This window comes from Pyrus communis, chromosome 11 (genome assembly GCF_041283825.1).
Source record: "Pyrus communis isolate YQ-2024b chromosome 11, ASM4128382v1, whole genome shotgun sequence".
Lineage (NCBI taxonomy): Eukaryota > Viridiplantae > Streptophyta > Magnoliopsida > Rosales > Rosaceae > Pyrus > Pyrus communis.
This window is the reverse complement of record NC_142575.1, coordinates 32,683,271-32,964,802: the sequence shown is the minus strand read 5'-3', so window position 1 is coordinate 32,964,802 and position 281,532 is coordinate 32,683,271. Positions and strand designations below refer to the sequence as shown.

General features: G+C 37.6%; 32 protein-coding genes, 1 long non-coding RNA gene and 4 pseudogenes across 51 annotated transcripts in view; 15 read left to right on the top strand and 22 right to left on the bottom strand.

Moving 5' to 3' along the window:
* The window catches only part of LOC137742275 (nodulin MtN21 /EamA-like transporter family protein), a 4,476-nt gene extending 1,426 nt beyond the window's left edge, over positions 1–3,050 (bottom strand). Inside the window, exons 1-3 of the mRNA XM_068482098.2 lie at positions 2,135–3,050; positions 1,921–2,043; positions 563–712 (exon numbers count right to left, since the gene is read on the bottom strand). Coding sequence (XP_068338199.1) covers positions 563–712; positions 1,921–2,043; positions 2,135–2,842 — 981 coding nt within the window. The 5' untranslated portion in view covers positions 2,843–3,050. The remainder of the gene's footprint in view (positions 1–562; positions 713–1,920; positions 2,044–2,134) is intronic.
* A 22,258-nt stretch (positions 3,051–25,308) lies between these two features.
* On the top strand, positions 25,309–26,403 carry LOC137741687 (NDR1/HIN1-like protein 6). The gene has a single exon (XM_068481390.2). The coding sequence runs from the start codon at positions 25,443–25,445 to the stop codon at positions 26,229–26,231; it is 789 nt and encodes a 262-aa protein (XP_068337491.2). The 5' UTR covers positions 25,309–25,442; the 3' UTR covers positions 26,232–26,403.
* A 209-nt stretch (positions 26,404–26,612) lies between these two features.
* Positions 26,613–39,950, bottom strand: NBS1 (nijmegen breakage syndrome 1). Of its 3 annotated transcripts, none has more exons than XR_011069326.2 (14): positions 39,641–39,889; positions 38,780–38,833; positions 38,314–38,578; positions 37,939–38,027; positions 36,205–36,335; positions 34,042–34,088; positions 33,827–33,935; positions 32,534–32,620; positions 29,912–30,077; positions 28,316–28,659; positions 27,787–27,848; positions 27,602–27,693; positions 27,402–27,492; positions 26,613–26,984 (listed from the first exon to the last, which is right to left on the bottom strand). XR_011069326.2 is itself a non-coding variant. In XM_068481388.2 (14 exons), the coding sequence occupies exons 1-13, from the start codon at positions 39,675–39,677 to the stop codon at positions 27,438–27,440; spliced, it is 1,548 nt and encodes a 515-aa protein (XP_068337489.2). In that variant the 5' UTR covers positions 39,678–39,950; the 3' UTR covers positions 26,613–26,984; positions 27,402–27,437. The 3 variants fall into 3 exon arrangements, 2 of the variants coding, with proteins under 2 accessions (XP_068337489.2, XP_088535119.1); XM_068481388.2 differs by having other exon boundaries at positions 27,592–27,693; positions 39,641–39,950; XM_088678993.1 differs by lacking the exons at positions 33,827–33,935; positions 34,042–34,088 and having other exon boundaries at positions 27,594–27,693; positions 39,641–39,885.
* A 19,463-nt stretch (positions 39,951–59,413) lies between these two features.
* Positions 59,414–59,878, top strand: LOC148693303 (uncharacterized). The gene has a single exon (XM_088680361.1). The coding sequence runs from the start codon at positions 59,414–59,416 to the stop codon at positions 59,876–59,878; it is 465 nt and encodes a 154-aa protein (XP_088536487.1).
* A 998-nt stretch (positions 59,879–60,876) lies between these two features.
* LOC148693302 (nicotinamide adenine dinucleotide transporter 1, chloroplastic-like) lies at positions 60,877–63,514 on the bottom strand. The gene is made up of 7 exons (XM_088680360.1): positions 63,400–63,514; positions 62,999–63,097; positions 62,659–62,765; positions 61,487–61,535; positions 61,238–61,346; positions 60,994–61,083; positions 60,877–60,898 (listed from the first exon to the last, which is right to left on the bottom strand). The coding sequence occupies exons 1-7, from the start codon at positions 63,512–63,514 to the stop codon at positions 60,877–60,879; spliced, it is 591 nt and encodes a 196-aa protein (XP_088536486.1).
* Positions 63,515–68,900: 5,386 nt separating this feature from the next.
* Positions 68,901–70,038, top strand: LOC137741763 (uncharacterized; annotated as a pseudogene).
* Positions 70,027–74,889, bottom strand: LOC137742757 (RPA-interacting protein A). 5 transcript variants are annotated; one of them, XM_088680185.1, is made up of 7 exons: positions 74,629–74,874; positions 74,327–74,428; positions 73,972–74,211; positions 73,775–73,876; positions 71,267–71,377; positions 70,543–70,658; positions 70,027–70,300 (listed from the first exon to the last, which is right to left on the bottom strand). In XM_088680185.1, the coding sequence occupies exons 1-7, from the start codon at positions 74,761–74,763 to the stop codon at positions 70,297–70,299; spliced, it is 810 nt and encodes a 269-aa protein (XP_088536311.1). In that variant the 5' UTR covers positions 74,764–74,874; the 3' UTR covers positions 70,027–70,296. The 5 variants fall into 5 exon arrangements, with proteins under 5 accessions (XP_088536311.1, XP_068338804.2, XP_068338803.2 ...); XM_068482703.2 differs by lacking the exon at positions 70,027–70,300 and having other exon boundaries at positions 70,348–70,658; positions 73,775–73,866; positions 73,980–74,211; positions 74,629–74,889; XM_068482702.2 differs by lacking the exon at positions 70,027–70,300 and having other exon boundaries at positions 70,348–70,658.
* A 4,185-nt stretch (positions 74,890–79,074) lies between these two features.
* On the top strand, positions 79,075–84,971 carry LOC137722861 (uncharacterized). 10 transcript variants are annotated; one of them, XR_015953471.1, is made up of 11 exons: positions 79,075–79,766; positions 79,989–80,324; positions 80,494–80,557; positions 80,856–80,923; positions 81,961–82,238; positions 82,550–82,643; positions 82,846–82,930; positions 83,580–83,630; positions 83,957–84,280; positions 84,363–84,423; positions 84,499–84,971. It is a non-coding gene; the product is annotated as an uncharacterized LOC137722861 (long non-coding RNA). The 10 variants fall into 10 exon arrangements; XR_015953469.1 differs by having other exon boundaries at positions 84,363–84,971; XR_015953475.1 differs by lacking the exon at positions 83,957–84,280 and having other exon boundaries at positions 79,077–79,766; positions 81,961–82,044; positions 82,187–82,238; positions 84,363–84,971.
* Positions 84,972–86,282: 1,311 nt separating this feature from the next.
* On the bottom strand, positions 86,283–91,533 carry GATL7 (galacturonosyltransferase-like 7). Its single transcript, XM_068482434.2, has one exon. It carries the CDS (start codon positions 87,733–87,735, stop codon positions 86,641–86,643), a length of 1,095 nt encoding a protein of 364 aa, XP_068338535.2. The 5' UTR covers positions 87,736–91,533; the 3' UTR covers positions 86,283–86,640.
* An 18,756-nt stretch (positions 91,534–110,289) lies between these two features.
* On the top strand, positions 110,290–113,228 carry LOC137742455 (uncharacterized). The gene is made up of 9 exons (XM_068482322.2): positions 110,290–110,635; positions 110,742–110,872; positions 110,969–111,054; positions 111,303–111,397; positions 111,713–111,809; positions 112,054–112,168; positions 112,299–112,453; positions 112,554–112,679; positions 112,879–113,228. Exons 1-9 carry the CDS (start codon positions 110,454–110,456, stop codon positions 113,101–113,103), a joined length of 1,212 nt encoding a protein of 403 aa, XP_068338423.1. The 5' UTR covers positions 110,290–110,453; the 3' UTR covers positions 113,104–113,228.
* On the bottom strand, positions 113,195–115,899 carry LOC137742454 (endoglucanase 25-like). Its single transcript, XM_068482321.2, has 2 exons — positions 115,277–115,899; positions 113,195–114,795 (listed from the first exon to the last, which is right to left on the bottom strand). Exons 1-2 carry the CDS (start codon positions 115,650–115,652, stop codon positions 113,306–113,308), a joined length of 1,866 nt encoding a protein of 621 aa, XP_068338422.2. The 5' UTR covers positions 115,653–115,899; the 3' UTR covers positions 113,195–113,305.
* A 6,533-nt stretch (positions 115,900–122,432) lies between these two features.
* On the bottom strand, positions 122,433–123,663 carry LOC137743707 (uncharacterized). The gene has a single exon (XM_068483639.2). It carries the CDS (start codon positions 123,476–123,478, stop codon positions 122,729–122,731), a length of 750 nt encoding a protein of 249 aa, XP_068339740.2. The 5' UTR covers positions 123,479–123,663; the 3' UTR covers positions 122,433–122,728.
* A 6,677-nt stretch (positions 123,664–130,340) lies between these two features.
* LOC137742141 (uncharacterized) lies at positions 130,341–131,352 on the top strand. Its single transcript, XM_068481904.2, has one exon. It carries the CDS (start codon positions 130,488–130,490, stop codon positions 131,208–131,210), a length of 723 nt encoding a protein of 240 aa, XP_068338005.2. The 5' UTR covers positions 130,341–130,487; the 3' UTR covers positions 131,211–131,352.
* Positions 131,353–131,465: 113 nt separating this feature from the next.
* On the bottom strand, positions 131,466–137,599 carry LOC137742139 (uncharacterized). The gene is made up of 23 exons (XM_068481902.2): positions 137,203–137,599; positions 137,019–137,098; positions 136,832–136,918; positions 136,691–136,741; positions 136,466–136,583; positions 136,317–136,373; positions 135,836–135,900; positions 135,597–135,680; positions 135,340–135,390; positions 135,171–135,233; positions 135,034–135,080; positions 134,721–134,790; positions 134,565–134,627; positions 134,186–134,275; positions 134,061–134,099; positions 133,838–133,987; positions 133,679–133,756; positions 133,500–133,585; positions 133,081–133,129; positions 132,911–132,991; positions 132,650–132,743; positions 132,284–132,391; positions 131,466–131,858 (listed from the first exon to the last, which is right to left on the bottom strand). The coding sequence occupies exons 1-22, from the start codon at positions 137,318–137,320 to the stop codon at positions 132,327–132,329; spliced, it is 1,686 nt and encodes a 561-aa protein (XP_068338003.1). The 5' UTR covers positions 137,321–137,599; the 3' UTR covers positions 131,466–131,858; positions 132,284–132,326.
* A 615-nt stretch (positions 137,600–138,214) lies between these two features.
* Positions 138,215–140,802, top strand: LOC137742282 (uncharacterized). Of its 2 annotated transcripts, none has more exons than XM_068482108.2 (3): positions 138,215–138,480; positions 138,697–138,776; positions 139,810–140,802. In XM_068482108.2, exons 1-3 carry the CDS (start codon positions 138,259–138,261, stop codon positions 140,354–140,356), a joined length of 849 nt encoding a protein of 282 aa, XP_068338209.2. In that variant the 5' UTR covers positions 138,215–138,258; the 3' UTR covers positions 140,357–140,802. The 2 variants fall into 2 exon arrangements, with proteins under 2 accessions (XP_068338209.2, XP_068338208.2); XM_068482107.2 differs by having other exon boundaries at positions 138,220–138,480; positions 138,697–138,800.
* Positions 140,767–143,331, bottom strand: LOC137742284 (sucrose-phosphatase-like protein). The gene is made up of 6 exons (XM_068482109.2): positions 143,176–143,331; positions 143,023–143,062; positions 142,402–142,603; positions 142,137–142,215; positions 141,621–141,855; positions 140,767–141,277 (listed from the first exon to the last, which is right to left on the bottom strand). The coding sequence occupies exons 1-6, from the start codon at positions 143,219–143,221 to the stop codon at positions 141,028–141,030; spliced, it is 852 nt and encodes a 283-aa protein (XP_068338210.2). The 5' UTR covers positions 143,222–143,331; the 3' UTR covers positions 140,767–141,027.
* A 3,490-nt stretch (positions 143,332–146,821) lies between these two features.
* Positions 146,822–151,046, bottom strand: LOC137743799 (uncharacterized). Its single transcript, XM_068483737.2, has 3 exons — positions 150,651–151,046; positions 150,407–150,536; positions 146,822–148,133 (listed from the first exon to the last, which is right to left on the bottom strand). Exons 1-3 carry the CDS (start codon positions 150,781–150,783, stop codon positions 146,936–146,938), a joined length of 1,461 nt encoding a protein of 486 aa, XP_068339838.2. The 5' UTR covers positions 150,784–151,046; the 3' UTR covers positions 146,822–146,935.
* Positions 151,047–155,911: 4,865 nt separating this feature from the next.
* ATERDJ3B (DNAJ heat shock family protein) lies at positions 155,912–159,535 on the top strand. The gene is made up of 9 exons (XM_068482533.2): positions 155,912–156,459; positions 156,567–156,702; positions 157,220–157,334; positions 157,776–157,892; positions 158,035–158,121; positions 158,570–158,629; positions 158,718–158,795; positions 158,961–159,032; positions 159,180–159,535. The coding sequence occupies exons 1-9, from the start codon at positions 156,228–156,230 to the stop codon at positions 159,336–159,338; spliced, it is 1,056 nt and encodes a 351-aa protein (XP_068338634.2). The 5' UTR covers positions 155,912–156,227; the 3' UTR covers positions 159,339–159,535.
* Positions 159,536–160,862: 1,327 nt separating this feature from the next.
* Positions 160,863–165,126, top strand: LOC137742525 (phospholipase A1 PLIP2, chloroplastic). Its single transcript, XM_068482415.2, has 5 exons — positions 160,863–162,168; positions 162,904–163,416; positions 163,534–163,593; positions 163,715–164,131; positions 164,257–165,126. The coding sequence occupies exons 1-5, from the start codon at positions 161,497–161,499 to the stop codon at positions 164,839–164,841; spliced, it is 2,247 nt and encodes a 748-aa protein (XP_068338516.2). The 5' UTR covers positions 160,863–161,496; the 3' UTR covers positions 164,842–165,126.
* A 119-nt stretch (positions 165,127–165,245) lies between these two features.
* LOC137742526 (Late embryogenesis abundant protein (LEA) family protein) lies at positions 165,246–166,741 on the bottom strand. The gene is made up of 3 exons (XM_068482416.2): positions 166,372–166,741; positions 166,042–166,261; positions 165,246–165,813 (listed from the first exon to the last, which is right to left on the bottom strand). Exons 1-3 carry the CDS (start codon positions 166,575–166,577, stop codon positions 165,598–165,600), a joined length of 642 nt encoding a protein of 213 aa, XP_068338517.1. The 5' UTR covers positions 166,578–166,741; the 3' UTR covers positions 165,246–165,597.
* A 747-nt stretch (positions 166,742–167,488) lies between these two features.
* Positions 167,489–172,526, top strand: LOC137742751 (BRCT domain-containing protein At4g02110; the record flags this gene model as incomplete). The annotated part of the gene is given in 11 exon segments (XM_068482693.2): positions 167,489–167,587; positions 167,700–167,706; positions 167,709–167,788; positions 167,931–168,035; positions 168,304–168,405; positions 168,513–168,597; positions 168,685–168,754; positions 168,904–168,948; positions 169,035–171,299; positions 171,415–171,631; positions 171,837–172,526. Coding segments are annotated over 11 exon segments (3,654 nt in total), but the record flags the coding sequence as incomplete, so codon positions are not given.
* A 3,931-nt stretch (positions 172,527–176,457) lies between these two features.
* LOC137743429 (uncharacterized) lies at positions 176,458–179,364 on the bottom strand. The gene is made up of 3 exons (XM_068483317.2): positions 178,990–179,364; positions 178,411–178,850; positions 176,458–177,875 (listed from the first exon to the last, which is right to left on the bottom strand). Exons 1-3 carry the CDS (start codon positions 179,302–179,304, stop codon positions 176,588–176,590), a joined length of 2,043 nt encoding a protein of 680 aa, XP_068339418.2. The 5' UTR covers positions 179,305–179,364; the 3' UTR covers positions 176,458–176,587.
* An 8,837-nt stretch (positions 179,365–188,201) lies between these two features.
* LOC148693301 (uncharacterized) lies at positions 188,202–188,799 on the top strand (annotated as a pseudogene).
* A 10,711-nt stretch (positions 188,800–199,510) lies between these two features.
* Positions 199,511–204,729, bottom strand: LOC137743436 (putative beta-D-xylosidase 2). Its single transcript, XM_068483327.2, has 6 exons — positions 204,089–204,729; positions 202,780–203,058; positions 201,598–201,767; positions 201,077–201,519; positions 200,529–200,942; positions 199,511–200,412 (listed from the first exon to the last, which is right to left on the bottom strand). Exons 1-6 carry the CDS (start codon positions 204,512–204,514, stop codon positions 199,778–199,780), a joined length of 2,367 nt encoding a protein of 788 aa, XP_068339428.2. The 5' UTR covers positions 204,515–204,729; the 3' UTR covers positions 199,511–199,777.
* A 7,684-nt stretch (positions 204,730–212,413) lies between these two features.
* Positions 212,414–213,051, bottom strand: LOC148693300 (uncharacterized; annotated as a pseudogene).
* A 10,384-nt stretch (positions 213,052–223,435) lies between these two features.
* On the bottom strand, positions 223,436–224,395 carry LOC148693299 (uncharacterized). The gene has a single exon (XM_088680617.1). The coding sequence runs from the start codon at positions 224,136–224,138 to the stop codon at positions 223,548–223,550; it is 591 nt and encodes a 196-aa protein (XP_088536743.1). The 5' UTR covers positions 224,139–224,395; the 3' UTR covers positions 223,436–223,547.
* Positions 224,396–225,365: 970 nt separating this feature from the next.
* On the bottom strand, positions 225,366–228,180 carry LOC137743680 (small COPII coat GTPase SAR1A). Its single transcript, XM_068483612.2, has 3 exons — positions 227,136–228,180; positions 226,501–226,632; positions 225,366–225,879 (listed from the first exon to the last, which is right to left on the bottom strand). The coding sequence occupies exons 1-3, from the start codon at positions 227,262–227,264 to the stop codon at positions 225,559–225,561; spliced, it is 582 nt and encodes a 193-aa protein (XP_068339713.1). The 5' UTR covers positions 227,265–228,180; the 3' UTR covers positions 225,366–225,558.
* Positions 228,181–228,690: 510 nt separating this feature from the next.
* LOC137743681 (universal stress protein PHOS32) lies at positions 228,691–230,185 on the bottom strand. Its single transcript, XM_068483613.2, has 4 exons — positions 229,633–230,185; positions 229,388–229,497; positions 229,128–229,246; positions 228,691–229,020 (listed from the first exon to the last, which is right to left on the bottom strand). Exons 1-4 carry the CDS (start codon positions 229,811–229,813, stop codon positions 228,945–228,947), a joined length of 486 nt encoding a protein of 161 aa, XP_068339714.2. The 5' UTR covers positions 229,814–230,185; the 3' UTR covers positions 228,691–228,944.
* A 4,126-nt stretch (positions 230,186–234,311) lies between these two features.
* Positions 234,312–236,673, top strand: LOC137743302 (uncharacterized). The gene is made up of 6 exons (XM_068483169.2): positions 234,312–234,610; positions 234,725–234,796; positions 235,357–235,427; positions 235,741–235,876; positions 236,156–236,236; positions 236,344–236,673. Exons 1-6 carry the CDS (start codon positions 234,473–234,475, stop codon positions 236,530–236,532), a joined length of 687 nt encoding a protein of 228 aa, XP_068339270.2. The 5' UTR covers positions 234,312–234,472; the 3' UTR covers positions 236,533–236,673.
* A 256-nt stretch (positions 236,674–236,929) lies between these two features.
* LOC137741767 (DNA mismatch repair protein MSH6-like) lies at positions 236,930–243,327 on the bottom strand (annotated as a pseudogene). The gene is made up of 19 exons (XR_015953605.1): positions 243,203–243,327; positions 242,830–242,932; positions 242,684–242,737; positions 242,505–242,579; positions 242,253–242,321; positions 242,042–242,125; positions 241,681–241,875; positions 240,688–241,238; positions 240,479–240,606; positions 240,236–240,329; positions 239,956–240,140; positions 239,581–239,782; positions 239,370–239,471; positions 239,116–239,278; positions 238,449–238,738; positions 238,254–238,364; positions 237,853–237,933; positions 237,645–237,744; positions 236,930–237,519 (listed from the first exon to the last, which is right to left on the bottom strand). The product of XR_015953605.1 is annotated as a DNA mismatch repair protein MSH6-like (transcript).
* Positions 243,328–243,968: 641 nt separating this feature from the next.
* Positions 243,969–246,330, top strand: LOC137743286 (uncharacterized). The gene has a single exon (XM_068483154.2). It carries the CDS (start codon positions 244,120–244,122, stop codon positions 246,028–246,030), a length of 1,911 nt encoding a protein of 636 aa, XP_068339255.2. The 5' UTR covers positions 243,969–244,119; the 3' UTR covers positions 246,031–246,330.
* A 3,004-nt stretch (positions 246,331–249,334) lies between these two features.
* Positions 249,335–252,984, top strand: LOC137741768 (histidine kinase CKI1-like). Its single transcript, XM_068481487.2, has 5 exons — positions 249,335–249,388; positions 249,492–249,560; positions 249,662–250,612; positions 251,034–252,434; positions 252,757–252,984. The coding sequence occupies exons 1-5, from the start codon at positions 249,335–249,337 to the stop codon at positions 252,982–252,984; spliced, it is 2,703 nt and encodes a 900-aa protein (XP_068337588.2).
* A 506-nt stretch (positions 252,985–253,490) lies between these two features.
* Positions 253,491–254,885, top strand: LOC137743888 (uncharacterized). Its single transcript, XM_068483819.2, has 2 exons — positions 253,491–253,614; positions 254,469–254,885. Exon 2 carries the CDS (start codon positions 254,470–254,472, stop codon positions 254,749–254,751), a length of 282 nt encoding a protein of 93 aa, XP_068339920.2. The 5' UTR covers positions 253,491–253,614; position 254,469; the 3' UTR covers positions 254,752–254,885.
* A 365-nt stretch (positions 254,886–255,250) lies between these two features.
* Positions 255,251–257,041, bottom strand: LOC137743891 (ribosomal RNA small subunit methyltransferase). The gene is made up of 2 exons (XM_068483822.2): positions 256,576–257,041; positions 255,251–256,207 (listed from the first exon to the last, which is right to left on the bottom strand). The coding sequence occupies exons 1-2, from the start codon at positions 256,882–256,884 to the stop codon at positions 255,479–255,481; spliced, it is 1,038 nt and encodes a 345-aa protein (XP_068339923.2). The 5' UTR covers positions 256,885–257,041; the 3' UTR covers positions 255,251–255,478.
* A 279-nt stretch (positions 257,042–257,320) lies between these two features.
* On the bottom strand, positions 257,321–269,710 carry LOC137743890 (uncharacterized). 2 transcript variants are annotated; one of them, XM_068483821.2, is made up of 26 exons: positions 269,426–269,710; positions 269,170–269,253; positions 266,983–267,352; positions 266,256–266,410; positions 265,452–265,691; positions 264,821–264,930; positions 264,648–264,725; positions 264,456–264,562; positions 264,281–264,375; positions 264,080–264,210; positions 263,847–263,950; positions 263,049–263,126; positions 262,846–262,924; positions 262,556–262,724; positions 262,222–262,292; positions 261,949–262,029; positions 261,775–261,845; positions 261,375–261,471; positions 261,211–261,270; positions 261,007–261,061; positions 260,520–260,914; positions 259,623–260,434; positions 258,743–259,532; positions 258,070–258,639; positions 257,865–257,923; positions 257,321–257,657 (listed from the first exon to the last, which is right to left on the bottom strand). In XM_068483821.2, exons 3-26 carry the CDS (start codon positions 267,336–267,338, stop codon positions 257,465–257,467), a joined length of 4,956 nt encoding a protein of 1,651 aa, XP_068339922.2. In that variant the 5' UTR covers positions 267,339–267,352; positions 269,170–269,253; positions 269,426–269,710; the 3' UTR covers positions 257,321–257,464. The 2 variants fall into 2 exon arrangements, with proteins under 2 accessions (XP_068339922.2, XP_068339921.2); XM_068483820.2 differs by having other exon boundaries at positions 258,743–260,434.
* A 963-nt stretch (positions 269,711–270,673) lies between these two features.
* On the bottom strand, positions 270,674–272,624 carry LOC148693298 (DNA replication licensing factor MCM7-like). Its single transcript, XM_088678984.1, has 4 exons — positions 272,495–272,624; positions 271,938–272,104; positions 271,607–271,773; positions 270,674–271,393 (listed from the first exon to the last, which is right to left on the bottom strand). The coding sequence occupies exons 1-4, from the start codon at positions 272,498–272,500 to the stop codon at positions 271,374–271,376; spliced, it is 360 nt and encodes a 119-aa protein (XP_088535110.1). The 5' UTR covers positions 272,501–272,624; the 3' UTR covers positions 270,674–271,373.
* Positions 272,625–276,279: 3,655 nt separating this feature from the next.
* LOC137743307 (uncharacterized) lies at positions 276,280–278,109 on the bottom strand. Its single transcript, XM_068483174.2, has 5 exons — positions 277,733–278,109; positions 277,246–277,370; positions 277,080–277,118; positions 276,777–276,919; positions 276,280–276,564 (listed from the first exon to the last, which is right to left on the bottom strand). The coding sequence occupies exons 2-5, from the start codon at positions 277,334–277,336 to the stop codon at positions 276,445–276,447; spliced, it is 393 nt and encodes a 130-aa protein (XP_068339275.2). The 5' UTR covers positions 277,337–277,370; positions 277,733–278,109; the 3' UTR covers positions 276,280–276,444.
* Between the last annotated feature and the right edge of the window lie 3,423 nt (positions 278,110–281,532).

Sequence of the window (281,532 nt, the reverse complement as noted above, 5' to 3'; positions counted from 1 at the left end):
CGAAAGTAGACTACCCTGGTTTGTGTTTCCATATTACTCAAACCTCCTTTCAGTTTCATATTTTGCACACTATATTCTAACAGCACCTTGTCACTATTGAATAGCCATTTCCTTTTAACTATTCATCAGGTAAGTTGACGAAGATATGTATAATAACAGCACCTTGTCACTAGTGAACCACTATTTCCTTTCACCCGAACTAACACCTACTCGAGAAATGAAATAATACAAAATATTTGTAGACAACCAACTTTAGCTCAATTGGTTTTCCTGGTTATATGAACCCAAGAGTAGGGGGGAGAGGTAAATCATTGATTTACAGTTACAATCTAAGGGTAGTTTTGAAATGTGTTTTAATAAATAAAGCACCAAACGCTGAGAGCGAGGGTTGAAACTTTCTTCAACTATGAGTACATTTAATATCCCAATTTTAGATTTATACACTGAAGGTAAGCACGTTTAAAATAGAGATCAGAGTTTTGATGCTACAATAAATAATTCTAAGATAACCCAAGAAATAACATCAGTAATAAGCATTATCAAGTGAGTTGACATCGCCTACCCATCCAGTTGCCATAATAGGATCAGAGTACTTGGAAACCCAGCGCACCATGACTGTGCCAACTGCCATGCTTTGAGCTGCAAGAAGCATCCACCACTCCCCACTTTGCCATAATGAAAAGTTACTTCCATCAAAAACAAGTGAAGGTGCCTGGAGAATAAAGCTTAGGAAATAATATAAGCAAGTGACGGGGTAATACAGTAAGTCTTGACCAAACCTCTTTTACAAGCACATATGAGGAAATTATGTTCTCCAATTCTGCCAAATATGAGAAACATAAAGGAACCTTAAAAAAATCTAATTCTTTCACTATTTCATTATTACTAAATGCAGATTATGAGCAAAAGAATTATTTCCCTATGAGATTTATTTCCAAGGACTTTGGTTTGAGCCTCAGTTCCTCACCTCACAACCCCACTAATTAGAAACAAGATCATATCTAGCTCAGATGATAACTTGCCAAATAGATTCGGAATTACCCACTGCAAGGCCTCCTCTATCCTGAGATCTAGTCAAAACCGACTTCATCAATGATGTTTCTTCCCTTCTTTGATTGTACTGATATAAGCCTCCATTCTTTTAGCAAAAAATGCTCTCTTCTTCCATCTAATCTCTTCTCCACTTTTTGCACAAGTGTCCCAAAAAAGTCCATTGCTCTTGAATTTTCCCTAATGCAAGTCCCAAATATTTCATTGGCCATCCATCTACGTCCAACTCAAACCTATTTGTCAAAATTCCTACCCACAGATTCTCTCAAATGTAATCATATGAATTCAACTTCACTAGCCCAGCCATAATGAACAAATGCCCACTGTGGTTCACCCATTTTCTAATCAGAATTAAGCATCAGTGCTTTCCTCTGCATGCTGATTGGGCAGTGGCAAAATATGACAAGTAGCACATCATATTACTTGAAGGCAAAGTATGGGATCATAACTACTAACACCGCTAGTTCATTTCCCAGAACAAAATAGAAATTTGAAAGAAGGAAAAGAACAAACAGAAAGGATAAAAAATAGAAATTCATTATGCTAGCTTATTCAAGGCTAAAAAAAATAACAAAAGCATCAGTTAGCTGTGTGTAGGAAAAGCTTAAGATAATTACTAGAACTAGCAATTTAGAGATGTTGTTCAATGACGCAATGTCAAATCCAAAATGCAGCAAAAAGAATTAAAAGAAGAAAATGGCAAAACATAAAACAAGCTTAAGAAGCATTTCCAGTAAATGAAAGTTGTGAATTCAGATGTAGTTCGTCCCCGCTTAAATTTCTGAATTCAAATTCGAAGGGGCAATAGGCAATAACTAGATCAATAGAAAACAGGAGATAGAATGAAAATGACAAAAAGAAAAAGTTTACCTCAAGAAGTAGAAGTCCAATGACACCAAGAACAAGGCCAGCAGCTCCAAGAAAGCCAATAGACTCGCCGAAGAACAAGGAAGCAAGTATAGCTACCGTCAAAGGTTGTGAATCAATTATAACCTACAAGTGCAGTGGCAGTAGATTCAGTCTACCAACTGGAGTTGGAGGATTAGAAATGTGTGTGTGCGTTGATTTAAACTGACAAACTTACACTGCCCAGACCAGCAGATGTCCGCTGCAAACCTTGAGCGAGAAACCCTTGGAAACAAGCGGCATCGACGAGGCCAAAAAGTGCAATCGATAGCCAGGCGGTGAGGCCAGATGGAAAGGGGCGCCTTCGGAAGGAGGCAAAGGCAACGAGGAGAAGGCCGGCAGGGATTAGACGGAAGGCTGAGACGAAGAAAGGGCCCGTTCTTGGCAGAACCTCCTTCATGGCCACCATGGAGGTACCCCAAAAGAAGAAGGGAGAGACCAATACTGCCCATTCTTGTACTTGCTGTATCAATTCCAAATCCAATCCAACGGTAGTCTGCTGTTGAGTTTCTTCGGAAGAGACCACGTGCTCTACGTCCTGGCCTGTCCCCAAGCAATCGACGGCAGACGAATACTGTGAATCTTGGAGTTCGGGGTCACCACTACCATTACCAAGGGTGCAATTGGCAATAAAATTATTCTTCGGGTCACTGCTTCGTCGTCTTCCATTATATTGAGAAACAGAAACAGGAAGGCAAGTCCAAGTGGAAGAACATGGGAGTGGAGGAGGACCGAGTGCGAGTGGTCCATTACCTCGTCTTCTGATACCAGTAACCGAATGGCGGCTTGGCGACGCAATAGCAACGGAGACAAGGCAATAGCTGGCGCAGCGGCAGCAAGAAAAGCCTGAGGCTGAGACTGAGGATAGCAGCCACCCCATCCCCATTAGTTAGTACCTCGACCACTCAAATTGAAAATCATTTCATTCAGCGGAGGAGTTAATAACTCACCGGTCACCAAGTGACCACACACGTCACCTCCACTTTGGTAACTATTTGGAGAAATTCTGCCCGATCTGTTTCTACTTTCGAGTTTCAATTTTGCATCGCTGTATTCTCTCTCTACGCGTTCTTAAAGGGGAACTCTTTAAAAGTGAAATTATTTATAAATTTTCTATTATATATCTGTTTAACATTAATTGTCATATTAGTATTATAAAATATTATATTAAAAATATGAAATATCAATGAGTTCATGAAGAGTGTCATTTTTTAGAGGGTTCCCGCTTCTTACTATAAAAGAAAGACTTATTGAAAATTTGGTTGGTCCAACCAAGAAAAGCACGGGAGCCATAGGTGGAGAGTCCATTTTCTTAATAATAATAAAAAAAAAAGGCCCAATAGCTCTTACGACCAAGAAGAAGCGGCAAGCACCGAGCACAAAATATATAAACCATACTATGCTAAGACTAGAAAAATGTCTTATACAAGATTAAAAATTGATTTTAGTCCCTAGACTATAATGTCAGCATATGCATTCAATTTCTTTTTTAATTTATTATTTTTTGTGTCCATAAATTAAATTTATGAAAAATACTATTAATTTTAATACTCATTTGAATTCAAATGAATTATCTTTATTTGTTGACATTTTGCGCCACCAATTTATGGTAAGTATCTTATATAAGAAAATATTTTGATGGAGAATTTTCGATACACTCAAGTTTTGCATATTTTCTAAAGTGCCACTGATGTATTACAGTATATTTAGGTTCGAATAGGTAGGTGCACTAGTTTAGTACAATATGTTTAGTGTAACAACCCGTCCTTAATTTTACTATTTTATTAATTTTAAAAGAGTGAATTGACGAGAATGCCCAACAGGCGAGGACTTTGACTTTCGTTGACCATTGTTTAGAAAGACGTATGACCTCTTCTTTTAGCGTATTTGGGTAATACTCGACAATACAAACGCGTAAACGCAAGGGGAATCGAATTTAGAGCTACGATGAAAATTCTATGGAACTAAGAACGTGAAGGGCGGTTAGGTAATTTCACATTTTCGAAAGATATTTTTTTGTTTCGTTCTTTTGTGGTTTGGGCTATGTGCCAAGTGGGACCCACACCTTACTCTTTTCCCTTACTCCCGTGTTCCCTTTTCCAAAACTCTCGAACTCTCTCCCTCTTTCATTTTTCAAACCCTCTCAACTGTCATCCCTCTCCTTTCTTCCTCAGCAAGCACCGAGAAGGTGCAACGGCAACACCACACATACCACCTCCCCAGCGAACTCCACCAAAACCACCAATGACTATCATGACATACTCTCCCTCTGTCATTACCTCCCCTTCTCGTTTCTCCCTATCTCTGCAAGTGTAGAGAAAACACATCAACACCACCGCCATTTTTCAGAGCAAAACTTCACTGTGCAACCAAGGTGAGCCTCGAAAACCCTTTAGTTCCTTCTTATTTTGAAGTCTTGATGCTGTTTATAATACGAGGGGGATGATCTAATGCAAAAAAGCCATGGAATAACCTCTTCAGATTTTCTAGAAAACTAGAATCCGTGACCATTTGGCCACTTTCAGACCATTTTCTCGACCAACACCAGCTATGAATGGGCTTCCAATAGGTATAGTATTGTTCTCTACATTCCTAGCTTTAAATTGGCTTTTAAATCACTGAATTTGGTTAAGTATCGAGCTCAAAATGAGCTCTAGAAGTTGAGGAAGGCGCGTGAAGCACGCGTGCTGGCCGGCGCGTGAGGCGAGCGTGCTGGCCGGCACATGCAGCGCATAGCTGCCTATGCATCCACTATGTGGTGGCACGTGCGGCGACACGTGGAGGAACTCGAGATCCCTCTTTAGGTTTCTCGACATGCTGAACCCGAATTCGTCGTCTGTTTTTCGAAATTCGATCGTTTTAAAATATTTTCTTTATTAGCTATACTTTGTACAAAAACGCATATTTACGTTAGTTCGTTATATATTTACATAAATGATTTCGTTTCTAGGTGAAACGCGTTTCAAGGATCTTCGATGCCCATGAGGCGAGTTCGACCTGACGACATGATTTGTGAGTAGATCTTTGCTTTTAAATATTTTATATTTAATTAGTTTCCATATATACTTAATAAAGAATTTTCTACGTTATACCATGATTTGACTAACGTTTTAAGAATTAGCGTACTGGCAGAATTTATGAAATTCTCATAAATTCTACGGGATGCACGTTTATGCATATTTTGATGTGATGCCATAAATATATTTACGGTCGCGAATATTATTATTTTATTATTGTGGATTACGAGATTTATGTAGTATGATCATATTTATATTACTGCTCATCATGCATGCTACACTGGTGTTTGTACTCGCCCGGGCCAGGGCTAAGCTTCGCGTGTATGTTCACATCGCACCGTATGCTCACTTTAGATTCATTGTAGGTGCCAGTCCTATCCTAGATTGCTATAGGCAATTAGGACTCGTATTTGACACACTTAGTGCCAGTCTTCACGTGATTGTAGTACTAGAGCGTAAATTATTTTTACACCCAGTCATGTTCATGTCAGAATACCTCTGCATGAACTCGTGTGTCAGCATATGTCGATAAGCACTCGATATGATTTGTTTGTGTATGCAAGATTATGTGATTACCGGACATTAGATGTTTATTTACAAAATATTGTGACGTATTGAATTTTTGAGATATTGCAACCTACGGTAATCATTTTCATACTATACGTAGTATGTATATTTTGAAAACTATACTTGTTTTACGGCGAGAGGTTATTACGTTTTGAAAAGATTTTTACAAAACTTTATTTTTAGGCCCACTCACCCTTATTTTTCGCCCCTCCAGGGTTTAATGGCAGTGTTCATGTCGACGAGGATTTCTAGTAAACGCTGATATCGGAGACTACTCCCGATGATATAATTCTTATTCTAATTTTATTGTACTTTACTTATGCTCTGACATCACATGTGAAATGGGTTCATTCCCGCTCACAAGCACCCTCTTTCATTTAGGCACTTTTAGGTTTAAATTTACTCACATTTTCCACATCACTACACTTAATGGCTTTGTCACCCTCCTGATGTTGGCCATCATAACTCGATTCAGAGTCCAGGTGGACATTTCAGGTCGAGTATGTCATTTAGATACGAACATTTCGGTACACTAATTTAGAATAATATGTTTAGATATGAATTTTTCAATATGCTTAAGTTTTTTCATATTTTCTTATGTGCCACGAATTCATTATACTATTTTTAGATACCAACATTTCAGTACACTACTTAGTAAAATATATTATGGTACGCACATTTAGGTACACTAAATAGAGGACGTTAAACAAAATTAATTAATTAAAATGTGCATAATAATAAATTTAAAAATTAATGTGGAGACATTAAATAAGATATCCATTAAATGTTAAAACAAATATATAATATAAAATTGAATTAAGTACAATTTAAATGACTACAATCAATATATAATCTAACACTAAATTTTTATTGAATTTTAATCTTCTTCTTCTTCAAGGATTAAAGTTAAAAAGGCCCCCTTTCTCATATCCATATATTGTTTATAACTTCTCAATGTTTGATTTGATTTGCAAGTAGTAAAACTATAAAATAGTTGAGCGGGGTCATCCCGCCTCCTCTGAAGGTGTTGACCCTAAAAACTACTAAGCCTACGTGGCATGCAAGCCGAGTAATTAATAAGCTAACTACGTCATTCGATTGTGTGTGGAGCATGCCAACTCGTCGGCCGAGCTCGGGCAAGGAGTAAAATGTGTTGATGTTGCATTATGCGCGCTGCTGACTTCTTGATCTTGCGACTGCGGCTGAGGAAGGAACACGTCTTGGCCTTCGGGTTCTAGAGCCTGAAGACAAGGCTGCTAGTTTTGCGAAGTTCAATATCAAATTCGACTTTCAATGTGTTGAATGTAGTAACATGTAACACTTCACTTCGTCGAGAAGGCTAATGAGATGACCTCTGCCAATAAGGATTCGAAAATCCTTCTCGACCGAGACTTGGATAGATAACCAGTCGGCCTCGACGCAGTGCTGTTTATCTAAACTAAAGGTGATCCACGTGCTGCTGATTCTACGGCAATAGTGTTATTTATCCAAACTGAAGATGTCACCAGTTGCCTTCACAGTGTTGTATATTCAAACGGAAGATGTGTTGGTGAAAAAGGAAAATAAAAATCTCAAGGTTGTTGAGAGGTTTCGATTAGAGCGAGAATTTGCGCAGGGCAGTTTGTGTGTTGAGTTGGGGCTCTAGTTGATGCATGCAACTCTGTATTTATAGGCTTATAGCATCCATACTTTTTGCTTGGCACGACACGATATTTCGTAGAGTCCAACTACAACTCTAACTCGCGGGCCTTAAATTGATCCGTGTCAGAAGCCAAAGCATATCCTTCATATTACTATTTGTGACTTTTCAAACAAGATAAAAACCTATCTAGGCTTATCACATTACATCAGAAGCCTAGCCCACCTAGGTTTCTTACCTCATGATCAAAACTCCATCAGTAGCCTTGCTTTATCCCATTAAGCTATCATTCATAACCAAGACTCCCAATGCAAACTATAAATCTTTCTCTCCCACGACACTTGTGCAACCATGCATGCATTTTAATTGCAATATCAGCTAATCACTTGAGATGCCATCTACCATCAAATACCACTTTGCATAGGAGTCCTAATTATGCATGTGTCATGTGGCCAAAGCAATACCACATATGCAAAACATATCCCCAATATCTTTGCATGTTGTTATTTGATACCATGCCTTAATGCATATCCCCATATTCCATCATCATTCAAATCAATTGGGATTTAGGTTCAAATAATTTAATATATTAATAAGAGATAACATTATGATTAAAATCACAATATTATTTCTCAATAATAATTGAAAATTATTTCAATCATTTTGTCCTTCAACGGTCTAAAATTCTACTCATTCAACGGGCTCGATTGCTCAAGCCGATAGTGTAAAATCGGGTCCAAATAGAAGGCAAGGCCTAAGTCCTACCCAGCCCTAAGTTTTAGGGTTTAGAAACAACCTTGGGCCGGCACGAGCGCTCTACTAAATATGTAAGGCCCTGACCCAAATGATGGCCAGAGAAACTTCAAGCTTATGAGCGGGTTGTCCAGCATAGCGTAATTTACATTATAAATGAAATATGTAAATTTAAATATAATAAAAGAATATGCAAGAGCAAGAACGTGTTCAAAGCATACAACTAATCAAGATTTCAACGGAAAGAATATTATTTAAAAGTGCAATTACAAGGAAGAGGTCCTACACCAGGAGGAGGACTCGAAGCTACTGCTACGAGAATGCCTCAATGTCGGAATCGTACGCTTCGATTACAAGTCCTGAAGAGGGCGCAAAACAAAACATGAGTGGACCAAAGTTTAATATACATAATAAAATAAAACCAATCTTTCTTCTGAACATACTAACCCCCTATTTTGAAAACATATGTAGTACTATATAGTAGGTTTTCTAAAAACCATGACATGCCATGAAAACCTTCGTAAAACATGTATGTATAAAACAGTGCTCAGTAGCAACATAGTCGATAGTGTATTTAACTAGGGGTATCATAGTTGCCCGAAGGCATATCCATCACCCGATGGTGAGTTATACGACACTGGGTTACATCAGTGAAGAAACATGGTAGGCCTCATCACACGAAGGTGAAGATGTACGACTCTGGGTTACGTCAGAGAAGAAATATAACATAACACACCGACACTAGCCATGGGTAGTGAAGTTGTCCGACACTAGTTTCGCCAGTAAAGCTGGGAGTATGTCATAAACATCTCACTACTCATCAATTGTGTCCTATGACAATAGACGGATACATACTCATGTTGTGTGTATGTGTTGTATGATTACCCACTAAATAAACACGGAAAACATAAATCATATTTTTTCATGTCAAACCTCAAAGCTTAAAACCTCAAACATCATATCACAAAACCATGGAAGCTTTCTAGCTCAAAACGTCATAACCAGGAATCATAAACATTTCAATAAATGTGATTTCCATAAGCATGAAATTTCATTAAACGTTAATTCGATAAATTGTAAATACTTCATAAAGGTAAATTAAATAAATCATAAATTCTTCAATAGTGTAACGTATTAATAAACATAAATAATTCATGAAATGTAGAATTATGAAATCATGTTTTTCATGAATGCAAGCCTAATATTTTTAGGCTTTTTAGCCAAAATGGTCCATGAGATTTGTATAACACATCACTTTACTCCTTGAGATTGAAAATCAATAGAGATGGTCCCGAAGATTGTCCACCATCCATTATTTTGGTCCTTCTGTTAAAAACTCTATTAAATGTCCCGGAGCTCTTGGCCGAAAGTTTGGGCAATTTTCAAGGCTTCGTAACTCAATCGTTTCTTAACCAAATTCGACCCATAATATATCAAAATGAAGATAGGAAAGTGTAGAACAAGATTATAACTATTTGAAAGAACAATGGTTGCCGAAGATGGTCAGAAAATAGCCTGAAATGTAATTGGAAAACTCGCCAGAAACTTGGTAAACTTTAAACGTTCATAACTTCTTCAATACTCAACAAAATTAAGTGATTCAAAAACGAAAATCATACTTCTTGACAAGACGAAGAGAATGGTACCTTTCTCGATGGCTAACTCACCATGGTTTGGCCTAAAAACGGCTCAAAAGTGACTGTCTTGGTCTCGAGTTAGGAAATTTTCATATGGCTATATCTCTCTCATTTCTCATCTAAATTTGACCCATAATATATCAAAATGAAGCTAGAGAAGAGAAGAACAAGATTATACCTATTTGGAAGCCAAAAGGTGGTCGGATATGGCCAAAAAAAGCTTGTAAAACGGTAGAGTTTTGCTGGAAAACTAGGGAAGCTTTCCCTGAGAAGTTGTGTCCAAACAACATAACGTCTCAAAAACAAGCCAAACGTACTCCTATACACGATCTACAAATTTCTAAAGAGTTTTCAAGCCTTACCTTCATCGGAATCAACGAGAACTCACCGAAGATATTTTTGCATAGTGACCGTTAATGTGTAGCGAGGGATGGATGAGTTCGAGGGGTGTTTTTTTTCTTGATTCTAGCTCGTTGGTTAACAAAGAGGATAAGGATGGTGGTGGGAGTGTTGTTGTTGTTGTTGTTGTGAGCTCGGAAAGAGAGTTGCAAGGAGAGATAAGGGAGAAAGACTAAAGGGAGAGAAAGAAAGTCACAGGGAGGGCATTCGAAGAACAAGGAAACATATGTTGGCCCTAGTGGCTCATATAACAAGGCTAAAAAAGATGAAATAGGGAAATATCTTGCGAAACCTAAAATTATCAAAATACCCCTAACGTTTTGAATTTCGTAAAAACGTCGTTCTATGCGTTTGTAACAACGAGTACTACAAGGATACCTAATAGAATGGGTTATACGTCTCACGATATGAGGGTTAACGAAAGTCAAAAATCTCGCCTTTCGGGGCATTTTGGTCAACTCATACCTTTAAAATTATAAAAATCGTAAAAATTAAGGAAAGGTTATTACAATACCCCTAAGGCTTTAAGGTTGTTAATAGAACCTAGCTCTCACAACTCCAACAAAATTAATTTGTGCCACAAGCTCAACCCATCATCGACTAATTATGCAAAATCAGTTTTGAAAGTATATGTAGATGCACTTTGTATCCTTTATTAACTAGGATATTAATATAATATTTTTTATTTTTTAAATTTTATCAAGGATTCAGTCTTCTTGATTTGTTTGGAAAGATCGAGAGGGAAAGAGAAATTAAAGTTTCTTCACTTTCTATGACTCCAAATACAATCATAATTTTTTAGACCTCTTTTGTACTCAGTCATGACCAAACAAAAACAAACTCTTTCGAAAGTTATAAATCATCATTTCATATTGATCTGCAACTGCTCATACTACTGCTGAGTTTGGTAGTACGCTAGAGCACCATTGGTGTTGTTCTTCCGGTTGAGAGCAGCAGCGGTAACATCATTTAGTTTCGCGGAGCTTGGAGCCTATTGAAGCAAGGGACGGAAAATTGGGGGTGGAGATGACAAAGCAGATATGGTGGTGGGGAAGGACGTAAACTGAGCCGTATGAGGAAGAAGATTGGTCCTTCATCTTCAGGAGTGACGGTTTAGAGAAGGAAGCAATCGGTTTTGGATACGAGGCGATGGCATGTGAGGGAATTGCAAAGAGAAAGAGAAGAGGGAGCAACGATGAATGATGAAAGAGATAGAAGTGGGTATTTTCATAACTTATAGTCTAGAGAAAAATGTTAATGATGTCATTTTTACATTATTAACTTTGTCTCTCTTTGAAATGTTTAAAATGAAGGGAATATTTGTGAAAACTAGTTCATTTGAGCAACATATATGCATGCAATTAACAATTAAAGGCTGAATCATGCTTGTATGCACTCAAAAACAAAACTTAACCCATGAAATTCAAAGCCTAGTAGTTATGGTGAACCAAGACTCAACTCAAGATTTAAGAGAAAGAGTTGAGATTTCTTTATACCTTTGAAGCACCTCTTTGCTTAGCAAAGGTTACTCACCCATATGAAGGCATTCTTCCCTTTGTCACCTTGCTCCTTGGCTCCATGGATGTGGATGGAGGAACTTTGCTTCTTGGCTCCATGTCTTCTTGGATATGGATAGAAGAATTGGTTTCTCCAAAAGTCCCCAAAGTTGGAGACCTCTAAGTTCCGACACCAAGGATGGTTAAGGAAGAAGATGAATAACCATGGAAGAATTAGATGCTAGTAAATTCCTCCATGGTGGCCAACCCTCTAGAGAGAAAGAGAGAGCCAAAGTTTTCTCATTTTTCCTCAAAGAAAACCCTAATGAAGAAAAGGCTATAAAGTCACATTTATACCTACCTTCATTGTAGTGGCAAACTTGTAATAAGTCCAAAAACCCACTCCCTCTCTATGCATGGCCGGCCTCCCTATTGTTAGTGGGTTAATTGCCCATTTTGTTTTAGTTGTCACACAACTTAAACCTTATGTGCCTTGTGGACCAAAACCCCTTTGTGTCTAATAAGCTCATATTTATATATATTTTATATCAAATTCACTTGTCTTTTCTTAGTTAGTTTCTTATATTTTTGAGTTATTTACTTTGTTTTTGTGTTTTGTAGGATTTGCCAAGTAAAGAAAAGAAAAATAACACAAGTGGAATTTTAAGTAATAAATTCGTCAAAACTGCCTGTGCAGGTCAGCTGACTTTGGAAGCAAGTTGCGGACAACTCAGAATGAATTAGAGAATGATCCTTATATGCTTGGAAAGCTACGGATGTCTATTTTCTGGAGCATTTCACGGATTGTTAATATCATTTTTCTAGAAAAAGTTATGGTCGTTCTAACACTGAAAGGTTCCCAAGAGGCTGAGCAGTTTGTAACTGACAAGAAAGCATTGAAAGCAATAAATCCCATAAAACTAACAGGCAAAACTGATGCAGCCAAGAACAAGCCAGCTAACACCTATTCAAATATCAGAGGAAATGAAAAATTAAGTGAGAGTAATGGGCATAAAGGCTGCCCAAAAAGTTACAATTGTTTTAGCATTTCCTCCCACTTATTGTCATCACTAAATGGCTGTTAGTGGGGTGAGTTATGGAGAAAAAATTGTGGCAGCAGAAAAGAAGAAAAGACCTACAGGTTGCAGCAAAAAAAAGGGAGAAAAAGTGTGAAAAAAAAGTGAGAAAAAAAAAGAAGCAAAGCCAGGGAAAAAGGCAAGGCTGTTGCGTTGGGGAAGGAAGGAAAGGAAGGAGGAAATCTTGGCATTCTCTTCTCTCGGTTTTATCTTCTCAAACTCATGTCTTTCTTTTGATTTAATTTGAGAATTATGTGTAACTAATTTTTAGTAGTTAGGGGCTGTTTTGAAGCCCCAAATATGATTGCAAATTTGTTATGACATTTCGTTTTAATTACTTTTACGAATGGATGAAAATTGGTTCACTACTTGTCTCATTGATGAATTCTTTTTGTGTTTTCTACGGATGCATACTTAGTAAGCATATCTAGGATTTTAATGCTATGAATATGTGTGTGCCTGCCCTTGTCAAATGAGGACCTACATATGTTCTAGAGTAGTACTTGTTAATTGCATTTAACATGTGAATCAATTTCTAGGATAAGTAAGACAACGCTAGTACTTACGATACCTTGTGATGACTCAAACTCTTTTCGTTCTTAATGATTTGTACTTGTTAAATCTATGAAATCACCATTCTAGATTGCATGTTAGGGACTAAGTTAAGTTGAAAACGTCATTCTCTTAACATACTACATAAGAAAGAGTAATAGGTTGGGTTCTAACATTGAGCCAACTTGAGCATCTTCATCCAAAAATGAAAGGAATTTGAATGAAACATAACATGTTTGCATGATTATTTGGTGGTGGATAGCAATTCCCCTAACTCGTTTTTCTTAATTTGTGAACTACTCAAAAATCTGTCTCTGTTCTGTTTTTGTTCGATTTAATTTAAATAGAAAATAAACTCCAAAAATCCCAAAAATTTGTGTGAGTGTAGCTCTGTGTGTCTAGTATCTGCATATAAAATTTCGAAGACTTTAGATAAGTGTAAGTCAGTCTAATAATTATTTTTCGGTGGCTAATCAGTAGGGACAGCAGCCCAGTTTTTGTGACATTTTAAGTAGTTAGATAAAACAATCTTCTGCGGGAAAGACCCTTATTTTCATATGCTACAATTGACAAATATTATTGTTAATAAGAAAAATTAATAGGACATTTGTGTGCTACTTTGTGGTGTGCTTTTAATCCTATCAGTGTCCCAAAACCCAAAACTAACTTAAGGCCTAAAACAAACCTTTCGTTCTAGATTAATTAAATTTTAATTAATCCTTGCCATATACAATTAAACTATTTAATTGTCCTTATTCATCTTCGTTATATCCTTCAATCATTACCTTACATGGTGTGCGATCCATTAGGTTCCTTTTAGCAAGGCAGTAGGCGATTAGAACTCTTCAAATCAATTGTGAATTGAAACTTACTTTCAATTCTCCCCTTAGTGATTATACCTTTAGGGCTTCCACAAACCATGAGTGACACCTAACAGTATATCATGGCTACCCAGGCTAATCAGAAAAGGTGGAGAACCTATTCAATTTAGGATTACAATGCAATACGGTCTTTCTCTAATACAATACTCTGGACCACATTGTTTGGTTTAATAGTTTATTCATGTCTACTATCCAATGTGATTCTTTTACTTATATGATTACCTTGAATGTGATTTGGAACAACTTCCTAAATCTTATTCATACTCTGGCCAGAGATTCTTAATTATATCATAGAGTATTCTCCCTCAAACAGTTTAAAGGTTAAAGATCCCTTGTTGTGCATTCACTTGCCTCCATGACTAAGTGGCTTAACCCCAACTATGTCGTGGACACCCTTTGATGGAGTGACTTTGACAGAGTCAAAGATTAGTGACCTAACCACAAGACAACTATGATGCCTCAGGTCAAATGACTACTTTGCATTATCCCAACCATGAGTTCTCATGTGACATGAGTATGAGAACTCCTTGTTGATCGCTTTCAGTGGACTCATTCTCTATTGAGCACCTACATGCTTGCCTTGGTGTCAGTCACACCAATGACTCGAGACCAGTTACTTTCTCTAAGAGAAGACATAGCACGTACTGATTTTAACAGACTATCAATTCCCAATTGGCAATCCTATGATCAGGAACATTTAGGATATGTATACGAAAGAGAATGGTCTCATGTATCTAACTTCTTTAGATCACATTCTCCCAATTACGTATTCCTTGGACTTATCGTTTAAGCATATAACGTTTATATGAGATGGCTTTAAACAATAATCTTTACCCTTTATATTAAATTAGATTAGTTTAACATGTGAAATGTCAGTGAAGTATCATCATATGATTAGCTTTTAGGGCATATTTCCAACATAAAAAATATTGTCTCAATATGTAATTAAGTATTAAAAATATACTTTATGTGTACTGTTTCCAACCTTTTACTTTTAGGAAAAATTATATATAGAGTATACTTTTAATACTTAATTTATATTAAGACAACACTTTTTAAACATTTCAAGAAGAGACAAAATTTAATGCATGTGAAACATGACATCTTAGCTTCTTCTTTTTTCTCTAGAGTGTAAGTTACTAAGATACCCATTATAGTGGTAAAGTCTTTTAACACTTATATCTCTTTCATTTATTGCTCTTTTCTCTTTTAAAAAAAATATTGACTCGCTTTTTACTTCTCTCTCCTTTCTCTACTCACTTGCTAAGCTATCACATCCCGACCCAGGTTCGACCACATCCCAGGCTCGACTCCACTGTAGCACGATATTGTCCGTTTTGGGCCCCGAACACACCCTCACGGTTTCTTTTTCTGGGAACTCACTCGAGCAGAACTTCCCAGTGGGTCACCCATCATGGGATTACTCTCGCCTGAACTCGCTTAACTTTGGAGTTCCGATGAACTTCGAAGCCAATGAGCTCCCAAAATGCCTCGTGCTATATGGAGGTGGGAATGTACATATAAGGCATAGAGGATCATCTCCCTTAGGTGATGTGGGATCTCAACTTCTCCTTCTCATCGACCCACACCTCCACGACCTCCCATTTTCCAAGGCCGATTTCGGCCAATTTCGGTGGAGTTTTTCGACCCCACCACCACCATCTTGAAGCTCTCATTCCCCTCTACAAAATCCAACCAAGAACCACCTTGATTAACCACGGTATGTGGTGGTTTGAGGCCACGAAAGTCGACGAAAATCAACACTGTTCCGGCCACTCTTTTCAAATTTTCGGCGAATCAGCAAAGCGATGGCCGATGCCACCACTTGAGCTTTGTAGCCCATCATCCCAGGAGAAAATCCCAACCAACCTTGACCTCGTTGGACCACCGTGAACGACGAATTGACGTCAGGAAGCTTTAGGCACCCGCCAGCTTTATGGGCAAAATTGATCATCTTCCGTCCACTTTTGGATTTTGTGGCAGGTATGAAAGTTGTTCCTCTCATTGAGATCTTCATTTTTGTAAAATTTGAGAATTTTTAAAAATAGTGAAAGTTTTTAGGCCAGCAACCGCGTGCGACGGCGCGTGAGCCGAGACCCCACCTGACCATCTTAGGCTAATTTGGATGCTCCAATTCTATATTTGACATCTGTTTAGTTAAATTACGATGTTTTAATGTAGTTTCGTAGTTAACCACCTAGTTAGCCGTCATAGGGTCCTTGCATGAATTGATGGTCCGACCTTTGGATCATTCCGAAACTTTAGGATGTTGTTCTAGACGCTTAGTGTGGATCTTTGGAAGTTACGGATCAAAAATCTGAGGTACTGATCTTTCGGATCGAGTTACGTAAAGTTGTGGACCCTACCGTTGACCTTTGACCGACGGTTGGCTTTTAGTCAATGGGTTTCAAATCATTCTAGCACGTCCTTGAGGATGTGTTTTACGTGAGTTGCGTGTTCTATCGATAAGAATCCTGAGTTGTGATTTGATAATTGTTCTAGGCGACGATCGTTCGTGACACCTTGATATTCGTGCTAGGGAGTTGTAGCACGGACTCCAGGTGAGTAGGCAATTTATTTTATACCTATACATATTGATAGTTTCCCTAAATGTGTATTTACTTCATTTTTTACGCTTATTGCCAAGTATTCATTATTGTGATATAAATTGTGATAAATGCTGCTATATGGTTGGGATATTACTGTCATGGCATTCATACATATTTGTACATGCTCATCTGTTGCACCCCGGTGTTAGTACTCCGCCCAGGGCTAAGGCCAGTCCTTCATGTGTATGTTCACATACGCACCATTTGCTCGCCTTGGATCCAAGTTAGGTGTCAGTCCTGTCATACAGATTGCATTAGGCAATTCCGACTCATATGTGACCGCGCCTCAGCGCCAATCTTCACGTGATCGTAGTACTAGAGCATATTGATTACACCCAGTCCTGTTGTACAGGTTGCATTATGCAAGTCCGACTCTTGTGCTAGCATAGAATGATGAGCAATTGATTATATTTGATTATCACATGATTATATTACTGTGGCATTTGATATGTCATGACTTGGCATATTTTTGGTTATAATGTTGTTGTATTATTATTTACATACTTACGTAGTATGTTTTACGGAAACTATACTTGTTTTACGGCAAGGGGTTAGTATATTCGAAAATAAAGGTTTTTACAAAATGTTGTTTTGCTGACCCACTCAACTTTGTTTTTCGCCCCTCCAGGTTTAGTAGTTGTGCTTACGTGTAAACGAGGATTTTGGCAAATCTTAGTAGATGGTTATCTTTAGTGGTATAACCCTCACCTTAATTACTGTACTATTCTTATGCTCTACCATCACGTGTGAAATGGGTGCAATCCCACTCACCCGCGCACTCTTTTGTTTAGGCACTTTTAGGTTTAAATTTATTCACATTCTTTTTCCACTACACTACACTTTATGGCTTCGTCACCCTTCGGGTGTCAGCCAACACAACTCGATTTCGGAATCCAAGTAGACTTTCCAGGTTGGGGTGTGACATAAGCTACTTCTACGGTTTAACACCAGCAAATATTTTTCAAAAATTTATATTTTGGCAAGACAAATCAATTTTCCCCCCAAATTTTATCTTACTATTTCTATTCTTTGCCCGTCCTTGTCGTTGTCCATCATATTGTATAGGATGTGGAATAGTAGGTAGTCTAAAGCAATTAAAGCTGTGAAGATTCGTTTCTCTTTAATTTGTGAATCGTAGAGGGCATTTCTGTTAAATTTCTGTTAAATTTCTGTTAAATTTCTGTGCTTCGTTATGATATATACAAAAGTTTAGTTTCGTGATCGCTCTGTGTAATGCTAATTTGGTGGTGAAACTCTAAAACTTTGGAAACCCATGAATTTCATATTTTTCATAAATTCGTACAAGTAGTATGATTTGAATGGTCTCTCCAGGAATTTTGCACCTTCGAAAATGCCAAGGCCTACTGGTATACAACTACAAGGTAAGAGGCGACAGGGTAAATTTGACTTGTGGGTGAATAATAGCAGCAACAAGAACAACCTAATTGCTAGTTTGTAAACTATTGCTGTCATTATTTTATAATTCCTTTCTTTTTCTCCGTTTCAAGTTCAATATGCCTTGAAATTAGATCGAAGTTTGTTCTTGCTGCTTTATAGTAAAGCATATGATATTCAAACAAAACACAATTCATCACAAATAATCTTTCATTTTCTTCCAAATTAAGATGAATTTCCATTCAAACAAATTCTAAATCAAAAGACCTTTTCCTTGCTTTTCTCCTCCAAAATTCTATTGTTTTATTTCAACTTCTGCTAACGAAAAAAAGAATCTATCGAAAATTTATTTAATGGGAAAACCACGATTTGAATTTGTAACTAATTCTTCACATCTTCATTCCGTAATAAAGAAACCGTTATCCTTTGTGGAAGGAATTGATATATGCATACACAAGTTGATGTCATTTCCCTCTTTAGAAAGCACCCTTTTTTAAATCTTTATAAAGCACCTTAAGTAGTTAAAGAACCTTAGTAGAAAGAAGAAAAAAAAATTCTTTAAACCACTTGCTTTAATAACTGGTAAAACAACACTATTCATGTGAGTTTATAGTTACTTTCAAGAAAAAGGGCCTAATGTATCTTAGGTTTGATAGAATCACGATGGGAAGCATTGAACCCTCCCCCTGACATTGTTCCCTTTCCAAATCATGTCGGTATTATGTCGTTATAAATTGATTCTACTAAAAAAGTATACAAAACTAATTCTACATGTATTTGAAATTGATTATGCAAAAATAGTTGAATGTGGGTTGAACTGATTCTGCAAAAATTGTCGAAAATGAGTTGAAATGATTCTGTAAAAATAGTCGAGTATTGATTGAATTAATTCTGCAAAAATGGTCAAAGACGGATCAAATTGATACGGCAAAAATGGTTGAGAATATGTTGAATTGATTCTGCAAAAATGGTCGATGACTGATTGAATTGATTTTGCAAAAATGGCCGAAAATGGGTTGAACTGATTCTGCAAAATGGGCGAGGACAGTTTGAATTGATTCTTCGAAAATGGTAAATGACTGATTGAACTAACTCTGCAAAAATGGTCGATAACTGATCGAACTGATTCTGCAAAAATGACTGAAGACGGATTGGACTGATTCAAAAATGATCAAGGGCAGGTTAAACTAATTCTGCAAAAATGGTCGATGACTAATTAAACTAATTCTGAAAAAATAGCCTACGACGATTGAACTGATTCTGAAAAAAAAAGATTGAATACAGGTTGACCTAATTCTATAAAAATGGTCGAGGACGAGTTAAACTGATTCTACAAAAATGGTCGATGACTGATTGAACTGATTCTGCAAAACTGGTTAAGGGCGAATTGAACTGATTCTGCATAATAGTCAAGGATGGGTTGAGCTTATGGCATATATTAATTTTGTTGTGGTCAAATATGGGTTGAACTGATTTTGCAAAAATAGTCGAGAACAAAACTGATTCTGCAAAAATGGTCGACGACTGATTGAACTGATTCTGCAAAACTGGTTAAGGACAGGTTGAACTGATTCTGCATAATAGTCAAGGATGGGTTGAGCTTATGACATATATTAATTTTGTGGGGTTGTTAGGGTTAGGTTTTAAGCCTTACGAGCATGGCTGGTATTTTAAAACATTGTTTCCATGTTTTTGTTGGGCTTTAGTTTTTTCTTTCTTTTTTATATGTTTTTGTCTCTCCTTGATATATTTAAAAACTAGTAGAATTCCTTGAAATATAATGAAAATTTTTGTCTCTGTATATGAAGCTCCCTTACTTAGTAGTTTTCAATTACCGTTTCAACTAAAGTATTTGTTTGGTTAATACAGTCAATTAAATAATACAAGTATAAAAAAAGAGAACTGTTATTAACAGTCCAAAAATCTTATTCTACACTCCTCATAAGTGTATTTTTTTTCTTTTAATTATAGAAAGTTTGGAGTGCCAAATAAGATTTTTAAAATGCTAATAATAACTCCCTTAAAAAATAAGTTAATTATATTACTACATTGTGCTATATCGGGCCGGACCTAACTCAGCCCATGGGTCAGTTCAAGGCATAAAATGCAAGGCTCAGGCCTTATCTATTTAAAATCGAGTCGGATAAAGCCCGACTTTAAAGACTCGGACAGGCCAGCATACAATCCAAACAATAGGGCTGGGCTTGAGCCAACCCATCGGGCCTCGACCGTTCTACAGGAATTTACTTAAAGTTGAAGATGAAAATTTAATATAATTTATGCTAGTTGGAGATGAACCATTATTAACCTTAATTTTATTTTTTCTCACAACTGTAACTAGGGCTGCATCGAGCGGGTTAGAACGCCAATTCAATTCTAACTCAACCTTTACAATTCAGGTTCGAGTTGGGTTTCACTCGGGTCCACTCAGGTTTGAGTTTAAATAAGTTCTGATTTACTTGGATTGAATTCAGGTTATCAAATTTTGGAATTGGAAAAATTGTGTGAAGAAAGGAAAATCATGATCGCTAGACCCCCTGATAGTGGTGTTGATCACTAGCCCACTCATAATCACGCACATCGATACTGTCTAGCTTAATCACCTATTACTTGATGTCGGATTTTATCACAAGAAGATTCGGTATTATTAAGAGTGGAACCATAAACTTGTATATTGTATTTTAACAATTAGCAGCGTCAATAAGAACTGGAACAATACTCTTCTTCCGTCCTCCCCGTTAACCATAAATAGTGGAACCCTGAGCAGTTTCTACCCTCACACATGAGTATGACACTTCGCGTTTAGCAACCATTTTATTTATTGACTCAGTAATGTTGATCTAGGTGAATGATCACCACTAGATTGAATATTAGAATATAATTAGTGAAGAATAGGGTTTGAAACTACAAATTTAGACCGAGTATGCAAAGCCCTTAATTCATATAAAGCTTAAATAATATTATGAAGGATGATAGCCGTTGGATTTGGGTATTAATATTCACCATTTCCTTGAATAGGGTTTAGGGCCGAGGGTTAACATGGCTTTTTGGAGTAAACTTGTATAGTTCTCATTGCAGACAAAAATTTGGCTTGGTCCTGCATGACCCAGTCAGGCGGGGTACGTATCGTATTATAATATCAAATACACATAATGCTCATTACAGACAAAAATTGGCTTGGTCTTGCATGACCCAGTCAGGCGGGCTACGTATCGTATTATAATATCAAATACATATCATCATATACTCTTAAATATATTTTGTGTATTATAATACATATCATGTGGCTTGCTAAGTCATTTAGTACACTTAAATATATTTTTAATCTTTAATTTGATAATTAAAACACTATTACCAACAAATAAAATTAACAATTAAACCGAAAATAAACAATCTAGAGCAACCACTCCTCCCCCGTCCCCACACAGCCCAACTCGTCAGCAAAGAAACCCTAAGCCACTAGAGCTCTTCGCCTGGGGATGGCAAAATTATTCGCTCATTTAAAATTTACGATTAGAATTACGGATATAATTATTTATCTGTGAAATTTAAATAGGCAGTCACGAGTATTATTCATGGTTATAAACGAATACTATTCATGGTTATAAACGAATACTTATTTAACCCTTTATTTTAATATATGCAAAATAAATAAATAACTAAAAATCCTAAAATTGTTCGACCTCTCCCAGACTCCCGCCGCTCGTCTCTCTCCTCGTTACCCTCTCTCTCATCTCCACCTCTCTCTCTCTCATCTTCGGCAAAACAGTCGATTTGTTGCCCATTTCTAGACGTCAATGACAATTATGTTTGCATTGAAGGCCTTTGGGATTAATCATTTTAAGATAATCTGGATTGACTTGCTCCCGAGTTACGTTGGGGATACTCTGGTTTGTTACGTTTCCATTGGTGTTGTAATAATGCTTTTCATAACTAGTGCTAGAACCATTTGTTTAGAGTTATCATCCTATGTTCTGCCTGGATGCGTTATCCATAGTATATATTAACTCAAATTTCATAATAAACATAGTAATTCTATTGTATTAATTAATACTAGTATATGCCCAACACAGTGTGAAAGTTTTTACTTTTGGTTTTTTTGCTTTGTCAAACGATAGATTTGTTAAATTAAGAAACTGAAGGAGTTCAAACCCATCCGTGGTGTAAGTGCAAAACTCCTCTCCACTACTGTGGTAGAGAGCTACTTTTGTTTTTAAAATTAAAGAAGAGAGGAATATAATGAGAGAGAACGTGGGAGTGGGGAGAGAGGGAGAAATGTTTGTTTTTTATATTTCTTAAATTAGAGATGATAAAATCACATGTATATGAGGCTTAAACAAAAAACAGCAAAATTTTGTTTTGTGAAAGTACTTTATTGTCCTTAACTTTTTTGTTGTGATAAAAGACAAAAATGTCTTTTCACCATTTTTTTGTTGACAAAGAGGATTTCATTAATATGTAGTTTATATTAGCTATATATGGATGTTCTGTAAATTGTATCTATTATGTGTATACATTGTGTTTCTTTTTTAATAATCTGTACGTATATATTGTATCTAACCTATGAAATTCTTTTTCTTTATTTTTTTCAGAAGGTATGGTTGTTGTTCTTTTTTTATATACATGTATTTACTGGCATTATAGAATTTATATAGCTGACGTTACTTACGAAAATAAATCTTGGTTAATGTTATACATTGTAGGCCTCTTTTGGTGATAACGATTCAATGTGACTTTTTATTGAATGTGCTAAAGTATTAGAGTGTTCGAAAATTTAGTTACTGGCATTATAATTTCAATTATTAGAATTGTATGAAGACTTAAATGATTGAAATATGAAAATTTATTTTAAATGTACCTATAAATGGGTAAAAAAATGTGTAGATGTGTAAAAAAAGGGTAAACATGTAAAAAAAAAAAAAAAGTAAACGGGTATGCGGTTATGGGTATGGCTAACCGTTTACAAACGATTATGGGTATGTGTATAACCATTTATACAGTTACCCAATGCGTAAATGGTTATGGGTAAATAACCGCGGTTAAAGCATCCCCAGTGAGGAGCTCTGTATGGAGTTGGAAAAGTGCTGGATATAGCCTATTTTAGAGTTCCGATGAATCGTTTGGGCTTTATAAAAGAATCTCTTCAAATGAGGGGTTATATACCTTGTGGGCTCTATAGGGGGCTATATAAATTTATTTTTGTCTTAATTTTTCTTAAATTGATTTTTAGACGTGTTATCTTAAATTTTTTTTAATGAACTTTTGAATCTAAAACAATTCAAATTCTGACAAAGTTAGATTTCATTACTTATGTACCGTCGGATTAGGTTATCTTATCTCAATCTCATCCATTAGCTTATTCTATGAAATCATATAAGATAAGATTTCACTTCATGACAACCATTTGATTGAATTATCTTATCTCAATCTCATCCGTTGGTTTAATTCTCTAATTGGCACATTCTCCAAAATCAAACAAGATAAGATTTTATTTCATTACAACTATTGGATTGGATTATCTTATCTCAATCTCATTCGTTGTATTATTTCTTTGATTGGCACATTCTTCGAAATCAAACAAGATAAGATTTCATTTTGTCACAACCATTGGATTGGATTTATCTTATTTCAATCTCATCCGTTGGTTTATTTATCTGATTGGCACATTCTTCAAAAATAGACAAGATAAGATTTCATCTTTCACTAATCGTTAGATCAGATTTCGCATCTCAAGCTAACCCGTTGGATCGTCATCTCGAATGTCATTCACTTTTTATAAATTATATCACACTAATATCATAATATATAAGCTTCGAATCCCTTTACTCTCAAAAACCTTCCAACCACCAAACTATAATGGCCCAACCATGGAATGATAACTCCTCGTCTTATGAGATAATGCTACTTTTGCAATGGTAGGGGCTATGTATCAACACTTCCAGAGATGTTTAAAGGCTGCGCAAGTGCAAAATGAGCCAAAACACGGTCACATCTTGAGTAATTTGTGCCCTTTTGTGATTTTTCCCCCATTGGAGGAAAAATGATGAGAGCAAATAGAATGAAAAAAAAAATTTGTTGCAACTAACAATTTGGAAATGAAACAAAATTAAGAAGTTTGTGAAAAATATAAATTTTTGAAGAAATTTATGGGGATTTTATAGTAAATATGTGAAGAGAAAAATTACAAAAAAAAAAAAATGAAAATAGAGCCGTTGAAAACAACGGTATAAAAAAAAGGGTAATAAAAATGGAGTTTTAACGAAACACTTATGATATTGTTCACTTTTAACAAAAAACCACATTTTTATCTTTTCCTTATACTATTCACTACACCTTTATTTGTCATTTTTCAGTAAACCTAAAGTTTTTATAAAATTTTCGTTAGCTTTCCTTAATAAAAATGGAGGGTCACCCACCCAATTTGAATTATAAAACAAGAAGGAAAATAATTGGGATAGCAAAGCGGCAACAAAAAATGGTGGGCTCCATTTTTGAATTAAAAATAACAAAAAAAAAAGTCTGAGCTCCATTTCTGATGTGGGTCCCACTAATTTTTAAGGCTAGATGTAGTCTAACTTTTTGCTATTCAAAAAAGAAAGTTACTAGCCCTTGTGGTGGATGTAACCCCATTTTTCGGCCCATTAGAGATGAAATTTCTCACTAGGGCTTCAAATATGGTAGCCTATGGAGGATAGAGCCCCCATTGGAAATGCTCTTACCTGCCCGTCATAACCGTTGCTCATTCCTATCCCCACCCTAACCCCATCAGCCGCCCCACTCCGACACCGGTTACCTCCCTACCGCTGGTGATCCCATCACCCTAAACCATGACTCATTTTAAAAAGAAAATAAAGAAAGAGGCTAAATCTGACTTTGCTCAACTGTCTACATCGTCGGATGTACTGGTTAATATGATCATATCTTTAACTTTAGGCGGGGACTCAACACCCACCGCCCCGCGCCGGGGAATGGGATTGGATGTTAAGGTCTTTCTCTCCTTTTGTTTTTATTTTTAAGGTCTTCTAGAAAGAAAGGTGTCCATTTAACACTTGGAGTTATCAGACGCGTGAACATATTGCTTTAAAAATAAGAAAAGCAAGAAGAAGTTTCCGGGGAACTTAAAGTCGTCGATTTTGCATACAGACGTATGTTTGTTGAATATTAGCACTATAGGGGCGCAGGTAAGACCTTCCTAATAAATAAAGATACAAAGGCGCCTACAAAGTCAAAAAAGGAAGCTTCAAATTTCAATCGTGTAATGTATACGACTCTTCTCCATTGTAGCCTTGAAAGTCCGTCCAAGCAGCCTATATAACATCAGATTAATACAAGCAGAAGAAGGAAATCTTCGCTCGCTGAGCTTACTTCTTTCTCTATAATTATCAGACCCCAAAAATCTTCGCTCTCGCTGATCATCTTTGTTGCTAGATAATACATAGGGTCGTACATACATAGGTCGAACTAAATGGCAGATCACCAAAAGATTCATCCAGTACTTGATCGAGATGTTGAGGCACCACATGCAGCAGCTGAGGTACCCTTGGTACCAAGGGGAGCTTCTAAGTCGGATAGAAGTGATCCTGCCGATCAGCAGGGCAAGTATCCTCCCTTACAACGACGTACCTTTCCAGTGATGCACTCCCCACCACCCATGCACAAGAAGAGAAGTTGTTGCCGCAGGTGCCTCTGTTGGACTATATGCCTGCTCGTGCTCCAAGTGGTGGTCATTGCGATCACTGGTGGAATTATATACCTCGTGTTCCGACCAAAGCTTCCAAAATATTCGGTGGACCAATTGCAAATAACCCAGTTCAATGTTAGCACTGATCAGACGAGCTTGTATGCTACTTTCGACGTGAACATCACCGCACGAAACCCCAACAAGAAGATCGGTATTTACTACGAAGGTGGCAGCCGCTTAAGCGTGTGGTATACACGCACTAAGCTTTGTGAAGGAGCTTTGCCAAAATTCTACCAGGGTCACCGCAACACCACGCAACTCCTGGTTCAGATGACAGGACAAAACCAAGATGCAAGCGGCCTGCTGACCGCTCTTCAACAACAGCAGCAACAGACGGGTAATGTTCCACTCACTCTCAGGGTCAGACAACCTGTAAAGATTAAACTCGGCAGCTTCAAGCTCCCAAAGATCTTCTTCGTGGTCAGGTGCAGGTTGGTAGTGGACAGTCTTTCGGAAAATAATGATATTACAATTCAAAGCAGTAGTTGCAAGTTCCGGGGGATTAGGCTGTAATATTTAGTTGTATCATTCTTTTAATTAATTAATACATTACATTTCATAAATAGGGCATAGGCTCATAGCTTGAGCGCGCGTCGTCTGTTGTCCCATAGGCGCAAGCTCTCTATTATTGGTAATATCACATTTCTTTTCTTCCATTAATAAAGATTTTTCGAGTTTTTTCACACTCGCTGGGCGGATTTGTACATAATTTATTGATTATTTCCCTGTTTATTCATTAATTAAAGTTCAAATAAATAAGCTATTCATAAGTACACCTTATAAATTGTTTCGAAAGTACATTCCCTTGGTGTGTCATGGTTTATGTTGTAGTGGCAGGGAACGGGCAACAACCTATTGCACTATGTACTGCTGTTACAATTTCACCTACCAGTCTAGTAAAAATCCATAAATTTTATTTTGTAAATCATAAATCCACCTGAAACATACTCTCACATCAAAGCACATTTCCTCAACAAAAACAAATATCTTAAAAGTTCAAACAAATCACGTTGCAGGAACAAAAAGAGCACAATGGTATAGTATTCTTTTCTCGTGTAGTCATATAATCTACATGCACATCCATTTCAGGATATCAATTTTGATATCAGTAAAGTATATACCAGAAAGTGAATAAAAGCGCCAATGACCGTTGGCCAGATCAAACTTGCCTGCTGGTCCTCATTTATAATTGTACATTGCTTGGGAGAACTACCTATGACTCCAGCATGCATTTAGTTGTGTGGTTTGCTGCTGTGATAGCTTTTCCTGCAGTATTCCAATTTTTTTCTAAGTAGACTGTAGACCGTTACAGTCTCTAAGATCGCTTCCAATCTACTAACATTTTTTCTCTTCATAATATAACATGCTATGTTGTCACACTGCCCTCTCAGAATTTTACCATAAATAAATTAATTCAAGATAATCAGCATCATATTAGATATAGCAATTTTAGTCAACAACTAAACAAGTTTAAATAGAATTGCAGCCAATATCAAATGTGTTGGGCTTCAAATTTGTGCATGATTAGTGCATTAAATCTACCGGCTGAATTGCAAAAAACAAATCCCATAAGTTATTTAAAATTGTAAAACTCACCAAAAATCAATTAATCTTGCCTAAAATGTGCGCATATAGACACAATGCATACATACACCTATTTAGCAATTCAAGATAACATTTTACCTTTCTGCTCTCTTTCGAGCGAGGAGTTCACCATTGTTAACCATGAGTAAGAATCCCACGAAGAGAACCAGCTACACCGCGATGAGGACCCCTATATCATTGAAACAGATGGTAAGTTCTCAGGCATATCCTCTTCTGTTGGGTGGAGAGAGAGAGAGAGAGAGAGAGAGAGAGAGAGAGAGAGAGATACACTTCATTACTGAATAACTCTTCAGAAATGGCTTCCATTTGCTTTCTCCTTTTCTCTTCTTTCACAGACTCTACCATTTCCTCACTCCCATAGTCAGAATCTCTATCATCAAGAAACAAAGAAAAGATAAGGGTAACCTGATGATACTCTAAACATCATAAACTAGTTGGACAGGCTTGATAAAATGGATCTTACTTATATGGGGACTTCAAGAATGGAATAAGTCTGCTGAAGCTATTCCCGGATCGAGTATTTGTCTGTAATTCCAATTTGGAGTGGAGATAGAACATAGGGTCTTTCAAAATCCAAAATATCAAGACAATTGTATTCATTTCTGTTATAAATCGGTGTACTTAAAAAACACACAGTAAACATAAAGTGCATAATCCTTTTTCCCATAACATGCAAAAAGAACCTTGGACAACCTTTTTCGTATATAAGCCAAACACTAATAGGCTTATCTAATATATGGGATTGATTTAACTGCTGCATAAATCAGTAAAATCCCAAACTGGACAGGATCTAAAGATGTATTTTGTCTTGACAAGCCAAAATATAAAATTAAAAGACTAGCACAGATTGAAACCTCAACATACACCAGGTTTATTCAGAAGTTGATAATGCACCATCTCTTGACATGCCAATGTATGAACTAAAGGGTTTGGCTCATATCACTACCCATTACCCAATAACCATATGGAACTGAGAAAGATTAGAGCATTACCTTTCTGAAGCGTTTGAAATTTACAACTCTGTTGTTTGCAGTAGTAATAATGGCACAAGGTAGGCTTGTACTTCGCACAATCAAATCTTGGCTATAAATAATATCTGCAATTCCACTTTCAGACTCGTCAAGCTTGCCCCTCATGTCACTACTTCGTCTAGAGCTCATGACATAGTTATCCTCAGATTTGATAGCTGCATAACTCATGCAGATTTCATGGGGTACAGTTTCAACAACTCCTTTGGTCCCAACAGATGAAGTTGCCAGAACTGAAGTGGCCATTTCTTCTGCATCAGAATCAGCTACCACAGTTTCATCTGTGGAGCATGAAGATGATACAACTACTGCAAAACAACAAAGATTCAGGTACACTGCCTTGCAGAACACACACACACACACACACACCCACGTACTTGCATCTCACTAATAGATAATATTCTCGCACTTCAATGAAAATAGAAATAGTGTAGAGGTCATACAAAGAGTACTCACAGGAAAGAGAAAAGTGGCCAAGTAATTTTTATTTAGTGACATTATCTGCTACATATAAGGTGAGAGCTAGGTAATCTAGAAGGATTTCAAGTTAAAATGAAAGATATTAGACCCTAAAATATTATTGACACTCAAAGTGTTAGTGGCATTCTCTTGGAACAGATAAAGGTTTCACTTGTTTCTAGAAACAGCACAAGCCACATATATAAATACCCATTAAACCTTTGTAGTTAAGGAAACTGCATGTCTCTTGATCCATATGATTGAAGGCATAATGGGCACAGCTATTTCAGAAAGACTACAAACTTTTCTACACCAAAATCGCTTCAGAAACGTACTTAGAACTCAAAAGAAAAAGGCTTAATTAAGATATATGACTTTGAAACTTCCGTGCAAAATATTTCTTCCAGAAGGCCAAGCTTCTTAAATGTCTAGCTACTCAGTCCAAACTGTCAGAACTGTTAAAGGGTATCATTGCATTGTCGAATCATCTTTTGTGACAGTAGACATTACTTGTGGAGGGAATGTAATCTCTGTTCTTAAACCAATCTGATCATCTTTAGTCACTCTATTATTTCACTATGTCAAAAGAGAATTTGGTCACATGGGGCAAGGCTAGTGAATTAAGTCTGAAAATAACACAACTAGGTGTATTAGCTGCATATCTGTACCCTTTGAGCTGGAGTTTTGATTTCAGAAGTGTTATTTCAGATTTATGTTGAAAGAGAGTACAATCTCAAGGGGAAAGACTAGTGGCCTTATGAGCCAGAGTGCATCCCCAATTGAAACTCCTATTTCTCTTATCACTTCAATAGAAATTGAATGGAAGTAAACGCTCATTTTCGTCAAGCAAGATTGCTATCTATTAAAGATAGAGGATCTATATGTTTATTTGTTAATATAAATAACTAGACAGTGCATAATCTAAACAATTACAGATTCATAATCTCCCAATATCTTTTGTCCTTGTCACAGTTAGGCAGAGCAACCAATCCACTACGACGATGTAAGTAAATCTTTCATAAGTACAAATAACACAATGCATAGTACTATTTGAGTCAATCAGTTGGGCACATTTATCAAACAGATAAAAAGAATACTTACCGCAAGGTGACTTTAACATGGATGTATCCAACCGTCCATTTAAAATGGCACATATTAACCCAATCTCATTCACTCTTAAAAGTGAACCAAGCTTATTGAACCCAGCATCTGATAATCGTTCTGGGATAACACATACAACACGATCATTTTCTCCACAAACTGAGCTCTGAAAGAAAATATACATTAAAAAGATTCAGAAAAAAAAAAAAGCCAAAATGTAATATCACACAAGCCATGCTCCATATGACAAAATTGGGTTTAAGGCATTATTTGTAAAGAAGGATGAAGAGTTAATCTTCAAGATTTTAAACGCCAATAAAATGATGCCATAAATTATAAGCCTAAGTACATAGGAAGCATGAGCTTTATTACCTTGGCCAAAATGACATGAATACAGAAAGCAACAGATAAACACTGAAAACTGGTTAATATTTTAAATCTTTCATACAGACCAAAGCAGATGAGTCACTCAAAATTTGAAAATTGAATATGAACTGTTATATGGCAGTCAATGTTGAAAGAACTGTAAGCAACCAAACTCACCATACAGCTACATGAATTTTATCCAGAGAAGATGACACTCACTGTCTGGATTTGAACACTGTTTCAGTAGTACACCAAGTGTCATAATACAAGTGATTAGTACGTGCCCTGTGGCCCAATGGATTAATCAGTTTGTGATATTTTTTTGTTCTCTCCTCTTGTCTCCCTCAACTTGTCCTAATAAATCAACTTATTAATCCATTGGGCCTTGGCTAGTACTTGCCGGACTCGTGCCCATGTGTCCTCCTGTTTCTTCAAGCCTAAAACTAAAACTACACTGAAAATCTTCCGTTATCTCTCTATGAAACAATTCTTTCAATTTCATGGTTCACTTCTAGATGTACTGATGTTTTTTATATTTGTCAAGCTTTGTGATATTTTTTGATAAGGTTGGGAAATATGCTGGTGAGGTTAGGTGTAGTGCTCGGTTAATCACAATGGTAATGTTGAGATTTTTTCTTTTTCAAGTAAAAACCGTTGTTTAGTGTGATGGGAACACGGTTCGGTAAACAAGTGTAATAATACAATTTGTTGGATTTTCACACACACACTTCTAAATGTATGTAACTACAAAAGCTTTGTGATATTTTTTTGTTCTCTCCTCTTGTCTCCCTCAACTTTTCCTAATAAATTAACTTATTAATCCATACTACCACCACAAATCCCTTTCTATTTATCAGATATTTGTCAAAGCCAACTCCTCTGACAACCCACCACAAATTGCTTTTGAATATATACGGATTCCTAAGCCCATATGGTAAAGTGGTTCATAGCATAAAACTTATATATCGAGGTCCTGTGGTGAACTAATAACATTAATATTTGTGTTTTTCTACATATTGGATAGTGTGTAGTGTTATCCAATTGCAATTGAATATCAAGTGTTACGAACCCTAAACCCTTAACCACAAGAGCTCCACAATCTGGCCCAAGCTCTATGACGCAGCATGAAGCAATCAAAGGGTTACCAACATAATCCCTAGTAGAACAAAGTCTGGAGTCCACCCAAAAATTGAGAGAAACCCCAAAGGTTAACCATTGATTAATGATTGAATGAATACAATTGTTACATCCAACGACTTAAATAAAAGATTGCAACCGCTTGGAACAACTTAAAGGACTCTAGGAATTAAAACAACCTTAATTAAACATTAATCAGATGTAAAGATCCGATTTTTATTACAAACCATTAAACTGTGTTTTGGAAGCCTAAATGAGTTCAGATGGCCTTAGAACATGACGAGCTCATGGTATACCATATCGATTGAATCCAATATTTCTCGATGCCTATTATGTTTCCATATCGATTGAATCCAATATTTCTCAACTCTAATTCTTGTTATTTAGAATTTGAAACATTTTATTTTCTTTATACTTCTTCGTTAGAATTGACCCATATCTTGTACTACATCACTCTAAAAAGCTAAACCTATTACATCCAGGAAAACAAATGGCAGTCATCTCTCTAACTAGAAAGGATCATAGGAACAACTTACAGCTGCCCCCTATCCAAATTAAGAAAGTAAACGAACATCTGTAAAAAGAACAGATACAGAAGCCTATAAAGAAGCCAACACCTCACTCTTTCACATAAAGATGTGACCCTAGCCTTTTCTTGAATATTTCATTATTTTGGCGTTCCTCTCTCACCAAAACAGCAAATATCCCAACAACAAAAAAGGCCAGTGTATTTTAGCTGATAAAAATCGGGAAACACCACATACATATCCATAATCTTTCAAAGTGTAGAATTCTCTTGTCAATTTTATTTGAACAAAATAAAAACTAAAAAATCTCGTTTTGTGCAAAAAAAATTTAAACTAAGGAGTCCAAATATCACATTTTCCACACATCAAAGTAAATCAAGAGTCAACCAGCTAATAACACACAAATGATAATAAAAACATGGAAAAAAAATGGTAATGTTACTATATAGAGAGAATTTTTCTTATATAAGAACTTTAAATACAGACAAAGTAAAAAATATATATCACTAAAGCAGACATCATAATTTGCAAAGGGAACTTAAAAAAATGTTCGTGCAAAAATGTAGCGATATTGTAAAACAGAGAATCATACTTGGCTCTTCAAATTAAACCCATCAATGGAAAGTATCTTTGCACCACTCACTTCCAGTAAGGACCACAAGCGATCCATGAATTTATACTGTAAAAGCACAAAATATATAGATTAGCATATTGTGCAATCATTTCAATTTACTCTACACATGAGAATTGAGATTTCAAATATGGATTTATTTTGTAAAAGCACAAAAGTACTGTAAGACATAAATGGGTGAAGTTCATGTAGACCCCCACACAGGTTTTCATTTATTCTACTCACACCCCTCAGGTTTCAGTAATGCTGATGACACAATTACTGATGACATGACAACCTCTGCTGATGATGATTATTAACAGAATATGCTTTTTAACTAAATTTGAAAGACAAAAGGAAAAATTTAACCCCACCAGAACATAATTAAGCAAGAATTTTTCTGTTTCTAACAAAAATCATTTCCTTAAAACAAAAAAATGAACTCTGGATGAAATCTGAAAATACTAAATCAACTCTGTAAGAAAAAATGCAAAAAAGTAAATTTAACTCAAAAGTCCTGAGTTGGACACCGCTCAGGCTCTCTGTCCTCATCACCTCACCCAGTGCATGTTATTCTGTTCAACCGTCCTTTGTCAGTCTCCAGTGTCCGCCACTGACATAACGCAATAGATCACAGCCGTTTCAAGTAAAAGACCATGTACCTCCTCTTCCTTTCTTGCTTTTGGGTGTCCAGGGATGCATTTATTTGTCATTTCAACACCTCCATTGCAGGTGCCTACTGCCTTCAATCTTTCAATTTTATTTATCGACTACTGAATTCAGGTTTAGGTTTAGAGAACATGGGTTTCTTATTTAATTTTTTTAACTATAATGACTCTCGTGCCCTTTGACTGTTAGTAAGAATTAAGCGGTGTGAACAATATAGGGTATTAACGGAATTAATGAAACTTTAGGGGTCTGAGCGAAATAAGTCAATCTTAGGGGATGTCGTTGGACTTCACCCAAAATGAATATATGGATTGGAGAGAGCAACAAAAAATTCATTAAATCTGCATGAAACAATTTACAACTTCTACAAATCATACTGTAGCAATAAAACTTTCAGTGTGGAGTCTGCATGATAATCTGTGTTTGGTTATCAGTTTGTCAACAGCTGAATGCACAGTTGTGAACATTTAAAAAATTTCTCTAATATAAAAAGTGATGAAACTTCATGCATTTCGAACCACTAATAAAAGTTAAACTTGTTAGATTTCAGCAAAAGTAAAATAAAATTGAATATTCTAAAAAAATTATGGGAGTCAAAACTTTTACCACAGGTTTGGAGTCCAACAAAAACGTGTATCCTTCTAAACAGTTTTCACGAGTTTTCGGATCTGTAAGTTTGACTGATACTCCTTCCACTGTTAGTGTTGGAGCAAAGCTGATTACGGGATAGATGAAAGCATACTTTTATCAGAACAACCATTGCTAATCTACAAGGAACTCAATGAAGTTAAATCCAAAACTAGATCATAATTAACACTCACGATTCACACCCAGGAAGCTCATTGCGAATGTTTTTTTCTGCAAGAAACTAAAAAAACAGCAGCAATCAGCAATAATAGAAAACAGGAATAAACTATGCTATGAAGAATTTCCCATCAACTTAGTTCTAAATAGTTCTAGGTTTAGGTAACAAAAAAAAAAAATGTATTATACTATTATATTATGTGTGAATTTCCACTTAAGAAAATTAGTACTTTTAGATGATGTTCTGATACCAGTGCTCATTTCGAAAATGCCAACAATGTGGGATAATATATTCAAAACATAAAAGAAAGAAAAAAAAGTACAGGAAGAACTCTACAAACACAACAGATGGAAACATGCTGGCTATTTAAAGAAAGATCTTTGAGTCAAATTCGCATCAAGCAACGTATAAACAAGAAGTAATGGTAAGGAAATCAAACACAAACTGCAACGAAGTTGAAGTTCAATGAAGTCAATGTGTAATCAAATTTTCAATTTTTTTAAGAAGAAACAAATTTATATTGCAAAACAAACAATAAAAATACAAGAGCTGACAAGAAGTTCGCAAAAGCATATGCATCCACGTACAATCATACTTCCATTTCCTTTCACAACACTGAGAGTTAGTCAGGAATAATTTGTGCCATATACAATCCCCTTCACTGTCTTAATCCATCACTTATACAATAGGAAAGTGACTAGTCTCATCACCCTTAAGATCTATTATATTTGATTCATCCTCAAAGCATAAAGAGGCCCCAACATTTTGTATCACAATTTTCTAGATCACAGTAATTAAGACTAAAATGAGTCTTATTTCCTAAAAGCATATCTTAAGCAAGGCGACAGTTACAAGGTCCCCTTTGTTAATAGAAGCTTTGATTATTATGTTATGCAACAGGGATATCTCATTGAATAAGATTACGTAATTGAGTAAGTGAGGCACAGACCCCCATTATATTGTCTTCATTCCGCTTTTCTCATTTAAACTTTTGTAAGCACCACAAATATGATAATAGATGAAACACAGAAGTCAAAGCAAGTGCTACCAAGCCATTATAATACACGTTTATCACAAGAGACCAGTCAAAGATTTTAAAAAGGGAGACTTTGGATGCAGTCCCTAGCTATAAATATTCTTTGACTGAAACCTTGTTGGTTTTCAATTTTTGATCCAAGTCCCTGAAATTAATGTGATAATTTATTTCTATGTACGTTACTATATTGTTTAAATTAAAAATTGAAATTTATAGTTGTTTATATTAATGAGATTTTAAATAAAAAACCATAATTTGTGGGATTAAAAATATAAATATACTATTGTGTGTGTGTGTGTGTGTGTGTGTGTGTGTGTAAACATGGGTACATCAATCAAAATTAACCAAAAAATTATTGTATCAAAACATGGGTACATTCTTCAAAATAACAAAAATAAAAAAATAAAAAAAGATATTAGGCTTAATAAAATTAGTAAATTTCTTCAATTAAACTTAACATGGATACATTCTCAAATCAAAGAAAAAAGAATGTACCCATATAAGTTTAAAAATGGATTAGGAAAAAAATTGAATAAATTTTATATAAAAAAAAAAAGGGTACATTTTACATATAACAAATTGGTATATTTAAGAATGAGTACATTTTAAGATTAAAAATTAAAAAAAAAATTACATGAATGGTACATATAATTAGCATGGGTACATTTAGCAAAATTAAAAATGGGTACATATAAATAAAAAAAAATATGGGTACAAATACAAATAAAACTTTATAAAATATGGGCACAAAAAGTAAAAATAAAAAGAATATGGGTACAAATTAAAACTAAAAAGAAAAAATGGTACAAATTAAAAAAGGGTTGCAAATTAAAAATGGGTACAAACTAAAAATAAAAATATATGATAAAAAATTTAGCCATAAATATAAATATACTAATTGTAACAGTTTTAACATTAAATGAATATATTTAGAAATAAAAAATATTTTATTATTGAAATAATTAATGATGTTATTAATACCAAGGACCTTGATCAAAAATTGAAAAGGAATACAGTTTTAATCAATGGAGTAGCAAAAGGAAGGATGAGAACCTAATTTCTCCTTTAAAAAATATTTATACTCAATAATTTGAAGCACAATTCACTCAAGAATAGCAATGAATGATCTGAACATTGGCCCACCTCAACCCAACTACCAAGAACAATAGGTTTCTTTGCCACAATAGCATCCACTATATCTTCTTTCACTGGCATGAGTTGGTCAACAAGGACATGTGTGCACTCCTGATTTAGATGATAAGTGACATGAGCACCTAATGAAAGCATAATAGTTAGCAACCATCACAACATCACTCTAGTAATTAGACAAGCACATATCACTCAGTTAGATTCAAATGCTGCTAACCAAAAAACCATGAGGAAAGCAAATAAAGGAAGAAATTCGTGTAAAGATATTGGAAGCTCCCCTATTCCACTCCAACATAACACCAAAATGCATCATGGAATAGACCTTTAAATGTGTTTCATTAGACTTTCAAGTTTCAACAAATCACCACTCCAACCCCAAAAAGCACACCCACCACTAAGCACACAAGAAGTTTTTGCGGAGAACATAACCCCCCCCCCCCCCCCCCCCCCCCGCTCTCTTCCCATTTTCTCCTCCTCCTAACCAATCATCAAAATACTGTAATGTATAGTAGTCCTTGAAATCTTAGCAGGAACCAAAGCAGTGGTTGGTTCGGACAAATGTCCAAGGAGACACACTTCTCAGGATCTTGTTATGTTCTCTTCCAACCTTGTATCATTTTGGGAAATGCAAAGAGGATCAGTTTTAGGAACAAATATCTGGACAGGGGAAGGGAGGGGATTACTTCTTCAATGTTTCTTTATAAGACTTCCATAAACAACATATCTAATGTCTATAACTTACTTTTCATCATCGGGGTTGAATCTTTTCAGAGAAAATTTGAGTGGTGTTGAGATTGAGGAGCTGTCTTCTCTCCTCTCTTTTATTGAAAGTACATCCCTTACTTTCTTGATATTAGACAGAAGGTCTAGTGAATTTTTAAGTCTGGTAAGTCTCTTTCTGCATATTAATTGATGATTATATTGTCTTTCAAGCCATTGTTAGTGATATGGAAGGGATAAACAAACAACAATTTCTAGCTCGAATGGTAGTTTCTGAAAGAATGAATACTTGTGAGGCCCTTCACAGAAAAGCCAATCACTTAGTTCTTAGTTTTTTGTTTCTTTGAGACTGCAGAATAAACTTTTTCAGATAGGTAACCGGTAAGAAGACAACGGTCTTGTATTAGATAAAATGTGACTGATATTCTTGGATGGATTGGTCAGACAGGAGCGACTTAACTTTTTTAATTTAGTGCAGCATATTACTTAAGGGATAAAACCAAATTGTTGCCTCAGTTGCTTCTAATTTCTAAGCTGTTGTTTCTTCCTTCATTATTTTGGCAATTTTGTTCCTTTGACCTTTGTTTTCAGGTTACTGGAGTCTATTTTTATGAGTGCTTTTATTTTAGTGCACTGCTGGATCACTTTCTGTCTTACCACTATTTATTTTATATAATAATCACAATTTCCTATCCTCCACAATAATAGGGCGAGGCTGATATTCTATCTGATTAATTTTTCAAAAACAGTAATAAAAGTAAACCAATGTCTATAAGAATCGGGCTTAATTATTAAAAGCACAAGCATCTGAATACAATGAATTATAAGAGCCCGACCCCTATTTTCTATGTTAACATATACTTTCTACATTAACATTTAACTGTTGTTGTCAGAAAGCACACGTGAAACAACCTAGAGACATTTGCAGATGAAATATGACAAGGAAACATAACAGCATATGGGCCTGGAAATTTCACGTAAATAGTAAGTATCTCATGAATCACTAACCAATTGATGAAAGTTTATCTTCAAGGGGGTGATTCACTTGGGTTGGTTCCGAGCAGCACGCAAAGAAAATGAGTGGAACAAAGGAAAATCTGCTAGATATGTAATTACGAGATATAAGCATATCAATGCTAAAAAAAAATATATATATATATACATATATATAACCGGTGCAGTGTAATCCTTATTTAATAGCGTTCATTATCAACAGACATAGCTGTATCAGGTATCGTCCTTCAGCAGTTAGAATTTGATTTAAAAAACATAACCAAGTGAGTTGTGAAAGATACTATCATATTATAATATAAAATTTGAAACAGCTTTATTCATTAATGTGACACATGCAGAAAGTAAACTAAAAATAAACAGTTAAATTACCTGTAGATTGCATTGCCAGTTCCAAATGAAACCAAGTCTCCTTGCCTTAACGATGTTTCTCTATTGGGTAACTCATGAATCTTTTCCATTGATGTAAGGTTCTTGTTAATATATGTTCCATATTTTGAGCAATCTCTAATTCGAACTTTGGAAGATAATATAGAAGATTTTGTTTGCAGGGGAAGAGGGGCAATCATTGCATCAACAACTATTTCTGCATGAACCCGAGAAACTCCCTTATCTTTAGTGATATTTACATCACAACCTACAATGTTACATAAAGTTAGATGATTTAATACCTGGGGACACAACGAAAATATAAACAATTTAGTACTATAATCATTATTAGAACTGGACAAGTGGGCATGTCATAGAGGAAATTAGAGGAGGGTGAGAAACTAGTTTATCCAACAAAAAGAATTTCACGGAACTGGTGCACAAAAAATTTCAGCTAATTCTGGCATACCTTTCCGACCCACTTTGTACGTCCCCCTTGCAAAGATATAGTATTTATCTTCACCTGCCAGATTACGCCAGTTAGATATTGATGTGAACTGAATCCTTATCGAGATATTCAAAAGATAGAGATTTACAAGAACCTAAAGCATTGAGGAGGGAAAGGTTACAGATATCTAAATACACATTTTTCAGTGATGACTTCTACTCCACAATCCACATTCACAACTATAGAAGCTACAAGAGATACAGACACATGTGCTCATACTGTGAAAAACTGAAAATTAATAATCGTATTTGCCAGCTAATCATTGTTGTAACAGGGTCCAGATTAGTTATGATTAGTCTATAATTAGTATATTATAATGAGGTGATTAGTTATCTAATCATTATTATGATTCTGGTATAAATATCAGAACCTCTTCTCTGTGTATTCTTTCAAGTTTCAACACATATCAGTAGACAATAATATCTTTTTTTTCCAATTCTTCTCTCCAATCTCTCAGATTTCTCTTCACTCTTAGTCAAAAGATTAAGAAAAATTGTTGATTGGTAAGACCAGTTTTCTAGAAACAAAAATCTTAAAAGTGACTCAAAAACATCTTGTTTTCAATAAGTTTTCAAAACTCAAGGGGCTCTCCAATAAAAGAAAGTTGTTACTCAACAAAAACAGTTTCTACAAGTTCAATACCCAATGAGTTTTCAAAGTTTTATAAGAATAAAAAAAAATCACATGCATTCACAATTACGAAATTGAACTATATGATTTCTGATAAGTATTTTGAACAAATTTGTTCTAATCGAAAATGCAAATTCAAATTTCCTGGATAAGCGGGGCAAAAAAGAAAACTAAAATAGAGAGAGATGTTACCTGAGAGAGAGTCGGTAGGGAAGAAACCCCAAACCATGGTTCTCGAATTATTTCGAATTTACGGGAGATGACCGATGGATTGCCGGTGCCAGCCTTATACTGAGAAAGGTATTAACGACCTGTTGAGCAACTGCACCCCTTGTGCCCTCTGGAGGTTTTCGTTTGTAGTTATTGGGCTTATCTCCAACCGATCTAACTAGCCCGATCCAGAATTATATTATTATTAAAGGTAGATCTCAGTTTACAACCACGAAACTTTTTTATTTTTAACATTTGGTATATAAAGTTCATTTCATTCTAAATATTACCTAAAGTTGTAATTTTGAAACATTTTCAGATTACTGTTAAATCAGCAGCCACTAATTGATGACATGTCAACTAAGTGGACAATAATTGATCGTCACGTCAATATAAGCCATCTAAATATTTAAAATTTGATAAATTAATAAAATTTTAAAAAATAAAATAAAAAAATCAGGGCATCGTCTTCTACCTCACCTCACATGCCGCTCCCACCCGACCCTCCCTAGCCCGATCCAGAATTATATTATTATTAAAGGTAGATCTCAGTTTACAACCACGAAACTTTTTTATTTTTAACATTTGGTATATAAAGTTCATTTCATTCTAAATATTACCTAAAGTTGTAATTTTGAAACATTTTCAGATTACTGTTAAATCAGCAGCCACTAATTGATGACATGTCAACTAAGTGGACAATAATTGATCGTCACGTCAATATAAGCCATCTAAATATTTAAAATTTGATAAATTAATAAAATTTTAAAAAATAAAATAAAAAAATCAGGGCATCGTCTTCTACCTCACCTCACATGCCGCTCCCACCCGACCCTCCCTCCATTATTTCTTCTGCGCCCACCCAATTCCGACTCATCCATTGCCTCTTCTCTTTCGCAGAAGCCTTCAAAAAGCTCTCTACTTCTCCCAAATCCCCACAAACATTTCTGCCATTAGAACCCTAATTTCTAATTCCAGAGAGAGAAATTCAATACGCATAGAACAAAAATAGAAACTTTCTCTGCAAAATCGCAACTTTTTGGGCTCCGGAAATGGCCGACGCTTTGGTGCAAACGGCTGAGCTCCAAATCCAATCGGAGGGCTTTGCGGATTTAATGCCCGAATCGGAAACCGCGTCGAATCCACTTCAGAGGCGTATCGAGTTCCACCGAGCGAGGAAGCCCTTCAATGACCTTAACACTGATGGCGGTGACCCCAAGCCAATTGTAGGGGGTGGAGTCGGCGTCGTCGAGGGAGAGCTTGAAGTGTTGAATTTTTTTTTTTTTTCTGTACTTTTTAAAAAAAATTTAGTTTTTTTTTAATTAATTATTTTATTTTATTTTATTTTATTAATATCCATGTGGCGCCTAGTCATTATCTATATAGATGTCACGTCATCAGTTAACAACAAATTTAATAGCAATCTTAACAGATGTATGGGAATGGGATACATTTAATAGCAATCTTAACAAATGTATGAAAGTATCCCAAAATTATAACTTTATGTACTATTCTAAGATGAAAAAAACTTCATGTACCAAATGTTGAAAATTAAAAAATTTTAACGTAATGAACTGAGATTAACCCTATTATTAAATAAGGAGTATCAAGACATATTTATATAACTTCTTCAATTGAAGAGGCTAAATGTAGCCCCTCTAATTTATTAGTTCAATTATTGTGAGGAGCTAGGTCTCAATAAAATGGCTAAGATGGAGTTACATTAGGCCAACATGATGCCCTAATAATGACTAGGTGCTTTATAGAATTATAGCTTAGCCGTTCGAAATGAGTTTTTGGACTATTTGTTGGTTTTTAAACCTTTAGCCCTCTTCATTGGAAATGTGTTAAACCAAAAGGGCTAAACATAGCCCCGTTCAAAATTATAGCCCTTCAATAAATTATTTTTAAATAAACAATGACAGGTTATATTTACATACTATCTCCAACCGAAATGGGATATTTTTTTTTTTTTTGCCCCTCAATAATTTATTATTTTTAAGTTTGTTCTTTAACTTATTGGTTAATTGAACTAAATTACCATATTAAAACTACAACAGCTTAGACATGAATTCGACAATTGTATTAAGTTTGTTTTTAAAATGGCCTAGGTAAAAAAAATGTGAATAATTAAAATAACATGAGGTAAGATAGTATAGAATGGTGAAAATGATGTGAGAATAGTGTATAAATGGCTTAGGTATTTATAGGGAAAAAAAATAGAATTTTTTAATTTTTTTTTTCTAATTTCGTCCTAAAAATTAAAAATAAAATAAAATATTTCCAACAAACTGAGCCCAACAAACGAGCTGGCTAGCTAGCTAACAATACTCTGCCCGATGGCCAAATGGCTAAAACTTGGCGTGGTGGGTCCTTTTTTTTTTTTTTTTCCCAAACCTCCATTGGAGTTAGATTTTGTCTCAATTTGGGCTAAAATATGGCCTATGCCCCTATGGTCTGATCCATTGGAGATGACCTTAGAGGAAGGAATTCAGCTCACTCAACCGAGTTATTTTGCTCTGACTTTAAAACTCCTATACTCTCACTTTTGTTTTTGTAGAAAAATTGCATAAATTATATTGAAGTCTTTTGGATGAAGTACATTCTGAACTTGTAAGAATATGCGATAATACCACTTAAATTTTTTATTCTTATGTTTTACCACTTGAACTCTCTTAACTGTTCAAATCTACCACTTGTGTTACTTTTGTTACTTTCCATCTATTTTGCCCTTAAAACATGTTACTTGTAGAGATATTTTCGTCTATTGACTTCAAGGCTGGCTAGAATCAAATTGGCTCTAAAATATGGTGTCAAAATTGGGAATTTGTACAGCCTCAGTTTGGCAATCCCTCCATAAGAATTTGAGAAATTAATATTTGAAGAAATTATGGTGAACCACACTACTTGCTGACCTACAAAAAAAAAAATTATGAAAACTCATTGTAAATGAAAGACTAGATTTTTGCATATGTTGTACTTCGATCTTTAACAACCCTTGCCAAAATCAACTTCTCACTTTCTCTTCATGACTTGACTCCACACTACAAACAAAATATCTTCAATTGGTATTGGCACACATGTTTATACTATTACAATAATTTAAGGGAGTGAGAGTTTCAAACTCAAGATGCATGATAAACCCCTTTTGCTGCACCACGTCTATGAAATCCCATCCCCGAATTTCACTATTTAAAATTATGTATTTCGTATTCTTAGTTTCGACGCGTTTATAATTATGGCGTATAGTTTTCTTTTCGATAAGCAAAAGAACGAAAACATCCTTAATGAACTAAACAGACTTTTCGATGACGTTTTTTATTCATAGATGTTTTGTCACTTTTATTTACATATTTGGATAGAGCTCGATCTCACGAGTGTGTAGGCAAAAACTGTTCGCCAAATGAAGCTATAAGGAATGAGATATAAACGAGCAAAGACAAGGGCGAAATGGTTATTTGACCATTATCTGGAAGGCTCCAGATTTGCTGGAGCACTGATTTGGTGCCACGTGTGTGACTAAGATAGAGAGATGAGGAGAGAAATGAGGGAAATGAGGGAGAGGCAGGCGAATCAGGAGGGAAGGAAATGAAGGAATGAGAAAGAAGGGAACCGGTCCACCCGGTTTCTTCCCTTAAACCCGTGACCCGACTTGATGGAATCCATGACTCCTGATGCCTTTCACAACGATTTTCTAGTGAATTGAAGCTATTCACCCCTTGGAATCAACCTAGCATCTTTCCCTCTTCCATTTCCACTCAAAAACCAATGAAATTTGGCCTTGATTTTGCAAAAAACAACACGGTGGATATGATGGGTTCTTGGCGGCGATTTACCAAACCAGAAGCTACTTGATCATTATAACCATTGATAATCCGACCGTTGGATCATCACCAAACTTTAATGCGTTATAGTACACAATATTTGAGGAACTTAAGAACTTACGGATCCGGAATCCGATGTACGGATCTTCCTAAATTGAACTTCTAAGTTTGAAAAACCAAACGTTGACCGCTTCTTAATATTAGCGATTAGCAGAGATTCGATCATTGGATCATTTCGAAATTTTAGGATATTGTTCTAGAAGATTAATGAGACTTTTCGAAAATTACGGATCGGAAATCCATGGGTGGATGTTCCAGATCGAATTACGCAGGGTTGTAAACCCCATCGTTGACAGAGAGTTGACTTTCGACACATGTCTCGAATCATTCTTAAATACTAAAATTAGTACTACTAGAGACTAAGTGAAGTCCAGTGGGCCTATATTGGTTAATAAGTGACTTTAATATATGTGATATGGTTATTACCCTAATTTTGTATTTAGTATCCTTTGTGGATATGACTTGGTTTTATAAATGTGATTTCTATTAAAATGTGATTTTTAATAATTAGCCGTCGATCGGCATTGGTTACTCACAAACTCCTAAATACATTCTTTTCAAAATTCTAACTTTGGCATCTGAGATTCTTTGGTGTTATTATTTTGCAGGTGCATTTTTGTCAAATGAGAAGATGGCGGAAATTTGCATCCACAAATTGGTGCTTTCATTGAGAGTCTTAATTTACATGCTCAAAGAAGACTCTCACATTCAAAGTTTCTCATTTCTTGTTCATTCATAGATTTTTCGTACATTCTTATTCTTAGAATTTCTTATAAAGTTCTTTGAATAAACGTAAAAGAAAAGTATAATGACTAGTAGAAATTCAGAAATCACAACGAGCGAAACATCATACGTTTAAGGATTTGGACCAAGTAATAGAGATCAAGGCATAACCTCACCACGACGATCCACGAGGCTCAACACGACAACGAGTGAAGCGGCACCACCTCCACGAGGCACCATCGTGGCTATGCCGACGGTAGCCATCACGGCAGCAGCCACCGTGGTAGCTCACGGCGAGACCCAAACCCCCTGTGAAAGCATCACAGCAGGCCTAAATTACAGCCGCAACAGCCCAAGACCCGCAGGCCCAAATCGTGCTAAAAGGAGCCCAACACCCATGTGCTCCAGTGCCCAGCCCACACCCACGGTCCGACTTGTGCCGGTGATACGACTTGTTCCCGCAGTCTATCTCATGGCCCATCTAGCATCCCAAATTGTTAGATTTCTGGATTGACGATTGAACCAAAAGTTTTTTCACCATATTTTTCTGCAAATTTGACATATCCCAACTCAAATCTCAGGCCCAGAGTCTATTACACTTCCACTACTCAAGGAGACGCATACCGTCCAAGCTTTTCCAACCCAAATGGCGAACAACACTTGTCTTGGTAAGTCATAGAGTTGACAAGTGCCTTCGCATAGCAAACGACCTTAGTGAATCAGTTCTTGCAGCGTACCGAGATGCAGCGCACCCTAGACCAGGTGTCCTGAAGTAAGACAAGGGCAAATGACAAACCTTTCTAGCAGAGTCTTGGAAAGCAGCTCATTGACCAACCACAAACCGAATGGTCGGGCAGTGTACACTCTTTACTAGGCCTCCGAGATAACGTATACACTCGTCTTAGCGCAAATGAGTGTGCACTTTTGGCTAGGCCTAGGGACGAGCATACACTCACAGTTGGGGTTATACTCTGATAATCAACATAAGCAACCTTTCAGTCGAAATGTTTATTCATGGCTAGACCCGCAATGAGCATCTTTCACCTCACATCGGAGTAAGCAGCATGACGAACGGAGAGAAACAATCACTCAATCCGGCTCAAATTCAACTGGTAGCTTGCGAGAAATTCGTTCACATGCTAAGAACGCACCACATGCACTCAGCCGCGGCATAGACAAGCTGAACACATGGAAAAATAGCCTAGACCAGCAAGTCATGACCGAGGATAGTCGAGAGCTCTGTTACCCCCAACAAAGGCAAATTCAAGAAGAAATAGAGAGGGTTATGACCGAGCGATTGCACGATTTCCAATGCAACGAGGTCACTGACGAGGCACTACGACAAGACATAACCAACATAAGCATGTCACCATTCACGAATAAGATCGAGCAGGCAGAGCCTCCATACAAGTTTAGCATGTCACATTTCACATCCTTTAAAGGGGAAGAAGACACAGAAAAACACCTAAAGCATTACTGAAGCGCAATGATCCTTTATCGGAGTAATGACGCACTCATGTGCAAGATATTCGCCACCACTCTATAGGGCGAGGATCAAGATTGGTTCCACACCCTGCCACTACAAGCATTCTAAAGGTTACCTAGAAGACTACTCTTCAGCAGCTTTGACATCCCACGACTACTCGATCGCCACACCTTCAGTAGCTATTACACTCTTAGCAACGACATCATCCAGCACTTCGCCCCCGGCTGCCCCAGCTTGGGTACCAACTTCTCCGACTACTTCACCAATGGAAGGCTCAAAAGTAAAGGTATGCAAGTCTTCCAGAGAAATAAAGAAAGTCTCGAAGCTTTTCCCAGCAAACTCAAAGCCAGACAACCTACCAAATAGATGATCTACATAACCTAGCTTGTAGCAATCAACCTAACTCTGAACAAGTGAAGCCTCGAGTCCAAACTTCTCACACTTCAACTGTTGGTTCTCACCTTTAACTGGTCGTTCTCCTCGAGCAAACGAAGACAAAAATGCAGAAACTCATCCACATCATTCTTCAGACCTTCATTGATTTTTAGCACACCTTAGAGTTCCAACACTTGAGGTTTAAACCTATTAACAATCTTCTTGAGGTGAATCACTTGATTATAAGCAGCAATCAACTTTTCATCCTTTGCGTAAACAACAAAACGAAGCTTAGAAACAGCACACTCAAGATCTTGAATATGAGTTATGTAATAGCCAATCTCCTTCTTTGCACTTTCATACTTAACTTGGATGTCAAGCCTAGTCTTCAAGTCAATGATCTCCTGATAAACTATCTTAAGCTGTAGAGAATTAGGGGCAGAGATATTGGACCCATTCAAAGCGACGAGCTCATACTCCAACCTCTTGATCTTCTCAGCAGAAAAGTAAGCCTCAGCTGCCATAGTCGTTGCCATCTTCTTGGCAGCCTTCTATCCTCTTGGTCAATAAGCATAGATTCGGCTACTAAAATCGTCGTTTTCTGCATTGATAAGGATTGGAAGAGGTTGGTTTTGAATTTAAAAATAATAAAAATGAATTTAATTAAAAATGAATAAAGAAATTAGCAAAGTAAAGAAGACAAAGGAAAACGTTTTGAAAACCAAATCATAAAACCCTAGGGTTATGCCGTCCCTTTAACAATCCTATGTAGATTTACCAATTACTTATGAATTACCCATGCAACTTTGAAGGTTAAGTTTTCCTTATGCATATTCTACTTGTGGCATTCAAGCTAGAACGTATATCAAACATGCAATCCGTCTGTGGCATTCAGATCAAATATAAACATGCATGACTCATTACGTTTTGTGAAAACCTTTTGAAAAACCATGCAACCCCTAAGACATGACATTCGCCCTAGGTGAAATTACAACTATTAATCACAAGAAGCAACACTCAATTCCCCGGTGGCATTCCGCCTGAATTGCATCTGATTACTTATCTAAACACTTATCTAAACATCCTAATGGTAGCTAAACGTTAAGATATAGAGATAGTTTAAGCACAGTGATTAATAATTCAAAGTATGCATGCATAATATCATAAGCAGTTAAATAAAAACTAAATATTCATGCTAACGCTCAAGGCATCATCCTAGCAAACGAAAACTAGTTACAAACAATCATAAAACACAAGGAATCATATTGAAATAGAAAAATGATAGAAAACACATTGAAAATACAAAGCATCAAAGCCTAGCTAAATTTCCACGTACGTTTTCCAAATTGATGCCCCATTTTCTCTAATGGCTAAAAAGTCTTATTTATACTACTAGAAAATAAAATCCTACCTTGAAAAGGTCTTAGAATAAAATTAGGAAACAGAATTAAATGATAAAATAGAAAGTAAAAGGTTTCCTATTTGAACTAAAATTTGGACTTCATGAGATAATCCATCTTTTGACCGACCAAATCAACTCCGATTTGGTCCCAAAAAGTCTCTTTTGAAAGCACATAGATCTCAGCAACCTTTCCAGAAACAGGCTTGGTACATTTCTCACAATTGCCTAAGCGAACAGTCTCTTATTTCTCAGCAAGCGAACTAGTCTCAGCAACAAGAGTAGTAGGCCTTGGCACCACTTTAGCAGCAAGGTCCACCTTATCGCTCTTTATAGTAGCAAGCATTTCCAAAGGTGAACCAAACTCAGCTCCCATTGGCACAGACTTCGGCACTTGAGGCATGATGGAACCTCTACACTGAGCAATCCTATCAGCAATTGTACTAGCTATCTTCAGCATGGCAAGCATCACAGGCTTAGATCTAGCAACCTCATCTTTATTCCCCTTGGAAGAAGTCAAGTCAATCATGAGCCTATCAGCAGTGGGCGAACCTTCACGAGCAGAGGATGAAGCCTTTGGTTTTTTTCTCAACTGGCATCTCTTGAGCAGGTATGGAAGATCTTTTCTTTCTGCCTTCATTCATAGCAGGCTCCACGACAAAAATTGGACGAGCCAATGCATCCGCCTTCATTCGCTTTACCTTTTCTCTCGGAGGCAGCTAACATTTCTATCGGCGAAAAAGACTAAGCAGCCAACGCTACTCAAGGTACTCAACGAGGATACCTAAAGCAACGTGCACCTTCTTTATATCTGGAGAAGTCTTGGGAGTTGAGCCAAATTCTGAATCTACATAAACAAAGAAGGATAATCAACAAATTAGATGACAGCTCAACAAAAGCACAAAGTAGCCTAAAGACCAAACAGTCTACTTACCAGTGATGAAAATCGTCGGAACAAGTAGCTTAGGGGAAGAATCAGACTCCCACTCTCCACTTATCTCCAAAGTCTCATTGGCCCAGTCATGATCTCTCTTGCTCGAATGATTGAAGAGCCTATGGTGGGATCTCATCTGCCCAACTCCATCAATATAACCTATGTTAAAGAAGTACCAGAATTTGTTGACAATTAGATCCATGTCAAAAAATTGGCTTAGATTAAGGAACCCCACCATCACATGGACTACATTTGGAGAACTTTGAGTGATAACACACTTCATGGAGCAAAGCACTTCCTAGAAGAAACGCTACATGGGAAAAGTAAATCCCAACACAAAGTAGTAGAAGTGAAACTTTATAGCTTTCCGAGCCTTACTACATGGCTCACCATTGCTACCCTTCTTAACACGTTCACACGTATTCTAGACAGAATGACATACCTATATACTTCAAGGAAATCTCTAAACGAGTCATCAAAATTAATTATGAAGTAAGCAGCCTTAAAGTAGCCCACTTTACTCAAAGACCCGCCTTGATGATACAACGACAGCACACCATCATCACTTTTGTGGCTTGAATAAGACATGCTCAAAGAAATTCTACAAAGACGCAAGGAATAATTGTTAAATGGCTACAAAAAAAATGTGCAATAGGCCCTACGGTCCAATGGTAGCAACCAAGGGAGCCCAGCCTGCGCTGACTCCCATTTCTCTCTTTTTCTCAACCCAACAAGCCTCACGGCCCAATCTAATTGAAGGGGAGGTTGGCACCCCCGTACCTCCCTCTTTCATCTCTTATACGGGCCAGCGCAATGGCCGACAACCCAAAACCAACAGAAAGGGGGCAGTGGCCTCCACACCTTATTATTCTATCTTCGCACAGGCCCGAGCCCAAACAGCCCAGACCTCGCCCTTCAGCGCCCACCAACATTGGCCCAAGCCAAGTAGCCCTTGGCCTATACCAGCCGAGCCCCAGCTTGTCTCTGCGGCCCACGCTGCTGCAGCCAACCCTCGACCCACGCCGACTCGCCGTCGTACCAAGCCACCCACGACAATAATGTCGTGGCCCTTCTAAGCCACTTTTTGAACATCCTCGACCCTCGGCGAGCCAAATTTCAAGCCCCAAGGCTCCAAAAAATTAATAAGACAAGGAAAATTAATTTTTTTCTTACCTTGGTGCAACATGAAGACTAAGAAAGCAACGAAAGACGATCCTTTACACGAGCAAGTGAAGAAGATTGCTAAAGGAGGGGGAACAAATATCCTTTAGCATTATCTTTTGTGTAGGGTAGAATAAATTGGTGTCTGAAGTTGATTTATTCATCTACCTAAGGTAGACTTACATAGACTTTAGAAATAATTTATTTCCTTTCCTAGAAGGATCTAATTTCCAATTAAAGTGGGAATCTACATCAAAATAGGAAACAATCTTGTGTTTTCTAAAGCAAGAAAAGAATTCTACACCTGATGCCCTTTCCTGTGAGTAGCCCAACAGGTGTGAGGGCATTTGTGGAGTAAAAAATAATCAAGAAAATTATGAAGGTGACACGTGGACTTTTGGATGAAAATGACAAAATTACCCTCGAGATGCACCGGGATACTCACACGCGTGTAACGGATAATAACGGCTTAATCAAGGAAGAGTCAAAAAGTGATCAAAATGGTATTTATTCAAATCTCTCTCATCACTCTTCATCAAATCCTTATTCAAAAGGTAACTCCCAATTATCCTATTTAATTTAGGATTAATTGTCATGTTAATTACAAGATATTATGTGAAATGGTTGGCCATTATTCTCCAAATAAGATTGGCCACTCCATTATAAATAGCCATATTATCCCACTAAAAAGTGAAGGCATTGACTACCTATAAACTTCTAAACACATTTTTTTTCATAATTCTAACTTTGGCATTAAAGATTCTTCAGCCAAAGCCCCCCATTCATCGTGGGGGCATAAGGCTTTTGGCCTTAATCTTAAGTGTTATTATTTTGCAGGTGCATTTTCGTCAAAGGAGAAGATGGCGAAAATTTGCATCCACAATAACCGCTCACCAAGTTTTTACCCATTTTTAACCGGTCTACATGTTTTATTAACAATTTGAAATTAAAAAAGAATTTTGCCACGATTTTCTTTTTTTTGACAGTTAAACACCATTATAGATACATTTAACATGTATTTTCGTATTTTAATGTTTTAAGTCTTCATGCCTTTCCAATAATTGAAATAATAATTTAGAGACGATATAAATATTAACATTTTTATACTAACATTTTTGTGTAAATCAATTAGAAACTACTCTATGTTATAAACTTCTTTTTTAAGTATGATTGTGTAAATCCTATATTAGATTTGATTCTAGTTATTCTTCCCTATTAGGACTCGTATTCCTTGGAGGAGAAGGATTTCTTGTCTCTCTTATTACTATAAATAAAGGCACTGCGTAAGGGGAATAACACATTCCTCTACACAACCCTACAAACACATATCTCTCTTTATATTCTCTTTGTGTCGTCGACCCCCCATCCCCTGTCAGTTAAGTATAGGGCACAATACGTTATCAGCATGCTCCTAACACTACGCTTAGGAATCTGACGTGGAAGCTTTCTGCATCAAACCAATTCACCAATTCACCAATATCACCATGCAATTAGGGTCTTCCAAAACAACTGTTTTTATCTCAATATTTTGCAGCCCTGATAGCATGAACATTCACCATAATGCATAACCCAAATTTACATTTTTTGAATTTTAGATTCTATATAAATTGTGTATGCATTATATCTATAATTGTTTAATTATGTGAATTTGATATTGCCATGAATTGCATCAAATATTTGTCCATGCATTAAATTATTTGAATACATATGCATTGAACTAATTGAAAAAAATTAAAATATGATTCTTCTAGGGTTCTTCAAACCCAGGACCCGACCCAACCTTGTGGAGCCTGAAGCTCCACCCCGTGAATGAACCAAAACAATGTCGTTCATGACGTCATCCCAAAACCCAGAAAACCCATCTCGCCGTCATGAGCCACGACCTTGCTGTCTTCTTTTCTGGGCAACCACAACTTGAAGTCGTGTTCTTAGGCTACTTTCATCGTCTTGGATGATGATTACATAGAATTCCAGAAGAATTCCTTCAAATTTTTTGTTTTTTAATCTTTGGTTCTAAATCCCTCGATCAAGAAACCTTTTCTCAATCACTTGGATTTGTTCCCCATCAAACTCACGGACATGCACCATGATTTTCAATTCAGAATCCAACCGCCCACACCGGTGAGGCCAATCTCCTTCTCCGGTGAAGCTACCCAGCACAAGCTAGGGTGTTATGCCAAACCCGAAGCCCATATTGGGCTGGCTTACTCAGCTAGTGAAAAAAAAATATTTTTTTTAACTGGGCTCGCTTGAAGCAACTCAACACCATGGCTCAGCCCAACACTTGACACCAGCTTGAGGGCTACGGTGTCCTTGCGCCCGAGATGCACCGAATCCCAGCCTCGTGTTGGTGCATCCATGTTTCGCATGCACATGATCCCAACCTGCAGCTGGTGCATTGGTGCACCTGCACCGCACTACACTTGATCAGCGCCCATTTGGGCCTTTGTTTCTTTGACCCGGTTCTTGCAACCTGTTTGCTGCTACTAGGCTTGCAGCCCAAATTCTATTTGAGGCCTAATCAACCCGTGTTTATCTAAGCCCACCTAGACCACGGTACAAATTTACTTAATCCACATGTGGGCTTTGGTCCATGATATTTAGGCCCTAAGCTTCAGAATTTGGGTTATGCAATTTTTTCACCCACATTTTAAATTTGGCCCTAAGTCCAAAAATAATTAATTCAATTATCATTATAGAACTGAAGTTCTATTTGCATATTTTCTTGTTGCATATTTCCACATATGTTTGTGTTTGTCTACAAGAACATATGAACTTGAAGTTCATAATTATTTCGAAACCTGAAGTTTCTAGAAACATGTCTTGTTTGAAAATCTAAAGTTTTCCTTCAAAACATCACCCATGAAAACCCGAAGTTTTTTCATGTAAATTTAAACCAATAAATGTCTATTAGAACCTGAATGTTCTACTCCTATGTGAATGGATTGGTTTTTTTTTTCTCCATTACACTAATGACATCTTGTCCATTTATTTTGTGATAGGAACATGTCGAATTTGAACAAACTCAACTTTAGCACTTTGGAGGTCTATAGAAGAAACCACCTCAAGTGGGTCCAAGATATGAAGCTCCACCTCACTGCAAAGAATTTGTGTCCCGCCATTAAAGATAAGAAGGACAACCTGGTTGGTGAAGCTAAGAAAGCCATTGCCACGATCTTCATCCGAAAACTTATCCACGAGTACTCTGAGTCGCTTTGGCTGATCGTTTTGACCACTAAAAGGATATTTTCTTGCTTGAAGCAAGACATGACTGGCAGCATTTGTGTTTCTAAGACTTTAAGTCTGTGAATGAATATAATTATGAAGTTTGTCGAATCTAATCACTTCTTAAGTTCTATAACGAGTCCTTGACCGAAAAGGATGTGAAACCCCACCTTCGTTATTAATTTGTCATTCCATATTGTCCTTGAAATTTTATAAAAGTTATAATTTGGTCCTTCATTTCTTACCCTATCCGGATCCACTTTTTGGATTCTCTCAAACCCTTCATCTTCTCACAGCTTGCCACATGGTAAGCACTGAATTCTCTCATCTTTTCTCCCCCGAGTCAACACTTCTCTTTCTCTCTCACTTTCAACATTTTCCCTCTCTCAGCTCAACTCTCCCTTCCTCTCACTCAAACCCTCTCTCTCGGACTTTCTTCCCAATCCACACATATTCATACCCTAGGGATACCCCGACGACGATACAGCATCATCACCACCCTCGAATACCTCCCTTCCCTCTCCCTAGCCTCGGTGGAGCTCGGCGAAGCTCAGAAGCCCAGGGAAAATCCCTCAGCGTACCCGCGACCTTTCAAGCAAGATCTGCCTGTCATCCCACAGTGAATCGAAGGTGAGAAAACTCCTCATCTCATCTCTAGCTTCCTTTTGGTACCCTTTGTGTAGCCTAGGGTGGAGTGTCGTCATCGACTGGAGCTAGGAAAGCTTCATCGTTCATTTCCCGTCGAGACCAGGCCATTGGGTTGGCTCATCCCAACCCAATTGAACCAATGCCCATTGGTCCATGTATAGGACTAAGGTCTTAGGCCCGTTAGTTGTTTTAACCCAGTAGCCCAACCCGTTTAGTTTTTAATTTTATTTATTTATTTTAAAAACCCAAAAGCCTTTAGGCCAAACTTCAAGCCCAAGCCCCTTTTAAACAACCCAGGGCTTTAAGCCCTTTTGAAACCTTGAACCCATACCTTTGGGCCATGAGAACCAGGGTCTTCGGCCCATTAACCCAAAACCCTAAACCCTTGGGCCTTAGAACCCAACCCAGTGGCCAAGCCCTCAGCCTAAACCGAACCCAAGCCCAATCTAGTTTGACTCGGTTTGACCGACCCGACTAGTTGACTTTGACTTTGATCGGCCAACGGTCAACGTTGACTTTTGATGTTTCGTCCAGAACCCTTCCTAGGATAATTTTGACGTTTTGGACCCGTTTTTTACGTCATTTTTCCCAAATTAAATCGTTTGAGTATAGTTTTGTTAATTGTACTCTTTATATGCTTAGGTGCAATTACAAGCGGCGATTTCATTATTCCTTTTCCGTACAGCTCATCTACAACAAAGTATATGTGAGTAAACCCCTTCTAAAATGCATGTTTTATTAGTAGAAATGCATACATGAAAAGTATGATTTATTGAATACATTTTGTGAATGTTTTATGAGAAATTGATTTTCATGCTATATTGAGCTTATTTTGGAATACTATATTTTCTATCGAACCCATGTTCTTGTAGGTTATCTGATGGATGACAATATACTTTTTGTAGCATGTTTTCATGCACTTCTTTATACTATAGATGATGGATGACTTTATACTATGAAGATGATTTTGAGATATATGTACCTATGTTTGGAAAGACTATGTTCAATGTTTTTCTGCGTATCTAGTGGTCACTATTCCGCCAGGGGTGAGGATCTGGTGCTGGCATATGGGCCGGGAGAAAAAATCCTTGGCTTCGGGTCGAGGGACATGGAGCTGGCAAGGGGCCTGAAGAAATAATCTCTGGCTTCGGGTCGAGAGACATAAAGCTGGCAATAGGCTGGGAGATATTATTATTTGATACCACTATTTAGCACACTATTTACGAGATATACTTTATGAGATGTTTTACGGCATGTTAGGGTTTCAGAAACCTATCACTTATTATGCTATTAGTTTTCATAAAACTTTTGATAACTGTTTTAGTATTTTATATATATATATATATATATATATATCAACTTGGTCCCCTCATGTTTGATCGTCGACGATGTATTAGAATATGCAGTAGTTATTGAAATCATGTTGAGCGATGACATTGAACGTTGTTCCATTGATGAATGTTAACGTAGAACCGATTAGTCAAACTAAAAACAAACAATCTAAGTCGAACTCGATTCGCTTGCGAAACGTAAGGTGTTTGGACCTGTAGCTCCTACTCTTCCATATGTGAAGCTCGTTGGCTACAAGTGGGTTTTCGTTTGGAAGCGTAATGAGAAGAACAAAATTGTGCGTTACAAAGCTCGGGTTGTTGCGCAAGGCTTCTCACAACACCCCGAGATTGACTATGACGAAACTTATTCACCTGTTATGGAAGTGATTACTTTTCACTACCTTATCAGTTTGGTAGTTTTCGAAAAACTAAGTATGCAACTGATGGACGTAGTAACTGCGTATCTCTATGGGGATCTTGATATGGAAATTTATATGAAAGTTCATGAATGACTTACATTGATTGGATCAAATATTTTCACACACTGGAACACGCTCTCAATTCGACTAATGTGTTCACTCTACACTTTGAAGTAATCTGGAAGAATGTGATATAACTGTCTGAGTGAGTATTTGACTAGTCAAGGATATGTGAACGACGAACTATGCCCTTGTGTGTTCATTAAGAAGTCACATTTTGATTTTACGATAGTTGCAATATATGTCGACGACATGAACCTTATCGAAACTCCTAAAGAACTCGCAATAATTGTCGTGCACTTGAAGTCAGAATTTGAGATGAAAGATCTAGGAAAGACTCGATACTATTTCAGTCTCGAGATATAGCACCATTTGGATGGAATCTTAGTACATCAATCGAACTACACCCAGGAGGTGTTGCGTCGTTTTAACGAGGATAAAGCGAAGCCTTCGAGTACTCCTATGGTCATTCAATCATTAGATGCCAAATGAGATCCCTTTCGTCCAAATGAGGATGATGAAAAGATTTTGGAGCATGAAGTTCCTTATCTAATTGTGATAGGCGCTTTATTGTACTTATCTCAATGCACTAAACTTGACATCTCATTCGCTGTTAATCTTTTAGCAATATACAATAATGCACCAACACGCAGTCACTAGACTGGTGTTAAAGACATTTTCCGCTACCTTAAGGGTACTATGGATTTGGCCTTGTTCTATCTTTGCAAATCCTCAAGTGATGCCGCACTTCCTTATCTCAAGTCGAGTTTTGCCTTGTTGGTTATCAGTCATCTCCTATGTGTGACTCATATTTGCATGGAAGTCGTGCTCTCCTGACGGTCTCATGGCAAAGATGATCAAGAAGGACGAGGACAACACCGCCTCACTCGAGTCTCAACGACCTCACGGAGAAGGAGATCGGTGCTATCTCTCGGGTTTGTTTCTTGATTTCAAGTTGCTTGTGGGGGATTCTAAGTAATTAAAAATAGGGATCCAGAGAAAGAATTTGTTTTTTTTTTCTAATGCATGCAATCACTGGGATTCTGATCAATTGGGTTTTGTCCCTACTCAGGTTTTTACCATAGCCATAAGGTTTTTTGTGAGACTTACTTTTTTATGCAAGTTCCTATCTTATTTAAGAATAATATGTTCCCATAATCAGTGCCAATGAGTCGACTTCCTTAACCTCTACATGATGCCGAATCTACTTGAGTATCTACACACTCAAGGGGGAGTGTTATAAACTTTTTATTTATGTATGATTGTGTAAATCTTAGATTTGATTTTATTCTAGTTATTCTTCACTATTAGGACTTGTATTCCTTGGACGAGAATGATTTCTTCTCTCTCTTATTACTATAAATAAAGGCACTGCGTAGGGGAAATAACACATTCCTCTACACAACCATATAAACGTATCTCTCTTTCTATATTATCTCTGTGCCGCCGGCTCCCCTTCCCTGTCAGTTAAATAAAGGCCACAACACTCTAAGCGGTATAGTGTAACACAAAATAAGAATCCATTGCTCATTGCAATATCGATACATGTGCTCTACAAACACCCATAATTTATTCAAGGGAGTTTTAACGAAACACTTATGGTACTATTCACTTTTAAAGAATAACCACATTTTTTACCTTTTCCTGGTACTATTCACTACAACTTTATTTGTCATTTTTCATTAAAACTAAAGTTTTTTTTGAACTTTTCATTAGTTTTCCTTTTTTTCAATACTCAATTACTGAAATAAATAGGTATTTTGTAGATGGTTAGTTTAGTGCTATATGTCACAAGATTGGCTAATAAATGTCATATTTTGACCTATATTACCTAATAAATATAGGTATTTTGACCAATTTAAATCGAGAGAGGATCCTCGTAGGATCCTCTTTGTGAGGATCCTGGAGATCCTCCAATCATATTCATTTATCGTACACGTGAGACTAGTTTTTGTCAGGTACTGTTTATATTCAATTTTAAATATAAAAAATTTCAATGGTTTTTTACTGCACGATATACGATGAATGGATATGATTGGAGGATCCCCAAAATCCTCATAAAGAGGATCCAGCAAGAATCCTCCTGGATTTAAATCAAGTAGTTGGTTAAGTTAAAATTTGATAATAATAAACTCCACTGATTTATTTCAATTTGGAATACTTAAGATTCATTTTACATTTATTAAAATAAACAATTAAATTAGTACCTGTTTATAATTACGAGTAATACCTATAACCACGCATTTAAATTTCATGTGTAAACGGTTATTCTCATAACCGCTTATTTGTTTAAACTGTTGATCATAACCATAATCATGAATTTTAAATGGGTGGGTAACTATTGTTACCCATACCCGTGGGTATTCTGTCCATCCCTAATCACATATGCCACTTAGTACTATAGTCTAGTGGTATTCCTTAGGGGTGGGTTCGGTTCATTTCGGTTTAGTTTTTGGTCGAAATCGTAAACCAAACCAAAATTACTGTTCGGTTTGGTTCGGTTTTTTTCGGTTTTAGGTTTTTTCAGTCCGGTTCGATTTTTTCCATGAATTTTTTTTTTTTTTTTTTTTTTTTTTTTTTTTTTTTTTTTTCAAATCTGGAGGTAGCCAAAGAAGAAAGAGCAAAGGAGGAATTGTTGCCATCTTGGTCTGTTAGAGAGCGAAATCCCAATAAGGAACCGGACTTGCTCTTCATTCTTCATCGATTTCAATTGGTTTTCTTTTCTTAACAAATCATCAAACAATAATTATAAAGAAATATGTTCTTGCTTTGTTCCCGAGCTCCCTCTTTTGCATTGGGAATAAAGATGGTGGATTGGGGGCAACTTCCTCTCCTTGCTGCCAAATTGAAAGATTATAATATGCAAAACCCCAACAAAATAATTAAAAGAAAAACCCATTTTAATTCAACAAAATCACAATATAAATCATACCCATTTTAATTCAACAAAATCACAATATAAATCATACTCATTTTGATTTGAAAATTACTTGTGAAAGATCGGAAAATCCGGATTAGAATCTTCCAATTTAGATGGGTTTCGATTCGAAGGGGGCGAGGGAAAATCATGGTTTGGAAGAAGGAATCTGTGAGGAGGACAGGAGAAGATTGGAGAGAAAGTGATTTGGAGGAAGAGAGGAATGAGAGAAAGACTGAGGAACAGAGGAAGCATAGACGAAGAAAGTAGCGGAGGGGAGAGAGAGAGTGTAGAAGAAAAGTGAAAACTGAAATGGAAGTCAGCTAGGGTTTGTAAACTCTAGAAATTTTATGAAGCATAAAGATTAGAATACCTATAAATAACTTAGTTGTACAATTATAGCAACAGAAAGCCAACAGCAAGCTGGTTTGAAGCAACTATCCGAACCTAGAGGGAAGGGATTCGAATCCTCAAGCCACTAGGTAATGCTCTTAAACAATTAAGCTACAAGCTTAGTATTCAAAACTGTATTTATAAAATATACGTTCTTTTCTTTTATGTCCAGTTAGTTAATGGCGTGATGAAGTTATTGAACTTAAGTGCAGCTTCTAACATCCTCTAATTTTCTGCCTTTATCCATTTACGCAATGGTAATCATTGCCAATTCTGTTTTGTAGGGGAACTTGAGACACAGCACTTCAGTTGTTTCTGGAAATTAGGAGAGATTCGAGTTTCTGGATTGATGGTGCATTTCATGTCGTGATTTGTACTTGTTTCCTCTTCCCCTGAATTAATCATTGGTTAATTTGTGGTTCTCACTGTGCACTGCATTTGTTTATTAGGTCAATCGAAAATCATGCCTTTATCGCCTGCCTGATTCAATGAGCATGAAGAGTGCTTTCCAGGGAGTGAATGGAACATGGTTTCTTCATGTAGACGCAAGACTTCTGTTAAGTGATTGCAATAGGCCATGTTTACACAAGTAGTGGCCTCAAAAGTTGGCGATCATTTGAATTCAGAGAGTTTTGTTACAAGCACGGCTGCTAATAGTAATACAAAAGGCAATTATAAGAGGTCGAGCAAAAAAATATTTCAACGTCACAGGCCTCTACTAGGAAAGCTCAGAAGACCTTTTTACTTTTCAAAGAAAAAGAAGAAAAGAAAGAAGACGTTTCCAGACTGTGCATTTGTGAATGAAGCCGGATCCACCTCGTAGTCATATCCATCTCCTCTTCTCTTCCGCTCAAGGCTCATCAGCCCCAATCCCGCAGGTGGATGCAGCTCTTGAAAAAATCTCTGCAAAAACTGATAACCCTGTTCTTTGCTCCCGCACCATCCTTCCCCTTGAATACAGTGCTGCCGACCCTACCAGCGCGCTTCAGATAGAGATTAAAGCATGCTTGAACCGCATGCAAGAGGCCCTCGCCCAGTTCAAGAAGCTGGATGGCCTTGCGTTAGATATGTCGACTGTCCAAGTATGCCACGAAGAATATGAATCTGCAGTAGATGACCTCAATGGTGCTACTGATGCCATTGTCGCACACGATGTCGGCACAATACAAACAAGGCTTAGCGGAGTAAATACCTTTTTGGGCACGTGTGATGATGCCGTCGCTAAGTCTTTGGGGGTTCAAGTTTCCCTTCAACTTCAAGGATGAGGATGTTGTTGCATTGCGTAAGTTGGCTAGCAATTGCATGGCCATCTCAATATTGCTCCATTAAAAAACCTTAATTGAGGGGGATGGAATATATGGGATGTCCTATTTTGAAAATTGTTAAATAGTTCAAATATATTATCATAAATTCAAAGGATTTTTGCTCCCAATATTAGATAACAATAACACTATTTCGTTACAAAATTGATAAAGAGTGACTTCACTGTTGTATATGAAACCGACCTGTACTAAATGAATGCGTCTAAGAACATACCCTTTAGTAGTTATTCGTCCATTTTCCTATAACTATCTCTCCTCTCAATATGAAGTGACACTCGAGGAGGAAAAAGAAGAGAAAGGAAGAATCAAAGTGAAATACGATTGTAGTCATAAAAATATGGGCAATTAGCAGAAATGGTCAATTTTTGACATTTGATTGCCAAAATGATTAGTGTTTATTATGTCTTCAATATATCATTATTATGCTGTTGTTTTATGTCATCTCACGACAAAAATGATCATTTCTACAACCAAAAGTCAAAAACTGATCATTCATGCTAATTGCCCTAAACATAAAAGGGAATCCATTTTTTTTTTTTTTTACTCTGGGCAATTTAGTCCATGGGAGGTGCGAGTAATAAACGGAACACGGTGCAGGTGCAATTCAACAAACGTTATTTTGTGTGCTTAGGGCGGGGTGTGTACTTAATGAAACGTACAAGCGTCAATTCCAAGGAGAAGTCAAAATTATGAGCACTTGGTACTAACAAGAACACAAGAAAAGAAGAAAGAAACAATGGGACTTGATGTCATGAGTACTCAAATCACATAAAACGCATCCCTACTGTAAAGTAGGCTAATTTCTCATCATCATCATCAGTGCTTTTCTTTTTTTTTTTTTTTTTATTTTTTTTTTTAGAACAATCCTCTCACTTTATCCTTTGAAAAAACAACTTCATCTACAAAGTCCACGAGGACGGCACGAGGCTACAAAAGTCAACTTACAAAGCAGGTACAAGACCACTATCAAACACAACATATCACCGATATCATCATCAATATAAATAATTAGATATACATTGGTTAATACAACTTATTAATCATATGGATTACCGAACCTGTACAAACCACGGATGCCTTCCTCATGAGCTATTCTCCTCAAAAGCGTACTCCTATATGGAACCACACCAGGTCTCATTCCCCGAGTCCGCATAAAAGAACAAGAAAAATGGGAATACTTAGAAAAACAACAGTGGCAGCTAAATCAGTAATTAATTTAATCCTGAAGCTGCTAGTATTGGTAACTCTAGAAAAAACAATATGCTCCTCAGTAAACACAACTACAATGAAATGAGACACACCTGAAGTCTAGTCTTGACAACCCAAAGCGGATTTGTAGCAATAGTTGTTGCAGCTCTTGCACCGGAAGCCGCTAGCATGTTAGCCCCAATTGAAAGATGGTGATTCTCGTCTATATATGCAACAATGCCAAACACACACACCCACACACACTCAAAAACAAGATATAGAAGGATGGTGAATTTACCTAAAAAGAGAAATATGGTTAAAATCTAAGTAATCCATCTAAAAAGTATATGGTCATGAACTAACCATCAGGGCAAAGGAAGTTCTCGAGCTGGTCATAAATTGTGAAATAAACCTGCAAAAGGTTACAATATTTCGTTATTCATTTATTTATTTTGAAGTTCCTAGGTAAGAAGGCAGGGGAAGTTCATTAGAAACAAAGACAATACTTGTGGTGAGAAAAATATATCATACGTAACAAAACCTCAATTATCAGAAAGTTGAGTTATGGATTTAACCAAATCATTTTAATTAGTCCAAGTTGATTTCCCTAAGACTATTAGTTTTTTCTGTTAATAAATTTCCATATACTTTACTAGTTTAGATAACTGGATTTCAGGTACTCAAGGATAAAGTATGATTTCACATTTACTTTCCAAATATTTTAAATTTTAAGCATTCTTTTCAATCCATAACAAGTATTAAACTCTTAACTTCTTAAATTTTTCAACATTAGGTGCAAGCATTTTAAACTAAGAAGCACATCCAATTCCTTTAGAAGTTTAGATCCACATATCCAACATTCCAATATTTTTCTCACAGACATTTATACAGGATTAGGAAGGTACACCTTTTGGTGGTGTTGATACTTGGTTGTAAGTGACTACACGCAATTTATAAAATGAGTCATGAAAACAGAAAAATCCAAACCTCCTTTCTACTTATGAGTTATTGCATTGCTATTACAAGCTATACTCTTCAATTCCTCTCTTCTAGCCTAGCAATTAGAAACCCTAGCCCCTTTTGTTTTATCAAACCAGGAAAAGAGGGGTAAAATTAAATTACAGAATTATAACTTGACTTTATTTGTTTTTGGAATAGCAATCAGACCCCATCCTCTGAAAAAACACATCGCGACACGACCCTTCCTGTATCAGAACCGTATAACGACCTTGCCTCTACGTATTGGTGTCGTATCCAAAAGTCAAAGGGCTAAAATTCAATGGATACTCTAAATGCTTACATATCCGGCCATATCGTGTGTGTATCCCTATTGGATACCAAAATCTGGTGTGTACGCGAAACATAGGTAGGAGGGAAAAGACTATTGTAGTAAGTCGTCAAGTAATGCCCAAGTTTATGTAAGCTTATCAATACCAACAAGAAATTTGTTTCCTACACGTCAATTTTTAACCGTCCTCCACAATTTGCTAACCAGCAATGGCAAGAAGCAAGAAGTAGGAACTATCAAGACTTACCGCCCAGTTAGGAAGTAACGCTAGCACAATGGGAGAGAACACACGGTACATGCCACGCAACCCTTCCTTGTGAAATATTTGTTCCAAACCACCAACTATGAGACTCCCTAATGACGTGAAAACGTAAATCACTCACCATATAAACATCAAAAACTCCCATGACCATGAGACTCCTAAAAAAAAAAGGTAACTGTTAGAATGTTTGAAATAAAAGATAAATGTAAAGGAGAAGGCAGGCTAGAAAAAAGCCATCGGGTACTTGTGTAACGCTAAGGTGAGCTACAAGACAAAATAAAGTGAAACATGTCGGTGTCTTGGAGTGGAAAGTCAAAATGCATACCTTTAACATTCGCAGCATTACCGAGTGTTGGAAGCCCGTGAACTTGAAGCCTGGTTTTGATAACATCTAAGGGACACACAAAGGTTGCAGCAATAATCCCTGCCCAAGCCCAATTCAAACATCAATAGCTAAGAATAGAAGAATTCGAAGACTCACATCCAAACCACAACCAACAGCCATTATAATTAATGAAACATATATGGATATGTGTGTGTAGGGAATCAATACATCATTCACTGTGATCCTAAAACTGACTGCTAGTGCTCTAATTGAGTAAAAATGGACTTCCAATTCGCAATCAGAATCCTAAATAAAATCAAATTAAAATTACCCAGGCTGCCAGGCAATTAGGATCCAATTGCAGCCAAACCAAACCAAATGATAAATAAATAATGACATACCGGCGGCGGCACCAGCTCCTGCATTGCAAACAAGACATTTAGGACTACGGGCATGAGGCAATCTCCAACCGAAAGGTCCAGAGGGCCAGAGGGCCGAAAATAGTTTGAAAACCATCTCCAACCGAGGGCTAGGCTAGAGGGCTCGTGAAATCTGAGAGGGCCCCACAGAATCTGAAAGGGTCAAATGGTTGGAGGGCTGTCGGTTTTAACCGACAGAATGATTTGAATTTTTTTTTTTTTACATTTTTATTATTATTTTTTATTTACGAAATTTTTCCTATAACTTCTATTTTTCATTTTTTTTTTAAATTCTATTTTTTTCCTATAACTTTAATTTTACAAAATTTGTAGTTTTTAACAACATTTAACAAATTATTAAAAACATTTCTAGTTTTTCATATTTGTTAAAAAAAACATTTAACAACATGAAACTTAAACAACATTTAAGTTGTAGTTTTTAAATAATAAACTATGTTTGGTCATATGGCCCTCGGTTGGAGACAGTTTTTTGTGATAGGGCTAAAACGAGCCCTCTGGCCCTTTGACCCTTGGTTGGAGACGGAGGCAAATATGGCCCTGTACTGTTCATTAAAATATTAATATCTTGAAGGGCTAGAGGGCTAAAACGAGCACTCTGGCCAGCCATCGGTTGGAGATGGCCTAAGTATCGACCGGCAGCCATGGCTAAATTCCGTAAAATAACCGGAATTCTCAGCGGAAGTCAGGATTGAAGAGGAGTCTTCCCTGGAGAGGAAGATCAGCAATGAGAACCATAGTGGCATGGCCAGAGGTGAATCGAGCTCTGTGAGCGGGCGAGCCAGCCAGCCAGCTAGCGACGAGTTATGAGAGGCTTCGGCTTGGCTTCGTTTTCTCCATCACCATTCACCAAAGCCTATCAGGAGGACTTGGCCGGACGAGTCGCCACAAATGAGTCCCAGTTGTCTAATATCTTAAAATGGTAAATCTCTATTTACTACCTCATGTTTCATAGTTTTCAATATTTAGTACATCAAATTTTTTTTGTCCCAGAGTCATACCTAAAGTGTAAATTTTGGGACAATCTTATACATCCGTTAGTCAAACTGTTAACTCTACCATTAACTGATGACATAGCGCTCATGTGGACAATAACTGGACTCCATGTGTCATTAAAGAGTCCACATGGAATTTAAAATTTTAAAAAAAAAAATTCGCCCAAATTTAAAATATTAAAATAATTAATTAAAAAAAAACGCCCTTCGTCTTCCCCACACCCGACATCCCTCCACAACTCCACCCCGTTCGTCTTCCCGTCATCACTTACTCAATTAGCCTTCCATCCGTCAATGTGAAGCTTCCTTAGCAGCTTGCAGCGTTCAGCGACGGAGACTAATCCTACATTGGTCCACTCAGGGCTCTTGACCAAGTGCAGAATCTCCAAATCCAAGCAATTAGAGATGGCTGCCAGGTGGATCTTAACCATGGAGGTCACTTGCTCGTTAATTTTGACGACCCAGTCATCAGAGACCTTCTCGAGTAGGCGGAGAAAAGAGACCTCGTAAGGGCGGAAGTGTATCTGAGGAAGAAAACGAGGAAACCTAATGCGACGAAATGGGTGGAGATAGAAGATGCAGCCATGGATGAAGTGGGTTGGAGCTGAATCTGGGTGGGTATTGAGCAATGGGGTTTCTAAGGCTCGGGGAAGATGCACATTTACAATTAAAGGTGAATTTCTTTGGTTTTTTTAAGGGTTTAGAAGTGGAAGAAAGCAGTGGAGGAGGGTAAAGAATATGGAGGGTTCACAGCAACGACGAGTACTGAGAGGTGGACGATGGCGAGGGGTTGTTGATGAATCTCAAGTCGTTGTGCTTGAAAATGGGTTCTGGAGGTTCGTGACGGCGAAGAAGAAGGAATTGGAGGCTCTGAGGTTGCAGATGCCTCTAGCTTTGGGCGATTGTGTCGATCCGGCAAAGTTCATACTAGAGGCGATATCAGAGGTGTTTTTGGTGGACAATAGAGTGGAGAGGAGTGATAGGGGTGTGCAAAGGAGAGGGGTTGCAGAGGAAAGAATGGGAGGGAGGGGGTTAAGGTGAGGTAAAAGACGGTTTATGTGTTTTTTTTTTTTTTTTTAATTTTTAAATTTCACGTGGACCCTTTAATGACACGTGGCGTTAAGTCATTGTCCACATAGGCGCCACATCATTAGTTAACGGCAGAGTTAACAATTTGACTAACAGATGTATGAGACTGTCCCAAAATTACACTTTAGGTAAGACTCTAGGATGAAAAAAATTTGATGTACTAAATGTTGAAAACCATGAAACATGAGGGTAGTAAACAGAGATTTACCCTATCTTATATACTACTACTGAGAGCATCTCAACGTTGTCGTAAAATATCTTGGGAATATATCGACAAAAATAAAAATAAAAAATTTTGACATCACTATTTGTGACAGCCCGTTCCGAAAATTTTAAAACGTACGCGTGAAAAGACGATTTTGCCCCTAGTGTGAATTTTCGTTGTGTGGTATGTTTTTGGGCTTGGTGTGGCTGGTTGTGGACCACACACAATTCCACACACTCACCCTCACCATGTATGCCCTGCACTCCCCCTGTCCCGAGCCTTCTCTCTCCCATTTTCCCCCTCCATGTGTACGGACACACTCCAAAACCACCCAAAACTTCACAGATCGAAGAAACAAAGTACATATCCATGCTCGTGAGGTCCATTGGAGTCCAACCATACCCATTTCAGGTAAGGATACCTTCATTTTCACGTCGAACTCGAGATACCCGATTTTTGGTACTGTTCATGCACACGTAAATTCTTATGTTTTTGGGAATTTCAATCTTGTAGGAAGCTTGGTGAGGTCCTTAGGAGGCTCGGGGTGGTTCGTTTGAAGGTTTTGGACGTCGGGATCACGAGTTTCGAGGTTGGCCGGAGTTGGGGGTATTTTCCCAGCGAGATTTCGTGGATTTTAGCACTTGAAAGTGGTATGATTTTGTTCCGCTCATTGTAAGCTTCAATTTGGTACCAATTTTGTGAAATTTGGTTGAAAAACGAAGAAGATATCACGATTTGAAATTTTCCCGATTTTCCGGCGCCAGCGACGGCGCCGGAGCCTCGCCGGAGAAGACAACGGAATATTCCGTTAGTTTGGACAGAATATTCCTAACGCCGTTGACGGAATCCGTTAAAGTTAACGGAATATTCCTGACGGCATCAACTGACGCCGTCAGCGTGCCAGGCACGTGCCTGCGCGTGCGGCGATGAAAATTTTTTCTAAAAATATTGGGATGTTCCTGAGGTTGAGTAGATCACGTTGGTGTATTCATACACCCCATTTGAGCATTGTATGAGAAGTTATTTCTTAAGTTTGGTTATGTGCTTTAAAGTTAACGTTTTTATAGTTGTTTCGCATATAGGCGATACCTATCCCGAGGACAAGCGTGGTCACTCGAGGTATGGGGGTTACGACCCTTCCACATACCAGTGAGTGGGCTTTTGGTTTTCCGTATATACCTATATACTTATATTTTTCCCATAAAGTGATTTAAAACGTTATTCGTTATATGCCATATACTATATTGTCGTTTGTTATGCATGGTTAGTTACGTTTATATATGTGTGTATGGGTGTTGCGGACGCACAGGTAAGTGCCAGGTAAGTGTAATTCATGTTTACATTCAGTAGGGATTTGAGATACATAGAGAGCTCATAACCTGCACCCTCGGTGTTAGTGCTCCTGCCCAGAGTTGGGCACAGTCCTTCACGTGATGTTCACCTCCCGCACCACACGCTCATCTTGGATCCAAGTTAGGTGCACAGTCCTGTCGTACAGACCACTTTAGGTGGTTCCGACTCGTAAGTGACCCGCGATTATTCGCCCAGCCTTCACGTGATCGTAGCACTTAAGCGTATATATATGTTACACCCAAGCTTGTCGTACAGACCACTTTAGGTGGTTCCGACTCGTGTGCAGGTCTAGTTAGTGAGATGGAGATTCGAGCTCTAGATTCAGCCGTACAGGTCATGTTAGGTGACTCCGGCTGACAGATTATATGATATTGATGCGATATTACCTGAGCACTTGCATTTTACTTTGAGGTTTTGGCATATCATATTCCTGAGCATGACTTATATATTTATATATTCTATTTTCTGGGAAGTATACAGGTTTTACGGCGAGGGGTTAGAACTTATTTATTAAATGGTTTTCGAAAAGCTTTGTTTTTGCCCACTCACGCTTTTGTTTTGCGCCCCTCCAGGTTCTAGTTGGCTAGCACGTTTGGTGGTTTCCCTGAGGATTTCCCCGGCATATCTAACAGACGATCACCAGTGTAGGACCACCTTCGGGTGTGCTTTTGTTGCGTTGTTTTCTCCTGGACTGCATTAGGCTTTCATGCTCTGAACTTAGTGTCGCACTTACGCTTGCACTTGTGGTTATTACCTTGTGTAAAGCTAGTTTTTATTTATTTGTACTATTTATTATTATTATTTCATTTGCTTCCGCACTGTGCACATGGTTACGTCACTTCCACGTGATGGCCAGCATGCCCTGATCTCGATCGGGGTGTGTCACTATTTCTCTTCATTTGTAAGTAATGGCTCCATTATTGCGTTTTGTAATGCATATATCATGATCAATTATTGCAACAACTGGATTAAATTTTTTTATCTCAATCTCATTCATTAGATTGTTATTTGTCTTTTTATCCTCTTACTATCAAAATGAGGTTTCCATCTCTTTCATATTCATTCTATTTGCTGCCCACATCCTTCAAACCCTAAACTACCATTCCCAATTTTAGCCCCGCGCTAGGGTCTCGATGTCACCAAGTATACATTCCAAATTATCACATAAAATTATAAAAACCTAAAATTTAGGATTCTACAAAGGACAAATGAACACCCCGTGACGGAACCACAATAGCTAGATTCAGCATGGTGCTCATATTGCATAAGAGAGTTTGCAAATTCGGCTTCTTCGTTGTGTCTCATGTGTTTTGTATGTATTTTGGTATGTGTTTTGTGTGTCTCATGTGTTTGGTGTGTTATACATCTCTATCATGTGTTTTGTATGTGCTTCATATGTGTTTTGTGTGTTTCATGTGCTTTGTGTTTATACATCTGTATCAAGTGTTTCATATTATTCCATAGTGTTTCATGAGTTTCATGTGTCCATTTAGTGATTTTTCAATATTTATCGGAATTAAATATTTTTAGGTCAAAATGTTCATAAAATTAATTTAGGATAGTCTACACAATTTTTTTTAAAGTTAATCTAAAAAAAAAAAAATTAGCCTAAATTCATTCTTTAATAATCTGGGGCTAAAATTTTAGGCTAGAAGGTTAGAGCAGAAAAACTATTTATAGGTTAAAACCTAAATTTTCTGAGCAAAAAATTTTAAGTTTTACTCTAATGGTTGGAGATAGTTTTAGGGAGACAAAGATTCCCTTTTAAGTCTGTAAGGCTCACTTTACACTGGAGACCCAAGTTTTCCTATACATGGGTTTATATGGTGGTTTGTTCTCAAGAAGAAAAAGGCGGCGGAGAAAACACAAAACAGTTCGTGGACGAGGTTCACAGGTTCAAAAAGTCCCAGCATGTCTCGTTCTTGCCCGTCATCGAAGACGGCAGTATAGACTGTATAGTCTTCATGGGGCCACCACCGAGAACCCTTCCTTCCATTTGATCAGGCCGCTCGTCTCTGTCTCGCAGCCGAGTTCTTGTTCTCCGCCCTCTGATACCCCACGTGGTTGAGCTCCTTCTCAAGTGGGCCGCCAGTGCCTCCGATAATAAGGGATTGACTCCCAAAGTGTGGATGCCTGGAAGTTTCTGCAACAGCTGCCCGAGTGGCCTCTATCTCTAGTTCCTCGACCTCTAACTCTACCTCTCCTCTACGAATGATGATGATGATCATAATAATTTAGTGGCTACTGATGTTGTTACCTTAGAGGATGCCAAAGAGGCTTTGTAATGCAAACATGTTGCTTCTGACAAAGCGAGGGAAGAGCACTATAATCTCATCAGTGCCCTTCACTAGTCCATGAGACTAAGTTATGCTAATGCGCCCATTTATTGGTTGGCAAAGATGCTAGAAGGAGGCCAAGAGCCTCTCTATCTTGCCCGCCAGACTCATAAGGTTCGCCATTGAAGATGTTGGGTTGGCTGACCCATCAGCACTGAACCAGGCCGTTGCTTGTCATCAGGCTTGCCATTTTCTGGGAATGCCAGAGTGCAATGTCATTCTTGCACAGTGTATGGCTTACTTGGCATTGGCTCCTAAACCTTTCGCTGTCTATAAAGCAATAGGGAGTACACAAGTGGTGAGGGACTCTGTCGGCCAGAATGGGGGAGTGCCTCTTCATCTGAGGAATGCGCCTACCAAGCTAATGAAGGAACTTGGGTATGCACGACAATCCCTCTGCCAGTGTCACGCAGGCATATCTACCACCCTCACTTGAAGGCTACAATTTCCTCGATTGGCCAATCAGTAGTAATAGCACCTAAACCAAATCCGATGGATGAGAGGCCTTTGGTTCAGGCGTCCAGGAGTTTCAAAGATGGTAGTATGATCTAGACTAGGCTGCTGTTTAGTGGTTAGCACTCATCACTGATCTGTTTTTATGGACGATGAAATCCTTATGTGCAACCTGGCATTGCATGTGATATTTGTTCATGCATATATATCTTTACAGCCACTACCACCTGACAAGTGACAATAGTTTTCAAGATGCTTGTTACCATGACAAACAATACAATTGGGACTAAGTTTTATGTTATGCATTGAATTCGATAGGCTTTGGGTTACTCCTCCAACTGGATTCAAGTTCTAGAAGCCTGCAAGTTTCATTTCTTGTTTCCTCTTGAATTTAGAAAACCCACGGTTTTCCCTATGGAAACAGTACGCGCTAGCTGAAAATTTCGGAAAATAAGTAGGGAATATTACATAGTGAACAAGATGATGCTAATGATGATATATTTGATCTTTAAAGATATCGACAGGGAAGTATTCACTATACTACCATCTCAAATGTATAACAACCAAGTGAACAAGTTGATGATGATGATATATTTCATCTTTAAAGCATGGAAGTATTCATTATACAGTCTATACTACAATCTCAAATGTATTACAAGCAGCACAGAAAACGTACAGTGCAGTTATATTAAATCTGATCTCAATGCGAAACTTGGGTTTCAATTTGCAGCCACGATCCAGATGCTCAGTGTGAACTTCTGCTAGCCTGCCCCGCAATATTTCCAAATTAACCTGGAATTTTTAACTCGTAATATAAATGAAATCTTTTTTCAGTCGCAATAGGAATATTACTAAATAACCATATGACGGTCATGATTATTAATCAAATTGACAAACTACATATACTAATGTCATTTGGAATTTCATTTTCAAGGATACCTTTTTCACAATATATATAACAAGAAAAAAAAAATAAAAAAAAATAAAAAAATAAAACAAAACAAAACAAAAAGAAGATAAAATTACAGAAGTAGCGCATTCATGCATAACTTAATAAATGATGTCTTTTAGAATCTTTTGATAGCTAGTATCTTATATTAATGGAGAGCTCGGTGACCAGCACTGAGACAAGTTTAAAACTCCTTTTGCTTTTTTTACTGGGTGAGAAAAATAACAACAAAATGCATTTCAATCGCACTGTCACCCATATCCACTATCTATCCAACACGATTTATTTCTTGCCCCTTCCAAGACCACAAAATAGACTATTTGGGAATTTGGGAGTTGAGATTTTTATTTCTTTACGTCCAAAAATTACGGAGAACTTGGTCAAATTTTGGATTATGATATCTGCATTATAACGCATAAGCATAGATAGAAACATAAGGAGTTAACAATACCTCATTGCCTTTGTTGAGCTGAACCTTGCATAGAGTGCAGTATATTCGATTGTAATTCTCTTGTAGTACTCCGTGCTTACAGACGGGGCACCAAACTTCCTCCTTGTGCATCTAGCATTACGGCCAAAACACTATAATCAGTACCAAAGAAGAACTGATAGTGAGGAATGATTTAGCCTTTTCTCACATGGATATAAAATATATGGCATTGTATTATTAATTTTACTACACTTTGATAGATAGGGAAGTAATTTGACTGGAAAAATAATTAGAAGCTGAGACCACAGCTGTAATAAGATGGTGGAAAAGTAAGTTATAATACTAACAAATACAGAGGAATGATTTAGCCATAGTATCAGACTTGCTGCTGCTGTAACAGAATGTTAGCTAGTATCTATGTTTTAAAAGGCTCGCCTTAGGGCGCACCTAGGCGCCTTCTAAGGCTGGGGGTGAGGGTTGCTGCCTCTGTTTTGAGGGAGTGGGTGGAAGGCGTCGCCGGAGACTCCTAGGCGGCGGAAGGCGTTGCTGGAGCCGCCTAGGCGCGCCTCAGGGCTTTTTTTTTTTTTTTTTTTTTTTTTTTTTAAACTCCCAAACCCAAATTTTGGGTAGGGTTTTAACTACCTCATACCTCTTCCTTGCACTATCGTCTCTCTGCCTTTTTTTTCTGATTTTTATTTTTTTATATAATGGATGTGTGTGCTATATGCGTGCATTGTTATATGTGTGCTCATTGTGCTTTTCATCCTCTATTATATATATATATATAATTTATGTATGTATATATATTTATAATATATGTGTGCTCAAGGTGATTATTGATTAATAATCTTCTTCTTTTTTAAATATAATATGTGTATGCTCAATGTATATATTAAAAAATTTAGGTCCCGTAAGGCTTCACCTCACACCTAGGCCGGGCTATCCCTCGGACGCCTCGCCCACGGCTCACGTTTTTAATACATTGGCTAGTATGCAGGTTTTGTTCACACAGCAAGAAAATAAGCAACAGGAACAGAGAAAACAGCAAAGATCTCATATCAGTTAATCATGTCATAAGGCTTTAATTGGGTCCTACTCGATGGTCAGATCATTCATTTCAACCTTCATTTCCTGACATAGTTGGTCAACCAAGCCTTCATTTATGGCACAACTCTATGTCAGTCAACCAAGCGTTCATTTATGGCACAACTTCTCTCTTTCCTTTTCTTTTTTCTTTTCCTGAAATAAAATTCTGAGAATGTTCCTTAATAAAAAATCATCTTAGGATCCATAAGCGCAAGACAGCCTGATTAAGAGCCCCAGGTTCTCTAACTCCTGATTTGAATGACCCACATCCACTGGTCATATATATTCCCGCTTGGGGCTTAACCTAGCCTTCATGAGCTGAAAGGCCTCCAATTATAAGAGATACTAAGCCGACATATAGGTATCGTTTGGTATGCAGACGGGACGGGACGGAACGGAATGGGACGGGACGGGACGGAACGGAACGGAGCGGGAGCAAAGATGCCCTCGGATGGAAACAAGGAGGAAGAAGAAGGAGACAGAGAGGTTATAATTTTGTGTTCCACGGATGTGGAACGAGTCGTTCCAGGGGGGTGAGGTGGAACGAAAATTCACCCAAAACTCGTCCCGTGGAACAGCTCGTTCCACCCGTTTTAGGCACACCAAACGTGGGACGAAACGCCTTGTCCCACTCTGTTCCGTCCCGTCCCACGTACCAAACGGTACCATATAGAACTTCCCCTCAACTTAAGTAGGCCATGTGAGACTCAACACATGGACTTTGTACTCTTCTCACGGTATCTCCTCAACCATCTTGGTTACATCTGCCTCATGTAATCTTCCGTTTTTCAGTCAAGAGATCTTGGCTTCACAATTTACCCTTTGGATCACACCTCTTTGTGCAGGGCAAGCAAGGATGGAGCCAAAAATTTCCTTAAGTGGGGGGCAACTTATGTTAGAATGACCATATTCTTCTATCAAATGTCACATGATCTAGAAGCTGAAGGTCAGATCAAGTTTTAACTCTGGTGTAGTCAAGAAATCTAGTATAGCTTGTTGTTTAGACACATCACACGACTAGATGTGCTCTCAAGAAATATGATACTTCTAATATCACTCCAATAAAAGTTAGAAAATAATATTATCTTCCATAGTTTGCTAAAACCATCTCTGGGGGAAATAAAATTATATAAGTAGCCCTTTATAGGCAGGGTCATTGTTCATTACAACAGATAATTGGGTTTAAATGAAACAATGACAACATTAAACGTATTTTGGAGTTAATCATCAGCTAAAGTGATACTCTCTCAGATGCCAACTATAAAGTTTCTTGAGTACAGGTTTTCATTAAAATATCAAATGTCATTATAAAGATTTAATCGATAATATCACTAATCATAAATTCAATGGTTATTAATTATTATGCATATAATCAAATGTGCAAACTGGATACAAATTCGTATAAATTGTTGCATGGAATACTCATAACTTATGCTGTTATACCTGCTTGTCGTTCAGTTGCATATGCTCATAAACTGCCTGGGACAAATACTCATCCTCTTCATCTTCCCATGTTTCAACACAGATTTCTGTTTCTGCAAAGGGCTAGAGAAAATTATAACCTTTGATAGTCAAAAGACTTTCTGCTACAACAATTGAACTTATAACAAACTTAATTTCATCGAGAAAAAAGCACCGACTTTTTCACCTTCTTTTCTAGTTGGATGAATAGTCAGGTCTTCATAAAAGATCCTTTGCATTTCTAACAATATCTCTTCACAATCACCTTGGTATACATTTGTAAGGCCATCGTATTCCCATAACATATCATTGGCCTCAGGGACAGATGTTGAACTTCTTACATTTTCATCCAATGACGATTCCTTAATTTTTTCCAATTCAGCAGAAACTATGTCCTGGAATGCAGATTTGATCAAATCCTGCAAACACAAGTTACAACCATCCAATTGGAAAGTGCAAACCAAATTTTCATAGAGAAAATAATAGGAAAGAAAGAAAGAAAAAATTAGGGACAGAGTGAAGACCGTGGAGTACATTTGGAATGTGATTGAGAATTTGTGGAGTGGGCAGCATTCTCATCTTCCAAAGCAACCGCATTCTGTCTTCTCGAACCCTTTTGTAACAGTTCTCTCTCAGCTACAAAACAAATTACAGATACCAATACACTTTGCTAAGCTTACATACAACACAAACTAACAAATATTTTCAAATTATGCATAACAATTTGTACAATCAAAATCAATTGGATCATAAAATTGAATCCAAGCAAGAATTAAAATTACGAAATAATAAATGAATCATAAACTTGAATTGTTCGTGGTTTGTGTGATAGAGACCTTATGTTTCCAGCTGTTACGGTTATTGAAACGAGGATGGGGTTTGAGAGGATGCCGCCCTTCTGCTGCGGCTGCGGCTGCTCCCTCCATTTCCTTTTGTCTCACCGCTTCCGCAGCCGCAGCTGCTCCCTCCATTTCCTTTTGTCTCACCGCTTTATCTCCTCTCCACGTTTCCTTCTGAGCGCTCTCTCTCTCTCTCTCTCTCTCTCTCTCTCTCTCTCTCTCGCTTATGTTCTCTTCCCCTTTCTACTCTTTCCGTACATTTTTTTTTATCTTCTTTATCTTTTAATAAAATAAAATAAAAATTATCTTCTTTATCTTTTAATAAAAAAATCAATACAAGATGCTAACGTAATTCAAGTGAAGATAGTTTATGGGAGAAAAGAATTCTCCTCCTTTGTTTTGGGTTAAATTCTCCTCCCTCTTTTTGGGTATATAACTAGAAGAAGGAATTTTGATAAAAACAAACTAGAAAGAATGAATTATTATAAGTATAAAGATTTAAAATATCTGACAACTTAATAAAGCAAAACAAGAAAATGAGTTTTTTAATAATTCATGTATTTTAAGTTGTTTTTCTTGAGGGTAAACTGCTGATTTAGTCCTTAAACTATCATCATAATGAAACTTAGGTCTCTGAATTATTTTTCAGTAAAATAAGTCTCTAAATTCATTAAAAATTTCTAATTTCATTCATACTATTATATAGGGATGGTTCGGTATGGGATCCCATACCGAAACCCTTATCCCAATTCTCAAACCGAAATTTTCAAGAATCCCAATTTCAATACTGATGTCAAACCCAATTTTCGAGAATCCCGAAATAGTTTCGGGATTTCGGGACAAATCGGGAATCCCGAAATGGTTTTGGGCTTTTGGACAAAAATTTGACATATTATGCTTTTGGGCTAAAATTCAACATTTTATATTGAAAATTTGACATATAAGCAGGCCCAATCTGCTAATTTGTTTCTACTAATCTGTGCACAAATCTGCCAATTCAAAATCATCTGTGCACACTGCACAATTTGCCTGTTCAAAAGCAATCTGCCAATTTGCCTAATTTATGCACAAATCTGCCTATTCAAAACCGCTCTCCGCAAGCCTTAATTCAAGCAGGTAATGGAGTGGCAAGTATATATAAAGAATTATACTATATCTATATGTGACTCGTCTAGAAATAGCCTGCAAAAAGTATAAAAGAAAACATGAACTGACCTAACCTATCTACATGTGGCTCGTCTAGAAATAGCTTGCTTAAACTTTGATTTGTTCCCGCTTAAAAATGCATTCAACCAATCGTCTCAACTAAATTCAAAAGGGGCGATAAACTATGCATTTTACCCTTCAAGTTATTGATGGTAAGCTTAAATGAGAATATATACAATAGAAAGTAAAAGAAACGCTACAAAGCAGACGGAGATAGAATTTGTTCAACTATGCATTTTATCTTTCAAGTTTGAAGAATCTTGTCGAGCATGCTCACCACACAAACAAGAAATTGTGATGGGCTAAGTTGACACAGCAAATCGACAGTACATGTACATTACATCTCGGATTTAATCTATATAGGATGTTTATACAGTCATTCATAACGGTAAATATGGAGAAGCTGGACAAGGCTAGAAAGGAGATGAATCCTACTCGGTTGAGGCAAACATAATTACCTTGTCCTTGATGTCCTTGTGGCATTGGTTTGTTTGTACACCTTCTCTCTGTTAACAATAACACACCAACAAAACAACATTTGAAATATCATCAGTAATGTTGTCTACCTAATACCCCAAGTAATTCTCATAAAAAGACAAAAATTTTGATCTTGCTTAAACTTTGATCAACATTGGTAAATATGGGTCGCTAATGTGGCATCCATTTTATTAATAATGGCTTCCTACTAGAAGAGAATAACCTGCACGGCTCCACATATGCTATTAAACCAGAATCTGAGAGAGTATTAAACCAATATGCAAAAACCCAAGAACCCAAGAACCTGAACCATTAGATCAATTAAATAGATTCTAATCTGTGAAACCAAACAAACCCTAAATTTGCAAACCCTAATCTAGAATTCGAAAATTAAATTTCAAAAACCCTCAAAATTACAAACCCTAATCTAGAATTCATAAATTAAATTTCACAAACCCTAAATTAATTCCCATATTTATTTACCTGTGTCTAAATCTAAGAGATAGAATTGCATGAGAGAGTCAGAGACTCTTAAGAGAGAGGATCGTGAGAGAGAGAATCGTGAGAGAGAGACCTTAGACCAGTGGTGGCTGTGACTATGTATCGTGAAGGAAGGAGAGACATCGGTGGATGATCCGTATGTGGTGGTGGGCCGGTGAATGGTTGGCCGGAGTTGGATTTGAGTAAGACCGAGCTAAGAGAGAGACTGAGAAATGAAATAAAAGTTAGAAACTGGAGTAGAGTTAGTTCAGTCCTCGACGGCGACAAACAAAGCTGAAACCTGAAAGCCTAACAAGGAATAGATGGACGGAATAGATTAATTTGAAACAATCCAATGGTTCAAATTAACGCTAATTATAATTAAAAAAATAATATATATATATAATAATTAAAAATATATATTTTCGGTTCGGTATGGGAATACCAAAATATTGGAAAGGCAATCCCAATTCCCATACCGAAATTTTGGTATTTTTTCGGTATGGGAATACCGAAATTTTGGGAAAATCGGTTTGGGACATTTTTGGTTTGGGATCGGTATTTTTTTTGTTTGGTTTGGGAATTTTGGGAATTTTTCCACCTATTATATTCAAAGCTATTTTATCTATTTTTCGTCAACTTAAGTCATTTGACACACTTTAGAGTGTAATACCGTTCTTTTCTCGCCTATAAGCCCTTAACATTTCATATAGGGTGTGTATCTGATGTCTAATTTAACCTCTAAAGTTAACTCCATAAACTATTTCTTTATGTAAAATTATCAATCTACCCTCCAATGTATATCACAAACAAGTAACGTAACTTAAATTGATAGAAAATTAAATATAGTAGCTTAGAATATAATATTAGGGATGTAATTGGTAGATTTTTAAAATTCGAAGACTGATGTTTTCTGATATAAAAAAAAAAAAAAAAAAAAAAAAAAGTTTAGGGACCTAACTTTCACTAAAGTGATAATGCAAGGACTAAATTGGCAATTCACCCCTTTCTTTATTAAGTTGTCAAATATTTTTAAATTTATATCTAAATTAATATAATCTTGTGATTAATATATATTTTTTTGTATGTTTGCATATGATTTTGTTTTTGTATTTATGGACTAGTTTTTTTATTCAAACTTGGAAATATTTTGTAGGAACTTTTAGTTTAAATCCTACTATGCCATTTAATATTACAATATGGTAGTATTCCTCTTCATTTGTAAGTGAGAGGTCTTAAGTTCTATTATCACCAAAAACGAATTTGAACCACATTATTGCTAGCCTATTGTGAGACTTGACCGACCCACTCTCCCACCCTCTTAGTGTAGATAATATCGTTAGTTAAAAAAAAAAAATCTACTATATATTTATTTTTAGTATATGCATTGATTGAGAACTCATTTAAATTTTATATGTTTTTAATCTAACAACTAATTAAAAGTCAAACTAATATTTTAGTTAACATGATAAGAATGTCCAGATTAAGGAGAAAAAAAAAAAATACCATAACGAGAGTGTATAAAGCATTGAAGCTCCACGTGGTTTGTGACTACAATGCATACATAATCTATTAACAAGAGTATATTAGGGAGTTTAGCTAGTTCAAGAAATATTTCTGTTATGGATCATGGGGATGGAAGCAGCAGCAGAATAGCTCTAGAGCGGTGTTGCACCAGTGAAGCTTTCCAGCTCTGTCAACAGTTGCTTGAAAAGGAATTGCTATATGTTAATACAGGAATTACTTTGTTTTTGCTCTTTTTCATCAGTCTATTTATGCTCTGCCATACAATTTTGTGAACATGATATCAGCACGGGGTCCTGAGGTGATCCATGATATTTCAACATGATGATTGAAAGTAACATGCAAAAGAGAATAGGTTATGATGCCCACATTGACATCCTCCCTTCATATTGTTTTGTATTTTTATACAAATGAACTGCTGAAATTAAAGTTCATTTCTATAAAGCAGGGACAGCTGTTGAGGGTTTAGGGTTTAGGTTGTACATTTAAATTTTTTCCGGCGATTCCTTCTCCAATTACCATTTACAAAAAGTTAAAAGTGAAATAGTGATGCAAACCCCCGAAACCCCACCCGCGTTTCTTTTGACATTTCAGAACGTTACAAAGAAAGTAAAGATTACCATTAGTTGACCTAAGAGTACTTTCTTTGGAGCTTGGACTAAAAATTCTTTATGCATGAAAAATTGCTGGGACTCTGTACATTCTATATAAACTAAAACTCAAACTTGGGTGGTACTGTTTTAGAGCAGTAAAATGGCGAAAATGCCCTCTAAAAAATTCTTTCTCAATGCTTTCTACCAGCTTCTCTACAGTAAAAATTCGGTTGTGCCCTTTGTGTCCACGCGTCCGCCATCGCCTGTTTTCTTCGTGCGTCGAGTGGCTTTGCTCACCGTTGCCCTTTTAGGCTACCCACGTGTCGATCATCGTCGAAGGCTCTGCTTCCAATTCTTCTCAACATTTCCTTCCGTTTCCACTTCTCTCCCTCACTCCGCAGTCTTCTCTCCTCTCATCTATCACTCTTCCTCTGACTCTCCTTCCCTACTGAAAGAACCATGATCTTTCATGTTCCCCTCTTCTATTCATTCGGGTAATTTTCCAGTACACTTTTCCATTTGCTTCCCACACTAATCTCACCCTGAAACCAACAAATCCCAAAAACCCTCAAGCCATCCAACAAATTGAAAAAACACCATCTTTGCTTAAAATTTTGAATTTTTCTAGGAAATTCTCGCCTATCCCTGAAATTTTCTAGGTGGGTTTCGTTCTCAGGTCCCGTATGTAAAAGGGTTTTGGCTTTGGTAGCAAATGAAGATCGGTGACAATGATCGGAGTTCGTCGCCGTGTGGGTGATCCCAGTGGCACTGGTTTTCAATTCTGGTGATTTCTATGGTTTTGTGTTGCGTAATATTTGGGGATTTGGTTTGGGTCTGTGGGTAAACAATACTCAAGTTAAATTTGGTTCCCTTTATTTTCCCAAATTTGTTTCACAGCATGATTTTTTGATCCTTTACTTAATAGTTCTTAAGAAATGTTAGAATCTTTATTTGTTTTGAATTTATTTTTTTATATTTTATTTTCAAGCCTTGAATTCGTTTTTAATTTCTCTGTTAATAAATAAGTTTGAGGATGAAATTTATTCTTTCTTAACATTATTTGACTGCAAATTCTAGGTTCCAACCCCCAGTAACGCAACATGCTCGATTCCAATTCTTAATTAAGGGGGATGATGCAAAACCCAGAATTTCTTCGTAAGTTGACTTCTGCTTAGACTATACAGGTATATTTATTCTGGGTGCCTAAGGTTTTGAGTTTTGAAGTTTGTGTTTGACTAATTAACCATTGAGATAGTCGTTATATATGACACCACCAAGATTCTCAATTCTTAGTCTTTCATATTTACAATTTGGTTTGTGGTCTTTGGACATCTCTGCTGCTCTACCCATTACCAAGCACAACTCGACAATCCCCAGCATTAGCAACTATCAGGGTCCTGCAAAAATTACAAAGTATGTAAGACTAAGACATGAAACCTAATTAAGATTCACAACTTCTACATGCAAAGTATTTAGAAAGAAATTCCATACAAACTCAATGCTCATCAGTCAATTTCTTTCTCTCTTTCATAATTTAACTTTTGCTTCTTATTACCTTTGTTTTTTCTTTTCTATCTTGCAGATACTCTTTACTTTGCAGCAATCACTTCTGTCGCAACTGGTCGACAACAGTAACAGTCAACCCAGTAAGAAGTGACATAGATTTTTCTTTGATATGTTTGATAGATATAGCCCGAATTGATATTTCTCCCTTGGCTCCCTGCGAAATCCATGTTGATTATATGGATTAATTATGCAACTTGATTGAAGTTTGATGTAATTTCATATTGTTAAACCCCTTTAAATGGATGAGAAAATATTGTTAAACCCCTCAAACTTTATTTGAGCTCTACTTTCAATTTAATTTCATATCAGTGAGACAATATAATTTTGTTTGAAAGGTTGGAAAAAGCTAATAACTCTTGGCAAAATGTCTTTATGCAGATCACAAACAAGCAAACATGATCAAATCTATGTGTATGAGTTGCAAAGATACATGTGGAAAATAATAGGTGACCTCTTTATTCTATATATTTCTAACGTTTATTTTTTATTTTTCCAAAATCCATGCTGAGCAATTTATGTTTCTCTTTCTTTAACATTTTTTTTGCTTCAGTTTTGCTCACTTAATAATTTGATTGACACCTACTTTTTAGAATTAGAATAGAATATGGTTATAATTATCTGCAATTGTGGGGTAGTTGGCAAAACTCAAGACCCTTTTATGCATGTTTGAAGGAACAAACAGAGGTTGTAAACCCCTGCCTTGCTCATACATGTTTTACTCTTTCATTGGCATTTAATTTATTTTCCTGTTTTGGTTTAGGCTTTTAGTTTGGTTTGATTTGTTGTTAACTTTGTTAATCTGGTAAGAATTACATTTTTCTAATGGCTTGGATTTAGGATTTCATTATAATTTCTTCTTTTTCAACATAATGGTTAATCTGGATAAGGAGGTAGTTTGCATTCAGGTGAGGTGGGGCAGACTTTTTTGAGAAAGAACCTCTTGGTGGTGTCCCCTGGAGGACAAAATAGTACTATTTAGTGACCAGGAGCTGAGAGCCCAATTTCATTACAATTTCTTCTTTTTCAACGTAATGGTTATTGAATTAATTGTTTTTCCTTTTAAGGGCACCAACAGCAGGCTAGACTCATACCTTTCCATTTTTTTTTCTTCCAAATTCCTTTTCTACATTGAATCTTATTTTCAAATTTGTTTTATATTTTTGCTCGAAATTCACAAGTGCAGTGTTTTCTATTTGTCAAAGGCATAACAGTATATCCATTCAGTTTAATTTCATTTTGACTCGGTGGTGGTTTACACAGTTTTCAGCATTTTCCACATAGGTTATGATTTTAATTGTTTGCAAAAACCTATAGATTGTTAAAACTAATGACAAGCTATTACTATATATTGTTCATATCAAGGATGGAGACATTTTTAGATTACCCTAAAATATAGCTAGGAAACATCTGTTCTTTTTCATTACGGCATACATTGATGCCCTACAGTGTTGACTTTCTTTAATGCTTCCTCTGGATTCTACAGTTTCTTTTTAAAGTTTATTTGGTTGCTGGAAAAAAACTCAGAAATGAAGGGCTTTAGAGTTTGATCATTTGTGCCTCAAATTTGGTACTGTTTCTTTCCCCTATATAATTTTGATTGGTAATATAGATTTTCATCATGAATTATTGTATTCTTTTGCAAAGTTGTTCATGTTTTACACCTCTTTTAACTTTAACACCATTTCACCTGAGAACTCAACTTCAATTAGAGAAAGAGGAAGAGGAGCATAGAAGTATGTCCACTACTCCTCTGTTTCATTGGTAACATCTCCAAACCCAATTCTCAGTTTTTAGGTTATTTTCACATCAATTAATTTTGCCTGTAATGTTAAGGCATGCTATTCTAAGGAATTTTTCGCGCACAATTTTTTTTTTTTTCCAGTCAAATAAATAGATATGGGTCTTCAACAAGTTATTTTTATGTATTATAGTTTATTATTTCACAACTATAATTTTTCAATATTAATGGTAAAGCGTAATTTCGGATTGGATGTCTGAAAGTTTAGCCTTTTGTTTACAATTTGAATTGCATGTCTCAAAATTTATAGTATTTTCTTTAATTGCCAACTTAGAGCTCAGAGAAAGAGGTAGCAGCCATTGAAGTAATTCGAGTTCAAATATGAGTTCAAATCCTATTTTTGAGCCCTTTGTTTCATCGGTAATCAGGTAAAGCTCAAATATTTCGAACATGTTTAATTTTGGATTAGTCTCTACATCTACACGCGTACAACGAACAAATATTCACTGGTCTTTTACAATGACGATTCAATGGTTATGAATTAGTGTAATTCATGGATATAATGGATATATGGACGACGACAACAACAACAAAGGATATATTGACAAAGGGCTGTATTGAAATATGCAGGAAATTGTTTCTCTATAACACATTGTGAGTCGAGGAATCTCTTTCTTTTGAGTTGGCCATGTCGGAGTGTATTTTTACTAACTTGGTACGCTATATCACATTCAGAGAACTCTTTTACATATCCTTTTGTATTGTGTTTGGTAAATATATAATATTTGTTGGAGTATTTTGTATATAGTTGAGTCACATGAAATTCAAGATTCCAGTTGGTATATCATTTGACGCTTATCATCATCTAATCTTTGGCATATATAATCCGTGTGGTTGCTTAACAAAATCTGTTTGAATAATCTGCATTAAATGACTTCTGTGTTTGTGACCTTTTACTCAAACTTTATATATTTTCTCCTCTCTAATTTGTGTTTTTTGCTTTGTCAGAAGATTATTTTTGTATAAAATATAAATGTTAGAAACATTCTACCCATTGTTTAGTTTCTTTGACTAATTTTGTAGTGTTAGTTCTACACCATTTCAGTTTGGCTTTGATTGGATAAATAATAGCATTGTTTATGCTAATTTGCCAATTTCCTCATATTTTTAAGTTATCTCGAAGCCGGATTGTGGGCCCTTTATTCAGCGTTTTGAAGACGTTACAATTTCTAAACCCCCGCAGCATCGCGCGGGCAACCTTTCTAGTGATTAACTAAAGACTAAAAACAGAGGGTTTTTTTTTTTTTTTCTTTTGGCGATTACTTGCATGAGGTTTGGTTATAATTGCATGTCTTCAAATGCAGGTTGGGCAGCTGCCATGCATTGCTTCAATGATCCATTTGTAGATCTATCAGGTCAGTGGAAGAATGTTCCTTATTTTCAGAATTTGATGCATACTCTGCACGAAAGTAAAGACATTCAATAAGATGTCCAAATTAATGCATGTATGGTATAGTTCATTCAATCACACAAAATAGTTCTTCTGCAAGATTTTGCGAAAAATGAAGGACATATATCAGCAGTGTATATTAATGATGGCTGAGGGTATATAATTGTTTGGTGGTTCAGAGCACAAGCTTTAACAGAGTGTTTGGGTGGAGCAATAAGTTGAGTACAAGAGTAATTTTTTTATTAAGGCAGATGACCTATCCTTTGCCAACTTCGTCCTAATCACCTGCAGGAGTAGGCTGAGGACTTTCCAACTTGAGGACTTTCCAACTTTCCATCGGATTTGATTGATCAGCTAAAGGGAAGGGGAGCGCAGAGAGAATCTTTAACAAAAAATTGTAACAAGAACGGAGTTCTTCTGCAATTTTCTAGCTGATGGTTATATGAAATGATTTATTCTATGAAAAGCAGAAGGGGCAGTGAGTTGGAGGAAGATGGAGAAAGGAGAAATCTGATTTCTGATAAGAAATAAAAAATAAAAAAGTGCTGGATAATGAATTGTTAAAGAGTAGGAAGGACTCAAAGCAGTCAAGGAGGGGTCTTGAAACGAAACTCAGTTAAGCATGCATCATTCAGGAATCGTACTGTGAGTGCTTCTTGCAATTTGGATGATTTATTCTATATTTTTTATGTTTCAGAAAGACCAGTAATGTGCACAGGAAGCAGCTCAGCTTGGGTCCCTTCCTCCTTCCTCATCAGGTGATTATGAAATCTCTCTCCCCCTCTCTCTCACACACAATCTCACAACATAATGTTTGGAATGGCTATCTTTAGTTAATGGCTTCGACAGTCGGTGCTGGGTCTCCTGGTTCACCAATGAACTTCTTGAGTGAACTTTGTCGTTCAAAGAACATTTCCGATGCCGGTTTCAAAACTTAGAAACTCATCCACAACATTACTCAAGTTATTGATCTGTATCTGAAAGCAAACTTGGAGCGGTTGGTGGTCTGTCGTACTCTAATTATAATTTTGGTAGCTGGTTAAAGCTATTAAACTGCTCGTTGAAACTCAACAATATCCATTTACTTAGCCAATCTGGGAATTATGTGACAAAAAACTTGGATGTATCTACTGGTGTATGACACTAACAAGAGATGTGACTGAAGTATGGTTTGCGTATGTATGCGTACGGTATGAACTATGAAATTAGTAGATGTCTTTCTGTGGCAAGGGATTTGTGCGAGAGAGTGCTGAACAAAAGGAGTGTAGAAATGTTTGTTAAAATCTTTGTTCTTGATCCTATCTCATTATAATATATATATATATATATATATATATATATGTGTGTGTGTGTGTGTGTGTGTGTGTGTGTGTGTATTGGAACCTCTTGTTAGTGCATTTCGATCATAATCAACATTTTTATAGCCCGAACCTTCACGTGTAAGTTGAATTTATGATTGTTATTTGACGGTAACCAAGTCATAATCTCAAATTTATGATTGTAAATGCATTTCGATTGTAATCAACATTTTTCTAGCCTGAACCTTGACGTGTAAGTTGACCCTGTGATTGTTATTCGACGGTAACTAAATCATAATCTCAAATTTATGATTGTAAATGAGACAAGTATATGCGTTCTTAGGTGAATTAGATGCAAATAATGTTTTCGGCTTGTGGAGGACTGAAGTGTTATTTCTGCTTGTGGAGGACTTTGAGTGTTATTTCAGTCTATTTAACTTGGGTTGAGGTTGGGGTCTGCAAGGTTATTTTATTTTTGTAAGTTTTGGTTTTTTAATTAAGTGTTTTAAAATTACCTTGTTTGTTTTATTTTTAAGAAAACTAATAAAAATGGCTTGAAAACTTTAAGTTTTAACAATAAGAACAAAATAAAGAGTAAAGTTAATAGTACTATGTTTGCCTTTTTAGTGTAAAAATATAGTTTTTCATTAAAATGAATAGTATTGTGGATTTTTCATTAAAACTTCCTTTATTTTTTGTGGGCTTTTTAATAATTTTCTTTTATATCTTATTTGAGATTCCTTTTTATAATTGACCCAATTCTAAACATATTTTCTGATATATATAAAAATATATATATATATATATATATATATATATATATATATAGAAACCACATCGAAACATTATTTGTATTATGGTATGAGAGGACAAAAGATGCGAAGGAAAAAGAGAGAACAAGGAATTGCCAACAAAGCGCCAAGAGACAACAGTTGGAGTGCGGGAGAGGAGTAGGATAGCCCTAAGTCTTAGCTCGCAAGTTCCTCCACCACAGCAGGCAACAGGCAGCTGGCGGCAGCAGCAGCCAACGAAGAAAGAAAGCATTTCCGTTTGATTCATACATTTCATATATATAAAGGAGACACAGCCAGCCAGCCAGCCAGCCAGCCAGCCATTCGGTCACTTTCGGTCACATTGGACAACCCTAATTCTAATGTCGGAGTTTTAGCGTTTCCTGAATCCTGATTAATGTTATTCTGAATCCTGATTAGAGTGATAGTTTACCGCCAATCCACGCCACACCACTTGCAATGTCGCCTTTCTTCAGATTCTTAATTTTAATCATATGTAGTATGTCAAGTGATTTCAATTAACAAAAATTAGATATAATAGCTCCGATTCTGAATTCTGACCACCACGAATCAGTTTCGGTACTTATACAACGACGAATTCAACGTGTCCCTTACCCTTTTGTTTTTTTTCCCTTTCATTTTCAAGGGCAGCACTAATACATGAATACAATAACAAAACTGGAGACTGAGAAGAGATCACCTAATCATTAACAAAATTTCAAAAGAAAGAAGAAGAAGATGATGATGATGATACAAAACAATCAAGGAAAATACTAAACAAAAATAAAGTAAATGGCAAATTCAAGCCGGAAACCCAAAAAAAAAAATTGTGACAAAACAGGTGCTAGAGGGAATTTACCGGCGACCGTCTTGTTGCGCTTCCATTTCAAAGAGTGTGTCCGTACAAATCGTAGGGTGACCAGAGGGCGTCCAGCGGGCACGGCCGCTTCGAGTCCACCCTCAGCCACGGCTTCCCGCTGCCCGACCAATGCAGCAGGCTCACCGCTCCCGGATGCAGGTCACGGCAGCTGCCCTTCACATTATCACCTCCCAACCCGTGTTGGTTCCAGCGGTGCTCTATGGGCGCCACGTGCCCCGCGAAAACTAACAGGAACGGGGGCAGCGACCCCAGCTCGTAGATCCGGTGCCTCTTCTGGATCTCCATCCACCTCTCGATCCGCTTGGTGTACTTGGCCCGCCTCCACCTCACGAGATCTATCACCATCACACCGGTGTTGAAGTAACAAGGCTTCCGGCCGTCAAAGGTGCCGGAAAACCACTGATCGGCCCAGAAAGCGGGCATGAAGTAGTTGGTGAAGTTGGCGTGGCAGTACTCGGGCGCCCCGATGGTTCTGGAGCCAAGGCTGGTAGCCCAGAGCCTGGATATGTCGTCGACCAAAACGAGATCGGAGTCCAAGTAGATGACCCGGGCAACGCAGGGTTCCAGCAGATCCGCCAAGTAATTGCGGGCGTAATTGAGCGGTTGCTCCAGCGCTTGCCTCACCGATGTCGAGATCAGGCTCCGCACCATCCTCGGATCAAAGTAGTACACCCTGAACTTCAATTGCGGGAAAGTGGATCGCACCAGGGCTTCCAGATTCGTCTCCGACACCAGGAAGTGGAAGAAGACGCTCTCCGGGCAAAGCGAGTGCTGCAGGACCGAGTGCACGGCGGCGATTGACCCTCGGAGATACTCCACGTCTAGAGTGATGGCCACGTGTACCAAATTGGGATGGCACATTCCTGGGGCGCCGGAGGAGGAGGCACATTCATCGGCATTGCGGTATGCGGAGGCCTTCCGGAAGTTGAAGCGGCCTCCCCCGGAATCCGTCGGGGGAGGAAGGCGGAGGTAAGAGTAATCGAGATAGTGGTGAGGGGATCGGATGGCTTCGGCGGGAGGGAAGGATTGGAGAGACGGGGAGAGAATGATCATGAGCATTGCAGCAGAGAAGAAGCCAGAGAACCTCATAATCCAGAGCATATTCTTTCGCTTCTTTTCTGTGCTTGTACTACTGTCGCCGCTGCAGAAAGGTCCACCTCTTCTCCTCCTCCTCCACCCCCTCGTCTTGGAATTGAAGAAATTGAAGAAATCGAAGAAATCTAAGAAATTGTAATGATGTTCCGCTACAACCGTCGACGAAAGGAACGCCAAGGTTCCTTTGAGGTCCGCCAGAATTGTAGAACTAGAGCGACCGATTTATGCTTTGACCTTGAGAATGAATGAATGAATGAATATAAAGTAATAAAATTAGGGGTAGTTTGTTGCCGCTGCAGAAGGTGGGAGTGGGAGGGAGAGAATCGATCTCTTTCTCTCTATCAAAGCCTAGTGTGGAGGCTGTTGCCGTGGGAACCAAACGAAGCGACCTTTTGGAGATTTTAGGTAGATAAAACGGAGAGGAGGAAAAACCACCATCCATCAACACCACGCCAGCCACGGCGAACAACAAGAGGTTCAGGTTCAGCTTTACCCTTCCCCTTCTTCTCCTCCTCCCTCTCTCTCCCTCTGTCCTACCTCACTCTATTATTTACTTCCTGTGAGTCGTCTGGGTGAAACTGTGATACAGTGATAGAGAGAGAGAGCCAAGGCACGCACAACCAGTAGAGAGAGAGAAGAAGCCATTTCTTTTCCACCATAGAAATCCACGGCTAAACATAAATTGTAATTTTCAGCTAGAGGAAAATGTACTTTATTTTTTTTTTTTAATTTAATAGGTGACGTTTTAATTTTGGGGATAAAAATAACATTTGTGCGTTTAGTGGGTACAAATCTAGAAATAGTATAATATACTGCAGGGGCTAGTAGAAGCAAAAGAAGGAAGGGACCAGCTGTCCGCCTGTCTTGTATCAATATGAGGATTGCATCCGGGGCCACGGGCCTGCGTCCACGTACTTGTACAACTACGCTCCACATCTCGACGACGGTTTTGCATTGTATTTCAGCTTCATATCACTCAACGATGTTTTTCGTATAGCTGAGACACAATCCCGAACAACGCAAACCCGACCCAAAATTTTCCGAACTTGACCCGAAATCAGAAAATTTGAACCGAAATTATTCTAAACTTTTGGTATGGGATTCAGTTTTATTATATGCTTTCGTTCGGTAATTCTGAACCGAACAACATTATATTATATTATATATTTAGATTAGGGTTTTACCGTGCTTGTACCATACTTGACCAATCCCGAAACTACTAAGCACCGGTCAACAACATACCGTCAAGGACCCACAAAACTTTTCCTCCAACCAGGAAGCTAATCACAACATAACACATGTCGGTATCAGAAGCCAATCACAGCGCGACACGTGTCGATATCAGAGGCCAATGTCAGAACAAAGCTAGAAAATCTCTTCTATAAAAGGAGATCATTCTCCCCACAATAATCCCTAATGTCATTTGTACTAAACTATTCACTAGAACTCACTAAAAGAGAGCTTGAACTTATGTATTTGTGTAAACCCTTCACAACTAATGAGAACTCCTCTACCCCGTGGACGTAGCCAATCTAGGTGAACCACGTACATCTTGTGTTATTTGCTTCCCTGTCTCTATTCATTTACATACTTATCCACACTAATAACCAGAGCAACCTAGCGAAGGTCACAAACTTGACACTTTCTGTTGTACCAAAGTCCTCGCCGATTTTGTGCATCAACATTTGGCGCCGTCTGTGGGAATCACACTTATTCCTACTCTCTCCAGCTTTGTCAAGCTGGTTTCCACCGTTCGCACACTTTCCTTCGACCAGGCACCCCTTTCCAACATGGGGAGTGAAGGGAGCCACAACACGCAGAACGACACCCCCCTCGCACTTAGTGCAAAGCAACAAAAGAAGGAACGAAAGAGGTTTGCTCTTCAGGCTAAAGTCGATGAGGTAGAGGCTCAGAACAACAAGATAGCGATAAAGAATGAGATCCTCCAGGAGCAGTATGAGAAGCCCATTTCCATTTTTGGTTTTGACTTTTCGTGCAAATATTTTAAACTACAATATTTTATTTATATCTGTATTTTTGCCATTCCAAATTTTAGATGAGTTATTTCCACTTTCAATTTTAAACATAGTATCGATATTTGAATCGTACGTTTTCACATATCTATTTTCATCATTATCTTATTATACGCATATATTTTGGATCTTAAGTTATTACATAATTATTGTATTTTCAACTTTATGTTTTATATGAGTGTTATACTACTATATTATCAAGAAAGGAAGAAAGTATGAGTTTGGAGGCATAAAAGAGGAATAATTGCAATCTGATCGCGACGGAATGGAATTCTCTTTTATGCAGCAACTCTAACTTGATTTCTTCCTTATATATATATACACATATTTTCAAATATTTTTCATATAACAAGTTATTTTTAAATTTCAGTGACGAAATTTTCTTAAAAGGGGTAGATTTTAACGATCCGTCCCCAAAAGTTACACTTTTTATAATTTTAAAATGTGAAATTACAAAAATGCCCTTCGAGGCAAATACGTTGACTTTTGTTGACCGCCTTATCGTGTCACGTAAGATTTTTTTTTTTCTTGGTGTATCCTCGTAGTACTCATCACGACGAACGTGTGGGCGCAAGCGAAATTAAATTTGGAGTTATAACGAATAAGTTATATGCGAGCAAAGTTAGGGGCATTTTGATAATTTTATTCAAATGGAGATATTTCCACTTTGGGGCCGCTCTGGTGTTGACACATGGCAGGTGATCCCATTTTCTGGGGGTGTTTCCTTGATCCCGTGATATATCTCTCCCTTTATCTCTCTAGAATCCTCTCTCTCTCTCTCTCTCCCTCTAGAATTCTCTCCCTCTCTATTTTCTTCCTTCAGCTCCCTCTCATATCTCCCTTACCTCTTTGCCATTTCCTCCCTCCCCCGAGCACACCCACACACCACCGTGGCTTACTCGCGGGCAAACCGCCAAACCACCGAACTACCACCTAGGTTATATCTCTCGAATTCTCTCTCGAGCTCCCCTCCCTTAGCCCTTATCTCTTCCGTTCTCGTCTCTCACCTCTGCAAATGCCAAACGGCCAAGATGCCGAGACCACCATCATGACTGTGTTAACTAGCCACATCAATGGATTTCATCAACCTCCCAAACAAGGAATTAAAACTTCAAGCTACGAACTGATCAGGTCAGCCAGGAAACCTACACTGTACAGTGGCTCTAGTACTGTTCATTATCTTCTTCGATCATGGTGAGCCTCAAGACCTTAAATCCTTCTTGCTTTTTTTTCTTTTTTCCTCCACACAAAACTTGAGTGGGGGCAGCTGCCCCCGGTGGGACTTAGCTAGTTCACGTCTAGATTTGTACATCAATATAGATATATTGAGGATACTGTAGTGGTTCTTTGAGTCATTGGAGATGCTCTTACTCAATATATCCTCAATACACATTGGTAGTTGTAAAACTTAGTTCAACATGCCTGCTGATATATTTATGCTATTTTTAAGACTGTAATTTATAACTCATAGGGAACGAGATGGAGAGAGATTTTTCAGTGTGCCTGAAATTCAGACTAATATACTAAGTGCTATAATATTAGTGGTTGGAAGCTTGAAAAAAAAAAAATTCAACCACTTGTATTATGACAGTTGATGTAGCAGATCGTATTCTCAGCACATAAGAAATTTCTCAGTGATAGGAGAAAAGGCACTCTATTGTAATCGCTCTAAGAACAAAGAAGGTAGGCTACAATAATAGTTAGTTGTGCTGCCTAATCCTCTATTGCCCATCTTTGTTAAGTAATTTCATCAATAATTGAATGTTAGTTTATTTCATGTGTCCAAGTAGCACTACTCACTAATAGAATAGTTATGCTTATTGTAAAAATATACTTTTCTTAAATAGATGGCACTTTACTCAACGACGAAAACAATAATGTTTATGCATCATGGTGCGAGTTCGATTCCATAGATTCTTCCTTAGCATTTTACAATTTAACCCTTGGTTATAAAAAAAAAAAAAAAAGAAAAGAAAAAAAAAGAAAAAAAAAACATTTTTCTAAAACATGAGATTGGGATGACCAGAGATCTCTTCATCTACAAGGAACAATTTGTTTTTTTATTTTGGTTAATAAGGAACAAAACTTTGATAATATATTTAGACAATCAATAATAGATGATGCCTGTAATCTAATAGGAGTTCAAGCAATCTATGCAATTAATTATCAAAGATATCAACTTGTCGGATAAACTAAATACTATAACTAATAGTTTTTACAAACAAGAAGAAAGGAGATGCATGTTAAAAACATAAACAAGTAATGGCCAATACTTCACCGTTTTTTCTTGAGAGAAAATGCTCATAACTTCACCGTTTCATGCTTCCCTTATTAAACTAGCAAGTCTCCCCGCCTCGCCTCGCCTCGACAGTAATCAATATACATATATATATATATATGAGCCAGCCACATGCATTTTAATTTACTTGGATTAATTATTCCAGAAAGGAAAAATTCTTATTGCTTAATTAATCTGCTTGAAGTTGATGAATTAACAAAGTGAACAAAGACGAATTAATTCATTAATATCATGACATTTCATCAATTTAATTATTCCCAGCTGCTTTCAAATCTACCCATTACAATCAAGGGTTACTCAAAGCAGAACTAGCAGAAAAAGAAAGATAACAAATGAAATAAGAGCGTGAATTGTGGCCGCCGGTGGAATGTCCATGTTTTCCTTGCAAGACCTCCTGTAGGCATCCAGAAGTCGCCCGAGCGATACATGAGCAGCTTCCGCCTAAGAGCGAATCTCATTCACCCCTTCCCGACGGGTTGATACCAAAGCCAGTCTCTCCAACTCTCGCACCACTCGCATCCTTGCTGCTGCTGTAAATTGACTAGATGCCCTTCTGCCGCCGGTGAATATGAGGCGCTCATGATCAAGCTTCATCTGCATCTTCTTTACATGATCAAACTCTGCAGCCCATCTCCACCAACAATAACTATCATTATCACTATCATTATCATTAGGAACTATTGATCTTGAAGAATTAGAATAGTCATAATGATGACCATCAACAACACTGGAAAACAGCAGCTGGTTCTTCATCGTATATCGATTGATCTTCCTTAATTAATTTCCCCTCTAGCTAAGATAGCTAGGACTAGGAGGCCTCAAATTAACCAAAGATGAAGGGAGAGCGTGAACAGTAGGACATTGTAATGTTTCCTTTTTTTGCATGGTCCAAGTTTAACGAATGAATGAGGAGGTCCACATAGCTCACGGGAACAACTTCCGTTACCTTATGGTTTATGGCTGCTTCCTCTCACTTTCCTTTCCTTCACTTGATGATGGTGATAAGCACATGCACCAGTACAACACTAGATACATATATCGTACTGTTTAGACCCGATTTTACACTATCGGCCCGAGCAATCGAGGCTGTAGAATAAGTAAAATTCTGACCTGTTGGATTGAAAGAAGATTGAGATGATTGATTAATAATTTGTCATATATTATTATGATTTTAATAATCATGATGTTATCTGAGGAATTATTGAAAATTATTTCTATAGTGTAGAGATAATTAAGAAGTCCAAAAGATTGAAATGCTATCGGATCAAAAGATCGAAGATAAGGCTCAGTTTGGATTTTATCCTAATGCATGCTTTTTTTTTGGGTTGGCAAATGGATATTAATTGGCAGAAAGATTAATGCATGCGTGGAAGAAGAGTTGAAATGAAGGAGGACTATCTCTTTATGCAGGTCTGCTTGAGATATACCACATTAGGAGAAGCCGCAAGTGAAGAGTCGTGCATGGTAATGATTGGCATCAGGATAGCAGCAAATCTGTTTGGATTAGGTCACGGCATGATAATTCACTATTATTATGCATGGCACTTGGATTGGACCATTAGTTTGGATTGCCTCCAAATAATGGTAGGCGTTGATTGGTTTTAATGCAATTGCATGCATTATATCCACTGGAGCTACATTATCATATTTTTTTTAAAATCCAAATCGATGGGATTTCATGCATTATCACATCCCAAAAAAAGTGGGAGTGCCTACACGAGGGATTATCTAATATTCTTAGGAATATTACTTCTGCACGCGGGATACTCACGGCAAGCAACAAGCAATGAAGCGTACTAGCATTTTAAGTATCAGAGTATTAGCAACATGAAAGGCCCTTTCCAATTCAACGCACAGACTGTCTTGCACAAACTCTCACTCTACGCGAAACCTCTCAACAACCTTGAGATGTTTATTTTCCTTTTTTACCAACACATCTTCAGTTTGGATAAACAACACTGTGAAGGCAATCGGTGAACATCTTCAGTTTGGATAAACAACACTGTAGTCGTAGAACCATTTGACCGCGAAGCCCCTTTAATTTGGATAAATAGCACTGCTCTGAGACCGACTGGTTACCTATCCAAGTCTCGGTCAAGAAGGATTTTCGAGTCCTTATTGGCAGAGGTCATCTCATCAGCCTTCTCGGCGAAGTGAGGTGTTACCAGGTTACTACATTCGGCATCCTGAGAGCCAAATTTGATATTGAACTTTGCAGAACTAGCAGCCTTGTCTTCAGGCTCTAGAACCCGAAGGCCGAGACGTGTTCCTTTCTCAACCGCAGTCACAAGATTAAGAAGTCAGCAGCGCGCCCATCGTGACATCAACACATTTTACTCCCCAGCTGAGCTCGGCGAAAGAGTTGGCACGCCCCGCATACAACTGAATGACGTAGTTAGCTTATTGATTACTCGGCCTACGCGCCACATAGGCTTGGTAGTTTTTAGGATCAACACATACGAAGCAGAATATTTCAGATCAGTGACACGGTTATCAGTTTTTCACATTTTTATCTAAATATTTTAAAGGAAGCCTAGGTTGCATGGTTAACTTCTTATAAGCACATGAAAAATCTCTTAATTCTCTGATTTGGAGTTCACTCTCAACAATTGCCTTCTCTCCCTCTGAATTTCGTAGCAGTGTTCACAACAACCAGTAGCCACACACAAGACGGACGATGAATTGAATGGTGAAGGCTAGTTTCGCCTTACGCCAAAGTACAGAGTCACATGTGTTGTATCTTATTTGTTTTATTTTGCAGTGTAAATATCTGGTGAAATTTTATAACTTCAATCAAATTTCTCTAGCTACGTGTTTTATCAAACATTTTTTGCCTCGTTTGTGGCATTACTGATGTCTAACCAGAAGTCACCGATGTCTTCTAATAAGGTAGAGGAAGCAGCTAAAAGGGTTGTACTCACTGGAGTTTACAACTGAACAATGACGACGAAAAATCCCTACGAAAGAAATTCCACTCTGGTGTTTCGCTAAGGACACTTTGCTTACTCTCGGAGGCAAGTTGGTGTTCTAGCTTCTTTAAGTATGGATTGCACAATGACCTTGACGTTTGAGTATATATATCTATCTAATTAGTCTGAATTACCGTTCATTGAACCTTAATGTTCGAGAAAATTGTGATCGAGACTGAGTCTGGTGTCGAGGACATAAACTATAGAAGTAATCAGAACGGCCGAGGCCGGAAAACCAAGATCGAGAGATTTCTTACTCGGCAGTAATTGTTTGAACAAGAATTTTTGGTTTCGCAAACCTAAGGTTATTTAATCGTATATTAGCATGCCCGCATTCACTTAAAAATCCGGTAGATTTGCGGCTTACACTCCAATTAAGTTGCATATATAGGTTTTAGGGTTTACAGTTTCCAACCCAAAGGTGTAAACTTTATGAATGGTGTAAAAATGATGAATTAGTGTTTATCTTTTAGTTTATCAAAAAAATAATATTACGTTTTTTTTTTTGGAAAATGAACTTATTCATTCACTTGCAAATAAGACTATCTTCAAAGGAGATGTCAAATTTTAAACTTAAAATTTAAATTTGATAGCTTATGTGGCATTTTGACATATTTTCATGTTTTGCTCTCCACCCGTCAAATTAAACTATTATTTTATTACATTTTTTTTTCTTAATTTTTGTCTTATACTTTAAATTTTACATATAAATAATTCATAATAAAAGTCATATTAATTAATACTAATACAAAGCCGTTGGAGGACAACAACGAGAGGTGACGGTTGCAGGGGGAGAGCTGATGCGACTGGTTCCAGTTTAGGGAGAAGGAGGTATTGGACGAGAATGCAATCCCAAATGTAAAGTCGTTGGACCTCTGAATAATCTTGGTGTCTGCGCATGGGTTGTACACGCTGTTTGTGTAAGATGCTCCCACATTCACCACAATTAATGCCATTGGCAGAAGGAGCAGTAGCATCGCCGCCGCTATTGTTGCCGGCGGAGATTGCATTTAGGTTGGTAGTAAGGTAATGGGATGGATGATATTTGGTCGTGGTCAGTGGGTGGTGGTGGTTGAATCTCATAAACCAAACCAACTCTATCGTTCAACAATCAAATAATCAATGATATTTAATAATAAATGACATTAAAATATTAATAAAAGACATTTAATAATTAGTAAGAAAATTTTGAAGTTGCTGTCACATTTGACAGCAAACCCCTTTGCTGCCATTCCATGTCATGCCACATAGGATTTGACATTTTGGTCTTCATTGTAGAAATTTCATAATCGAAACCTTTGAATTTCTTAATCTTCATTTAAAGATCATCTTATAAAAAAATCATCTAAATCGGAGATCGATTTGTCATCTAAAATGTATCAAATAAACCAACAGTGTAGATACCAAGTAACATATTCATAACAAACCGCTGATTTAATTAATACAAATGGATGACCAAGCAATTTTCAATTCTAATGATTTTTTGTAAAAATAATATTCAAATGAAGATTAAGAAATTAAACAGTTTTGATTACGAAATTTATATGGTGAAGATATATGTTGATGCACAAAATTGGATGAACTTTGGAACAACGTAAGGTCTCAAGGTATGACCTTCACAAGGTCGCTTTGGTAACCAAATGAAGGTTATATGTAAAGAGATAGAGATAAGTTAACACAAGATGTATGCAGTTCACTCTGAGTTGGGCTACGTCCACGAGGGTAGAGGAGTTCTCATTAATAATGTAGAGTTTACATGATACAAAGGTTTAAGCATAATCATTAATATTTACAAGTTCTAAGAATAGATTAAAGTAGAATAGGATCATCAAGGAATAATTGTGGGAGAATGATCTCCTTTTATAGTTGAGGAGAGTCCTCTGTTTTCGTCCAAAGTCGATGTGGGACTCTATGAGCTTTATTCTGATGTTGACATGTGTTACGTTGTGATTGGTCTCTTGTTTGGAGAGGAACTCATGTGCTTTGGTATGGGCGTCTCAGCACAAACCCTTTAGTAGGTCTTCGAATATTCTGAGTTGACTGGTACTTGATAATTCGGGATTGGTGTCTCAAGGCTTCACCAAAAATAATTAGACTAAAAAGCCCCTCAAACAAAAAAAAAAACTACCTCAGATACAAAACTACCTAGAATTTATGAATATTTCACGATGGATATTTTTGTCAAACTAAAAAGTAAAATAAAATAAATAAAAAGGGAAAAAAAAGTAAAAAAATTGCACGTGTGATTCAAACCTCCACGTTTCCTTCGCACGCATAGCATTGCTTTTTTCCCCTATAACTTCCCACTCCCACATCAGTATTTCCTCTACGTCTCTGCCTTTGCAAACAAAGTGGAACGGTTATAGAGAGGAAATAAATCGCCAACAAAAAATGGGTACAAAATTTCAACGATGTGGCCTCATAAACTTGACTAGAAGCTTTCAAGAGAAGAGCAAATGAATTTTCAATACAAAAAGGGAGCAGTGGTTTTGGGTTTTTTCTTTTAAATTTTAGGTTTTGCTTTGCGTTACAAAGTACTGCTTGCTTTTGTTTGTTTTGCTTGCTTTTGTTTTCTTTACCGATAAATTTATTTGTATTTTTAGGATGCCAAGTTTGTTAGAAAGAAAGCGCCGGAGCCGCAGCAAAACGTGCAGTCCATTGATGGTGATGTGACTAATGGGAGTAGTTCATGTGAAGAGAACATGTAATGGATTTGATCTTATCATTTGTTGCATTGCATGGAATTTGTAGAGTTGGGCTCATTTGTTCTTTGTTTTTGTCTGTTTTTCAGGCAAAAAACTCGGCAACTCCTTCAAATGGAGTCTTATCTGCATGATGGGATTCTATGACATTTTTATATTTGACGTGTTAATTTTCATGGAGGATGTCTTCTGGGAATTCCAGTGCGAGGGTTCTGTGTTGTTCCCGCGGATGAGGAAGCAATGCAAAGGCATCTTTAATAATTCATATGCCTTCTGGAAATTCCAGTGCGACGTTTTTGTGTGTTGTTCCCGTGGATGAGGATGCCTTTAGGAAATTCCAGGACGAGGGTTCTATGTGTTACTCCTGTGGATGAGGAGGCGATGCAAAGGCACTATTTAATTTTGACGATGCAGTTCATTTGTTTTTTCTATTTACTCATGTCTTTTTTCATTTATGTTTGACTGGATTTTGATAATTTGATGATGGTCTTTCGGGTCTCATGTGGATGCTTCGCCTCTGACTTAGGTTTAGAGAATTTTTGTCTTTTAAATAACTCTTCTTTGAACTGATTGGTAGAGAAGAATATATAGCTCTTCTCTTCACTGATATTAATATGCAAGTTACTGTTATTGCATACATTTTTTCCTCATGTTATCTTTTCTTTTGTCAAAAAAATTATTGCGTTCTTTTTTTTTTTTTTTGGGTTTATGTAGGAATACGAAAAAAAAAAATTAAAGTGGATTTCAACAAATCAAGAACGGACGGAGATGATAGAAGCAATAATTTAGTTTTACATAATGAATATCTTCAGTTAACGCTTGACTTCACGCATAAAGACATTCTTGATTTCTTGGTTTATTAATTTGATACCTTTCATAATGTAGGTCACAAATTAAAAATAATTATAAGAATGTCTTTATGCGTACCCAAATGCAATAAATAAAAAAAACTTCACAATGTAAAAATCCCTCCAAACAAAAAAAAAAAAACAAAACTAACAGAAAAAATACATATAAAAATCCCAAGAGTAATTTTGTCAGAAACAAAAATTTATATTTCATTTTTTTAGAAAATTTTATTAGAAAAAAATTAGAAAAAAAGAGATAAAATATAAAAGAACAAACGCGGAAGACACAAATTCAACCATGTTTGACGCAAATCAGTTTTCAGAGAAAAAGAAAAAAAAATGAAAAATGAGATATAATGAATTAAAAAAAAAAAAAGAGATAAAATGAGTTTAACCCAACCACCGCTCCTCCATTTTAGGAGAGCGAGAGCGTTTAATATCTCACAGAAAAAAAAAAATACAAAATAAAACGCAGTCATAGTATTGTAACAAAAAACAGAAACTTAAAATTGCTTTTTATTGAAAAAAAAAAAAAAAAGAAGGAATAAAAAAAAAGACGTGACCTACTCCACTCCTTCATTTTCGGAGAGAGAGATGGACTAATATTGTTAAAAAAACAAAAACTTAAATTTGTTATATTGAAAAATGAAAAAAAGAAAAAGAAAAGACGTGACCAACTCCACTCCTCCCTCTCTCTCTCTCTCTCCTCTCCGTGCATTCAATCGTGCAGAGGTCAGTATCAAAGAGAAACAGAAAAATATAATGAGTTAATTACTCATTATAAATAAAATCGTCAAGGTGTAGCCTAAAATAAAGTAAGATTTTGTTTCCTTTTTTTTTTTCTTTTTTTCCGAGATGCACTCATAGCGAAGTATTTACCTATTTATTTTGCTACTTTCATTATAATGAGTTAATAAGAGGTCAATATCTTTAAATGAAAGAATTCTATAGAGAAAGAGTTTCAATAGGTAATTAACTCCATTTTCAGAGAGAGAGAGAGAGGAACTAATATCTCATAGAAATATTGTTAAAAAAAAAAAAAAACAGAAACTTTTGAGAAAAAAATGTATTGAAAAATAAAAAAAAAAGGATATATTAAAATTTGTTAAAACATGAACGTATCTCCTCCATTTTAGGAGGAGATATTAGTATCTAACAAAATTATATTAAAAAATAATAATAAGAAGAAACAACGTGGGAGAAAAAAGGTAGAGGTTGTCGTCAGTTTTTTAAAAACGGTGACACACTACCAAGCAGTAACTTTCCAATTCCCACGTACATTCCCATTTTTTCCGTTTTGGCTACAGTATTATTATATGTACTCCCCATCTCCTCCGATTATGTGGCCGAATCTTATACTCCCCATTTTTTTTGCTCTGCCTTCTTCGCATGCAATGCTATTTGAATTAATTTGGTGAGATTCTTGACTCAAAATGCTTTTGCCAATCATTCATGTCCATCTTCTGTGAAATCTTGGTGCTTTTTATTTCAATTTTCTTATTCTTTCTCTCTCCTTTTTGTTATAGGGTCAAGACGATTCTATTACGCTCCAAAGTTCAAAGGTTTGAGTAAATTTGGGTAAGTCTCAATCTAAATGTGCCTTTTCATTTTCTAGGTTTTTTTGATAGTTTATCTTCTTTTAGGCGATGAATTTGATGCACTCTGTTGCAGCTTTGTGGATGTATATATGAGTTTGTATTTAGTATTTCTAAGTCAATTTTAGATTTTTTTAACTTCTTCCTTTGAAATCTTCATTGTGCGTTTTTTAAATTTGATGCACTCCACCGTCATCTGCAGCCATAATTTTTTGGGTTTTTTTTTTCATGGCAATAAAATGCCGATTTCACCCTTTGTAGTCTCGAAAATTCCCAACTTTGTACTCGAGATGGTGACCCAAGTCTTCGTTTTCTAGCATTTGGGGTGGGTTTTGTCGTATAAATATGTGACAGCCCGTTCCGGAATTTTTGAACCGTATGGGTGAAATGACGATTTTGCCCCTAGTGTGATTTTTCGTTGTGTGGTTGTTTTTGGATTGTTGTTGGCTGGTTGTGGACCACACACACCTTCACCTTTCCCTGCCATGCACCCCCTGTCCCAAGCCTTTCTATCCCCCATTTCCTATCCCATTTGTACGGACATACCCCAAAACCCTCCAAATCTTCACAGATCGAGGAAACAAAGTATATATTCTTGCTCGTGAGGTCCGTAGAAGTTCAACCATACCCATTTCAGGTAAGGATACCTTCGTTTTCACATCGAACTCGGGATACCCCGATTTTGTCACTGTTCATGCACACGTTAATTCTTGTGTTTTTTGGAATTTCAAGCTTGTAGGAAGCTTGGTGAGGTCCTTAGGAGGCTCGGGGTGGTTCGTTTGAAGGTTTTGGACGTCAGGATCGTGAGTTTTGAGGTTGGCCGGAGTTGGTGGTGTTTTCCCGGCGAGATTCCGTGTGTTTTAGCACTTGAAAGTGGAATGAATTTGTTCCTCTCGTTGTAAGCTTCATTTTGGTACCAATTTTGTGAAATTTGGTTGAAAAATGAAGAAGATATGAAGATTTAAAGTTTTCACGATTTTCCGGCGCCGGCGACGGCGCCAGAGCCTCGCCGGAAAAGACGACGGAATATTCCGTCAGTTTGGACGGAATATTCCTAACGACGTTAACGGATTCCGTTAAAGTTAACGGAATATTCCTGAAGGCGTTAACTGACGCCGTCAGTGTGCCAGGCACGTGCCTGCGCGTGACCGGCGCGTGTGGCCGTGCCTTGGCTAGCGCGTGGGGGAGCGTGCGACGGTGGAAATTTTTTCTAAAAATATGGGGATGTTCCTGAGGTTAAGTAGATCACGTTGGTGTATTCATACACCCCATTTGAGCATTGTATGAGAAGTTATTTCATAAGGTTGGTGATGTGCTTTAAAATTAACGTTTTTATAGTTGTTTCGCATATAGGTGAGACCTATCCCGAGGACGAGCGCGGTCACTCGAGGTAAGGGGGTTATGACCCTTCTACATACCAGTGAGTGGGCTTTTGGTTTTCCGTATATACCTATATACTCATGTTTTTCCCAGAAATTGATTTGAAACGTTTATTCGTTTATATGCCATGTTTATTGTTTGCCATTTATTTACGCATTATTAGTTGCATACATATATGTGTGCATTGGTGCTGTGGACGCACAGGTGAGTGCCAGGTAAGTATGATTTATGTTTATGTTCAGTAATGATTTGAGATGTATAGATAGCTCATAACCTGCACCCCCGGTGTTAGTGCTCCCGCCCAAAGTAGGGCACAATCCTTCACGTGATGTTCACCTCCCGCACCACACGCTCATCTTGGATCCAAGTTAGGTGCACAGTCCTGTCGTACAGACCACTTTAGGTGGTTCCGACTCGTAGGTGACCCGCGATTATTCGCCCAGCCTTCACGTGATCGTAGCACTTGAGCGTACTTATATTACACCCAGTTCTGTCTTACATACCACTTTAGGTGGTTCCGACTCGTATGCAGGTATAGTTAGTGAGATGGAGATTTGAGCTCTAGTTTCAGCCGTACAGGTCACGTTAGGTGACTCCGGCTGACAGATTACATGGCATTGGTTTTGGCATTACCTGAGCACTTGCATTTTTCTTCGAGGCATTTGGCATGGCATATTTCTGAGCATGACTTATATATATATGTATATTCTATTTTCTGGGAAGTATACAGGTTTTACGGCGAGGGGTTAGAACTTTGTTTATGAACTGGTTTTTGAAAAGCTTTGTTTTTGCCCACTCACGGTTTTGTTTTGCGCCCCTCCAGGTTCTAGTTGGCTAGCACGTTTGGTGGCTTCCCTGAGGATTTCCCCGGCATATCTGACAGATTATTACCAGTGTAGGATCGCCTTCAGGTGTGCTTTTGTAGTGTCGTTTTCTCCCGGACTGCATTAGGTTTTCGTGCTCTGAACTTTGGTTTTCACACTTACGCTTGCATATGTATGTTATTACTTCGTGTAAAGCTAGATTTTATTTACTCGTACTATTTTTATTAATATTTTATTAGCTTCCGCACTGTGCACATGGTTACGTCACTTCCACGTGACGGCCAGCATGCCCTGATCTCGATCGGGGTGTGTCAAATAAGATTTTATTAGTTTGCGGACTTAAAGTTTGGGTCTTTAATTTTCCGTTTTTCACAATGAAGTTTTTTGGGTAACTTTGGAAGTAAAAAAAGAGGAAATTTAGAGGAAATTGAAGTAATTTTTTAATATTTTGAATTTGGTCAGATTATGAGTTTCAATTTTGATTATCTTAATGTTCTAATCGTGTGTTATGGTAATAAAAAAAAATTTATTTATTTTCATTCTCAGGATATTTACAAGAATACACACAAAAAATGAAGAAGGAACTACCTATTGATAAGATCCCAAACAGACATGTCTCTATTTTTACACCTGGTTGGAAGATATCTGTCGGAGTAAAAACTACTGATCTAAGCCAACTGATTCTCAAAGAGTGGAAAAAGAAGAAGCATGAGCAGTATGTATTCTAAATTCTTTATTAAATTTGTTACAAAAAATTATAACATTATATATACCTTCAATAAATAGATGACACATAAAAAAGGTTGTAGAAGAATTAAAACCTTCAACAACTCCTCACATCATACGAATTTGGAATAAAGTCCAACAAATTAGGTACAACACCATTTCTTACCTATTTATTTTTAATGGTATTCTCTATATCATTCCACAAATTAATTATCTCAAATTATAATGAATAAAATAAAATAAAATTCATCTATACAGAAGAAAAAATAGAAATTTTCAAGCAGAGAAAAGCAAAGTGCTTCTCATTATAATGAATTTTAAACAAAGTAGCAAAACCTGTGAAAAAAAAAAACATTTCATATGCAAATAAAATTAAAGATACCTTATTATAATGAAAGTAGCAAAATAAATAGGTAAATTAACCTCTGACATAGAAAACTAATTTTAAGTTTCTGTTTTGTGATTGAACCGAGAGAGGGGGACTAATAAAATAAAATTTGTTGAAAAAAAAAAAAAAAGGTAAATACTTCATTTTATTTGCGTATGAATTGGTTTTTTTTTTTCACATGTTTTGCTACTTTGTTTAATTTTGCTACTTTGTTTAAAATTCATTATAATGATAATAGAACCCTTGTTCTAACCTTTACTTATACGCTGATAGTTCCTCTTGTATTACTAACAAACTTCGGTTACAAATCATGATCCTGCATTTGCACAATTATCCAGTATTTATACTAGATTGCAAGCTAGGGTAGTTACACGATATTTTCCTAACTAATCATCAATTAACAACCACAACATTCAATCAATGATTCCCAGACACTTCTCACTAACAATATCAACCTATCACAACCTTGTACAAATATCACCAACAGTATCCTATCAATACCCCACCCTTAAAAACGAACCTTGTCCTCAAGGTTGGAATGTAGGAAATCTCTGTTTGAAGGCCGCAAAGTCTTCCCAAGTGGCATCTTCCTTGGAATGATGCTTCCACTGCACCAAAACCTGAGTTTGAGAAGAAGTACCAGTGCGGAGCACCCGGTGCTGTAAGATTGCCATGGGAGAGTCCTCCACTATGCCGTCCTCGGTTACCACCGGTAAAGGAGTTGCAGGGACAAGACCAGTGCCCAATTGCTTTTTTAAGCAAGACACATGGAAAACTGGATGAAGTTTGGAATTTGCAGGCAAATCTATCTTGTAAGCAACGGATCCCACCTTTTGTAATACTTTGAATGGCCCATAAAACCTCGGTTGTAGTTTGTGAAAAGGATGCTTAGCAAGAGATTGATGATGATAAGGTACTAATCTGAGAAATACCATATCACCCACTTCAAAAGATCTTTCACTGCGATGCTTGTCCGCTTGCTGCTTCATGCGTACTTGGGCAGTAACAAGATTAGTTTTAAGCTGGGATAAAATCCTGTTTCGTTCTTGTAAACTTCTATCAACCAAATCAATTTTTGTTGCTCCTGATTCATAAGTAGGCACAGTAGGCGGAGGTTGACCATAAACAACCTCATAAGGTGTAAGCTTGGAAGAGGTGTGGAAAGTAGTATTGTAGTGCCATTCCGCCCAAGGAAGCCATGGAACCCATTTCTTTGGTTGATGACTACAAAAACATCTCAAATATGTTTCCAACCCTCTGTTAGTAACCTCTGTTTGGCCGTCTGTTTGAGGATGGTAACCGGAGCTCATACACAACTGAGATCCGTGTAGTGTAAAAAATTCTTTCCAAAAGGAGCTGAGAAAAACAGGATCTCGATCACTTACAATTGTTGAGGGCATTCCATGCAGTTTGAAAATATGGTCAACAAATAACTGAGCTACTGAGTGAGCAGTGTAGGGATGAGACATCGGCAGAAAATGAGCATACTTAGAAAGACGATCGACCACCACAAAGATAATAGTTTTTTCCCTTACAAGGAGGAAGACCCACTATAAAATCCATAGCGATATCTGTCCAAACAGTAGAAGGAATAGGGAGAGGATTGAGCAGCCCCGGAGAAGCAATGGTCTCATTCTTATTTTGTTGACATACTTGACATGCTGCCACCCATTGCATAATGTCGGATTTCATGCCTTGCCAATAAAACGATCTGGAAATCCGTTTGTAGGTCTTAAGAAAACCAGAATGTCCTGCCACCGGAGTGCAATGATGTTCATAGAAGACCTTATTCCTCCAACAACTCGATGGGCCCAAAACAATTCGTCCCTTGTATCTGAGAAAGCCATTGTCAAAATGGTACTTATCATGGGAAGCTGTAGCACCAGGAGAGAACAATTCTTTAATCTTGGAGACAACCCACGGATCTTGTTCCCCATGTCTTCGGATATCATCTAACCAACCCATATAAGGATAGGAAATGGCATTTAATTCTACCTCAGAATGCATTCGAGACAGAGCATCAGCAGCCACATTGTCACAACCCTGTTTATATTGTATTTCGTAATCAAAACCAAGAAGTTTAGAGATCCATTTCTGCTGAAACGGGGTGTGTGCCCGATTCTGTAAAAAGAACTTCAAACTGTGATGATCAGTTTTGATAATAAAGTGTGTTCCCTGAATATAAGACTGCCATTTCTTGATTGCATGGACGATAGCTAGCATTTCCCTTTCGTAGGTAGACATGGCCTGAGCTCGAGGACCTAAAACCTTGCTTGTAAAGGCTATAGGCTTACCATCTTGATGTAAAACAGCACCAATCCCAGTGTTGGAAGCATCTGTTTCAATGGTAAAAACCTTGGAAAAATCCGGCAAGGCAAGTACTTGAGGCGAAACCATAACAGCCTTGAGAGTTTGGAAAGCCACCTCTGCCTCATTAGTCCACTTGAAAGCATCCTTCTTTGTAAGCACAGTGAGAGGACCACAGATTTTCCCATACTTAGGAATAAACTTCCTATAATAACCGGTAAGGCCAAGAAATCCTCTTAGAGCCTTTACTGACTTAGGAACGGGCCAATCTTGGATGGACTGAAGTTTAGCTGGATCTGCAGCTACACCTTCCCTGGAAACCACATGACCTAAGTATTCAATTTGGGATTTACCAAAATCACACTTTGTCTTCTTCACAAAGAGTTGGTGGGTCTGAAGAATCCTTAAAACCAAGGATAAATGGTTTAAATGAGCTGCCCAAGAAGGACTATAGACTAAAATATCGTCGAAGAAAACTAAGACGAACTTCCTCAAGTAAGGCCGAAAAATCTCATTCATCAAACTTTGGAAAGTAGCCGGAGCATTTGTAAGTCCAAATGGCATGACGAGGAATTCATAATGACCATCATGAGTACGAAAAGCTGTCTTTTCAATGTCACTCGGATGAACCCTGATCTGATGATACCCGGCTCGTAAATCCAACTTGGAAAAAAATTGAGCACCAAACAATTCATCTAGCAACTCATCGATCAATGGAATGGGGTACTTATCTTTGATTGTCAACAAATTGAGGGCCCTGTAATCCATGCACATCCGCCAACTATTGTCCTTCTTTTTGACTAGCAGCACAGGTGAAGAAAAGGGACTGTTGCTAGCTCTAATAAAACCAGAATCGAGCAAGTCTTGTACACATTTTTCAATCTCCGATTTTTGAAAGGGACCATATCTATAAGGCCTTGCACTTGTAGGCTTGCTGCCGTCCAACAATGGAATGCGGTGGTCATGAGATCGTGAAGGAGGCAGAGTAGTAGGGGTCTGGAATACAGCAGCAAATTGAGAGAGTAAGGCATCTAATTCAGTTTGTTGAAGGTCAGAAAGAGTCCTAACCACAGCCACTTGTGTCTCTGGTTCCACAAAAAACAGAACCATACCAAAAGGACCCTGAGAAAGCAATCTTTCCACTTGACATGCTGAAACTGTCATTGGGGAGGGGGGAGGATAACTGGAAATACAATAATGTTTCTGCCCCAAACTGAACTCCATTTTTAATTTGTCAAAATCCCAAAGAATAGGACCTAAAGTTCTAAGCCATTGTGCTCCAAGAACAACATCGCAGCCACCCAGTTGTAACACATAAAAATCAGAAGTATACTCATACTGTTGAATCTGTAATTTGACCTGTGAACAACAACCCTTACTCGAAATAGTACCCCCATTTGCTATCATGACCTCAAAAGATTTATTGGCATCAACACTCCAGCCTAATTTCTTGGCAACAGATAGGCTAATAAAATTGTGGGAACTTCCAGAATCAAGCAAGACAATCACAGGACAATTTTTTATTAAACCAGTAACTTTCATGGTTTGGATATGTTGAGGGGCCGAAATACCATAGACTGCACAAACTGTGATTTCCACATGTTGATCTTCTTGATCCTCACAATCAGTGACTTCCATATCAACAGATCGTTCAGCCAAGACATCTAATAACAGCAATTGTTGATTCGCACAAACATGACCCCTAACCCATTTTTCCGGACACGAATAGCATAGACCCTTCTTACGACGATCTTGAAGTTCCTCAAAAGACATTTTTCTCACATTACTAGGCTTAGAATTTGTGCTAGAAGAAGAGCTATGACTAATGAACAGAGGTGAAGATTTCTGATTTGTGAAATTGCTGGAAAAAGAATTTGGGTTCTTAGAAAAATGTCGAACCTTGATGTCTGCCAATTTGGCATCCACTTGAAAAGCCAAGGCAATTGCTTCATGAACATCGGATGGACGGAGTAATTTGACGTCGTGACGCACTTCGGACTTCAACCCACCAATGAAACAGCTTCTCAGCATCACCGGACTGATCTCCTTAGTGCGATTCGCCAATCGGCGGAACTCCACCACATAATCTTTGAGAGAACCCAACTGCTTCAATTGAACTAAGGCTTCGGTGAAATCCTCAAACTCTGATGGACCAAATTCTTTGCAGAAAATCTGAACAAACTCCTCCCATTTTGGGTAATTCTTGATACAATTTCTCCATTGAAACCACTGCAAGGCTTCATTATCCATGTGGAACGAGGCCATTCTCACCTTCTGCTTATCATCAATGGTGAAATAGTCAAAATAATGCTCTGCACGATAGACCCATGCTAAAGCATCATCACCATCGGAAAATCGTGGAAATTCAAGCTTCACTAATGGTGGTCGGGGCTGAAAAACTGATTCTTGGCGATGAATGCGCTGACCCATATGAATCACCGGATCATGCAAGGTATCTTCGGATCCCCCAATTGGATTGGAAGAATCGCCATGGTCAAATTGATCCCGCCGAGTGCGATCAGCACCATTGAAATGAGTCTCCAAAGATGCGAATCGGCCCTCCATGGAAGCAATCACGCTGGACAGATTCTGCATCGTCGAACTGATCGTCGCGACCGACGATTGAATTTCCGAGACGGAGCCTTCAAGAAACGTTACCCGTGCATCCATGGTGTTAGCACGCGTAGATGCGCGCGTCATACAAGAAGGGAAACGTGGAGATCTGTTACTGGCTGATACCAATAATAGAACCCTTGTTCTAACCTTTACTTATACGCTGATAGTTCCTCTTGTATTACTAACAAACTTCGGTTACAAATCATGATCCTGCATTTGCACAATTATCCAGTATTTATACTAGATTGCAAGCTAGGGTAGTTACACGATATTTTCCTAACTAATCATCAATTAACAACCACAACATTCAATCAATGATTCCCAGACACTTCTCACTAACAATATCAACCTATCACAACCTTGTACAAATATCACCAACAGTATCCTATCAAATGAGAAGTACTTTGCTTTTCTCTGCTTGAAAATTTCTATTTTTTCTTTTGTATAGATGAATTTTATTTTTTATTTTTATTAAAAGGATCAGTTTTACAAGCATCACACCCATCTCAAAGTACAAAGGTTGAAGTACAAGAATAAGGTAACATTTCTTACTATTTAATTTTGTAAACATGATTACAATTTGTTACCTCAAACTTGACAAATTATTTATCTTTCAATATTCTAAAAGTAATTGGAGTAAAAGTATTGCCATGAGAAAATTGTCAAGGTTAAAGGTATTTAGGTTAAATTGCTTACAACCTTTATATTTGGGATTGTGCATTATAGTTAGACTTCTTATTTTATCCTCATTGCTTGCAGATTAACCATGAAAATCTAAAGCATCAAGTCCAAGCAAATGGGTGGCAAGCATGGCTTTGATTTCACACGTAGATGCTATGATTACATATGTACATGTTGTCCATATTTTGCTTTGCTTCATATATTAGGAGTTCATCCCTAGCTAGCCTATAACTTTTACTGAAAACTTATGAATCTGAAAATTTTGATTTAAGGACATTAAATGTTATCAGCATGTATTTAGAAATGAAATTACATGTCAATTTTCAGATTTTTTTTAATAGTTTATGTTTTCCCATTTTATCTTCGTTGTTGTTTTAAAGGAAAAATATTAAAAATTGTATGAGAGATTACTCAGATATGTGCAAGTTGGAAGGAATATATGCTGCTAAATTCTTCAACGAACGTGGCAATTTGACAATATGACATGCATAACAATAACACCATTATCATAGTAAACAAAAATGAAATCCATCATTTTTAATCCCTTATTGACTAAGGAACCCAACTCTTGATTTTAAGGAACCTAACTCTTGATTTTCTTCATGTACAATATATAGGGGTAAAACAATACTGATGGTATAAGAGAATTCTAACTACACTGATTAACCAAATTTTTTTGTTAATCAGTAATTACTAAAGTTGATAATAATGACCAAGCATAGTTTAGTTCGTGAAACCAAATTCTATCAGCCAAATATAAAAAATAAAAAATAAAAAAGACACCATAATAATCAGCAAGCAAAAAAAAAAGTGGCATGGTTAGTGTGCATTTCATAAATTTCATTTTTCCTGTACAATGGGTTGGTGCAAAATATACCAAGTTAGATGATTGAAAATAATAAGAAATTGTTGTGAAGGACACACCCCCACAATTTATAAAATAATCACTTAAAAAATATAAGAATATCTAAAACAACACATTTTTGGGACACGTAATGCCCGTGATGCAAAAATACCTCTTGCACGCATGTTTGTGCGTACATAGATGCTAGTTTTTATTAGGGAATACAAGTAACTATTCAAATACAAGTAAATAAATAAGGTTTTGGATAAGGGAGGGGTATAAAGTGGAAAATGATTTTCCCTGTGTAGTTGTGTGATGTCAACTCACTTATTATGACGTACAACATTTACATACTAGTTTGTACTTTCAGAGGGATTACCCTGAGAACTGATCCTGATTTTCATAGTACTCCCGGCCATAGATAGATAGCGTTAAGCGAAGGCTAGGCAGGCATCAGGCGAGAAACATAACTAGTAGAAAGAAAAGCAGCAGCAATTGAAACTGGAATTGAAATGGAGGACAAGTTATCCATCGTGGCAAAGAGTTTTGCACCGTCACCAATTCAGGAACTGTCCCATCTCGCCCAGAGGTGCAACGCCATCAACCTCGCCGAAGGCTTCCCAGACTTCCCTGCACCTTCCCATATCAAACACGCTGCCATCTCTGCCATTCATTCCGACTTCAATCAGTACAGGTACACTCCCTCCTAGCTCACTGCTACACCCACGACTGCAGCTAGCTTAACAAGTTTTAGATAGATTCGATTGATGAATGATGATTTATTGTTAACATATAATTAGGCATGTGCAAGGAATATGTGACCACCTGGCACACATAATGAAGCAGATGCATGGATTGGATGTCAACCCTCTTACTGATATAGCTATTTGCTGCGGCCAATCTGAGGCCTTTGCAGCGGCTGCCTTTGCAAGTATTTATACATGAGTTACTAAGTGGATAACGTTTGAGTGCTTGTGTGTATATAAAGAATTAATGTTTTGTTCTCCTTTATTTTTTCGACTCGCAGTAATAGACAAGGGCGATGAAGTTATTCTGTTTGACCCTTGCTATGAAACATATGAAGGATGTATTAAGATGGCTGGAGGAGTCTCAGTAAGCCTCTCTCTCTCTCTCTCTCTCTCTCTGATTCATTCTTCTTAGTAAATCAATATTACCACCCTGCAGTACTCTGCTATGTAAATGATATCACTCTCCAAATGTAGCCACTTGATCATCACTTTGTCATATATATGAATTGAGATTAGATCTGCTGCCTTTGCTTGTCGAATGAATGAATGTCAATTATTAATTAGGATAGGCAGAATTTCTCCTTATTTTGTTCATTTCAATGGATGTGACAGGTGTATGTGCCTCTTGACCCACCTCACTGGACCTTGGACCCTAAAAGATTCATCAACGCTTTTAATGAGAGAACAAAAGCTCTCGTACTCAACAGGTTATAGCAAACTCAGGACCTATGCTCTCTATTGATTGTAGAATAGAGGTTTACTTCCTTTGTTTGATCAATTGAATACGAAAACAATACTATAATTTATGGACCCTTTTATTGAAAATTATTAATCAAATGCTGGAAATATCCAGACGAATGGTCCCTAGCTAAACTCAAGTTATATCAAAAATTTCAAAATGGCTAATGTGTCCCTGCAGTAATTGGAGAATACTGTGGAACTCTGTATCTTGCAAGAAAAGATATCGTATTTCTCATATTATCATATTATGGTTTAGATATGTACTGATGTAAATTTTGCAGTCCTCACAATCCAACCGGCAAAGTTTTCACTAAAGATGAACTTGAGATTATTGCTGAAGAATGTCGCGCCAGGAATTGCCTAGCTATAACAGATGAAGTATGATATTCTTTCCCTTATACTAATTAGAAGACTTAGGCAAACTAAACTGCTTTAAATATTAATCAAATCCAATCAGATATTTGCTATTGCTCCTTGGTTTGTACTTGTTTCTTTTGTTAGAATTGAATATGAACTTTTCTTTTCCTGAATTAAACTGCTAAAAACTGAAATGTGAGACAACTACTTGTCTAATTGTTGAAATAAATTTCGGATTTTTTTTTTCTTTGAATGTTATCTGCAGGTATATGAGCATATAACCTTCAACAATGCAAAGCATATATCCCTTGCCTCACTTCCAGGGATGAAAGAGCGGACTATTATTACGTCTTCCTTATCTAAAACGTTCAGTGTAACAGGTCATAGCTTACATGCATCTTTCCCAAAAGAGCTTTGATTCAATTTGTAATATAGTGCTGATTGTTCATTTGTGCTTCAAAATTACTAAGATTTCATGGTTTCGTTGTTGGAATCATGTCTATCGATCAGGTTGGAGGGTTGGATGGGCAATAGCTCCAGCTTTCATTGCCTCTGCAATCAGAAACATTCACGCTAAACTTACAGATTCTGCTCCAGCACCTTTCCAAGAAGCTGCCTTAATTGCGTTGGGAAGCCCCCCTGAATACTTTGAATCCTTGAGAAGTGTAACGTCCAAATAGCCCAGATAATAGCTTTGTTTGTCTATGTGATGCAACTGGTGATGACTAATTCATCATTGGTGATATCTCTTTTATATATGCTCAGGATTATGAATCAAGGCGAGACTACATTGTCAATTTGCTTGCCAGGATCGGGTTTAAGATTCAATTCAAGCCTCAGGGTGCACTCTTTTTATTTGCTGAACTACCTGAAAATTGCCAACTTTCTGATGTATGTTTACCTCCCTTTACTTTATTGGTATTAGTTTTCAACAATTTGCACGAGCTTTAATATATTTTTCGGAATTATATGCATTTTTGTCCCCTCTTAATTAGGCTGCAATTGACAGTCTGTTTCTTATATGCGTAGCAAATGTAATGTTTCATAACTTGTTTTAGGGTTAAAAATGATGAAATTCATGCTTCCACAGGTAGATTATGTCAAAATGTTAATACAGCAAGCGGGGATAGTGGCTGTGCCAGGATGTGGATTTTTTCATGCAGATTTATCGCTGGAGAAATTATCTCAGGAAGGTTACTGCTATCGGGAGAGATATATTAGGTTTGCATTCTGTAAAAGTGATCAGACTTTGGCTTCTGCTGCCAAAAAACTTGGACAGCTTTCGGATGCTGCAGGGTGTCTCAATCTAAGATAACTTGGCAGGAAGATTAACTCATATTTTTGTACTTTAAGTTGATATTATATCGGAAGATAGAACTTCATGAGAATAACGTACTCATATTAGATTGAATAAACGCACGAACTGTGCTTCCAATTTCACTTTTATTATTTAAAATATAAAATTGACAGAAAAAATATCCGATGAAATCACAAGAGAAAACTGCTCCTAAAACATCTCAGGGTATCCAAGGTGATGGAGGAGGTGGTGGGGGTGAAGGCAGGGGAGGAACTGCATAAAACATGGAGTTTTTGTCAACACCAGCAGGGTTTCCAGTGGACAGTGCCACAAGTGCAGCAACCAGACCTGCATTTCCTGCAAGGGTCGGCTCTGTGTAGTTATAATTGGAACGGACATCCTGGAAATTGTCGTGCTCATCAGGACCAGCAACCATGGCCCCAACAATTATATTTGGATTCGGTTTCTTACTGTCTCTCCATTTCAATCCCCCCTTACAACCATACTTGATCTTATTTTTGGGAATGGATGCTCCTCTATGGTGGACCTGCTGTGGAAAACGCTCACCAAAGCCGACAATGTAGCTTATCCCCCGAGGATTTTTGCCAATAATGTAATCAATTTGGGTCCTGGCAAACCTGCGCAGTTCTTCAGTAGGGTAGAAATTGGATCCGCAATGCCATCCAGGTGCAGAAATAGCGTCAACATAGTCGCTGTATAACTGAGCTAAAAAAGCTGCACAGACTACATACTGAAGAGGCCTTGGCCTTCCATTGTTCAACTGAATCAGCCCTCCCTTTGTTCTGTTGAAGCTTGTGAATACAGGAAGGTAGGAGCACATTGTTTCATCAACCTGACTGTGAAATGTCCTCAACATCTCTTCATAAGGGTACCCGTAATTCAAGAACAACCTCAGCCGGCTTAGAAGCAAAAAAGCACCAGCATGCTTGTTGTCCCAGCTAAGTACCCTATTCTTGGGGTCAGTCCACAAAACTTTTCCTTGAGCACCCAAGTCAGGGTTAGTGACAAGTTGGAGATAGGATAAGTTCCCCGTTGCAAGATACAACCAAGATCCACCCCACAGAAATTCATCCCAAAAACCAGTGGAATTGTAGATGGGGGAAGACGTGTCCGCACTACCCGTATACTTTGCACCTTGCCCTTTGTTAGCAAATTTGAAGAGTAAATCAGCACCATGAACAAGTTTCTTAGAGTAATTTGTATTGTCTTTGAAAACAATGGATGCAGAAGCTAAAGCAGAAGCCATTTCTGCGGCAAGGGCCGGGCAGTTATAACACTCTTGTCCGGTTCTTGGATGGTCAATATCCTCAGGACGTATCCAACAGTTGCGAGTTTTCTCCTGATCACCACCACCACCGGAGGAGTCAGTGTCATCACCCCCTCTAACATCTGCAACCACATTGAAAATGGAATCAGCTGCAGAGGAATTGAAGGTATTGAGAAGGTAATCTGTACCCCACTTGATGATGCCCTTCACATGGTCTAGTTCTCCTAGTGCCGCATATTTTGCACTGTATTCGATCACGCTCCAACTCAACATGGTAATGGCAAAAGATGCGGGGAAGCTGAACTTGCTGGCGTCTCCACCGTCATAATATCCACCAATCAGATTTTTGGTGTTAGAGTTGCCATCGCTCAAGCAGGAATCACCTCTCCATGAAACACTGTTGTACTTTGGTAGTTTTCCAGCTGCACAAAAAGAAACGTTCAGGTTAGATCGATTGTTTACGTAATACATGTTTCCCTGGGAAGGTTTTGGATTAAACAGTCATCAACTCATCATTGTATTTTCCTTTTCATATGTAAACATGTTGATGAGGGTGAGATGACAATGTATGGAGGATTTTCGTCTGCGAATTGAAAGGTGATGACTGTCCAAGCAGATATTTCTTTTGGCATGTTTGTAAATACGTGACTATATGATGGTCACACCCAAAGTTTTTTTGGTCCAAGTGGCAAGGAAATCATATAGGAAACGTGCTATTGCTCACTATTAGACTTGGACTCTCCTTGAAACTGGACCTAATTAATCAATTAGTTCTATCCCTTCTTTTGGGCAAAATAATGTGTGAGAGATTATACAGTATTCAGAGGGGAGAAATGAAATCAAATAAATAAAAATTACAGTGGAGAACTGGAGTGTAATGAGATGGCTGATATTGATACATACATCGTTGGGCATTGAAAAAGAAGAGGGCTTGGTGAAGGGCGGTGGTGTAGTTGTCAGGCACAAACAGGTGGACATGATGATGGCTCCGTTGGGCAAGCTTTACTATGAGAGTGATTAAGGCCACCAAAATGCCAACCACCACCACACTCCTTACTGTGACGCTGTATTTTGCACAACAAATCTTCCTCATCGACATAAACATCGTCCTCTTCTTTTTCTCGTCAGTACTCCTCTCATCGTCTTTATTTTCTGGCTTCAGCAGCCACCCTTGCTTCACCTTGTCCGATGGCGGTGCCCCTGCCCCTGCCCCTGCCCCATCCTCCGCCTCTATCTCCAGCGGACCACCACCACCGTGCCGTATATCATCTCTTTTCATCCTCTCCTGTGTGTCTCTGATCGTTCTCTCTCAAGGGAGCTTAACCTTGAGAAACGGAAACAGAAAGACAGATAGCTGTCTTTGCCTCTGGGCTGCAAATTAATCGCTCTGTGCTATTAAGGCAGGCAGGCAGCCGCTCCCGAAAATGTTTTCTAAGTGCCACCTCACTGCATTCCAATTGTCGAAAACAATCCCCTCCCTTTTTACTCTCTGCTGGCAAAGCGCTTCATATATTAACATTATGCACAAAGAAAAATGAAGGAAATTCTAATAAATTAATAATCCATTCATCCTACTCAAACACGTTTGTGACTGTTTATTCGGTCATTTAACAAAATAGCCAAGACATTTCCACTTATTATTATTATAAAAATTGCTAAAATAATAATTGGTCCCGATTGTATATAACACTTATGGGAACTTTCTGCACACACGCAAACAAATTAGGTTTTCTTTTAGCAAAAGAATAAAAATAAATTGTTTTAATGAGGAAATTATATGTCCTAATCTTCGTAAGCAAGCGTGAGTTGTCAAAAGTCTAATCTTTGTCAAATTTTTTTCAGAATAAATAGGGTTTTTTTTTTTTTTTTTTCCTTTATAACTTTAGTTGGAGTGAATAATGGAAATTTAAGAATTCAACTGATATTATGGAATACATCGAATCCGTTTCCATATGTAATTGCAAATTGGTTAACCTTCGGAACCAAGATTGGCTATTAATTAAGCCCGCTTGTTGGAAATAAAATATAGGGAAAAAAAAGAGAATAAAGAGTATTTCTAAAGAAATGCAAGAAAAGGAGTGGGACAACCTGAGAAGGAAAGGAGAAAGATAAAGAAAAGAAAATTATACAAGATTAGATGAATTAGAATATTAATTAAGAGTTGTGTTGGGGGGGGGCTAAATCTCATAATTTGCTAGCAATGAAGTGATTCAAGTTTGTCTTTAGCGAGAATTGAACATAAGTCCTTTCACTTATCAATGAAGAGAAATGTCACTAGACCGTAGTACTAAGTAGCTATATTATTTTTATTAGATAGTCTATTTTAGTGGAGGATTCAGAAAAAAATTGTTTTGGTGGGGTTGCATGTAAATATTCACAAGTAATTCTTCAACAATAAATAGCCGTAAAAATTAAATCATAACTCCATCATTCATAATTCATGAAATAAAAAAAATTACAAACCACAATTATCCATTATAAGTGACATTGTTCATGATACAGTTTCATATTTTGAAAATGTCGTATTATAGCCTTATTATTATTATTTAAATTTACCATTATTAAGGAGAGATGTGAGAATTTGAAACTGTTACAATAACTTCATTATGAATACAAGGAAAATTGAAATTTTAAAGATATGAAATTTGGGTCGGGATTTGGTAGAAATCAGGATTTTAAAGATTTGAGTTTATATATGTCTAGATTAGAAGCCTAAGTTCGTTTTCACTTTTTCTCTATGGCTAGGACTTTATCTCTTTTTTTTTTTTTTTTTTTTTTTTTTTTTTTGAGATATAATAAAATGACTTGGTTTTGCTACGTCCAAAGACGTAAATCAGCAGCAAAGAAAATACGTGATGCAACCTTACCCATTCATTGTGGTAGTTCATCGAGCAGTTGGAGGCATATCTCAAGGGAAACTCTAAGCATCAAAGGGGCAACACTTAGGTCTTCCATGGAGGTTTGCCAAAGTTGGGAAGATCAGCCAACTCCTCATGCCCCTTAATGGATCCGACACTGACTTATTTATAGGCTTTAGGATTTATACAAAAAGGTGTTAACATTATCAAGATATTACATATTGACTGAACAACCACATAATAAATATAATATACAACACTCCTTGGATATCAGCCCACTTTGCAAACTAAACTGGACTTCTTCATACTTAAGTAGACAGTTAGGTGGTTAGAAAGCTACTGATGTTAGCCTTCCACAACACTTTACGGCTTATACTTTCATTCCCTTATGAAGAAAATATTGACGTTTTACTACAAACAACGCAAGCAGAGATTTTTTCGCGGATTTGCATAGTCCACTTTTTCAGGATCGAACTCCGACTAGGGAAAAAATTTGAAGGCTCATCCATCAGGTGAACAACCTTGGAATAACCCATGGTAGCGCTCCAAAAGGTAAGTACCTTTGATTATTTAGTTGTATACATGATTAAATGCAAAATTTTACATGCTTTTAAGATTCTCAAACAAAGATTGGGGCATGGAATCATAACAAGCTACACGCATGAGCTACACTCCGACTTGAGTTAGCCCCAATCATGTGTGGCTCCAACCTCATAAGCCTCAGACTGATTCAAATCTAATTTGATCAATCAACTAGACACTAAGTCAACTTGGTCAAAGAAATAACGTCCTATGTAATGACTCAAGCACTTAGCAAGGGCCAACATCGGGAATTGCATATTTAGGACAAAAACCACCAAGCTGAGAATGATCTTTTTTATATCGTCGCTATTGATGGCAAAGGAATGTGCAACGTTGCTATCCTCACCCTAAACTCACGTTTTTTGCTTTCAAGAATGTGGATGTTTTGTTCATCACATGACTTTTTGCAGTGTGATATTATGGGATAAAGCCTATTCTGTTAGATGAGTTTTTTGTGATAAAGCCTATTCTGTGGTGTTTCAATTAGCAGTTTGGGAAACTCAATTCGTATTAAGCATGGTTACGTTAGGCAAACTATAGACATTGGGACATGGCCCCGCTATCTGGAAGCTTTCAATGTACCATCCAACTTCCAAAAAGTTTAAACAACCTAAGGGTTGTGGGTTACCTACTCAAATCCAAGCTCTGGCCATTCGAGGGAATAATTGAAAAGGGCAAACCAAAAATCATCGGAGTAATGCCTCTGAACCATAGAGTACGATTAATTATATCCCGGACCAGCGTAGTAGGACTGAATAAGGCATCCACACTAGGAATCCTCAATGAAATTTTATTTTAATGGCACTGTGATTCTCGAAAGTAGCTTAGCAAAGCCATCTAAGTATAAACCAATTAGAAATGCTCAAGTCCAATGCATATAGGGTATGTCAAAATGATCGTAAAGATTTTTCGATCCCATGTGCAAGCAACCAAGTCACTAATGAACTTTTCATTTAGGGTTCACTAGGAACAGAAATGCAATTCGAACTATGAAGGAAGACCTTTCTTGGTTACATGTTGCGTTATTAAAATCTTCATACCCGAAATGGTGCAAGGTGAAATGAACAAACAAAATCAAAGTCATGCTCAATTTCTCATACAACATTTAGATTAATCTTCTGCAAGTGTTATCAATCACTATCGCCAGGCCAACAAGGCTATTCAAACATGTCAAACTGGCATTATGATCTAGATATAATTCTGGACAAGATCCTTCACTTTCTCATCTTTAGTTCAACCAATACATCAACAAAAGTTTCGAAGCAAGAGATATTTCATAGGACTTAGACATGGTGTCAAAGTAAAATGGTACTTCGATTATCGCAGTGGAAATCTTTATAAACATTAAGTTTAGGAGATAACATTTTTCTGCAATGTTATCAAGGGGACCAAAGCTCACATAAGCTTGCAAACTTATTCGTATTTGACTTCGCTGCTTATTAACTCCGAGTTGGTTTAGAACTCCAAAAAAATTGTCGAATAAAACTATATTTTGGAAAAATGATGAAAAGTTCTAAGTATTTACTCTAACATGACTAAAGACTTCAATGAAGTAAACTTAGCAAAATATCTCCTAAGGCATCTAAGTTCTTTCAAAGATAAAGCAAAACAGGCACATTTCGCCATGCATCCAACTTTTCAGCTATGCATTCAAAACTCTGATAAGAGGTCTACAATATGGTTTGGAACTATTAAAGATCAGATCTTTGAGAAACAAGCATGACTAGCCAGACTTGGCTAACTCCAAATCAAACAAGCAAGTTGAAGGTCATGTCGATACGCATTCTGGAAAAGTAATTCTAGAATGATTCACTTCTAGTTTGTTGGTAACAATCCATCCTCGAGCGGAGTGCACTCTCAGAATCATAGTTAGGGGCAACTATGAGACTATGATTTTTGGGCCCATGACACGTGGCACTCGTTATGGTTACAATGACCGAAAAGCCGTCAGAGTGAGACTAGAGCTGCATGGTAGTCCCAACTGATTTAGTTTCCAACTCTTTTGAGCCACCAAAAATATTTAGTAGCTAGTAAGCAGGGGTGCCAAAATTGACAGTGGATCAAAAAGTATCACAGTCCAGCACGAATTTGCTAGCTGACTGGTACACGACCCTGTAGCAAAGTTGCAGGCCTTAGATTGGGCTCGGGAGCAGGCTGCAAAGATGCCCAACTCTTCCATGCAAGCTTCAGGCTTGCAAGCCAGAGGGAAAGGCAACCTAACAAGCAGCATACTCGCTGGGGGGTGGGTCGAGGCATAGGAGAACAAGCCTAGCAACGCAGAAAAATTGTTGGAGGCGCAGGCCGAGGGCAAGCAGAAGCCCAGCGGAAACTGGCTTCTAAAAACGGGCTGAGAGTGACGCCCATTACCGAGAAACTCAGGCATTAGGCCTAGTCTAGTTCGAGCAGCAAGCCCAAATGCCTGTTGATGAAAGGCTGGCGTTAGAATGACGTTATCCTGGTAGCTGACCCAAGTTGCAGGCTCGACATGGCGTCGGCTCAGTGCGACTTGGATGCAGGTCAGCCAGGCATGGCTTATTGTTGGCTCGGTGCGACACCAGGCCGTGGCTCGACCATGAATTTTCCTTCTATTTTTTTCGAATCTAGGGTTTTGAAAAATCCAAAATTGCTTTTATTTTCTTTCATTTCATTGACTCACAAATTCCGCATAGCAAATTTATTATTGTGTTATGCATGAACTATATATTTTGAAAAATATATGAAATACACAATATATATATATAGGAAGGTAATTATAAATTTAGGAAGTTCATGCATCATGTGGAATGTTTTCATGCATCCTAATAGTTGCAAATATCAAACTTGGATTTTATAGAACCTGATTGGCAGAAAACAAATTGAGCATTTGAATTTGTAAACTATATGTCTCCATAACCAACAATTTCACCTCCAATACGTTGTATCACGTTCAATACAGAAAAATTAAATTGAATCAATAGCATGTAGTTTAATTTAATAAAATAATAAGTTAATCATAAAAAGAATGATGAAAATGTAATACTCCCCTAAAAGATGAACAAATCTCTTTAGCGCAGCATCAAGAACGTAGTAATAACGTGTTGTATGACCTATTTATTGTAGAGATGTGCGGCAGAGTATAGAGAGAATTGGGTGGATTCTGATGCGTGTTTTCTCACTCTGTTGTTGCCTTTATTTATAGTAGTAGGGAAGGTAAATTATTATCACAATAGAATTACAACTCTAACAGGATAATATCTAAAGTATAAAATATGATAGAATCCCATAAGGATATCTCAAGATATAATAGAATTTACACAATCACATTTCTAAATCATAGAACAACAACAAATTTAAATAAATATCTCATTCCTATAGGAGTTGATATTAAATTGGCAGTGTCGTTGCATGACTTCGGGTTGTATTATTACTCGTTTAAAATTCAGATGAGCTATATGATGGTTGTATGCCTAATAAGGTGATAATGAAATTAGTGACTAAAATTTCATGACCTTGTTCCCTCCTTGGAAATAACACATCTTAACCATACAAATATGGTAAGTATAACATTTCTCTATTAAAATATTTAGAAATTATGCATCTGATTTTTAATCTTAGTTTACTTTTACTAAAATATTATCATTGCGTAGTTACTTATATGAGCTTTATAGTCAGTGAGGCTTCCTTTATAATCAGTGAGGGGAAGCCATCACAAGGCCTTCAAATTCAAGAAGGCCCCTAAATATCTTTATGATACTTTCTTTCTCCATTGCAATTTGATTAATTTGATGCTTGGACAAATGTTATCAGTTTTTTTTAACAAAATTTTTATTGTGTTAATTTCTGAAGATTTAAAAACTTTTGAAATCGATCCTACCATAACTAACAAATATAGTAATCTTTGACTCTCTTTAGCCTAGTTAGCCTAGGCTGGTCTTTTAAATTTTCAGAAAGGAATTTCATGCAAGGCTGCTTTTTAGTTATAGAATTTTTTATCATTTCATTAATTGATAAATTATACATCTTTTGTAAAATAATTTTAATAATAGTCTCTTTTGTCGTACTGCAAGAATATAAAGACCTCCTTAGTTATTTTCGTGCTGGACTGGAACCTTAAAATTTCAAAGATGGCCCTGTTATGGCTTATGGGGTTTTATCACGAACACGGTACATCATTCAATGTAGCAGTTTAACTTTTGGAGGTTATTAACTCTCTCTCTCGGTACGCAGAAGAGTTACCGAGTATATCAATTCTTTTTCACAACAAAAATATATTTTACACTAAGGAGAGCGGGGGAGTTCGGCTAAACCACACAATGAGTAACATAATTTGGTATCGAATTTGGTATCGAATTCGCCATCTACGAGATTTGAACCTAAAACCTCACATTTACAAGTGAGGATGAATACCATCAGACATGTAGTACTGAGTGACATCAAGTATATCAATATTGAACTAAGTGCTAGAACGTTAGGGTTAGTGATTCTACTCACGTGAGGAACTTAATTATCTAGTTTGTGTAAGCAATTAAATTATGTATTTCTAGGCGTGGACTCCAGTTAAACGGAAATAACGAACGCCTATATAAGCATAAAATGTACAAAAGATGTATTAATTTGATAAAGCAGCATAGATTGATATATGGTTCAAACATTTATTTATTTTATTAAATCAGGTAGTACATATGCAGCTAGCGATCTAGGTACGTTTCCCATATATGTGTGTGTGTGTGTGTGTGTGTGTGTGTGTAATTAAGGAACCCAAGTTAGCCAGCGTGAATGAGTGCAAACAGAAAAACGCAAGTGAAGGCAGTGCCCAGGTGCATGTTAACTTTGCAATTAGTTTTATTTTAAGCAGCAGCCATGTTATATACGACCCAAGGTGAAGCGACACACGTGCATGCATGTAGTACTAGGTACGTTGATGGACCGGTCGATCTTAACCAATTGACCTGTTCTTCATGTCGTTGTAGCGGCGATCGATGGAATCCAAGCGCTGAAGCCTCATCTGTTGATAGAACTGAGCTATAAATTCTTCAGCCTTGGCGTCAATATTTTGGTCATGAGTGGCAGCACCAGGACAGGCAGCGATGGCATTGGTGTCGTGGTCTTCCGTCCGGTCCAGCTCTTGGAGACTGACAGCAGAGGCGTATCGGCTGGTCATTCCATCTTCGGAGGAGAGGTCGTCAGTCCGCGCCGGAGACATGGGTGGTAGGAGCACGTCTTCGTATCGTTCAATTGAAGAACTACGTTCATGTGTGCTCCTAGTGGAGGAGGCCGACGGCGTCGATGGGTTGCTGCTGCCGCTTTGGAGGTGCAAGGGACGGATGGACCCTACGAGGCGCTTCCACGTGCTTTTTGAAGAAGCCACTGCTTCTGCTTCGAAGGAGGCCGGAATTGATTTGGATTTGAATTTGTCAGATGAACGGCGTCGTCGGAGCATAAAGGCGGCCACTTGGAGAATTTGTATAGCTCCTCTGCGCTTCTTTTTGTAATTATTACCGGCTGGTGCTGGTGCTGGTGCTGCGGCTGTGATGGTGCCCACATAACCATGATGATCCTGACCATGATCTCGATCTCCATCGGATTTAGAATTAATATCGATAACATCCCCATTAGGAATAATAGGACACGGACCCTTGTTGGTGGTGTCGGCGATGATGATCACGCTGTCTAACTTGGGTTCCATTAATAATTAATAAGCTATGGTTACTTATGGGGCCGGGCCTAGACCTAGTTACGTGACGGCTGACTGTCGACGTCGTCTTCTTCTTCTTCTTCTTCTTCCCGCGCTTCCTCTCTGTTATCGATCCCCTCCCCTGCGGCGAGCAGGGTGAGATGCGGGAGAAAACTTTGGAGGGAGTGTTGGAAAGCAACCACCTTATATACCAAATTAACTTCCGCTATCGATGCATCCCCCCTTTCTCTCTCACTATATATATGACCGTGATCCACCGCGAGCGGTCTGTACCTCTACTTGTTTTCTTGTTTTTCGTTCCAACAAATATTAGGTTATATTTAGCCGCTTCTCTAGCTACCGTCAATTTCATGCATCCATTCATTTCATTCGTCATATATGTCTTTTTCTCTACCAATCAATTACGCTTTAGCTAATTGCTAGCCATGTACGTTTACCCAATGGGATATCATTTATTACTCCGTATCCCTTATCTACTCATAACTAATTATGATTATATGCAGTGGCGGATCCATGATTCAAACTTTGGCAGTCTTAGTGTTAAAAGTTCAAGTTTTTTTGGTAGAAATAGAGCGCGAAACATGTAAAAATATTTAGTTTATTCATTGAGATATTTCATTGAATACTTGGTGGGTATATTGTCATCAGCTAACTAAGTTGCTTACATGTCAACGATATTGACATATGCTGGTTCGAAGAGGAGGAGGTTGTCGGAGGGGATGGAGGGAGGGGGGTTTAGGTCCCAATTTGTTTGAAGGTACTAATTTTATTAGCAATCCATTAGGGTAATGGATTTTGGTTTTTTAGCTTTGAGGAAGAAGATATTAGAGTTATGGAGGTTTGGAAAGAGAAGAAGAGAACTGAGAGGGAAGAAGATGGAATTGCAGAAGTCATAATGATGCGGTAGTCGGACGGGAAGGAAGAGATGGGTAGGGGGTGGGGTGAGATGGGGGGTTTGGGTTGCGAGGAAGGGGAAGGGGTCGGGGAAGGATTTCTGGTTTTTTTTTTTTGTTTTTTTTATTTATTAATAGAGTAAATTATTATAATATTTTAAATGCATAAAAATTTATTTTTTTGCCACGTGACAACCATGTCAGCACAAATGTGGCAGCTGTAACATCTCACATCGTCTAGGGGAGTGATCCTTAAATGTATATTTCCATCCCTACCTAGCACGAGGCTTTTTGGGAGCTCACTGGCTTCGGGTTCCGTAGGAACTCCGAAGTTAAGCGAGAAGGGAGCTAGAGCAATCCCATGATGGGTGACTCACTAGAAAGTTGCTCGTGAGTTCCCAAAAACAAAACCGTGAGGGAATGGTAAGCCCAAAGCGGACAATATTGTGCTACAGTGGTGGAGCGGGCCCGAGAAGTGGTCCCCCCCGGGCCGGGATGTAACAATTTGGTATCAAAGCCTAACCCTGGCCGCGTGTGTGCCGACGAGGACGTCGGGCCCCTAAGGGGGGGTGGATTGTAACATCCCACATCGCCCAGGGGAGTGATCTTTAAATGTATATTCTCATCCCTACCTAGCACAAGGCCTTTTGGGAGCTTACTGGTTTCAGATTCCGTAGGAACTCCAAAGTTAAGCGAGAAGGGGGCTAGAGCAATCCCATGATGGGTGACCCACTGGGAAGTTGCTCGTGAGTTCCCAAAAACAAAACCGTGAGGGAATGGTAAGCCCAAAGCGGACAATATCGTGCTACGGTGGTGGGGCGGGCTCAGGAAATGGTCCCCCTCGGGCCGAGATGTGACAGCAGCCACATCAACTCTTAACAGACCAATAGATGGAAAATGTAATGGATGTATTATATTAAAATAAAATAGTACGTGAGGTATGAAAGTGAAATTCTTTAAAGATGTTGTAAGGAATTGAAATTGATCCCTAACATAAGGGAGTAAAATGTAATTTACCCTAAAAGTTAAAAATTAGAATGAGATTCTTTATATCAACGCTTAAAACCCAAATGCTATCAAACCAAGGGCAAGGGAATTATCAAAATGAGAAGAGTAAAGCAGACCCTTCGACCAAAAAATAAAAAATAAAAAATTAAATCAGACGTTGTTCTCCATATTATTATCAAAGCTAGGACTTGTAGGGCAAAGAAGTAATAGTAACTTGAAGAGAAAAAGTTTATCCTGAGTTTTTTGAATTCATTTGCACTATGATCATAGTTAAAAATATGAAGTGGGAGAAAAGAAAATGAGATTAAAAAAGAACAGACATCAAAGACAAATAAGGTTTTTTAGTCAAAATGGTCCTTAAGATTTGCATAACACGTCACTTTGGTCCTTAAGATTGAAAATCAGTGGAAATGGTCCTTGAGATTGTCCACCATCCATTATTTTGGTCATTCTGTTAAAAACTCCGTTAAGTGTCCAGGAGCTCTTGGCTGAAAGTTTGGGTAATTTTCAAAGTTTCGTAACTCAATCGTTTCTTAACCAAATTCGACCCATAATATATCAAAATGAAGATAGGAAAGCATAGAACAAGATTATACCATTTAGAAGCCCAATGGTTGCCGTAGATAGCCGGAAAATAGCTTGAAAGATGACTGGTCCGCAGGAAAAATGGAAAACTCATCGAAAACTGGGTAAATTTTAAACATTCATAACTTCTTCAACACTCAACAAAATCGAGTAATTCAAAAACAAAAGTCATACTTCTCAATGAGACGAAGAGAATGGTACCTTTCTCGATGACTAAATCACTGTGGTTTGGCCGAAAAACGGCTCGAAAGTAGCCATCTTGGTCTCAAGTTAGCCACTTTCAAGCCATTTTCCGCATTAGTCGTCAAGTTGGTCAATTTTCTTGAAGAGTACACTGCAATTGTAATATCAACCAGTCATCTTTACTTATAGGTGAAGAATGAAATGAATAAAAAAAAATATTTGAAAGTTACAAACATATTTGGTCAAATATCTTTGCTATTGGTAATGTATATTGCTTTCCGACTAAGAAGAAGCACAACAACCATAATTTCATCTCTATTTTTCCTAACACACAGATTAAGAGCTAGTTTGGTATCGATGTGCTCTGAAAAAAAACTGTTTGTGATGTGCTATAAAATAAAGCAGCAGAGTGTTTGGTAAACATTTTTTGTAAAAGTGCTTTTGAAAAAAAAAACAGTATTATAGTGTTTGATAAATTTTTATGTAAAACAGATGTGAAAAAAAACTGGTTTTTCAAAGCTGGGTCTTGGGTTTGTGTTTTTGGCTTTTTTTCACCCAAAACTATGAAAAAAAACTAAAACTGAATGTCTACCCAACATAAAAAAGCTCTCAGATAGCCACTTTTTTTAGAAGATGCCCACCAAACTAGGCTAAATATCATCAGCTAGCATAAAGAGAAAAATTACCAGATTGAGGAGACGGGGATTCTTTAATTGATCGAAAAAAAAGCCCTTCTGGATTAATAATATCGATAAACAACCCAAAGCAACAGGAAAACTCCAAAGATTATTTAAAACTCCAGATTGAGGAGATTGAAGTTCTATTTATTCTGAAATGGTGGTTTGTGAAAGATGTGTAGAGAGAACGATGACGAAGTGAGATACGAATTGAGCAGCTATATGCTAATATGTCATATTACTGCAAGTCTGGGCTTTGCCGTGAATTTCAATACTTTCTAGTAGTATTTTCTACAAATACAATGTTTGACAAAAGTGCAAAATTATTAAAAAAAAAGCTAACGTATCAAAAGTACGGATGTTTGAAGGCACAGTGTTTACTGATATAAAGATCATTAGAAGATGAACCACAGACTCAATAAATCTAATTGTAGATAGTAAACTGATATTATGCAGGACAACAATCTGAAGCCTACCAAATAATAAAGCATAAAAGTCCATATTACTTCTCCACGGCAAAGCTTTTGTCGAATTCCAGTTGAGAAACCTTGACTTTACCACACTTGTAGCTTTAAACAATTTGATAGTCTGATTCAACTCTCCTGCTTTATTGCCCTTCATCCTCCAAGAATCGAAATAATTAAAAAAAATAATAATAATTAAACATACATGTCCAACTCAAAAGATAAAGAGGTATCGTTAATTTCTTCATGCTCGTTCCAAGTTCAACATATAAGAATCCCCTTTTTTACATGATTTCTTCTTCTTCCATGTCAAAGAAAATCAAACACAAACTAAAAGGAAAACATAAATATGAATGCAAATTAAACTGCAATAAACCGCTTAAAATTGTTGGTTTTTCTTTTCTGTATTCACAAATCGAAATGAACTCATGCAGCGGAGAAAGTGATGATAAAAGGTTGGAATGTGGGAGTCTGAAAACCGAATGGAAACTGTTGATAGCAGTTGCAAAACTGAACGGAACGTGGTGACCCTTCTCCCACATTATTCTTTTTTAATTTTCTTTGAGTTTTGTAACTGCAAGTCTGCATAACTTCATCACTGTCTCCTTTTTTTTCTTTTTCTTTTTTTATTTATTTTTTTTTTCCAGCACAGTTTTTTGTTAAGATTTTTTTACCAGTTTGTCCTCCTTTTTTGAATTTTTTGGGTTTTGATTGTGAAAAAATCAAGGGGCATTTTTGACATTTTGGAAAGCTTCACATAGTATTTGACAAAATATCTTTCCAGGTCTTGACAAAAAAAATCTTTTCAGATTGCCTCGACAACACTCGACAAATTTTCTCAATAGAACTCATCATTTTGCTTCCTTCAAACCCCCTACCTTCAAACAAATTAGTACCTTCGACGACCTCCTCCTCTTCGACCTCTCCTGCCTAGCCTCCTCCAACCTCCTGCCACGTGGCAGCGACAGTGACAACATCACCATGTTTCTCGAGTCCAACGACTCCTCGGGGGGCCAACCACCCAACCCCTTCTCCTCCACCCCCAAGCCCACCGCTTACTCCAGCTCCACCGCCACCACTGCCCGCCTCTGGAGCCTCTTCGTCGACTCTGACTTTTTCGACAACCTAGGCAAAACTCTCTACGGGTTTGGGGGTTAGGTTATTAGGGTTTTAGAGTGGGGATTTTGTAAATGGGTTGGTTGGTGGGTAGAATTAGGTATGGAAGTGCTTCAATGGGGATGAACCGCGGGCTAAGCGGTGGATTTTGTAAATGGGAGTTGCAAAGAGGTGAGGGGGAAGGAAGGGGATATGGGTTAGGGTTTTTTTTTTTAATAGGATTAATATTATAATATTTTTAATGTATAAAAAATTATTTTTTTGTCATGTGACACAAATGTGACAGTCACGTCAGCACTTAACGGACTAATGGATGAAAAATGTACCGATGTATTATATTGAAATAAAATAGTACGTAAGGTATGAAAGTGAAATGTTTTAAAGATGTTGTAAGGAATTGAAATCAACCTCAAACCTGATGAGGTAAAATGTAATTTACCATTTAAAAAAAGTACAACAATCCCAAACTGGTCACTAATCTTATAACTAAGATTCTTTATGTATGAAGCTAGATTCACATTACAATTAATTAAAATCTACAATATAAATCTGAAATGAAATTTTATGTATATATACATATGTTAGAACTTAGAACACGGTTTGGGAGAATATAAGCGATAGGGCCCATGGGCAACCACAGATGACAGAGTCAGCTTCATTGGGAGGCCACTGGGTTCTCCCGGTTGATTCTTGCAAGAATAATATTAATTTTTATTATATATTATTTGTGTTTAATTTTAAATAAAAAAATTAAATAATTTCTAACCATACGATACACGATGAATGACTAAGATCTCCACAAAATAAATCTGGAGATGATCCTCTTCTAAGGAAACGGTGGTCATGTCAGGAAAAATCCAGCAAAATCCAACTAATCAAAAGCTGCGTTGATTGTGATAGTTTATAACTTTATGTATTTGTCGCTCAAATAATTGGCATTGACCTATTCAAAATTCAAATGGCTGCCCCGCGAGTCGCTTAATATCATCAATTACATATATATTTCGTCGAAAACCATCATTTAAATATGAGTTATATATGGCAACAGCTAGAACAAATATATATATATATATATATATATATATATGTAGTCCCTCAGATCTAACTTAATAGTTTTGTTGAAAAGTAGAAGTTTCTTGCCTGTCATAAGCATTAGTTAATAATATTGTTGACTTGCAAGTTATAACGCATTAAGGGTCAAACTGGGTGCATAATTTCTTACAAGTTTATGTACATGGTGTAGATATTAATTTCCCGTATTTGGTGGCGTACGGATTAACAATAACAAAATAGTAGTATAGCAAGAAACAAAACAAAAAAAGTAGTGTAGGGAAAGGAACGACGGGTTATATAAATATTTAGACACAGTTTGACTTCTTACATGTTAGAAGTCAATCTTCTTAACTTTCTCTATACATGATAAGGTTATATCATTTTACTTTACGAGATATCATAATCTAAATCATTTATTTTCTCTTTATCGTCATCTAAAAATTATCTCTAAAAAAAATGAACAACTCAAGTTATAACGTTTATAATACAACGTGGTCATAGAAGAGAGCTAAAGTAATATTGTATTTGAAACTTGGGAACCGATGAATGAAGCGGAAGGGGAGGTTCGAGCTTGCTTCCTCCCGCGTATAACAACCGTGTCCCCAGCAACAATCGAGTTCCCACCTTCCACACTAATCTCCTATAAGCAGATCACACACATAATTAGCAACCACCGCGTAAAATACAAAGATTCCTCTAATATATCTATTTATTTATATAATATATATTACTAATCATGTATTGTATAAATGGCTACCTCCTCCTGTGAGTTCCCATATGTATATATACTAGCCTTCCAAGGCAACACCACTCACCACTCACCGTATCATAGAAAATTTTCAGCTCGCTCTCATCAAACTGTAATTTATTAGCCAATTTTTTGTGATCAATTTGTCACTTTCTCTCTTTCTGGTCTACCACTACCACTACCAGGCCACATTTTGAATCTACCTACGTTAGTAGCACCTCTACTCTGCTTCCACCAGCTAATCAATTGCTCAAGAGTGAGCTGAAGACGACGATGACATTGATGAAGATGTCGAAGAAGAAATCATCAAATGGTAATGATGATGACGTCGGTCGACCAAGACCAACACATAGAGCGTGGAAGCTGCTGCATCTGGCATTGCTTTGGGCAAGAAAGGGCGGTGTTTTCAGGCGACGCCTCATGATGGAACTACGCGTCGTCCCCAAGTTGCTCAAGAGTAGCTTCGTCCACATGCTTAAGCACTTGCAGAAGCAGCAGGAGCGGCAGCAGTATTACTTCGAGCGGCAGCTGTCGTTCGACAAGACCCCAATTTTCCCCACCCTCAAAACCAAAACCAGCTGCTCCCGCTCCTCCTTTATGTGCTTCATCAACAACATCCCTTGCCTAAACGCACCATTAGCACTTGATTATTTTGATGATGATCAAGTCGACATGATCATCAATAACCACGGATATCAATCAAACGATTGCCGCAACTGCTACAATGACGATGATGATGAAGACGATGCTAGTACTGCAAGGCAGAGCTTTCTTATCAAATGCGATGAGAAGGATGATGGCCGAGATATTATTCAGGATGATGAGGAAGAAAGGGTTACTCTTTCTCCTGCTACAGCTTATAAAAACAATATTTACGAGGAGTTAGAGGAATCGGTTGACATGAAGGCAGATGAGTTCATAGCTAAGTTCTACCAGCAAATGAAGCTCCAAAGACAGATTTCATACCGACACCACACTCAGAACCTCACATGTTAAATTAATCGCATATATCATTCACATTGTCCATCCACATTCGACAATTCCTCCAGAATTCCGCAATTCCAGATCCAGGGACAAGACAGACAGACAACCAAAACAGTAACTCGCAGGACAGCCATCGCATTGCGGCATTTTTTTTATTTTGATTTTGGTTTTGTTTTTGGGTTCAATTCTGCTCCTCTAGTCTACTTTTACTGTACTGAACTACATTGTATTTATTTTATAAAAGAAGAGGCATAGCATTGCGGCATATTTTGTAGATACTGTAGGCTTAGGCTTCCCATTACATTGTATGTAACAACAATCATCTCACACATACAAGCAGCAGCTTACAACTGAATTTCAAAAATGTCTACATTTTTAAGTGCTAATAAATGATGAGGACAACATTCGAAAAAGTTTCATAAGTATATTCATTCCGAATATGGTAACTCTTGAATGCCAACAAGTAATTAATATCGCCAAACAACAATATCATTCAAATTCCCCTAAATGATTGAACAATCTAATCAATGAATCCTTCTAATGACCTAGAACTTCTATCTGCTTTCAACTGATCGATCAGCAACCTGATAAATTGTCCAACTGCATCGACATACTTGTTCCACAATCAGGATCTACTTTCATAAACTTCCATACGTTTATCTGCCATTGTAACAAAAAATGGACAATGCATTAGTTTTTTACTACACTAGGAACCATCAATACGCATCCATGCCCATTTTCATAACTATCAAGTGAATACTGTCTACCATTTTGTATGGATGAACAGAAACATATCTATCTCTTACCAGATGAAATAGAAACCCCTTCCCTCGGTCATACTGTAATCCAACCCTATCCCAAACCGCACAGACACTGTTCAACATAATCACTTAACTGACCCCTAAGATGCACCTATTTATGCATACGGAGCACAGAATGTCGTAAGTCTTGAGATGATCCAACCCATTCCCATCCCCCTTTCTCACCCACATTCAGAAGAGCCAGGGGGAACAATGCACAAACAGCTACAACGCAAGTCCAATTCTTCTTCTATGGGACCTCTCACATTCAAATTACAAACCTACCTTGAACTAATGATCTGGAACCATTGAGAGAGATCCAATGCTGTCAACTAGAATTTTGATTCTGGTCAAGATAGGTTTCCAACTGTCCTGTTGCTGCCAAGATAAGACCTACAGTTGCAATGTCACATGTGTCAACTCAAGTACAGAGATCCAAGGACTGGGTAGAAATCAACCGAATAAAAATGAGAATTGTAATAGACAAGTCTATTCCGACACAAACATGTCCAATAATCTCTCCACTTTGAGTAATATAGATCTGCGCTACATGGTAATTCCATGATGGATGCCATAGTGTTCACATGTTTCCAAGTAAGAACAGTTAATGTAAGTCTATGACATCTATGGTTCACTTGTGTGTCAAAGTACCTAAAAATAGAGGAGAGGGCCTCCCAGGCCGTGATTTAAATTCTGGATGAAATTGCACTCCTACATAGAATGGATGACTTGGAAGCTCTAAAATCTGCAGAAGAGAAAAATACCAGAACAAACACAAATCTTGTAAAAAATAAATCTTCAAAGTCAAATACTATTCAGTAAATGATAAGAAAGGAATTTTTGCAATAATAACCAAGTAAATTCTGACAATGCTCAAGTTCAACAAAGCATCAAACTCAGCAGAAAACCCACCTCCATTCGTCTCCCACTGTCATCCTTCCCTACAAATTTCAGGCCAGCTTCTTCAAGAACTCCAATAACATCTGGGTTCACCTGCATCATGATGAAATAAGACCATGTACACTACGTAAAACATGCTTCTGAAACATCATGTTTTTCACCTAAATAAATTTACAACAAACCTCATATCTGTGCCTGTGTCGTTCATCCACATACTCTGAGTTATGGTACCTAGCAATTGATAGCAATAACACATCAGGCATGTAGCCTATACTCTTAAAAATGGAGAACTTTAAAGTGGTCTTGTGGGATTAGTTTTGACAAAAGCAACTGCAGACACAACACATAGCGGAGAGGTCATCAAAGGCCGCATGCAAAATAGTACGTTGACCAAGAAAGTTCAAAATTTTACAGTATAAATGCAATAAAGTTCTATAGCTTGTGCCATGTGACAGACTTGGAAGTTGGAACACATGGCACATGCATTGATTTTACTGTATAAATGCAGCAGAGGTACCTGAAGTTATAACTTCATTTTGCAGTAACTAGCCGGCTATTCTATGATTTCTAAATTGAACACAGTTATAGATATTGCACATACAGCTTTGAAGTAGTGCAATCAGGAGCTTGGAAAAGTGTTCTTCTGGATCCCAGTCTCATTGTGCTTCCCATGTGTGTTCTTGATCCCTTTACACATAAAAAAATTAACTGTCATGGGGCGAAGGTTGAAGCCATACTTATTTTAAAATTAAAGAGGTAAACATCACCATAAATTTGTACCTCAGGCATAAAAATTACAACAGGATTTGGTGTCTGTGCATCAAACTCTGTGCTGTCTGCCCTTTCTAAACCCAAAACCTAAAACAAGTAATTAAAGTAGGGATGATATATGATCTTAAATAAAGAATAAAACCTGTTAGTTAAGCAAATGTTGCTTACAGATCTCGCAAATTCAATCACTGAAATCTGCATGCCCAAACAAATCCCAAGATAAGGAACATTGTTCTCTCTGGCATACTTTGCAGCTAATATCATACCTCTCACACCACGATCTCCAAATCCACCAGGAACCAAGACACATGCTGCATTCTGCAAGTATAGAATAGATCAAAACATAAACTGTACAACAGGCTAGGGGACGATAATTTAGCTTAAAGAATACCTTTAGGGTCCCCCATGCAGCAGCATGTGCTTCTGGTATCTGTATGAAAAACAAATCTTAAGAAAAGACAAAATAATAGACTTAAAACCAAATTCTACAAAAAGAGGAGTGTAATGGTTCAATACCAGTTTGGCACTATCATCTTCAAGGTCAGAAGCAGCAATCCAGTCAATTGATGGCTTTAAAGAACAAGCAACACAAGCATGCAGAAGGGCCTGCGAGACAAATTTAGCAAAATATTATATTTTGGGGTCCAGATTGCCATATTGTTCAGAATTATATATCAGCAAGCATTTATGGTAAAATACATGTGTAGGCAGTGAATTATTAACATATATAATCTAATAAGCATGCATTGCAAAAGGAGCCATACACTCATATTTGCACTACAACATGCAATAGCTAAATTTTTTCATGAAAAATTGCTAATGAATTCCACAATCTTAGTAAAGATACACCATCCTATGACCCTTCCTAATAATAGAATAGAAGCTACCACTGCACCTTTACTACGGACAAGTAAGAATCTGCAAGGCCCACATACTTCCCCACCATGGCAATCCTCACCTGCAAATATAAAATTCTCATGTGGTGAATGAAAAAACCAAAAGAGAGAATGTTTGAAAATTGAGCATGGCACTATTATCTAATAATACTAACGGAATTGGTGAGGTTATCATAAGTCTCTGCCATCTTGGTCCAATCTCTTAAATCAGGAGGCCTGGCAATGCTGAAACAGAAAATTAAACACTGGTAACTTAACATAGCCAAACTTCATGCTGTTTGCCTTCCTATATTTAGGCAGCATTCCGAGAGAGCACATATATCAACTAAAAGAATCCAAGTCGGACAGTATTCTATAGAGAGATTGCCTTGGCATCATTACACAAGAAGAATTTAAATAAGCTGATGCTGATCAACAATTGAGCACAAAAGTTGAAGCCTTATATGTGAAGTAATGGTGAGAACATACCTTAGTAGATTTAGTTGTTGAAGAATTGAATGATGAGCGTTTTGATTCTGAACAACAATTTAGAACAAAAGTTTAGATAAAATTTTGAAATAAAGTATGAAGCCACCAAGGAGACAGATAATTGTTATTGAACCCACCCTAAGTAAGAGAGGAACATGCCAAATGTTTGGTACATCATGGATATTAAGAATATTACCAGCCTGTAAAAAAGCGTAAATGAAATTTAAAATTTGTAATCAGAAAATGAAGTTTGATTAAAGAAATTTAGAAAAAAGGCCACATAGAATTTATTCAGCAACAACTTACTGTAACATGACAAAATTGTGAAAGTTTCTGCTTAGTATTTTCCAACAAAGGCTGCAATGCAGTCACACAAAAAAAAATAAAAAATAAAAAATAATATGTATTATATCTGCACAAATATTAACCTTGGCAAAATAATGGTAGAGTAAAGCACAAGGGGAGTCGGGTGATCTCACTGCACCAATGTAGGTGTCCAAGCAAGTCTTAAATGGAAACTAAAGAAAAGCTTATAAGGTTAATAGATAGGTGAAATGAGGTACCTCTGCAGAGCGACATGCTAATAGATGAGGAGTCAAGCCTAATGCTCTTAGTTCCCGCACACTATGTTGCGTAGGCTTTGTTTTCTGCATGAATTACAAACACAAAAAGAAAGTAAGAAACATACAAAATTAAGCAAATTCTTTGTCAAATATAATCCATTTTGATTCTAAACTTACAAGCTTGTATGAGGAATTAATGAAGAAATGTAACACTCAATAATTAAGTAGAGGGATCTTACTTGCTCTCCAACAACACCCAGCACTGGTATCAGGCTCACATGAATAAGACAGAAGTTCTCTTGCCCTGACAAAAGAACTAAATCAACACCAGCAATGATCATTTAACATCAATGTAATTCCAGATGAAATTGCACATCAACTCCAAAGGGAAATCGTTAGTTACTTTTAAATCTGGATAAGCATTGTTTCATTGCATCTATACCCCGGCCAACAAAAATACAAAAAAGCACCACATAAAGTCCCAATAATATTATCAATTTTATTATTGCAAAGCTGCTCATAACATATCAGACCATAAATCTAAACAATACCTAAACCGTACGTACCGCGTATTCCTAGAGCAGTCATTGGAAGATATATATTGATCACACAGCATAGAAACATGATAAACAATTGGAAGCCAACATATGGGTGGAGAAATTATCTCATAAGCAGTATAAAAAAAACTCCTCAAAAGAACAGAATAAACCACAACCTTACCAACTGAAAAGGACAATTGGCGCAGAGCCTCAATGAATGGCATTGATTCAATGTCACCTAAGAAGAAAGAAGAATTATTGTCTTTGTACATAAACACAGAGAAAGAATAATGAAGCATGTATTGCATCTATGTATTGACTATTGCTTACCCACAGTCCCTCCCAACTCTATCACGCAAACATCTGCAGGGCCCTCTTTTCCATCCACAGGAATGACTGAAACGGATTCGATCCATGTCTTAATGGCATCAGTTATGTGTGGAACCACCTAAATCGACTCAAAATCAAGAAAGAAAGGCAGTCATCAGCGTTCAATGCAAGTGAAGCAAAAAAGAAAAGGTAGGATTTATGAACATTGTGATTTTGTATCATCACCTGAACAGTCTTGCCAAGGTAATCACCTCTCCGCTCCTTCTCAAGAACAGACTACACGGAACAAAACAATAAAAATAAAAAATGTCAAAATAAAAGTGATGAAATGGAAGACAGACAAACACCCCTTGTTATTAGAAGCACCTGATATATCTTGCCAGTGGTAATGTTGTTATCCCTAGTAAGAGTTACATCTAGGAAGCGTTCATAGTTGCCCAGGTCCAAATCAACCTACAATTACGATTAGAGATTAAACAAACCCAGCAGCATGAAGAATAAAGATAACGCGGATTTGATACGTATTGAAGAAATTAGCAGGGTCAATGGTTACCTCTCCGCCGTCGTCAAGAACAAAAACCTCACCGTGCTCAAAGGGAGACATGGTGCCTGCATCTGTGTTCAAGTATGGATCTGCAGCAGCAGATGGGTAGAGCAAATCAAATCAAATCAGATTGAAGAGAAGAGATGATTAAGTAGTAAAAGCAAAAAGAAAGGAAGGAATAAAGAGAACGAACCGATTTTGATGGAGGTGACGCGGAGGCCGCAGGCTTTGAGGACGACGCCGATGCTGCTGGCGGTGACGCCTTTGCCCAGCCCACTGACCACCCCGCCTGTAACCAACACGTACTTCATCAGGAGCACTCTCCTCCCTTCCCTCCCTTCCCTCCCTCTCACTTGTATTTTCCAGGCCAAATGTTTGTGTCTATGTCTGAGCGGGAAACGCTAAGGAAGAGTGGAGCGGGCGGGGGCAGTGCCAGTGCCTGCCTTTTTATAGCATAATCATACCTGCTATCATATCATATGATGGAGATGGGATGCTCAGAGTTGTATCCTGACATCCAAACAAGTTTCTCTTTTATGCGAATATGTAGGATTGGTTCATATTCTTTTGTCTTTCCATCGGTTAAATATCTATAACAAGGCTGTTCATTTTATTCCCTTGGCCTAATTAAGGACCGTCCTCATGTTTGTCGTTGATTTAAAGCTAATATCCGCGCTTGCTAGTTGCTGCTGAGTGTGGGAGGAATAATCCCAATTCCTCCGGCTTCCATCCCACTTCCATGGTATTTAGTAAGTGCGTTTCTTTTTTTTGCTCCGACATCCATCTCAACATTTTTTTATTTCATTTTCATTTCGTTGTAACACCATTTAGATTTCATTCTATCTCGTTCAATCTATAAATATAATCGCAACAGACATTTTGCCACCCAATTTCAATACATAGCGTCACATTTCAAATTCAAGTGATGAATCAACTTTCTTTACCCATTCATATATCATTATCTTGCGGGTTAACAAGACAAGGCCTTGAGTTATCTTTATTTTCCGCCCGCTACATGAACTTCATCAATCGTATCTACTTTACACCATTAACTCCCATTCCCATATGAAAGGAATTCAATTTTGTGATTATTGGGCTTGGGGGAATGGCCCAGTGGATCTTCAATTGGGTTTTTTCCCTCAAGTTATGTAGCCCAGTAATCGCCCTTCCCTTAGGAAATTGGTGAAACATGAATGGAAATAATAAATAAAGTAAAAATTCCGTGAAAAGAGCGAGAGCAGGCTGTCAAATGCGTCCGGAGTCGAGCTCATCGGGCGGGGTTGGAGGCGGAGGAGCAGTAGGTGGTGGTGGTGTTGGTGGCCCAGAGATAGAATCTTCATCATCTACAAATGCATCGGCTGCATCAACTTCATCGTCTTCTTCACCATCTCCATCTGGGAAGCGGAGCAGAGATCCTGAAGATGCGGTTTACCTCGACAATTTCCACTCTCACAAGCGTTATCTCAGCGAGGTTTCCTTTTCTTTTCATTTCTTTACTTTATTTAATGGAATCGAACTAAAGAATCTACCTTTTCCTTTCAAGAATGAAAATTTACTGCCTCTGAATTCTCATTCATTTCCATCACAATTGAATTCATTCACGAGGCCTTATTTTGTTAGTGTTTCAAGTGAAATTAGTCTTTCATTCTCATAACTCACTTGTTTGCTGTGCACTGCACTAGTGCAGATTATGGCATCTAGTTTGAATGGACTCACTGTTGGAGACCCACTCCCTCTCCCTGACAATCTCATGGAATCTCCAGCAAGGTCTGATACCATGTTTTATCCAAGGTTACTTCTTCTCACACACTCATATCGAACTTGTCAATCACTGTCCATAACATCGTCATATGCTTTGGGAACCTTCTCAAATGAAATACTCCTTCCGCATACATAACTAACTGCCATTCTTCTCCGTCATTCACTCATTGTTATGATAACCTTGTGCTTCACATTTAGACTTTGTATGTTTTAAGTTGCCTAGTTTCACAGGTCATAGGTGCTATTGCATCTTTCTATATTAGTTCAGCCTCTTTTTTGGGTAAACATACCTTGCATTTATGAGTTATTCCAATCTAATCCAATCCGATAGACCACAAGAGGCCTGTAAAACATCTTAGGACTGCAGGTTCGTGTTCATGGTTTCTTGGGTTATGGCACTCAACGTTTTGTATTTTCTTTGACTTATTTCCTATTCTGTTCTTCTTGTTTTTTCCCCGAATTTGGTTTGTTGGTGATATCATACAACTCAAACAGAATAGGTCATCTGATGGTATAGACTGTATAGTTTCGAGTGGATGTGATCGTGATGCACTCATATAAGCTTCCCTTTGCAAGAGTGTAATCGTACTTTTAACCGTCTTACTTTGGGCCTTTGCTTAAGTGGTAAACCAAAAGGTGAGTTTGGTACTTCATGTGGCTGCTTAAAATTTTCATTTTTGTCTTCAGTCATCCAATATAGATTTGCTTATTGTGGTAATTGTTGATTTTCCACATAAATTAACAACTTGAATTGTATTTGTATTGTTTATCCATATGTAAGGCATTAGTATGCCTTCACCAAATTTTATCTCCTTTCCTTCAAGTCAATTTTTTTCTCTTTGTTTGATCGGGCCTCGGTTGTTCCCCTTCCTAGGGAACCTTCAAGTCATTGTTTTCCACATTACATTAAACAGGAGTTCTCTTAATAATCATGTGCATGCTTTCTCCATCTTGATTCTTCCTGATAAAGAGAAAATTGTGTTTCCTTTATTATGCAGATCTGATTTTTCATTATATTTTCACAACTTTATGCTTCCAGGGATGAGATGTCCTTACAATATTCACCAATGTCAGAGGACTCAGATGACCCTCGATTTTGTGAGAACCCCATAAATACTTGCTCCTCCCAACCTGATAGTGTTCCCTCTAGTCCCGTCTCTCCTTATAGGTACCAAAAATTTCCTCCCACCTGTCCGAGCACTTCACATGGCTGCACTGTCACTAATTTCAACGGCTCCCAGCCTCGTCAGCTAGGCTCTGATTCAGAGGGGCGATTCCCGTCATCACCTAGTGATATTTGTCACTCAGCTGACTTAAGGAGGGCTGCACTCTTGCGGTCTGTGCAAATGAGAACACAACCTGCTGGCCCTCCGTCGTATGAGTTGGAGTTTGGTTCAGGGCAAGAGCCTGTATCCAATATTGAAGCTGAAGAGCAGCCATGTTCCTACATGAAGTCTTTAGTTGATGAGAGGGAATATCCGATTGCAGGGTGTTCTTCTATGGGTATCACAGAGCCTGATTTTAAACGAGAGAAATCATGCAGGATGTTGGATATGGATGTGAAAGGGATTGATTCTGCAGATTAAGTGCTTGCTTCAGTGATGTTAGATACATGCTTGATATGCAGAATCTGGAGTGCAAGATGAGCACTTAGGCTTTCCCCTTGTTTTAAATAAACAGAGGGGGCATCATGAAGTCACATATTTTCTTGCCAACTGTCGGGGGTTCTTTTTTGGGAAAATGGCCATTGTCGAAGAATTTTAAACAGGCGGAGAATCGGTTACCCTGCTGTTATGTGGAGGAAGGTGAAAGGTTTATTCCTTTACTTTGTTTCCTTTGTTTCCTTTGTGCTAGGGACAGCTTATCTAACGGTCGTGAGATTATTGTAAAGTAAATTAATCATTTGCCATTGTTAAGCTGGTCTATTAAGATTACGATTCTCATTTCGCCCCCACTTGTAAGCGAACTAGAGCAATGATTGAATGGCAATGGATGATTAAAGATAATAATATGATAATTGATATATCAATAACCCTTCTGTCCGTACAAAATATTGCCTCGGTCACAAGTACATGCAGCCTTCTAGTTTTGGGTCAGCAACGTCAAGAACGTGTGGCCGGTCAGTCCTGTTAATCATAAACCAAACAAATTCGGCATCTATTCGTAATTCTGCTAATATGTAATGCATTTACTAAAACTATGTATGGTAGGGGGCCAGGGGCGGGGGCATAATTTGCCAACTCGGTCGTTGTGAATACTAGTGGGTGTGGGTGGTGTGAGGATGAGCCTCCCCCTCAATGTGCAACAAGGCGTTATGCAGACACTCCAAGTCTTGTATGCACACTGTCTTCCTTGTGACTTCCCTTCTTACGTCCGCCAGTTGACGGCTTATCTCCAATCTCAAATCATGGTTCGCATTGCTTTGCTTGCTCCTCACTTCAGCGGAGGAGTCTCTTCCATGTAAATCAGCTGACCACTTGTGACCGTTCACCATCGTCTCATTCAATCTGACATCCATAGCCACAAAATACCAGAACTAAGCATGGGAAACTATTCATTAAAACAAAAACAATATCTCAAAACAATTAATAAGGTAAAAATTCTATCTAGTGGAGCATCTAGACTTCAACAATTACTGTAATGCACTCTTCACTATTCCATCCGAATACACACAAGCAAAAATATATGATATTATACATACAAAAAATCCAAGGAGGAGAGAAGAGTGACAGACACTCGTCATATCTGCATGTGTCCAGTAGTTTCCAGATTAAAAAATAGAAATGCAATGCTATTGATGAAGGTACAATGCAAACGCAATCAAGAAAAGAAATGTAAGTATTTTCTTACTTTTTGATTATGCGTTTTATGCCTGCCTTGTTTTTCACGCTAAACAAGGCGTCAACTGCATCTTCTTTTGTCCTCACAAGCCCCTCTAAGCTACCACAAGACGTGCACATTGAGTGCACTGCAGAGTCCGTTGTCTCCGAATTGATATTGGTAATTCTAATGGTAACTTCCTCTTCCTCCTCTGGTGGATCAATTGAACGACCAAAACTCTGTACAACAGCCTCCCAATCCGAACCTGCTCTTTTGAAGCATGGGCATTAAATAATTATCCAGAAACCATGGAAAATGGAAAGGGACTATGGGGGTTATTCAACAGTTCAAGGGTAAACGACAAGGTATATGACATATTCGTAAAAGTGGTGGGCAGGGCCTCTTTTAATAGGGAAGGTTGATTGCAGATATGTTCTCACTACAATAGTAACAGATGGGAAGGTCATATTTTTTTCAATGCATAAATAAATATTGTTGTTATTGTTGCAGCTGTCAATGTAGAAAGAAATGGTTGGACAAAGTTACCCAGTTTTGAGGAATTATCTTTCAATCTGATGCGGCTTTCTGAAGGCATTCGAGAAGGTCTTTTTGTACGATTAGTTTTCTGCTTGAAATGGAATTTGTAAGAAAACATGGCATGTTTCATTTCAGCAATATTCATGAAACCGCGAGCAGAGGTAATATCTCTACAGTGCACATGCGTTCTGAGTAACAAAACCGAAGCCAAATGCATACACACGCACACAAGACAGAGTAATGAATGTACGAGGTTGGGGCATTATGAACATACCAAATAAGGCTCAGGCTTCTCCGTCATCAACTTCAACTTCCGAGCATGAGTTGGAGCTTTAGGCACTGGGGAGCCCAATTCGGAGAAGGTGTCATCTTCAGAAGTTGAAGAATGAAAAGACCGGGTGAACGTTGTTATGCAAGATAAAGCCCTATTCCTCGCAGATAATGGGTTGAAAGAAAAATCTACGGTGGCATGACATCTTCCATCGAAACAATAAGTTAATATATTTCAGAAGCTTCAAACAGAAACTGACAAGCTATGATTCAAGTAGAAAGGGCAGTGGAATTCAAATTCATCGTTGTGGTTGACACTTGACAGAAGTGAAAACGTCAAAAGTGAAAATTTCAATGTATAACAAGTGAGGACTTTTGTAGAAACATACTCCCCTTGAACCTGACAATTCTGAGGAAGTAGAACTACATACATTGCTTAAACAGAAATTAGAAACCATGTCAACCATACAATCATTAAAGTTTTGCTATCCCCATATTATGTTTATTTACAGATTTGTCATTCAGAAAGTATGCATCAAATAATGCAACGCCACGCCTTGATAAGGATTCATTCAAAATAGATAAATATATTTAGAAAACTGAGGTCAGATTCGGAAGTAATTACCGAAGAAGCTTTGCTGCGAATGAAACGAAGAGCTCTTCACCTGTAAAGTATGAAATGAATGTTTAGAAATCATAATCTATTCTATCGAGTTTTGAAGCCAAAGTAATAGCTAATGGCTGAGTGAGAGAGAGGGAGAGGGAGAAGCCTTTTTACCAGTGGTAGTGAAGGCTCCGATGCGATTTGGCTTCAACCTCAACATTCCCACTCCCTCCGCACTCCGCAGCCAACAGTGGAGTCGTCCACCGCCAGCAGCCGCGCTAAAGGCTAAACGGGTGACCAATTCCTTAAACTTGGGCTTTCTTATTTGAGACCTAGGTCAGTAGCCCATTCTCAATCTCCGAACGACATTGCCACAGAGAATCTAAGCCCACAATACGTTCTTAGGTTTTGCCCATAGAAAATTAAAATCAAAATTTAATTACTTTTTGTATGTTTGAAAGTGTTTTCGGACTATTAAATACAATCATATCGTTCAAAATAATTAAAAATATTTTTATACAATAAAAAATCTTCTGATAGCGATTGGCAGAAGTTAAAAGCGATCTTCAAGTGCTTTCTAAAAGTATTTCTTGCATAAAAATACACAAGCATTCTGATTTAGGGAGGGCATCTACTAATGAGGCTCGTTTCGTATGTTGGAATAAATTAGAATAAATAACTCAGTTTTAAAAGATTAAGAGAGAATTAGATACGAAGAAAACACATCTTTTCTAATCCTACCAATTTAAAAATGATTAGAATGAATAAGTTTCATTCATGAGTAATCTATCTCTTATTTTTTATTTCTCTTCTCAACATACATTTCCATAGAGAATCGTCCATTCTAATTCAATCATACATGCCAAACGAGACCAAAATTGACCCGTCGAACAACCTTTAAGAGGTCTGACTATCGACAACATTTCCTCACAGTAGAAGTCCTTCCTCTATAGTTATTTAACATAAAATATTAGGTCTTATAATTTTCAACTAATCATTTCATTTCATTTCTCGATCGCTCGTTTTTTAATTTGTTATTAAAGGTAGACAAGACTTTATAAATTGGAAGACCAATATTATTTTGGACACTGACCATGAGCAAGCACTAAGCGCTAGTTGCGATCTTTTAAAAGGGAAGTGATTTTTGTAATTTCTAAACCTAATTATCTACTCATCTATTTAATTATCTCTATTAATTAATGAAACTCTCTTTGTTAACTAAAAGATGGTGAAAATACTACTTAGTCTTTTATCCCACAAAAAAAATGATGGGCAATAATGTAATTTCACGGGTCTAAATTTTACTGTTTTTTATTGAAGTCTCACCAACAGGTGATGTTAAAATATCTTCAATAAATACCTCCAATATTTAAATAAAAAAGAAAACCAAAAACAAAAACCTCCCACTCCCTCCACTCCTTCCCATTTTCCAAAAAAATGTTATCATACACACAAAGTGTGTAGGCAAATATTAATGTTTATTAACTCAAGAGGGCTGGAGTAGGAGAAAAAAGAAACGATGATCACACGTCGTAGGGCGTGTGGTTATTATTTTCCTACAAAAATCTCTCCTCTTTGATGTGAAAATTTTCATTATGATCAGAACACGGATGGTACATCATGTGTTTTTATATATGTGATGGGAAATTTTATTTTTTAAGTTATTAACTTTTCATTACACATATCTAATCATTTGTATAGTAACATGTGGTATACTACCATATATATCGGTCACATTGAAAAATCTCTTATTTTTGATAGATGGAGATAACTAAAGAAACTATAGACACGTTTACCAAAAAAAAAAAAAAAGAAGTTTTAACGAAAAATTTGTAGTACTATTCATGTGACATCCCACATCGCCCAGGGGAGTGATCCTTATATGTATATTCTCATCCCTATCTAGCACGAGACCTTTTGGGAGTTCACTAGCTTCGGGTTCCATAGGAACTCCGAAGTTAAGCGAGAAGGGGGCTAGAGCAATCCCATGATGGGTGACCCACTATGAAGTTGCTCGTGAGTTCCCAAAAACAAAACCGTGAGGGCGTGGTCGGGGCCCAAAGCGGACAATATCGTGCTACAGTGGTGGAGCGGGCCGGGGAAGTGATCCGCCCCGGGCGGGGATGTGACAATTTGGTATCAGAGCCTAACCCTGATCGCGTGTGTGCCGACGAGGACGTCGGGCCCCTAAAGGGGGTGGATTGTGACATCCCACATTGCCCAGGGGAGTGATCCTTATATGTATATTCTCATCCCTACCTAGCACGAGGCTTTTGGGAGCTCACTGGCTTCGAGTTCCATAGGAACTCCGAAGTTAAGCGAGAAGGGAGCTAGAGCAATCCCATGATGGGTGACCCACTGGAAAGTTGCTCGTGAGTTCCCAAAAACAAAACCGTGAGGGAATGGTAAGCCCAAAACGGACAATATCGTGCTACGGTAGTGGAGCGGGCCTGGGAAGTGATCCGCCCCGGGCCGGGATGTGACAATTCACTTTAACGAAAAATCACATTTTTACACTAAAAAGTCAAACTTAATACTATTCACTTTATCCTTTATTTTGTGTTTATCGTTAAAACTAAAAGTTTTATAACTCTTTTCATTAATTTAAAAAAAAAAAACCCGTAGACACCGTCGGTTTTTCTTAATGGGCCCTCTCCCTTCTTTCCATCATGTCAACGTCCTTCAAAAGTGCCCGACACATCCTGTTGTAATACATAAAAAGGAAAGATCTGGCAATTGTTGTTGGTATCCACTCGTCTTGAACGTATATGCAGTGAGAATGCACGCACGCACGCGCATCTGGTCGATGTTGCCTTGCCTGTTTCTCCTAAATTATATTGGCCCGTTCACTCTTCATGCTCAATATATGTTAATCCACGATTTTGTTTTCATAAAATTGCTATTAATTAGAATGCGAACATTCAACTTGATCAAAATTATTTAACAATATATAGAGCAACACAAGATTATCATCATTCAATCACATGCAATAATACTCATCTCAACATCTTGTAGATTTATTGTTTTGCATGTAAATTATTCTTGTCAAGTAGTGTCCCCATAGTTACCTCTTTTGACATACATTTGTGGTTCATCTTTTACCAAAAAATTTGTAGTTCACCGGAATTTCGGAAAGAATAGAAGAAATTATATCCATGGTACATTATATACACGTATACATATGTGTGTGTGTGTGTTTTGATATATTTCCTAAGACAACTTGCTAGCTACCTCGATCGTAAACTAATAAATGATTGATTAGTAGCTCATAGTTTTATCAATCCAATAATATTTAGGTAGGGTGAGTAAGTTTGGTTCTCAATTATTGTAACTTAAGCAACGTGTCTTTTTTTTGTTACAACTCATAAATATGCCTCGACCAAACTTCCTATCTTGAATTAATGGATTGCTTTAAATTGCTAAGTTTGTCTTAATTATGATTTACTCTTTCAAAGAAGATTGATAAAGAAAGCAATTAAGTACAAGATGAAGAAATTAATTAAGATATATAGGATGATAATTTTTTACCAATGAGTGAGAAAGAAACACATATAAAAGATTTACCATCGCCGACCTTAGTTTTTTTACGTTGGTTTTGTTGTTTGTTTGCCTGGCGCAAGACTATGAGGATCATTTCGTGATATTTCACAACAAAGCTTCCTTGCTAAAAAGCTTCATCTTTGCAAGTTCATTAGAAAGTACTATAAGATTTTGTCCTCTCGTGAGCATTATAATTGGATGTACTTATGTAGTTGAAATTTTGTATTATCTTTTTATTATATTTGTAATCGTGCGTGAAATTAAATTCTTTGTCTTATCATTTTAATTAATTATTGGGATCTTTCTCATTCAAACCAAAAGAAAAAGTCCAATAAACCAAAGGAGCAACAAAGTGATAAAAGGCTGCTAGGGTACGACAAATTGAATTGAATATTCAAGATAGAAGCCAAGCCACCATGGCATCAGCGTGATCATCATCACCAGCAGCAGTAGCAGATTCTCCTTCCCGCAACAAAGACAGCATGTTTTGTCTGTCATGGCCATCCCATAAGTAGTCATGCTCAGTCCGAGCTTGGATAAGTACACTCTCCCAATCCCATAATGTATGATCGTGAGTTCCGAATCCACCAGCAGTCTGACCATCCTCCATATCACAATTACTAGCATTTGTCAGTGACATCGAAGAGCCGCATGAATGCAAGTCCCCCGTGACGACTTGTCCGTTTGAGTTTGAGATCGACAACGAGCTCAAATTACCACCGCAGCTTCTGCTCTCTTGCTCCTGATCGTGATGATCATCACTGGCTGCCGTAGTAGTAGTAGTCGTCGTTGTCATCATAATTTTATTTGGACACATGACTAATTGGTCACATGACAATGGTAATTCTGTGTCCTGATGATGATCCGCGTCCGTAAAATGATCAGCATCTTGATGAATGTTTATTTCACTTGCACTTAAAGCCAAAACACCATTTGGATCCAGTATCTCGTCCTCATTAATATCGTCCATCAAGTAGTCAGTAAACCCCAACAACCCTCCATCAATGCCGACAGATTCATTCATATCACCATCGTCGTGTACAAGTGGATGTGGTCCTAAAATTAGTTTTCCGCCATCACTTTCTTTCCGATGATCAATGACCGTTGAAATCATTGATATTCCTCCACCTCCAGTTTCCTGCTGCTGGTCCGGGGCCTCAATTAGTAGCACGTAATCGTCTTGCATGGTGTCCACGGTTTTATTATTATTTTCAGTAGGCAAGGAAGTTGCCTTGTGGACATTATTTAAACGATCATCATCAGCAGCAGAAGAAACATCAACGTCTTTGTGGTGGCTCTGGCTCAGCCGGGCCTCGAGGCCTTTGGGTTTGGTGGTCAAGTAGGTTTTGTTCTTCTTCATGGCCCAGCGACTGGTTCTGCCACGTCTTCTTTTAGGAGGGGGAGGACCTAATTCCATAGCTGCCGAAACTTCATGACCAGCTGGTAGGGAACTGGTGCTGATTTCAGTAGTAATGGCGATTGTGGTGGTGTGCCTCCTGAAGGTGTCAATTTTCCTGCTCAAGTGAGAATTCCAGTAGTTCTTTATTTCATTATCGGTTCTTCCTGGTAATTGACTCGCTATCAAAGACCACCTGCATATACATTCATAATCATATTATTCATTAATTAACCAGCAATGATAAATCAAGTTTTCATTTGTATTGCATGCTTAGAAAGAAAAGGAAAGAGCATAATCTACTGTATACTATATATGGTGTGTGTGTGTGTGTGTGTGTCATGTACTGATGATATCTACAGCTAGCTAAGTTTCTCCTTGTTCCCCTTTATATTAAATGTGAAGGGCCAAATTTTATGGTCCCAAAGAAAAATTGTCAAGTAAAGTCAGTTTGATTATAGAACACGAATATAATCGAAATCAGATTCAAATATTAATTCTTAAATTTTAGGAGATACAATTTCCTGGACAAGACTCTTTCTCTAACATACATATAGACAAGAAAATATGTTGAACATTGGTAATTTGCGCTAATTATATGATGGGACGTGGAAGAGAATTTATACATACTATTGCATGATTGGCACAAAACATTGTAGTTTACACTATACTTACGTCAACTATATCATACAATATCATGTGAAAAAAAAAATTCTTATTCATAGTATTGCATGATTTTGATATAGAACACTATAGTAACTCTGTGTACTCGTGAAATTATAGAATACCATGTGAAGAAAACTTAACTCATAATATCACATGATAAGAATGTATTATTGTAATAACAATTATATATACTCATATCATACAAATCTTTGTAAGCTAAATCGAGAGGGTCTTTCTTTTATTTTCTTTTTTGTACGTGTGGCCTGTGGGTACATTTGATGGACTTAGATATTGGTAGGAGCTTCTATGCATATCAAATCGGAGTTTTAATTAAAGACGCCAATTGTATGTGTATGTTTTTTTTTTTTTTTTTGGTTGGGTAGATTACGTCTGACAGTTACACGTGAGTTGATATAATCAAGATTCACTACCAAATCAATAGTAGTAGAGTAATATTAGAGAGATTAAATTTGTAAATAAAGTTTTGAAAATTAAGTGACATGGAAGTTAATGATTGATTTATTACTTAAATGTTGATAACATGCTTATTCCTATTGGTTACACATCATTTAGTTTGCAAATTTAATCTTCCTATCATTATCCATAGTAATAGTATCCTTTATGTGCTTTTACACTCGGATCTCGTCGATGTAGAGTAATGTTTTGAAAATTAAAGTTGTAAACTAAATTTGTAAATTAAATAATATCATCAATAAAAAATAATTACATTAATTAACACTAGCATAAGGGCACACACAAAGTGTGTGCGAATTTTTATTTTATTTTAATTAGAGATATGTCAGAATTACATGTAAGTAAGACTTTGAAAAAAAAAAAATTTGATTGTGTGAAATTATATTTTTACCTCATATTTCTTATTTATGTTGTGTTTTAATTAGAAAGTTAAACTGATAATTTCATAAGAATTTCGTTGACAAAGAATATTTTATTAATTAATAGAGATTTAAATAATAAACAAATTTATAATTTATAATGTCATTTAATTTATAAATTTTAATTCATAGATTTAGTTTCCTGTTGACGTACGGTGTAAGCCTGCTGGTCTAGTTCTAGTTCTAGTTCTTTCTCAACTAACAAAAAAAGGCTAATTTATTTGCTGACTAATGACAATGACAATTATGACATGGACAGCAAACAAAAGAATCCGAAAACTTGAGAACTGGCAACACTCATGACAAGACGATACACAAGTATAACAGATATAAAGAGTAATGTTTTTTGTATTATATTTTTGTATCATATTTTCATAACATTTTAGATGTTATTTAATGTAGATGGTCACATTATTTAAATTAATCAGATTTTTAAATTTAGTTTATTAATTAATAAATTAATAATTAAGAAAAATTATTTAATTAAATGATGATTGTAGTATATAATGAGTCTTTCTCCTCCATTTCCTCGAGTTTTGCAAATTTTTCAAATGATGTAGCTGTTCATATTAGATGTTACCTAAGATGATATAAAAATATGGTATAACAACATGGTATGAATAGCATTACTTAGATATATATATAGTACCCCTCTCTTCTCTTATTCCCTGTTTTCGTTTTTACGTATTAGTTTTGCTATTTGGTTTGGTAAAATAAGTATGATGTGTGAAGGTGAAGGTGTTGACCTAATTTCACGATAGGTTAGGCAATAATAAAGTTTAAATTCTCATTTGAAAAAAATTAAATTTATAACATCTCATTCACAAGTGAAAATAAAATGAGCCAAAAAATAATTAAAATTAGGCTACTTAAGAATAATTAATGCAAAGGTTATGAGTACGCGACTGACCTATTACCCAAAGAAGCATGCAATTTTATGATGACATCTTCCTCTTGAGAAGAAATATTTCCTCTCTTTAAGTCAGCTCTCAGATAGTTTATCCATCTCAATCTGCAACTCTTACCACACCGCAGCAACCCTTCAAGTTGAAGAATTTATATTATTAGTAATTAGTTAAATTGTACCATGCATTATTATTAACAAATTCATGATCCATTTGTTTTAAAAGAAAGAAAGAAGTAAAAGTAGGTACCAGCATTCTTGGGTAAAGACCTCCAGGAGCCTTCCCCATTGGCCTGGATATAACTGAGTAAGATTTCATCCTCGTCCGCAGTCCACCTTCCCTTCTTGAGACCAACTTTCTCACAGCACGGCGCCCTCCCCATTTCTATCTCTAATTAATCTCTCGACCGAACCAACGATATCGAGTTGACCAAATGCTTGCTGCCTATAATTGTATATAACGTGCAGCAACAGAGATAATTCACAACTCACAAGTAACGGGTCCTCACTGAGACGACGAAGATCACTCTGAGGCTGCGAAGGCGAGGGTTTAAAAAGGTGATTTACACAAGGACAGGGTCCCGCAGGGAGTGATAAGTATGAGCCCCCAGGGCCGAGAGAGAAAGAGTCAGAAAAGGAGGTGGGTGTGTACCATTAAATAAAAAGTTGGATATTTGTTGGTGACGGAGGTGTGGTGGAAGATTGTGCCACGAAGTCTACATGTCCATACCACATCGTGGCTGCCTGTGTGTCCAGGACCTCGTTACGGGGCTTGCATCTCCCACGTTGATGAGCCTCCCGGCCCTCTCTTTCCCTCCCTCCAGACTAGTCAGGTCCTTCCTAAAATATCAAATGTCCTGTTCGTGTTTCTTAGTCTCCAAAATATTTTTTGTCATCTACCTCCCCTCCCACGTCGTACTTTTTTAATATCCAGTCACTTGAATTTGAATCATTCATATATATATATATATATATGTATATATGTATGTATGTATGTATGTATGTATGTATGTATAAAAGAAATGAGTGAAGAATCTATCATAAAATCAATTAGTTATATGAGTTCATAGTTTACATTATCCCAACATTTAGTACTCATGGCTGGCGTTCGCATACCTAATCATATTTGTAAGGCTATGTCGGTAGCTGAGTCTACTCTCTAGTTTGTATTAGAGATTAAGTAGAGACGTTAATCCTACCTAGCTAGGTAGATGATAATAAGTTGTGAAGTACCGAGTACGTACGTACGTACCAAGTAAAAACAAGTAATGTGCATATGATCATATCACATCATATTCATACTGAATTTATATTATTGTAATAAAAGCCAACTCGTGATGATTCATGGATATCATTCATATATATAGCTAAGGTTCTGTGTCCTGATCGGCATTACAATGAAGTTTAATTAAAGATATCCAATGTGTACATACTATAAACCATTTAGTTTTATTAGAGCATATCCTCGGTGGAAAACCTTAGTTTAAATTAGATTAATTATATAGTTCGTTCTTTTGAAAAAATAAAAATAAAAAACTTGCACTGTTTGTGTGCATGCTTATCTTTTGTCAAGTACGAGCCTTGCAGCGTGGGCTTATAACTAAGCAAGTGATTAAAGTTATTAGTTGTATGAATAATTAAGTCAAGTGGGTAAAAGATTCATTATCACTTTTTGTGAGATCATATTAAGTGCGTTTGAACTCTCAAGTTAGTAAGGCATACCCACTTCTAATAGGGGCGTAGCAAACAACAATTGTTGTTTCTCATATTCAAAGGAATCCATGTGTTACTAGTTGACTAATGAATGACATGAGTAATCATAAATTTTCATATACATGTTTACGATATATATGCGCCTCCATGTTGCATATAAATGTTTTGTTTTTAATATATTTGATGTTATCAACATTAAAAGGTGAAAGAGTGGGCTTAACTGTCTTAAATTTTATAATGAGTTAATCATGATAATTTGATTTGGATTCGACTTAGCAAGAATTGAACTTTATACATCTTACTCACAAATAAAAATAAATAAGACTATACCATAGTAATATTAAGTAGCTATTCCATATAGACGTTAAGTAGGAAAAACAGAAGGAAAAAAGGATGACCTTGGGGATGTCGTGTTACTATGTGATTCATAACAAAAAATCCATGCATCCATCAATTTTCAAGAAAAGCAACAAGGCATAACGATATTTAATTCTTTTGCTGATGTTGTTCTTGCTCTGCTCTCTCTGGGCCTTTTTCGTTCATTCAGTTCACAGCCTCCGCTTGAAAACTAGAAGAATCCTCGAAGTGTTTATTTCTGCCAGGTGGCAGCTACCACACAAATAATTTTATTTTGTATAATGCTTGCACTCATTTGTAGGAGACGAGTTCATTTCCTCTCACGAATAATTTATATTAACTGTACAATTTTATAATAGGAAGTAATTAAATTTTTAAATTTTCATTGGAAATATCTTTAAAAAAAATTTACTTTTATTGAAGATTAATTAGTCATTCAAATTTATATTTTAAATTGTTACCAAAAGAAAAAAAAATTACTGTTTGACGGTTCGAGTAGCAAGTAACATCTTTATAATGAACCGTCTATTTATTTGATACTTTTGAATGATTAAACGATCTCAAATTCGAATGATATTTTGTTAAAATGATCTTCAAATGAAAATTAATAAATTTAAAGTTTTTTTAATAAAACGATATTACCTACACTAAAGACTTAACCTTACAATAGACTAACAATAATGTGGTTCAAATTCGTCTTAGTAGAGAATCGAACCTAAGACTTTTTTTTTTATTTTTTTTTATTTTTTTACAAAATATATTTTTTACACTAAAGGGGAGGAGATGGTCTTAGCCTCACAATGAGCTACCAATAATGTAGTTCAAATTCGCCTTTGGCGGGAATCGTGACACACCCTGACCCGAAATGTCCACCTGGACTCCGAATCCAGCTGTGCTGGCCGACACCAGGAAGTTGACGAAATCATAAAGTGTAGTGATGTGGAAAGTGTGAGTAAATTTAAACTTAAAAGTACCTAAATGTAAGAGTGCGCATGCGAGCGTAAATGAACTCATTTCACAAGTGACGTCAGAGCATAATTAAAATACAGTAAGGTAGAATGATAATTATACTATCGAAAGTAATCACCTATACCAAGATTTGCCAAAAACCCTCGTCAACACGAAAGCTTTGCTACTAAAACCTGGAGGGGCGAAAAACAAAGATGAGTGGGCCTAAAAATAAAGCTTTGTAAAAACCTTTTTGAAGACATTATAACCCCTCATCGTAAAATAAGTATAGTTCCAACATATAACATACTATGTATAGTATGAAAATAATTATCGTAAACATGAATATCACCAGGATGCAACAATTCACGATATTCAACGTATAAAACGCATGACAACCTATAAATCTGTAATCACCATAACTTGAAAGAATGATCATATAATATCAAGTGCTCATTGACATATGTTGAAACACGAGTTCACCTAGAGATATTCGGACATAAACATGACTGTATGTAATAATGATTTACGTTTTAGTACTGCAATTACGTAAAGACTGGCGATATGCACATCACATACGAGTCCCAATTGCCTATAATAGTTTAGGACATGACTGACACCTACAATGGATCCAAAGTGAGCTTATGGTGCAATGTGAACATACACATGAAAGACTGGCCCTGGCCCCGGGGGAGTACTAACACTAGTGTAGCACACGATGAGCATATAACATAAATATAATCATGCCACAATGATTCGATAATTCTAGTCAACAACATATTATTTAAATAAAATGTTAATCATGGTCGTATATAAAATCCCATAGTAGTACGCATATATGTGCACCTCCTAGGATTTAGCATAGTTTCGTAAATTATTATAAACGTTAATCTAATCTAGGTATACGTAGTAAATTCTTTATTAAGTGTGTGTATATATATATGTGGAAACAAAATAAATATATAGTATTTAAAAGCAAAGATCCACTCACAAATCATGTTGGTTGAACCCACTCGCGGGCATCGAAGCTCCTTGTGATGTGTTTCACCAAAAGGGAACCGAGATATGGATGGTGTTGGCTGGAAAAAATAACCTAAAAATGGCTTGGTGGCCACAACTTTTCCCTCCCCAGTTTTCTAGGAAACCTTCCCCGAGGTTTTTTTCGCACTTGAACACCATCAAAACATGCACGTAGCTTCAGAACTAGACTTATGAGGGAATGATCAAGGAAGTCCCGAGGCTTACCTTGGTTGGGATTGTGGAGAACTCGCTAGGTTCCATGATAACTCGCCAAGGATAATGGTGGTTCGGTTTAATTTGTAGAGGAAGGGACGAGAGAGAAAAACGAGCTCAAAGCTCTGCCTTCAGTTCTGGTCGTACAAGTGGTTGGTGATGGCAGTAATATGAAAATGGTCTCGTTGTGAGGCTCGCACGGAGACAACGAGGTGGTGTTGCTATGTATTAGTGTACATGGAGGGAAAGGACAAGAGAGAGAGAGAGAGTTTAAGAGAGGACATAAGGGAGCTGCCCTGAGAACTCGCCGGATTGGTGATAATTGTAACTGGCGTGGTGGTGATGCCCTCGATTTGCAGAGAAGAAAAGAGTTAAAGTATGGGAGGAGTATGGGGTGTGGGCCCCAGGTGGTACACAGCTCAAGGCCACAAAAAGAAATACAGAAAATATCTCCCATAAATGTGAAACTACTAAAACGCCCTTCATGTTCGTAGTTTTGTAAAATTTTAATTGTAGCTCTAATTTCGATTCTGCTTGTGTCCACGCGTTCGTACCGTTCATTACTTCAAGAATACAGTAAAATAATAGCTCATACGCTTCACGAAATGACGGTCAATTAAAGTCAACAATCCCATATATAGGGGCATTTTCATCACTTCACTGTTTTAAAAATTAATAAAATCATCGAATATAAGACCTCTCACATACAAATGAAGATGAATACTATTAAACTATAATGCTAAGTGACGACCTAAGAACTCTCAGTTGAAAGATTATAATCGTTAATTTTATTCAGTCCAAAATTACATTATTTCCAAATAGGATACGTGTATGCCCATGGGATACAAGCATTATCTGTTTATTTTATTTTTTATTAATATTTGTTTCTGTTATTAATTCATTTGTAACGGGCCCATTGTACCGATGATGTGGACTTCAGCCCACTCAAATTCTGAGCAGAAAAATGAGTAAGACCAAAAGCAAGGACGCCACCTTCCTGCCTGGCTCGGGAGGATCTGAGACATGTATGAAAAGCCCACAATCAAGTCTTTTATTATTTAGGCTTTGGTTTTGAATGAAGATAATAATACGCGGCCCATACTTCATTTTCGACATCGCGGCCTCCAGTCCGGTTCCAGAAGGAACGCGCATTAACGGAAGCGTATCCGACGTGGCAGACTATGATTGGGTGGAACAACTGTACGTTCAACGTGATTGGCCAATCTTGGAGGAAAACACGTTGCCATATGCAATTGATGGTTTGACACAAACTCGGGAATTGACCAAAAAGTGAGTTCAACTTTCATACAGTTTGTTTGGAGAGGAAATCAAATCACAACCAACGGACCAACGAACCAACTCAACACTCCATCCCACGACTTCCCAGGTCTCAGGACTCTCAGGGACTCTCTGGAGGAGGAGGAGGAGGAGGAGGAGGAGGAGGACCCTCGGAACCGCTGTCCGCCGAAGCCAGTCGAGCTACTGTTTCTATTGTCTCTCAGTGAATTCAATCGAACAGAGAGAGTTTGAGTGGTTGGGGGTAGATCCACCATCCAAGCCCAGATCTTTCTTTGCGATGGCGCACCACAGAACCAAGCTGGTACTTGTGTTCCTCTTCTTCCTCTCCTTCGCTGTCGCCGCCCTCATTGCGGCCGCAGGGAAGAGCTATTATGAAATACTGCAGGTGCCCAAGGGAGCCTCCGACGAGCAGATCAAGAGGGCTTACCGGAAGCTCGCCTTGAAGTACCATCCTGATAAGAACCCCGGCAACGAAGAAGCCAACAAACGATTCGCCGACATTAACAATGGTATCTTTCCTTCCTTCTTTCTCAAATCTCAGTTCTTTTTCCTAGCTATAATAATCAATGACAATGATGCTGAGAATAATAATAGGTCCTTTGATTGATTTGATTAGCATACGAGGTGCTTTCGGATAGCGAAAAGAGGAACATATACGATAGGTACGGAGAAGAGGGTTTGAAACAGCATGCAGCTAGTGGAGGCCGAGGTGGCGGCGGCATGGGAATGAACATCAACGACATTTTTTCCGAGTATGCTTCGTTCAATTTTATTGCTATACTTTTCAGTTTCCTTACTCCGTAACTCACATCACATCGTAATTTATTCATGTTAGCAACCTACACCAATTCAAAACTGAAAAACTAGAATTTTAAGATTTAATGTCTCTAATCTATGGACCTGGGGGAGCATGTTTGAGTTTAATTACTTACTTAAAAGTAAGGTAGCAGTAGCTGGTATTGATTCCGAATAACTATTCAATGAGATAGAGAGTATGGGACCACACAAACACTGATTGATCGTGGTTTATCCAATTCAGTCCACGTTGAGTTATGCCTAGATTTTACTATAATGTGGGTTACATTGTACATATAGAGAACTGAGAGTTTCCAAATGATGAGGAACCAAGGAACCCTAAGATGTGGGTGAGGAGGCCCTTTGCTCTCCACTTCACACATTTAGTGAGGGCTTAGTGAGACCAAAAACAACGGTGCAAACAGCTTTACTTGTTGAACTTTCCATAAAACTCATCTTTTCTTTTTCATATAGGTTTTTTGGTGGTGGACGCCCTACGGAAGAAGAAGATAGAATCATCAAGGGAGATGATGTAATCGTTGAATTGGATGCAACATTGGAAGACCTCTATATGGGAGGCTCGTTAAAGGCAAGAGACATGTATAGCTTTTAAGCTCTCAATTAAGAATATGCATTGCTATCTTCCAGTATCTAATATTAAGCATTCCTCATACAATGTGAAAGGTATGAAGTTGTTCGCCAATGCTACACTTTTACTTGCTACATTTGAACCATTCCAATAATGGGAAGTAAGCTTTAACAAAAAAAACAAAATAATGGGAAGTAATTACATCAACTGTGACAGAAAACAATATATAATGAAAATGAGTTTTAGTGGTAGCCAATAGCAGGGCATAACTAGTTTCTCTCTCGCTGTCTCTCTGATATGGTCGCTGCTTTTCGATGTGTTGTGTTTTCTGACATCTTGTTTCTACGTTTATTACATGCAAGAGAAACCAAGTTTTCCAAGCCTGTAGGCTGGTAGATGTTTCCATTTTTTGTGTGTGTGATTGTAGAGTGTCCTTATCAGGTTTGGAGGGAGAAGAACATTCTGAAGCCAGCACCAGGCAAGAGACAATGTAACTGCAGAAATGAGGTATATCACAGGCAAATTGGTCCAGGGATGTTCCAACAGATGACAGAACAGGTATATGCTTCAACAAACATTTCTTCCAGCAAAATCTTCTGAGTGCATTTCTATCTCTTTTGTTTCCCTATCCCTTTCTTCAATTAGTTTCACTGGCTATTATGCTACTACCGTACTTACATACTTTGTTATGCTCTTTCAGGTCTGTGACCAATGTTCCAATGTCAAATATGAAAGGGAGGGATATTTCGTTACTGTTGATATTGAGAAAGGGATGCAAGATGGGCAAGTAAGCTTTCATTCGTCATTTTCTTTTGCAACTTGAATTTTTATTTCTGTCAATATGCTTATGTCAGTTAACAACAGATAACTTCCTCCATATGCGCATATTCGAATATCTCTTCCCAGTGTTTTCATGTATTCCCTCGTATATGTGTTGGTGTTTTAATTCCTGTTGATTCCTTTAGAGTATCATTATGAATCTTCTGAAATATAAGCTTTTAGTGTGAGCGGTAACTTTATTTATTGTTCCACATAAGATTGATGGAGCTGCTTGATATTGTTTCAAATCCAGTTCGTAAGTGTAAATTTATGAAACTGGTTGATATTTCAATTTGTGAGTATAACTTTTATGAAACTGGGTTCTGTTTTGCAAAGTCGAAAGTTTCCTGGCTACGGTTGCTCTCATTAGTATACTCATGTCTGATTCGGATGAGATGAATTCTGCCATTTTACAGGAGGTGGTCTTCTATGAAGATGGTGAGCCTATAATTGATGGAGAACCTGGAGATCTAAAAGTTAGTTCTATGACCTTGCCACCTTGTTTAGTAAATTGATAATTCATGGGCCATGTTCTGGCAATAACTGTCCGCATTGTTTTTGCAGTTCCGCATCCGCACAGCAGCTCACGACCGGTTCAAAAGGGAAGGCAACAACTTACACACAACTATCACTATCACACTGGTATGAGCCGAATGAATTTGTGTGTTAGGTTTTATTGTTATCGTTAGCTAGCCAGGTTAGGAAAAAGTTGCAGCTAGCATGAGGACCTTAAAACTGGACATACAAGTTTTTAGGTTGTAGAATGTGGAGTTGATTTCTTGGGCTTACAATGTAATGTATATACAGGTTCAAGCTCTTGTTGGCTTTGAGAAGACTATTAAGCACCTTGATGATCATTTGGTGGACATTAGCTCAAAGGTGAGTGAGCATGGCATGTACTTGTCACCTGTAGGGAAATTTGCTTTAAAATATGTCATGCTTTTCTACCTTAAAATTTCTATGGGGAAAGAAGGGGATGGATAAATAGTATGGGTTAAACTGAGGTTTACGTTGATAACGATGCAGGGAATTACAAGGCCCAAGGAAGTGAGGAAATTCAAAGGGGAAGGGATGCCTCTACATTTCAGCAACAAGAAAGGAGATTTGTACGTAACATTTGAGGTTTTATTCCCGAACTCGGTAACAGATGATCAAAAGACAAAGATCAAGGCGGTTCTGGGATAAGTAAGTAGGAATAGAGGATATGTAATTTTGTTTTTGTTTTGGTAGTTTAAAATGTTTTCCAATTGTAACATGATGAGATGAGAAGAGAGACATTAAGAAGGCCCTGAGTTGTTGTTTGAGCCCTGAGCCCCTCCTCCTGAGTTTTAGCCAACAGAGCAAAACATTTTACGACAAAAAGATATCTTTTGTTGTTGTTATATCATCTTTTTGTGAATTTTTTACATGCATTCGACATTCCACAGTAGAGCCGTTAAACTGGATCGTGAATTGGGCCTGGTTAATGAGACGTCCAAAGATTATTGGATAAGGATTGGATTTGGGACTCAAAGTTGTGAAAATTGCAATGTGGGTCAAGTTGTGGTTGGAAGTTGGGGATGAGCTACCTACTTTCCTTGCTGGCTTGCTTGCGAGTTTAGGCTGGTGACTATATTCCAAATTGGCATCCCAATTATTTCCCACCTACAAAAGAAGGGAAGCCGACTCTTTTTGTATGCTTGTGTTGTCGGACGGCGACATAAAAAGTGGATCAACTCTCCTAACATAATTTGACATCAAGACCACCTCCTCATTTAAGGGGACGTCCAAAATTAGAAATAGGTGTGCCTGCCTAGTGCCTCCGAAACATACATTGAGGGGGGAAAGCTCTATTCACCGTAGCTAATAAATTGCCTTTTGTCCTTTGTGTTTTGCCTAACAAGGGTTGGTTTGCCTTCAAAATCCAACTCCGCCGACTTTTCCGTTATAATAGTTTAGCTTCAACCAAATACTATATACTCAATGGATCACACTATACCATGCACCAGTTTTAAGTAGGAACACACACAACACAACACAACAACGCATGGTTTTTGTTTTGTTTTTAATTTATTTTTGACAAAAAAGAAGAGAGAGTATAAATTACCACGTTGTAATATCCTTACTAATTAGTTTCATAAATAGAAAGTGTTGAGAGAGGGACAGGACGTAGGGCCGTGTTGGTGTGTCATGGCCACGTGTTAAATGTAGAAGAAGTCCGTTCTTTCATACCTAATTCAATATTGTCGACTTTTGTTTTGTTGCTACTCTGTTGTGTAGCGAATAAAAAAGATAGGTACAAAGAAAGATAGAGCCTTTTATTAAGGACACGTCACACATATGATCCAGCCGTAGATTCTGATTCTTTACGGACAAGGATTCTTTCGAGATCCTTTTTGTAGGGATTCGGAAATCAATCATTCATATTAATTTAGTGTACATCGTTTAATAAATTTTTGTTAGGTATTATTTATATTTAATTTAAAATTTAAAATTTAAAATAATTTCTAACCATACGATGCACGATAAACGGACACGATTGATTGATCATTCGAATCTCCACAAAAAGAATTCAGAGAGGATTCTATAATAAAGTGAAGACGATGATTCTCCAATGCCACTTTTTTCACGAACATGGTATACCAAAACTTTCTAAATTCCCTAATGCATTATTATTAATTTGATAGTCTAATAGGGAATAAGTATAGCAGCTATTGAAATTTGAACCCAATCAAACCCATAAAATATTTTATGAAGTTGCAAACAATTTAGCGATGAAACGTAAAACGTTAATGCACGCTACATTGCTACAACATTCGGAAATGGAAAATGTTTTCAAATCCAAACCATCGCCTTATTTCTCCATTTGGGTCAAAAAAAGGTTTATTAAACATACAGTTGAGAGAAGCTTGAAAAGGGCGTGACTTGCAAAGTTGCAAGTTTGGTGAGCATTTGTGGTTTTACAAAAAACTCCCTAGATTACAAACAAACCCCTTTCCCTTTTCCCTTTCTTTCCTTTGTTTTCTTACTTTTTCGTCTTCTTCCTCTCTCCGTCTCGCGTTAAAAGGCCCCTCTCTCCCTCTCAGTTCCATTTCCCGTAGCTTCGTGCAAGAAAGAAACACAGACGACCCACCCAAATTTGAATTCAGAGACTTTACTTATTTGTAAATTGTAGGTTAACGCCTTTCAAGTTTTTTATTTGTTTACGTGTTTTGCGAAATCAAACCAAAACCTCCCAACACAAAATCAAACCAAAATCCCCATTTATCATATTTGTTCTCTCTCTCTCTCTCTCCCTCTCCCTCTTTCTCTATACATCAAAAAGAAGAGGAAAGGAAGACAAGGAAGCAGGGAGTCTCAAGAAATGGATGGTCTTTGTCTGAAAACAACTGCGCCAGGGATACACGGCCTATCTTCCAACATCTCAGCGGCTGCAGCCCTCGATACCCGTACGAACCCATCTCCGTCTCAGGTGAGCGCCATTGGCTGCTCCTCCGCATCTGGGATTGACAAGTCAACCGTAACCGCGGCTCAGAAAAGGACAACGCCGTTTTCCGGATTCTCATTCAAGCACCCTCTGAAATCCTTATGGCCTGGAGCAGCAAGAGGAGGTGGACCCGCCTACAATGGGATGGCTCTCGACGACGCCGTCCCCTTGTCCTCTAAGGAGGAGGGCGAGCAGGAGGAGAAGGAGGAGGAGCTCCAGAGTGCGACCAGGGCGTCGGACGGTCAAAGTGGGAACTGGGTTTTGAAGATTTTGCACGTGAGGTCTCTCTCTCTACACAGGAGAGAGGAACAGCAGGGAGGCAAGAGTGGCGGCGTTGCAGAGCTACCCACGGGAGATAGAAAAACATTGGTGGATGATGACTCGGAGGAAGACGATGACGACAATAATTGTTGTAGTGTTTCAGATGAGGCCGAGTTTGATCAAGACACGTTTTGTCGGTTGCTTCGGAAGGTCTCGTTGGCGGAGGCGAGGTTGTATGCTCAAATGTCGTATTTGGGGAGCTTAGCTTATTGCATTCCTAAAATCCAGGTACGCACACATCATTCCTTCATTCCCAATTGAGGTTTCTATAATTTCTATAATTTCTGATTTGGTTTGGTCCCAATTTCCCTTGTTACAATTTCTCGTGTTTTGTAATCCAGCAATTTTGGTCATCTTTGATTTGATTGCCTGACCAGTTAGTCCTATTAGGCTGCTTCTTCGAAATCTGTTTTTGTAGCTTCCTATTTTGTTTGTCTGCGTCTTCTTTTAATGTCTCCATAATTTCTTCAATCCAGCACTTGTATCTGGTAAGCCAATTAAATGGGCTCATTCATGAGTCATAAGACCTCGTCGTCTGAATTCTGGAAAATCTTATGGAATTTGTCTTCCTTTGACGTGCGTCTGCGCCTGAGGTAGTGAATTCTGCATTTGATAGGAATGTGATTTAATAGATATTAGTTGTTTACCTCGGTTAGGAAATTTTCTGTGTTAAGATGAAGTTTATACATCTTGTAATAAGGCATCACTCGGGTCTTGTGTTCTGTTGTTTATCGATTCGCAGTTTGATTATCTACTCGTTTGATGACGTTACTGACTTCTTAATAACTTGAGGTTCATGATATGTATATGATGCTATAGTTACATTTTGCCTTAAATCAGATAATCACTCACCGAATCTCACATATTCCATCTCATGTATCTAATTTACCATCAACCAATTCAATTCCTATATAAAGGCTACTTGCATAATAAGAACTTATTCTGACTTAGTTTCAAATTCAGACAGGAAATCTTCTAAGAAGTTATGGTCTGCGTTTTGTTACTTCTTCAGTAGAGAAGAAGGAATTGACTACTAAAACTGAGAAAGATCAGGAGTCAGCTGAGATTCGAGAAACTGAAAAAAACCTTAAGGAAGACAAGGAAGAAGATGCGGAAGTAAAGGAGCAAAAGAACTATGGATATCGAATAAGTCCATCTGCTGCTTATCAAATTGCTGCTTCTGCAGCTTCCTATCTGCATTCTCAAACAACGAGCATACTTCCATTCAAATCCTCAGAGACCGAGGCAGAAAAAGACTACCCTGAAGAAGGCAGTGAAAGAAGTGAAGCTGTTAATAGGATGAACTCAGAAGTGGCTGCTTTAATGGCAACCACCGACTCAGTTACAGCTGTGGTTGCTGCAAAGGAAGAAGTAAAGCAGGCTGTTGCAGATGACTTAAATTCAACAATTTCATCACCTTGTGAATGGTTTGTATGCGATGATGATCGAAGTGGCACCAGATTCTTTGTCATTCAGGTAAGGAAACCGATTGTGGTTTTATACTTCTGTTTCAGAGAATATTTCCCGGTTTTATAATTTACTTACCAGCTCATTTGTTTTCTATACTTGACCTCCGATCTACATGTTTTGCAGGGGTCTGAATCACTAGCATCCTGGCAAGCAAATCTACTTTTTGAGCCCATTCAGTTTGAGGTTAATCCCTTCTCCACATTTTCTTTAGTTTTCCTAGTCTTTGTATTGACCTTGTTTGTATGAGATGATTGAAGAATGCTCTTTTAAGTAATTACTTATTGAATGAATCTTCTTTTTCTAGGGACTGGATGTGCTTGTGCATAGAGGCATATACGAGGCTGCGAAAGGGATATACGAACAGATGCTGCCTGAAGTCCATGCTCACCTCAAATCTCATGGTGACCATGCAACCTTTCGTTATACTGGGCATTCTTTAGGGGGAAGCTTGGCACTCTTAATAAATCTCATGTTGCTTATACGGCTAGAAGTGCCAATTTCTTCCCTGCTTCCTGTTATTACTTTTGGTGCACCATCCATTATGTGTGAAGGTGATCAATTGCTTCGCAAGCTTGGATTACCGCGAAGTCATGTTCAGTCTATTACGTTGCACAGAGACATTGTACCCCGTGCCTTCTCTTGCAATTACCCAAATCATGTGGCAGAGCTTCTCAAGGCTTTGAATGGGAACTTTCGGAATCATCCCTGTCTCAATAACCAGGTAAGACTAATACTGTCTCATAAAGATCACAATAGGAGAACAGAAGAAACATTGAAGATATCTGTTTCATCATTCCCCTGATTTTGACATTTATAGCTGATCATTTTTGTCTTTTCTCAAAACAGAAGCTACTGTATTCTCCAATGGGGGAGATCCTGATTCTTCAACCAGATGAGAAATTCTCCCCAAATCATCATCTTCTTCCAGCAGGCAGCGGTCTGTATCTTCTAAGCTGTCCTCTGTCTGATGGCAGTGATGCAGAGAAGCAGCTCCGCGCTGCACAGTTGGTATTCCTAAACTCACCACACCCACTTGAAATCTTAAGTGATCGGTCTGCATATGGTTCAGAAGGAACCATTCAAAGAGATCATGATGTGAATTCTTACTTAAAATCTGTTCGCGGGGTAATTCGGGAAGAGCTTAGCCAGATCAGAAAGGCCAGGAGACAGCAGCGCCGCAAGGTGTGGTGGCCCTTGATAGCACCCCGAAGCAAGCATGCAGGAGGTGTGATTGTGGGAAGGACTGTTGCCTCAATCAACCTGGGGAAAGAAGAGCAATTAAACTTTTCGGGCGCAGTACAGACGGGAAAAGAAACGTTGAAACGGTTCAGTAGACTTGTTGCATGGGAGCACATGCATTTGTTTGTGGTGCTTTTGGTACCGGCGCGATTGTTAGTCTTGGGGGCATACAGCATCATCAGTTTCCGGTGACTAAGCAGTAATCTGGCAGTATTAGGTTACGAGGCATCAGGGAGGCGGCCGATTCATGTTACGTTTCATGTTTTATGGGTGGCGGGTGGGTGGCGGAACAATTAGATGATTCTTTATTCAATTTGTTTGCTTGTAAGAGATAGAACGCAAAATCCAAAGTGGGTGTTGTTTCTTGTTCCATTCTCATTTCTCAGAGACTTGACGAATGTCGAGCTGGATACTCCTATGTAAACAAGATGAAATTATTATGAATCTCTTGTTAATGAAACATACATATTTTGTACATTTTATGATTTTTTTTTTCTTTTAATTTTTTCAGAAATTTGCAAAATTGGCAGAAAACCGTGAGTTTAACCCTTTGCAAGATCCTTTGAATGCGCATTAAGGAAAATATCACGAAGCCATTTGGAATCAGTGCTACATTGACTGTCACATTTATTCATCACTAAAAGATGCCATAGGCAGAACACATTTTCGATGGCCACATCTATTCATCACTGAAAGATGCCACACCATCGGTGGGTGGCAAGAACAAATTCCCGATCAGATTCCCACAAACAACAATTGCCTACCAAAACAAAAGCATATATATCATCCGATGGCCAACGGCACAACACAGTATGCTTCCTACATTATGTTTCTTGTGCACATATAACTTTTGAGTCAATTCACATTCATTCAGAATCGTAAGTGTTTTACTTTGTGAAACCGAGAAGAAAGCCCACATAGCGAAGGGGAAGTTGGGTTCTTATTTTCTTACAGATTAAGTTTACCAGCCAAGTACCACGAGTGCATAGCAAGGCTGCCAAATGCCAAGATGTTGGCCAGAGATGACAGTCCGTGAATCATACCAAACTTCTTATTCATGGCTGCCAGTTTTGGGTTTTCCTTTGCAACTTGCATATTCTTTGACCATCCAACTTCTTCCCCAATGTTCTGCTCCCTCTCCACCTTATGCCTTTGCTTCATCATCTGCACCCACCAGCACCGTGACAGACAGTGACGACATGCACATGTTATGGTCCAAATAAACCAACAACTTCACAGTGAGCGTCAGCGACTTAACCAAATAAACACATAGACAGAGTTGTGATACGTTTTATCTACCTAATCCGCAGACAGACATAATCACAAACTGGCGATAGTATTGCAAGGTCAGGAAACTTATGAAATGAAAAATGCACAGCAGTTTGCAATTACCTCGATAGTCATGGGAGTGAAGACGAACAGATTGGTGAGATTGAAAGCAAAGGAAGAGAGCAAAAAGCCGAGCTGGTACTTGTCGGCAACAGAGGAAGAGCTCCACGGATGCAAATACCCAAACGAGCCAGCTGATACTGCAAGGCATATCCCAACCATGGTGAAATAAGCCGGAAACATCTTGCTCTGAAGATTCCCGAACTGATGCCGCGGAAGATTCCTATTTTCCAATTCATCAATCATTCAATTTTTTGTTAATCTTCTCCTTTAACCAAAATACAAAATTACTGACAAAAAATGGAAATTCAAGAGAAGATAAAAAATGAATACTTGAACATGATGATGCCGCCGATGAAAGTGACCCAGAGAGCGGCGCCGAATGCGGTGGAGAAGCAGAGCAGATGAGCCAGCTTTAGGTAGGTGGAGAGGGTGGGCGATTTCAGACCGTCCGATTTCGATCCAAAGGTCTCCGGGGAGAATATCACTCCGATGGCCAAGAAAGCCACGGCTGCTAGGAATCGCGTCAACCAAGCCATGGCAAGAGATTGAACGATTGAAGCTTGAAGCTTTTACCTACTTTCTCTCTCACTAATCTGTCTATGCCTCGTAGTCTCTACTCTCTCACTATTTTCTTCCTCTCTGGAATTGTCGAAAATTGGTTGGTAGGTGCTTTTGCTTATTTCATTCGCCCACCGTCTTTGTCGAAAATTGTCGAAATTTTTTTTATTCCTGACCGTTGGATTCACCAATCTGGTCTGATCGAAGAGTTGATGATTCACTCGGCCGGTTTATGGGCTTCATGGCCCATTAATCTTGGCGGTAATGGGTAGCAACACGGTTCAACATCTGTCATGCCGCCGATCCACGTGGCGCGCTCGCACAAATTAGACCTCCCGCCACTGCACCAAAATAAGAAAAAAATGAAAGAAAATTCCCTACCTTTTTTAATTATAAAATAATAATAATTTTCATTTTCATTTTTTCCCCGAACAGTGAGTCGGTCTGCGAGTCTTCCTCCACAAGTTTCAGGCTTTAAGCAAAGCAGATGAGATTGCAGAAGCAATTGCACCCTCACCCCTTGAATCGCGCCTTTCTTCCTTTTCCTCTTTGGGTTTTATTACTGGTTGAATCTTGGGTTTAGGCTTTAGTTATTTCACTGCTGAGACGCAACTGAGAGAGCGAGAGAGTTGAAAGGATTCAAATATCCCTCCCTTTTTTAATAAAAAAATAATCAATAATTTTCATTTTTTCCCCCGAACAGTGAGTCGGTCTCTGAGTCTTCCTCCGCAAGTTTTAGGCTTTAAGCAAGCAGATGAGATTGCAGCCTCACCCCTTGAATCGCACCTTTCTTCCTTTTCCTTTTTGGGTTTTATTACTGGATGAATCTTGGGTCTAGGCTTTAGTTATTTAACTGCTGAGACACGCACTGGGAGAGCGAGAGAGTTGAAAGGATTCAAATTTCAATGACGGGGGGAGGTTCAACGCCCGAGACGTTTGCCGCGTCCGTTTCCTTCTCTTGGGATTTGACCCCTTTGACGAGCACCAGGTCCTCCTTCCTTCTTCCCCCTTGTATCTTCAGTCTAAGGAATTTCAAATATCTCATATTTCCATGTGTAATGTGGTAGCCTTGCTTAGTTTTGTGTTTATGAATCGCGTAGGTTCGATCTAACTGGTAGATTGCGGCGGAGTGGATGTTGCCCACCACTCCCCCAATTGTACCCACGTCATTGTCGATAAAATTGTGTATGTAAGTCTATTTTTCCTTGTAATTTCTTCTTCAAGCTTCTGTTTTGACGCTTTAAGACGTTCATGCTATGTGTCCGTTTCTGCGTTTATTGTAGAATTAGTGAAAGAATGCTGTATTATGTGCATTTTCCTACATTGTGTAGGATGATCCCGTATGTGTTGCTGCTCGAAATGACGCCAAGACGCTCGTCACCGCTTTATGGGTCCATCATAGTTTTGATGTTCGACTCCCCGTTGATCCCGCTTCGGTGAGTTTTGTTTCCCTTCTTTCTCAGTCTTACTTGTCTTATCATTTTCCAGTTCTGCTCCTTTCTTTTGTTTTGGGATCAAGCTTCTTGAACATGTCCTCATTCCCAGTGAAGTTTTCCATTTATTCATTTATTTAATACATGATAATGCACAGTTTCAAAGTTCCAAATTTCACTGAATCTTTATGTGAAAACTCGAGCTGCCATAGTTTAAAGAACCTTGGAGTCTGCAAGTACTGTTCTGTTTTAATATTATCCTTTTGCACAGATCATATACAGACCTCTTAGAGATTTGAATGGTATTCCGGATGCCAAGGGACTTATTGTATGCTTGACTGGATATCAACGACAAGATAGAGATGACATTATGGTACGCATTTCTAGTTTTTTTGCAATGTTTCTGATATAGGCCCTACTGGAGACTGGAGATTTGTAACATGTGCCTGTCTCGTGATTTGTTTCTGTTTTCTTTATCAGACAATGGTTGGGTTAATGGGTGCTAAGTTTTCTAAGCCCTTGGTGGCAAACAAAGTCACCCATCTCGTGTGCTACAAATTTGAGGGTATGCATTTTATCTATTCTCCGTTATGCATTCTTCTTTAGCTCTTTACTTTTATATCTACGAAACAAATGGTTTTTATATTGTCAGGGGAGAAGTACGAACTTGCCAAGAAAAACCCAAAGATGAATCTGGTCAACCATCATTGGTTGGAAGATTGGTAAGTTCATGTTCTGTTCACTCTCTTATGTTTTAAAATTCTGATATTATTTGGCATCTATTCAGATTGTTGAAACAAAAGAAAAGAAACTTTCCATCCCTATGAATTGTTTATTTGTTTCCGTCTAAGCTCCTTTTTACATGCTTCAGCTTAAGGGATTGGCAACTTCTTCCAGAAGATAAGTACAAGACTAGGTGAGTTGGTTGCGTGTGAACTTTTGAACTATATTTTTCACTGTAGACCTGCAAATTTATATGCTGATCACTCACTTTCTCAACAGTGGGTATGAACTGGAGATGATGGAAGCTGAGGCTAGAGATTCAGAAGATGAGGCTGAAAACACATTTGTGAAGCAAGCTGGGGTGAGAAGCATGTATAAGAGTCCTCACAATATAAAAGCTGGCTCACCAGCAACACCTAGATTGCCTATACCAGAAGGAGAGATGCCTAATGTTCCCTTGGTTTTTAATAATGCCATTGGCAACTTATCAGTTCCTCGGAATGAGAATAAATTGGATCAAGCCTCAAGTGTTTCTAATTCTTATGTTTCCAAGGGATTAAGTTGTCAGGATGCATGCCAGTTGAGGGCTGCTGGTGGCGGTGACCTAAATGATCAACATCACGGAACCCCTGATCCTAAGGTGAGAGATGATTTCATAACCAATTGTGGTTCTGCTGAAAGGGCTTCTCACTCGGCTGGGAAATTAAGCTACTCAAGGCAAACCTCATGGAGGCCAACACTTCCACTACACATGGGATATAAATCAGGCCGTGGTAGTGTGTCTTCTAAAGTACCCATTCGCAAATTAAATGCCAATGATGATTTGGCCTCTTACACTTTGAACGCAGATCAAGCAGATGAAAAATTTGACTCCAACTGTGTTGAAGTCCCTTTAAAAGATACTAATTTACAGAACAGAGAAGAGTCAAGTGGTATATTTCCTCAGAAAAGGGTGATGGATCTCTCTTATGCTAGCTCCAAATCACAGAAGACGAATCCGGGTGCAAAATCAGGCAGTATGCATAGTCCTTCATCTAGTATTAGATCTCCAAAAGTAAAGCCTACATCTTTGATTGATGGTTCATGCGAGACTACTAGCCATTATATCGTTGCAAAAGATGACTACTCTCTGGATAAAACTGGCAATTTGAATGCTACAGGAAATTCAAGTGCTTTGACTTTCTCTGCCGCTGCGATCTCAAACACGGGGAAAGATGAAAATACAAACACGAAATCATCTCCAACCACTTTTCGAAGATTAAGAAAATCCAGCTTATCCAGCAAGCCTGGCATTGCAGATTCTGCTGAGGAAAAGACTACAACTGCGGTCAGCAAAACGGTGGAACTGCAAAATCAGCCCCAAAATGTGGGGGGTTCATCTCCAAGAATTGAAAATTCGGTGAATAATAGTTCCAACGACCCTGCTAGTCTGAACTTGCTTAAAGAGAGAAATAATGACTTGGTAACAAAACATCTTAAGCAGAAGGTGAAGTCCAAGAAGACTCTAGGTTCTTGGCCTAAGTTAGTTTCTGCTAACCAAAAGGGGTCTGTGCACTTATATAAAGATGCCTCCTTAAATGATACTAAAAAATCCCCTGATCCCACGAAGCTTGGTGTGCTCTGTCCAGATGTTAATTTTGAGCCCCCAAACGAGGTGGAGGGAAAAGATGTTAACATGTCTGCAGATGTTGCTGAGAAAAACAGTGAATCTATGGATTATGAAACTGAGGCTCCGGACGAAGAAAGTGAACATAAATTGGAGAATGTACTTCATGAAGCTAAGGGTATGGTGGCCCAGGCAACAAGTAAATATGTTACTATGGATGATAGTTCAGGACAGGAGCAGTACCTACAGGATCACTCTGATGCCTGTGCTCCTCGCAATGTAATGGCCAAGTCAGGATCTGACAACATTTATCTGCTGGTTGAGTCAACTGCAAACGGAAATGCTGTCAAGCGAAAGAAGAACCAAGGGAAAAAGCGTGCTTTGGGTAAAACCAAGCTGAAAACTGTGCCCCCTGTCACGGATGTTGTGAAGCCTAACAAAGTTGTCTCTGAGGAAAATACTCGGAATGATAACACTGGGGTGACAGAGAAGAAACAAGAAAAAAGACGTGCAGGTTTAGTAGGCAAATCTAAGTGCCGTGGTGTGCCCCAAAATAAGTTAGAGAACTCTTCCGAAATGAAGGAGAACAGGCCAACTGTTGGTGGAGATCAAACTGTAAGCAAGTCCAAACAGCAGGCAGAAAAATCAACTGCTAAATCTGATATAACTCCGTTGAAGATAATTCAAACATCTGTGGAGAGAAGTAACAATCCTTCAACACCCGAAGGGAAGGCTCCAAGCAAAGTTAAAATTGAACCTGTAAGGTTTATTCTGAGTGGGCACAGATTTCAAAGAAAGGAGTTTCAGAAAGTTGTCAAGCGTTTGAAAGGACAATGTTGCTGGGATTCTCATCACTGGTCTTACCAGGCAACGCACTTCATCTCTCCAGATCGAGTTGGCAGGACAGAAAAGTTTTTTGCAGCTGTAGCGTCTGGAAGGTATTTATATTATTGTTATCTCATTAGCGTGCCCTTATCCTGGGATTCTTGGGATCAGCTAATTGAATTTTCACAGTGCAAATGGATGCTTTAATGTATTCTACGTTGAGTGCAGGTGGATTCTTAAGAGTGATTATCTGGAAGCTAGTGATAAGGAAGGAAGGTTTTTGGAAGAAGAACCTTATGAATGGTACAAGAATGGCCTTAGTGAAGATGGTAACATCAATTTGGAGGCCCCAAGGAAGTGGCGGCTCTTGAGAGAGAGAACAGGCCATGGTGCGTTCCACGGAATGCGCATTCTCATATATGGTGAATGTATTGCACCACCTTTGGTATGTCATTTTTTCCAATTTTAATTTCGATTTTTTTTACATTGTTCTGATGCAAATTGTGCCTTATCTTTTGCCAAAGAACATTAGATATCTTTCTCAAATAGTCCAATTCTTTTTTCATGCTTATGGGGGATGTTATTCCTCGGAATCCATTGAAAGCCAACTAGAGAGTTAACCAGAATGTGCACTTCTTGTCTTCAAACAGGATACTCTGAAGCGTGTCATGAAGGCTGGTGATGGAACAATTTTGGCAACTTCTCCTCCTTACACCCGCTTCCTTAAGTCAGGGGTTGACTATGCCATTGTCAGTCCAGGCATGCCCCATGCCGATATGTGGGTACAAGAGTTGTTGAAGCATGAGATACCCTCCGTTGTGGCGGATTACTTGGTTGAGTACGTGTGCAAACCTGGGCACCGGCTTGACAGACACCTGCTATACAACTCCAATGCGTGGGCAGAGAAGTCATTTGAGAGAGTGCAGAGCAGGGCGAAGGACATGGTGGAGGAAGCGTTTACAGGTGAGGATGGTGATGATTCTAGTTGCGGTGGTGGTAGTGATATAGCTTGCGTGGTGTGTGGGTGTGGGGAGAGAGGAGAGGTGATGTTGATATGCGGCAACGAAAGTGGGAGCGTGGGGTGTGGCATTGGTACTCATATCGAGTGCTGCAGTCCACCGCTCGAAAGTATTCCGGAGGATGACTGGTTTTGTCCAAACTGTAGTTGGAGCAAAAACAGCACCAAGTCTTCCAAGAAAAGGAAGAAGGGTTTGTTGGTTGACAGTTAATGGCTTGTAGAGCAGAGTAAAACTACTGTCTTGTAAATCTGTAATCGTACGATGATATTGATTTTGATTAATAAATGCACACAAGAGAAGAGAAGTGAAGTTGTTTTCTGAGTTGTGACTGGGCCATGTTAATGTATGATCACAACCAGAAATTTGTTTACTTCTAGTTCTATCACCACCAGAAATTTTTTATAACACTCTACATGTTATAATACCATTGGAGAGGCATAAAAAATATAAATTTCCTCACTTATATGATAACATGTGGGGTACCATGTAATCGTGTATAGCACCCGGCATGTATTGTAAGTCGAATGATACGGGGTACATGTTCAACTGTTATCTCAAAGTAGTATTTTATGAAAGCTATATACTTGTTTTACATAGAAGGGTTAACACTTTTTGAAAACGTTTTACAAAACTTTATTTATAAGTCCACTCACTTTTGTTTAATTTAGCGGCAAAGCTCTAGTGATCGAGAATTTCTAGCAAAAGTTGACATTAAGGAGGCTTCTCCTTACGATGTAAATGTTCTTTATTTTTATTGCAATTTATTTATACTCTGACATCACTTTTGCGATAAGATTTCAACATAGCTTACATGCGCATAATAGTATTAGTTACTTCAAGTTTTAAATTAGTAGCACTTTCTACATTACCATCATTTTATGACTTCATCACCCTTCAGATATTGGTTAGCACAATTCGATTCAAGTGTCTGGGTAAACATTCTGAGTCGAAGTGTGTTCTAGACTTTGAAAAAATCCCCCCTACCATCACTTGGATTCCTGGAAGTCTTGAGCTCTTCTCTTCTAGTTCTGGTGCTCTCTCAGAGGTCCATCCGATCCAACCTCCTCCTCCCTCATGAGCCATCGATCACCTATGTCTTATCTTCTGTGAGAGAGAGAGAGAGAGAGAGTGTGTCACATCCCCGCCCGGGACGAATCACTTTCCGGGCCCGCTCCACCACCGTAACACGATATTGTCCGCTTTGGGCTTACCATTCCCTCACGGTTTTGTTTTTGGGAACTCTCGAGCAACTTCTCAGTGGGTCACCCATCATGGGATTGCTCTAGCCCCCTTCTCGCTTAACTTCGGAGTTCCTACGGAACCCGAAGCCAGTGAGCTCCCAAAAGCCCTCGTGCTAGGTAGGGATGGAAATATACATTTAAGGATCACTTCCCAGGACGATGTGGGATGTTACAAAGAGAGACTGTGTCTGATGAATCATGCCTTGAGAGTGGTTAACACTAGTGATTAGTGGTCGAACTTGAAAGGATATATTCAGAACAGTACACTATATATTATGGAAAAAGGTAGTAGCCTATGAGGAGATAAGATGAGATGAGACGAGATTAGATTAGAGAGAAATGCGAAAGAGGTTTTTTCAAAGTGAAACTCTTTATGAACTTTCTGCTATATGTTTTTGGTACAATATTTTATAATGTTGATATAAAAATTAAAGTTAAATTATGAAACGACAGAAAGTCTATGTCCAACTTAAAGAGAGTTTTCTTAGTATTTCTCTACATTAGAAGAGACGTCCCACTTATGTTGACATTTCTTATTGGTGGCCCCTCACATAGAATCATATAGTAGTAGCTTACTAGCTTGAGGGTTGAGACAGAGCGAATAAAAGTGGGAACCATTCAACCAACTGAAACAATTGGAAAAACTGCCAAAAGAGGTGGGACTGTTTTTTTTTTTTTGGGGGGGGGGGGGGGGGTGGGGTTGGGGTGGGGAGGGGAGTGTGAATGAGTTCAACTTTCAAGTTTTCAACACACAAAGAAAGAACAGGACTTCCACAGCTAGCTAAAAGGCCAAAGGGATGCTGCAAATTAAGGTATATAAGTCAAAGAAAGTGAGTGACCAAATTTTACCATCTATACCCACTTTACCAAATTTATTATCATTTTTTTGAAGAGAAACAATAGTGATTTCATTGATAGATTAAAAGTCATTACAATTGTGTAAAACATCAATCTTCACGGTTTTTTTTTTGTTTTGTTTTTGTTTTTTTACAGTGAATGGTTTCCAACATTAGAACTAGCGTACTCCTGCTTTATTATATCATCATACACCCACCCACCCACCCTTATGAAAGCACACGGAGAGCATAACAAACAAACCAAAAAAAAAATAAAAAAAAAGTAAGAGAGAGAGTAATTAAGAGCGCAATTACAGCCTTGTGGATTGTTGATTATTAACAAGTGGTTGCTAACCTACTACTTTTCAACACCCCAAGAACATGTGGCAATTATATGTTATATATAAAGAGAAAGAGAAAGAGAGAGAGAGAGATTTGGATCCGATTGGTAAATTTGATTAATCATAATACATATAATGCCTGACGAAGATGATTAGATTAGTGACAATTGGAAATTCCCAAATCATCTTTTTGGTTGATGTTTCTTAAAGGGACAAATAAAAGGGTGGAGCCAATTAAGAAAAGCAAAACATAACTGAAGGTGGATTGAAAGGATGGAAGCTAAAGCGGAGTGATTGGGATAAAAGGAGCTCACTGCTCATATCATCACACTTGCAACAAAAGAAAAGGAAACCGTGACTTGAGTAAATGTTCCGTAACCCGTTTGCTGCTTTTTAAACAGGAGCATTTTTGCTACAATCTTTTTCACTTACAACCCTGAAGTGTTGTGTGTGTGTATTTATTAGGTCCTGCTGGGGTTGGGTAGGCCGGGGCCAATACAATCTTTTTCTGGCATTTGGCATTGGCAAACAGTCGTATGATCGTATCCTGTCCTCTTTTCCGGCAAAGTGAAAACTGACAGTTTGGTAAGTTTTGGATGGGGCAGCAGCGCAGCCAGTAGACACAGACATTTCCCATGGAACAGAGAACCCCTTGCTTTTTGGGACCTAAAACCATAAATGCAATTACAGTTTAGCTACAAAAGCCATTAACCAATTGCCTTTGGATCCATCTCAATCCCATCTGTACTGTAATTCTTGATAATGGTTGTTCTTCATCTCATTAATTTCCACCCATTCCCTTCTCCCCTTCTTAAATAATCCTAACTTGAAAATGGACGAATACACTTGTACAAATAAACATTAAATTTAATCTAACGGTTATATGATTTTGAATTTTGATCATTTTACAGAGATAATTTTTGAGAGAAGACCTTCAGATCGTTGAAATACATTATAGAGTTAGTTCTACAAAAAAAATGTATAAAAAAATGTGTCATCGGATCCCCCACAAACAAACATAATGATGCTCATGCACAAACGCAAACGGTTGTATGTATGTTATATATATATATATATATATATATATATATATATTTGAAAACAGTATTATATTTACGAACACGTGCATCAATAAATGAATGTATCTGGATTCCGTAATATCATTACATAAATCTCTGTGTGTGTGTATGCGCAGTAGCAGTAGCATTACTATTTTTTCTTGATCTAGTAGCTCTTTACGGGGTTGCAAAGTAACAGTGGAATAATTTATCGAGTAAAATATGTGAATAAATAAATAAAGCATATTCCGCTCCCCCAACCAGCACTTCACACAGAGATGGAGAATGGGAGATGCATAATTATTGATTATTATTGTTTTACTTAAGCTTTGCAATGGAAGGAAGGAGAAACGAGAAAGTGGAAAGAAACAAGAGTTCATGGATGCCTGCTGAAGCTTCAGCGACTAAATCACTCTTAGACAGCCATAAAAGTTGTTAATCTTGCTAGATTCAGCAATTAAAGTTTTTGTTTTCCTATTTTCTGGTTTTTCTTTTTATTTATTTAGTTTTATTGTATTTTAGAATTTTAAACTTTTAAAAATTAATAGCTTCGTACAACTTATTATTATTTTTTAGAATAATGCTAAGTAGACCAGTTTTGATAAACCAAATAATGTGATTATTGTGTTTGAATTAGTACTTTTTTAAGTGTTAATGCGGTTGGTTTATATGATCCGATAAAAGTAAAAAATTCAAAAAGTAGAAATTTTGTACACGTACTAGTCGAAGTGGCAGCCGTACAAGCAGAGTAGTACTAGATAAGGAAAATGGAAAAATGGTGACAAAATTTCCCGGCAAGTCTTGAAATATTTTTTTTTTTTTTTTTTTTTGGTTTGTACAGACTACAGACAGAAAACAAAATGAAGCAAGATTCTTCCCGCCGGTATTGTACTTGCAATTTTTCAATCAGCAGCTCAGTGCCTCATACTTGACTGGAATTGGGCGGTTAAACCCAACCTGCGACAGCAAATTCCCCACCACCGCAATGTCTCTGCAAAACACCCCTTGGAACGACGCCGCCGCTTCTTTCGCTTCCGATGACGACGAATGCATATTATTCTTGTTATGAATACTACGATTCCTATTGCTAGAATTGGAAGAACAAGAGGAGGAGGAGGATTCCATTGCTTCTGCTTGAGATTCTTGGGCTTGGTTTTGGGATACATGCACTTGCATTGCTGCTGCTTGAGCTGCCTGTAATGCAGCTGCAGCTTTCTTCCTCTGTTTCTCAGCTGCCTCCTCCTCCGTGATGGTTGCCATCACGTTTGAATAACCCTTTTGCAGCAATCTGTAAAGCAACAGAGCTGACATCTTCGCTTTATCCCTAATTGAATCTACATCCCGATCATCCACCAGCTCGCACCGGTCAATGAAAATGGTGGCCTTATCGGGCTTGTGCCTTAAACAGAGAAGCAAATGTGCTCTCTCCAACTCGGACCTCGAACACCCCCGTCGCAACCCAATCAAAGCATAGTAATCCACATTTCCTGTTTCCCCCGAAGCCACCCTCTGCTTCAATTGCTGTATCTTGGTCGTCAGCAAACACAGCCTCCCCGGAATCTCCCTGTACCTCACGCTGTGCCGCTTCCACGCCGGCCCCAGCAGCTTCCGATCCCTCAAGATGGAGTTGTACAAAAGCTTCAAGTGTTCCAGGTCATGTAGGCAATCCGGCAAACACCGGATGGTCTCCAAAAGTGAGGCTCTCGTGTCCAATGCTTGTATACAACTCGGCTCAAGAGCCAGAGTCCGATTGCAGTCCGCGATAGCCTCGGCAATCCGCCCCGCTGCCCGGAAAGCAGAGGCGCGCTGCATGTAGCACTCTGCCAGGAATCCCTGTGGAGCTCCACGGCGGCCGTCCAAAATTTTGGAGAAGTGGCGGATAGCCTCGGAGTAAAGGCCTGCGTCGAGGGCAGCGATTGCGGCAGTTCGGCGGCGGAGGAGGAGCTTAATGTGGGTGAGGAGATGGGTAACGGTTTCGGACTCGGATAACATCCTAGGAGGCGTGGCGGGTGCGTTGGCGGAAGAGAGCATGTCGTTGGAGAGATTGAAGCTGGACAGAGAGAAACTGTCGTCGGACCAGCATATGCTCTGGCGGCGGAATGCGGCAGTGGCGAGGCGTTTCCCGGTCTGGAGGAGAGCCATGGCGTCCTCCATTAGGCCGAGGTGGCAACACGCCTGGCCCAGTACCAAATACCTGTGTCGCCAATTGGTAAATTAACGCAATTAGCAATAATAAGTAATTAAAAACAAGACATGGTAACCTAACTAAAGATTAAAGTTTATAATAATAATGTGGGGCACACGGCAATTAGGCAAATCGTATATTTTAAAAATTGATTAGCTGGCTCTGCAAATTTGGAAGTCAAAATTTCTGGAACACGACTGGATTTCATTCTTGTCATGTCCAATTTGTTAAAAAAAACTCTTAGAACAAAGTTTTATTCCAACTCAACTACAAAAGTCTACCAAAACTTACAAACTGGGGACACATTACCAACGTTACAACGTAACCGGTTAAAATGGATCTCTCTTTTGAAATATATAAAATCGAGAATTTCATTTAAAACAGTTGGCAGTGCATTTAGTGGTGAAACGTAAAGGCACAACAAGAAGGCTGATCTGAAAATAAATAATGCCAATTCGGAAAAGCAATGGAACAGAGCATAGCAAGCAATCAATCATCAATCAACCAATCAGTCAATCAATCAATCCGACAGGCTGTACTTTACCTCCATTGCCCTTCCTTTTCGCCGTTTTTACAGAGGCCTGCCATCACCTTCTTCTTCAAGTCCGAGACAGAGAAGCACTTGAAGGAAGGATCCCGCTCCGGCGACCCGGAGGACGAGTTGCCGCTGTTGGAGGAGAGAAGCTTCACTCGCTCCCGGGAAAGCGGCTGAGACGAAGTGTCAGAGCCCCCAGAGGAGGAGGAGGAGGAGGAGGAAGCGTCGTCGGTTGCCATTTTGAGGCTGGGAATGTAGTCCTGGAGCATATCGGCCACCTCCTTGAAGCGGCGGAGATAGAGGAGAGACCTGGCCTTGAGTTCGAGGGCTTCCTCGAGGCGGGGGGAGATGGAGAGAGCCGCGTCCAGAAGGCCCACAGCCGATGCGATCTCGCTGTGTTCGTTGGTCGCAATCAGGCTTCTGGCGTCTTTCATATACTTTTCCACAACCTGTGCAATCAATATTACCAGCAAAGTTGAAACATTAACAACCTGTGCAATCAACATTCATGTCTCTACAAATTTGAATGCCTTTATTGAGAAAAGAATGAATCAAGTGGTAAGTAAGAAATAAGATGAAAAGCAATACCTTTCGGGTGCTAAGCCACCAGTGCTTCTTCTCATTGGAAGTGGAAGAGAGACAGGAAGATGAATGAGTAGCAGCCATTGTTGCTGTTAATCTCTTGTAAGAGACTTCACCAATCACCATCAACCCCTTCTCCTCTCCTCTCCTCTCTTCTCTTTTACTCTCTGCAATATTCCCTTCCAAACAAGGGAAGGGAAGGGAAGGCCGAAGGGAAGGAAGGACAATTGTGTATTTATTTATATATGGAAGCAAAAAATAAAAAAAAGAGAGTACGAAGACAAGAGAAGGAGAGAGAGGGAGGAGCAGGAGGAGGAGCATTTAAAATCTGCTCAAAAATTTGGTGAGTAAATATAAGAGGGGGGGGAGAAGGTGGTGGAGAGAACAAAGCCCTCATTTTTATTATTATTCTTATTAATAAAAGAAATTGCCAGCTTTGACTCTTGATAATTAAAATAAAATTAAGTTTAATAATAAATAAAAGAGAGAAAAAGGGGTTTGATCCTTGAAGTTAATAGCTGGCGCCACCAGGCACACACCTCTCACTGCACATAGTGGTTAGATTCTCTCTCAAGTCTCTCAACCCTACGACCCTGCGATATGACCAATGACGCTGGGTGCACCCGGTCACCGCATGATTCCGACCAGATATACCCAGTGATCAATCACGGGTCCTTGGGTTCAGACTTCTGGCCGCACAAGATAAAGAACCACCAAATTTGCCCCCAAAACTCCGACTAATGAATTAATAAATACTCAAAATACTTAATAAATTTTAAAATTAAAATAAAAAACACCATGCTTGAATTATTAATTAATTTTAAGTAAACTTGATAAAAGTCTAATTTTGTGACTTATTACTGGACTGAGTTCATTTTGTTAAGTTCGATTCATTTAGTAATTATTCTATCATTTTTTTTGCTATCCTTTTATTAAATTGTGATCAATGTCATAATAATTTTATTTTGTACTCAATTTTAAATTAAATATTTTTTTATTTTTTTGGTTCTAATTCGTATTTAAAATTTTTTTTTTCTAGCTTCCTCGCAAGTTAACTAGTCTATGTTTTAGGTATATACATCGGCAAATAAAGTAGAAATTTATAAATGTATGGAAGTTTCATGTTTGATTCACATTAATATTAAAAAGAAGGTATGGGCTCGTTGTAATAATATATTGGATTTACTTGACAATTTGCCTTGAATCATTGATTAGTGAATGATGTTAAAATGGGAATGATCTTTGAAAAGAAAGAAAACCAAAATGAATTGAATAATGAAGGCATCCAAATGCACTACTTTACTCATGTTTATCTTTTATCCTATAAAGGAAACCTTTTTTTAAGATTTACTTGCTCAGATTATTGGTTTTCCTTCATTAATTATCAACTTGTCTTCCATTTACATATAATTTCATGCTGCTTTGTGGATTATGATCAACTGTATAATTAAAATACGTCATTTCCGAATCCACACCTAAACATAGACATGTCAAGTATTTGATTAGTTAATTGACTCTATTAATTTAATCTTACACAATTAAAAAAGCAAAGTAATTTCCAATACGTGTTGATACATGCTTAGAGTTTTAAATATTTTGATTAATTGATTAGAGGGTCGTTAAGTAGAGCATATCTGTTATTTTTATTACTAATTAAATATATGTTGTTTCATATGAGTGGTCAAATTATTCAAGAAATGCTACCAAATGTATTACATTACATGTGTGGGATAGTGTGACATGTGGAGATGCTTTGATATTTTCTTTCTTTTTTTGGGGGCCGGAGTGTAAGATGCTTCTTTAGCAATACAAAAAGCAATTTCAAATGTTCGATTGATTTATTAAGCAAGTTTCATAAAATAAACCAAAAGCTTATATTAGTAGCAACCTTTTTCTTTACATAATCCCCAGTTAAAGAATATATTATTTTCCTTATTCAAATTGGATGATTGAGAATACGATAAGTTTGTCATTGAATCTCAAAAAATAAGAGAGAGATAGTAAATCTAATGATTTGACGGTCAGTAAAATAAATAGGATATTATAAAGAATAGAGAAATTGAGGAAGAGAAGATTAGTAAATATAATTAGAGTGGGTCAATTGGATGATAAGCTAGCGAGCAAGCAAACAAGGAAATTGATATATTTAGAAGGAAAAACAAGGAATTTTAAAGGCCGGGGTGAAAGTAGAGAAAGTGACCCTTGCATTGCATTGCAAGGCACAGGAATCATGCTTTTCCTTTTGCTTTGCTTTTATAATTTTTCACCCGCATTCCACATTTCTTTGAGTGAATGAATGAATGCACATGAAATATGGATGGATATATAGATCGCGACTTGCAAGCAGCATCAGCCAGCATGAGCTTATATAATTAACTTTTCCCTCCTTTCCCTTTCCTCTCTCCTGTGCGGCTGCCTGGAGTCTGGAGAAGTGGGGAGCGCCGTGCCCCCACCAAACTCCAAACCCTATTTACCCTCACAAAATTCATTCATTCCTTTCCTACCATTCTCTTGGCCACCTCACCCTGTGATCCTCTAAGCCCACTGTCCACGTGTCATTTCCTCGTGCTGGGTCCCACGTTTCAAGGACCACTGCCGGTGTCCAGATCAGCCAGACTCTTGAACAATGCTTGCTAGTTGCTGCCGCCACCACCACGATGGCGATGGCAATGCCCTCCTTTCCTTTGGTACCATTTTCAATACATTATTGGCGTTGGAGTTGGATATATATAATAAGACATTGTAAGAGAGATTATATTTTTAGTTCATATGATATGGTGGTTGATAGTTGAATTTTTTTTTTTAATTATTAAATAATAAATTTAATTATTTACCGTTATATTATTTAGTTTAAAAAATATAATTCAAGTAAATAGTCTCTCTAACAACATATCATATAATAATCCTTGTGTGTGTGTGTGTGTGTGTGTATGACTAGCTCTGAATTTGTATTATATCTATTTACTCTGTGTGTGTGTGGTTATATAGTGTCTGTTGTAGGATCAATCGTTTTAATATCGCACATGATCCCCACCCCAACTTCATATAACAGAATACAGATAGCAACGGCAGCTTATATTAATCCATTATAGGAATATATAATTCGCCCCAAATCCCTGCAGGCAATAAATTAATAAACTCAAAATCATAAACGAATTAATGCACCCCTTCATTTCTTAATTACTAGCATAGCATTCATCTTTCTCTATTGTGTATGCCGATATCTCTTGCAATATATATAACTTAATAATCATGCTCATTTCTGTAACTCACCAAAATTATATGAACCAAACTAATTAAAATTCGACAGATATTCTTAATTAATTTCATGTACAATAATTATATTTAACTAATGGAGTCCTTCTCATTGGCTATTAGCATGAGGATTATATGCCTCATAGTTTGCGTTGTTCAAAAAATTAGAGGTTATGTTTGATAACCATTTTATTTTCGTTTTAGTTTTCAAACGTTGTGTTTGAGATACAAATGAAGTATATGTATGGGAGAAAGGAAGGATAAAGAACAATAGTGTGAAACACGAAAATAAATAAATAATGAATGAAAACAAAATTTTGAAAGTGAAACTAATAACTTCAAACGTTTTTTATTTTTTATTTTCATTTTGTGTGCTTTTCCTTATAAGTTTATTTTGGATTAAACATTTCCCATACCATCATTAGTAACTCTTCTATATCCCTCATTTCTCTCATGCATGTATTTCTCTTATATCTCTAACACAAAAATGAAAATAAAAAATGAAAAACAAAATGGTTACCAAACGAGCCTTAAAATACATGTAAGGTGCTTGAAGCCTTGTTTCAATAAAGTGCCTTAAAATAAATACAAGGTCAATAAAATCGTTCTGTTCGTTAAAATATAATTGTGGATGATGTAATTAATATTAAGAATGGAGGATATATATGATTGATGAAATACTAAAATTTCCTGTTCGAATGAGATTATTATGGGATGGAGACATACTAGACAATAATGGAGGATAAATTTGTTGCTCTTGCTCCCATAGGTTAGGGACCATTTTGGACTCACGCAGGTCTACAAGGCAAAGCCAGGCCAAGAGGTTTTGTTTCTTCCGATATTCACACACAGAGATATGAGATATGAGATGGCTGCGACGCGTCGTTGTACAGCTAAGAATTTAGAATTCCAGCTTGTAAACCTTGGGAAACTTCTTCCTTCCTTATAACTTGATGAGACGGCCCATTTAGGTACAAGCCATCAATACATGATCGATCGATATTGTTGCATTTGCATGTACGTCAATCTGTTGTGAGCTAGCTGCCTACGTATTAATTAATTACTACGTGTCTTGTCTCTAATATATTTTAATTTGGTTTGGTATTGTAATATGGTAAGTGAATTATTTCAGGCCGATCATTTTCATTTTCTGGCGTTGGAGCCTTGAGGAATATATATATATATATATATAACAAATTGGGATTCTATATATTAGAGTATTATCTCTGTCTCTTTTTCCCATCTGTCTATCAGCTGGACTCTTTGGAGGAAACAGAAGAGAGAAATCTAGCTAGGACTAGGAGGGAGGGAGGTAGTTCAATTTTATGGAGTTTAGGTTACTGCTCTCAAGTATATATATCATGAATATATGCGAAAAATATGTTTTTTTTTATTTTTAATCTGTATGAAAGTAGTACCCCGTTTGTGTTCTGTTCGAACACATGCCGTGTCCACTCTACGTAGTACGTACGTTCTGAAAAGGAGGAAAGGATCTCATCATTTGTATGTCAGGGTGAGGCTGGGTGGCAAGGTCTTGGAAACTTTTGTTTTCTGCCATTTCCCTCTGCTTGTAACGAAGGACATGCATGTAGATATGTAGATAACCCTTGTTGAACGGCCTGTTCTCCCCGGTTGGAATAGTGGGGTCACTAGTACAAAAACATGTTTGCGCGACGAAAACTTGCGCGACGCAGCTAAATGTGTCGCGCAAAGTATGTTTGCGTAACGTTAAACACAAAACGTCGCGCAAATGGCCTTTGCGCGACTGCACTTTGCGCGACGCCAATCTTCATCGCGCAAAGTGCAGTCGCGCAAAGGCCATTTGCGCGACGTTTTGTGCGTCCCGCAAGATTTTGGCGCTAAAGCAAGCAAGTTTTACCGCTTTTTCTGTTGACTTTGCGTGACGCAGGGCTACGTGAGTCGCGCAAAACAGCTTTGCGCGACGCACGTGCACTTAGGTCGCGCAAAACATCTTTTGCGTGACGTATGTGGCGTCGCGCAAAACAGCTTTGCGCGACGTAAGTGCACGTGCGTCACGCAAAACAGCTTTGCGCGACGTAAGTGCACGTGCGTCGCGCAAAGCTGTTTTGTGCGACGCCACATACGTCACGCAAAGTCAGCGACTTTTTTTTCCCTTTACTTCAGTTTGGGTGGTAGAAACTGCAAACTAGTTGCAGCAGCTACCTCCCTTGGATCTTGACAATGTTTTCGCCATGCTTTCATGCAACCTCATTCAATATTCCTTCAACACCTTATTTACACTTTAAAACCTACATCTATGGATGGTTTATCTCGTTCGCACCTTTAAGAATAATATTTTGCAACGTTTACTTATTTGAAACAAGAGAAATTTAGAATCTAGGAATGAAAATGAAAAGAACAAATGAATATGCAAAGAACGAGCCTTCGAATTGGTTAAAATTCCTAATCCACATGTTAGTAACTAACAAGCTAAATTTTTTCAATTCCATGTGTTAGTAAACAAATAGATTGGCAAGTCGAGAATTGTATTTTTGAACTTTAATCTTTTAAGACGATTAAAATTTAATAAAAATCTAGTGTCAGATTGTATATTGATTTTAGTCTCTTAATGTGTACTGAATTCAAACTCATAATATATTTTTGTTTTGTAGATATCTTATTTAATGTCATTGCATAATATATTTCACTAATTAGTGTACCTAAACGTCCATATCATAATATATTTCACTAAATTAGTGTACTGAAATATCCGTATCTAAATATATTGTAGTGAACTAGTGTACTGAAATATATTGGTAAACTTCTCCTTGGTAATTGCACTGAGGCTTTGATCTTGGTGATTCCACAGGCTTACTCTTGAACTGTGCTGGAGGAATCTTTTGGTCTCCTCCACTCGTTGATTTTCCTTTGTGCTACTCTTGAACTGGGCAGCAGGATTCTTTTGGTCTCCCCTGTTTCTTTGTTCAATCTTTCCAATTCGTATTGAATACGAATTGGAAAGATTGATGTTTCATTGTCACCCGTCTTAGCTGTCCCTTCTCTGGCAGTGTATCAACCGTTGAAGATGACTACTCGAGAGCAATACTAGGTAAGCAACCAGGAATAGATTCCAGGTAGTCGGTTCCAGATTGGAAAGTTGACTCCAAGTTCCTCTGATTGCTCTCTTTCACTTTGCCATGCGAGTAATAACAAGGACAAAGGAAAAGACAGGGAAAGAGCATGATATGAGATACTCTTGCTTTTGACCTTGATAATATGAGATACCTTTGCTTTTGAAGAAACGACGAATGAATCAGCACATGTATTTGTTATGGTTGTCTCCACATGCTTCGATCTACCGTTTCCTTCTGCCTCATCTGTACTCCAGGTATCTGGTATCTTCTTTGGGGGAGAAAAAATTAAGTATTTCAAGAGGCTTTGCTGGGAGTGCGCCCTCAGAGGTGAGGAAGAGTTGGACATTTTCTTCAGGTCTGCCTTGCCATAAGAGATGAAGGTCGACATATATAGGGATTTCTTAATAGCAAGTGGTGGTACTGTTCTTTTACCCTTGTCGACAAACGTCTCTTCGATTTCTGAGCAGGCGCCTCTTCGATTTCTGAGCGAGCGCCTCTTCGATTTCTGAATGGCAAAAGTAGTCACGGGTGCGGCTCTGTCACCACGCATGTTGGCAAAAGTGCGCAGTTGGGATGATAACCTTCACGTGTTTTCAACTTTGTCAGAGATCTTTTGACAAAGTTGAACGCGTTATAGAGGTAACGATCCGGCTGTTTGAATCGGTGGTCGTGCCGCCTTTCCTTTTTATAGAGGTAACGATCACCTCCAACATGCACACTTTGAAGATTGCTCATTTGTGAAAATCGTCTTCGGCCCTTTCAGATTTTACTCCATCAACCTTCCTCTTTTAACATCTTTGAAAAATGGCAAACCCATCTAACCTTTGCTTGGATTTGAGTCTCAGCAGCGATCCGAGTGCGCCGCGTCAGGTAAATGTATGGTGCCCTTCTTTCTTATCTTCTAACGGCCCTCTTACAGGTGAAGACTCCATAATGACGGATGCAACAACAGCTACGATAGTAGCTAGGAACCTCCTCACTCCAAAAGATAGTAGGTTGCTTTCAGGACGGTCCGATGAGGTGGCCGTTCAAGAGTCCCTAGCTATCAGCGTTCAGTGTGCGGGCTCTGTGTCCAACATGGGCCAACGCCTTCTTGCTCGATCCCGCCAAGTTGAATCCTTGATGGCGGAGGTGGAAAGTCTTAAGCAAGAGATCAAACTGCTTAAGTACGAGAATAGAAGTTTGCATGTGCTTGCAAATAACTATTCGACGGGCATGAAGAGGAAGCTGGATGAGCTGCAAGAATCCAATGGTCGAATTCAAAGTGACCGTCAAAGGCTTTCAGCTTTCTTCCAGAGGCACCTTTTTCTTGGCTCATCCAGCGTTCCACCAAGTATTGAGGCCTCTTCTTTGATGCCTCATGCTTCTGTAGTTTTCCCAAGTAGTGGGGCTTCAAGTAAACGACCTTTGTGAAGGCTCCATCTTTCTTTGTTTAACAGTGCCTATCAATAAATCAAACATTTTCTCAATGTTCCAATCATATTCTCACACAATTAACAAACAAACAAACAAAATAACAACTAAACAACCTAACATGGTAGAAACGAAATAGCAACAAAGAGAAGAGTTTTAGGAATGGAGGGGTACCTCCTCCATGATTGTGTGAGCCCTTGACAACTGTAACCGGACATGAAGCACTTAATATAATTAATCTAATAGACCACTTAATATAATTAATAGACCACTTAATATAATTAATAGACCACTTGATATAATTAATAGACCACTTAATATAATTAATAGACCACTTGATTTTCCCTCTTTCTTTCCCTTTTTCCCTCTTTCTTATAGACTACTTAATATTATATGCGGATAATACCACTCTAATTAGAAAAAGAAAAAAAAAATGGAAAACCCACAATATACCCAAGGCCTGATTCCTTTAATTTCAACACATTATAATTCAAAGTACCAGTTATCATTTGAAAGATAGCTTCTTTGAGCTTTTATGGTTTGGATGATTGTGTGAGCCCTTGACAACTGTAACCGGACATGAAGCATTTGTCACCACATGGATGATTGTGTGAGCCCTTCTTCCCTTTTTCCCTTTTTCTTTCCCTCTTTCCCTCTTAATCTAATAGACCACTTAATATAATTAATAGACCACTTGATTTTCCCTCTTTCTTTCCCTCTTTCCCTCCCGTATAAACCTTTTTCCTTCTTCCCTTTTTCCCTTTTTCTTTCCCTCTTTCCCTCTTTCCCTCATAATCTAATAGACCACTTAATATAATTAATAGACCACTTGATTTTCCCTCTTTCTTTCCCTCTTTCCCTCCCGTATAAACCTCTTTCCTTCTTCCATTTTTCCCTTTTTCTTTCCCTCTTTCCCTCTTTCCCTCTTTCCCATATATTGAATCCGAATTTGATTTTTAAGACTCATCTTTCTCCCTCTCGTTCGCAAGGCAGTGACGCCAAACTCGAAGCCGACGCAAATTAAGTGTATAGATGTCGCATTTGATCACTCGTCGTCGGAGCGTGACCAATGCGCCTCCTACACCCCTTACTGAGGCTACTCCTATAGGGCCCCAGGTGCCTGTCTCATCGACGTCATCAGTATCCATTCACCCGCTCAGTGCACGACGACCTCACCGACGTCGTCGTGAGCCGGACCCTTCTGATCACACTTCCGCAGCATCCAGAGTCGAGGGTGAGGCCTCACATCCAGGTAGTTTTTTTTCTAATTCTTGATGACTACGTTGTATTTTTTTTTCATTTTAAAATTATTATTTTTATGATGCTAAAAATTTGTTGGATTGTGAAATGCTATACTATTAGGGGAAGTTATGTTGGATTGTTATTATTCTTATATGTATGAATCGTTCAAATATTATTTATATATATGTTTTTTCTTTATTATTACAGGCTCTTATGGTGGAAAAGAGCACTACTGTTCTCCAAGAAGCAACATCGCAACTTCCCCCGGAGACCCCAATTGAGGACGTCACAGTACCTGATGATGCAGGTTTTCAGATTTTGACTGATGTCCTAGATCAGAACTTCGGTCGTTGTCACGGCAAGGTTGTTCGGTGCATGGGGAAAGCACGACTTCGTGAGACTGGTGCCTCTTCTTCCAGATCAAACACCACAGAGGTCGATTCATTGAAGGAGGAAGTGATAACCCTAAAGGGTCAGCATGAGGTCCAGGGCGAGTAGATGAGGGCCCAGGGTGAGCAGATGAAGGAGCAGATAAGGGCCCAGGGCGAGCAGCTGCATACTTATGACGGACAGATGAGAGATCTTATACGAGCCATACAGATGACCGGCCTCCAAATCTCACTACCAATACCTGATCTTGCTACACCTTCAACCTCCGAGCCACTTCACCCTGCCGATACCCAGTAGCCACTTCACCTAGAAGATTACTTGTAGTTTTTTCTTTTTTATTTGGACATCTTGTATGTACATTTTCATATATTGTATAATTAAATACTTTTCTTTGGTTAATTAATTATTATTTAGAATTTAATTACAATATTATTAAAAATTAAGAAAGTAATATTTTTTACCAAAACCAAATTTCCACTTTGCGCGACATACAATACGTCATGCAAAGTATGTTCCCAAGTTGCGCAAAGTATCTTTGCATGACGTAGACTGCGTCGCGCAAAGTATCTTTGCGCAACTTGGGAACATGCGTTGCGCAAAGACACTTTGAGCGACTATAGTCTACGTCGCGCAAGGATCTTGAGTGACGTAGGTTGGGTCGCGCAAAATACGTCGCGCAAGATCCTGAGTGACGTAGGTTGAGTCGCGCAAGATCCTTGGGTGACGTAGGTTGAGTCGCGCAAAATACGTCGCGCAAGATCCTTGGGTGACGTAGGTTGAGTCGCGCAAAGACACTTTGCGCGACGAAGCTTTTACATGCGTCGTGCAAAGAAACTTGCGCGACGGATGTTGAGTCGCGCAAAATACGTTGCGCAAAGTGTCTTTGCGCGACGATGGGGTTACTTGCGTCACGCAAAGCCTTCTGTCACTGCCTTGCCGCGACGGTTTGTGCGCGACGTTTTTTGACTTTGCGCGACGAAGGACCTGCGTTTGCGCAAAGTGTTTTTTGTACTAGTGGGTAAATTCCTTCCCATATAACCATACTTGAAATTACTGATATTGATAAATGACCCAAAGCATCGTTACTCCCGTTGGCAACATCTACTAATTCGGAACTTAATTTGAAAACCATATTTCGACCTGAACGTTTTTGAGATGCCTCTAATAACCAACGAATGACAAGCGTTTTTCCTTGTGTGGATCCTATTTCAATGAGAAGAGGTAATACAAAAGCCTGTAAACTATAAAAATGAGTCAAAGTGGATTGTAAGTACTTGTTTGGTACTGAAGTACTTTTATAAAAAGTGGATATATAAAAAAAGTTGAGCTCAAAAAGGTGTTTGGTAAACACTTAAAAACAACTTATTTTCACAGTTTTGGATGAAAACGTGTAGCAGCAAAAATGAGCTTATTCTCACAACACAGCAGAATCAGTTTTTTTACAAAGCATAACAATACCAAACCAGCCCACTATCACTTCTGCCCCCTTTAGTTTATAAGGAGGATATTTTATTTATTTTTTATTCCATGTATTATTATCATTATGCGCATAAAGAAGGAGCCGTATGAGATGAAAATCTCATTTACGTTTCTAGAATGAAGATTTTTTGAATTTAATGACAGCATGCAGTAACAGATGTCTGCTCACTCTGAAGGAAATTATGCAAAAGCTTTATAGAATTATTATGAAGCTATGTGATTAGAAATTGATCCTTATGATCGAAGTTATATACTCTATAACATATCTATCTTGTTGGACTGAATTTATGATGAGTGACGATCTAACTATTGAATGTTCATATCTTAATTCATAAATCATTCTTGCAAAGATTCATCAAAATCCAAAATCATTTGACCACTTAATTAGAAGGTAGCCATTTTAGTGCTTCTTTGAAGAATTCATCTATTTTCTTCACTACAAATGAATGTGGCTTAACGGTTTTGGATTTGTCTAAGTTTTTGCAAGGATGATCATGAATAATGTACTAAAATATAGATGATTTGGATCGTTAAAAAGTTACATAATGCCCATCATAATGTGTCCCTCAAATAAAATTATTTGAGAGATCCCAAATACTTGCATATGTACACATACATACATACATACATACATACATACATATATATATATATATATATCACTAATACTTGCATTTATTGGTTTGCATGTATATTTTGGTAGAAGAGTGACTTAATTACATGCAACGGGACATTAAAGTGACGATATTTCAAAACTTTTATATGTTGTCATGCGTTTTAATATTTCTACATGACATTTCGTGACTGGCTTAAAACATTATCTTCAGATTCAAGCTCTTGTTCCTTGGTGGAAACACGTATGAAGTCTTATAGATACATAGATCCAAGCACATACATAGGTAAGATTCTTATCCGTCGGCTTAAAACATTCCCCTAAGTAGTCAGTAAAGAAAGCAGGAAAAAAGGTAAGGGTGAGGAACTTATTCGATATTCGACTATATATAAGTATAGAATTCCATTATATATGCTGCTTTCCAGAAAATGAATTCCCACCTCAGCTATTAATTATTGTATGAATTAGTGCTTCCAAGAAGATGAAGATGAATCCTTGTTAAAAGGGAGAATAGGGAGAGAAGCAGCAATAGCTAGCATCGTCATGCAAGGAGAAAAGTAGGGGATCGATCTCTCTTTCCAATCTTTAGTACTGAAAGTTTATATAATACAGGGATTAAATCCTTAAACAAAGAAACTTGATTAAAATTGTGTACTAGTTAATTAATTGGAAACGCTCGATCCCATTCTCAAAGACATGTTTGTGTCCAAGGGGGCAATATGTGACGTGAGCTCCTAAATATTCTCCTAAACATGGATAATTAAGCTTCTTGCACTTTGCTCAATTTGACGGCATTATTATTATTATTTTTTTACAGTGATGATGATTAATTAATTAACTATGAGATTAGTGGGTGAATTCATCCAATGAGAGGCTTTCGGCTTTCCCTAAGCTAAATATATAACCCTGTGCTGTGCAGCTGCAGAAGAGAGGGACGCACGTGTCTTGTGGATGACATTTCACGTGGGAAGAAGGTATCCGTCCGTCCCAGTCCCATGTGCAAAGACGTGCAGCTTTATGACGACGTTAACCAGTTCTCTTGGTTTATTCGCTTGATGAGTGAAAATGGCCAACAAAGCCAGCCTAATTGGGATTGGAGTGGGTTGGGTTGGAAATGCTTAGACACTCTCTCAGAGACTCAGACACATCCTCTCAGACACTCTCAGTGGTGGTGGTGGTGGTGTGACTCTTGCTTGTTGCTCTGCTCAAAAGTTGCTATCTAATAATGTCACCCATTCCATTTTTATTTCTATTTTAAATACAATACATTTATTTGAATTTTGAACTCACGAGATTTACTAATATATGTAAATTTTTATTTCTTTTAAATATATTGCAGCTTTTGAGTTCTATGTTTTCATCTCAACTCTGATTATAATTCCCTTACTGATTTACTAATATATGTAAATTTTTATTTCTTTTAAATATATTGCAGCTTTTGAGTTCTATGTTTTCATCTCAACCCTAATTATAATTCCCTTACACCCACCACGCTTGAAACGAACAAGAGTTGGTTATATAGGTTGACAAGTCTCCAATTAATTTAAATTAATCCAAGTTTATATGTAAACACTAGTGACTTCAATCAAAGGTGCTTTCGATATTTTAAGGCACGGTTCATGAACCAAGCCGTTAAACTACACACATCCCTCAACAATGTGATGCATGCGTAAGAAAATAACATATGTATTCTTTCTTGATGAAAAAAATTAACAAGTAGCCAGCTAGCTACCAGAAAACTTGATAGTTACGTAAGCTTAACTATAATATACAGATTAATTAATTGTTGTAATGCTTTCAAACTAATATATTGCCCGAAATTACAGGTTATTACTTCTATCAAACACTCATTAGCATCTCAAAGAAGATGTCAAATTCTAAGTGAAATAAAAATGTCATGTCATAAAATTTTAAGGTAGATAAAAGTATAGAACCCCCAATCGATATGCTAATTCAATATTGATTGGCACAGAGATTGCGTGCTGATAATTTTCAAATATGAGAAAATTTGATGTTAATTTTTTAAATATTTTGTTGTGTGAGTCTTAGTAATACACCAGTCATACATGAAAACTAGTTTGATTAATTTGTTTTGAAGAGTGGATCATACAAATATTAATTGAATAAGAAAAAAAACTGATGTTTTTTTTGGGACAAATAATAGCTTTAGACCATCTTTAAAGGAGATGTGAAATATGCCTCAAGGGTCAATGAGAACTGATTCGCACCAAAATGCATAGGCATTATTGTTTTCTATCACTGTGGTAAAGCTCCATTTGCCAAACAAAAATGTATGAGTTGGAACAAAATGAAATTTGATATTGCCACACAAGTCTTCAAACTTACATTTGACATTGCTATTAGAGATACTCTAAGACATCAAAATATTTGGCATTTAAACTATGTCATTTTTCTGAATTGGAAATTGATAATTAGTTTTACAAAATTATGTAGTACATAATTAAAGCAACAAACTTTTTTTTTTCGATATCAATAAAATTCCCCTCATATCGTCGAGGGATTTTCTAAAAACCAAAAAAAGCAACAAACTTAATAATTAGCTAGTTCAAGAAATGTCATTGGAGAGATGTAAACCAAAAAAACCTGACATTGGAATTGGAGGTGGAGGGCACCTCAAAATTTTCAATTTTAACTTTTAGTCTGGTCTCATATTTAATTAAGTTGCACTCACTGCTACAGTCGAGGCAAAACTCAAGTTTCTTTTCATTTTCTGCAATTTTCGTTTCATTTTTGACGATTCTATGCTTTGACGGTGCCTTCCTGTGAAATGGTCCATCGGTATCTTTGAACAACGTAGTGAAATTAGAAAAAAAAAGTCAACTCCATCGTAAGAACGTGTGACAAACTGAACATTTTTGTATATTAGCTGATAAAGATCATAACATAAAATTTTAAATTAATTCTAAAAGGGTTGTTATCATGCCTGATTTTTGAAATAAGGCATTGCAGTTAAAACGATCTTTGAAATATAAAATTCATCAATTTAGTCCATGAATATGGGTCATGCAATCAATTTGATAATTCCATAATTTGTCCAATTTCATGAATCAAATGTGATAAAAATCCATTTCAAAATTTGGTTAGCTTTCCACGGTTGCGATAGTAGGTGATTAGATCCCGAAACAAAACATATAGATTATGGCACAAATGGTTGAAATTATGCTTAATAATTAGATAAAAGGATGGTAGAATGAGAAAAGCTAAAAGCTTGATCCAATAACTGGGAACAAACAACATGTGCAGAAGTGGTTATGGATCAAAAGACTTGCCTTTGGAATTTCTTTCGATTGAGCCCACCCCACCCCGCCCCACTGCATCCATCAGCCTTTGCAAAAGCTAATTAGTCGTCCTTTAAATATTACTCAACTTAAAGAATACAAATTCCTTCCAAAGTCACATGTATATATAACTTTTGTATTTTTAATATACATAAGAAATTACAAAGAAAAGCTTGTAGGACACATAGAATCAGAAAAATCTCACAACCAAGTTAAACGAACTTATGGAGGAAGAGAATGTATCCAATTACTTTAATTTGTATAGAAGATTGCCAAACACAAGTTAATATCCGCAACAATCAACCTCCCAAGACACACATGGTGGAATGTAATATCTAAAATTCAGACGTCGGCCATCTTTAGATATCGAATACAGATATATGAATTTTCCATGCATGAAATGAAGCACGCACCCAAACAACATCAAGGATGCCCTTTAAAACACCAAATTCCCTTAGTTAAGACTTATTGCATTCTATCAACAAGAGCTTGGCCTTCAACAGTTTGAGTAAGCGCAGATGAACATTGGGATTAAGGTGTTCTCAAGACCACTTGAAATTCGGGAAAAACGCATGTGAATGTCCTTTAGAGCAGTAGTGGAGCTAGAATTTTAGGTAGGGGGCCTCACATAAATGTCAAAAAAAAATGGATAGTATTTACGAGAGAATATATTTCATGCTTGGAGTTGTGAGATCAAACTTTTTGAGGCAATAAATGTTTTTTTTTTCTATGTTGAAAACTTGAAATTAACTTCTGAAGGGAAAAGCCAAGTAGGGAGACTATATTTTGTAGACCACATAATGTGATGATTGATGATTGAATTCATTTTTTAATGATTTAAAGAAGTAGTCCAATCATTAACCGCTAATCATCATGTAGTCTCAAAGTATGGCTCAAGCAACCGGTCTCTTTAGCATCACACCAGGTCAATATATAATTGATTGTGTATTTTCTAAACAAAATAAGAAGCATGGATTGGGAATTTGGAGAGCAAAATATATAAAAATTTAAAAATTTAGTAAAAAAATTAAAGTGAACAGAGAGATTAACAAATCTTAATATTGTTGTGGGTTGAGAATTTGAGGGACGAAGTATATGAAAGTTCAAGAAAGGGAGAAGGAAAAGCTCAAAGTTTATTTTCTAGTTAATATGATTTTCTATTATGTTTTCTTTATTATTAGATTTCTAATTACTACTAGAATTAGGGTTTCACTCCTTTGTAAAGGACGATCTTGGAGTTGCGATGGAGATTATTCATATTATTATCAACCAAATTCAAAGTTTACTCTATATTTGGACTCCATAATACTGTTTGATTTCTATGTATACTTTTAAATTTGACACTTGTCAATCATGCTACCCTCGTTTCTCACTGCGCCACAAGTGCTCTCAATACCACTCATCAGATAGATTTGGTAGATGTTGATGTCTAATAATATGTGCGCAACATGATTCACCTGATAATAGAATACCCCCTAACTAGTGTTTCATAAAATGTCTCAGTGAATTAACCGAAGTTGTTTTACACACTTTACGTTTTGTTTCTATATAAAAAACTTGAACCTTTAACAATAAAAAGTCCCAAAGTTCGAATCTTAAATTTGCCATTGGTTAGAGTATTATTAAAACCCAAGTTCTCTATCCCCTGTAATAACAAGAATACTATAGCGATTTCGAATAACAAGGGCATTGCCGCCAAATCTTGAAAAACAACAAAGGCATTAAAACTCATGAGCTTCATTCTATTATACTTTCAACGAATTTCACTTTATATTCCAAAAATGGTCAGACCTAGCCATATTCAGCAACAAGTTGGAAGATAAGAAGTTCACTTCGTAAATAGTAGTATGCAAAATGCTAGAAGCCTTATGATGGCTTGTGCTTCAAGCACCCTATTGCGATTTTTTGTAAGGGATGTGTTATCCACATACCTCAAATTACTCCTCACACACCTCTTGTTAATTTATATTTGTTGATATTCTTCAATTCATCCGATCCGACAGCTGAAAATTAGAAGGGTGTGTGAGAAGTAAAATAGGATGTGTGGATATCACACCCCTTTTGTAATTGTATACACTAATCTTATGTTAAGAGTAGAAGGTTTAAATCTAAGACACAAGGAGATAAACAAAAAAACTTTAACCATCGAGACAATCCACCCTACATTAACTGCTATGCTTTTAGTGTACATTGTTGTTGCAATGCCAAGGAGTTTGAGAGGTGCAAGTATATATGAGTCCCTGAAACTGTAAACTGATTAAATCTTTAACCCCCAAAAAACAAGGCAACGGAAACAAAACAAAAAAACAATATTGAATTAAGGACTTGTTCCTCTCTCTCTCTCTCTCTCTCTATGTGGGAATTATGTGGGGTCTTTTTTCTCTCATCATCATATGATTAGATATACATGCATATACTTGGGCTCTGTTTGTTTGGAATTTCGATGTTGGATGTGGATGTGGTATTGGTAATTTGGTAAATGGTTGGGTCCTCTCCTCCCTCATTATGTCCATGATATATACACACAACGAATTAGGAATCTCTCCTCTTTCATTTTACCCCTCTTCTAGTCCTATTCTATTTAAACACTTACGATTAAATCACGTTAATATTTTATATTGACTTTTTATAAAAAGAGAAAAATGAGAGAGAAGGAAAGAAAATGAATAGAGATTTGGAAAAGAAAAAATCTTACTCCATACACAATATATATATATACACACACAGACCCTTTAAAGAAAGGGATTCCTATTTTTCAAAAAAAAATGGGAACACTCTTTTGATCATTAAATTTGACTTTAATGAAATTCTATAGCTGACATTAAATCACAGGCTACAGAATCTCAACCACAAGATTTTATTAAAATTAAATCTAACGATTAAAATGATATTTTCATTTTTTTTTTTTTTTGAAAAATAGGAATCCATTTCCTTAAAATCTTCCTCTGTGTGTGTGTGTGAAGGAGATCCATTGCCACACCAGCTGTTACGGTTTGTTTTTGTCTTGGCCTGCTGAGATATTGCACATGTATTTGCTGCCTAGTCATCAGTCATCAGTCATCAGTCAGCGCAGAGGGCTTTGTGCGTAATTATGCACATCATCAGGCATCAGCTAGGAGCACATGCAACATATGATTGTCCGCAGTGGCGGGAGCAGGATCACTTTGATGAGTTGGTCTACATAGTAAGCCAACTTCTAGCTACCTAGATACCTATTTGGAAATGTACACACTTTATATATTATAACTAAATTTTCAGTTTTCTGGTTTCCAAGTTACAGGCTTACAGCTCATGTGAGAATTCAGATGAAACGTGATATGGAAGAGAAAAGTATTCTCGCCGATCCTTTTCTTGGGATTCAGAAAATTCCGTGATTATGATCGTTTATCGTATATTAAACAGTCAGTTTTTATTAGATATTATTTATTTTAAATTTTAAATAATTTCTGACGACACAATATATAATGAACGATCATGATCACGAAATCCTTTAGATTTTCCATACAGGAGGATATGCTATACAGTTTCAAAAAATGGCATTCTTATATTTGTAGATGGTAGCTATAACCTGTAGCTTCATTTGTTTCTATTCATAGAGGCCATCGACCAGATGTTTTTTTTCTTTTTTTTTTGGTCAAAGAGAAAATTTTATTCCAACCAAACACACTAATACACAAACTTACATACATACATAGGCCCAACAACATCTATACACAACCAAAAAGGTCTAAACAGAAAGAAAAAACAATAGAAACAGAAAATGAGCCCAAAAGCTCAAAATAAGAGAACATCCGAGAAGCACCCACTGCCTTCTCCATCGTCGATTTAAGGAACTTCCAACCAGCCAATTCTCTGACCGCCGCCAATCATCTCCTTCACTGCCTCCTCATGTGCACAACCATAAGCAAGAGGTACGACATCCAAGCGACATAAGCCAATCACCATATTGAAGCTCAAAAATATTCCCGAGCAACACTGCCGAAAACGGCAGACACAGAAGAGAACGTGGTGGTGTTGAAAACACCCGAGTCGATGAAAGTGCTGGAACTCTAGACACGAACTCCATAGAAGACATGCTGAAAAACGAAGCAAGGAAGAACCAGGAAGAGGAAAACCCACAGATTTGGAGAAATAGGAAAACTCGAATTGTGGGGAGAGAAGAAGGAGAAAAGGGAGAAAAGGACACAGCAACCGACCCCAGCTGAAGCTAGGGCCGGTGTGTGACATCCCACATCACCCAGGGGAGTGATCCTTATATGTATATTCTCATTCCTACCTAGCACGAGGCCTTTTGGGAGCTCACTGGCTTCGGGTTCTGTCGGAACTCCGAAGTTAAGCGAGAAGGGGGCTAGAGCAATCCCATGATAGGTGACCCACTGGGAAGTTGCTCATGAGTTCCCAAAAACAAAACCGTGAGGGAATGGTAAACCCAAAGCAAACAATATCGTGCTACGGTGGTGGAGCGGGCTCGGGAAGTGATCCGCCCCTGGCGGGGATGTGACACGGTGCCACCGGAGATGCTAGAAATTGAAGGTCTCACAGAAGCACTCTCATTTCGGAGAAAACCCCCGAGCTTTGCTTCGACCAAAGATTTTTTAGTGTCATAATATATGTCGAAGGGTATTAAGAAATATATTTCTCATAGTCGGACAAATATGTTGAATCCCACATCGGCTAGAGGGAAACGAGAAAAGCAATTTAAATAGAATTACTCCACTCTAAGTAACATCGAGGTTTTTTGTGGTAAAACCTTACACTTGATTGATTGTGCAGGTGGTAATTACCAAGTTAGGGACAATATTGGTGTTGTTGGAAGTGGGCCTTGGGCCCGTTTCTTTGATAATTTCTACTTGGTATCAGAGCTAGGGAGCGGGCCAGTACTGCCATGTGATGCGTAGGTCACCTTGGCCCCGCGCTATGATGGTGCCCTTGGTCCCGCATGTAGGGTGAGTCTCCTTGACTCCACGTTGTTGCTGATGTGTGGATCTCCTGTCATGGGATGGGTGGGTCCCCTTGGCCCCGTGCGATGATGGTGGGTCCCTTGACCTTGCATGCAGGATGAGTCTCCTTGGCTCCACGTGGTAATTACCAAGTTAGGGACAATATCGGTGTTATTAGAAGTGAATCTTTAGCCCATCTTTCTGATAATTTCCACAAAACCAACATTGTTTTGCAGATATATCATAACACAAAATGTATAATTTCTACAAAATCAACATTGTTTTGCACATATATCATAACACAAAATGTATAACCTCATGTTCTATGTACACATACAAATTTCGCATGATTGATGACCTTTAAATTGCCCTTCTTAAAACGGATGTGTTTGCCCAAGCCTGATCACCCTACATGAACGTAGCAAGAACATGCAGGGGGGGCTTGTGCGCGCGGGTGATGGTTAGGCTATAATGCTGCTCGAGTTTAGAATTTTGCAATATGCATTTGCATGTATTGGTGAGTCAACTATATAGTTAGCGAAAAAAACTATCCAAAATCTCTCACTTACGTAAATATAATTTTGATGAACTTTGTAATAGAACTTTTTTGAAAATTTTGAACTACAATGATACCTTTTGATTTTGATTTTGATTTTTTTTTTTTTTTTTTTTTAAGTCTAATGAACAAAGGATGATGTTGTCAAAAATCAACCAACTCACAATTTTCTCTTAATACCAACCATTAAGTACGGTAAGATGTTATCCTTATAATAATCAAATGACGAGAGAAGGACAAGATTATACACTCTCCAAATCCATGTTATATCAAGTAACTAGGAGACTTAATTTTACATTTACTTGCTTAATCCATGAATCAATTTCCAGTTTAAAAATTAAGTACATTTGCATCACGAATCATTGTACAATGATCAATCAACTTGAAACATATATCAAGATTGGTAACCAACCAAAAATAACATACATGTATCCGGATTGCTTTCTTCTCCTCTTATAAGTTGTGTATGCACGCGCATGCTTCTGCGTCGCAAAGAATGGTTGCGTTTGCAATTAAGATTTGATGACCCCTAACCCTAATGAACTGGCTGGTTTGAGGGAGATAGAGTGCATGAGGTCACCGATGTGAAGATTGTGTTGTCCCATTGGAATTCTTCGAATTCCAAACCTGTCCACCACGCTAAGGGACTTGCACACATGAATGTTGATTCGCACCCGCCGTTGAGCCCTGGCCGGAACATACACTTTCTCAAAGGTAACTAGCTGCTTGTGAGGTGCCCAGTCCTGTGCTGGAGGGGTAGAGAACACTAGCAAAGCGTGAGACCCGTCTCTGTTACCCACATTTCTCACGTCAACGTCAAAACCCACTGAAACCCTGTTGCACTTTGCATGCGTTACTCGGATCGCCTTGACATTGTCCGAATCAATGGTTGCGGTTGTGTTTTGAGAGGCGCGATGCCGGCCATCAAGCTGGATTCCAACCACAGTGGGTGCGGTGCCGGCTGCTATGCTAAGAACAAATTTGGTGTAGCTCAATCCGTGCCCAAATGGGTACACCACTGGCCCTCTGTAGAATCTATAGGTTCTTCCCGGGTACCCTTTTGATGGGCTTGACCTCATGTCCATCGATGTCATTGCCAAATTGTTAAGATACTCCTCTGGGTACCACGTCATAGGAAGCTTTCCTCCTGAGATTTGGATTGACAAGCGTACATTAGGAAATGAATGATGATCTTTTTGGACTGTTGATAACAGTTCCGAAGTCGAAAACAAAAGAGAAATATTCAAAGGCTAGTGGCTGGACCTGGGTTTGTGACTCCAAACAAAACACGAGCAATGGCTGCTCCACCAGCTTGGCCCGGGTAGCCGGCCCATACAATTCCAGCGATGCGCGGGTCATTGTTAGCAAAAGATACGTCAATTGAGCCACCAGACATCAATACCAGAATAGTTGGGCCTTTGGATGCTGCAGCGACCTTTGATATGAGGTCTTGCTGTCGTCCTGGTAAAAGCAGCCCAGCTCGGTCTCTGAATTCAGCCTCAATGGACTGATCAAGCCCCATCACCAGAACACTCGCATCCGCTTTCCGGGATGCGTCGATGGCTGCTTCGAATAGCGTGTCGTTGGCACAAGCGACGTCCGCACAACCCGCCTGGTGAATTGTCCTTGCAAAATTCCCAAGCCCTTGCAGGGGCGTAGTGTATCCACATGCCACACCTAGCAGTAATCAAATTGTAACAATTCAGAAAATTTAAGTATTGTATTACACGTTAAGATATCGTATAATGGGACAAGTGACATGGTCGCATGTTTTTATTTATTATTCCCCTTTCTGTTAGTGCAATGCCTACCGGCATAGTTGCCAATCATAGTGAGAGTAACATCAGAATTGGGGCCGATGACAGCAACAGTGCGGTGACGATGGGTGGACAAAGGGAGCGATGGCCCGTGATTCTTGAGGAGGACGATGCCTTGCTCGGCGGCCTCAAGGGCAAGATCCTGATGAGGTGGGCTGCATACGTCTTTGGGGCCCAATCTGGCATAGAACCCGCGGTCTCCATCAAACATCCCGAGTCTCATTTGGACTGTCACAGTATTCACCAATGCATTGTTGATGTCAACCTCCTTCAACAACCCCTTGTTCACTGCTTCCTCCGAGTGCACGGCCAGGAATGGCCCACAGTCTAAATCCAAACCTGCTTTAATGGCATCGGCAGCGGCTTCTTCCGGCGTTGAGGTGTAGTGTTGGCTATTATAGAACACCCCCACTGAGTCGCAATCAGACACAATGTAGCTGCCACGGAATATTTCGATTAAATCAAAATGGCATGATGGTGCTTAGTTAATTAGTTAAGTAATGGCGATTAATTACCCGTCGAGGCGCCATGCGCCGCGTACAGTTTTTTTGAGGAGATTAGGGTCGGCACAGGTTGGGACACCATTGACCTGATTGTAAGAACACATGACACTAGCCACCTTTCCTTCCTTGACGCACATCCTGAAAGGCACATCGAATGTGTCCTCCATGTCCTGCTTGCTCACCTGCCAATTCCAAATGCAATGCATTGTCCAATTTCAAACATGCAGTGCAACCCAAACATGCACTCGACAATAGTGTTTCACCCGCACGTGATGACAATTTCTACAAAGTGCAGCATACATGAAAGGATAATCCTTCTAAACTAAATATGTATATAGTAATCAAAATGTAATGCTTGCAGCATTACTCATATGCAGTGCAACACATATGCCCTAATTGCTTCAGCGGAAATTGTGCACAAATCCACCAGCAGTATAATATAATACTGTCCGACAGTTTGATAATATATAATACAGGCTACAGTGAACCAAATCAAATCTAAAAGACAGAGTTAAAACATAAACTTGAGAAAGATACTTTGGGAGGATAGAAGTGCAATGGTGGTGGAGAGTAACTTTTGAGGTGATTGCTTATCACACAACGTCTTATACTGAAAAACTTACATGCATGTGACATATGTTGTATGATTGACGTGAGAATACCACAATAGCGTTTTATGTATGCTATGAGAGTCTGTCTTCTCCTCATAATGGGATCGGGTCGTTGGGCAGTTAATAAGTATTAAAAGTGGCTGCAGGTGCAGGGTGGTAGCAGACTCCCAAGTCTCATTTCGTAGTCACATGCGCATGGCCATAAATTTCCAAGAGTGGATCACCAACTTAGTGATGACATGTGAGTCATATAGATAAAAATATACACACACACATATAACTGCTACCCTAAATTATTATATTACCAAATAACTTCAATTAAACATGCTAGAGTTAAGTATTACTTCAATTAAACATGCTAGAGTTAAGTATGAAATACTTTAACTAAACAATGGGCCGTCATTTAAGGAGAACAGTCAACTATAATAAGTTTTCACTCTATTTTTCTCATTACGTGAAGAAGAAAAACGAACGCATGCACCAATTTCATTATAAGTATTTATCCCGTTAAAGAAGCTTTAAGTACATACGAATACTCCATAAATGCATATGCGATGTTGTTAGCAATTGCGTTCGTACTTACCCTAGCATTAAAGTGAAAACGATCAACTCCGTTCCAGTTGTCGAGGTCATAAGCGGTGAAGTGCTTACAACAAGCCGCCACCTTCAACCGGTTACCGTCATCTCCCTGCAACCCCCTAACGTAGCTGGCAGCATATCTACCCACTACGGTTGGGTCTTCACCGGGAGTCTCTTGTGCGCGGCCCCACCGTGGGTCTCTCAGTATGTTCACATTTGGGCTCCAATACGTAAGGCCAGCCACACCCCCGTTGTACATTGCTCTTGCTTCGTCTGACACGACCTGCACCATGCATACATCATACATATAAATATACCTACTCATGCTAGAAGACGCACGCTAGTTACGATTTTTCATTGGAATACTTGTCATGATCTAGGTTGAGAAAAATTACTCATCCAATTGAGTACCAGCACCAGTACTCGATCTGGATGAAACATAAATTTTATGCCTTACAGCTTCTGCACCATGGCATGGGCATGGGCATGGGCAATCTGAAAAGTATAAAGTAGTTGACCTACCTTTGTAATGCCGCTTGTTAATATATCCCATATCTCAACCGAGAAAAATTTTATTAGGACAAAAAAAAAAGCATTGTTTGCATTTAAATATTATCCGATCTCACGCATGCATGAGCCTCAATGCACAAGTTACCCTCTTTCTTGCGTGTTTTTAACTGATCATGTGATCAGACGATCTTGTCAAATTTTCTTTCATTTTAACCTCCATTTTATGTTAATGAATTTACAGTAAATAGCTTGATAGTTGAGACGTAAGAATAAATAAGCAACTTGTGTTTATACAACTTGCTTGCCTTTCATGAAGCTAATCTTAGTTAACATCGCACCATAAATCTGTCTTTTCAATATTTTATAATTATGAGAAAATAATTAAAGTGGAACAATATTAATTCTCTGCGTATATGTGACATACGTTCACACACACTCTGTAATCTCTGTTTTGTTTTATGTAGGATGTCACTATACTGCTTTCCCGGAGATTCGTCACTCTCTTTTATTGCTAATCTTGGGTTCTGGATTTTGGTTTAATAACAGATGCATATACCAAACATGGTAGGACCTTTGGCTTTGAGAATGAATCTCATAATCTTGCATAGGATTTTAAATAAGTTAAACTTATATTGTCAATTAATTTTTTTGGTGAAATCTCAAAGAACCAAAAGCTGCTTGCCACACAGCCCAAAAGCCAAAAGCGCAAGCCTTTTTTTACACTCTTCAAAGATTTTTTCAATATTACCGAATGAACTAAAATTAATCGAAACAAGAGTATTAAAAATAGAAAACCAACTCACCCGTCCGATGGCTTCCCACAAAGAAGCATTGAAGGAAGCGGCGGTTGTGATGACTTGAGGGAAGCTAGTGGCACCAGGGAAGACCCCACCAAACTTAGTCCCGGGGCCCACATTGGAAACGCCGTGAAGTGCCTCGGACCACCACTCGTAGCCCTTGATGCCAAGGCGTGGGACAGGCAGAGCAGTGTTCACCAGCAGCTTAACCTTCTCTTGCAATGTCAACCTTCCGAGAAGGTCCCTCACTCTGTCTTGCACGGGCAATGTCGCACGGCAAAACGGCAAGTCCTTGGTCGCCGCATCTTTTGTGTTGCAAGCAAAGGACTCACCGCCTTCGCAAGTTTTGGGTTGTTCGAAAACACCCCAAACTAAAACTAAAAGGAGGAGAAGGCTGCAGAGCTTAATAATGGCGGGCGTGGAAGTAGCCATTAATTAATTTGTAATTAATTGGCTTAGCAACCCACTGCGCAGCAAGCCCGAAACAATTGTGAGTTTGAGAAGGGATGAGCGCTGTGAGAGGCAAAAGTGATATAGTATATATAGCCATTCGCCATACTGCAACTGGCATACATGATACGGATGAAGGAAGACAGGCGCATTGATGCATGTTAGAACATTGGATATTCAAATGAGCAATGCTCGGTAGATTAAATTTTTTGACCAAATTTATCAATTATGTCGTTAATAAAAAATAAATACGTTAATTAATTTTTAATTAATAATTCAATCATTAATAATATTATATAATTTAAAATTTTAGTTTTAAAAGTTAGTCTTCCTAGCATTATCCAATGATATTCTTAGAATAATTGGGAAGTCTAGTAGGTGGTAATATGTTAGTTAAAGACAATAATAATGTGATTTGTAGGCAGATGTTAACTTCTTGTTTTACAAAATAAAAATTTTATGATATTATAATTTGACTACTAAGTCTTTATTTGCCTTGCCCAAATTATTGTACCTTTTACCAAATAAATGTTATTCATGTGCTTGATTTGAATGAATTTAACATGTAAGAAAACATAGTCTCTTGATTATAAATTTCACATTTAGAAAATTAAACCATGACATAGTAATTCAAATAATAGTGAGCCTCTTCACTTTTTAACGTTAATGGATATTATTATAATAATAATAATAACAAAACTTCATGATTGAATTTACCAGCTGCCATTTCATTTGAAAGTCTAACAAGAGTAACTTCGAAAGCAAGTTAAATGAATAAACAGAGAAGATGAGAAGAGTAGGTTTTTGTAGGGCATCCGACGGCACTCATGGCAGACGTTAATTGGATTGATCAAACATGGATAGGCATTCCCTTTCCAAGAAATGTCGGGTCCGACATAGAAAAGAGAAATTATTAGAGTATTGGGTGGTGAAGTTAGATAATCTAACTGCTTACAATACAAGTATGTTGGTTATAAAGTTTCCGTACATTTAACCACCAGGACTATACATCAAGTTCTACCACTACTAGATTACTTCTTCAATTATCTAACTTGTTTCTAAAGCATAAACATTAACAACTAACAATGCAGAGAAAATCTTGTTTTCTTTTTTCTAGAAAAGGGAATGCGAGAAGTGGCAAATATCAGGAAGGCAGCTTCGCTTAGAAGACTGGTCTAATGAGGATCTCAAGTAACTTTACATGATATGATATATGATTTGGGGTTGCACTTGCATAACTTTACTTTTGTATTTGTATCAACAGAGCGATCAAAAAGCATTCCCTAAGTCACTTAGTATTACGGTCTGGTGATATTTCTCTTTACTTGAAAGTGAGAGGTATTAGGTTCGAATCTCGTGAATGACGAATTCGATACCAAATTAAACTGCTCATGACTTTGTTGAACTCCCCCTTAATGTAAAAATATCAATGTACTAAAAAAAAAAAAAAAAAAAAAGACATTCCTTAAATTATGTTACCAAAACTGGATAAGAAAAAGAAAGCATTGTTATTGTTTTCTTAAAACTTAAAAAAAAAAAAAAAAAAAAAATACAGAAATTCATTTCGGATAACATAGCATGGTATTGGTATGGGCGTCTTGGACTTGCTCTATAATGGATAATACGAGTGCGGATCTGCTATGCTAAGATCTCCTCTGCCCAACCCTGCCTGGATTTATGAATTGACATGTGTAATTTCACTTGGCACAAATATTTCCTCAACCCGCAAACCTTCCTCAGTGTGAATGATTTTTGAAAGAATGATCTTCAAATAAAGATTAATAAATCGAACAGTTTCAATTATTAGGTTTATTCAAACAAAATATGTCATTCACAAATTGAGGATATGTGCATTAGCCACATAAAAAGATGCAAGTATTATCTACTGTGTATTATATGGTTCTGTTCGGGCATTGACAATGTTATCGATGAAGAATGATTTTCTTCCCTCTTAATCTTTATTTCTTTTCTTCCTTTACTATTTGAATGGTTACGATTAAATTACGTCAACATTTTATATTAATTTTTTTTATAAAAATAAAAAACAATATACGATACGAGGGAATGAAAAAAAATAAGAACAAAAAAGAAGAAAATCATACTCCGTTATTAATACTAGAATATAGAGTTGTTGGGGGAAAAGAAGGAAGGACAGCAACTTGCATTGTCTGTAGTCTCTTCACTGGTAACATATTTATATATTATATGATCACACACAAAAAGCTTTTGTCTTTGTGGTTATCTTGGGAAGATGCCCAGCAATGCAATGCAACTGGACAGGACCAGGTCTAATCAGTTTGTCCTTCAAATTCGAGCATTTTTCCACTCCCATATCTTCATCATCCTCTAGCGACCATTTTTTTATTCATTTCTTTTTTTATTAAGGGATGTGCTATCTACACATCTTGTTTTACTTCTCACATATTTTTTATAATTTTTGTTCATTGATTTTCTTCAATTCATCGAATGCGACGGCCGAAAATTAAAAAGGTATGTGAGAAATAAAATAAAGTGTGTGGATATCACATCCCTTTATTAAACCATATATAACAACATGAAATATTGATAGATGAAAAGAGTAATGACATATATATATATATATATATATATATATGTATATGCAGGTGATCACAACACACGGGATTGAATTGAATGCTGTTTTTGGTATTGAATTTGATTGGCCAGTTGGTGGCGCCCCACAACGTCAAGCCTACGACCACAAATCGTAGATGTTATGCGACCACGGAATCATGAATCTCCCTCTGCACTGCAGTCTGCCTGCCTATGTGTGCACGCAGGCGAAATTTGATAGGACGGCGAGACGTTGAGCCTGATTGCGTGCATATATCAGATATATTCACATATGCAAGTAGTGTGTGTAACTGTGTATAGTGCAGCGCCCCAAATAACACTAGATTATTAATAGTTGAATAATCCAAGTGATTATAAGACTGATAATAGAATTTTTACCTGCAAAAGTAGGATAAAAACATTTAAAAATACTTGTAAGAATATAAGGTTATCATAGTGTAGTAGCTTAAGCAAGATCGTTTTCCATATGAATTGAATGAATAATTTGTATTTAAACCAATCCTTAGCTAATTATTAAGAACAAAGTTTCAAAAAGGTTGATTTTGGAATTTAAAATAATAAAAACGAATTTAAAATAAAAACAATTAAATAGATCAACAAAGTAAAGAAAGCAAAAGAAAAAAGTTTTGGAAAATAGTTTAAACACTAGAGTTTCGTCATCACCACTAACAATCCTATACAATTTTACCAATTACTTATGAATTTCCACATACATGCTTTGAATGTTAGATTTTCCTAATGCATATTTTCCTTGTGATGTTCAAATGAAAATGTATATCTAACATGCAACTCACCTGTGATGTTCAGATCAAATATAAACGTGCAAGACTCATTACGCATTGTGAAAACCCTTTGAAAACCCATGCAACCCTTAAGAGCGTGATGTTCGTCTTAAGTGAACTTACAATTACTAATCACAAGAAGCCCTCCTCAATTTCAGGGTGATGTTCCAACATAAATTGCATCAAATTACTTGTCTAAATACCCTAATGGTTGCGAATCACTGAGACAATTAGATGGTTTAATTGCAGTGATTAATAATTCAAAGCAAGCATGCATCAATTTATAAGAAAATTAATAAAATCACATATTCATGCTAAGACTCGTGACTTCACCCTAGCAAAAGGACTTGTTACGAAAAATCATAATAAAAACTAAAGAAAATATCATTAACTAGAAATAGGATTGGAAACACCTTGTACATTAAAGGTCTGAATTTCTCCCAAGTAATGCATCTCTCCTCCCTAACCCTAATGGCTAAATAGCTTTATTTATACTACTAGAAAAGGTCTTCTAAAAACTAGGAAACACAATAGAATATGATAACTAGGAAATACATTCCTATTCTAACTTTGGAAAATCTGCCCAGCCACAAAGAATCCCACGTTTCTGGATCTTCAGGGCTCCAAAACAGTCCCAAAACGGCTAGAATTAAAGCTTGAGATGTCACGAACATAATTGCAGAAAACCTCAAACACAAAAGACATCATCTTGGATGCCGAAAAGCTCAAATAAGTCCAAAACGTCACTTTGACACCACTGCGCGCTGCTCCTTTATTTCATCGCCATAATTAAACTGCTTGATATAAAAGTATAAAACTTTGATACGAACATGTTGAAAGACCAACGAACATCCTCCAATTGGAATCACTGCAAAATTCATCCGTTTGAATATGTTTTGCTCAAGTGGAAGTCGAATATCCTACATTAGAAATATAATTCAAAGTATCAAAATTCTACCAAAATAACAAATAAATTAATACTAAGATTATGGTAAAATATATAGTATAATATCAGCTCATCAATTGGCATTTTCTGCTCTGATTGCCCACCAGTTTAGGGTTTAGGGTTTAGGATTTTGAGTTTAGCACTGTAAACACAAGTATTAAAGAAAGATGCCTGTACGTACCATTTTCCTCATTGTACGAGTGAGTTCCTATGAAACAGAAATTATATGACATTTGTGTATTGTTCACAACTTAATGAACATGAAGGTACAATCATGGACTAAACGCAACTATCTATAGAATGGTTGTCCATATAGTCGATTAATTGGCTGGATTGCACTGATCGATACAAGTTAGTATTATGTGGTCAATTTCTTCCCTGGACCTACCCGGAGGGCTGGAAGCAGCATATGTATATATGCAATTAGTTAATCAAAAGGCATATTATTCTGTGGTCTTGATGATATTGCTTGCTTATTAGTTGGGATTGGATCGTATACCTAACTGTGTCATGATTACTGCTCTGGATCGGATTCTATAATTCGCTAACAAAATGATCATATCACAATGAGTTGTTGAATGAATTGAATATACATGGATAAATCCCATTCTCAATTATGGTAAAAATAGATCTGTTGTCCGAAGAATCTTATCTATTTATCCATCGCCTTCTTTTTCTCAACTCTCAACTCTTAAGAGAAATGCCAATAAAGAAGTCGTGGACACTGCAATAAAGGAAGTACTTCGAGTCTTATATCAATTAATTTATATATGAAAACAACTGTCTACATCCTCACATATACACGGTAAATCAATTCATCCATGCACAATTGCGGGCATGACTGATGACTCCAAACAAGCCTTAATTAATCATATTATCAGAAGACTATATCTATGTGTGCATAATGAATTTAATCTTGCTTATACAAATAGATAACAATACATGTTAAAACTTTATAAAAATTGACGTAATGTGACGAGAGAATGAAATCAAACGATAAACCGGAAAAAGCAAGTAAATTATAATGGATTAGAAAGTATGAGAAAACCTAAAAAATTATTGATAAGATAACAAACATTTTAAAGTCCTATTAATAATTATGTCTTTTAGCTCTAGAAAATCTAGGAGTTCAAATGGAAAAAATTAAACAAATAACAAAATACCAAAAGAGTCCTTAAACATTTCAATCCACTCGGTTATTTGATCTACATTTGAAATCTTTCGTTGTGATGAATGTCATTTGATTTTTTAAAATTATTCACTTCGTAATTCATTTCCTCCGCTTCTAGAATCCCGAGAAATATATGTGAATTATTATCGCACAATATACATCATCGCCTACTCCTATTCCTAGTTTCCTACCGTAGAAAGAGAGAGATCACTTTTCGTATCATTCATTAGCTTAATTTAAGATAGATGGTGCTAAACTTGTTCAAAATCAAACAAATAAACTGTAAAGAGACTATTAAGGGCAAGTACCATGTAGTAATTAAGGAGAACATTACGGACTCAAAGAATGAATTCTAAATCTAATTTATTGGCGAAAAATCTGTTCAAGCCATAATATCAAATTAATTCACGAAAACACTGATGACCGTCATTTTTATGTCCCCCCCATAATCTAGGTTATTAGAAAACTCTTTCAATCAAAAGCTATTGCATAAACCGAGGGCCATTGGAAATTGGAATAACCTAGTAGCACTATTGTATTGTGTGATCGATGTCTTGCTTAATCCCTAGATCAGACAAGTTCGCATCCCCTAAGGCTAAGACTAAGACGGGTTGGAAACACTTGATGCGTGTGGTTCGCTCAAAACTGCCCCTTGGCCTTGTGAGGCGATCATCAAATCTCCGTCTTAATTCCCAATACGATTCTAGTACTCGTCCTTTAGTCCAGCACCACCACTATTACCGTCAATACAATGACTACTGCTACCAGGAGCATCTGTCGACCCGAAAGAGCCTCTCGCTATCACGCACGGAAGGAGGCTGTAAGGACGACAAACCCCTCATACTTGCTCCAAGTCCAAGCCTTTTAATGCGCAGGTCGCAAGACGAAACGAAGGGTTCACAAAGTAGCATTGCCACAGCAAATACAAGTGACCAAGATGACGTGCTTCATGGGGATCTGCATGATCATCATGTCTTGGAAGATGGGCTTCATCTTGATGAGGAAGCCTTGGGTTTGGACGACGTTTATAAGAAAATAACCAACACTACTACAACTATAGTCGCTACTACTCCTACAACACTGGAACGTCATCGTCTATGTGGAGTGGACGCGGAAGCGGATAAATTTATAGAAGAATTCCGTAACACATTGGCACTTGAGAGGAAGAAATCTGCTGATAAATTTTGGGCAACATTGTCTGCAACAGCACAAGAACGTCGTCAATGCGGAGTGGATGCCAAAGCCGGTCAATTTATTGAAGAGTTCCGAAGAAGAATGCGAGTAGAGGAGCTTGAGAGGCAGAAATCAGCTGAGGACGTTCGGGGAATGTTGGCTCGATCGATGGCCTAGTACGTGCTATATATTTAAAATTAAGAGTTTTGGCTTGCAAGCTAATAAATTACACGAAGGGTTGGAATGTTAGCCTTCATTTCTTCTTTTCTTTGCAATCAATTGGATTTAGAAATACACTATTCATGTCCAACTACTTTTTTATTAGTCAGACGATGCTTCAATTTTCGTTGTAATTTTAAGATTGTCCAGTATGATTTCTTATGATACACATTCCTGTGATGATTAAGAGTGTTTTTATTTGAGTTATGACAACACATTTCTCAAGAGGTTGTACCTATTGAACCTCTTCTTGTTTTGCTTAATATATGAAACAAAATATTTATGATTGCTAATACCAATTTACTCTTTTAAGTTGGAGAGCAGTAGTGATCGGATAGATGAAACTGCCATGGGATCTTCTACTTCTCCTTCCTTGCATGTAAATACCTTATGTTTTAGGTTTTGAAACCAAACCAATAGCTTGCTTGCCCCAAATTCCAATGGGCTCCAATCCGATTGGCATCCCGGGCGGTCCACGAGTGAGCTTTTTTCCCATTGCTTGCTTCCCAAGTCTCCCCCAATGCCATTGATAGGCCCATTAAGTAATTTAATTTTCATAGATTCTAGTTTTATGATTTTCATCTGGTTCCTTCCATTTTTGGCTAGATATCTTAGATTATTCTTGATTCATTTGTCAAAACTAAATGAAAATTCCCTCATCATCTCTCTCGGATCAATTTCTCACTGCTAATCTAATTTAATGAAAATATTGAAAATGATTTTGTTGTGTTGTATGCGGAAATATTGAACTTTAATATTATCATAATACTTATATGAAGATTGAAGAGTAAGACCCTTTGATTATCAAAATACATCCGACTCATTCAAGATCCCATTGAAACTGAAAATGACCCGACACTAGTTGATGAACATGTAATTTTACACCCTTTTGCCATCTCGATCATATAATATCTCTTAGGATTAAGCTCTAATATATATATATATATATACACACACACACACACATATAGTTCGCATACAATTAATCTCACATTACATCAATCATAATCAACAACATTCTTCTTGATTAGAGTTGAAAATAACCAACGAGACTTCTTGTCAGCCGTTTTCTCCTTAATGGTATCCAAGTTCGGTTTCCAAGTACCCTTGCCCGAAAGCTGCCTACTCATATAGTTTGGTCTTGAGTCCAAATCTTCCGGCAGAACAAACTCCGGCACATCCCTGCTCATGACCTTGGTTGACGTCCTCTCCATTCTATATATACTCCTTGTCCTTGTTTGGTAACACGAAAGCTTGCCCTGGATCACCTACCAGGCATATTCTGGCAAACAAAGGTAAAAACCTTAGCGACCTCGCTTGTAAAGCCAAATTTGCACTTTAAAAACACCGCAGATTTCTTTGTATCACAACGACACTGGTTTCCCTCGCTTCATTCGCAGTATTAAGTAAACCTTTTTCATGTCAAGCTTAATGTCTGATGGCACGGGGTTGCCCTTTTTTTTTCTTTTTTTTTTTTGAGAAAGCAGAACCGAATTCCACAACAACTTGCTGGGTGTTCTCTAGCATGAGCTCAGCAACGGTGAGGGAGGGGCATTTTGAACTCATGCGCGGACCCGTCAGATAATATGACATTTCCGGTTGCATGGGACTGCTTGTGGGAGATGGAATTGCCCATGATGATGAAGTAGTTATTAAGCTAGGACAGGATAGGTTTCATATGTTGGTTATATTAAGGAGAATGCCAAGTCATCCAATTTAGTTACTCATAGTAGACTCATAAAATAGTTTGTTATACCTGTGTGTAATTAGTTGTAGTTAAGGATTTTATTGTACTCTATATATACGCATCTCATGTATTGAATTAATTATCAAATGAAGAAGAAAGTTTAACATCTATACGGTATCTTGCGATCCTCTTCAGCTTTCCGAATCTTGATTGATTCTTGATCAGTTCTTGTCAAAACTCTGATTCTCCGTCTCTGAATCTTGATTTTCTTCTCTTCTTGAATCTTAATCAATTGTAGTCATGGCATCTCCATCCGAATTGTCTTCTCCGATCGATTCCTCAATGATTCCAAACCCTAGTTCTTCATCGAACCTAATCCTACGAACTCCTACACTTCTCTCACAATTCAGAATATCGGAAGCATGGTTCTTATCAAGCTCAAGCATTCGAACTACCTTCCATGGCGTGCTCTCTTTGCCCCAATTTTCAGACGCTACAAGCTTCTTGGAATTATTGATGGAACTGACCATGTCTGTTACCGCTTCTACCATATTGTTCTTTGAATCCTCCATTTGAGGGGTGGTACGAAAAGGATTAAAATCTTCTGATCTAGTTGAATTCCACTCTGAGGAAATCGTCCCTTTTACCGTTGGAGTTTCTTCCTCTCGTGAGCTATAGCTGAAGCTTGAACAGCAATTTGGAGGAGTCTCTGATGCTCAGTTTCATCAACTCTGATCTCGTCTCCAATCGATTTAAAAGTATATCAATCCATCTCCGAGTATTTGCAACCAATTAAGGACATTTTCAATTCTCTGACAGCTGCTGGAGCTCCGGTGTCCAACCATGACTTAATTGCAGCTACTTTCATGGCCTACCTGATGAGTTTGAGTCCTTCATTGACTCCATCATGCTTCGTCTTTCATCCACCTCTCTTGATGAATTACATGGCCTTTTACTTACCAGTTACCAAGGAAATCTCTATGGCCCGTCGCAAGCAAGTAATTTCCTCCTCTCAACTGAGCCTTTTTAGGCCTTTTTTTTGCAATCTTAGGCACCGTTCTCCCCATACCATCTCCACAAGCAATTGCAGCTCACAATCAGCCTTCCCAGTCCCCTATTCGGTATAATTCTAATCGAGGTAGAAATAATCTCAATTTCAACTCAAAGAGGGGAAATCGCCATTTGAATAGCAATCTTGGAAATTTCAATAGCAATAATCGTGGCAACTTTAACCGATCCAATTATCAAGGCTCTCGATCTTCAACCTCCTCTGGTTCCAAGATTCCATGTCAAATTTGTGGTTCCACCAGTCATGAAGCCATTGATAGCTTGATCGCATGAATCCTGATATTTTTGGCAAAGTACCACCTGCTAAACTTGCTAAAATGTGTGCTCATTACTCAGCCAAGCTTACTCCCTCATGGCTTGTTGACTCAGGAGCTACTTCTCACATCACCAATGATATTGCCAATATCTCATCACCTACCCCTTATACTGGAGAAGACAAGATTTACATTGGCGATGATAAAAGTTTGTCTATTGTTAGTTCATCATGTTTAAATACTTCTCATGCTTCATTTAAGTTGAACAATGTCTTACATGTTCTTCACATGAAACACATTTGCTTATCAATTTCTCAAACACAACAGTTGTTCTATGACTCTTGACCCTGATGGATCCACTGTTAAGGATCGTATTTTGGGGAACATGCTTTTTCGAGGACCAGTTAGGGATAGCTTCTATCCACTTCCTAAGCTCCTGCAAGCATAATACATCATCCCCATCAGCTTTAATAAATGTCAGGCACCTGTGAAGGTTTAGCACAAAAGATTAGGTCATCCATCTTTTTTTCATCTTTAGAAGGGTAATTTCTAGTAATAACCTTGCATTACAAGGAAAGTTATCTGTTGATTTTTTTCTGTTCTGATTGTGATGTTGCTAAGAACCACAAATTACCATTTGGAACTGCTAGATCTTCAACAACTGAAGGCTTACTCCAACTGTTTTCGACTAAAAAAATATAGAATCACATCCAAAGGTCTTACAACATTTTCCTTAGCTCCTATGCAAAATATTTCCAAAAACTAAATATTTGAATTCTTTTCATAAAAACTGTGAGTTATAACCTTCGTTTTCAAAGTAATTTTGAAAATTACAATATTCATTATAAGCCAATTATAAGCCAAAATTCGAGTTATTCTAGTTGCATCACATCTTTTCTAATATTAATTTAGAACATTTTGATGATAATTAAATTTGGGGGCCCTATTATTAGTTTATAATTTTTTCCATCTATTTTTTTAACTTTAAAAATTAGTTAAAAAATAGTTACAGGGTCTAACAAATAATAGAATTACATTCAAATGTCTTGCAACATTTTCCTTAGCATCCACTCAAGATATTTCCTAAAATTAAATTTTCAATTTTTTCACAAAAATTGTGAGTTTTATAACCTACGTTTCCAAAGCGATTTTGGGAATTTCAAAAGATTCATTATAAGCTGAAGTTCTAGTCATTTTCGTTGCACCTCATGTTTCTTAATATTAATTCAGGACAATCGGAAGATTATCGACTCATGAAATATATTTGTGGGCCACTATATTAGTTTATATTTTTTTTTTAATTTTGTAACTTTAAAAATCAATAAAAATAGTTTCAAAATCTAATAAATGGTAGAATCACATCCAAAGGTCTTGCAACATTTTTCTTAGCTCCCATGCAAAATATTTTCTAAAACTAAATATTTCAATTTTTTCACAAAAACTGTGAGTTATATAAACCCACGTTTTCAAAGTGATTTTGGAAATTTTACAATATTCATTATAAGCCAAAAATTCGAGTCATTCTCGTTGCACCACATGCTTCCTAATATTAATTTAGGACATTTCGATGATTTTTTACTCAAAAAATTTGGGGGCCCCACTATTAGTTTTTAATTTTTTTTCCTTTTATTTTTCAACTTTCAAAAATAGTTTTGTGATCTAACAAATATTAGAATAACATCCAAAGGTCTTGCAACATTTTCCTTAACATCCACTCAAAATATTCCCTAAAATTAAATTTTCAATTTTTTTTTCACAAAAATTGTGAGTTATAACCTATGTTTTCAAAGCGATTTTGGGAACTTGACAAGATTCATTATAAGTCAAAATTCGAGTCATTATCGTCGCATTACATGTTTCTTAATATTAACTTAGGACAATCAGAATATTATCTACTCATGAAATATATTTGCGGGCCCCTATATTAGTTTGTATTACTTTTTCTATTTTGCAACTTTAGAATTAATAAAAACTGTTTCAGAATCATAACTTTTAACATAGTAACCCTTTCTTACAAAAAAACATTTCTTCGTCACGCTGTGTTGAAGGAAAAAATTCGAGTGCACCGGGCACTAAAACGCACTGAACTTAGTGTGTTATTATTCACACGCCCCTTAACACTTTAGCTTAGTTTGTGCTACCATTCACACGCCCCTACACCCTAAACCTCATGGGCCTCCATTGCTTTTGTTGAGTCTTGGGCCTTCCCAAAGACATGAGTTTGGCTTGGGCTACCTCTTGCTCCGCCTAAACCATTAATTTTTATTTATTTTATGTTTTAAATTTTTTGTTAGATTTTTATTTTTCCCATACCACAACACCAAACTATCATAGTCATGTTCTACATAATGTATTTTTGGTGAAATTTTTCTTATAATCCATGTCAAAAAATTCAAAAACAAGGATATAAACCTAAATCTAAACCTAAAGGTATTTGAATCTCAATAAAGCAATGTTGGAAGAAAAAATATTTAATGAAAAAAGAAAAAAGGAGGAAAAAAAAAAGAAAAAAGGGTGAATTCTTGATTTAGTCCCTAAATGATCATCTCAGTGAAAATTAGGTTCCTAAATTATTTTTTCCGTAAAATAAGTCCCTAAATTCATTGGAAACTACTAATTTCATCATAGTATTATATTCAAAACTAGTTTATGCAATTTTTGTCAACTTAGGGACCTAACACTTTGTAGAGGGTAATACTGTCTTTTTCTTGCCTATAAGCCCTTAACTTTCATATAAGTTGCGAATTTAACGTCCTATTTACACTTTAATTTCATACACTATTTCTTCCAAAAAAAAAAAAAAAAAAAAAAAGTCCTACCCTCTCAAGTGTATCACATGCAAGTCATGCAACTTGAATTAACGGAAATTGGTAGATTTTTATAATTTAATGACTGATTTTTCTGAATAAATAGGTTAGGGACCTAATTTTCACTAAAGTGATAATTCAAGGACTAAATCGACAGTTCACACATTAAAAAAAATTAGAAAAGAGCATGATCGTTACTTTGCTACCGGGCCTCCTAGAGGGATGTTGCTAGGAAACCATCAACTATTCTCAGATTAAGTTGCAACCTTCATAACGATCCTCCCTTTTCAAATTTTTGTTTTCTTTTTCAGTTATTTTTTTCTTTTATTTATTTTATTTCTCTTACCATAATAACAAACTATCATATTCATCTTCTTCAAATATATTTTTCCATGTAAAATCTATTACAATTCATGACACACCCCGACCGAGATCAGGGCGTGCTGGCCGTCACACGGAGGTGACGTAACCATGTGCACGTGCGGAAGCTAATAAAATAGTAATATAAAAAGTACGAATAATTAAAAACTACAAAGTACTCAAAACAAGTGCTAGCGTAAGTGAGACGCTAAGTTCAGAGCATTAAGTCTACAGCAGTCCGAAGAAAATGACTCGACAATAGTACACCCGAAGGTGACCCTACGTTGGTGAGCGTCTGTCAGAAATGCCGAGAAGCCTTCGGGGAACCCACCGAAACTGCTAAGCAACTAGAACCTGGAGGGGCGCAAAACAAAAGCGTGAGTGGGCAAAAACAAAGCTTTTCGAAAACTATTTAGAAAATACATACTAACCCCTCGCCGTAAAACCTGTATACTTCCCAGAAAATAAACATATATACGCATGTATAGATATGCTAATCATGCTCAAGAATATGCCATGTCAAAATCTCATAATGAAATGCAAGTGCTCAGGTATAAATCATAACAATAACATATAACCTGGCAGCCGGAGTCACCTAACGTCACCTGTACGGCTGCATGTAGAGCTCAAATCTCAAACTCAATAACTGAACCTGCCCACGAGTCGGAACCACCTAAAGTGGTCTGTACGACAGGTCTGGGTGTAATACATATATACGCTCTAGTGCTACGATCACGTGAAGGCTGTGCGAATAATCGCGGGTCACCTACGAGTCGGAACCACCTAATGTGGTTTGTACGACAGGACTGTGCACCTAACTTGGATCCAAGCTGAGCGTGTGGTGCGGGAGGTGAACATCACGTGAAGGATTGTGCCCTACTCTGGGCGGGAGCACTAACACCGGGAGTGCAGGTTATGAGCTCTCTAAGCATCTCAAACCACTACTAAAAATAAACATGATTGACACTTACCTGGCACTTACCTGTGCGTCCACAGCACCCAATATGCATATGTGTATATATATGCAACTACTAATGCAACCAACGATGCATGACTAACGATAATGTAATGCATGGCATATAACTGATAACCATTTAATCAATTTCTGGGAAAAATATAGTATATAGGTATATAAGGAAAACCAAAAGCCCATTCACTGGTAAGTGGAAGGGTCGTAGCCCCCCTGCCTCGAGTGACCATGCTCGTCCTCGGGATACGTATCACCTATATGCGAAACAACTATAAAAACGTTAATTTTAAAGCACATAACCAACTTCTCGTAATAACTTCTCATACATTGCTCAAATTGGACAAATGAATATACCAACGTGCTCTACACAACCTCAGGATCACACCCAAATTTTTAGAAAAATTTTCCACCGCCGCACGCGCCCCCACGCGCCGGCCACGCGCAGGCACGTGCCTGGCACGCTGATGGCGTCAACTGACGCCGTAAGGAATATTCCGTTAGTTCTAACGGATTCCGTTAACGGCGTCAGGAATATTCCGTCAGACTTGACGGAATATTCCGTCTCCTTCCCCGGCGAACCTCTGGCGCCGTCGCCGGCGCCGGAAAAACTTCAAACGTTGATATCTCGTCCGTTTTTCACCCAAATTTCACGATTTTTGCACCAAAATGAAGCTTAGACCTAGGAGAACATAAATATACCACTTTTAAGGGATAAAAATCACGAGATCTCAACTGTCACCACACTCCAATTCCGGCCAACTTTGAACACGACGATTCCAACGTCCAATTCCTTCAAACGAACTACTCCGAGACTCCTTGGGACCTCACCAAGCTACCTACAAGCTTCATTTTCCCTAAAACGTGAGGATTCACGTTTGCATGAATAGTACCTCAAAACTGACTTCGTGAAATCGACGTGAAAATGGTGGTTTTCTTACCTGAAAATGGTACAGCTGCACTCCTCTCAGCCTCACGAGCTCGACTATGGGGTTCCCTCGATCTGTGGAGATTTGGTATGCTTGTGTGTATGTCCGTACGTTTTCAAGGGAAATGGGAGGAAAGGGAACACGGGGGAGGAGCAGGGAAACAGGATAGAAAGGGTGTGAGGTGTGTGGGAAGGTGTGTGTGGCTCAACGCATGCCAACAACACAAAAACAACCAATAAACGTAAAAGAAACGAACTAGGGGCAAAATTGTCATTTCACACGTACGTTTTCGATATTTTCGGGACGGGATGTCACAATTCATATTTAAACACTTGAAATCAATGATTTAAAACCTAAATTTAAAGTTTTTTTCTTTCTATTCTCAACTTTAAAAATCAATAAAAAAAAAAAAAAGTTTTGAGACCTAATAAACGGTACGATCACGTCCAAATATCTTGCAATATATTCCTTAACTATGATGCAAAGTATTCCTAAAGCTGTAAATTTCAAATTTTTTTTCACAAAAATTGTAAGTTATAATCCACATTTTTCCAATCGATTTTGAGAACTTTTATAGCATTCATTATAAGCCAAAGCTAGAGTCATTATACCCGCACCACATGTTTCCTAAAATTAATTTAGGACATTCCCAGGATTTCGGACACCTACAGATCTCTTTGGGGGCCCACTATTAGCTTTCATTATTTTTCTATTTTCAACTTTAAAAATCAATGAAAAATAGTTTCAGGACCTAATAAAAGATAAAATCACATCCAAAAGTCTTGCAACATTTATGTTAATTCCTAGCAAAATATTTCTTAAAACTAAAAAATTTCAATTTTTTCACAAAAATTGTGAGTTATAACCCACGTTTTTCAATTGATTTTGAGAACTTTGACAACATTCGTTATAAATCAAAGTTAGAGTCATTCTACTCACTCCACATGTTTCCTAAAATTAATTTAGGACGTAACTCCCAAGATTTCGGACAACTACAAATCTCTTTGGGGGCCCCGCCATTATTTTTCATACTTTCAACTATAAAAATCAATGAAAGATAGTTTCAGGACCAAATAAAGGATAAAATCACATCCAAGGGTCTTGCAACATTTTCATTAATTCCCATGCAAAATATTTCCTAAAACTAAAATGTTCAATTTTTTCACAAAAATTGTGAGTTATATAACCCATGTTTCTAATCGATTTTAAGAACTTTTACAACATTTGTTATAAACCAAAGTTAGAGTCATTTTACTCACACCACATGTTTCCTAAAATTAATTTAGGACATTCCCAAGATTTCTGACACCTACAAATCTCTTTGGAGGCCCCAATCCCCCTTTTCAATTTCTTTTTTCTTTTTCAGTTTTTTTTTTCTTTTATTTCTCTTCCCATAACAACAAATTATCATATTCATGTTCTTCAAGATATATTTTTCCATTTAAACACTTGAAATCAACGATTTAAAACCTAAATTTAAAGATACTTTTCTATTTTTCAACTTTAAAAATCAAGAAAAATAGTTCTGGGACCTAATAAATGGTAGGATCATGTCCAAAAGTCTTGCAATATTTTCCATAACAACGATACAAAATATTTTTAAAGCTAAAAATTTCAAAATTTTCACAAAAACTATGAGTTATAACTCACAGTTTTCCAATTGATTTGGAAATACATTATTCATGTCCAACTACTTTTTTATTAGTTAGACAATGTTTCAATAAGAAACAAATTGCTGTGAAAAAAATTTAAGAGTGTTTTCTTATGATATCTTAAGATATGACAACACATTGCTCAAGAGTTTGTAACTATTGAACCCCTTCTTGTTTTGCTTAATATATGAAACAAAATATTTATAACTGAAAATATGCGTATATTGTGACATCCCACATCGCCCAGGAGAGTGATCCTTAAATGTATATTCCAATCCCTACCTAGCACGAGGCCTTTTGGGAGCTCACTGGCTTCGGGTTCCGTAGTAACTCCGAAGTTAAGCGAGAAAGGGGCTAGAGCAATCCCATGATGGGTGACCCACTGGGAAGTTGCTCGTGAGTTCCCAAAAACAAAACCGTGAGGGAATGGTAAGCCCAAAGCGGACAATATCGTGCTACGGTGGTGGAGTGGGCCCAGGAAGTGATCCGCCCCGGGCCGGGATGTGACATATATCCCTTGGAATTCAATTTTCTTTAACTAAAACCCATAATTGTAAAATTTTCTAATAAAAACCCAATGACTAGGCTCCAACTAAGCAATATCCATAATTAAGTATGACTTGGCAAAATTGTTATTTTTGGATGTCTAAATTACCCCTAATATCATTGACTTTGGGTCTATTACTTCTTATCTACATTTATTTTATATTATTTCATTCAATTAAACATTTTGAAATGTTTATGCAGATTTGGAAAAGAAAAATTTTAGTGTCATGATTTCAATGCATATTAATAACAAAAATTATATGATATTAGAGTTTTGATTCCTTATATAGTTGTTTTCACATTTATGTAAAAATGAGCATTATTTTTCCTTTTCAAATAATTGTAACAGGTAAATTGGTATTTTTCACAAATGTACAAATGTTATTTTATTCAAAATTACCAATATTTTACACATATAAAATAACAATATAAGCTCCAAGTAAAATAACAATATAAGTTCCAGGTAAAATAATACATGCAAAATAATTTACCTACAAAATAAATAAATAAATATTGTTTGATTCAAAAGTTAATTAAGTTATTTGCATACACACACACATATATATATATAATAATAATAATAATAATAATAATATCAAAACGTGCCTAACATATGTAATAATACATGCAAAATAATTTACTTATAGAATAAATGAATGTTGATAGATTGCAAGCAACACATAATAATAACAAATGTGCCTAGTATATGTAATAATACCTGCAAAATAATTTACCTACAAAATAAAAGGATGTTTTTAGCCAATTGATTCAAAGTTAATTTATTACCTATATTCTACTTTAAAATATAGGTAATTTATTTCACACAGATATAATAATAACAAAATGTGCCTAATGTATACATGCAAAATAATTTACCTACAATGATTGTCAAACAAATATAAGAAATGGAGCAGATGATGATAAGACAAGTAAAAAGTAGATACTTTTGTAATAATAAAGCTCTTATTTGCTATAATTAAGGTGAATAATTAAATTCATCAACATAATTAGAGTGTTGTGGCACAATTGTAAATATTTTGAAAATAATAGGTATTTATTTGTTTCCATGGAAGTTTATTTCAAATTTGGGTTTTATTTGGATGTTTAAAATGAGATGGGTTTTGATCAAGGAAATAAGTGTTGCATAGACTTATATCTAAAGAAACCTATTTATAATTGCTAATACCAATTTACTCTTTTAAGTTGGAGAGCAGTAGTGATTGGATAGATGAAACTGCCATGGGATCTTCTACTTCTTCTTCCTTGCATGTAAATACCTTATGTTTTAGGTTTTGAAACCAAACCAATCGCTTGCTTGCCCCAAATTCCAATGGCTCCAATCCGATTGGCATCCCGGGCGGTCCACGTGTGAGCTTTTTTCCCCTTGCTTGCTTCCCAAGTCTCCCCCAATGCCATTGATAGGCCCATTAAGTAATTTTAATTTTCATAGATTCTAGTTTTATGATTTTTCATCTTGTTCCTTACATTTTTAGCTAGATATCTTAGATTATTCTTGTTTCATCTTCCCTATAAGGATCGTCATCTCTCTCTCAATTAATTCTTTAAATCTCGTCGCTAATCTAATTTAATGAATATTGAAAATGATTTGTTGTACACATAAAAATTGAACATAAATGTTCTCGCAATCTTTTGTATGAAGGTTGAAGAGTAAACTCTATATTATCAAAATACATCCAATTCATTCAAGACCCAAACGAAACTGAAATCAACACTAGTAGCTAGTTGATGAACAGGTAATTTTACACGAATATATCTCTTTGGATTAAGCTTTAATACATATATGGTTCACATACAATTAATCTCACATTACATCAATCATAATCAACGACATTCTTCTTAATTTAAGTTGAAAATAACCAATGAGACTTCTTCTTGTCAACCTTCTTCTCCTTAATGGTATCCAAGTTCGGTTTCCAAGTACCCTTGCCCGAAAGCTGCCTACTCAAATAGTTTGGTCTCGAGTCCAAATCTTCCGGCAGATCAAACTCCGGCACATACCTGCTCATGACCTTGGACGACGTCCTCTCCATACTATATTCCCTGTCCTTGTTTGGCAACACGAAAGCTTGCCCGGGATCACCTGCCAGGCATATTCTAGCGAACAAAGGTAAAAACCCTGGCGACCTCGATTGTAAAACCAAATTTCCACTTAAAAGAACACCGCGGATTTCTTCGGATGACAACGGCACTGGTTTCCCTCGCTTCATTGGCAGCATTACGTAAACCTTTTTCATGTCGAGCTGCATGTCTGCAGGCAACGGGGTTGCCCTTTTTTCGGGGACAGGAGAACCGAATTCCACGACGACTTGCTGCGGGTTCTCTAGCATGAGCTCAGCGACGGTGATGGGGTGATTGAACTCATGCACAGAGCCGTTGGATAATATGACTTTTCCGGTGGCATGGGATTGCTTGCTGGAGATGGAATTGCCCATGATGATGAGGTAATTATTAAGGGCTCAAAAGAAAACTAGGATTTGACGAGGAGTTGAACAAAATCTGGGGTTTACTCACATTTTATATAGTGGGATTCTTCTTAGCTTAGCTTAGCTTGGAAAGGATAGGATAGGTTCATATGTTGGTTAACCAACTCCATCTTGGTGACGGACATATAGTTGACCTATATTAAATAAGGGAGGTCGAGGGTCGTCGGTTCAACTGTAACTATGTTAAGTTGTTAACTAACTAAATCTATTTACAACTAATTTAATTGCGACTCGTTTTCGTCCGTCAAAGCTTATGGAAAATCACTTTTGATCTCTGCTAATACCTTTTTTCCTTTTTTTCTTTTTTTTTTGTTGATTTTTCTATTTCTTTGGCTTGGAATATTAGTAATATGACTTTGGGACTTAATAATGATACGACCAGCTCCAGCTCCATAGGGCTTATATCAGTTTACTTATGCTTGCTTAAATGCTCTTGCGTACTTTTACGGTCCCATTTTTCACAAAAATTGTGAGCTATATTGTTATTACAAAACAAAATAAGACAAGCATATAATGTTCTACTTTCTTGCTCTAAAATAAAAAGGGTTATTATACAAAATGGTCTCTGAGATTTGCATGATCAATAAAAATGGTCTCTGAGATTGAAAATCAATAGAAATGGTTATTATACAAAATGTTCATAACTTCTTTAATACTCAACTCGAGACGAAGAGAATGGTATCTTCTTTACTGCTAACTCACCGTGGTTGCCGGAAAACTGCTTGAAAGTGGCTAACTCGAAAATGGTTAGCCACTTTCGAGCCGTTGTCCCAAACCACGGCAAGTTAGCCTTCGAAAAAGGTACCATTCTCTTCGTCTCGTCAAGAAGTGTTATTTTCGTTTTTCAATCACTTGATTTGGTTGAGTATTGAAGAAGTTATGAACGTTTAAAATTTAACCAGTTGCCGGAGAGTTTGCCAGTTTTCCTGCATACCAGTCACCTTTCAGGCTATTTTCCGGCCATCCCTAGCAACCATTGGGCTTCCAAATATGTATAATCTTATTCTACACTTTCCTTTCTTCATTTTGATATATTATGGGTCGAATTTGGTTAAGAATCGATTGAGTTACAAAACTTTGAAAATTGCTCAAAATCGTTTTTAACAGAATGACCAAAATCATGGATGGTGGACAATCTCAGAGACCATTTCTATTGATTTTCAATCTCATGGACCATTTCTATTGATCATGCAAATCTCAGGGACCATTTTGTATAATAACCCAAAAAAAATTTAAGAAAGCAGTGACATTCATATTTCCTTCTACACAAATCCCAAGACAAAGAAAGAGCCTAAATAAAACAAGGGAGACTGAATAAATTTTCAACTTAAGGCGCGACAAGTGGTAGTACACCTTGTCGACCATCCTCCTACTTGATGTATTGAGAGAGCCATTTGAAACCATCGCCGTACCCCATTTTCCGTACAATGCTGCACATAAACACTTCTAGCGGACGGACACTTGAGTCCGTTAGGTTTACATTCCCCTTGCCAGTGGTGAAGTTGGTCAGCCCAAGGTGATATCGCAACTCATCCTCCGAGGCAGCATATGGTAGGTCAATCTTGTTCCCTAGAATTAGAAATGGGACAGTGGCTAGGGCTTCATCCGAAAGGAGTGCATCTAGTTCCTTTTTGGATTCTGCAAACCGCGCCTTGTCATAGGCATCCACCAGGTACACCACAGCATCCACCTGTAAACACCTCAAATCATGTAGCTATGATTAGCTAATGTTGGAGCCTTTACATTGCTGATGAAAGTTCAAACACAGCATATAATGGACGATAATAAGACAAAAAAATATAAATTCAAACTTAAACATTCATAAAAGGCCAGAGGAACTAGGTTCTATAGTGTTAGGCACAACTCATATGCAGTGCACAGAAGATCCAACGTAAACACTAAACACTTACACGTATTTCATACATTAGAAGGCTTGATTCAAATTTACACACACCCAAAAAAATAAAAATAAAAAAGGTTGTATCAAGCAGAGAACGCACACAACCAGGAGTCCAGGACGACAACAACACATTGCTTCCAAGATAAAGGGAAAATAAATTCTTGAAAGCAACCACACCAATACAGGTAGTAAACAAAAAAATTCAAGAAGTGAGAAAACCAGACTTTCTCAAGGGACAGGAATAAGCAGACCAGAAACGATGCATTAAACCATGAATTTCTGAACTATGGAAAAAGTGAAACCTCTCGCAAGCAGGTTTAGGTCCAGGAAAAGACAATGGCAAAGAACTCCGCAGAGGTATGAGAACAAAGCAAAAGTGTGGCCGTTAATCAAGCTTTATGTATATCTAACCTTTGCATAGTAATCCCTCCAAACTCTGCGAGCAATCTGATGACCTCCCAAATCAAAGGCCTTGAACTTGATTTTCCCAATGCTCAACTCCTCCGATGTTGGATACTGCGTGGGCTGGTGCTGCACCAGTCTCTGAAAACGAGTGCAACAAAACTCAAATTGTTACCACACATGACAACAATACATTTGCAAACATCCTAATAATCAAAGCAATCACCAAACTGCACACAGATAAAAACAACCGCGGATTAGTGTACTTGCTTCAGTTTTGACTTCTAAAGCTAAAGGTTCGGGAAAAAACTTGAATCCGGTGATTTGATTTGGGGGCTTTCCCATTAAGTTTAAATGATCAACTTTGACCTCAGTTCCGAGTTCCAACACTTGTTAATTTAACCCCTTCTCTTGTGAATCCAACTCCCAAATTCCAATTCTTTTCCTCAATCCTCAGTCTTCAACTTTGGAGAAGAAAATTTAATCTAATCAATGAATTCAAAAGATTGAAATTGAAGTAAACGGAACATTTCTGATTCCTCGAATCCGAAGTAGGAGCCAATCGATAAGGAAATTAAAGCACAAAATTCGAAAATGAATAGCTGACAGAGATAAGAAAAGGGGGGCCGGAGGAAGGAACCGACCTCGTCTTTCAACATGTGGAGCAAGGTGGTCTTGCCGGCGTTATCGAGGCCGAGGAACAAGATCTTGGCCTCTTTCTGCCAGAGACCGAGGGACGCGAGCACACCGTAGAACCAGTCGAACAGAAACATGCTGCTGCTACTGACGGTGACGGTGATGCTGACACTGACGCCGTATCGGAACGAAATGGATCGGGTCGAGTTCGGATCTACAGCAATAAAAGCCTTATCGGATCAAGGCCTCCGACGAGAGTTCACTGAGTCTGCGATCCCTAATTCTAATTCATTCTCCGCTCGCTCTACAAGGTTTTTTTTTTTTTTTTTTTCGAAGAAACGATAGTATTTCATTAACATAAATGAACACTTACAAAGATGTCATATGAGTACGTATACTTCAGTGATTAATTTCTTGATCTGAAGGTAATAAGCACAAATACAAATGATTTGAAAGACCCTATACAGACATCACACAAATACACCACATACGCAATACAAAAACCTACACGAGAGGCTACAAAAAAATTCGCATAAGCGACACAAAGGCCGAAACAACATACCAGTAATAGATAACTAAACTAAAAAAACAAAAGAAACAGGTTTTGCAGCTGCAAGTTGGCAGAAGGCGTGGGGAGCAAAGCCCGAGGCACATGCAGAAATGTCGGGAGGAGAGCGATGCCAACTGTAGCCGGGACGACCTGAGAGAGGTGGGGAGGAAAGGGTTCTAGCCAGAGCCACCATAAACGTCGTAACACCATCACAAACCTGAGAGATGGTGGGAAAAGTCGATTGTGGTGAAGGGTGGAGGATGGCTGAGATGGGGATGAGGGGAAAGAGGAAGGCGATGAGGGGAAAGAGGAAGGAAGGAAGAGCTAGGGAAAGAAAGGGAGAGGCTGCCACCGGCCTTCAGCCATAGCCAGAGGCCGGCGGTGATGGGGAAAAACTAGGGTTTGGTTGGGTTTTTGGCTGGAATGGCCAGAGAGAGAGAGAGAGGCAAATAGACCACGCTCAAATTTCATAACTGGTAACTGGTCAGTCTCTAATTAATTAATTAAAATATACTATGTAGATAGGCGGGGTTTCGCTGTAAATCTATTTCACACGTTCAGTTTTGCTTGGTGAATCAGTGATGGACCCTAACATACTCGTACTTGTATTTTTTGGCGTATGTTAGAGCTTAGTTAAATGAGAGTTTTAACGAAACACTTCTGATACTGTTATGAAATTTGAGTGTGGTAGTTGTGAGGATAGTTGAGATTGTACCATAAACTTATAAGCACATGCAATATTGACTTATAATTGAAGTTGAGGTGCATGCTTCGTTTGGGCCGGCAGAATTGTGAATCTTGTCACAATTGATCAATTCTGTTGGGGTTGTATCATAAGTCCTCACAAAATTTTTCCTTTTATCGATAGAAAACTCTTTTACCTTTACAAGAGCTACTTAATTAGCCAGCCTTCATATTTAGGTATTAGCTTCTTTAAAATTTCCTTCAATTCTTGTTCAGCACTCTGATCATTTGTCCTACTAGGCTTCAAGGGACAGAGATAGAATTCATAATTAACCACAAATCATGATCATACATATATATTGAGGACATGGCAGGTACAAGTTACAGAAATCTTTTCTTATAATTCATTTTCATCTTCTCTTCAATTTTTTTTCATCGATTCATCTGTGGAGTGAATTGACAAATGCATACATTTGTGAAATCCGATCCCTCTTCCCTTCCCACCCCCAAACCCCATTCCTTTGCCTTTAGTTAATTTAGAAATTGATTATGATCATAGACGTCGATCTATTATTTTCGTTGATCAGGATTTCTTCACAATCACCACAGGACAATCTACGTGTTTTGCGCAATAATCACTCACACTTCCAAGAAGAGTCCTGCAACAAAATATCAAAATTAGAACAAGATATCAGATGTAATTACTTATATCTATTAAAAATAAACAAATTCAGATAATTAGTTGATGTGAATGAATTAATAATACCTCTTAAAGAAACCATAACCATGGCTTCCCATGACCAAAGTGTCAGCTTTGAGTTTCTCAACCGTATTACATATCACATTCTTTGGATCTCCCTTCCCTACTACTCTCACAATATGCGCCTGCAAGCATGCAGAACATAAATTAATTAATTAACCAACTTACAATTAACTTTAATTAATTGAAAAACACAAATTAAAGTCTAAAACAATTGCAGAAAACACACACATATAGCAGAGTCTAATTAATTAATCAGTAATTACATTGGTCTGGAAATTTCTGTAAACGGCTTCAGCTCTTTGCATCACTGAATTTACCATCTTAGTCCCGTATTTTTCCATGGATCCAACCACATCGTTCGAAAACATATATGCTGCAATATCAAGTACACGCACATCAACTCCAAATCAATATTTCCATTTCAGTATTCCAAATTGATTAATCAGGTCCAAAATTAGAAACTAAAAAGTATGTAATTAGTTGTAATTTGTAAGGGAACGTTAATTACCTGCAGCGTCGAAAGTGGAATGGACTGGCTGCGGTTTGACATAGAGAAGAACGAGAGTGTTGTTTGCGTTTTGAGAGGAGAGGTTTCCCAGACACCAGGAGAGAGCATGCATGCTCTCTTCGCTCTCGTCTACTGCCACCACAATTTTGTGCTCTCTGCTCCTCATGTTTTCGGCCTCCATTCAATAAAAATTGCTGAGTTTTGCCCTGAAGAACTTTGGTGCACGTATGTGGTATTGGGAAAGCTTTGAGGCCTCAAGATATCGATAACACAAACCCGAACGCAAATATATATAGGGGCTACTTCACTTGTGCCGTGGTTTTTGATGGTTTCTAGTTTTTGGTTCAGCTGTGGGATTACATTACATTTCATTAACTAGATATGCAGACAGTAAAAACAACTGGTCCATCTCATCTGGGATTGGAAATGGTGGCCAAATTATATAACTTAAGCTGTAGTGGCTTTAGACTAACAAATTAAACCAGTTTGCAAAGGAAACGGTTTGAACTAGTACTAGCTCTGTGTGACGGAATCTTGAGTCAATAGTACATTGTTACTGCGTTTAACATGGCCATGTGGCAGAGTGTTAAATGACATATATAGTCATTCTTCAACTAGATATTTATTGACCGAATGGTAGTATTACCTTGTGCCACTGGGTCAACATCTTTGCTGAGGAAAGCGTAAGTGGGTGCTGATTAAATTTTGAATTTTTTCAGCCCACCAAACCACACATGTTACAATCAATCATAAGGTAAGGTATACCGTATAATATATTACTCTCCAATAATTCACATGCATTCCGCCCGCCAGAATATGCTATGATAAGCATAACAGATATTTAGGACATCTTGGCGTACATACCAAAAAAAAACAAATAATATCTTCTACTTGTTTCTATAGTAACAGTATAGAAAGCTGAAAATGTGTAAAGGTAAAAGATGCACTTTTTAACGACAAGTAGTTTTGATTTGCAGAATAAGTCACTTCTCACTATGTTGTGTTGGGGTAAATTACTTACAAGATTTCTCATTTTTGAGTTTTTAATAGTTAGATTCTCGACCACAAGTACATCAGTTAATGTCTAACGGTTAAAAAATCTAGTAGTATACTCCATAGCATTTTCAGTTACGTAGTGGGATATTTATATATGAAATAATTTAGATTAGATTCCATCAAATCCAAATTTAATACTAGAACTTTTAGCAGTAGATTAGGGACCAGCTATAGAGAGGTAGGACTCGGGACAGGTGTAGAGAATATCTAACTTGGGAAGCGTCACGTTTGTCAACCTGATCCATAAGGCAAGTCAAGTGAAGGAGGGAATGAATAGCTTCAGCAATTCCAATCCATGTCGTTTTAAGTCGTCCAAATCTGTTGCTGTTGCCGTTGCTGTTGCCGTTGCTTGTGCAGCTTGATATTTCTTAAAAGCTAAAGCACCTCTCCACTCCAATCCATCATCATCTCCTCATCCGGTAACGAGTGGTCGCCAAATGTAAGCCATAATATTAGTATTATTCTTACTATCTTCCATTTCAATTTTGGAAACTTGTTAGAATACTTTCAATCTTGATGCTCAAGGTAGGTATTCTCAAGTCTCACGCTTTCCCAGCCTACCTCTAACAGTTGAATATGGCCCGGCCCAATATATGCCCAATCCTGCCACATAAAATTGGGCTTTCCTAGTGGCTTTCCCTCGCCCATTTATTTCCTTTGTTTTACCAAAATTAAAAGACAGCAGCCAAATATGAACTCTAGTGGCTTCTTATGATACTATGTTTCAGTTCAACAATGAAATAAGGTTGTTACTTGTTAGGTACAGCATAGCCTTTGTAATCTCATGTATCGCTTTATAAATTTATTAGGGAAATAAACTCTTTTCCTCCATCTTGTGCTCGTTTGTACTATTGGTTGTTTAATTTGTCGTTTAAGTGTGGAGATTTAAGCACGTATCAAATTTATTATGTTTGTTAAAAAGAGAATTTTGTTACATATAAGCTAACGCATACCGAGTGAAATTGGATTTTGGTTATGAGGTGTTTGGATTCCTCCTTTTGTGCTGTGGTGTAGATAATGAATCTAGGATAATATGCTACAAAATTTTCTACCAAATCTGATATTATTTAGTGTTTCATCTGAGCATTTATTCCGTCTTATCATACCACAACATTTTTTTTTTTTTTGTTACTTTAAATTTGCTTATAACTGTTTGCTTGGCTTCTTTGCTTCGCTTTTGGAACCTCAAATTCCCATATAAGGTTGCAGGGTGACGATGTGAACGCTAGAGGCGACAAATTAACTTATTGAGTTGTTAATAGGTATTTATTAAAATCTATTTAGTCTAATTTGATCTTACACCATTAGTATCATTACAAAACTCACTTTTATATTTTGATGATAGCAAATTAAACAAAATTAAATAAGTACTTATTAACAATTCAATGAATGTGATTAGCTGCTGCCAAAGACGAACTTGTCGAACATTCTGGACTCGACTTCTTCGGGTAGAGAAAGAAAGAGGTCGGTATTGTATTGTATAGGGTTGGCTCCAAATGTCCCCACCACAAAGTGCCGACCACTTGCCTCAAAACCTTCAAACAGTTGTAAGTCCATACTATGTGGATATGTATTGATCCCCTGTTTCCCATTATTCCAAATATCTAATATCTACATGCCATTTGTTGCTTTGTGATTAGATAACTCCAAAAAGACGGATAAGAACAAATGTCACCAGTCCACCATTCTTATGTCTCACTCTCACAATATTTTTTTTTCTTTAATTTCCATTAATTAAGTATATTATTGTTGTTAGTACAACAATTTACATATTTTAATTAAAAAGTCCATGTTTGCTAATTTACAGTTTACATAATTTTGATAAAAAAATGACCTTGTAAATGAAGAAAAATATAACCAAAAAGCCTGACACAATTGAAAAAAAGGAGAGGAATATGAGGTGCAGCAAGGAGCATTCGAAGAAGCAGCTCCGCCGAACGACACTCACGGGTCCGTGCTCATGCGTTTTTGGACTTGGGTTTCGGTGAGCGTGTTTCTTGGCCGTCTAATCATATAGCCGCAGTGGGGACCATTCAAGTTTAAATTTTAGTTTGTTCAGTTTTTTTCGACCGTTGATCAACGATCTCACGCTCAAAATTCAAAGGTGGCAGGGACAGGATAGGTAGGAATTCGAATTGGACACGGACGGGAAGGAAAATAGTGTCCTAACCCAATAATATACGATTAGGAACCCCTACTACTTATTTGGCAACTGTTTCCCAATCAAATTATATATTTAACCTGACGGCATTGCCCCTCTCTCCCCCAAAATTATGCAAATTACAAATATCACATATCAAATAATCAGCAATTTTTCTTTTAATTTTTCCCTTCTTTTTGGGATTTCAGAATTCATATAAGAATTTAGGATCAGTTATCTTTTACTATTTTACAGTAGAAAGACATATGTGGATAATAAATAGAGTAGATCCATATTTCAAGCATATTTACTAATCCAAACAACTTTTTTACTTAAAAATTACACCAAAAACTGAAAGAGTTGTTAGTGCTTAACCTAATGGTGCAAGCCGGGAAAGAAGCTGCGAAAAGTCTAAGGGAGATCAAGAAACCGACCGTCTATGAACTTAGTCAGACTAGGATATGTAAAGTGTTTTTCGACCGCAAGAGGCACATGGGCATTCTAACAACTTAATGACACAAATGTCTAGAAACAAGTCTATCCAAACGTCAATCAGGCCACGTGACGATTCATAGTCAGTGACATAGGCCTAGGATGGGACGTAAACGTGGTGAGACCAGCGATTAGAGAGACAAGGTTGGATAACCAAGACCGAGCAAGATGCTTGGTACACATCATCTAGAAAAACGTGTCATTTTCAACTGGGCACCTGTCACTTCATCGGCAATACCTAGCTAATAGGTGAAAAGGTGTCAGTACGCTAGCCTACATATTAGTGGCGTATTAAATGCCGGGTTGGGAAAATCCAAGGATGGGGAGTTCATTGAGGGCCTACATAATGGGGCGAGACCTCTTGTATTGGGGTCGAACAACTGAAAGGAAAGAGAATTCATGTATTAGTTGAGCGCCATTTTTAGTCTTGAAATCAATATAATCTGACCAATACAGTGAGTGTAGTCGAGTTTTGAGGAGTGAACCACTCAAATCTTTGAATCTATTTCATTTCAGACAATTTTCCAAACCCACCAAACATTTAGTATTTTAATTTGTTACCTTACAAAGTTAGAGCATTACCACAATAAACATAACATGAAAACAAACTCATCCAAAAAACTTGATAAGAAATCTTCCGACTCAAAACGAGTCAAACTGAAAACACGAGCTCTTATTTTCGGGTGATGCAGAGTTTTGAATTACTGTCACTTAGAGCTATTAGATTCAATTGACGAGCTGTTCCCTTTTCTTATACAAATGCTTCTTCTAAACGTTCTAAATTTGGTATAAATTGAAGTGTCTTTGACCGCGCTGGTCAAGTCCTGCATCCATATATGTATATGACGCGTCAGGACTCAGGGCAATACAACGAATAACAGTATTACTAGTTAATTAAGTGAATATTCGTTTGATTTAGATATAGATAAGTGCGGGGCATTTTTGGAATTTCAGTCACCTTTGCTTTATATAAAGTCCAATTTTTCGGACACGCGTAGAGAGAAAGAACTGAACACAAACAAAACACAGGCACACGGAGACAGAGTTTTTTGAATTAAAGAGAAGTTTTTCGAAATAAAGACAAGTTTTTCAACAACAGACCACCGAAACAGAAAGAGAAAGAGGGGCAATTGAGGGAGTTTATTGAAAAATATGGGAGACGTGATACTGTACGTGGAGGAGGATTCATGCTCGGCAGTTTCGCTCTGCAGGATTTGCCATGAAGAAGAATTCGGAAGCTCCGATCATAAGACCATGGAAGCTCCCTGTGCATGCTCTGGAACTGTTAAGGTACACCTCAAAACCCAGTTTTCTCTCATCTTCGTCTTTTGCTTTTCTGCTTCCGTTTCCGAATAATCCTGAAAACGATATATAAATTCTGTTTTTTTTTTTTTTTCTTCTCAGTTTGCACACAGAGATTGCATACAGAGGTGGTGCAACGAGAAAGGCAATACGACCTGCGAAATATGTCTCCAGGTAATATTCAGCTGATCAGATTTCGTATCTCTGGGTTCTTTCGAATTTTTCATTTTTTGTTTTAATTTTTTGTTCCGTATTTTATTTTGTGTTATGTATTAAATGAATTGTTTTTGCTGTTTTGCTTCGTGTTTACGTATCCCATCAGTCTTGAAAAATCGAAATGGGTCCGATGTCCTTTTTTTTTTTGTTCTTTTTCAAGTCGATGAGGATTCTTGGCGTTTAAAATTTGTCTTTTTCCCGTAACTTTGGTTTATGTTCAAAGTCTTTCTTTATGTCTGGGTTAGTTATGGTTATACTCTTTGCTTCCTTCGTTCCGATGCAAAACTAAATAAAACGTTTCATGATTAATATCGTAGTCCTGAGTGTTGTAGTAGGAGAAGTTATTGGCATTCTAAAAAAATCATTACATATCATCAGGTGTAATTTCCGCTTGTGTTTTTATAACAAACAAGTGCGTTATGATTTTTTAAAAGTGCTAATGATAGCAAAATTTAAATTGGAAGAGAAAAAATGGTGTCGATGAAGTTTGACTGACCGTAAAATATGTATATGTGCAGAGCTATGAACCAGGATACACAGCACCACCGCCAAAAAAGACGCAGATAGATGACTCAGTAGTAACAATTAGGTACGTCTCATATCTTCTTAAGTATCCAGAATTAGATATATATCCGCATTCGTTGCTTTACGATATTTAATTATTTCTTTAATTTTCATTTTTCTATATAATTAATCAAATGCACGTTTATTTCCATATTGATGTTAATATATAGTTGAAGAAGGAGGCAGACAGACTGTTTTGCAAGTAGGTCTAAATTCTAATGGTTGTATTGACAACATGGGAATGTGATTAAGACCACTAATTGGAATGTTTCTAAATTGCGCATGTCCTTGATTTGATTTGATTTATTTTAAATATGTAATTGTTTATTTGGTTGCAGAGGTAGCGTGCAGGTTCCGAGAAGAGAGCAAGAGGAAGAGGAGGGCGCAGGAAGCCCAAGATATGGCTACTCTGCGTCTCAATGCTCGTCTGCGGCTGACAGAAGTGCATCTTATTGTCGATCTCTCGCTCTCCTTGTAAGTTTGTTTTCTCCACATCTTTATGCACGTTATCTAACCCAATATAATAGTCTAAAAGGAGCATTTTTTTAATTTTTTTTAATTTTTTATATTAGCGATGATCCATTTTAAATTAATCTAAAACTGTAGAGAGATGAATTCAAATTTGTCTCCATTTGGCAAACACGTAGCTCATCTTTGACCTTCAGTATATTAAAAAAAATGTTAATTAAAATCCTGTCCAAAGAAACATGCTTTAACTCTGTTACTTAACCATGAGTTTGAATTGCATTGCAGTTTACGGTGGTGTTGCTGGTGAGGCATCTCTTTGTGGTGATTACCGGTACCGACGAAGATTACCCCTTCACGCTTCTAACTGTAAGTACCAGTACTACTACCAGCACAGTACCTACCACATTGTTATTTTGGTGTGCAAAGCTTCCTGCTGAAATGTACTTGTTAATCTTGATTTGGCCGCGTTTCAGGTGCTTATTCTAAGGTCTAGCGGGATTATCCTGCCAATGTACGTATTATTTCGAACAATCACAGCCATCCAAAACAGCATCCACCACCAGTATCATCGATATCATCGTTATCAGCAGCAAGACTCTGACTCTGAAGATGAGACCGATAGCGAAGACCTGGCTGACAATGAAGAAACTCAAACAGTTTGACACACAATCTCCAATTGTTTTTTTTTTTTTTTACTTCCATTAATTTGTAACAAACAGAAACAGTAGAGAGCATCATATGATCCATGCCCATCTGTCTTGACGTATATACGAAAGGAAATAATATCGATTTTTTTTTATTTTTTATTTTTATGTTTCTTTGCTTGGTTAAAGATTCAGGTTAAGGTTTCCAAATCAAATCCTGAAAGTAAGGAATCCAAACCACCCACCAAACCTACCCAGAATAAATAATGAAAAGCATTAAGTAGGTTAATTTTTAGGAATTCAGCAACCTGGATACTGGTCAGTACTCAGTAGGGTTAACAACTCATCTATCCAACATAGACAACTCACTTTTATGATAAAAGATAAATAATAATGTTACACACTAATACCGAACTAAGCAACAACCTTCAAAGCTCGTTGGGTCCAAATTCGGAACCAATATGTCGACACTTGAACAATCATTTACAATGGACGACAGCAATTTGCCCTATTCAGGTGATGATATAGCTTCTACGCTAAGGAGTTGGTCAATCCTCCCCAACTAGAACCAACTGGCTTGAGGCTCTATATATCTACTTGTCCCTTTTAGTTACACGTTCCCGGAACCCTTGGTAAGACAATTAGCAAACTAGCAAGCTTGTCTGGTTCTCATAAAAAGTTCCGGGTCATGCTCATATTAATTGAGGGCAAGGTGCTTTAAATATAGATTATATACATGTTGAAGAAAACCATAGATGACAGCGAGATGATGGCTCAGATCGAGATCATGCCTCACAACCAAATGATTGCATTTCAATTACTCTTCTTGTGTTAAAGATGCTAGTAAGGAAGCAATACAAGGCAAAGATCCCTACCAGCTAACCGTGCAATGTTCACACCATAGCTTTTAGGGCATGCACCAGGACTCATCCTGTAAAGGAATGTAACTTCTTCCACACCTCCATCTCCATTTCCAAGTTGGCATGCCATATGACAGAGTGAAACCTATCAAAGAAGCAAGGAAATAAATTAGACACAGTTCAATTTATAGCATCGGCGTACAAGATGATCTTATCACCAATCTTGTCAAAAGAAAATATAGATCAACCACAGAAGAATGAAAAAAATACCTTAGAATTATTTTGATAATCTACAGCTAGTCGGTGATAATGGGTAGAAAACATTCCTCGGCACTGGACCTTGTAGATAAAATGTTCAAGAACTGATTCCCTGCCAGTTCAAGAGGACATACAAAAGTTGAAGAGGAAACAAATGAAAAACACAAGATTTGGGTAAAGGCAAAATCATTCACAAATATCTAGCATGATTGGCTCTTACACAATGGCTTGTCCATCTGAAATTGATGTTCCACGTCCAAGTTCATCCAGTGCCACCAATGAATTACGAGTAGCTGATGATTACAAACAATATTGAAATATATATTTAGCACAATGAATTTCTTAAATCATAACACCTTCGTCTATAATTTGAAATAATTTCAGAACCCAGTGAACTGATATACTCATTACACTCATGAGTCATGGCACTAAATATTGAAATAAGTTGAGAAGACATGATTTATGAATTTTCAAGAGAAATGCATATCATAACCAAGGATTAGAACCAGAAGAAATTTTTTCAACTCACACAATCTATTTTTATGAACACGGGAAATCAGAACAATACATTTATAACACTAAACTAGTTTGAACCAAGTTGCTCTAAATAGTAATCTCACCAGCATTGTTGCAGTTTCTGATAGCTCCGTCAGAAATGTATACCATGATATTATCTTTAGCACCCATACGTACAAAGATTCGGTTGACAGGAGCAGGAACATCTGCTCCTAACTGCCGAAGAAAAATGATCACACATTACACGGCAATAAATACAAGAAAGTAAGAAATTCAGACAATAAGAGAAGACTACATTACCTGGGCTAAAATCACAGCCAAGCAAACTTGGTGAATAAGAGTAGACTTTCCACCCATGTTAGGACCAGTGAGAAGGATAAAGCTCGCATGGCCAGAACCTCCAATGGCAGTGTCGTTGGATACAAATGTACCCTTTCCTAAAGAATCACTTCTAAGAACAGGATGTCCCAAACTTTTTGCAGAAAAACGGGGTACTTCATTACTGCATGATGAACTCATGACCACTGGCTGACAAGAGGGTCCTTCAAAATAATCACTTGCAATTGCTAGACTGATAAAAACATTGATTTCTGCAACATGTGTGGTCAATGTCAGCAGTGAACATAAAATAGACACTAATTACTGAATTCATGGACTTGTTAATTGAAATACATATTTAGAATTGTTAAACCCAAATTATTCGGAAATCAACTATAGTTAAATCTGTTTAAAATGGACCAATATTTAGCTACATCTTTTGGGGAATCAAGCAGTACTCTTATGTGTGTGTGTGTGTGTGTGTGTGTGTAAGTTCTTAGTTCTCATATATTGCACAACATGGCAGAATGCTCTTACTAAAAGAAAATGCGAATGAAAAAATATGCTCCAGACTCCAGTCTATCCACTGAAGTTTGACTAAAATCGATTAGAAGAAAGCAGCCAATGCAGAGGGAAAATGATTGCAAACCTGCAATCACAGAGACCAATTGTCTCCATTTAAGACGATGCCTGTTGAAACATCCAATGAACCTCGGCAAAATGCTTTTTAGCGAGGACTCCTTATCAGTTTCAGCTAGCGAGAGCTCTGTCAATGACTTCTTGATATCTGGTGTCCAGTACCTTGAGAAACCCTGCACGTTTGAACACAAGGAAGGCATGTTCATATTAATATAAAACCATTAAAGCTACTTAATGCACCATTCCAAAGATTTTTCTACTTACCTTTTTAGATGAACATAACTCATAATCCGAAGTAATACTGCTGCACAGACTTTCCAGCATTTCCAATAGGTAAGAATCTTTTCCGACTGTGACATAAGTGATCTGCAACAGACAACAGAAGACCGAAGTTACGTGAGATTGTAAAGTTTCTACTTAAAAGTATACTACTGGGAAATCAAAATGCCAATTTGTCTTCCATAGAAGTTCTTACCGATTTATCTCCAAGTAACTTTCTCTGTTCTTGGAGGTGGTTTGCTAAATGAGACTCTATCTCCTTTACTTTTTCACAAGCAGAGTCGTACTCAATATCGACTCCTCCATGAGGTATTATACGACCTGAATTATTGGCTTCTACCCAATCAAAGGCATCCTTTACCTTTAAAACAATGAACAATAGGATGCCAAGATTTCTTTAACAATGAAAGATGCACGTGCATACCAAAAACAATCTTTAAGGCACGAAAATTTTCTTATGGCAAGATATAAGATGAGAAACAATATCTTTTGAAATAATACAAATACAAACGCAAAAAGCAACCTATATCTTTTAAAATAATACAAATATAAATGCAAAAAGAAAACAATACCCAGTGTTAGCAGATGATGCAGTTGTGCAGATTCAACATTTTCCAAGATAACTCTAAGAGAACAGCATGTTTGATTTGAGCCATGAGTTCACAACCACGTAAAGCTGAAATAAACTCCTGAAGCTTTTTTTTTGCAGCATCCTCATATAAAACCACTTTATTAGCAGTCCTTCCGCAAGCATTACTGCATCCAGTCACATTCAGTTACTGTAAATCAATCTTTGGAAACATCAGTAAGTTCTCCATAAGCATATAATCAACTGTTATTCCTAGCTTCACCTACTAGAGCAGACATGCACAAGCAACCGCTCCATGTCCAGAAGCCTAGAAATTGCTTTTCGAAATTCAAGTGCATAAGAAAGATTAACTCCCTACAAAGAAGCATATATAACATTTGTATGTTAGAAATGCCAAAGTGCTTGGGTATCCAGTTCAAGTCATCTAGATACTGTACAATAAGATTCAGTTTTTCAAGCGAAGAAAATAAGAACCAGAAGTAAATTGTCGATATAATGTGTCCCCGAAGACTTGAAACAGCATCGTGGCGTTGCTTTATTAACTCTGCATGATATAGAAGTCTTGCAAGCCATGTTCTAAGCAATCTATTCCCAAATCCAGTAATACAGTGGTTCAACTGTGCATACAATGTCCTTCGTAGAGCTACATCATCTAAGAATTTGAATTTGAATAAAAACGAACCAGAAAAGCTAAAGAAAATACGAAAGGTTTACCCTGAAGAGTCTCCATTTCTGTTGTTCTCGAAAATCTCAAGGTTCTCTAGGGCAGCTGAGTCAAGAATCATGTATGGTTTTCATACGGTATCACCAAAACCAGAACTTGGAACTCAAATATTGCAAATCTGAGTAATGGCTCGTCCAGGAAGGCCTGTTTTAAATAGAAAAGAGCGCCTCCAAGAGGTACACTGATTCCATTCTCACCTGCTCTCACCTGCTCTCACCATCTCTGACAACACTTCCGGCAGGCAACCATAGCCATCTTCTTCCAAATGAGAATCACTGGCATGAAAACTGGCATTCTTGGGAGAACCATAAACCAATTGATCATCGGCGCGCCTGTATGTACTTCTAACTTCCTGAATAGTTCTCTCAGCATCCCAGGATTCTGATAGTGGGACTAACTCATTCACCAGAGGACTTCTTGTATGCCTTATCAGCACTTTCTCTGTTTTAGGACTAAGTAGTTTTGCAGGTTTTACAATTTCAACAGGCCTCAGCTCAGACAGGAGACAAGACAAGGCACTGCACTCTAGATCATCTCCAAACTGGTATTGGCAAAGCAATACTAGTAAAAAACAGATCCATATGTAACAAACAATTCACCACAATGACCTTATGATACATCTACATCAGCATCTTATGAAATGGTAATTAGGAATAACATAGTCACAATTTGCCCCAATGATTATATATATGCTCAAATATCTAAAAAAATAAGGGAAATGCAGACAGCCACAAAGTCCAGTAGGCACCAGAAGATCACACTATCAGACCTTTTACATTCATAATAGGCACACATTTTTCACCTATTATGCTAAGCGGTTACCAAACCCCTCTCCCCTCCCTCTCCCCCCTGCTTTATTGAGTGATACTCCAGTCCAGTACAGGGAACAACGGTATTATGCATGCATATATGTCTATGATTATGAGAATAATACATGAAAACTAAGAGAACAAGATGAAAATGATGTTCGACCAGACTCATACCTGCCCAAGAATGACCCGGCTGGTAGCAACATCAATTACACACACCCCAAAAAGGCGCTCTGCAGTTTGGTTTGCCAAATTCTGAGAATTTTCAGTCACTGCCATTAGATAAGAAGCATCAAGGTTTGCTGACACCATCTCTCCCTCAGTTAGTGTTCCTTTTGTAACCACTGCACATATTTCACGTTTCACAACCTATACACCAAGGTAAATTCAGAAGTTAATACCATTTTTTCATTAATAGCTTCAATCCGGGTATCAAATTACAACATGCAGTGATAAGAATTATAATATAGAATATCAAATTAATCAGATGACAAATATTCAAGGATATATACCCACAAGTGAAAGATGAGCATACCTTATCTCTAGAGCCATCCTCTTTACGACGAAGATCCATCTGTTCAGGTGTTTCTGTCTGCTCCACAACCAGAACTCGATATCCCTGCCAGTCAAGGCAGCTTAAATAAATCTCCCTCCATAGTGTGAAAGAGGCTTCACATAGATGTTGAACTTCAACGAAAAAGAGTAAGAAAGATATCTCCAAATAAAGTGACAAGAGTAAAACCAACCTTCCTAGCAAGTTTCTCCACATTCATTGAGAAGTTCTTCTCCGGAAATCCACAATGGGGTTGTTCACCCTAATATTAGGCAACGACAAATCACTAACTAAAGAAAAACAAATAGGAAGCACAATGGGTGCATCCAAAGCAATCCTAACAAAACAAACCTCAGAACAATCGAGATAAAATGTGAAATGAAAGAAAATGTTATGTGCCCACCCACAACAGCCAACACCAAGACAAAATTTCAAGATATATTACCTGCATATACTGCAGACCAAGTTCTTTTGCTGCTATATGTGCATCCATTTCAAAAAGTTCATAAAACTAGCCCATCTGCTCAAACAAAAATGAGATGTTCCTCATTTGCCAGCACTAATGACCCTGAATTTGTGTAGCATAATTTGCCATTACTTAGCTACTGGTAAGGACGAGCATACCTTGAAAAAGAGAACTTTGTCCATGTGCTTTGACTTAAATTCCCACCATTGTCTCTGAAATATTAACATCTCACTAAATTAAGAGTGTTCATAATCGTTGATGCCTCAAAACCCTTTAGGCTACTTATCTATCTAGAAGCAATTACCTGGCCACCTAATAAACTCTTTAAGAATGCGGGAGGTAAGTACAGAGTTCTTGGATCATAATTTGCATCTCCAAGTCATCTTCTTTTGGCATCCATGCGCTGTCTGTTTCCATACCAGAGCAGTTGAGCAAAACATGTATGAAATTGGGCATCTACATGAAAGCATTAATGTACTAAAATTTTATTTTTTTCATCCCTGTCATACACAAAACAGAAATACAGTAACAAATGCTGTCAGTATAGAATTATACGATGCCTGTAGCCATACAACAAGCTTCAAAGACAAAATTAACAGTAACTAAAAATGGAAAATAATGGATTGCATTTAGACATAACAATCCCCAACTCACAACTGCGAAATAGTTAGGCGTACAGTAGGATGGCCCTAAAAACACCAGTAGGATTAAGTACAAGAAACTTACTCCCTGAGGAAGTGCAACTTCTCAGCTTCACGCAAGCTAAACCTTGCTGAGGCATCACAGATAAAACGGTATCCATCCCATTAGTCGCCTTTGTCACTGCAGTTCAGCAGACTCAAATTCAGTTCCACATAAAGCATAAACCAAATCAACTTGAGCATCCATTGGCTGGCAATAAAAAAACAAATGCAGAACTCCAATAAGACACAATTACATACAATAAATTTTCTAATCGAGTCATATAAGATAGAATAACTCTAGCTTGACTTACATTTTTCAAAGCATGGTAAATCTACTTCTAAAACAGTCATAGAAACTCACACACATGGAAAACAACGAATTTAATGAAGAGGGGCACATGAAATCCCCTCCAAAATGTAGTAATTTTAAACAAAATCACATTCTCATCTCCAAACACAATCAACAAATAATGAAGAGAGGCACATGAAATTGATCGAATGATCAATTACAAGTATGTTGTCTAATCTAATTGCTATAAAGTCAAAGTATATCAATAATTATGAATGCTTGACTTTTCACTTATTCAACGATCAAAAGTTAAATCACATTATTGATAACCCGTTGTAAGCTACTCCTTCACCCTCTTAGTGCAAATAATATTCGCACAGTTGCGAATTGTAAGTTGGAGTAAAGGTTAACAATAACGAAATGTAAAATTGGGCCAGGCCCAATATACCAACCAGCGGTTGCTCGCTGCGCTCTGTTAGGTTCAGCCGTTTGCTACTGGCCTGCTGCAACTACAAACCCTGCATCTCCTTCCTCTTTCTTCACACATCTTTGAATCTCGATTCTCGACTGCTGAAATCTCGATCGACCAGAAACTACTAGAAGGTCCGTTCATGGCTGCCCAATGACCCTCTTTCTTAGAAGATCCCCCTCATCCGCCCAAAGCCACCTACTCTACTCTCAACCGCACCCAAGAACACCACTCTCAGATGTCCACCTACGCCGCCGCTTCACCGCCGAGCTATGCTCTTACTATCAGGGACGAGAAAGACGGCACTGCCGCCGAGAGCAAGTCTGCCTTCCTGGTGGTTGCTCTCTGCCCCTGTCTGGTTTGCTTCATTCTTCTCCTCATTGTTATCTCTATCATTCTCATTGTCAAATTCCATTTCTTTTGCCACACCCCACTTCACTCTTTATTCTACAAGAAAAATTGCTAACTACACCCACTACAATCCCCAATTTTACAACTTCAGTGGTTGACATTGAATGTGGTCCTACGCTTAGGGGGTTTTCTAGTGCCACCGCTGGTGGTTCGGATTCGGGTGCTGAAACTGATAGTGAGGACGAGGATAGGAGGGGGAGTGTTCATGTTAGTTCTAGTGCAGACCCGGAAGAGGTCGACAGGGTATGCAAGGTGATCGACGAATTGTTTGCCTTAGATCGAAACATGGAAGCAGTTCTTGATGAATGTGGGATTCAGTTGTCCCATGATTTGGTTGTGGCGGTGTTGAAACGCTTCCAGCATGCTAGAAAACCCGCCTTTCGGTTTTTCTGTTGGGCGGGGCAGAAGCCAGGGTTTTCGCAGGATTCTAGGACTTACAATTCGATGATGAGCATTTTAGGAAAGACCAGGCAGTTTGAGACCATGGTGTCGCTGCTCGAAGAAATGGGAGTGAAAGAGCTTTTGACAATGGAAACATTTGTGATTGCTTTTAAAGCTTTTGCTGCTGCCAAGGAGAGGAAGAAAGCTGTTGGCATTTTTGAATTGATGAAGTACTACAAGTTCAAGGTTGGCATTGATACTATTAATTGCTTGCTTGATACTCTTGGAAGGGCAAAGCTAGGAAAAGAAATGCAATTGCTTTTCGAAAAGTTGAAGGGGAGGTTTACACCAAATTTACAAACTTATACTGTACTGCTAAACGGGTGGTGTAGCTCAAAGAATTTAATGGAAGCAGGGAGGGTGTGGAATGAGATGGTTGACAAGGGATTTAAGCCTGATATTGTTGCGTATAATACAATGCTCGGAGGGTTGTTGAGGGGTCACAAGAGGTCTGATGCTATCAAGTTGTTTGAGGTAATGAAAGCCAAGGGCCCATCTCCCAACGTTAGAAGCTATAGTATTCTGATTCAAGATTTCTGCAAGCAAAAAAAGATGAAAGAAGCGGTTGACTCTTTTTATGAAATGCGAGAATCTGGGTGCCAGCCAGATGTTGTGGTTTACACGTGCTTAATCACAGGGTTTGGAAATCAGAAGAAGATGGAAACAGTTTATGAATTGTTGAAAGAGATGAAGGAAACCGGTTGCACTCCTGATGGGCAGACATACAATGCCTTGATTAAAGTGATGACGAGGCAGCAGCGAATGCCAGATGATGCAGTGCGGATATACAAGAAGATGATTCAAAATGGTGTTGAGCCATCAATACACACTTTTAACATGATCATGAAGTCTTATTTTCAGACGAGAAATTATGATATGGGTTGTGCAGTATGGGATGAGATGATTCAGAAGGGGTTTTGCCCTGATGACAGCTCATATACTGTTCTCATTGGAGGTCTTATAAGTCAGGGAAGATCAGGAGATGCCTGTAAATATCTAGAGGAAATGGTCGAGAAAGGAATGAAACCTCCTCAGCTTGATTTAAATAAGTTTGCAGCCGATTTCTCCAGAGCTGGAAAACCTGATATTCTTGAGGAGTTGGCGCAGAAGATGAAGTTTTCTGGTAAATTGGAAGTCTCCAATGTCTTTGCAAGGTGGGCTGAGATGATGAAGAAAAGGGTAAAGAAAAGAGATCCTATTGAAAATGGTTAACAGTGAATCTTGGGTTACTTTACGAAGATCCATTATACTTGGCCTTAAGGATGGCAAAATGACGAAGGAGGCATCATGGTTTCCAACTGAATCCATTTCCTTCATACCTGCTCCAGTTTTAGCATGCATCAACAATTTGTTGGGCATTGACAAGCCACAATTTCTGTTGTATATTATCATAGTTCGTGCACATCTTTATCATTTGCCTATTTGGTGTTGTAACTGGTTCAGATTTTATGTACTTCAGCTGTACGTATCACTTGATTTTATGCTACTCGTTCCCGGTCAATTATTTCTCCATTATTGTTTCCCAGTGTTGGAGGAGGTTCCAAGTTTGAACAACCCACCGCAATTAATTTGTTAAAGATAAATACAAGTTCATCTCCAATGCACCGAAAATTTTGGAATCAAATGGTATATTTAAGTCTAAATATGAGTCAAAATCCCTCCAATGCACTGGAGACTTAAAATTTAGATACAAGTCTCCGGCCAAATTTGAGCTCATGCCAACAAGAAAATAAGATTTGGGGTAACAAAATTGTCAAAGTCCGAAGTCTTCTCCTCCATTCAAAGGAACAAGAAGCATCAAACTAGAAAACGCATTTGTTACTGATGAGAGACAACTATGTGGTATACAAAGGGAGAATCGATATGTTAACTTTTGTTCCCAGGCTAATTTTTTTATGACTCTTTATTCTTATAAACATATCATATAATATACAGGACAATTTGCATAACTACCATATGAATTTTTAAGGGCGTGCTCATTTATCAAATTTTTTTTGTTCAATTCATTACGGTGCTAAATTGTCACCTCTGTTATGTTATGCCAACTATGCATAAAGTTTAAGAGCGGTTTTGTCTACTTCTATCTAAAAAAACATTAATTAAAATCTTTAAATTTATTTAAACAATTGAAAGAAGGGAAGGGAAGGAAATATACTATAGAAGGCCGAGACAGAGAGAATGAGTGAGGAAAGGAGAGAAAAATGGAGTTGGGGAGGAAGAGGGGTAATTTAAAAGATTGAAACTGAATCCCACCTATTTGAAGAAGGTTTTGTTGGCACCAAAGTCCAAGTCTAGACGGTGATTGAACAAACCTTTTAGTTTAGGTGGCAAAAGCACAAACTCATAATAATTAGGTAATGTTTGTGCAAATTCCCCTAATATATTTTGTATTGGTTGTTAGAACTAGGAAATATATAGTATATAATTAATAGGACATATAATTTTTTAAAAGAAAATAGGAAATATATTTTATATAATAGGAAACATATGAAAAGAATTCCTGCCTTAAACCTTTTATCACAGAACAAATTAATGAGGATTATGTCATGAGGATTTTTTGGCTCACTTTAAGCCAATACTGCAGCGGAATTAAACTATATTCTGGCACACATTAAACTATTTGCTGGTTTTTCAGTTAATCAACAAGTTCTTCTTTTGGTCTTTTTATTAATACCTTGCTAGCAACAGAATTAAGCTGCTTTATACATGGTCTGCATGGAACCTACGTGCTGTTCCAAAACATGAGTCCCCACTGCCCTAATGCCATATGTCGATCGACAGAGATCATATCTTTTTAATAAGTGTTTAATTTCTGTTTTATTGATTTACTGCTAGTCTCATATTTCTGTGTGCTACCTGCATCCAAAACCACGCGACATAAGATAGTTGTAAGTGAAAAAAAGGTACCATATATATGAAACCCCAATTCTGCAAGAACCCTAGATGGGAATTTTTGGGCGTGGTGAATGCAAGAAGCTAAAAAAGGAAGTGCGAGAATGATGCCCTTGAGTATTTAATACCCAAAATCTACTTCAAGATACTGAATTATACAAAAATCTTTATCAAAGAAGCAGGAGTAGTACTCAGATATCATCATATCAGAAGATAATATTGTTTTGCCCTAACTCCAAGAAGAAGATGAACAAAACTGAGTGACTGCATATTGTCTTCCATCATCCTTCTGCGGCTCACATATATGTATTCTTCTACTTCATCAGGTCTCTCTCACACATTAATTTCGTCTTTCTTGCTTTTCTGCATATCATATAAACTCTCTCTCTCTCTCTCTCTCTCTCTCTCTCTCTCTCTTTCTCACACACACACACACACACACACACAGCTTTTCTCTAATTTTACAAAATTCATTCATTGATTTTATGAATAAAGCATCCCCTTTTGATGGATTGTTTGTTTGTTTGTGGTTTTTTCAAATTTTTAGACGAACTTCTGTTTGATTTCAAAGAATTTATGGGTGTAGCATTATGTCCCAATGAATGCACTAGATAATGCATATGATCATGATCTATATATGAGGTATGTTATCTTTTAGATTTCAGTATTGATCACGTTTCCTCTAGTTCAAGCAAAATAAGGAATGAAAGAAAAACTAACAAAAAAAGATGTTTCGTCAGTTAGATTTGAGATGCGTAGGTCTTGCAGAATCTCACCGACAGACCAAAGAAACTCAAACAATGATATGGCAATTTATTGTACTCAATGGTCAAAACCTAGAAAATCATCATCAATTTTGTTGTTGTTATTAATTTGTTAATCCTCTTACATTAAAGTTGCATGTTTTTTTCATTTTTTATTGTTATTTATGTATGTTCGTACTAAATTTTTAATTTATTTTCATGTATTGTAACTGGTTAATCTAATTCTCATTTCTTTGCACTTTGAACTTTCGTGCCAAATGAATGTATGGAACGTCTGCCACATGTATGCATAAAATCTGCATTTCGCGTGTCGCAGTTGTTATTCAAAATATAATGTAAAATAATATCTAGTTGTTAATGAGTGATATGTGATTTAAACTTTTGATTATATTTAATAGCATAACAAAACATTAATAAATAAATGAGCTTTTATTCTCTAATTTTGTGTATTTTTTTTTCAAGAATTCTCTAATTTTGTTATGTCTTTTAAGAGGAGTCCGTTTTTGCTCACTCTCTTCTACATTGTGAGGTTTGTTAAAAAAACTAACCTATGGTAGTATGGTTAGTTTTACATTCACTAATTTTTTTTAAAGAGTTCTAACGTACATTATTTGTTTTATGTTACATTAAACTAATTCACGGGACTCCTTTTTTTATACAACAATATACTTCCATTGTTTGTTTATTGAACTCAAAATTCTCGATATTCAAACATAAGGTCTCTCAGGTATATATAAGTCAAAAGCATATCACTAAATTCCCTTTAAATATTGGTGAAGTATGTCAAAATCTAGTTTTTGACTTTTTTTATGGCAACTTGGATGATACAGTTCTTTGTACTTAAGGACCAAGAAGAACCGATGAAACTCCACTCATTGAAAGTGCTTGTGAGGCATGTTTTCTTTGTCTTGCAGGTAATTCTTTCTTCTCATTATTCTACATTAATTTCGAGCTTAATTTCACTGTTATCACTTCATTGCAAGTATACGTTATTTTAACTAGTAAAACTCAATGCAGGCAACTTGCGTGCTGGTGCTTGCTTGCTTATTGGTCGGCATCATCAAGCATATCGAGCATAATGCACAGGTGAGCTTAATTAAACTAACTTTCAAAACTCAATTATTCATTAATGGATTTATTAAATGTCTACATGATTTAAAACCTGTAAACCTTTCATTGAGTTTCAGGCTTATAATGTTCTACCGACTTCCCCTCAAATTAGGTTGATCAGTCTTGTTCTCAAGGACTGCAAGGTGGCATTCATCCTCCTCATTGTAATGATTGGTATTATGGGCTTCTTCGTTTTCAGTTATATTTTCGTAATGCATAGTTCGGGAAGACGAGAGATGCATTTGTGTAATACATTGATCAAGCAAATGGAGGCCACCCAACAAGCAGAGAGAAAGAGCATGAATAAGAGCCTTGCATTTGCTACTGCAAGCCATGACATTCGTGCTGCTCTAGCCGGAATCACAGGTTTGATTGACATATCTAAAGAAGAAGTTTCCCCAGGTTCCGAGTTAGAGACAAATTTAAGGCAGATGGAAACTTGTGCAAGAGATCTCTTTGGTATATTGAACTCTATTCTTGATACGAGTAAGATTGAAGCTGGGAAAATCCAACTTGAAGAAGAGGAATTCGATGTGGCGCAACTTGTTGAAGATGTAGTTGACTTGTATCATCCTGTGGGTTTGAAAAAAGGCATAGATGTGGTGTTGGATCCTCACGATGGCTCTCTAATTAAGTTTCCGTGTGCGGTAGGCGACAGGGGAAGACTTAAGCAGATATTATGTAACTTAGTAAGCAATGCCGTCAAATTTACCTCGGAGGGACATGTCACAGTCCGTGCTTGGGTCGAAAAACCCAGCTTTAAGAACTCAATAGCTGCTTCTGGCAAGGGCAATGGTGTTGCAAGACAATTGTTGTACTTGTTTAACCACAACAACAAAGCACAAGCAGACATGGGAACAATGAAGCATGACCCAAATGCCTTGGAATTTGTTTTCGAGGTGGATGATACAGGGAAGGGAATTCCAAAGGAAAAGCAAAAATCAGTGTTTGAAAACTATGTCCAAGTTAAAGAAACGGCTCTTGGAGAAGGAGGCACTGGCTTAGGACTTGGCATTGTTCAATCTCTGGTAAGCAATCAAAATTGCATCAATTTTATGTTTATATTTTCCCACGCACTAATATCTTTGTTTGGCAGAATCATGGGTAAGACTAGGATGGTTGAGTTGAAGTCGAGGCTTGTATGTATTATTTGCAACAAAAGAAATTTCGACTTTTTTTTTTTTTGGCTGCATATTACTTTGGTTTGTGGAAACTTCGACTGCAATTTAGTTTGTTTTGTGCTGGATCTTAAATGACTAAATATAGCTTCTGCACTGGGTTTCTTTGGTTGATGTCGTACATGGTGGAGATTGCTGAGTAATAAATAATGTACTTATCTAGTTTTTGAAGTATATTTATGTTATTATATTACTTGCGCATTAGAATTATGATTTCTCGGGAACATGCCATTTTAGTTTATGCATGTTGATAATTTTTGAAATGCTGCAGGTACGTTTGATGCATGGAGAAATAGGAATTGTGGACAAGGAGATGGGCGAAAGAGGCACATGTTTTAGGTTTAGTGTTCTATTAACTTTACGTGCGAATGTCTCGAAGGATAGCACGAAAGAAGTGGACATTGAAATGGGATTTGGCCCAGGTGATTTGGGGATACTAGTCACTCACACTCCGAGTACTCCCGGATTGAGCATTCACACGCCAAGCCCCAGGTTGAACATTCGAACCCCATGTAGTACTCCTAAGGTTGATGGATCAGGATCATCTGTCGTCTTGTTGATTAAGAATGAAGAACGTCGCAGAATTTCCCAAAAATTCATGGAAAACCTTGGGATAAAAGTATTTGTGGCAGAACAATGGGAACAACTTTCTCAAACTCTAGAGAAAGCAACTAAACACAAGGGGGGTTACCATTCTCGTCATCATAGCTCTTCAAGAATATCTGAGGTGGGTTTGCAGGACTGCTTGAGCAAATCCACGTCATGCAACTCTAGCAACAGAGTAAACGAGGTGCCTTTGATCAGCGCAATGGACGGGAGTGGAACTGAAAACAACAGCAGCAGCAACAACATGCTCCCTCTTTCTCTCTTTAAAAAGACGAGCCTTCGAGGTGCAACGGGGTTTGTGTTAGTAGTGGTTGATGCCACAGCTGGACCCTTTTCAGAACTATGTAAGATTGTGACTGAATTCAAAACGGATCATCACCAGAATAGTACTAGGAATTGTAATTGGTGCAGGGTTGTATGGTTAGCAAGTCATAGCATCAATTTGAATGATCGTAATATGTTTGATCCAGAGGATGTAATCAAACACAAGGCGCTTCATGGTAGCCGCCTATATGAAGTGGTGAGACTTCTTCCGGAGTTTGGGGGTGCATTACCTAAGAGAAGGACCACAATTCAGCAGCTTCCACACCAGGTTGGAAAAGCGTCTAGAGCTCCTGCTAGTTCCTCAATATCACATCAACATCGGTCATATAATTATCAGTTCGATCATTCAACTGATGATGAAATTGAAGTATCGCAAGACCATAATAATATTGGTGGTAGTTCAGGTAATGAGACACCTGGCAAGAAAATATTTTCACCAACGCTGACTCACCAATATCTGTCTCATGTTGGCTCCTCCACATCAAGAAACTCACAGATTCTAGTTCCTCCTAGAGATCAAACACAAGAACATGTCAGCGATCCGAACAGGCCCTTGATTGGAAAGAAATTTTTGGTTGCTGATGACATAGAATTGAACCGCAAGCTAGCTCAAATTAATTTGACAAGGCTGGGTGCAACTGTGAAGCTTTGTGGAAATGGAAGAGAAGCTCTTGATCTCGTTCGTGGTGCTCTAGCGAATCAAGGGAAACACGGATTCGATTATATACTAATGGATTGTGAGGTAACTATTTCACTTCTCATGGTTGATCAGTAATTAGATATTTAATAATCCGATCGTTTAATAATTAATGCTTTAATTACTGCTATGCACCTCGCTAGTCGAGGTTAAAAAGACTCCGTTCTCTTTTACTCTTATTTTTTCCGACATTAATTGTGTTGAATAAATCGAAAGAGAGTAAAGGGTACAAGTATAAGAGTGCATAAGCAGGAAAAATGTGTGCTGAAATAGTTTCCGATTCGTTTAATTTAATTCCCTATTGCCTTTTGTTCTGGACCAAAACTCATGAAGTTGATGTGCTTTTTGGTTGGTGATGAGACTGCAGATGCCGGAAATGGATGGGTTCGAAGCAACAAGGCAAATAAGGAGAGAAGAGAAGCCTTATAATCTTCACATTCCCATCATTGCATTGACTGGTCACGCATCGGGAGAGGAAAGAAGCCGGAGGATGGAAGCTGGCATGGACGATCATTTGAGCAAACCGTTTCAAAGGGAACAACTGCTTGAAAAAACGAGACGCATTGATAGAAACAAATTAAAAGAAAAATGTTAGAGACAATAGAGAGGAGTACGATGGTATATGAGCTCGCCGTTTTTAAGTGTGAGCGTCCGATGTGATGCAAACAATATGTTGGAATGGAAAACCAAATAACTATGTATGATGAAGCATTTGGTTAATATAAAGTTTGGTTTTTATAGACAAATTTTCCCTTTTCTTCTGCTATCATCCTCTTCCTCTTCTTCTTGTGCTAGAAATAAGCCAAAATTTGGAGTTCTGCTATCATCGAAGGTTGTCTTCCATAAGAGTTAAACATTGAGTAGTCAATATTCTGTTGGCTTCCGGGTTCCTCTTTCTTGTGGCATAGCATTCTTTCAAGGAAATCGAAAGGATTGTTCGTTAGGAAATTTTTTTTATTGTGACGGAAACACGAATGATGCACCAACTCGTGTGTCAATCACACTGAAAAATCTCTTGTGCGTTAGCGGTATTTTTACGTCTTCATGGGTAGTAAGGGTATTTACGTAAAATAAAATACTAATATTTTTGAAACAGTTAAAGGGAATTTGTGGCAGTCGAGTCAGTGGCGGAATTTGACAATTAGGGCTCGCAGTGGGAGAGATTAGCAGCATACCTTCCAAAAGCTTCACACTTGACTTCCGGTCGCCGTCTATCTATTTTCAGGTAACGAGTTTGGAATCTCAAATTACAAAGTCTCTCTCTGCCATATTATTTGTGCATGTATATTTATATGAGCTCATATTGCATTCAGTGGAATACCCGCGCAAAACCCAATAGCCGCGGATCTGAAATTCGTCTGCAAATGTCAAATTTTCCAAATCCATGGAGTTATACTGTCTTATGAATTTCGTTAGAGCAGAGCAGTCAATTGTTGTGAAATTTTTCCTGTAACGTCTTCACTTCTAGTGCTAGCTTGGTTTTTAACTTGTGAGCTCTGAGAAAAGGGCAAGAATTCGAATGTGATTTTACGTTTTTCAGTAGGGAAATTGGTTGGGGATATGGATATGGTCTAGAACAATGGAAGATTTGGGGAAGCGTTCGATTAGTCCGTAATCAGTATGTTAATCTTATAGTTTGTTTAGTTTTCCCTTTGGAACTCCACCACAATACCGCAAGCAAAGCATCACTATCAAGTTGTAATTGTGCAAGGCAGAATCATTCCACTGTTGCTGTTTGAATTTATCCTCGTATAGTCGTATTGCTATCTGTCTTCATTCATGTAGCGCAAGATGCCTGCAATTGTAACAGTTTACAGCTACTAGTTGAAGCGTAGTAAGAACCATAAGTGAACCTCTTGTCATCTGGTTTGTCAACAAGGTTTTCAGAACCTTTTTTCTCGTGCATGTTTCGTGTCTTTTTCAGAACACAACCATCATCTTTCGTGAAGTAATTAACCATCTGTAGAGAAACTTCTGATACAGGACAGTGAGAGAAATTGTTCAGTCAATGCCTTTCTACTGTCATTGGTTATAACTTTAACGCTAACTATTTCCTTGTTGGGATCAATCATTCTGCAGTATGATGGACGCTCAAATTCAAGAAGCAGTCCCTTGTAGGCCTAGTATTAAGGTGGACTTTCAGCTCGGTTCAGAAACATATTCTGTCAAGGAGCACAAGGGCATCCTTTCTGAGCAACTTGTTTCTGTGAAAGAAGAAAGCATGAGGATATTGAAGGACTTCATCACCAGACACAATGTTCCTAATGACGTCCCTGATGAACTTGTTGAAAACTCTTCGGAAGACGATGGTGAAATCCTTGAGAAGCCTCCTCCAAAGTCAAAGAAGACAAAGTTTACTTGATTACCTCTGTATTTTTGGGTTTAAACCTCAAAACACTTTGTGATTGAGGTGCACCTTTTGCTGTCTTAGATAGACCGTTTTGAACTAGATTTAGCAATAGCTACCTTTGTAGCATTCAAGTGCTTATGTTTTGACATGCATTGTGTAGTATGGTATAGGATTCTCTATCAACTTAGTCGACGCAGCTACTTTTTTTCGTTGCATAAGAGGAGGAACCTTATAATCTTCACATTCGAATCATTGCATTAACGGGTCATTCACCGTACGAAGAAAGAAGCCGGAGGATGGAGGCAGGCATGTTCGACCATTTGAGCAAACCGTTCAACATGACACAATTGCTTGAAATAGTGAGACACATCGATAGTAGACAAAAATTAAAAGAGAAATGTTAGAGGGATCGTATTTTTTTGGTTGGAAATTCTGATAAGGAACTTGAAATCTCATTAAAAGAGAAATGTTAGAGGGATAGTAGACGCACGAAGATAAGTTTTGTGATGGATTCTGTATTATTTCGTAAAATCGATTAAAAACCGTGAAATCTCATTACAGCATTGTCTCAATTGAGATTCATTATCCACATACATTGGAAAGGAAAATTTCAAAAGCATCCGACACATAATCTCAAACTAAACCAACTGACACGAGGGAGACTTGACGCAACCTAACAAAACTGGGATGGGTAAAATGTATAATAATCTTGCAAGAAATATATCCTTGAATCCTAAGATCAGGAGAAGTGTATACCATCCTTGTTGAACTGGGAAAGTAGGTCTAAAAATTGCTGTAATTTGAGCTTGGAGGACCTTTCGCCTTCAAAACCAGACTTCTTCAACACGTCCAGAACCTTTTTCTTGAATTCGGCCACCTCCCCTTCCGCATTACCATCCTCCACCTCCATCTCCGTTCCATCATCGACTCCATCATCATCCATCTCCATGTCCTCATCCATAAACTCCATTACATCATTAGTATCCTCTTCCTGGGCTGTTGCAGGATTAAGCGCCTGCAGGGTCTTGTAGTTCTTCTCGAGCAAATTGATGACACTTTTCTGCCTAAAAATTGAGCCAAGGGTTTTGTTCTTCCTATTGAAACAGATCCGCAAAAACCCATCCCACTCCTTTTGGTTCACTAGTAAAGCCGGTTTCCTGGGCTCAATTCGCACCACAGAAGAATCCACCTTAGGCGGAGGGCGAAAATTGTTCCTTCCAACTTTGAGGAGGTGGGAGACCCGTGACAATAGTTGGGTGTTGACGGTAAGACGACAGTAGAGCTTGTCACCGGGTTGGGCAACCAGTCTCATTGCAAATTCCCTCTGAAACATTATAATGGCACATCGGAATGCCGGTTGGTGATTCAATAGCTTGAAGGTCAAGGGAGATGAAATTTGATAAGGGATGTTTGCTACACATATATCAAAATAGGGAAGCTCAGTCTTCAGCACATCTCCTTGAATCACCTGTGTGCACAACAGCAAACAGACCCCTATTTTTATTCGATTCGAAATCCCTAAAATACATCAACATTTTACCGTATCACCATACAACATAATTTCTTAAATTAAGCACAACAGAATTTGAGATATTCTTCTTGGCAAATACAATTAAACCCTCTTTCTAAATTATCATTTGAGAACAGAAATTGATGCAAATCCCCAAAAACACATCACAACCAACACATCAACCACAACAGAATTTTAAAACTTTATCGATTCATATTCATTCAAACACTAATTGCAACTACCCAATATTGGATTTTCAAATTAGAAACAAAAATGCTCGGTAAATGAAACTTCTTTCGGGAAAAAAAGAAAAAAAGAAGCGGTACCTGCAAGCGGTTGGAGTGAGGGGTGCCCTGGAAGCGGCGCTGCAGCTCGAGGACCATGCGGGCGTCAATCTCGACGGCGATGACCCTCTTACCAGCTTCTAGAAGCTTCTTTGTGAGATTACCAGTACCGGGACCGATCTCGAGGATGACATCGGTGGATTTGATGCCAGACTTCTGGACGATGGAGTCGACGAGCAAGGGGTTCTTGAGGATGTGCTGTCCCTTGGACTTGTGGAATGATATGCCTCCTTGGTAGGGCGTGTGCCCCGCTGGCCTCGCCTTCTCTTTCTTCACTTTGCCTCCCGCCATTGATGCCAATTGCCAACCCCAAACACTCGCAGAGTTTCAGAGAAGGGTTTAGGGTTTTGTTCGGTGGGAATTGGAACGGGATAAGAAACAGGGCCACCTATAAGGGCAATAGTGGGAGTGTAATGTTTTCGCGGAAATTTTAGTTTTAGACGCGGATACTTTGTACATTATGGTTTATTTATATTTAAATATTATCTATGAAAAATAATCTAATCGGAGGTCGTTTAATTCATATCAATTAAACAAATCGACAACACTAGAGTCTAAACTCTCTTAAAAATGAGATTCTTTATGAACTCTCTGTTATCTTATATTTTTTGCACAATTGTCGTGCAACATTATAAAACATTATGTCAAAAACGTGAAGAAACAAAACATCTAACGAGAGTACTTTATCCGCTTTTCGAAATACTATAAAAAATACTAAGAATTTAGATTTATAAATTGCAAAGAAAAAATGATATAAAATGGGGGATTGTTTGAGAGAAGAATATAGCAAAATTCTCCTATTTTTTCTTCTGTGGTTCTAAAGTTGTAATAGTAAAATCCTTTCTTTTGCCAAACAACTGACATAAAACCTCTACAACTTTGACAGTTTCTTCTTAAACCTCTTTGAGATGTGCCTAATCCGCGCTTGCAATTGATTTCTCTTGAAGTAATACTGGGCATTTGTCAGCATAACCGTTATATCATGCTTCACAGCTTCCAAGCTTCTATAATAGTCGTTCTCTAACCTCGACTGGATTAATTCGGGGTACAATTGCACCGGAAAGCTGCAAAATATTTACAAACCAAAGACATCGTTATTTTCTCAAGTCTTAGTTTTTGCCAAGATCGATGATAAGCAGGTAACTATGTTGCGACTTTCCGCGCATTCTTTCTACTTTCGAGGAAACTTATCAGAACTCAAATGGATAGGAAAGTTCCTATAAATGGTCTCGCACAGGAATATGGTTAAACCAGATAATAGTATTTCTTACCTGTTGCAGAAATCCGCCTTCTGAACAGCTTGATTCAATTGTTGGATTGTTTGAAAGTCCTGCATCATACACGGCACATTTAATTAATATCCTTGATGAAGAAAACAGTTTCAGAATGCTTATGTCTTTCCTAATGATAATTGGAGCTTTAAATTCCAATTCCCACAAAATAACAAGACAGGTATACTAAAATATTTGCACAAACCTTCTGTTGTAATTTATAAAAATTACGCAGCAGCTTCTCTTTGCTTTCAGAATCAATATGGGGCTGATCGCACGAGGATGGATCATCTACTATGGACGGTTCTCGCAATTCCCAAGGACAATGCAAATGGGTTTCATCATCATTCTCGTACCGAACCTCATATCTTAACCAAGGGCTGTCGGGAAACTCATGTGACTTGGGCTGACAACGAATAATTTGACCTACCCACCAAGTCCCACCTCCATCTGAAATTGAATCCCTCCACCAAACCGCGCATTCCTCCCTAGTGGTCCAGTTTCTTCCAATAGAAGCATCATACCACGTTTTCTCAACAATGAAATCATTAAAATCAATTTCAGGCAAAGTCAACTTCAATGCTTTACCAAAGATAGCAGAAGAAGGGTCTATAAATTTAAGTTTGATTTTACAGCAACTCTCCCCAGAACCAGGCAGTGAAGCATATTCGAGGCTTTCAACCTTGCAAACTTCCGCAACTTTGATGTTTTCCTTAATTGATTCCCAAGGACCCTCTTCTGAATTCTTGACTAGTTTTAGATACTCTTGATGACCCTAATAATCACAAGCCCACATATTAATGATCAAACAGTAAATTCTCAAGCATAAATCAGAACCAAAGGACCAGAAACCATAAATCAAAGATATAAGAAATTACCTGTCTCAGGTATACAACTTCATCACCGAGCTGAGGAATGTAACGGTAACCATCCTCATGTTTCGACAACATCAGCCATGGTAACTTTCCAGCGGGGTTAACTAACATGCTTCGTGTTGAAGAACTTTGGCCATAATCGGTACACAAACCTTGACGACTTCTCGTAGACCTTGATCTTTGATGAATCTGGTCGCACAATTTGGCAGAGGAGTCTTCTGCATCTTTTGATGTCCCCACTGTTTGATGGCCCCACCTCAACTTAGGGCTATGGCTCATAGTGTCCACCTTCCGTGAAGTTTCTTTGATCTTTAAGGTTCTTGTTCCACGTATTGCATTGGTTGCAGCTGCGGGGAGATCCATTCCTGAATCATGATGGTCGTTGATATTTGTTGCATATTCTTCCACATTACCACCAGAACCTTCTGAATTAATCCTGGGCTTGCAAACAAACTTCAAAGAAGTTGATCTGCCAGCACCTTCACCCACTTTCAGTACCCCCAAATCTGAATTTGGATCCATGCTCGAAGAATCGTCGGGGATTAAATCTCTAGAACTTGTTAAGTTTTCTGCAGGAAATTTAAGAGAATCATTATCCCTTGATTCACCAGAGTGCTTTCTCCTAGTAAACTCCTCTATCTCCAGAGAGCCCTCAATTCCCTTTTGTTTGTGCTTGCCCAAAGCTGAGGAATCAAATGATGAAGATACAACGTCCTCATCAGTATGAGAAAGCCCTCTACTTCTGAGACCATCCAGATCCTCAAATGCACGTGTTCCAGTATGTTCCTCATCCCTGCAAGGCAAGACACCTCCATAATTTTCCTTTCCCTTAATTTTTGAATGATTACAAAACTGTTCACAATCACTCTCAGGATTAACATACCGATGGACATTATTCATCTCTTCTATATGTGCATTAAAACTAGCAAGCGACCCATTGGCTACATCTATTGGTATGGGGTCTACTGATTTTGTATGCTTTGGTGTGCGCACCTTGACCTCGCTCAATCTGACTCTGCTATCCTGGTAACTTGCGGATGCTTCCAGAGAATTCCCAGTCTTTACAGTTTGCCCAGTATCTGTCAAATCATTGTCCAAGAGATTTCTTGAAAACTTCAGATCAAGCACATTGACCGAAGAGGAATCTGGATCCACAGAGCTGTTAATAATCCGGTTATCTGGAGTGGCATCTTGACATCTAGAAGATGGAGACACAAAATCAGCCTGATTGTTGTCTTTGAGTTTTACATCCTTTGGAGCCTCTTGCTTCTTAATCTTAAAAACCAATTTCGGCATCCTTCTGACGTTTGACTGAGACGAAGAAACTACAAGAGGCTGGGCTATATCGCCAAATTCATGTAGAGGTGGTTCTTCTTTAGCATGTTTTTGCTGCATTATCTGGAAGTCCCCATCACTGCTTTGAGTGTGGAATTCTTGCTGAAGTGACTCACTATTCGATGAATCATCTTCCCAGGCATCTTCTTCTCCTTCCGTAGATGTTTCAGGGTTCTGAGAAAACACAGTTCGAGCATTGCGTGCTGCGAGTCGCTGGGGTCTCAATGTCTTTGCTGTAGAAGACTTCCACTTCGAAACTTTCCGGCCACCTTTTGGAATTTTAGTTCTGTTATTCCCAGATATAACGCGATCATGCTCACCCACTCTCCTTTTCTTGACACGCCTCTCGGAAGACTCAACCTAAAGATCATTAAAATTCAATCGAAGGAGGTTGTACAGAAACAAAAACTAGTACAGAATCTATAGATAAGGAGATAATTTTTACCTTTGGTCTTTGTCTCCTTGATCGACGAAGGCTGTCCTTATGACTGCATCCAGCTTCACCGTCTTCTTCGCTGCAGTCTGGATCACTAGAAGAACTGGTGCTAATATTTCCTTTCTCCCCTTCACTGGAATTTTCATCAGTAACATTATACTCCGAATCAGTATCTTCACTTACAACCTCATTTTCTGGTTCCCACAACATGGCATCAATCAAATCTGGTAGTGGTTCAATCATTCTTTCCAGATCTGGCAAAGGTGGCATCATATAATCCTGGCCTGTATTGATATCCACACCAACAGAAAATTTCATGGATGATGGACGCCATTCCATGCCCAGAGCACCAAGTCGTCGTTGCTGGTATGTACTCTGATAAGGTTCCGGGTATGGTATCATACCTATTGTTTCCAATCAATATATGATTATGAGAAAATATTGTGAATACTAATAATAAATTAAGAATCCCATCCAGTAGGAGCCAGAAACAAACTTGAATCACATAGAGGATCTTGAAGATTCCTTCGGTAAGTGGAAAGTTGTGTCTCCTGCAACATGGATAATATGTTCCAAAATTAAAAGTTATATGATATCAATTCAATTTCTTAACGTGCAAGTTGATGCTAACTGCAGACATGGAATAAAATTTGCTACAGAACAATTTAGTAGTGACAAGCGGGTGGTGAGAAGATTTAACCTGATCAATAAGGTAACCAAACTCATCCCGTGCAAGGGGGCGATAATCCCCAAGGAAGAACTGTAGAAGAATCACACAAACAGCCATCATCGAGGAGTTTCACAACTTCAAATTGGAATCAAATAGGGGAAAGGACAAACCTACAAAACAAATTCTTACAATACCTGATCATATTCAGCATCTTTTTGAGACTCGCCTTCACCTGTGTTTATTAAATATATTTGGCCAACGTCATCTGAAAGTACTATTGATGTACCATCCCTATGTAACAAAGAGAAAATGTCTCAAATATTAGCAGTAAAAGGTCAAGCATTTTAGTGATTAATTAAATCAATATACATGAAACAAAAATGATAGTAGTAAACATAAATTCATCTTTCTGAAAATGGGAAGAAGAGAAGGGTGAGATATTGAAGAGCTGTGAGGTAGTATCAAGGCAACTAGCTTCTGTCTCTCCTTACATAAGTAAACCTCCACAAAGAGTATTATGGTTGAAATTTTCAGTTTAACTATAAAATGAGAAAATAAGATTAAACATAATTAGCTATTGTACAGCTCACTTACGCCGAAAACTTCCCATCAACCAATTTTACATGTCCAAGTTCGTATATCTTAATAGGCACGCCCTCCCATATCTAGAAACACAAAAAGAAACAACTTATGAAACAATGAGCATTAGGAGAACAATGCAACAGAAAAGAGAACTGGAAAAAGTTAGGGGATTAAACCGAAACTCACATCCCAAACTATTGTTTGCCCATCATACCCAGCACTCATAGCAATTCGAGGATTGAAGGGATGCACATCCAAAACATAAGACTGCCAAGAATTTAACAGAAAAGTACCACCAGATCAATAGATTGAAAAAATCAAATCCATTTGAAAAACTATTTCTTGGTACAGATAAACAATTGGATTAAGAAAAAACCTAGATGGTGTATCTGAATCAAGAGATTATAACCATTACGATCATCAACATCTCTATTTGTTATGATATCAGACCCTACTTACCGATGCAGTGTGACCGGTTAAAGAATGTACTAAGCTACCATCAACAGCATTCCAAACACAAATTCTGCAATCTGCATAATCATTACACTTATTAAAGAGCAAAACCGAAGTATGTACACCCAAGTACTTGAATGGGGTTTAAATAAAATATAATTAGTATTAAACAAATAAAAAAAGACACGACAGTATGTAACTTGATGGATGTGGTAGCCCAAGCCAGAGCACACGGTAGTTGGAATTAGGTGCTTTCTAAAAAAAAATTAGTAAAGGTATGCCAAGAAAAATCCTATTTCCATAAAAATAGTGTTATATATGTATAAATCATGGTAAGTACCCATGATAGCTGCAAGCACGAAGCGGTTATCCAGGCTCCACACAATCATGTTAACACCACGAGGGGTGGGAAGAAATCTCTGACGTGGGCCTCCTCGAGGAGGCTGAGGAGGCAGTGGGGGAGGTGGAACTTTTAGATGATATGCACGTGTCCAACGTCCAACTTTCCCCTAGAGTGAAGAGAGAATTATTTAAAAAAAAATGAGCTAGAAATCAGTTGTATTGTACTCATTTACATCAAAGTAGACTCCACAAAAATGTACATAAAAAGACTAATCCAAAGCAGCTCACATGGAATTTGTGTGATCTCGGAACCCATATAATGGCACTGCCATCACGAGAGCAGGTAACTATGTTGTTGTGACAAAACCTGAGGATTCAAAGACTGTCTTAGCACATTCAACAAAAAAAGGAACTGTCGTGCAGATACTACACAAGACAGAGCATAAGCACACTGCAGAAAATATCAATGAAAAATCATTTCAGATACATACCAGGAATTTTTGAACTTCCCATTAGTCTCCTCCTTGACAGAGTCAGAAAATGAAGACTTTGAAGGAATGACACAACCACTGCATAGGAAAGCAGAAAAGATTATATGAAAAATGAGAAGAAAATTTCTAATAACAATCAACACCAAAGCATTAAAATCTGTTGTCAGAAAGAATCTGAGAGAAACAAAGGAAATGATGGTACAAAAGAAAACAAGAAATTTCAAATGAACCTTCGTAAGACATTTATTTATTCAATTATTTATGTGGAAGTTTAGGAGCAATGTAGGTCTATGTGGTTTAAGCAAATATAGTGTGCACTGTCAGACACTGCCACCCAAAGCCAGTGGCTGTGAGCAAATATTGCCACATTGCCACAGAACCCAGTGACAGGTCATAGGTCACAGCGCCTCTATTAGGAACCTCCGCTTCATCTATCAAAACCTCTCACATATAGCGGTGAGCTTATGCAGCCAAGCTTACTATTCTCCTTAAAATTACCAATTTGGTAAAGTTTGGTGCCCTTTTTATGTGTTCTAGTTCCACATGCAGTGAGCTTTGGATTTGTAATACACCGGACATTAGAAAATTTGAGAAAACTGATTTTAAAATTGACCAAATTTCAGCCAATTTCTGGAAATTTCAACACTTTCAGAGAAACAATGCAGGAAATATTTTATAAAAAATTAAACCAAAATGTTGGCAAAATGGCATAATTTCATTTCTCTCCTGCAAAATAGAAATATCAGAAAAATGCGACCTATATTTATATTTACTTTTAAGAGATTGAGACAAACAAACCTGAACTGAACATAATTCACGTCATTCTCGTGGCCAGCCAGTACATCCATCTCATGTATTGGTTGTTCTGAGTTATCAGTATTAGATTTTAAAGCATTCCAGACCTGCAAGTAGTTTGGCTTTGGTAAAATATCCAACTTCACATTTGGCAACGTCAACCGATGCAAGTAAATCAAAAGGCAGCTGTGGACTAATCATATGAACAAATGTAAAAATTTCATAGTTAAACACACCCTTGCAAAAGTGTCAGAGCTACCCGTGACAAAAACAGTTCCATTGGCGTTGTAAGCACAACAAAGTATTTGATGGCTCTGTGGACCATTGCTCGAGGAGGATCCAGTGATTGCAAAAGCATTGCTCTTCCCTGCAAGTAAACATCGCTTGATATAAGTCTGATCACCCAAATAACAACAGTGTCAGAAACATTATCTAACCAGTTGAAGTCTCTGAAGGTTTTGGCATGTATACTCGCAGCGGGCACTGGGAGGACCTAGCATCCCATATTCGACAAGTCCCATCATCTGATGACCTACAAATGTTATTGATTCAGGATAAAACCAAGGAAAGGGGAAAGAATCAGAAAGCAATAACTCTAAGAATTGGACTTACGATAAAAGTTGGTAAACAGCACTAAGCCTGGGACTAAATGCAATAGCAGTCACAGCTCCAGTATGCCCCTGAAGAACTGAAATTGGAAATCCATCTGGCAAACGCCACTGCAGGTAAAATAACTATTCACTGGCTGATACATAGGAAATGAAGCCAAACTGACATGTTAAATGGTAGGGTATATATACATACAACTCGAATGGAAAAGTCATTTGAAGCAGATGCCACCAAAGCATTGTTCGAACTTACAGCCAAGTCAGTAATGTCTCCCTTTGATTCATTGAACAAGAAAAGTAGAGGGATAGAGGGTGAGAGAAAGAAAGAGTTTGTAAATCACAATTATTAAATCAACAATCTTAACTCACTTCATGTCCACGACAGCTAGACAAGCAAAGTGCAGTTTCCATTGACCAAATCTTCACAAGCCGATCATCTGCACCCGTGATAACATATCTCCCAGACCGATCTAAAATGGCTACATGATAAAAGCGTCAGTCATATTTTCCGGAAAAAGTTCAAGTAAAACAAATTCCCAAATTCATTATACAAAGTGCAACATGTATATGTAATTATGTATTATGGAACACCTGGAGATTAATATCAGTAGATGGAACCAGAAAATGCATATTTTAATTTTTTAGGCAAAAATGAGAACAATTTAGAACTACAAGTATAGCAGTGTTGACTTTTCATTCCTTTGACTTAAAACTCCTTATAAATACTCGTGAACATGAACACTGTGTACAAAAAGGAGAATGCTTGGATAGTGTCTAAAAAATCTGTGTTTGTTATTATGCATCCTTATCCCGTACAATTGTGACTTCCATGGAAACAAACATTAATAACTTAGCATGCCATTAAGAAATCAAACTCCCAGAAAATCAATTGTTCAATTCAATTCTAGTTAAAAAGTGAGCCATACCACAGTAGACAGCATTATGGTGCCCCCAGAAAATAAATTGCTTAATTCAATTCTAGTTAAGAAGTGAGCCATACCACAGTAAACAGCATTACGGTGCCCCCGTAGCTTCTTTTTGTTGTTCATCTTCTGCACCATAGTTGATGGTTTAGCAATCGCATAACACGCAGAGCGAATGGATGGAGCTCGATGATGCTTTGTGAAACCTCCTCCAATTTCCCTTAAAGTGAGCCCATGAACTTGATCAGCCTGCATGTAAGGCCAACGCAGGTGTGCTGGCAGGGGCTTAACTCTCTTATTTTCCTTATTCCTATCACCTGCGAAAACAAGAAATGAAAATTGCAGAAATAAGTAACATTTGAAGAAACCTATCATGTCTGGAACCCGAAAAGATACATGGTAGCGAAAAAGAAAAAGTCACGAAGCAGCCTACAATTTATCTACGTAAGTGACAATTCAAGGTAAAAGACCCATAAAAGTGTTTCGGCCAAACCTACTCAGTTACATGTGTAGGATAACCAAGCAGCATATTATTAGGTATGATATACATTCCTTTGAGCAGGAGAGACAGAACTTTCAAAGATGCAGTAGGTTAAGAGGAGTCTTAAAAGGACATATTGTGAGGAAGGATATTTACCACTGTAAATAAAGACAATTTCCAAATGCCCAAAGATTTGTATAACAGAGATTTCATCCTCTAAACAATCATACTGTCATAATTATGCATTACTCACTTTTCAAGTAATTTATTAGTAATACAGAAGATTTCAATAAAGAAATGGTTTTATATTCCAACATACGCACACACATGCAGAAAAAACACCAATCGAGAATCAGAGATGTATAAAATATTAAAATATGAAACATAAAAAATCACATACTATCCAGAAGTGAGAAGGAACCAGTTCCCAGTAATGTAGGGACATCAGCTGCATTCAGAGCACTTCTTCCAACCTTGCCATGCAATGGAGTGGCTATACTCAGTAGCAGTTTCTTTAGAAGCTTTACCAAGTGATCTCTCTCTATATGAGGATACCTATACATCATGCAAAAGCTAATCACTAAAACCCCAGCATAGGAAATAAAATGACTAGGCCAACCTATAAAGTATAGAAAGCAATCAAAGGAATGCAATAAGAAAACCCGTGCGCCCGGATAAATTTTTTCGAACATGTAGAATTCAGGTTAATGCTCAGTTCTTCTGCTCAGATACCATAGAACTAGTTTCTTTACCACGATTGCCAAAAGTTTGAGCAACTATTTCATATTCTATCACGCCCCAATACATTTCCTCTTTTACATATCAGCATGCCAATTGTCTGTTCGACTGGACATGGATTAAAGGCCAAAGTTTAAGGTTAGGGTACCAATACCAAACATGGGATGTCGGCATGTCATGTTCTGCTTTAAACATGTTTGAGGCTTGGGTGTGCGTTTTGATATGTGTGTGACACAAACATTGACTACTGTTAAAACTTAAAGCATATATCTTCTGTAATAAGAGAACACTGGATCCATAACATGAACACCAATTCTAACAAGAACAAAATCTCAGCTTGCAATTGAGCTCTTCCTATGAGTATTAGACAACTTAAGGAAAATATGTACCTCTCAACCAAGTTGTTGTAACTCAATGGGAAGGATGTAGCATCCTCATTACTATTGTCACTTCCAATTCCGCTCCTTGAAAACCAAGCATGATACCTTCTAGGTAGAAGCTGATGTTCCAGAAGATCATTCCCAAACTGTTTGAAAGTCCTCTGGCATGGCCCAAGTGACAGAAAGTGCATAATCAAAAAATAAACCTCTCTAATGTCTATATCGACTCCAGCCTCAATAGCATGACCTGTATCCCTCTCTTCTTTTTCAAACTGAGCCTTCTCATTCAACTTATTTAAAATGCTTGAAGGTGCCATAACAAGAGAAGTTGCACCACCAGACAAAGTACACTTCCGAGGATCCATTATTTGAGTACAACCTGAAACATTAAAAAAGAACCATTAAACAAAGTTGATGAAGATGAACGCATCTGCGGACTATCTGAAAGATTCTAAATATATTCCACAAAAAGGAACAGAAGGCTAGCAACCCAGAAAAACTTTCCCAACCTAGGTATATGATAAAATGATATCTGCCTAAAATATCAGCAAAATTCTTGAACAGTGAAAGCGTAGAACCCAGTCAGTGTAGAACGAAATGAAGCACTATATATCCATAAGATTAATTAACCCGCTGATCAATGTGACTGAATATTGAAATACACTCTTGACGACAGATTTATTACCAGGGGTATGAAAATAGAGTGCCAGACAGAGTAATTAACCAGATCTGAACATAGGTAGCCTTTTCTCTCTTTTTTTGTTTGAAAGAAGGTAGTTATTATGAATAAATGCTACAAATTTACTCCATAATATTTCCATATTACCAAAGTTGTACATTTTGTACCATACAAAACCTCATGAGTGGTGAATGATATATAAGTAGCCTACAAAAGCCATATAACACCTAGAGAAATTTCTTTTTGTTTTCTTAGACTAAGTAGACCACCAGCTATTGAACTGACCTTCACCGTTGTTCCCAAGGGGAGGAAGTGCCACCAGGCCCAAAAGCCGTTGGAAACTAGAGAAAATTTAATGTTGTTATTTACTCCCATAGTCTAAGAAATCCTCAAAAAGGAAATGCAAGCATGGGGTGCAATATTTGTCCCCTTCACTCAACTTATTGCAAACCAAGCTAATCCTTAATGGGGAAGCAGAAACCCTTTTATTTTCTTCCTACAGCAAAACAGAAAAGTTTGGCATAAATGATAAGGTTGCTCCATTATGAACCAAAGCTAGGGTTCGAAGGGGAAATAACCTCTCTACAAAAGGGGGTAACGTTTATGCTAAACATAACCCTCCCAGGCCCTGGAATGAGAGGAGTCTTGTGCATTTGTTTTCCCTTTTATTCATTTGACTGCTAAGCAGCTACAAATATAAGGCATTACTTTTCTAAAATTTCAAGCAAAATTTTAGATGAGTTAGATACCATGACATGACTGCACAATCTAAGCCTGAATTGGTAAAAAGGCTATTGAGTCAAACGACTCAAACCCAACTGTGTTCAAGCCAGCCTGCTGCTATAACTTGGTTGGGCTCAAACAAGTTAACCACAAATATTTACTGCGTTCTTTGTTGTAAAGTTTCATTTAGACCTGGATAGAGACAAAAAGTGCAAGCAAAGAAAAGGCTTGAACTGCCAAACCAAATTGTTAAGATATAATAATACATTCAACAATCCATTAGCTGTTTCCGTACAACTTTCTCTGAATTATATGGTTCTCTACTAACTAACTAAAGATGGAAGCTCCGCTATAACTCTTCCAATTATAAGAAGTTCTAACTTCAAGAGCTTCGTTTCTCTTTCTTTTTTAACTTTTTGTGAATTTAATTCCGTAAAAACAGCTAAAGGTGGGTGCTTCATTGTAACTGTTTCAATTACACGAACAAACAAACATATAACGGATGACTTCATCATCTTCCATAACAGGAGATCGTGCTCTATTCAATTCCCATGCTCTCCGATCTTCAAGTGGTAAATGTGAATCGTTCATTTAAATACGCAATTCAAAAGGCCTAGACGAGATAGTACGTAAATGGAAACCAACAATACAAATTGAGAAATGCATATTGCATCAAGATTTTGTGTTCAAGAGTTCAAATGCGTATATCATTCATCGTATTGATTGTTAGGCATCAAGGTTGAACCGGATAAACAGAAAAACATATAAATAAATGAGTGCATTGAATTAGAAACCTCTGGATTTGCTTCAACAAAGTAAAAGAGAGGCAGAGGAGTTGACTTCAACTGAAGAGGCTGCCCACCACATTTTCCGGAAACCTGAGACACAAACAGGATAAATGTCAAAACCTGAGTCACATGTGCATCAATCTCACAACATTTTGGTTTGGAGCAACAAGCGCCTGAAAATCATGTGTCTAGGATTATCTAATAAAATCATTAGAGCTTAATCACAGATACCTTAATGACATCCGAGGAAGAGCTTAATTACCTTAAAGGGAATCAGAAATTGCAGTTGCTGACTTGCAGACACAGGAAAAACCTGAAACTTGGGTTTTAGGTTTCCGAGGTAGGAGAAGAGCTTCCTGTCCCAAGTCCAATTGTCCGACCAACCGGCTTCCGATTTTAAAATTAGGATTCTAAATCTTGTTCGTGCGGGGTTTAGTCGATTTTGTAGGATGTTTGGATTTCAGTGAACATCTCGGAGGATTCAGGGATGCTCTGCTCTGCCATTTCATGGAGGACGAATCCTATTAATTCTGAGAAATCTAAGCTTATTTAATTAAATCAATTAAATGTTGTTTTTATTTTTTTATTTTTCTGCGTAAGGGAAAATACTTAAAAGCGATTCGGTGTGCGCGCGTTCAACTTTAGTAAGTGGGGCGCTTTATATGGAGGTGCCACGTATACCATCCATTTTGGTTTTTACTTTTTTATCTTTTACATTCCCGTTATTTTTTCTTCCTTTTCTCCTTTCCAAAGGCAAAATGAAATTTCAAAACTAAGAGAGAAAACGCCTCCATCGTTTCCACTCATCTTCTCATTTTATAATTCCGATTTTTTTTTATGTCACGTGTGTTCCGCTAACATTTAATTAGTTATAACTGCATGAATAAAAGTGAGAAAGTTGAAAATGATAAGATAAGTGAGAAGGTTGTTAGCATTTTCCATATCAAAAGAAAAAAATATACCGAAAACATTCGAGTTAAATTCAATTGAAGTTCGACAAAAAAAAAAATTTCAATTAAAGTGAATTTTGAATTTTTTTTCATCAACTAAGGAACATAATAAAAAAAATTCAAACTTGAAACCTAGTCCGATATGGGAATTTGAACTTGTAATATTTTGTTATCGAAAACTTGGAACAATTTCTAACTATATATCTCAGTCACCCTTGGTATAGTTTCAAAGTTTCCTGTGCATGACAAATGTTGTCTTCTTAGCATTTCCCAATCCTTCAATTTCAATCCTAATTATTAATGTATGGGCACGTGAACGGCAAACGTTAGAGCATCTCTATTGGGCTCTTCAAATGAGCTCGCAAATAGAATTTAAGGAGGATTTCAACAAATCGACTCCAATCATACTCTCTGTCCATCTCTTTCGGATTCGTTCAAAAGCTCTTTCTACATATAAGGAAGGAGAAAGAAGTATAGTAACTCATGTCTCTGGCACACTATTTTACAATGTTAGCATGAGAATTATGATGGAGAGTTTTATTTTTTAGAGTCCTCCTTGCAATACCCAATTAGTCAATAAAAAGTATCCATATTTACAAACGAGTAGCACAAATTCGGCTCCATCCATTCCAGGTAGTCAATAGTGCTAACTGATCTAATCATACTCCCAATACAATTCTGCAACTATGGCGCGTGCCATGTCGAATAATCTACTCAAGCTAAGCTCTAAACAGTCCCGAAGTAGAATAAAAGAATAAATAAATCTTTTGGTTCAAGCGGTAAATGTAACAGAAAAAGAAACAAATCTTAGCAGATGGCACTACTGCTACGGTTGATGAAGTAACCCATGCCACACTCCTAAGAAAAGCTCCAACGACCTTTAACGGGAGCCGAGTTGAGTGGCTTCTCACTCACTCATCTTTCAAATGGCATCAATAAATCGGATGTCAAAAGAAAGGGGATTAATCTGCCACACATTTATGTTTGCGTACTCCTCCAAACATTGTTTCAGTTGGGCTTCACTGTATCCCTGTTCCAAATCAAACATTCCACATGGCTTGAGACGAAATAGATAGAATTTCGTGCAGGAATACCAAGAATTTTCATTTTTTGAGTATATTTTGAATTTCTACTACTCTGATTTATACAGTTATATTCCTATCACTTCCAAGTTTTGTACTGGTTGTTTGACATGATAAGCAGTGCAGTTATTTTGGCATCAGATGACATTCAGTCATTTCTCTGAAGGAGACAATCTCCTCACCGCAGAAATATATGCCCTGAAAAAAAATTAATAAAAGAGTCTTATCAGAAAAGCCCACAATCAGCAGACTTGAAAATAAAGATTTAGGTAGTTTTACAAATTACAAGTTCTATACAGAGAACTTATATTCGTTTGTTTGTAGAAGTGATCAATAGAAAGACTAAAACAAAAGAGAATATCCTGAAATCAGTACTGCTGAGCTTTCCATGGTAAAAGATGCAAAATTTACCGAATAACAGATGGCTCAAGTGGAGTGAAGCCAAGAGCCGGAGATTCTCAAGATCACTATCCATATCTGCTCGATCCAGGATTAACCATAAAAGATCAAATCTTGACAAAAGGGCTGGTGGAAGATTAATGTTTTCAGCACGAGTTCTACGTACGTCATATCTCCCCCTTCAAGAATATATACAAAACAACCACACTAAGAGTAGATTTTTCACAAAGAAGGTTAGCCGCCAGCAGTAGAAAAAGTACCACATAATTAGAGCAACATAGAAGAGTAGCAACAAAGAGTAATGCCCTAAATGAACCAGATTAAAAAGTAGAAAGATTTGTACCATGCTGGATTTGCTGCAGCAAGAACAGCAGTTCTTGCATTCAAAGACGTAGTGATCCCAGCCTTAGCAATGCTAACAGTCTGCTGCTCCATAATTATGTGTTTGAGAAGCTGGCTCTTTGCAACTCCAGGATCACCCATCAGACAAATATGTAAATCTCCTCTAATCTGCATTTTGAAGGAGAATATATTGTGACATTTTGTAGTCCTACCATGCAAATGATAAAACATGCTATGACCAGTCTACTGTATCACAGACATGATACGAGCTCGAAAATTTTCCTAAAAATAGAAATTTTGGATTGGGAATCCCATCTTAAAATGGAAGGAGACAAATTGAAAACTGAAACTCAATTTACATAACCATTAATCAGGAAGCAAGGTCAAGAAAGAGAAGGAAGAAGAAAGTGACTGGTGACCTTCCACTTCACTACAGAGGATGCACCCACATGACATCCATAATCTTGTGAATACAAAATTATTAAAATGATAAGCAAAATTCAGTTTGACAACATGTATGATTGAGTTACATGGTATCTGGTAACATTGAGAACTTACCTTCATTCCATCTTTTAGTTTCCTGTGAGGAGCACCCACTAGGAGCAGAAGCAGCGCCTTTTTTATATCTTCATGCCCATATATTTCAGGTGCCAAAGTGTGTAGTTTCGTTAGCCAGTGGGGCCCACACCCCATATTTCCCTCTCTTCCGTATCTCTCTCTCTCTCTCTCTCTCTCTCTCTCTCTCTCTATCTTTACAGTTTACACACTCTCTTTCTCTCAGCTCTTTCTCATCTCTGTCTCTCTCTCTCTCTCTCTGCATACGCAGAGGTCACACCACACCAATCCCGCCGGAAAGGCGAGCACCACCATAAAATTGGGCTTTCTTAGTGGCTTTCCCTGGCCTATTTGTTTCCTTTGTCTTACCAAAATCAAAAGACAGACAAATAAAACAAATATTTTTTGTCACTTGTTAGGTACCCCATAGCCTTTGAATCTCAAGTATCGCTTAATATATTTATTAGGGAAATAAACTATTTTCCTGCATCTCGTGCTCTGTTGTATCCGTTTGTTTAGTTTTTTCTCATATATCACTTAATATAATAAACTCTTGTCCTCCATCTTGTGCTCCGTTGCATCCGTTTGTTTAGTTTGTTGACTAAAAGTAAGGTTTTAAAAACGTATCAAATTTATCATATTCGTTGAGAAGAGAATTTGTCGAATCACATTATTGCGAACCCATTATGAGGCTTAGGCCATTCCTTTACACTTTTAATGTAGATAATATCGTTTGTTCAAAAAATAAAAATAAAAAAGAGATTTGTCATTTATATCTTAACGCACATTGTGCGAAACTAAAGTTTGGTTACGAGGTGTTTGGATTCCGTGCCTTGTGGAATAAGCCAATGAAATTTGAGCGAAAATGAAATTTGGTTATGAGGTGTTTGAACTCCCCTACCCCCCACCCCCTTAGTATTACATTGTAAGCGTTTATTCTGCTTACCATACCAAAACATTTTTCTCGTTTTGGGTACGTCAAATTTGCTTATTGGTGTTGTTGGCTTCCTTGCTTAGCTTTTGGAACCTCTAATTCCCATATAAGGGTGGAGGGACGGTGAGGATGTGGACGCCATTAGCCGCTGCCAAAGATGAACTTATCGAACCTTCTTAACTCGACATGTTCAGGTAGAGAAAAAGAGAGGTTGGTATTGTATTGTATTGGGTTGGCTCCAAATATCCCCACCACAAAGTGCCGACCACTTGCTTTAAACCTTCAAAAGGTTCCAATTTCACCTTTTGTTTTTTATGAAAAAAGAGCATTCATTAGAGAGAGTTTCTCCGATTACAATCAATTTGCATACAATCAAATATGTATTATTATTTATCTGAATAATACATAGTTGTGGATCTTTATTAATCCTTGGAATAAAGCTTAAAAATTTAAGTTAGAAACTGCTAACTCCTCTAATGGTTATGCTTAAAATTTTAGCTTGAAATTATTAAATAATGATTTTAACTTTTTTTTTTTTTTGGCTTCTTATGATCTTATGTTTTTTTTGTCATATGATACATTTTGTTACATCAGATATTAGATTAATCACCGACAGGGTTCGAACCCACATCATCATGCAAGGGTTCAACTCTTTTCTACTATTGTGGTAAAAGGTCACTTGCCTTATGATCCTATGTTTCCATTCAACAATAAAATAAGGTTGTTACTTGTTAGTTACACCATAGCATTTGAATCTCATGTATCGTTTGATATATTTTTTAGGGAAATAAACTCTTTTCTTTCATCTTGTGCTCCGTTGCCTCCGTTTGTTTAGTTTGTCGCCTAAATGTAAAATTTTAAAAATGTTTCCTTTTTTTTATCGTATTCATTAAGAAGAGAATTTGTCACATATAAGTGAGCGTAGGTTGAGCGAAACTAAAATTTCATTATGACCTTGTGGTTTAGGCCAATAAATATAGGACTATGTTACGAAATTTTATACTCAAATATAATAAGCATTTATTCTGTGTACTACATGAAAACATTTTTCTTGTTTTGGGCAGGTCAAATTTGCTAATTGTTGTTGTTGGCTTCCTCTCTTAGCTTTTGGAACCTCAAATTCCCATATAAGGGTGGAGGGTGAGGATGCTAACGCCATTAGCCGCTGTCAAAGATGAACTTATCGAACCTTCTCGACTCGATTTTTTCAGGTAGAGAGAACGAGAGAGGCCGCTGCCAAAAGATGTACTTTTACTCCTTTTGCCAGATGAAGCAGAGTAGAGTACATGACCGTGGCTCCTACAAATTAAAAAGAAAAAGCAAAAATCACTATAAAGAAAGACAACTCTACCCCTACTTTCATAACCTGAGTTTATGCACAAGGTTTAGTAATTGTGGATATCCATATCAAATAATCAAAATAGTAATTGTGGATAATCCATTAAACAATTAAAAAAAAATAAAAGAAATAAAAGTCCAAAACGAATAATAACTTTCCCACTTTCACCTCCAAATAAGTTCTTCTCTTTACGGTAACTTCCACAGTTCCCCCTCAACCCAAAACTTCACTAATAATTTCAACTGCAATTGGTTATTTTATGACATTAATAGTTTAATTAATTGTTATTCATTCACTGTTCTTAAAATCAGTAGAAGATAATTTGTGGATGAGAGTAGGGAAACTCTAATATTTTAGTGATTAATTCAAAGGTAAGAATCCGTATTATGTTTGTCACCAATTATATCTTTTTTCACTCCTAATTTGTAATTTGTGTTTGTTTTGCATGTGTAGATGCATCTTCACGGCTTTCTTTAATCCCAAAAGTAATAAAACTCTAACCAAATTATGTACACATGAAATGTTAGAAACCGCCATGACAAATATCTACCGCACCCATCAGAAGAAAAGCATCGAACAAATAGCAATTTAAGAAAAATCCAGCTGGCTGGCTGAATCTACTGGATACGCCAAGTGGGACGATCTCAACCGTCGTTTCCTCGTCTCCTTCATAGACGGCGGCATTGGCCAAATGTCGGTGCCCAACGACGATACCGCTACGGTTCTGGTGGAAGTCCCCGTGGTCAAACACGTTGACTTGGCCGGAAATTCTTCGCCGGGACTCGCCATGGTTAGCCCCAGGAATCTCCTCCTCGTCGCCATTGCTGACGTCGTCAAAGGCAACCGCTATGGTGCGCTGGCGGCCTACGACTTGTCCACGTGGGAGCCGGTGTTTCTCACCTAGCGCCGCGGGCCAAGTAAGTTCTTTTTTGGGATCGTTGAGCTTGCACTGGATCTGGGCCGTTGCCCCACCCGTTTCCTTACTTTCAATTTTACCGCCTTCTCTAGTTAATGGAGCTGAAGCCCATGTAAATGGACGGTTTGGATTAAAGTTAAATGACTAAAGCTTGTATTTTTGGAACACAGATCCTCTTTGGATCAACACAACCGGAGCCCAGGGATCAATGCATTTCTATGTTTAAAATGAACAGGTGTGTACGTGACTATAATGCGTTGTCGGATGAATAGCCTCTGTAACATTCGAATCGTCATAGGGGAATTTTCCAGCTTCCGTTTTCTTACATTCTTAGTGTTTGGGCAGGGCTTTCCGCCCTTTCTTGTTCTTCAGAATTGTTGTCTGTTGTTTAATTTTCAGGTCATTGTGTGTTTTGTTCCTGAAGTTGTGTATTTTAATAGGATTGCAAGTGCACAGTCGAGTAGCATGTGTCGCATTTCTTGGTTCATAAAGGCAGGGAAATAGTAGCAGAAGTAGGTACCATGCTCATTGTTGTGTAATTTTACTTGTTTCAAAAAATTATAGGAGACAATGAGGAATCACTATGATATCAGATCATATGAATAAAGTTCATAGATAGCTCCCAACATAATACCAAAGCAAATTGGTCCTCTAGTAAATCTTTTGCATGTGGATTTACCACTTTGATAAACAAAGTTAGTGAGCACCAAGGTCCAAAACCATACATATTTATTCTTCATCTTTATTCAATCTTAAGTCCACCTCTAATCATTCTTGGACGAATCATTCTTCGACGAAACAACCTCCACCTCAATACCACAAACGTTCAATAGGGCACGTTGGTAAACGCTAAACTCCGCATTAGGCCCGCCAAATAGACCCGCCTACCATTAAAAAGAGAGAGACGTATTTTCATTCACAACACAATCCACACTTCATTATGTCAGGCCACATAAAATCATTCATACTATGCCTACTCTTATATATTCAAGACTCGTCAAAATTTATGTAGAGGTAGATGATCTAGCATTTGTTTTCCATTCCAAGGATTGACAAGACCAACCCAGAAGCATAACAAGATAGCAACTAAAAGTACCTCAACAGCCAGCTCAACTATCCTCGTGCAGAGCTCAGTAGAATTGTTACGAGCAATTGCATTTGCTCTAAAATTTGAATGATGAATAACCGTTCTAACGCCGTTTGGATATCTCACCGCAACCTCGTCGCAGGCACTAGGACCTAACTCATAGATATATTATAGATATCATTAGCTAGTTACAATAATTACGTATTAGATAGCGAGAAAATTAATGGCATAATTATTCTAGGCATTGAAGCCCTAACAACAAGCACAAGCAGCGTACAAAACTAAATTACGAGGGGCGCTGTTTATGCTTACTCCTTTTGCCAGATGAAGCGTTGTATGTGCCCTTGGCTCCTGCAAATTAAAAAGCATAAATGATATAAAAAAAAGACTGAAAGATTGTTTCATATTACATTAAAGAAATCATCTCAACAGATTGACATATTATTTAAACAATCGAATTCCCAGCATAATTACTCACCATAGTAACGTGAACTCGAACTCGAACTCGAACTCGAACTCGAACTCGAACTCCAACTCGAACGGGAACTAGAAGAACTAAAACGAGCCATAATTGTGGTTCGAGAAGTCCACAAGCCGTCCCAACTAAAAGTTTACAGATTAAATTTTAGTTTCTACGAGATAAGACCCAATAATAAACTTGTTATAAAACATGATTAAGCATAAACACAAACAGTAAAAAAAATCCAAATTAGGGTTCTGGGAATATGTAATGTAACCTAGCTGCAACTCTATTCAAGCACAGAAATGCACAGGCATATATGTTTAAATCCCCTGCCTCTGTCTATTTGTGAATTACATGTTAAATTCCTATCCAACATTTGAGCAATCAAATATTGAGATCCAAAACAAACAGAAAAACCATGCAGAAAGCAAAAATTTAGCAAAATAAAACTCAGAAAAATTAAAACAAACAAAATAAGAGGTTGAATTTCGAATTTTCATACCGCAGAGAGAGAAACAGCGAGGCTTCGGCTTTGGAGTTTTGCCCGGATCTTGAACACGAACCCTAAACTGAAAAGGGAAAAGGTGTGGCCTCGGATTTTAAAGATGGTAAACTTTGTTTCATGGGCCAAGCGGGCGGGGCCGGGATGTTATTCGGAAAATATTATAAATTTTTTAGTTTAAATTCTGTAACTACTTCGAAATTTACGAGGAGATAATTAGGCCATATTGATATCATATAGCACAGATAAATGGGTATAAATATAATAGAATAAAACCTAAGTAGATTTATAAGATGTGGTAAAAAATTTTCAGTGGCACTCAAATTAAATTAATCACTTTGTATATTTGTTCTTCACATACACTAGGCTAGTTACTATTAACGATGTATTCTAATAAAGCTTCTTAAGATTCATATAAAACATTCCAAAGATGTTTAAGAAATTTTTTTTTTTCATATTCCGACTTGAATATTTTTTTTTCAATATTAAAAACTTACAAAATTTATCTTACTTGATAAATGAAAAGATCGTTTTCAAATAGCCCATAGCGTTTTCCTTGAAGGCACTGTTGTAGATAATTTTGAATTGTGATTGTGTAAATCTTAGATAATTTTGAATAATAGTTATTTTTTCTCTTTATGATTGTATTTACTTGGAGGACAAGTTAATGCTCTCTCTATTTTCCATTATAAATAAATGCTTTGTGTAGGGAATAATCATCTCATCTTATCTCAAATTCTCAATGGAGTCAAAATTTAATACAAATTTCACAAATAACAAATCACATATTCCCTATTTAAAAACCAATCTAGTTTTTCTACTTAAACTTCACATCTTGCAGTCGTCATCAGATTTGTCACGAGCAATTGCACTTGTATGAAAATCTGAATCATGAATAACCGTATAAACTCCGTTTGGATAACTATATAAATTCCGTTTGGATATCTCACTGCAACAACATGTGGCAAACCACGTTCATAGATTTTTTTTTTTTTTTTTTTTAACTTTCCAGCAAGAAATTGAAACCGCAAATTCGAGCTATCATCAAGATTAGTGTACGTTCCGCCAATGCCCTTTGTTGCCAAGGCCTAAATTATGATTATTGTGAATGACTTGTTAATTTTCTTATACGACATCAATTGTTAATTTGTGTTATGCAGTACACAGAAATGGATGAAGAATTCCGCAATCGAGTTCAAGAAAATACTTGTCGTACGTTGTATTGGTGTATTTGCCGATGGCATTGATAAGCTCATGCCGGAGCCCACAGGGGCATTCACAGATCATGATCATGACATTCTGATGACTCAGAGGTCTGATGATGGACCAGAGAATATGGATGGTTCGGATCCACATCAGAAGATGCCTCCTGAAATCAAGCGCTACTTGTGAGTTCAAAGCAAAATCCTATTTCCTATTGTGCTTGTTTGAATGAAATTTTGGTCTACATGAGTGAATTCGTTAAATTGTGTGGTCGGTAACGGATCATATGCATTTAAATCTTATTTTGACTAGTATCTCATGCCAGAAGTTACATTGCATAATCAATCACTGGCTATGTATGGTAACACTGATACACTTCATGTTTCGCTTTAAACTTTATACTTATTGGTTCGTTATTCATGACTCAATAAATGAATGTTGGTTTTCTCAAGGGTATTAGCTAGCTTGGTTTGTAGTATTATGTTTTGAAAATATGGTGACATTTCGTACAATGTAAGTTCAATAGAGGTGACATGATTCAAATCCGATATTTTAACACGCTCACTTTCAGTTACGGATTATCATTCGGCCGGTGAAATCGGCCAACTAGAACCCAACGGGCCAAAACCCAAACTGTTTTACCCCGATGTGACCTGATCTGAATCCAAAACTTTAACATACTTGGATTCCACAATATTCACTTTCAACCCTTTTTTTTAACCCTTCCACGTCACTCACTTGTTTTGGGTAGCAAGGGATCTGAGTTTTAGATTGCATGTACGGTAAATAAATGAGAGTTTTAACGAAATACTTTCGATATTGTTTACTTTTAATGAAAATAATAATTTTATTCTAAAAAGTCACTTATGGTACTATTTATTTACAATATTTTTTTATCATTTTGATTAAAATTCAAAATTTTCAAGTATTTTTTTATTAGTTTTCCTTAAAATTCAATTGGACCAGCCACATACTAAAAGCCAGAAGCATTGCAACTTTAACTGAGGCCATTTCCTACTTTACATCATGATACAACCAACGCTTACTTCGATGGACAATATCAAGATAGGCAGGGTTGGTTGGGGGTGAAACAGTAAAATCATAAGGTCAGAGAGTGACGAAATCACCAAAAGAATTGTGGTAAAAACAAAAAAGGAGGGGAATAAAAATGATGATCTTCAATCAATACCCTCAAACATGTGGCCATCATCATCCAATAAAAATGTCTGCCAAAACTTTGATTGCCCCACATTCATTCACTCATCTTATGAAATGAGGTTATTTTCAGATCTCTGTGTTAAGAGCCGTCGGATTTTAAAAATCAAACCACTCAATTTAATTCATACGGTCTATATTAACACATTTCATTGTGCCACTTGGGCCAATTTATAGAAACTAAGCCCTTGAGCGGCCCAGATTTCTCTTAAACGATCCAAATTTTTGAATCCATCGACTTAGGCTCAGTCGTTCACCAATTTCTTGTTGTTTTTTTTACAAAGTATGATTTTGTTCTATGAAGTTTTGATGAAGTTTCATTTTAGTCACTGTAGTAGCGACTTAAATCTTTATTGTTTATAAAACGTATAATTCAAGGATAATGACTTGAGTTAGTCAATTTTCGTAAGAAACATGAATTGAGAGGTATTTGAGTGAAATTTGTAATCTTCTAAAAAGACTAATCTACCATTACATCTCACAACCGCCATCGTATTCATATGTAGAGTAGATGTTGTCTACAATGTTTTCATTTGATTTCTATGTCAGTAAACCATGTTTCTATGTTTTAGATGAATAGGAGTGTACGCGACTATAATGCATCGTCATATGAATAACCTCTATAACATTCGAATCGTTAGAGGGGAATTTTCCAGCTTCCGTTGTCTCATATTCCTAGTGTTTGGGCAGGGCTTTCCGCCCTTTCTTGTTCTTCAGAATTGTTGTCTGTTGTTTAATTTTCAGGTCATTGTATGTTTTGTTCCTGAAGTTGTGTATTTTAATAGGATTGCAAGTGCACAGTCGAGTAGCATGTGTTTCATTTCTTGGTTCATAAAGGCAGGGAAATAGTAGCAGAAGTAGGTACCATGCTCATTGTTGTGTAATTTTACTTGTTTCAAAAAATTATAGGAGACAATGAGGAATCACTATGATATCAGATCATATGAATAAAGTTCATAGATAGCTCCCAACATAATACCAAAGCAAATTGGTCCTCTAGTAAATCTTTTGCATGTGGATTTACCACTTTGATAAACAAAGTTAGTGAGCACCAAGGTCCAAAACCATACATATTTATTCTTCATCTTTATTCAATCTTAAGCCCACCTCTAATCCTTCTTGGACGAACCATTCTTCGACGAACCAACATCCACCTCAATACCGCAATCTTCTGATAAGATACGTTTGTAAATCCTTAACTCTAGATCAGGCCATTGAAAAGAAAGAGGTATTTTCAATCACAACGCAATCTACACTTCATTATGTCAAGCCACATTAACCATTCATACTATGCTACTATTATATATTCAACACTTGTCAAAATTTATGTAGAGGTAGATGATCTAGCATTTGTTTTTCCATTCCAATGATTGACAAGACCA

Excerpts from the sequence above, each read along its gene's own strand:
- LOC137741687 (XM_068481390.2), top strand. The coding sequence starts at position 25,443 with ATGGCAGATCACCAAAAGATTCATCCAGTACTTGATCGAGATGTTGAG.
- NBS1 (XM_068481388.2), bottom strand. The coding sequence starts at position 39,677 with ATGGTTTGGGGTTTCTTCCCTACCGACTCTCTCTCAG. Across the intron at positions 38,834-39,640 it reads CCCTACCGACTCTCTCTCAG|GTGAAGATAAATACTATATC; the intron begins GTAACATCTCTC and ends GTAATCTGGCAG. Across the intron at positions 38,579-38,779 it reads GTACAAAGTGGGTCGGAAAG|GTTGTGATGTAAATATCACT; the intron begins GTATGCCAGAAT and ends GTAACATTGTAG.
- LOC148693303 (XM_088680361.1), top strand. The coding sequence starts at position 59,414 with ATGAAGCCGGATCCACCTCGTAGTCATATCCATCTCCTCTTCTCTTCC.
- LOC148693302 (XM_088680360.1), bottom strand. The coding sequence starts at position 63,514 with ATGGTTTTCAAACTATTTTCGGCCCTCTGGCCCTCTGGACCTTTCGGT. Across the intron at positions 61,536-62,658 it reads CGTTACTTCCTAACTGGGCG|GTTTATTTCACAATTTATGA; the intron begins GTAAGTCTTGAT and ends AACCTTTTGCAG. Across the intron at positions 60,899-60,993 it reads GGCATCCGTGGTTTGTACAG|TGGTCTTGTACCTGCTTTGT; the intron begins GTTCGGTAATCC and ends TGTGTTTGATAG.
- LOC137742757 (XM_068482702.2), bottom strand. The coding sequence starts at position 74,763 with ATGGAGGGAGCAGCTGCGGCTGCGGAAGCGGTGAGACAAAAGGAAATG. Across the intron at positions 73,877-73,971 it reads CTAGAAAAGAAGGTGAAAAA|CCCTTTGCAGAAACAGAAAT; the intron begins GTCGGTGCTTTT and ends AATTTTCTCTAG. Across the intron at positions 70,659-71,266 it reads AGCTCAACAAAGGCAATGAG|GTTAATTTGGAAATATTGCG; the intron begins GTATTGTTAACT and ends TAAAAATTCCAG.
- GATL7 (XM_068482434.2), bottom strand. The coding sequence starts at position 87,735 with ATGCTCTGGATTATGAGGTTCTCTGGCTTCTTCTCTGCTGCAATGCTC.
- LOC137742455 (XM_068482322.2), top strand. The coding sequence starts at position 110,454 with ATGGAGGACAAGTTATCCATCGTGGCAAAGAGTTTTGCACCGTCACCA. Across the intron at positions 112,169-112,298 it reads TAAAACGTTCAGTGTAACAG|GTTGGAGGGTTGGATGGGCA; the intron begins GTCATAGCTTAC and ends TCTATCGATCAG. Across the intron at positions 112,680-112,878 it reads AAAATTGCCAACTTTCTGAT|GTAGATTATGTCAAAATGTT; the intron begins GTATGTTTACCT and ends ATGCTTCCACAG.
- LOC137742454 (XM_068482321.2), bottom strand. The coding sequence starts at position 115,652 with ATGAAAAGAGATGATATACGGCACGGTGGTGGTGGTCCGCTGGAGATA. Across the intron at positions 114,796-115,276 it reads CTTTTTCAATGCCCAACGAT|CTGGAAAACTACCAAAGTAC; the intron begins GTATGTATCAAT and ends CTTTTTGTGCAG.
- LOC137743707 (XM_068483639.2), bottom strand. The coding sequence starts at position 123,478 with ATGGAACCCAAGTTAGACAGCGTGATCATCATCGCCGACACCACCAAC.
- LOC137742141 (XM_068481904.2), top strand. The coding sequence starts at position 130,488 with ATGACATTGATGAAGATGTCGAAGAAGAAATCATCAAATGGTAATGAT.
- LOC137742139 (XM_068481902.2), bottom strand. The coding sequence starts at position 137,320 with ATGAAGTACGTGTTGGTTACAGGCGGGGTGGTCAGTGGGCTGGGCAAA. Across the intron at positions 135,081-135,170 it reads ATGTTCCTCTCTTACTTAGG|AATCAAAACGCTCATCATTC; the intron begins GTGGGTTCAATA and ends ATTGTTGTTCAG. Across the intron at positions 134,100-134,185 it reads AAGATGATAGTGCCAAACTG|ATACCAGAAGCACATGCTGC; the intron begins GTATTGAACCAT and ends TTTTTCATACAG.
- LOC137742282 (XM_068482107.2), top strand. The coding sequence starts at position 138,259 with ATGCGTCCGGAGTCGAGCTCATCGGGCGGGGTTGGAGGCGGAGGAGCA. Across the intron at positions 138,481-138,696 it reads ACAAGCGTTATCTCAGCGAG|ATTATGGCATCTAGTTTGAA; the intron begins GTTTCCTTTTCT and ends GCACTAGTGCAG. Across the intron at positions 138,801-139,809 it reads GATACCATGTTTTATCCAAG|GGATGAGATGTCCTTACAAT; the intron begins GTTACTTCTTCT and ends TTATGCTTCCAG.
- LOC137742284 (XM_068482109.2), bottom strand. The coding sequence starts at position 143,221 with ATGTTGAGGTTGAAGCCAAATCGCATCGGAGCCTTCACTACCACTG. Across the intron at positions 141,856-142,136 it reads AGATAATTCCTCAAAACTGG|GTTCGGATTGGGAGGCTGTT; the intron begins GTAACTTTGTCC and ends TCAAAAGAGCAG. Across the intron at positions 141,278-141,620 it reads ATAAAACGCATAATCAAAAA|ATTGAATGAGACGATGGTGA; the intron begins GTAAGAAAATAC and ends TATGGATGTCAG.
- LOC137743799 (XM_068483737.2), bottom strand. The coding sequence starts at position 150,783 with ATGGGGAGGGCGCCGTGCTGTGAGAAAGTTGGTCTCAAGAAGGGAAGG. Across the intron at positions 150,537-150,650 it reads GTCTTTACCCAAGAATGCTG|GGTTGCTGCGGTGTGGTAAG; the intron begins GTACCTACTTTT and ends TTCAACTTGAAG. Across the intron at positions 148,134-150,406 it reads CATGCTTCTTTGGGTAATAG|GTGGTCTTTGATAGCGAGTC; the intron begins GTCAGTCGCGTA and ends ATGTATATGCAG.
- ATERDJ3B (XM_068482533.2), top strand. The coding sequence starts at position 156,228 with ATGGCGCACCACAGAACCAAGCTGGTACTTGTGTTCCTCTTCTTCCTC. Across the intron at positions 156,703-157,219 it reads ATCAACGACATTTTTTCCGA|GTTTTTTGGTGGTGGACGCC; the intron begins GTATGCTTCGTT and ends TTTTTCATATAG. Across the intron at positions 158,122-158,569 it reads AAGGGATGCAAGATGGGCAA|GAGGTGGTCTTCTATGAAGA; the intron begins GTAAGCTTTCAT and ends GCCATTTTACAG.
- LOC137742525 (XM_068482415.2), top strand. The coding sequence starts at position 161,497 with ATGGATGGTCTTTGTCTGAAAACAACTGCGCCAGGGATACACGGCCTA. Across the intron at positions 163,417-163,533 it reads CCAGATTCTTTGTCATTCAG|GGGTCTGAATCACTAGCATC; the intron begins GTAAGGAAACCG and ends CATGTTTTGCAG. Across the intron at positions 163,594-163,714 it reads TTGAGCCCATTCAGTTTGAG|GGACTGGATGTGCTTGTGCA; the intron begins GTTAATCCCTTC and ends TTCTTTTTCTAG.
- LOC137742526 (XM_068482416.2), bottom strand. The coding sequence starts at position 166,577 with ATGGCTTGGTTGACGCGATTCCTAGCAGCCGTGGCTTTCTTGGCCATC. Across the intron at positions 166,262-166,371 it reads GGCGGCATCATCATGTTCAA|GAATCTTCCGCGGCATCAGT; the intron begins GTATTCATTTTT and ends ATTGGAAAATAG. Across the intron at positions 165,814-166,041 it reads TCACTCCCATGACTATCGAG|ATGATGAAGCAAAGGCATAA; the intron begins GTAATTGCAAAC and ends TGGTGGGTGCAG.
- LOC137743429 (XM_068483317.2), bottom strand. The coding sequence starts at position 179,304 with ATGCTCCTCCTCCTGCTCCTCCCTCTCTCTCCTTCTCTTGTCTTCGTA. Across the intron at positions 178,851-178,989 it reads GGTGGCTTAGCACCCGAAAG|GTTGTGGAAAAGTATATGAA; the intron begins GTATTGCTTTTC and ends TTGATTGCACAG. Across the intron at positions 177,876-178,410 it reads GAAAAGGAAGGGCAATGGAG|GTATTTGGTACTGGGCCAGG; the intron begins GTAAAGTACAGC and ends TTGGCGACACAG.
- LOC137743436 (XM_068483327.2), bottom strand. The coding sequence starts at position 204,514 with ATGGCTACTTCCACGCCCGCCATTATTAAGCTCTGCAGCCTTCTCCTC. Across the intron at positions 203,059-204,088 it reads TGTGGGAAGCCATCGGACGG|GTCGTGTCAGACGAAGCAAG; the intron begins GTGAGTTGGTTT and ends TGCATGGTGCAG. Across the intron at positions 201,520-201,597 it reads GGCGCATGGCGCCTCGACGG|CTACATTGTGTCTGATTGCG; the intron begins GTAATTAATCGC and ends ATTCCGTGGCAG.
- LOC148693299 (XM_088680617.1), bottom strand. The coding sequence starts at position 224,138 with ATGGGCAATTCCATCTCCAGCAAGCAATCCCATGCCACCGGAAAAGTC.
- LOC137743680 (XM_068483612.2), bottom strand. The coding sequence starts at position 227,264 with ATGTTTCTGTTCGACTGGTTCTACGGTGTGCTCGCGTCCCTCGGTCTC. Across the intron at positions 226,633-227,135 it reads TCCACATGTTGAAAGACGAG|AGACTGGTGCAGCACCAGCC; the intron begins GTCGGTTCCTTC and ends ACTCGTTTTCAG. Across the intron at positions 225,880-226,500 it reads GGAGGGATTACTATGCAAAG|GTGGATGCTGTGGTGTACCT; the intron begins GTTAGATATACA and ends AGGTGTTTACAG.
- LOC137743681 (XM_068483613.2), bottom strand. The coding sequence starts at position 229,813 with ATGGAGGCCGAAAACATGAGGAGCAGAGAGCACAAAATTGTGGTGGCA. Across the intron at positions 229,498-229,632 it reads TTCCACTTTCGACGCTGCAG|CATATATGTTTTCGAACGAT; the intron begins GTAATTAACGTT and ends TTGATATTGCAG. Across the intron at positions 229,021-229,127 it reads GGTTATGGTTTCTTTAAGAG|GACTCTTCTTGGAAGTGTGA; the intron begins GTATTATTAATT and ends ATTTTGTTGCAG.
- LOC137743302 (XM_068483169.2), top strand. The coding sequence starts at position 234,473 with ATGGGAGACGTGATACTGTACGTGGAGGAGGATTCATGCTCGGCAGTT. Across the intron at positions 234,611-234,724 it reads CATGCTCTGGAACTGTTAAG|TTTGCACACAGAGATTGCAT; the intron begins GTACACCTCAAA and ends TTTTCTTCTCAG. Across the intron at positions 234,797-235,356 it reads CCTGCGAAATATGTCTCCAG|AGCTATGAACCAGGATACAC; the intron begins GTAATATTCAGC and ends GTATATGTGCAG.
- LOC137743286 (XM_068483154.2), top strand. The coding sequence starts at position 244,120 with ATGACCCTCTTTCTTAGAAGATCCCCCTCATCCGCCCAAAGCCACCTA.
- LOC137741768 (XM_068481487.2), top strand. The coding sequence starts at position 249,335 with ATGAAACTCCACTCATTGAAAGTGCTTGTGAGGCATGTTTTCTTTGTC. Across the intron at positions 249,389-249,491 it reads ATGTTTTCTTTGTCTTGCAG|GCAACTTGCGTGCTGGTGCT; the intron begins GTAATTCTTTCT and ends AACTCAATGCAG. Across the intron at positions 252,435-252,756 it reads ATATACTAATGGATTGTGAG|ATGCCGGAAATGGATGGGTT; the intron begins GTAACTATTTCA and ends ATGAGACTGCAG.
- LOC137743888 (XM_068483819.2), top strand. The coding sequence starts at position 254,470 with ATGATGGACGCTCAAATTCAAGAAGCAGTCCCTTGTAGGCCTAGTATT.
- LOC137743891 (XM_068483822.2), bottom strand. The coding sequence starts at position 256,884 with ATGGCGGGAGGCAAAGTGAAGAAAGAGAAGGCGAGGCCAGCGGGGCAC. Across the intron at positions 256,208-256,575 it reads CTCACTCCAACCGCTTGCAG|GTGATTCAAGGAGATGTGCT; the intron begins GTACCGCTTCTT and ends TTGTGCACACAG.
- LOC137743890 (XM_068483820.2), bottom strand. The coding sequence starts at position 267,338 with ATGGATCCTCGGAAGTGTACTTTGTCTGGTGGTGCAACTTCTCTTGTT. Across the intron at positions 264,563-264,647 it reads ATGACTTTTCCATTCGAGTT|TGGCGTTTGCCAGATGGATT; the intron begins GTATGTATATAT and ends TTTTACCTGCAG. Across the intron at positions 263,951-264,079 it reads GCTCTGACACTTTTGCAAGG|GTCTGGAATGCTTTAAAATC; the intron begins GTGTGTTTAACT and ends AACTACTTGCAG.
- LOC148693298 (XM_088678984.1), bottom strand. Across the intron at positions 271,774-271,937 it reads GCTGCAGCAAATCCAGCATG|GGGGAGATATGACGTACGTA; the intron begins GTACAAATCTTT and ends ATATTCTTGAAG. Across the intron at positions 271,394-271,606 it reads CTTGAGCCATCTGTTATTCG|GGCATATATTTCTGCGGTGA; the intron begins GTAAATTTTGCA and ends ATTTTTTTTCAG.
- LOC137743307 (XM_068483174.2), bottom strand. The coding sequence starts at position 277,336 with ATGGCTCGTTTTAGTTCTTCTAGTTCCCGTTCGAGTTGGAGTTCGAGT. Across the intron at positions 277,119-277,245 it reads TTCGAGTTCACGTTACTATG|GAGCCAAGGGCACATACAAC; the intron begins GTGAGTAATTAT and ends TTTAATTTGCAG. Across the intron at positions 276,920-277,079 it reads CGCTTCATCTGGCAAAAGGA|GTCCTAGTGCCTGCGACGAG; the intron begins GTAAGCATAAAC and ends TCTATGAGTTAG.